Source organism: Symsagittifera roscoffensis, chromosome 8, assembly GCF_963678635.1.
Source record: "Symsagittifera roscoffensis chromosome 8, txSymRosc1.1, whole genome shotgun sequence".
Taxonomy (NCBI): Eukaryota; Metazoa; Xenacoelomorpha; order Acoela; family Convolutidae; genus Symsagittifera; species Symsagittifera roscoffensis.
The window spans coordinates 8,076,860-8,365,217 of NC_087069.1; the positions used below are offsets into that span (position 1 = coordinate 8,076,860).

General features: G+C 35.1%; 5 protein-coding genes and 1 long non-coding RNA gene across 7 annotated transcripts; 5 read left to right on the forward strand and 1 right to left on the reverse strand.

Moving 5' to 3' along the window:
• The first annotated feature begins 27,950 nt into the window (after positions 1-27,950).
• Positions 27,951-30,879, forward strand: LOC134853356 (E3 ubiquitin-protein ligase TRIM17-like). The gene is made up of 3 exons (XM_063869334.1): positions 27,951-28,324; positions 29,072-29,642; positions 30,165-30,879. The coding sequence occupies exons 1-3, from the start codon at positions 28,094-28,096 to the stop codon at positions 30,536-30,538; spliced, it is 1,176 nt and encodes a 391-aa protein (XP_063725404.1). The 5' UTR covers positions 27,951-28,093; the 3' UTR covers positions 30,539-30,879.
• A 1,949-nt stretch (positions 30,880-32,828) lies between these two features.
• LOC134853444 (mitochondrial import inner membrane translocase subunit TIM44-like) lies at positions 32,829-85,775 on the forward strand. Its single transcript, XM_063869443.1, is given in 4 exon segments — positions 32,829-34,400; positions 83,878-84,044; positions 84,291-84,390; positions 85,700-85,775. Coding segments are annotated over 4 exon segments (1,914 nt in total). The 5' UTR covers position 32,829.
• Positions 85,776-91,345: 5,570 nt separating this feature from the next.
• LOC134853445 (polyglutamine-binding protein 1-like) lies at positions 91,346-117,712 on the forward strand. The gene is made up of 7 exons (XM_063869444.1): positions 91,346-91,390; positions 96,636-97,125; positions 113,344-113,479; positions 115,413-115,516; positions 115,611-115,695; positions 115,846-115,958; positions 117,291-117,712. Exons 1-7 carry the CDS (start codon positions 91,351-91,353, stop codon positions 117,430-117,432), a joined length of 1,110 nt encoding a protein of 369 aa, XP_063725514.1. The 5' UTR covers positions 91,346-91,350; the 3' UTR covers positions 117,433-117,712.
• A 10,086-nt stretch (positions 117,713-127,798) lies between these two features.
• Positions 127,799-147,865, forward strand: LOC134853240 (trithorax group protein osa-like). 2 transcript variants are annotated; one of them, XM_063869206.1, is made up of 5 exons: positions 127,799-127,956; positions 139,642-139,867; positions 145,547-145,693; positions 146,726-146,837; positions 147,376-147,865. In XM_063869206.1, exons 2-5 carry the CDS (start codon positions 139,742-139,744, stop codon positions 147,780-147,782), a joined length of 792 nt encoding a protein of 263 aa, XP_063725276.1. In that variant the 5' UTR covers positions 127,799-127,956; positions 139,642-139,741; the 3' UTR covers positions 147,783-147,865. The 2 variants fall into 2 exon arrangements, with proteins under 2 accessions (XP_063725276.1, XP_063725277.1); XM_063869207.1 differs by lacking the exon at positions 127,799-127,956 and adding an exon at positions 138,876-138,926.
• Positions 133,159-138,737, reverse strand: LOC134853385 (uncharacterized). The gene is made up of 3 exons (XR_010164358.1): positions 138,461-138,737; positions 133,544-133,674; positions 133,159-133,335 (listed from the first exon to the last, which is right to left on the reverse strand). It is a non-coding gene; the product is annotated as an uncharacterized LOC134853385 (long non-coding RNA).
• Positions 147,866-148,344: 479 nt separating the features above from the next.
• Positions 148,345-154,485, forward strand: LOC134853178 (fibrinogen beta chain-like). Its single transcript, XM_063869136.1, has 4 exons — positions 148,345-148,805; positions 150,402-150,719; positions 151,327-151,546; positions 153,958-154,485. The coding sequence occupies exons 1-4, from the start codon at positions 148,500-148,502 to the stop codon at positions 154,302-154,304; spliced, it is 1,191 nt and encodes a 396-aa protein (XP_063725206.1). The 5' UTR covers positions 148,345-148,499; the 3' UTR covers positions 154,305-154,485.
• Positions 154,486-288,358: the final 133,873 nt, after the last annotated feature.

A 288,358-nucleotide genomic window follows, 5' to 3' on the forward strand; every position in this document is an offset into this window, starting at 1 on the left:
TTTTAAAAAGAAATAAATAGAAAATGTTTTCGCCTGTTGATTCGCCAGAGATCTCAAAAAAACGTTTGTCTTGTAAAAAAGGCAAATGAAACGTTTGAGAAAAAATTATGCAGTGGTTAAACTAGTAACAAATCTCATCCCCACAAAAAATGAGCCAATTCTATGAAAAAAAAACTCATTGATCGGATAAAAGGAAGAAATTAATTCTACGAAACACTCATTTGGCTACCAAATCAACTCAATTCATCGTATGTGGCTGATTGGTAGTACGAGACGCAGACGTAGCCAAATTTTTACTAACTCGAGGCTTGTTTCCATTTTTCTTATTGCACTTTATAGTTCAGCGTTTCGTTGTGTCGTGGCTAGTGATTGCAAAGCGCAGCCTCGTCTCTGTGTAGTATTTTGGATCAAAATGAAAATTTGTGGATCATATCGAAAAATAGTTCAAACGCTTTTTTTCAAAATAGTATTCACAGTTTTTTTTTCAATTGAGTCTTAAGTGTTGCCACAGTAGCATTACGATAGGTAATTGAAATTGATTTCAATAATCTTAGGACGAAATCAGTATTTCAACAGTCGCACTTTATAATTTTCAACAATTATCAACAAATTTGAAAATGATATTTCTTCTTGTTACATATGATTACTTTAAAGCCTGAATCAAACAAACTCTTGAGCCGCAGTGAAGTGCGTTAGTTTATGAATGTCTTCATACTTATCATCAGTACGTATAAAACAAGCCCGTTTTCTGCTCCATTGAGGAGTCACGTGCAGATTTTGATATTTATACTCAGATTTTTTTTCAGATCCATCGAAGATGCTATTGACCACAATAGTACGAAGTTACTGACATGCTTGACTCTGGCATTGTCTCTAGAGACACATTTTTGCCCAGGAAATTTCTGTCAATTGCTTTTTGAGACGAGTTATCTAACCTCTCCAAGAAAACTGTCAAAAATGACTCTGTTTTTCCTATTCATCTCCGCTTGAAAGTACAATTTGGCAATGTGACTAACAATTGCGAAGTGCAGATTATTGTACCAAACTAAAAATGATGGGGTTACAGTTCGGCCCGTTTATTCATCAAAAGATATTGAGCAGCTTGAAAAGGTTGCTGATAGAATATAAAATCGGCAATCAAGCGTACCTGGTGCAAATTCGGCAAATAATGGAGCACGTGTATGCAGTGCTAATGGTAAATTTACTTAGCGCTATAACTCTGATGAAAAACGTGGTCATGGATAAAAATCAGCCAACTCCAAAGAAAAGTTAACATGCTCAATGATGAGGCTTTTCATGGTAAAATGATGGCTGTTTAAAGACAGAGTTTAGTTGTCTTATTATGAAAATGGAGCAAAATTCATTGAACGTTAGAAATAATTTTGAAATTCTTTCTCTTAACATCGGATCTCTTTCAAAAATGTAGAAGTTTTTTTGTGCTATTTGCTATCAAATAAATTTAACCCGGCAGTTATTGTTTTGAAAGAATTTTGGCAAACGAACGAAGCGGAATGGTTCAAAGTTGATAGTTATCAATCATTCTTTGCTTCACTCAAAAACAGTACTTGCAGTGAAGCCCTTTTTCTTAAAAATTATTCAGATGTAATTGAAGTCAAGTAACGCGCAATCTCATCAGTTTGAACAAATTGTATCGGTTTCTTTAAACACAAATGCTCCGTCAAGAATAGGAGAAACTCGAGAGAGTTGCATTGACCATGTTATAAGTAATCGTGATTTGGACAATAAAATTATTAAAATGTTATATTGTGATATATGAGTTTTTCGCATGTCACCAGCTTAGTTGTGCCGCTCAAAAAAGCCAGACAAGAGGAGACCTCTTTTTAACTGGCGTGGGGTTCTTGGGAAAACTTCGGGTGATGATACAGTCTGCAAGTTTCTGTAGAAATTGAACTGTGGACTAAGTACAAAAAACGCGTACGCGTAAATTTGAGGCGTACGCGTTCAAGCTTAGTACGCGTTTGTTTGGATACAATTGATTGTATTAGTAACAATATAGTTTATTTAGTTTATTCAATAAGAACAGAATTGGAATCCAAGATAAATAGATTTTTCCCTTTCAGAAAATATAATGCAAAACTAAATTTTTCCGAAAATCCGTGGTTTAAAACCGCAATAAAAACTTTGCTGTTAGGGTTAGGGCTAGGAATAGGGTTATTGTTTTTAGTTTTAGACAATAGTTCTTAAAGTTTTCACGCGTACTAATCTTAGGGCTGACCCTAAACGCTAGAGAAGCGTTCAAAATCAGACAAACAAAGCGGATACTCAAAAAGCGTAACAGTGTTAAAATTTTTTGATTACTTAAAAACAAAAACAAGGAATTTTTCAAGTATGTTGAGAGACTGCGTGAACGTAACATGAAAAACAATGACTGTCAGTTTGATGCACAACAAACAAACGAATTGTCTTCAAGCATAGGAAAGAATGAAAACAAAAAAAGAGAAAATGTTTTGTTTTCAACCAATTTGCCCGATTTAACAAATTCCATACTCCTTTTCTTGTAGACACTTCAGAACTTCTTGAAATAATTGAATCATTAGATAGTTCAACCGCTGAAGGTGCTGACGGCGTCAACAATATTTTCTGAAACTTTCATATACCGTTCTATCGGGACATTTATCTGTTCTTTTAAACAAATGCTATAGCCAAGTTTGTTTCCCCGCTGTTTTCAGATTTGCTAAATTTGTTCCGTTTTATAAGTCTGGTGACAAGTCAAAGACATCTAATCATTGTTCAATATCTCATCTGTCTGCCCTCAGTAAAGTAGTAGAGAAATCAATATCCCTCAGAATAACATCTTTTATCGATGAGAACAAAATCTATGCAATTCCCAGTTTGGGTGTAGACAAAAATATTCATCGGTCCAAGCAGTTCATTGACATTGAGTCTATCAAGAACAAAATTGACGAAGGTTATAAAATTCGCAGCGTTTTAAATTTTATTAAAAATCTGATACAGTCAAACACAAAATAATGGTATATAAACTTAACTGTAAGGGCACCAGGGGTTTTGTTGGCGACCTAATTCATTCTTATTTCAGTAAACGTAATCTATTCGTTGCTATTGGGAAGAAAACTTCTCATATATCAAAAATGTTCCCATTGGGTCTTCTACTTTTCTCATCACACATTAATGATATGACAAGTTGTTGTTCGACACCAACTGAAGCTGTGGATTTGCATGCTGATGATAACTGGGTAACTGTTTATTCACAACAGGACCCAAAATTTGTTACGAACGAATTACTTTCAAAAAATTTTAATTGTCGAAAATCAATCGTCTGAGTCTAAATATTCCGAAAATCTATTTTGTGAAATTCAATGCAAATCGCTCAAAAAACAAATTCTAACTGATGGATACACGAAATTGTGGATAGGGTGAAATATTTAAGTTTACATATTAATAACCGAGTGATATTTTAATAACGTGTGTCAACCACGTACAGCAGAAATTTCGAAATTGGTACGGTTTTTTATAGTTTTCCAAACATTATTTAAACCATTCTTAGAGACTCAAATACTATAATTGCTACTGAGTTTAGAGTATGATGTAATTGTTTTTTGTTGCGTTTCTAAAACTATTCTAGAAAATATTTTCTTACTCCAAAAACGCGTGCTAAGATTATTTTAGAGTAAACTTTTTAGGTTTCCCACTGACAGCTGTTCCCGCAAACGAAAATGTAAACTATTTTTGAACTATATGCTCGTAAGTTGTTACTCCTAACTCTAACTCGGTTTGTATCTTAACTCGAAATCGTAAGCTGTGTATGCATCATTCTCTTTACTCTAGAACTGAAACAGGAAAAAAAAACAAAATGCATCAAGAGTTCTTAAAATTTTACCCAAATTTCGCAGACTGGAAATTTTTCTGTTAGCTAACTCATCCCAATATCTCAAATAACGGATATTCAAAATAATTTCAGACATTTATATACAACGTGCAAATGACGTGTGCGATTTTTTTTCTAAAAACATTCTGATTTGATGATATACTTGTATTATTAATACATTTACGTTTGTTACCCCTGCGGCTAAGCTGATTAATTCTAGTAGTTTCGGAGGAAACAATGATGTAACCTTTAACAGTGATGTTATACTGAACTTCATTTGTGCAAGTAGTATACCAGTAAAAAAGAATATGTTGCGCATGAAGTATCTAATAATATAACTTATTTGTAAACTCAAGCCTTTTTTTACTTCTTGGTTCTTTGATTTATTCAATTAACTTCTTTTATTATGTATGTTGAATCTGCCATGAGTATCTCATCGAATATTTGTCCGCGATGTTCCAAAAGTTGACTATTCCTTAAAAAAAATGCAAAATAGTTCTCTCAGCAAATTTTGTGTTGTGTACCGCAAGCGCATGAGTAAATCATGGGGTAGTTTTCTTCCCCATGATTTTTCCACCTTTGCACCGAAAATTTTATAGGTTTCACTGTCATGTCTGAATTCTCAAAAAAATGGCATTGCTGAAGTAACACCTCGCGAGCCGCATCTGAAATACTTGTGGTTGTTAGTAGGTAATTTCGCTTCACAACTCATCTGGCTATCTCAATTTGGATCCTTGAACGTCCAGAGTTTTCAAAAATGAAAATGGGTGTCCACTGCTTTCACTAACAAAAAGAGAAAACGCAATTGCTCTCTTGTTAACGCAGTCCAATCACTAGTCAATGGTATCTTTGTAAAAAAAATTTTTAAGTTATTAATTATTATGAGGCCAAACTGTGCACTGGATAGGCTCAAAAATTTGTGTCTATATGATTCTGGATTCCAGAGAAAAGTCTTTAACCAAGTTAAAAAATTGTATGAAACGATCAAAGAGAATGAAAGAACAAAAGAAGAACAAAAGGAGCGTCCTTGTTGCAGGATTCGCTCACAAATCACAAAAAGCAGTTCGGCCTCGTAATGATTGACTTCCCGGCACCAAGTTCTCGCTCGCGTGATCTAACGTTCGTAGATCGTTCGGTTCCGAAATTAGTAATTTGATAACTACTTGCTCATTTCTAAATTGTCAAAATGATTTGACAGCTTCTCGAAACTTTTTTTCTAAGATTTCAAACCCTGTAGTTTTCTTATAAAAATAATTTCTTCAGTGAACTCGTGTTGGATCATGGCTGATTCTAGAAGCAATCAAAATCCCTCCTCATGTCAATTTCTTTCAAACTTCTTGCTTCCAATTGATTTTTTTTTATCAGAAAATCTCTGGTGGCCTGCTCGTTGTCCTTTTTTGATCAGGTTTTCTGAAGACAGCTCGATTAATTTTTTAAGGTTTGCAGTTTTGTAGAGATTTTTAACCAAATAATTTCACAAGAAACACAATTTATCCGTATTCGATTTTTACACTAGTGATAACGAGTGTCTTGTACTCAGGAACTAGACTCTTTTCCCGTTAAAAACTTTTCTTACAATTTTTCAACTAGCATCATTTTAGAATGTTACAGCTTCCAAGCTCCTTTATACTTGGCCTAGAGGTAGCGTCGTAGCCTCTGCACTCTGAGGTCAGGTTTAAGGTCACGAGCGACATGAAACTGTTAAAAGCTTTTATAAAATTACTTTTTTCGGCTCAACTGATGTCTGCTCAAAAGTTGTCGGCTTTATTTCCGCTTTGTAAGTTATATCACTTGGCTAATTTAAAACTCTAATGTCTGGACTGGTATGTTTGCCTAGAATTCCTATTCTATAATGTATGGTTCAGTTATCATGAAAATGTATGGTTTTGTGTTTTATTTTCAAGTTTTTTTGAGGATTTTTTTTTTCATTTTATGCAACAATTTTATCTTTTCGCAAAAATAATTCCACCAATATTCAGAAAGAGGATATCAATAGAAAGATCACCGCTTAGTCCCCTGCGTGCTTGCATAATCCTTCAGCCTCTTTATGTTTTACACCACTGTCCAGAGCCTTAAAAAAATTCTGATGGGAAATATTTATCCCATTTTTTTTTAAACTTAAAAGAAGTCAAAGTTGTGAAATTTTGCCCACTTAGTGGAAATGTCTTGAATCTACTCGAAAATTACCGTTCCAATTCTCACGTTAAAGGTTTAATCGAGAAACTCGATTTTGATAACTAGCTCTAAATTAGCGGTCACGACGTGTTTTTGGCAAAACATTTATGGTTCTTAGAAAACCAATTTTTGAACTTCGATCGTTTTTTAGAAAATTTTAATTTAAAGTTTGATGAGATACTTTTTTATGAAAATTTTAAAAATTTCTAAAAAACGATCGAAGTTCAAAAATTGAAAATTCAATCCGCTCACTTTGTAAATAAAATGGTTGAACTAGTTTCTTCATTCAAACAAAAGAAAAAACCTTTGCTTTCAAAAAAATTAAAATACGGTAATAGAGTTTACAGTTGTTTGTCATCTTTTTTTGGGACCTTGTATTGCCAAGTAATTAAAGGCACTCCTTTAAACCGCAATTGGTACGAAGCTCTGCTGATAATTTTAATACTGATTATCCTTCATTTCTGAAAATTTTTGGTCCAAATGGCTCTGATTAATCAATCACAAAAGAAAGGTTCCATTCAAAATTTGAAAGCTATTCCTTCCGATAGCTGGGTTCTAATCAGTAAAAACTAATCGGACAACACATTTAGTCAAAACTTGAGGCTTATTTATTCATTTCCCATATATGAAATATACTGAGACTGGAAGCAAATTTAGATGAAAGTGCCAATAGGGTCTCAAAACCCAAAGAAAAAAGTCACCGTAGTTTGAGTTGAATGTTTTAGAATGCAAGTGCAGGTCCCGCAATTGCAGTTTTTTGGAAATTTGAATACGCAATATTTCGCGTTTTCAAATAAATTAGATCAGTTTCAAAGGTAAAAGCTAAGGCGAAGAACAGGAGCCAAAATTCCTGGTTAAGGTTCATTTAACAAAGAATCTTGATTCAAGTCGAGTATGGATATTTTGAATTAGACAGCCTTAGTTGCGAATCTACTACTGTTTTGGACAAAACAATACAAAATCTTTTTAAAATGTTATGCAGAAGACTAATATTCCACCTTACGAAATTTACATAACAAAACGCTGCATGAAAAACAATTTTTATTTCATAAACAATCAAGAAATGGTCATTTGGAAATTAAAAATTTTATTTTTCAACTATCTTTTTATTTGTTTAGGACAAAAAATTTTTGCCACTAAGGCTGCCCGGGTTGACAAAAAATGCTTATCATACAATTTTTATATATGAAAAATGCTTGTCATACTCTTTCATACAATTTCATAGAGTAAAAGTAAGTGTATGAAAATAGCAAAAAAGCATTTTTCCATGCTATGAAATTTTATGAGAAGCATGTTTTACATAATTGAAAATACTGGTCAGGCTGGATTTTCTCGATGGCAACAAAACAAATATATTATTTTCGTATCTTCAGAAAGTCTTATTAGTAACACCAAAGAAAGCAAGGAGGAATCAGAACTCAATATGTTAAATTTTTTATAACCTTATCATTGTGTAAAATCACCATTGAGCTTCTGTGAAACGAGAGTTGGAAAAAAATTTCAATGGTATTTTTACACAATGTTAAGGTTATCAGAAAATTAACATATTGAGTTCATTTTCCTACTTGCTTTGACAGGTGTTACTTAAAAACTTTTCTGAAGATACGAAAAATAAAATTTTTGTTTTATTGACATCGAGAAACTCCAGCCTGATCAGGCTTAAATGAGAGCTTGGTATTTTTTGTGATTTGTATGACTCGCTGTGATTTTTTTTGCATTCAATTTCAAAAAAGGTGTTTCTTGCCATTGTCAATTATAGAACGAAGTATTTGCGATTGAATCTCTTAACCTTGTTTTGTGTTTGTGATTTTAAAAAGTTGCGTCCTATTGCTTGGTCCTACAAATGGAACTAATACTAAGTGTTTTGTTTCGAGGTTGAAGAGGTGAATAACTGGCCGCGATTGCAGATAATGAAATCGAACCGTTTTGATGTTTTTTTTTGTAACGCTAGTCAATCGTTTTAGAAGACTAAAAAAATTCATGCCATTGTCAATGATAGACCAAAGTTTTTACTTACTAAATTTTTAGCATGAGAATACTGCAGAAAAATTGGACTTTGTTGTTTTACTTTAGGCCGGATAAATACATCAGGGACTTCAAGCCAAAGTTTTTCTCAAAAAGTCATTAAAAAATGCTTAATTTAAAGATGCTCCTGAAAATTTTTAAAATTTTATGATATATCGTTACCAGTAATTGGTTTTTTCTCAATAACTTTGAGCCTCTAAATGAGGTTTAATAATGTTGAAAATTCAAAATTTTTGGAGGGGCTTATCGTATGTACATTTTTTGCATTTCACAATCCGGCTGATTTAAACAAGGGATGCCATATGCAACTCCAAAGCGGTGCATTGTAATCATTAACGCTTAGTATTAAATATACTTGGCTAAATTTCTGAAAATTAACAATCTGCAGATGAAAAGTTAGCTTTTTGATGTGCTTGTAACTTAAAACTTCGGCCTGAAGTCCTTTCGGCTTGAAGTCCCATCGGCCTGTTGTCCTAGACCCGTTGTTTTTGGGTTTCAATTCCTTTTTAATAAAAACTAGAATTATGAAAAAAATCATTGTGATTGGTTTTTAAATTAATATGTTTTCTTATGTTTTATTGTTTTGTTCATTGTTATTACGCTTGCGATAAACAAGCAATATCAAACTGGAATATAGACTTTTTTCTAGATAACAGCAAGTCTAACAAATTGAGTTCAATCATTTCTGCAGGAACCAAAAATGTTCAATTTCTCGAAATTTCATATCTAACTACTGGCTGAGTACTAGTTCCCACAGGGTGGTTTCAGGGGGATTTGAAAGTTTTTAAAGTTTTTTACATAGTAGGTTTTTTTGGATCAACTGGTGTCTCCTCAAAGATTGTCTACTTTATTTCCTCTTCGTAAAATCGACCAAAACTACTCTTGTAAACCTGAGATTTGGGGTTCAATCCAAAGAGTGGGTTGTAGGAAGCGCCTTTGCATCAATTTTTTGACCGTTTTTTAGAACATTTGACTTTTCTTGAGAACTACCCGGCCGAACTACCTTAGTTTCTGGGTTCAATCAAACCAGCGGATTGAATAAATCTTTTTTCATTGTGGCTAAGCCCAGTTTTTTTTCATTGTGGCTAAGCCCAGTGGCTAAGCCCAGTTTTCTTAAAACAAAAAGTTAAGGTTCTCGGAAATGTCAGCTCTCTAATTTGTTGATCATTTTTTGGTCTTTTTCTCGATAACTATCCTCCCAAAACTGATATCATAGGTTAATTCGACCCAACAGGTGAATGAAACCTTAACTTTATAATTTGCTATGCCCAGTTTCCGCTAGAAAAAAGTTATGGCCTTTAAACGAGTGAAAGTTTTGAAATTCGGACCGTTTTTGGAAGTTTTTCTAGACTCCGGTCACGACCTGCGTTAAGCAGAAAAAAGTTACCTGATTTTTGAATTTTGACTATTTAATAGAAACGTTTTGAATTTTCGTAAAAGTTACCTCATCAAATTTGTTGTGAAAATTTCAATCAATAAAAGTGTTGCGTGAATTTTTCCTGCAGAAGCGGCTACTCCATAATTTTGTGAAACAAAAAGGCTAGGTCTTTGGGAAAATTCCAAAATCTCAAAAAAACTTCACTCTTCTCACATTAGTTGAGAAACAACTAAAGTTTTGGGCAAAGTCTCATTTTGAATTGACGCATTTTGTCCCGCATCAGTATATCAATTTCAGAAAACATTAAATAATTACCCCCAGCTTTAGTTGAGCCCTAGGTGTCCTTCATCGAGCGATACGAAAATTTTGGTTAACCTAGTTTTCTTCAACATTTTTTACACATGCTTTTCAACTCATTTTCATGCTTTTTATGCTTGTGTTGTATCGAAAATGGTTAGGAAGTCCGCTTGGCCTCTGCATCAATTATTATGTTTTTTTTTGAGAAGCTTTCCGATTTTTTTTTCCTTTTTCTCAAAAAACTAGTTTCCTCGAAAACTACAGACTAGTTTCAAAGAAATGGAAATTCGGGTACCAAAATAGTACCAATGGAAAAAATTGTACCTTTACAAAATCTGTCCACTCCTCTGTATGCCTGCATGATCCTATTGTCACTTTTCTACCCCGCACTTTTTACAGCTTTCAAAAAAGTCTGTGTGGGAATATTTGACAAAAATTTTCAAATGTTTTTCTCGAAAGCTACCTTCCTAGAACTTTTGGGTTCAATAGAGACAGCGGACTATGGGAAGCGCCCCTGCATAAGCTGCTACTCTCAAATTTTTAACCAAAAAAATTTTGCAAATTTTTCACAGTCTTTGGATACTTGATTTTCTCGAAAACTACCCTCCCAAATCTGATTTTTTGGGTTCAAATGAATGAACAGGTTGTATGAAGCTCTCGTGCGTTAACGGATACTGCCAAATACGGTCAAACGGATACGGTCAACTTTTCGAGGGCTGGCTTGGCCCTAGGAAAAATCAAAGGTTGAGTTTTTGACAATTTTTTGTAAATTTTCAAATTGTCTCGAAAACGACAATCTTAAGTTTGAGATTTTGGGTTCAATAAAAAAATGGGTTGAAAGAAGCTCCTCTATATAAACATTGCCGTCCAAATTTTCTAACAAAAGTTGTTGCGGCCCTCAGAAAACTCGATTTTTTGATTTCTTGTCCGTTTTTTGAAGTTTTCTCGAAAACTACTCAGCCGAATCTGATATTAAGGATTCAGCCGCGGCAACAGGTTGTGGGAAGCCTCGCGGTTTAAGCGGCGGCACTTTTGACTTCATTCGAGAAATGTTATGAGTTTGAAAAAAAATCCAATTTCTAAGTTTCACTTTTATTTTATTAGAGAAACAACCGAGGTTTCGGGTGAAGGCCAATTTTTGAGTTTTTTGAGATTAATTACTTCAAAAGACCGATTGTAAAATCAGCAGTTACATGGATCTTCAAACAATATGAGATCGAAAACGCATGAAAAAAATTCGGATGAACTCATTAATAATTAAATCACTCGGCTCCTTCCTCATGAGATTAGCGCCCGAATAAGATAATTAGAAAAATTTAAATATTCGTTTTCTCTCTGATCACGGAAAGCACACTAATTCTTTTCTTTCATATGTTTCTGTTTTTCCTAGTTTTCACTTATGGTAGGGTGTTTTTTTTCGAAAGAAAATGCGAAAATTTTAACGAAATTTTAAATTAGTTCTGCCCAGTTTGACTTCTGTTTTTGGTGTAACTCCTACAGTCCTTCTTAAATGAAACGCAAATAAAACACTTCGATAAAAAAAAACTTTTTTTTGAGAATGGTTCATAAATGAAGTGTTCTTAAGTACATATCAAAGAATGTAATTCTAACAATTATTGGCTATAATTTAGAAAATGAATTTCAAGTTACTTAATTTTGCCCGTTTTATGTTTCATTTTAAGTCAAAGACTGTTAACAAAGATAAAACGAAAATCTCAAACTTCGTGATATGAACTTTGAGCAAATCTTTTGACTTTACATCTAATTGTTTTTTCTCTCGTGTCGAAAAAAATGAAACAAAAGTATCTGGCTCACAATATTTGCATTAATTGCATTAAATTTTTGACTTTTCTCGCTGCCATATCTGAGATAGCAAAAAGAAATGAAAGAACTTTTCTTAGAAATTAAGTGATGTCATTAAAAAATGTCATTTTTTTTAACTTTTGACTGTTTTTTGGAAATTTTTGACTTCTGAAAAACGATCTGCCAATTTCGAGATAAAGGGCTTAACCCAAAAAAAAAACAGTTTTGAATAAATCATGGTCCTAGAAATTATCAATTATCGACTAAATGTGCCCGTTTTTTTGGAAAAAAATTATATCTGATAAACTAACTTGCTGATTTTGAGATTAAGGATTTTTTCAAGCACACAGGGTGCTTAGATCTTTTTACTTGCGTAAACTGTTTCACCCAATTTTTTTTGTAGAAAAACCGGTATGAACTTCGGAAAAATCAGTTTTTTGAAAATTTTACCGTGTTAAGAAGTTTCTTCGCCAGCTTAATCTGCTTCAATCGAAAAACAGGTTGTGGCAATATTCCTACCTATGGGAATATTTCCATGCTCTGGTAGAGAAAAACTCATGGATTTAGTGAAAGTCAAGTTTTTGAATTTTTGGTGGTCTTGTAAACCTTTTTGACTTTTTTCCAAAAATTTTTTGCTGAATGTGAGATTTAAAAATAGTTATCTCCTGTAAATCAGCGGCTAATTTCCTACTTAAGAAGAGAAATCACTATAGTTTTTCAAGAAATTTAATTCTTTGAAAATTTTAAAAGTTAAGCAATTCTGTAAGTTTTGCTGATTTTCATAAATTGGTGGAGTCGACTACTGATTTCTTGTTAAACTCAAAATCATTTGTAAAAAGAAGACAAACAACGCTGTCCGATTAAAAAGTCGAAACGGTTCAAAAAACTGCAGAAAAGGTTTTTTTTTAGTTTTTAACTGTCCGGATAGGCCAATGCTTGTGCCAAAATGAATCGTACTTTTAATTTCCAAAAAAATGCTTGGTATTGCTCAAGTTTGATTTACTGCAGTTTTGGGTGCCAAGTTTGATACTTATTGGAATGTTTGTTTTGTAAGAGCATTCTGGTTTTGTTGGAAAATTAGACCAATCTATCTATGTGTTATTATACATTTAAGTGTATGCTTCTATATCTCGCCATGTTTAAGCTTTTCAGCATGATTTTTGCATTTTTAACGAAAGCATTTTCGTACGTTTGAGCCATATGGTATATTGCAATGCTCAAGAAGTTTTTTCAATTTTCCAGGTTGAGTTCGTGATTTTTGTCAAATTTTAAATTGGTAACCCAAAAGTGGGATGATATCAGGGTTATCTTATAGGTTGCAAATTGGGCCTCCAAGTATGATAACCCAAATCTTTCAAAATTACGAATATTTTTTTATCTTTAGATTTAAAAAACTCCACAAAATTGAAAAATTTAATCTGCAGTTGGATGCTTTCAGCGTACTCTCAGGGGCTGGAAATTTTGTATCTAAGTACGACTGCTCAAATCTTTTGTGTTCCGAGATATGACGTTTATATGATTTTTTCAGAAGTTTTCAGAAACTTCAGATTAAAAAATTTCCTTAAATTTGAAATTGACAACCCTGTAAATGGGTGCTTAAGAGGTGTGCCCAGAGGTTGCAAATATTGGCGCTAATTTTTTCTGCTCAAATGCTTTTGGTTTCCGAGTTATGACGTTTTTTCAATTTTTTTTTTCAAAAAAAGTCTAAATAAGTACGAATTACCCACCAATATGTCAAAGTGCGCGTAAAGTGCTCTCAGATGTTTTTCTGGACTCCAATTATGACTGCTCATCTCATTCTTTTGCTTTCTTAGATATGACGCTTTTATTTTCTCGAAAATTTTCGAAAAGTGTTAACTTCCAAACATGTCATTTTCGATTTTCGAAAATTTCGACCCTTTGCTGGTGGTGATCTCAGGTTACTCTATGCGGATGTATATATAGGCTTTCAACCTTATTTTATCGCTCAAGTTTTTTATTTGATTTTGCAATTGAATTAGGAAAAAAGAGTGTGATATTAAAACTAATTACGCTGCATTATGAATCCCATTGATCAATTTGATTATTTTGCAATTGAAATCGTTTTGATTTTTTTTAATTGAAAGTGCAGTCTTACAACGATCTGAAACCAGTAGTTTTGGAGATTTAGCTTTTTTAATTCGAAAAAAATTTCCAGTCAAAATTATTTTTACCGTTCACTTTTTGAAATCAAAAACGTTGCTGGATTCCCTGTTCACTAAGCTGTTTGACCCACCGGAAGTGCTTAAACAATATTTCTATCGAGTTGTTCATAATGGAACGAAAAGAAGATCTTTATTGAGAAGTTTCTTATTTCTTCTGCTCGCACAGTCGGTATTGCTATTATACCAGATATGGGGTAAGATTATGATAGGGAATATGATTTCTCGTGAGTTAAAATAGTTATAGGTTTTGCCATGTATTAAGATACAAAGTTACATCTCAAAACATTGTATCTCAGCCCCAGAATATACTGCTTTTTTCTCTCGTGTTTGCTTGTATTCGGAGATGCAGCTTACTGTTTTATTTTTAGAATTGACGCTTTTCAACCTGTACCAACAGGCCAGTGATTGATTAGTTTTTAACGGTTTTTAACATGCTGCCTGCATTGACCAAATAACAAAGACCTCTGAAAAGTGATTTTGAATCTTATAGTCCGTATTGATATGTTAACATTTTTGTATTCAAGAGCTTTCTATTTCTGAGTTTGTTTTTACTACTGGCTTGCATGATTTAGCTCTCTGATGCTTAAATGTGGTTTTATTATGTTTTCAAACTTGCCGAAAAATTGAAGTGATTACGTTGGTTGTTATATTTCGATTTTAATTAAACATTGAGAATGGTTCATGAATTAAGTATTATAAAGAAATATTGGCTTTAAGAATGTATTTAAATTACTTAGTAATGGCCCTTTTATATATTAACCAAAGTCGAAGCTTGTTCTGACGCACAAAAACACAAGCTTTAAGATTTGGATTTTGAACAATATATCTGCTGACTTTACGTTCAAGTGTGTATTCTCTAGTTGCCAAAAAATGAAACATAAGTACGTAGTATTCGCAATATTTTTGGCTTATAAATTTGCAATAATTGTTTTTTCATAGCACACACTTTGAATAACTATGGCCACTGGTGGTGATCAATTTGAATGTCCCATATGTCTCGAAACATTGGTGAATCCTCGCATTCTGTCTTCATGCGGACACTCATTTCGCTCTTCTCCGAATTTTTGTCTTAAGGGACTTCTACTATCGGATTTAAGGTAGTGTTCAGTATGCCGTACCCCCATTGAGGCACGAATTCGCGATGAGAAGCTATGTGTCGAGAATTATGGGCTGAAGTCTGCAATAGCGGTAAAGATGTTGTATTTTGAAGATTTCAATTTGCTGGAAAACTAGTTTTAATTTCAAGTGACATCAAAAAATTCTATTTACTATATTGCCATACTTTTTTTGCCACCTCGATGCACACCAAAAGGCGAAATTGCTTATCGAGTGGAGCCTCATTGGCTCTTTTTCTTTCCCTCCACCTCACAGCATCAGTTTTATGGTCTAACGAGTGGTTTTACAAGGTTAACTATGAAGGCCAAATATGTTTGCCATAGCCTAATTAGTCTGTATGTCAATTTTCATGAAAATCGAACAGTGTAAACAGTTATTTTAGTTATAAAAATATGCACGTGGGGGAAAAGGAAAAAGAGCCGCCTCATTGATTAAAGATGAACTTACTCGTATGTATCTATTTTGTTTTTGATTTGATTGAAAGTTTGCCATACTCTCGGAGAGTGAATTATTATAGGATGACTAGGCTTTTTGTCCTCTCCCCCCACCTCACACGAACATGATTTTTATAGTGTAACGGGTGGCTGTGCAAAGTTAATCATGAATATCAATTATATTTATCATAACCTAATTAGTCCATGTGTCAGTTTTCATAACAATCGAACAATGTGAACAAATTTTTCTTGTAAAATTTTGCAGTTGGGGGTGTAGAGGAAGAAGAACCAAAAACTTCGATTACTTGAGTGTTTTAATCCTCGTCATTCAATCTGTGAGCTGATCCAAGTTTGTAGTTTGTGAAAAAATGAATTTTCTTCACTGTGATTTTTGAATTGGCGAATCAGCTAGTTCGATTTTGTAATTTTAAAATATAAAGAAGGAAGATTTCACATTGGGTTTACTTTGATGATTTGACTGATAATGGTTGCTTGTATCTCATTACACTTTTGATTAGCGTAATGTACTAGTGCGATTTCTTTTCTTTCTAATCTAACTAGCCCATTAAACCATTAAAGTGTTACTTTAAAGTGGAAAGTGTTACTTATTTGGTAAACTTTTGCTTTAATCACAATCTAGCGTAGGAAATTTCTCAGCATCAATTCACTGCTTTATTTGTGGCTTGTGCTTGTGATGAATTAAGCGTCCGTGGGCGAGTGGTTGGTGTATGTGACTCATAATGTCTACGTCGCAAGATCGAATCCGTGAAGCAGCCGATTTTGTTTTACTAATTCGAGGCCTATTTAAAATTTTTCTTATTGCACTTTATCGAGCTTTTTTCGTCGTGTTCTCGCTAGTTTTAACAATCCCTCTTCCTCCTCTGGTATCTAGTAACGAACCTCTCCCATCTCAGGAGATAAAATTCAACGGTTAAGAGTATGATATTTTGAACCTAGTAACGAATCTCCTTCCCCCCTTTTGCAAAAGCGGGTAATTAGGTAAAGAGATCCCATTTGCTTTTCCCAGCGAAGCTCTTCAAAAAATTTCGAGAAAATTACTACCAGAAGCCATAATTCAAGTACAGAAACCAAGGTGTTTTTTTACAGAAGGGTAGGTCAGAGCAAAACTAAAAGTTTGCTGATCAGGCTTATCAATGGTTATCAAAAGTGTGATTCAATTTGTTTTTGTGGTTCGTCTTTTATCCTTAAATCGTAGTTTTCTTTTCTATAGTAGACAGAAAGAACATTACTGCCAAAAAAGAGCTGTAAATTGGGCATTTGCAAGGAGTGTTGGGAAGCCCATCATGGGCCGCATCATGTAGTAATGAAAGAGACCATTAATGGAGAATCCACTGTGAACTTGAAAAAATCGTTGAATATATTTCAGAAATTCTAAAAAACTATCAGAGCTCTAACAGACCAAAATGTTGATCTAAATGACGAAATGTTGCAAGTAATGGACAAATCAAATGCTCTGATGAGTAGGCGACAAAATATAGAAACTGTTAATGACCTGCAACAAGTTGCTAAACTTGAACAGAGTGTCTAGAGAGAGTTGGAAGGTTTAAAAGCAAACAGTTGCGCGAAAATTGCAAATATGAAAAAGATGATTGCATCATTGGAAGATATCAATGAGAGTATCGTAGCTGCAATTCAGGCCTTGCAAGCAGAAAGCAATGCGAAAAACGTTCTATTTACAGTAACCAGCACTTCTTTCAAAGTCTGGCAGTTCTTTCAATTTTGTGTTTGAGAGATCGTTAAATGTAGTTTTTAGTATTTGTTCAAGTCGAGGAACATTACATTAGACGAACAGAACTTTAGACGTCACTAATAAAAAAAGGTTTTTGGACAGCGCCTGTTTTAACGTTTTTCTGCAAACTTTGCAATCCAGATAAAAAAGCAAAGTCCTTACGAAACTTTTTTTTACCATACAACGATTATTTTTTTTATTTAGGTTTTATCTAGGAAGATTGTTTACGCTGGCGAGTACCTGAATTCTCAAAAATAAATCAATAAACTGTTTTCAAAATAAATTTCAGCGCAGGGTTTTTTATAATGCTATAGGGTGCACGTATTTTTACGCTCTGCCTTTACTTGACTTATTTATAACAGATACACGAAGTAATAGCAGTGCTTTATAAAAGATGGAACCTTAGATGAGCTGCAGTTGAATGTGAGTATGAAATGGAATGAGTGATTGATTGTTTTGTTATGTTGCTTATAGCACAGTTCACAGTCACGTACAATGAGAAAGTGCCCTGTTCACCCACAGTCAACGATGTATTCTTCACACTGTTTGGTCGGAATGGCGACACGGGCAGACAGAAACTGGGCGAGATGCAGAAAAAAGGGCTTGTTTGGTATGAGTTTGAACTGCAGTTGATAGAAGTGGGCAGAATGGAGAGACTGGTAGTGGAAATCGAATTTGGAGAGGGGGGAGAGACAATTTGGCAACTAATGTGTTTTATAGTGACCAATCGGAGCAGCGGAGAGAAAGCTTTATTCATCGCCAAATGTTCTCTGCATGAGCATGAAGATGGCTCACCGACCACAAAAGAACTACTGGCAAAAAATTTTAAAACATAAGCTAAATACTTCAAGCTGCAAAGAGTAATTCAAACAGAATGAACGAACCAACAACTTTTCTTATCTCGCTTTATGTTAATCGTAAATAAGATTTGGTCTATACTATACCGTATATTTTGTCTATGCTGACCGGCAATCTTAAGCCGAGATAGTGATCTCAGTTATCTCTGATCAATCCAATTGAATTATTTATAAAACATAGGATAAATTGCCATTGGGTAATTTGGCATTGGGTGGATTGATATATAGGGTAGATTAGTATAGGGTAGAATGGCATAGGGTAAATTGGAATTGGGTTGATTGTCATCGAACCATATTTTCAACCTAGATTAATTACATGCACGTATTACTTGTATTTTCGGAGATATTGATGAACTTAATTTTGAATATAAAAACTAAGTTGCTTTAAAATCCATGTTTTTTAGTTTTTCTTTTCTGAAAGCTTTCTTTCTCTCTGAAATGTTCGCTTCAGGTTGATATGGTTACCAAAACGGCTTCGAAGTCAAACATATAACCTCCTTGCCTTTCAATTCAAAATGAGGTCGACTCTACATTGGCTACTTACCATTCGGTTTTTATAACGAAGCACTCAAAGAACACTTTTCGCAGTTCGGAAAGATCACAAAAGTCCGAGAGCGAAGCAAACGATTCGGTGGTTTCAAAGGCTACGCTTTCGTTGAGTTTGAAAACACAGAAGTGGCTCAAATAGCAGCAGATGCGACTAATAACTACATAATTGACAAGAAAATCCTAAAAGCCAGATATATAACTCCTGAAGACCAGCATGTAAAACGGCTAAGAGGTAGAAAGACGTTTGAAACCTTCAAAACTCCGACTTTAGTTCCAAATACAAACTTAGTGGCACCTGCTGGTCAATCGAGAAAGCGGTTGATGAAAAAGCGTGAAATGTATTTGAACTTGCATGAAAGGTTATCTGAATTTGGTATTGAGTTGGAAGAAATTCCGGTTATTTGGCAAGTTTGGACAAAAAAATTGCGGAAGCGAAAGATAGAAATAAGATTAAAGAAGAAAACAAAGCAAAGAAAACCTTGCAAGTGAAAATTCAAAATCACAGAAAGTTGAAAAAATAAAAATCTGAGGAACATGAGAAAAAAAGGCAAAAAAAGCTTCGAAAAAAGAAACAGAGAGGACGGAAAATGTCGAAAAAGCTCAAGATGGTTTATGGAATGTGGGCAATGAACTTCAGAACTTGTCAAAGTTCAGACGAGAATAAGGAAAAAGAAGCGAAAACAAAAACGTTGAAAAGAATGACTTGAAAACCGTGGCAGTGTCGAAGTCCAAAAATCCGGTGTCGAAAAAGCCAGCAGAAAAACTAGAAACGGTAAAAAGGAAAATTAAAAAAGTTGCAAGGGAAATCAGCGACGATTCATCGTCGGAAATCTTTAAAAAGAGACCCAGTAAGGCAGCGTTAGCGGAAAAAAATGAACAAAATACAAAAAAGAAAATTAGAAAATTGGTGAAAGAGAGAGCCGAAAGAGAATCGACCCGAAGTCATGAAGAAAAGGCGGTTAAAGAAAGTGACAATAATGAAAAGCCAGTTTTGAAGAAAAAATTTGACAAGAAAGAAGTGATGCGAAGTTTCAGACAAAGGAAAACAGATTTGAAAACCGTGGCAGTGTCGAAGTCCAAAAATCCAGTGTCGAAAAAACCAGCAGAAAAACTAGAACCGGTAAAAAGGAAGGTAGAAAAAGTTGCAAGGGAAATCAGCGACGATTCACCGTCGAAAATCCTTAAAAAGAGACCCAGTAAGGAAGCGTTAGCGAGTAAAAATGAACAAAATACAAAAAAGAAAATTAGAAATTTGGTGAACTAGAGAGCCGAAAGAGAATCGACTCAAAATCACAAAGAAAAGGCGGTTAAAGAAAGTGACGATACTGAAAAGCCAGTTTTGAAGAAAAAAATTGGACAAGAAAGAAGTGATGCGGAGTTTCAGACATAAAATTCAGAACATTCAGTTCAAAATGCATGATTCCATCCTTCAGTGTACAACCTGTTCCCTCGAGATCAAAGACGAGTCTGTCTTTGTGTGTCTTACTTGCACAAGAAGGATGCACTGAACCAAATCTTACACGGGTTTTTCAGAATCATTATTAACTGAGCTGAATGAAGTTAGAAATAATTTCTTGCTTCTTTGTAACGACCGTAGTGCTATCGGAAAACGGGATCTTGTCATCTCGACCATCTGTAGAGGCATCGTTGAATCAGAAACTAATGACTTAGTGGAGAAAAAATTGCGGACAAAATCAGCGATAAAAATGACGAATTGGTTACAAGTTTCAAGAAGTATTCTGAAGTTATCACCGCTGGACTGAAAGAAGTCTCGAGCTCAGTGAACCAGGCAGTGCCTCATCGTGGTGCAGTTACTGAAGAACAAGCAATGATAGCTGAACTAGAAATAGAAAAGTCTTTGAAGGTTCGGGGTGTCCCCGAACTGCTCACTGGTTCGATAGCAGAAAAAATGAAACACGACCACGAAAAATTGACCGCGGTTTTCTCTCACCTGGGGACTACGCTGAATGTCAAGCAATTGAGGCGACTAAGAATTACCACAGCCAAGCGAACTGGTCGGAGAAGCATTCTTGTCACTTGCAATGACGTGTTTACAAGAAACTTTGCGCTAACAGCTGCAAGCGCGCTGAAAACCTTTCCTGAAAACGGAGTTTTTATTTCACCTGTGCTATCAGCGGCCGAAAAACTTCAACAAACTCCAAAATCTGCTCGAAACACGCCGTAAACACGCCGTACTGAAATTGCTCAAACGAGTCGAAAATAAATGGGTGGAAGCGAATTTCGAAGAATCTAGAGTTAAATGACTATGCTCAGCTGCTTCAACTACCAGTAATAGCATACGCCTATGCCTCTTCAATGTTCGAAGCCTTCTCAACTCTAGTGGGCGGATGGCTTTCAGCAACGCAGGTTTAAAAGAAGATATCGATATTTTGTGTTTAACTGAAACGTGGTTGACCGAGTCTTTTTCAAGTTCTGAGTTGTTTTTTATCTGATTTTGTTATACATCGTTGTGATCGTCCCAACTCTGGCGAGTATCTTTCTTCGCATGGACGGGTCCTACTAGCAATCAGGAAATTTATCAAACATTCTCCCATTAAAGTCGCAATGAGCGGTGCTGAGGTTGTTGCGTCATTGGTGTCTGTCAACAAAGTTGATTTATTACTAGTTGTCGGATATAACCCCCCAGCAGCTAGCAATTACAGGTGGCCACTTGCTTGTTGGGCGAGTCTGTTCTCTACTATTACGACTATTGTATCAACAGCCTCAGTGGTGTACTTCCTCGAAGGTTTCAATCTCTCTGTCGACTGGGTTGCTGTTACTTCTACTGCTGATTATGAAACTTCTGTTCTTCAAATGCTGGATGAGCACAAACTATTTCAAGTTGTGGATGTATTGACTACGGTGACAAACACTTTCGATCTATGCTTCACGAACGAACTCGCTTCAGTAATTAATCACCAGATCAATCAAGGCTTATCAGAAAACTACGCACTCGCAGGGAAGCCTTGCTCAGATCACAGAGCGGTCACCGTTGACTTAGAGATCCAGACCACAACAACAGTTGATATACCACGAAAATCGAAGTTCTTTAATTTTTGTCGGGCGTACTACGAGAAAATAAATCAACTGACAAGCACCAAACCGTTCTCTGCTGTTGGCTGGTCAAATCCGGATGTCCTTGTCAACGAATGGTATGCATGGCTGGAGGAAATTTTTGAAGAAACAGTAACTGTGCGAACAATTCACCGCGCCAATCTACCCCCAAGGGTTAGCCCGGGTACAAGCAACTCAATAAGAAACTCTTCTAAAGTCGGAATCACGAAAAAAGAAGTGGACGACAGGCTCGCACTCGAACAGGCCGAGTACGAACAGGAACTGTCATCGGGAGGAAGCACCAATTGGCTATTCAAACATTTCAACTCTTTCCGGAAGTCAAACCCGCTACCCGCTACCCGCTACAATTACATCGTTGGAAAAAGAAGCCTCAGGTGACTTTGCGAAAGCCAATTTGTTCAATGAGTATTTCCAAAGCGTTTACACTGTTTCAAGTGCTTTTGTCAACCCCTTCGGCCCGGACCCAGTGAGCATCCTTAAAGATTTTGATACAAGCTTGGAGCCTCTACTGGGCATTGTGCATAAGCTTGATGAGACCAAGTCAAGAGGCCCCGACAATTTGCCTCCGACTTTTTTCAAAAATATAAGTACCATAGCTAAGAGCTTGTCACAAATGATCACAAAAGTGAAGCAAACTGATATATATCCTCGTAGATGGAAAATAAGCAAACTTAGACCACTCTTCAAAAAAGGGGACAGGCGAAGCGTTGAGAACTATCGGCCGGTGGCTTTGATTGATATAGCATCGAAATGTTTGAAAAAGTGTCTATTTATTGTCCTCTACGAACGGGTGTCTCCTCTGATTCCCGACGTTCAGCATGGTTTTAGACGTGGACGGTCTACTTTGACCCAGCTTCTCCAGTATGTGGACTCTTTATACCGAGCAGCCGACAAATCAACTTAGTAGACAGTGTCTACTTTGACTTCAACGAAGCTTTTGATAAGATTGACCATGGCATCCTCCTGAATAAATTTCATAGTCTTGGCGTGCGCGGTCGCTTGCAGAAAGTGTTTACCTCTTACCTCACCGGTCGCACCCAATTAGTGGAGGTGAATTGTGTGCTGTCCGTTACTGTTCCGATACTCAGCAGTATCCCGCAAGGGTCCCTTCTAGGTCCTCTCTTGTTTCTAATATACAGTTTCGACTTATGTGAAGAATTAGCCTCCGATGCGTTTACTTTCTTTGACGATGCAAAATTGCTGTCTGTAAGACAACGTCTCTCTCAGCCGCATGTTCTGCAGCATGACATGCAATTGCTTCACCGTTGGTCAGAAAACAATAAGTTACCGTTCAACCTGGAGAAATGTCATGTAATGTCTTTTACCAAAACGAACATGCAGGTCTTCATAGGTGACCACCTTTTGACTCAGTCAACTGAAGAAAAAGACCTTGGTGTTATAATAACGAGTGACTTGAAGTGGAGTACTTTCTCGTTGTAAAAAAGCTCATTGCGTGCTACATATGTTGATGAGAACTGTATCTCCTTTTGCATCTTGGAGAACCAAATTTGACTTGTATAACTCTATGGTGTTACCGGTGCTGACCTATTGTTTTCCGAGTTGGTCTCCATCGAAAGCCACCCTCACAAAACTTGAACAGGTACAGAAGCGAGCCACAGCTTGGATTCGTAGTTACGACTGTACTTACAGAGATCGCTTAGTCTTCTTGAATTTGTTACCACTAACGCTGAATCTTCAAGTTTATGACCTCCTGACTTTTTCAAAGATCGTGAATGGTGTGTATGACTTCAACTGGCATAAGTGCATCACTTTCATGAGCTCTATTAGTACTCGTTCAGACTCAGCACTTTTCGTTGATCTTCCGAAAGTGAAGAAAGAGAGCTCGAGACAAAACTTTTTCTTCCGAACTGGACGCGTGGTAAATCAGATCCTTGCCTTTGTTAATGTCTATACTCTGGTTGGCCTCAAACAACGTTTACTGAAGTTCTTTTGGTCTTACTTTCATACAGACTACAACTTCTCTCATCCATGCTCTTGGCGCTTTGCCTGTGACTGATCGCAGTGTCGTTGATTTATTATTGTGTTTCAGGTAGCAATACCTTCAAATCATTTTGATTTGTAAATCCTTTATACTAATCATAAAAATAATAATTAGAAACTAAATTGCGAACAATATTAGGTTCCACAGCAACCAGAGTGCTGCTCAAAAATATCATTGTTGCTCGGAAAACAACTAATTTTACACTCTAATGAGTAATTCAGCTGCAACGCTTCTTCAAAGAGACTACTTGCTCTGCCAAAGTTTTCATTGTTTTTCCACTCCATATTAACTTCCTTTCTCTGGTGCAAACTGCCAGGACTCGTGCATCTAGTCTCATCAATTGCATAAACTTAAGCCACGTTTAACCCAATTTTGAGATGTTCATACACATGATTTTGAGCGCTTTGCTCTCAAATTTTGACGCCTTTGCGCAAAATATCGGTTTTTGCTACCATTAATGAGATTAAAACAATGATTGGTCGGCTCCTGTTAATTACGCGCTTCGACAACCGATAGTAATAGAAATATCGGGAGGGGTAACTTGTGCACCATAGATAGTTGTGTGACATCGCGGATCGTCTGATCAGTTTTTGAGTAAGTTGTTTCCACTTGCATCTCGTCGAACTTGGTCTGGATATCCCAATATCTTTAAATTATATCTCGTTATAATTTTCTGCCAGTTCGTCCGCGCACATGGCTTTTGCACCAATTTCCCTCTAGGCTATTTCATTTCGATCCGGCCGAAGATTTTGTTTTGTAGCAGCCAAAAGTTCATTCACCACTCGTCCAATTGTTACTTTGAGATCTTTCTTCAGCACTCAAAAATCCGGGATTTTGTTCTCAAAGGCCTTTTCGTTGGTTTCCTCCAACTTGTTAATGATGGGTTCTTCGTCTGCATGACTGAGTGCCTTGCACGTTCTTCTTGTTTTTGATTTGGCATTAGGCGTCAGTTCTTGAAATCTGAAGAGTAGGTGGATGATGAGCTTCGGCATCATTTTGAAATGAGATTGATCATTTTCCATTTTCAGTCTGAAATTATCTAATAAGTTTATCACAGAATTTGTTGACAGCTGTTTGTGTTTGCTGGCAAATTCGAAAAAGATTTTTCATGCATCGTCAATGATAGAACTAAGTATTTACTTATTAATTTGAACATGAGAACACTAGAAAATTTTCTGACATTGTTGTGTAAGGGCGCCGAACATCAGGCCGAGTAGAAAAACAAAGGACTTTAAGCCGAGCTTTTTTTCAAAAAGTCATAAAACATGCGTAATTTAAAGATGGTTTGAGCTTTTCTCAATTTTTTGATAATTTTTTGTACCATAATAATTGGCTTTTTAAGAAGTTTGGTGAAGTTTTTTGTATGTATAATTTATGCATTTCAAAATCTAGCTGATTTGACTAATGGATGCCATTCCTAAGTTTCCATTGTCATGATTAGCGCTTGCTAGGGACTATATTTGACTAAGTTTTTCAAATCAATATTCTGCAGATAAAAAAATTAGCATTTTGATTTGCTTGTAATTTTAAATTTCAGTCTGAAGTCCTGTTGTCTTGGACCCGTTGTTGTGGGTTTCATCTTTTATTGATGATTTCTCTTAAATTATTCTTCCCCGGCCAGCTTTGATTAAACTCTCGAATAAGATGGTGACGTCCCTTTTGATGGAGGAATCGAAGGATGAAAAACTAATTTCAGCCAATCAGAAATGAATTGAAAAATCTCAAAGAAATAGCGAGAACTTAAACATAAGCGAATAAAACAAGGACAGTAAAATAAAAATTAACCGATTGAAACATCAGCAGATATATGAGTTTTCAGTTTTTTAAAATACCATAAGTAAATTTCTAAACATTCAACAATATTGATTTGAGATCAAAGCAAATTTTTTTCGGTATCTCCACAAAATGAAAATATGGATGTACCACTTAAATGTCTTTTTCCGCTAATTTTGATTTTGATTTTGTGTAAAACACTTCTGGGGGAATATGAACGTCTAACGATTTTTATTGGTTGCAAATTTTCTGTCATTCGGCCTTTCCATCATCAGATTAGACCTCGGATAAGTTGATTAGAAAAGTTCGAATAGTTGTTTTCTCTCTAATCTTAGATAACTAGTATTTTTTACCTTTGCGATAAGCAAGGATATTGCAATCAGCTATCAGACCTTCTGCTTAATAATTTTATTCAAAAAAGGGTCAAAATGATAAATTTCAAGACTTGCTTATTTTCTTGAAATTTCAATTAAAAGCACCTTGATTTAGGTAGTAAATTGGTGTAATCGTTTCCAGCAGTAGTTATTTTTTCAAATACTTTTTCGGATCAGTGGTTTTCGTCCTAGTTTCAGTCGGTTCATTTTTTTTAAATAACATTGATATTATCCGGTAGTTTTTATCGTCTTTGTTTGAAAAGAATGGATGTTATTTCGTTTTCAAGATAATCATTTTACTAGATTACCAGTTTGTCATTTTGCCAATTCTGATTTTGATTATTTTTGTTTTTTTTTTGAAGTTTTTTTGAATGTTGTTTTTTGGCTTAGTCTACTTTTATTAAGGTCAGTTCGAGGGCTAAAAAGTCGTGTTCGATATAATCAGGGTTTTCATTTTTGAGACGCTTTGGAAAATTTTTTCACGTTTCTCAAAATTTGTAATTGTTTTCGGAATTACTTTGCCGATTTCAGAATTTTGGTACCAACGAAAAAGATGACTGCTACATAATTTGCCTGCATGTTTATCTAGTCTCTTATACCTTACTCTATTTTCAACGGCTGTCAAGAATTCAACGGGGGGAATGTTTGACTCATTTTCTCGGATGTTTTTCTCCGATTTTTACACCAAATCTGAGATTATGGTTTCAATGAAAAGAATAGGCAGCGGGGATATCTTTTGCTCGAGACTTGTTTCAAAATATCGGACCAACGAAAAGAATGGCTGCTACGTTTTGTGTCTGCATGTTTTAGGTCTCTTTTCCCCATACTCCATTTTCAAAGTCCGTCGAAAATTTCAACGGGGGATTAATTGACTCATTTTCTCGGATTTGTTTTTGTTCGGATTGAAACCTTAATCTGAGATTAAGGTTTCAATGGAAAGAGCAAGTAGTGAGGATATATTTTGTCTAAGCCACTACAGACTAATTTTAAAAGAAAAAAGTTATGGCCGCATTACAAGCCAATTGTTGACAATTTGCTCATTTTTCGAAATGTTGCCATTTTTCTCAAAAACTGCCCTCCCAAATATGGGTTAAAATGAATTGAATAAAACAGGACGTGAGATATTTCCCGGCAGAAGCGGCTACACCCCAATTTTAGTTTGGAAAGGTCACAATTTACACTTTTTGACTGTTCTTTGGAAACTTTTTGACTGTTCTCAAAAAGTAAGCTACCAATTTCATGGATAATGGTACGTTGGAAACTACAGATTTCGGGATTGTTTGCTGCATAAGCCTGTACGCCCTTTTTATATAGAAAAAGCTTATGCTTCTGGGAAAAAAAATGTTTATTTTTGGGACCGTTTTTTGGAAACTTTTTTTTAAAAATGAAAAACTAACCTGCCAAATCTAAGATTGAGGGTTTAGTCGAAGGAACAAGTTGCAAAGTTTATCGTTCAGAAGCTAAGACGTTGAAAATTAGTGTCAAAAGTGTGTTTTTTAAACTTTCCATTCCGATTAGGCATGCAAAAGGTTGTGTCGAAAAAGAATCATAATATATTTGTTGCATTATTTTTGCTCAAGTTGGATATACTGCATGTTTTCTTGCAAAATTTGATTCTTTTTAGAATGTTTGAGCTTAAGAGCACCTTAGTTTCCTGAAAGTAGACTCATTCTAGATTGCATTGTTAATAGTGTAACGAAAAGGAGCTCCGCAATGTGGTGTTTTTTTTAATAACTCCTTAGATTTGCACAAGCTATATTGCTCTTATATCAGTCTTTTTCTAACCAAAGACGATTTTTAGTGCACTCCCGAGTTTGCTTGCATTGTGAATTGCAACTCAGTTTCTTAATTTTAGAATGGACTCATTTCAACCGCTAACAACTGAGGCCAGTGAGTGATTGGTTTTTTCACGGGTTTTAACATGCAGTCATAATTGACCAAATAACAAAGACCTCTGAAGCGTGGTTTTGAATCTGATAGTCCGTATTGATATGATAAAAAAACGCTTATTAAAGATTTTTTGGAGTTTGTTTTTACTATTGGATAGCATGATTTAGCTGGTTGATATTTGTACGAGATTTGAATATGTTTATTAAACCTACCAAAATATGGGTAGTTGTTAACGTTAGTATTATACTTTATTTAACTAAACATTGAGAATGGTTTAAAAATGAATTCTTCATTTTGCAAATCAGAGACGGTAATACTACAAATTAATGTCTATGTTTTAGAAAATGTATTTATATTAATTCATTGTGGCCATTTTTTATATTAACCAAAGTCAAAAATTGTTCGTGTGGTTTTTCAAAAAAAAGCTTCATGGTTTGCGTTTTGAACAATATATCTGGTGACTTTATGTTCAAGTATTTATTCTCTTGTTGCTAAAAAACTGAAACAAAATTATTTGGTTTATAATTTTGCATTAATTGTTTGTTACCACACAGTTTGAATAACTATGGCCACAGGTGGTGATCAATTTGATTGTCTTGTTTGTCTAGAAACATTGGTGAACCCTCGCATTTTGTCTTCATGTGGGCACTCCTACTGCTCTTCTCCAAAAAACTGTCCCAAAGGGATTATACAGTCTTATTCCAGACAATGCCCCGAATGCAGGACTCCCATTGAGGATAGAGTTCGAAATGAGAAGCATTGCGTGGAGAATTTTACGCTGAAGTCTGCAATTGCGGTAAAGATTTTTTCATCTACAAATCAATATTTTTGGGCATAACAGAAAGTATTTGCCAATTAGTAAGCCCACGTCTAAGGGAAAAAATTTTCGAAAAGAGATTTATAAAATCAAATTGGAATTGTTCGAAAAGAAAATTTTTGAAATTAATTTGAAATTTCTACCATCTCTAAGTTAAATCTCAAGTAGAGAAGACGTACAGGAAGATACACGGGTAATTTTTTCCATAGAGCATAAAGCGTATTTAGACGAGTTTTCTTTTAATTAAATTATCATAGAAAGCTATTATATTACTTTGGTTTGTTATGTTTGTGATTAGCAAGTGTTATTCAAATCGGAGTTCGGTTTTTTAAGCGGGTTAAACTTTTGCTTGACAGAATCAATTGAATTATTTGATCGCTTGGCTTACGATGAATTCAAATTTGTGAGCTTCTCCAACACACATGGTCTAAAGGTAACAACTACAGGTGGCAAAAGCTTGAGTAAAAACTTTGTGATGATTTGGTCATGATGAGTATGGCTGCATCGATGTGTCGAATATTTCAGATAATACTTTTTGTATATTTGGTGAAAATATTTCATTCTTTTGGGGGGGTAGGGAGGGGTGGATGTAAGCTTAGTTCTGAGTTCGAATATTCAGTCAATCAGAGTAGATCATTTTACGTGTTTTACATGTAGCGCTTAGCAAACTTAATTTAAATTGAACGCTGGGGTGGAGGATGTTAACTTTTTTCTCATTTTTTTAAGTCAAGAGATGTGCCTGCCCGATCTCAAACCAGTGAAGCCGGTAAAGAGATGTGCCGAACTCATAAAAAAGCAAAAAAGTATTTCTGTCAAAACAACAACTGTGAAATCTCTATTTGCAAGGATTGCTGGAGAGCTAGTCATGGAGCTCATCTTGTTGTACGGCAAGAAGATATTGATCTAAAGCATGCCACTGAGAAAACTGAGAAAGCTCTGCAACTCTTTGAGGGCTGTCAAAACACTATTAGACAGCTCACAGATCAAAATATTGATCTAAATGCCGAAATTTTGACAGTAACGGACAAATCAAATGCGCTGATGAGCAGGAAACCTGATATCAAACGAGTGCAGGATCTGCAACAAGTTGTTAAACTTGAAGAGAGTATCAAAATTGAGCTGAAGGGTTTGAAAGCAAGCAGTTGCGCGAAAATTGCAAGCATGAAAAAGATGATGATTGCTTTATGGGAAGATATCAATAAGAGTATCGATGCTGCAATTCAGGCCTTGCATTCAGAAAGCTCAACTGTTGTCAACAGAATGAATAATTTGAATTTGGCCGTAGACCCTAGCTATGGTAAGATTTTTCAATTTACTGTAACAGTACTTCTTTCAATTTTGTGTTTGAGTGATCGTTTAATGTACTTTCATGTAAGTGTTCAAGACGGGGAACAGGATATTAGACGAACACTATTTTAGAAGCCACTAAAAAGGTTTTTGGACAACGGCTGTTTTAACTTTTTTCTGCAGACTTTGCAATTCGGACAAAAAAGCATAGTCCTTACGAAACTTTTTTTTATACGATACAACGATTATTTGTGTTTATTTAGGTTCCATCTAGGAAGATTGTTTACGTTGGCGAGTATCTGAATTCACAAAAATGAATCAATCAGCTGTTTTCAAAACAAATTTTAGCGCAGGGTTTTTTATAATGCTTTAGGGTGTACGTATTTTTACGATCTGCCTTTACTTGACTTATTTATAACAGATAAACGAAGTAATAACAGTGCTTTAAAAAGATGGAACCTTAGATGAGCTGCAGTTGAACGTGAGTTTGAAATTAAATGAGTGATTGATTGTTTTGTTATGTTGCTTATAGCACAGTCCACAGTAAAGTACAGTGTGGGAGTGTATTGTCAGCACACAGACAACAATGTATTCTTCACACTGTTTGGTCGGAATGGCGACACGGGCAGACAGAAACTGAGCAAATTTAAGCACAAAGGTCTTGTTTGGTATGTGTTTGAACTGCAGATGATAGACGTGGGCAGAATGAAGAGACTGGTAGTGGAGATCGAATTCGGAAAGGGGAGGGGAAAGACAAGTTGGCATCTACATTGTTTTGATGTGACCAATCTGAGCAGCGGAGAGGAAACTACTTTCTTGAAAGCTGATTGTATTCTGAGCAAGAAAAAAGATGGCTCACCAACCACAATAAAACTACTGCCGCTGAGAATTCCAATTACAAGCTAAATACTTCAAGCTTCAAAGAGGAATTCAAACAGAAAGGACGAACCAACAACTTTTCTTATCTCGCTTTATGTTAATTGTAAATAGGATTTGGTCTATACTATACTGTATATTTTGTCTATGCTCACCGGCGATCTTAAACCGAGATATATATCTCTGATCAATCCAATTGAATTATTTCTAGAACATAGGGTAAATTGGCATTGGGTAATTTGGCATAGGGTGGTTTGATATATAGGGTAGATTAGTATAGGGTAGAATGCCATAGGGTAAATTGGAATTGGTTTGATTGTCATCGAACCATATTTTTAACCTAGATTAATTACATGCACATGTATTTTCGATGGAATTGATGAACTTAATTTTGAATTCAAAAAGTATGTTGCTTTGTTTTTAGTTTTTCATTCCTGTAAGTTTTCATTCTTCTCTCAAATTTTCGCTTCAAGTTAATATGGTTAACAAAACGGCTTCAAAGGCAAACATAGACGCTCCTAGCCTTTCAAAACGAGGTCGACTCTACGATGGCAACTTACCATTCGGTTTTTATCACGAAGCACTCAAAGAATATTTTTCGCAGTTCGGAAAGGTCACAAAAGTCCAAGTAGAGCGAAGCAAACGAACCGGTGGTTTCAAAGGCTACGCTTTCGTTGAGTTTGAAAACACAGAAGTGGCTCAAATTGCAGCAGATGCGACTAATAACTACATAATTGACAAGAAAATCCTAAAGGCCAGATATATAACCCCTGAAGACCAGCATGTAAAAAGGCTGAGGGGTAGAAAGACGTTTGAGACCTTCAAAACTCCGACTTCAGTTCAGAATACAAATTTAGTAGCATCTGATGGTCAATCGAAAAGGCGGTTGATGAAAAAGCGTGAAATGTACTTGAACTTGCATGAAAAGTTATCTGAGTTTGGTATTGAGTCGGATGAAATTCCGATTAATTTGGCAAGTTTGGACGAAAGAATTGCGGAAACGAAAGATAGAAATAAGCGAATTCAGAAGTTGAAAGAAGAAAACAAAGCAAAGAAAACCTTGCAAGTGAAAATTCAAAAGCACAGTAAGTTGAAAAAACAAAAATCTGAGCAAAAAAGCGAAAAAAGCGTTCAAAAAACTGAAGAAAATGAAGATGAAGATCCAGAAATTGAAAGCGAAGATGATGTTTACAAACCGAAAAATGTTATTGATACATTTGAGAAAGCATTAGATGCTCTTAAAGGAGTTGACAATGAAAGTGAAACAGAAACAGAAGGGTCAGAAAAGGTCAAAAAAGCTCAAGATGACTTATGGAATGTCGTAATGAAGTTCAGAACTTAAAGGTTTCAGAAGCCGTATGCATCAGTTCAGACGAAAATAAGGACAAAGAAGTAAAGACAAAAACGTTGAAAAGAAAACGAAATGATTTGAAAACCGTAGCAGTGTCGAAGTCCAAAAATCCAGTGTCGAAAAAAACAGCAGAAAAACGAGAACCGGTAAAAAGGAAGGTAGAAAAAGTTGCAAGGGAAATCAGTGACGATTCACCGTCGGAAATTATTAAAAAGAGACCCAGTAAGGAATCGTTAGCGAGTAAAAATGGACAAAATACAAAAAAGAAGGTCACCAAATTGGTGAAAGAAAGAGCCGAAAAAGAATCGACCCGAAAACTTGAAGAAAAGGCGGTTAAAGAAAGTGACGATATTGAAAAGCCTGTTTTGAAGAAGAAAAAAGTTGACAAGAAAGAAGTGTTGCAAAGTTTCAGACATAAAGTTAAAAACATTCAGTTCAAATATATGAGTTGATTTGTAACTATTCTGTATTCTGAATTTTTCGGACTCCAGAAATTGATTTTTGAGAGCTCACATATGTTTTTACGCTGTCCCCGTGGTGCAAAGAACTTAACCGTTAGCAAAATTCTTGCTCTAAAAATGTTTTTTTTTTCTGTCTTGTTCAATTAATTCAATTTTTGCTCAAAACAAATTCTTCAGTATATGCAATGGCAGGGGAGTTATTTACAAAAAAAATGGAAAATCAGTAAATTTGTTTGTTTTCAAATCAACAATTTTTTTGCCTTGATTAATGCGAGGTTTTCTTGAATGTACGAATATTAATCATAGTAAGAAAATAAAATCTTAAAAGGGAACTTTTTTTTTATATCCTTTCCCCCCTCGGGTACCTAGGAACGAATATCCCCCTATAAAGAAATAAATCAACGGTTAAGCATATGAGAATCTTACACCTAATGACGAATCCCCCTTTTGCAAAAGGGGCAATATAGTTAAAGATATCCCTTCAAGTCCATCGCATTATTTCAGGTTGTATGGCTTCAATGTATTCCAAGTCTTATGGTTTAGCTCTGGTGTCCAAACCAAATTCTCTTTTTGCTCCTAATTTGACCAAAGTTCAAGTCAAGAAGTTTTCAAAGAGCCAGTCTAACCAACCAGGAGTTATAACTAATGGGCCTAGTAATAGTATCATTACTAACTACTATGTTAATAGTATTTACCATCTAACGGCAGTTTTTCGACCTTCATTAGTGCAGAAGAATTGCTTTCACGCCGGTTCGACATTTGAAGCGCCAAAACGAGCCGGATTTTTTGGAAAACTTTACGAATCGGTCAGACAAGAGTTTGAACAGAATAAAGAAGTGATAGATTCAATTAAAAAGTTCTGAGAAGAGACGAATAAATTAGACGAATCAGATGCGTTACAAATTGCGAGAAAAAAGTATCAGGTTTTCGAAGACGAAACAAGCGAAAAGGGTAAAATTTTCAAAGAAAAACTATCAGATGTTTCTGGGAAACTTAAAGAAGGAATCGACGAACTCAAAAAATCTGAAATAGGTAAACAGACTTCAGATGTGTTTGAAAATGTGGGAAAAAGTGTCAAAACAGCAGGAGAAACTATTTCGAAAAGCGGCAAAGTCATCACAGAAAGTGAAGCTTTTCAGACAATTTCGAACGCTTCTGAAATGGTAAAGCAAAATATAGACGAAGAATAAGCGAGAGCTAGAGTATACAGCAGTCCAAAGGTGTTAAAGAGAAGGTCAGATTTCAGAATGTTTTCAACAAAAGCAGCCAAAGAGTTCGACCCTGAAACTCATGATTTAAATGAAAGCGAACTACGAATGGAGCTTCACAGAGATGCAAAATGGTATGCTACGTGGGAAAATTTCAAAGACACAAACCCTGTGTTCAATAAAATGTTCGATCTTAAGAATCAGTATCAGGAATCGGAAAATCCGGTAGTCGCTGGAACACGTTTTGTATCCGACAAAGTTTTTCGTTTTATTGGGGGTGTTTTTGCTGCCAACGCTACAAGTGAAGTTATGAGTGAAATCAGAAAAGTGGATCCTAACTTTACGATTACGAGGTTTAATGACGTCTGTCATAAAATCATTTTTCCTCATCTTGTCGAGGCGCTTTTTAGGAGCCAGTTTGACCTTCTAGAAGACTGGTGCACTGCGCCTGCGTATGATAAACTTCGAGCACAGGGTTACAAATTCGAGTCTTGCATTATGGACGTTGGAGAACCAGATATAGAAACGGCAGTTATGGAACAGTCAATGCCAGTGTTAGTTTCGAGATTCAACGTAAAAGCTATTTGTACAATTAAAGACAGTTTTGGTAAAGTTATTACACTACCTGAAGAAACAACTTTGATCGGAGGCGCCGAAGAAGGAGAAGTATATCAATACATGTGGTTCGTAGCTTTGACTCGTGATATGGAAGATATTGATCCGATTTCTTCGTGGCGAATAGGCGATGTTGAAATTAGGAAATCAAAAATGGCATTTTATCTTGAACTTTCTTGCTGTAGTTCAGATTTATCCAAAAAAAAATTTGTTCACAGAATGCTGAATTTTATAGGAATGGTAAATTTCAAGATATGGTCAATTTCTTGAAAATTCAAATAAAACTACCTCATCTAGGTAGCGCATAAGTGGAGTACGTCGTGAGGTATTTTTTTTCGAATAAGTTTCTCCAAAAAATGTTTATTCAATAGTTAAAAACTAACTTCATTTTTTAGCTTTGTGGATTGCTTAAATTTGCTGAAATCCAGCTGCGGCGCTAACAGAAAGCCATCAATCTGTAAACTTCTACTTTTTCAGCTGACAAAGTTTACTGCAGTTTTTGTCCGAATAATTTGCCTTGTACTTAGCATGATTTCTCTGGAATCGAGCTCCGATGAGTGTTAAATTGAAACACCCATAAATAACTGGCTGTTTTTGTCTACAGCTAACAATTGATTGGGTACAAACTTACTATCTTTCCTTTTTTTGCAGACTGCAGAACTTTGTTTGAAAGACCCTAAGCAAAACTCCTCAATCCATACATTCTTTTTTCTGCTGACAACTAGTTTCTTGCTTACTATCTAACGATTTTGCTCTTTACTGGTTTGATTTCAGTGAAATCAAGCTCCGATGCTCGGCTCAATTGAAACTCTCATAATTAATTAGCTTTTCTGTCCATAGCTAACATGTGAATGGGTGCAAAATTGACTCTTAATTTCAGTTCTTAGTTTTGTTGGTTGCTTATTTAGTTTCCTATTTCTCTTTGTGACATCTAATTTAAAGCAATATTGTTCAAATCATGTGCCTTGTAGTTTGCATGATTTCTCTGAAATCGAGATTCGGTACTTGTTAAATTGAATTCCCATAATTGACTGGCTGTTTTTGTCCACAGCTAACAATTGATCTACAAAAATTCGGTCAATTAATGTAGATTGCATATGTTTGTTTTAATCCAGCTACGAAGCTTAGAAGGCTCATTCGTTACAATAAAACTATCTCTACGTTAATCTAATTTAAAGCTATTGTGTTCAAATAATTTGCCTTGCAGCTTACATGTTTTCAGTGAAATCGAGCTCCGATGCTTGGCTAAATTGAATCTTCCATAATTGACTGGCTGTTTTTGTCCACAGCTAACAATTGATTGGGTACAAACTTAATTTCTTCTAACTTAATATGTTTTTTATTATTTTTACAGACTGTATAACTTTGTTTGAAAAGATGCTATGCAAAATTATTCAAACCAAAAGTTTTTTCTGTTGACAATTAACTTTTTGCTTTTTTATCCAAAGAATGTGCTCTTTGCTTGCTTGATTTCTGTGAAGTCAAGCTCCAACGCTATGCTAAATTGAAGCTCTCCTAATTGACGGGATGTTTTGCGCTGAGCTAATAATTGAATTGGTGCAGACCTAACTCTTAACTTGATTCTAAGTTTTGTGGCTTGCATAATTTTGTTTTAATCCAGCTACGGTGCTTAGAAGAATTCATCAATCCAAAGCTCCTATTTTTCTTTGTGATACCTAATTTAAAGCTATTTTTGTTCAAATAATTTGCCTTGCAGCTGGCATGAATTCTCTGAACTCGAGCTCCGATGCTTGGCTAAATTGAATTTCACATAATTGACCGGCTGTTTTTGTCCACAGCTAACAATTGATCTACAAAAATTCGGTCAAGTAATGTAGGTTGCATATGTTTGTTTTAATCCAGCTACGAAGCTTAGAAGACTCATTCGTTACAATAATACTATCTCTACGTTACTCTAATTTAAAGCTATTGTGTTCAAATAATTTGCCTTGCAGTTAACATGTTTTCACTGAAATCGAGCTCCGATGCTTGGCTAAATTGAATCTTCCATAATTGACTGGCTGTTTTTGTCCACAGCTAACAATTGATTGGGTACAAACTTAATTTCTTCTAACTTAATATGTTTTTTATTATTTTTACAGACTGTATAACTTTGTTTGAAAAGATGCTTAGCAAAATTATTTAAACCAAAAGTTTTTTCTGTTGACAGCTAACATATTGCTTTTTTATCCAAAGAATGTGCTCTTTGCTTGCTTGATTTCTGTGAAGTCAAGCTCCGATGCTCCGCTAAATTGAAGCTCTCCTAAATGACTGGCTGTTTTGCGCAGAGCTAATAATTGAATTGGTGCAGACCTAACTCTTAACTTGATTCTAAGTTTTGTGGCTTGCATAATTTTGTTTTAATCCAGCTACGGTGCTTAGAAGAATTCATCAATCCAAAGCTCCTATTTTTCTTTGTGATACCTAATTTGAAGCTATTTTTGTTCAAATAATTTGCCTTGCAGCTGGCATGAATTCTCTGAACTCGAGCTCCGATGCTTGGCTAAATTGAATCTCACATAATTGACCGGCTGTTTTTGTCCACAGCTAACAATTGATTGGGTACAAACTTAATATCTTTTCATAATTTTGCAGACTGCATAATCTGTTTGAAAAGATGCTCAGCAAAACTCCTCAATCCAAAGTTTTTCTCAGTCAACAACTAATTTATTGCTTTTTATCTAAAGAATGTGCTTTTTGTTTGCTTGATTTCTGTGAAATCAAGCTCCAATATTTGGTTAAGTTGAATGTCCCATAATTGACTGGCTGTTTTTTGTCCACAACTTTTAATTGAATGCGTGTTAACTTAATTGGTTTCTTCTTTCTTAGTTTTGTAGGTCGCATAGTTTTGTTACAAACCAGCTTCGAAGCTTAAAAAAAATTAAATAATCCTATTCCTCTTTGTGACATCTATTTAAAGCAATTTTTGTTCAAATAATTTGCCTTGTAGTTTGCTTGATTTCTCTGAAATCGAGCTGCGATGCTTGGCTACATTGAAGCTCCCATAATTGACTGGCTGTTTTCGTCCACAGCTAACAATTGATTGGGTTTAAACTTAATGTTTTTTCTTCACTTTCCAGACAGCATAACTTTGTTTCAAACGACGCTTAGAAAATTTCCTCGATCTTAAAACTTCTCTCTGCTGACATCTAATATTTGGTTAAGTAATGTAGGTTGCATATGTTTGTTTTAATCCAGCTACGAAGCTTAGAAGACTACGAAGGGGTACAAACCTTATATCTTTTCCTAATTTTGCAGACCGCATAACTTTGTTTGAAACGACGGTCAACAAAGTTCCTCGATCCAAAGCTTTTTTCTGCTGACAACTAGTTTTGCTTTTTTATCTAAAGCGTTTGCCCTTTGAAAGCCATAGATCTATTTTTTTACTTGTAGAACTTGCTCTTTGCTTGCTTGATTTCGCGAAATCAAACTTCGATGTTCGGCTAAAGGCAACTCTCATAAATGACTGTCTGTTTTGTCAACCCTTTTTCAAACTTAACGCTTACCTTCATTTTTAGTTTGGTAGGTTGCATATCCAGCTTCGAAGCTTAGAAGAATCAATCAATACATTAAAACTATCTCTTCGTGAATCTAATTTAAAGCAGTTTTTGTTCAATTATTTTGACTTGTAGCTTGCGTGATTTCTCTGAACTCGAGCTCCGATACTTGCTAAATTGAATCTAACATAATTGACCGGCTGTTTTTGTCCACAGCTAAGAATTGATTGGGTACAAACTCAATATTTTTTCATAATTTTACAGACTGCATAATTTGTTTGAAAAGATGCTCAGCAAAACTCCTCAATCCAAAATTTTTTTCTGTCAACAACTAATTTATTGCTTTTTATCTAAAGAATGTGCTCTTCGTTTGCTTGGTTTCTGTGAAATCAAGCTCCAATAGTCGGTTAAATTGAATCTCCCTTAATTGACTGGCTGTTTTTGTCCACAGCTCACAATTGATGGGGTACAAACCTTATATCTTTTCCTAATTTTGCAGACCGCATAACTTTGTTTGAAACGATGCTCAACAAAGTTCCTCGATCCAAAGCTTTTTTCTGCTGACAACTAGTTTTGCTTTTTTTTGTCTAAAGCGTTTGCCCTTTGAATGCTTGATTTCTGTGAAATCAAGCTCGGATGATCGGCTAAATTGAAACTCTCATAATTGACTGGCTGTTGTTGTCCACAGGTAACAACTGAAGGGGTGCAATTTTTAACTCCTAACTTCATTTCTTAGTTTTGTTGATTGCATATTTTTGTTTGAATCCAAATACGACGATTGGCAAAATCCATCAATCCAAAAAAATCTTAGTTCACTGATGGAATCTGATAGAATGCAATTTTTGTTCAAAAATTTTGTCTTTCAGCTCGCAAGATTTCTTGTAGCTCAGCTACGATGCTTGGTTAATTAGAATTTCCCAGAATTGACCGGATGTTTTTGTGCACAGCTAAAAACTCAATGGTTAAAATATTAAGATCGCGATTGCATAATTTTATTCAAATCCAGCTACGATGCTAAGAATAAGCCATAGATCTATAAATCCTATTTTTCTCTGCTGATATAAATTACTGCGGTTTTCGTTCAGATGATTTGCCTTGTAGCTTGCATGATTTCTCTGAAATCGAGCTTCAATGCTTGCTAAATTGAAACTGCCATAATGGACTGGCTGTTTTTGTCCACAGCTAACAATTGAGTGGGTGCAAACATACCTCTTAACTTCATTCCAGTTTTTTAGGTTGCATGTTTTTTTTTATCCAGCTACGAAGCTTAATAGACTCAAACACTACAGTAATACTATCTCTTCGTGAATCTGATTTAAAGCATTCTTCTTCATTTATTTTGGCTTGTAGCTTGGTTGATTTCTGAAGTCGAGCTGCGATGCTTGGCTAAATTGAATTTCCCAGAATTGACTGGCTGTTTTTGTCCACAGCTAACAATTGATTGGGTTTAAAGTTATTGTCTTTTCTTAACTTTGCAGACTGCATAACTTTTGTCCTAATGATTTGCCTTGTAGCTTGGTTGATTTCTCTGAAATCGAGCTGGGATGCTCGATAGCTTATTGAAACGCCCATAATTGACTGGCTATTTTGTCGACAGCTTAAACCTGAGTGAGTGCAAACTTAAGTCTTAACTTCTTAACGTCTGAAAAATCCATCAATCCAATAATTCTATGTTGAGAGGTCTAATTCAAAGCTGTTTTTGTTCAACTAATTCGTCTCGTAGCTTGCATGTTTTCTCTGAAATCGAGCTCCGATGCTTAGCTAAATTGAATCTCCCATAACTGAATGGCTGAATTTGTGCAAAGCTAACAATTGAGTGGGTGCAAGCTTAAGTCTTAACTTCATTCAAGTTTTTGTAGGTTGCGTGTTTTCGTTTTAATCCAGCTATGAAACTTAGAAAATCCATCAATCCAATAACTCTATGCTGTGAGAACTAATTTAAAGCAGTTTTTGTGCAAATACTTTGCCCCCCCCCCCCTAGTCGAAATGATTTCACTGAAATCGAGCTCTGATGCTTAGCTAAATTGAATCTCCCATAATTGACTGGCTGTTTTTGTCCATGCTAACAAATGATTGGGTACAAACTTAATACTTTTTTTTTTAATTTTACAGACAGCAAAATTCCTCAATCCAAAAAATTTTCTCTGCTGACAAATAATTTCTTGCTTTTTTATCTGAAGAATGTGCTCTTTGCTTGCTTGATTTCTGTGAAGTCAAGCTCCAATGCTACGCCAAATTGAAGCTCTCCTAATTGACGGGCTGTTTTGCGCTGAGCTAATAACTGAGTTGCTGCAGACCTAACTTTTAACTTGATTCTAAGTTTTGTAGCTTGCATATTTTCGTTTTAATCCAGCTACGGTGCTTAGTAGAATTCATTAATCCAAATCTCCTATTTTTCTTGGTGATACCTAAATTAAAGCTAATTTTCTTCTAATAAATTGCCTTGCAGCTTGCATGATTCCACTGAAATCGAGCTCCGATGCTTGGCTAAATTGACTCTCCCATAATTGATTGGCTGTCTTTGTCCGTAGCTGACAATTGAGTGGGTGCAAACTTAACTCATACCTTCATACAAGTTTTGTAGGTTGCCTATTTTTCTTTTAATCTAGCTATGAAACTTAGGAAAATCCATCAATCCGATAATTCTATGTTGTGAAATCTAATTTAAAGCTGTTTTTGTTCAAATATACTGCCTCGTTGCTTAAATGATTTCACTGAAATCGAGCTCCGATGCTTGGCTAAATTGAATCTTCAATAATTGACTTGCAATTTTTGTCCATACTAACAAATGATTGGGTACAAACTTAATACTTTTTTGAATTTTACACTGCATAACTTTGTTTGAAACGACGAATAGCAAAATTCCTCAATCCAAAAACGTTTCTCTGCCGACAAAAAATTTATTGCTTTTTTTTATCTGAAAAATGTGCTCTTTGCTTGCTTGATTTCTGTGAAGTCAAGCTCCAAAGCTACGCTAAATTGAAGCTCTCCTAATTGACGGGATGTTTTGCGCTGAGCTAATAATTGAGTTGCTGCAGACCTAACTCTTAACTTGATTCTAAGTTTTGTAGCTTGCATATTTTCGTTTTAATCCAGCTACGGTGCTTAGTAGAATTCATCAATCCAAATCTCCTATTTTTCTTTGTGATACCTAATTTAAAGCTATTTTGTTTATATAATTTGCCTTGCAGCTTGCATGAATTCTCTGAACTCGAGCACCGATGCTTGGCTAAATTGACTCTCACATAATTGACCGGCTGTTTTTGTCCACAGCTAACAATTGATTGGGTACAAACTTAATATCTTTTCGTAATTTTGCAGACTGCATAATTTGTTTGAAAAGATGCTCAGCAAAACTCCTGAATCCAAAATTTTTTCTCAGTCAACAACTAATTTATTGCTTTTTATCTAAAGAATGTGCTCTTTGTTTGCTTGATTTCTGTGAAATCGAGCTCCAATATTTGGTTCAATTGAATGTCCCATAATTGACTGGCTGTTTTTTGACCACAACTTTTAATTGAATGCGTGTTAACTTATTTGGTTTCTTCTTTCTTAGTTTTATAGTTTGCATAGTTTTGTTACAAACCAGCTTCGAAGCTTAAAAAAATTAAATAATCCTATTCCTCTTTGTGGCATCTATTTAAAGCAATTTTTGTTCAAATATTTTGCCTTGTAGCTTGCATGATTTCTGAAATCGAGCTCCGATGCTTGGCTAAATTGAGTCTCCCACAAATGACTGGCTGTTTTTGTCCACAGCTAACAAATGATTGGGTACAAAGTTAATATCTCCAAACTTATTTTTTTTTCTTAATTTTGAAGACTGCATAACTTTGTTTGAAAAAATTCTTAGCAAAATTCCTCAATTCAGTATTTTTTCTCTGTTGACAACATACTTATTGCTCATTCAATGCAAAGAACGTGGTCTTTGCTTGCTTGATTTCTGTGAAATCAAGTTCCGATGCTCGGGCTAAATTAAAACTCTTCTAATAGACTCGATGTGTTTGTCCTCAGCTAATCATTGAACTGGTGCAGACAGAACTGTTAATTTGATTCTAAGTTTTGTAGCGTGCATTATTTTGTTTTAATCCAGCTACGGTGCATAGAAGAATCCATGACATCAAATCTTCTAATTTTTTGTGATATTTAATATCAAGCTATTTTTTGTTTAAATAATTTGCCTTGTAGCCTGCATAATTTCTCTGGAATCGAGCTCTGATGCTTGGCTAAATTGAATCTCCCATAGTTAACTGGCTGTTTTTGTCCTTAGCTAACAATTGATTGGGTACAAACTTAATATCTCCAAACTTATTTTTTTTTTCTTAATTTTGAAGACTGCATAACTTTGTTTGAAAAGATTCTTAGCAAAATTCCTCAATTCAGTATTTTTTCTCTGTTGACAACATACTTATTGCTCATTCAATGCAAAGAACGTGGTCTTTGCTTGCATGAATTTCTGTGAAATCAAGTTCCGATGCTCGGGATAAATTAAAACTCTTCTAATAGACTCGATGTGTTTGTCCTCAGCTAATAATTGAACTGGTGCAGACTGAACTGTTAATTTGATTCTATGTTTTGTAGCTTGCATTATTTTGTTTTCATCCAGCTACGGTGCATAGAAAAATCCATGACATCAAATCTCCTACTTTTTTGTGATTTTTAATTTCAAGCTATTTTTTGTTCAAATAATTTGCCTTGCAGCCTGCATAATTTCTCTGAAATCGAGCTCCGATGCTTGGCTAAATTGAATCTCCCATAGTTGACTGGCTGTTTTTGTCCACAGCTAACAATTGATTGGGTACAAATTTAATATCTTCTAATTTATCGTCTTTTCTTAATTTTACAGACTGCATAATTAGTTTGAAAAGATTCATAGCAAAATTCCTCAATCCAAAAACTGTTCTCTGTTGACATTTAACTTATTGATTTTTTATCCAAAGAATGTGCACTTTGCTTGCTTGATTTCTGTGAAATCAAGCTCCGATGTTCGGCTAAATTGAAACTCCCATAATTGACTGGCTGTCTTTGTCCACAACTTTTAATTGAATGGGTGTTAACTTAATTGGTTACTTTTTTCTTAGTTTTGTAGGTTACATAGTTTTGTTTTAAACCAGCTGCGAAGCTTAAAAAAATTAAATAATCGTATTCCTCTTAGTGACATCTATTTAAAGCAATTTTTTTCAATTAATTTGCCTTGTAGCTTGCATGATTTCTCTGAAATCGAGCTCCGATGCTTGGCTAATTTGGATCTCCCATAATTGATCGGCTGTTTTTGTCCACAGCTAACAATTGATTGGGTACAAACTTAATATCTCTTCATAATTTTGCAGACTGTATAATTTGTTTGAAGAGATGCTCAGCAAAACTCCTCAAACCAAAATTTTTTCTTTGTCAACAACTAATTTATTGCTTTTTAATTAAAGAATGTGCTATTTGCTTGCTTGATTTCTGTGAAGTCAAGCTCCGATGCCCCGATTAATTAAAGCTCTCCGAATTGACTGACTGTTTTGCGCAGAGCTAATAATTGAATTGGTGCAGACCGAACTGTTAACTTGATTCTAAGTTTTGTAGCTTGCATATTTTAATTTTCATTCAGTTGCGGTGCATAGAAGAATCCATTACATCAAATCTCCTATTTTTTGTGATTTTAATTTAAAGCTATTTTTGTTCAAATAATTTGCCTTGCAGCTTGCATGATTTCTCTGAAATCGAGCTTCGATGCTTGGCTTAATTGAATCTCCCATAATTGACTGGCTGTTTTTGTCCACAGCTAACAATTGATTGGGTACAAACTTAATATCTTTTCCTAATTTTGCAGACTGCATAATTTTGTTTGAAAAGATTCTTAGCAAAATTCCTCAATCTATAAGTTTTTTTCTGTTGACAACTAACTTATTGCTTTTTTTCCAAAGAATGGGCTCTTTGCTTGCTTGATTTCTGTGAAATCAAGCTCCGATCTTCGGCTAAATTGAAACTCCCATTATTGACTGGCTGTTTTTGTCCACAACTTTTAATTGAAAGGAAGTTAACTTAATTGGTTACTTTTTTCTTAGTTTTGTAGTTTGCATAGTTTTGTTTAAACCAGCTTCGAAGCTTAAAAAAATTAAATAAACCTTTAATTTTTGTGACATCTATTTAAAGCAACTTTTGTTCAAATAATTTGCCTTGTAGCTCCGATGCTTGGCTAAATTGAATCTCCCATAGTTGACTGGCTGTTTTTGTCCACAGCTAACAATTGATTGGGTACAAACTCAATATCTTTTCATAATTTTACAGACTGCATAATTTGTTTGAAAAGATGCTCAGCAAAACTCATTCATCCAAAATTTTTCTCTGTCAACAACTAATTTACTGCTTTATCTAAAGAGTGTGCTCTTTGCTTGCCTGATTTGTGAAATCAAGCTCCGATGCCCGTGTAAATTAAAACACACAAAACTGACTGGTTGTTTTTGTCCACAAGTAATAATTGAATGAGTGTAAATTTAACTCCTAACTTCATTCTTAGTTTTTTAGATTGCATAGTTTTGCTTTAATCCTGCTACGGTGCTTAGAAGAATCCATCAATCGAAATCTCGTACTGTGAAATCAAGCTCCAATAGTCGGTTAAATTGAATGTCCCATAATTGACTAGCTGTTTTTTGTGCACAATTTTTAATTGAATGCGTGTTAACTGAATTGGTTTCTTCTTTCTTAATTTTGTAGGTTGCATAGTTTTGTTACAAACCAGCTTCGAAGCTTAAAAAAATTAAATAATCCTATTCCTCTTTGTGACATCTGCTTAAAGCAATTTTTGTTCAAATAATTTGCCTTGTAGCTTGCATTATTTCTCTGAAATCGAGCTCCGGTGCTTGGCTATATTGACTCTTCCATAATTGACTGGTTGTTTTTGTCCACAGCTAACAATTGATTGGGTACAAATTTAATATCTTCTAATTTATCGTCTTTTCTTAATTTTACAGACTGCATAATTAGTTTGAAAAGATGCTCAGCAAAACTCCTCAATCCAAAACTTTTTCTCTGTCAACAACTAATTTATTGCTTTTCATCTAAAGAAAGTGCTCTTTGTTTGCTTGGTTTCTGTGAAGTCAAGCTCCGATGCTCCGCTAAATTGAAGCTCTCCTAATTGACTGGCTGTTTTGCGCAGAGCTAATAATTGAATTGGTGCAGACCTAACTCTTAACTTGATTCTAAGTTTTGTGTCTTGCATATTTTTGTTTTAATCCAGCTACGGTGCTTAGATGAATCCATCAATCCAAATCTCCTATTTTTTGTGATATTTACTTTAAAGCTATTTTTGTTCAAATAATTTGCTTTGCAGCTTGCATGATTTCTCTGAAATCGAGCTTCGATGCTTGGCTTAATTGAATCTTCCATAATTGACTGGCTGTTTTTGTCCACAGCTAACAATTGATTGGGTACAAATTTAATATCTTCTAATTTATCGTCTTTTCTTAATTTTACAGACTGCATAATTAGTTTGAAAAGATGCTCAGCAAAACTCCTCAATCCAAAACTTTTTCTCTGTCAACAACTAATTTATTGCTTTTCATCTAAAGAAAGTGCTCTTTGTTTGCTTGGTTTCTGTGAAGTCAAGCTCCGATGCTCCGCTAAACTGAAGCTCTCCTACTTCACTGGCTGTTTTGTGCAGAGCTAATAAATGAATTGGTGCAGACCTAACTCTTAACTTGATTCTAAGTTTTGTATCTTGCATATTTTTGTTTTAATCCAGCTACGGTGCTTAGATGAATCCATCAATCCAAATCTCCTATTTTTTGTGATATTTACTTTAAAGCTATTTTTGTTCAAATAATTTGCTTTGCAGCTTGCATGATTTCTCTGAAATCGAGCTTGGATGCTTGGCTTAATTGAATCTCCCATAATTGACTGGCTGTTTTTGTCCACAGCTAACAATTGATTGGGTACAAATTTAATATCTTCTAATTTATCGTCTTTTCTTAATTTTACAGACTGCATAATTAGTTTGAAAAGATGCTCAGCAAAACTCCTCAATCCAAAACTTTTTCTCTGTCAACAACTATTTTATTGCTTTTCATCTAAAGAAAGTGCTCTTTGTTTGCTTGGTTTCTGTGAAGTCAAGCTCCGATGCTCCGCTAAATTGAAGCTCTCCTAATTGACTGGCTGTTTTGCGCAGAGCTAATAATTGAATTGGTGCAGACCGAACTGTTAACTTGATTCTAAGTTTTGTAGCTTGCATATTTTAATTTTCATTCAGTTACGGTGCATAGAAGAATCCATAACATCAAATCTCTTATTTTTTGTGATATTTAATTTCAAGCTATTTTTTGTTCAAATAATTTGCCTTGTAGCTTGCATAATTTCTCTGAAATCGAGCTCCAATAGTCGGTTAAATTAAATCTCCCATAATTGACTGGCTGTTTTTGTCCACAGCTAAAAATTGATTGGGTACAAACTTAATATCTTTTCATAATTTTGCAGACTGTATAATTTGTTTGAAGAGATGCTCAGCAAAACTCATCAATCCAAAAATTTTTCTCTGTCAACAACTAATTCATTGCTTTTTATCTAAAGAATGTGCTATTTGCTTGCTTGATTTCTGTGAAGTCAAGCTCCGATGCTCCGCTAAATTGAAGCTCTCCTAATTGACTGGCTGTTTTGCGCAGAGCTAATAATTGAATTGGTGCAGACCGAACTGTTAACTTGATTCTAAGTTTTGTAGCTTGCATATTTTAATTTTCATTCAGTTACGGTTCATAGAAGAATCCATAACATCAAATCTCCTATTTTTTGTGATATTTAATTTCAAGCTATTTTTTGTTCAAATAATTTGCCTTGTAGCTTGCATAATTTCTCTGAAATCGAGCTCCGATGCTTGGCTAAATTGAATCTTCCATACTTGACTGGCTGTTTTGTCTGTAGCTAACAATTGATTGGGTACAAAGTTAATATCTTCAAACTTATTTTTTTTTCTTAATTTTGAAGACTGCATAATTTTGTTTGAAAAGATTCTTAGCAAAATTCCTCAATCCATAAGTTGTTTTCTGTTGACCACTAACTTATTGCTTTTTTATCCAAAGAATGTGCTCTTTGCTTGCTTGATTTCTGTGAAATCAAGCTCCCGTCTTCGGCTAAATTGAAGCTCTCCTAATTGACTGGCTGTTTTGCGCAGAGCTAAAAATTTAATTGGTGCAGACCGAACTGTTAACTTGATTCTAAGTTTTGTAGCTTGCATATTTTAATTTTCATTCAGTTACGGTGCATAGAAGAATCCATTACATCAAATCTCCTATTTTTTGCGATATTTAATTTAAAGCTGTTTTTGTTCAAATACTTTGCCTTGCAGCTTGCATGATTTCTCTGAAATCGAGCTTCGATGCTTGGCTTAATTTAATCTCCCATAATTGATTGGCTGTTTTTGTCCACAGCTAACAATTGATTGGGTACAAACTTAATATCTTTTCTTAATTTTGCAGACTGCATAACTTTGTTTGAAAAGATTCTTATCAAAATTCCTCAATCCATAAGTTGTTTTCTGTTGACAACTAACTTATTGCTTTTTTATCCAAAGAATGTGCTCTTTGCTTGCTTGATTTCTGTGAAATCAAGCTCCGATCTTCGGCTAAATTGAAGCTCTCCTAATTGACTGGCTGTTTGGCGCAGAGCTAAAAATGAATTGGTGCAGACCGAACTGTTAACTTGGTTCTAAGTTTTGTAGCTTGCATATTTTAATTTTCATTCAGTTACGGTGCATAGAAGAATCCATTACATCAAATCTCCTATTTCTTGTGATATTTAATTTAAAGCTGTTTTTGTTCAAATAATTTGCCTTGCAGCTTGCATGATTTCTCTGAAATCGAGCTTCGATGCTTGGCTTAATTGAATCTCCCATAATTGACTGGCTGTTTGTTTCCACAGCTAACAATTGATTGGGTACAAACTTAACTTAATAACTTTTCTTAATTTTGCAGACTGCATAACTTTGTTTGAAAAGATTCTTAGCAAAATTCCTCAATCCATAAATTGTTTTCTGTTGACAACTAACTTATTGCTTTTTCATCCAAAGAATGTGCTCTTTGCTTGCTTGATTTCTGTGAAATCAAGCTCCGATCTTCGGCTAAATTGAAGCTCTCCTAATTGACTGGCTATTTTGCGCAGAGCTAAAAATTGAATTGGTGCAGACCGAACTGTTAAATTGATTCTAAGTTTTGTAGCTTGCATATTTTAATTTTCATTCAGTTACGGTGCCTAGAAGAATCCATTACATCAAATCTCCTTTTTTTTGTGATATTTAATTTTAAGCTGTTTTTGTTCAAATAATTTGCCTTGCAGCTTGCATGATTTCTCTGAAATCGAGCTTCGATGCTTGGCTTAATTGAATCTCCCATAATTGACTGGCTGTTTTTGTCCACAGCTAACAATTGATTGGGTACCAACTTAATATCTTTTCTTAATTTTGCAGATGCATTATTTTGTTTGAAAAGATTCTTAGCAAAATTCCTCAATCCATAAGTTGTTTTCTGTTGACAACTAACTTATTGCTTTTCATCCAAAGAATGTGCTCTTTGCTTGCTTGATTTCTGTGAAATCAAGCTCCGATCTTCGGCTAAATTGAAACTCCCATAATTGACTGGCTGTTTTTGTCCAGAACTTTTAATTGAATGGGTGTTAACTTAATTGGTTACTTTTTTCTTAGTTTTGTAGGTTGCATAGTTTTGTTTTAAACCAGCTTCGAAGCTTAAAAAAATTAAGTAATCCTATATCTTTGTGACATCTATTTAAAGCAACTTTTGTTCAAATAATTTGCCTTGTAGCTCCGATGCTTGGCTAAATTGAATCTCCCATAATTGACTGGCTGTTTTTGTCCACAGCTAACAATTGATTGGGTATAAACTCAATATCTATTCATAATTTTACAGACTGCATAATTTGTTTGAAAAGATGCTCAGCAAAACTCCTTAATCCAAAATGTTTCTCTGTCAACAACTAATTTACTGCTTTTTATCTAAGGAGTGTGCTCTTTGCTTGCCTGATTTGTGAAATCAAGCTCCGATGCCCGGGTAAATTAAAACACACAAAACTGACTGGTTGTTTTTGTCCGCAAGTAATAATTGAATGAGTGTAAATTTAACTCCTAACTTCATTCTTAGTTTTGTAGATTGCATAATTTTGCTTTAATCCTGCTACGGTGCTTAGAAGAATCCATCAATCGAAATCTCGTACTTCTCATTGTCAGATCTAATTAAAAGCAATTTTTGTTCAAATATTTTGCCTTGTAGCTCGCATGAATTCTCTGAACTCGAGCTCCGATGCTTGGCTAAATTGAATCTCACGCAATTGAACGGCTGTTTTTGTCCACAGCTAAGAATTAATTGGGTACAAACTCAATATCTTTTCATAATTTTACAGACTGCATAATTTGTTTGAAAAGAGGCTCAGCAAAACTCCTTAATCCAAAATTTTTCTCTGTCAACAAATAATTTACTGCTTTTTATCTAAAGAAGGGCTCTTTGCTTGCTTGATTTGTGAAAACAAGCTCTGATGCTCGGGTAAATTAAAACACACAAAACTGACTGGTTGTTTTTGTCCACAAGTAAAAATTGAATGAGTGTAAATTTAACTCCTAACTTCAATCTTAGTTTTGTAGATTGCATAGTTTTGCTTTAATCCTGCTACGGTGCTTAGAAGAATCCATCAATTGAAATCTCGTACTGTGAAATCAAGCTCCAATAGTCGGTTAAATGGAATGTCCCATAATTGACTGGCTGTTTTTGTCCACAATTTTTAATTGAATGCGTGTTAACTTAATTTGTTTCTTCTTTCTTAATTTTGTAGGTTGCATAGTTTTGTTACAAACCAGCTTCGAAGCTTAAAAAAATTAAATAATCCTGTTCCTCTTTGTGACATCTGCTTAAAGCAATTTTTGTTCAAATAATTTGCCTTGTAGCTTGCATAATTTCTCTGAAATCGAGCTCCGATGCTTCGCTAAATTGAATCTACTAGAGTTGACTGGCTGTTTTTGTCCTTAGCTAACAATTGATTGGGTACAAACTTAATATCTCCAAACTTATTTTTTTTCTTAATTTTGCAGACTGCATAACTTTGTTTGAAAAAATTTTTAGCAAAATTTTTCAATCCAAAAGTTGTTCTCTGTTGACAACTAACTTATTGCTTTATCATCCAAAGAATGTGCTCTTTGCTTGCTTGATTTCTGTGAAATCAAGCTCCGATGTTCGACTAAATTGAAACTCCCATAATTGACTGGCTGTCTTTGTCCACAACTTTTAATTGAATGGGTGTTAACTTAATTGGTTACTTTTTTCTTAGTTTTGTAGGTTGCATAGTTTTGTTTTAAACCAGCTTCGAAGCTTAAAAAAATTAAGTAATCCTATATCTTTGTGACATCTATTTAAAGCAACTTTTGTTCAAATAATTTGCCTTGTAGCTCCGATGCTTGGCTAAATTGAATCTCCCATAATTGACTGGCTGTTTTTGTCCACAGCTAACAATTGATTGGGTACAAACTCAATATCTATTCATAATTTTACAGACTGCATAATTTGTTTGAAAAGATGCTCAGCAAAACTCCTTAATCCAAAAGTTTTTTTTCTTTTGACAATTAACTTATTGCTTTTTTTATCCAAACAATGTGCTTTTTGCTTGCTTGACTTCTGTGAAGACAAGCTCTGATGCTCCGCTAAATTGAAGCTCTCCTACTTCACTGGCTGTTTTGTGCAGAGCTAATAATTGAATTGGTGCAGACCTAACTCTTAACTTGATTCTGAGTTTTGTATCTTGCATATTTTTGTTTTAATCCAGCTACGGTGCTTAGATGAATCCATCAATCCAAATCTCCTATTTTTTGTGATATTTAATTTAAAAATATTTTTGTTCAAATAATTTGCTTTGCAGCTTGCATGATTTCCCTGAAATCGAGCTTCGATGCTTGGCTTAATTGAATCTCGCATAATTGACTGGCTGTTTTTGTCCACAGCTAACAATTGATTGGGTACAAACTTAATATCTTTTCTTAATTTTGCAGACTGCATAACTGTGTTTGAAAAGACTCTTAGCAACATTCCTCAATTCAGTTTTTTTTCTCTGTTTACAAATAACTTATTGCTCTTTCAATGCAAAGAACGTGGTCTTTGCTTGCTTGATTTCTGTGAAACCAAGTTTCGATGCTCGGGCTAATTTAAAACTTTTCTAATAGACTGGATGTGTTTGTCCTCAGCTAATAATTAAACTGGTGCAGACCGAACTGTTAATTTGATTCTAAGTTTTGTAGCTGGCATGTTTTTGTTTTCATCCAGCTACGGTGCATAGAAGAATCCATGACATCAAATCTTCTATTTTTTTGTGATATTTAATTTCAAGCTGTTTTGTGTTCAAATAATTTGCCTTGTAGCTTGCATAATTTCTCTGAAATCGAGCTCCGATGCTTCGCTAAATTGAATCTACCATAGTTGAGTGGCTGTTTTTGTCCTTAGCTAACAATTGATTGGGTACAAACTTAATATCTCCAAACTTATTTTTTTTCTTAATTTTGCAGACTGCATAACTTTGTTTGAAAAAATTTTTAGCAAAATTTTTCAATCCAAAATTTGTTCTCTGTTGACAACTAACTTATTGCTTTATCATCCAAAGAATGTGCTCTTTGCTTGCTTGATTTCTGTGAAATCAAGCTCCGATGTTCGACTAAATTGAAACTCCCATAATTGACTGGCTGTCTTTGTCCACAACTTTTAATTGAATGGGTGTTAACTTAATTGGTTACTTCTTTCTTAGTTTTGTAGATTGCATAGTTTTGCTTTAATCCTGCTACGGTGCTTAGAAGAATCCATCAATCGAAATCTCGTACTGTGAAATCAAGCTCCAATAGTCGGTTGAATTCAATGTCCCATAACTGACTGGCTGTTTTTTGTCCACAATTTTAATTGAATGCGTGTTAACTTAATTGGTTTCTTCTTTCTTAATTTTGTAGGTTGCATAGCTTTGTTACAAACCAGCTTCGAAGCTTAAAAAAATTACATAATCCTATTCCTCTTTGTGACATCTGCTTAAAGCAATTTTTGTTCAAATAATTTGCCTTGTAGCTTGCATGATTTCTCTGAAATCGAGCTCCGGTGCTTGGCTAAATTGAATCTTCCATAATTGACTGGCTGTTTTTGTCCACAGCTAACAACTGATTGGGTACAAATTTAATATCTTCTAACTTATCGTCCCTTCTTAATTTTACAGACTGCATAACTTTGTTTGAAAAGATGCTTAGCAAAATTCCTTAATCCAAAAGTTTTTTTTTTTCTTTTGACAATTAATTTATTGCTTTTTTATCCAAACAATGTGCTCTTTGCTTGCTTGACTTCTGTGAAAACAAGCTCCGATGCTCCGCTAAACTGAAGCTCTCCTACTTCACTGGCTGTTTTGTGCAGAGCTAATAAATGAATTGGTGCAGACCTAACTCTTAACTTGATTCTAAGTTTTGTATCTTGCATATTTTTGTTTTAATCCAGCTACGGTGCTTAGATGAATCCATCAATCCAAATCTCCTATTTTTTGTGATATTTACTTTAAAGCTTTTTTTGTTCAAATAATTTGCTTTGCAGCTTGCTTGATTTCTCTGAAATCGAGCTTCGATGCTTGGCTTAATTGAATCTCCCATAATTGACTGGCTGTTTTTGTCCAGAGCTAACAATTGATTGGGTACAAACTTAATATTTTTTCTTAATTTTGCAGACTGCATAACTGTGTTTGAAAAGATGCTCAGCAAAACTCCTCAATCCAAAATTTTTTCTCTGTCAACAACTAATATATTGCTTTTTATCTAAAAAATGTGCTCTATGTTTGCTTGGTTTCTGTGAAATCAAGCTCCAATAGTCGGTTAAATTGAATCTCACATAATTGACTGGCTGTTTTTGTCCACAGCTAACAATTGATTGATTACGAACTTAATATCTTCTCATAATTTTACAGACTGTATAATTTGTTTGAAAAGCTGCTCAGCAAAACTCCTCAATCCAAAATTTTTTCTCTGTCAATAACTAATTAATTGCTTTTTATCTAAATAATGTCCTCTTTGTTTGCTAGATTTCTGTGAAATCAGCTCCAGTAGTCGGTTAAATTGAATGTCCCATAATTAACTGGCTGTTTTTGTCCACAATTTTTAATTGAATGGGTTTTAACTTAATTGGTTACTTCTTTCTTAGTTTTGTAGGTTGCAAAGTTTTGTTTTAAACCTACTTCGAAGCTTGAAAAAATTAAATAATCCTATTTCTCTTTGTGACATCTATTTAAAGCAATTTTTTTCAATTAATTTGCTTTGTAACTTGCATGATTTCTCTGAAATTGAGCTCCGATGCTTGGCTAAATTGAATCTCCCATAATTGACCGGCTGTTTTTGTCCACAGCTAACAATTGATTGCGTACAAACTTAATATTTTTTCATAATTTTGCAGACTGCATAATTTGTTTGAAAAGATGCTCAACAAAACTCCTCAATCCAAAATTTTTTCTCTGTCAACTAATTTATTACTTTTTATCTAAATAATGTGCTCTTTGTTGCTTGATTTCTGTGAAATCAAGCTCCGATGTTCGACTAAATTGAAACTCCCATAATTGACTGGCTGTCTTTGTCCACAACTTTTAATTGAATGGGTGTTAACTTAATTGGTTACTTCTTTCTTAGTTTTGTAGATTGCATAGTTTTGCTTTAATCCTGCTACGGTGCTTAGAAGAATCCATCAATCGAAATCTCGTACTTCTCATTGTCAGATCTAATTAAAAGCAATTTTTGTTCAAATATTTTGCCTTGTAGCTCGCATGAATTCTCTGAACTCGAGCTCCGATGCTTGGCTAAATTGAATCTCACGCAATTGAACGGCTGTTTTTGTCCACAGCTAAGAATTGATTGGGTACAAACTCAAAATCTTTTCATAATTTTACAGACTGCATAATTTGTTTGAAAAGATGCTCAGCAAAACTCCTTAATCCAAAAGTTTTTTTTCTTTTGACAATTAACTTATTGCTTTTTTTATCCAAACAATGTGCTTTTTGCTTGCTTGACTTCTGTGAAGACAAGCTCTGATGCTCCGCTAAATTGAAGCTCTCCTACTTCACTGGCTGTTTTGTGCAGAGCTAATAATTGAATTGGTGCAGACCTAACTCTTAACTTGATTCTGAGTTTTGTATCTTGCATATTTTTGTTTTAATCCAGCTACGGTGCTTAGATGAATCCATCAATCCAAATCTCCTATTTTTTGTGATATTTAATTTAAAAATATTTTTGTTCAAATAATTTGCTTTGCAGCTTGCATGATTTCTCTGAAATCGAGCTTCGATGCTTGGCTTAATTGAATCTCGCATAATTGACTGGCTGTTTTTGTCCACAGCTAACAATTGATTGGGTACAAACTTAATATCTTTTCTTAATTTTGCAGACTGCATAACTGTGTTTGAAAAGACTCTTAGCAACATTCCTCAATTCAGTTTTTTTTCTCTGTTTAAAAATAACTTATTGCTCTTTCAATGCAAAGAACGTGGTCTTTGCTTGCTTGATTTCTGTGAAACCAAGTTTCGATGCTCGGGCTAATTTAAAACTTTTCTAATAGACTGGATGTGTTTGTCCTCAGCTAATAATTAAACTGGTGCAGACCGAACTGTTAATTTGATTCTAAGTTTTGTAGCTGGCATGTTTTTGTTTTCATCCAGCTACGGTGCATAGAAGAATCCATGACATCAAATCTTCTATTTTTTTGTGATATTTAATTTCAAGCTGTTTTTTGTTCAAATAATTTGCCTTGTAGCTTGCATAATTTCTCTGAAATCGAGCTCCGATGCTTCGCTAAATTGAATCTACCATAGTTGAGTGGCTGTTTTTGTCCTTAGCTAACAATTGATTGGGTACAAACTTAATATCTCCAAACTTATTTTTTTTTCTTAATTTTGCAGACTGCATAACTTTGTTTGAAAAAATTTTTAGCAAAATTTTTCAATCCAAAAGTTGTTCTCTGTTGACAACTAACTTATTGCTTTATCATCCAAAGAATGTGCTCTTTGCTTGCTTGATTTCTGTGAAATCAAGCTCCGATGTTCGACTAAATTGAAACTCCCATAATTGACTGGCTGTCTTTGTCCACAACTTTTAATTGAATGGGTGTTAACTTAATTGGTTACTTCTTTCTTAGTTTTGTAGATTGCATAGTTTTGCTTTAATCCTGCTACGGTGCTTAGAAGAATCCATCAATCGAAATCTCGTACTGTGAAATCAAGCTCCAATAGTCGGTTGAATTCAATGTCCCATAACTGACTGGCTGTTTTTTGTCCACAATTTTAATTGAATGCGTGTTAACTTAATTGGTTTCTTCTTTCTTAATTTTGTAGGTTGCATAGTTTTGTTACAAACCAGCTTCGAAGCTTAAAAAAATTACATAATCATATTCCTCTTTGTGACATCTGCTTAAAGCAATTTTTGTTCAAATAATTTGCCTTGTAGCTTGCATGATTTCTCTGAAATCGAGCTCCGGTGCTTGGCTAAATTGAATCTTCCATAATTGACTGGCTGTTTTTGTCCACAGCTAACAATTGTTTGGGTACAAATTTAATATCTTCTAACTTATCGTCCCTTCTTAATTTTACAGACTGCATAACTTTGTTTGAAAAGATGCTTAGCAAAATTCCTTAATCCAAAAGTTTTTTTTTCTTTTGACAATTAATTTATTGCTTTTTATCCAAACAATGTGCTCTTTGCTTGCTTGACTTCTGTGAAAACAAGCTCCGATGCTCCGCTAAACTGAAGCTCTCCTACTTCACTGGCTGTTTTGTGCAGAGCTAATAAATGAATTGGTGCAGACCTAACTCTTAACTTGATTCTAAGTTTTGTATCTTGCATATTTTTGTTTTAATCCAGCTACGGTGCTTAGATGAATCCATCAATCCGAATCTCCTATTTTGTGTGATATTTACTTTAAAGCTATTTTTGTTCAAATAATTTGCTTTGCAGCTTGCATGATTTCTCTGAAATCGAGCTTCGATGCTTGGCTTAATTGAATCTCCCATAATTGACTGGCTGTTTTTGTCCACAGCTAACAATTGATTGGGTACAAACTTAATATCTTTTCTTAATTTTGCAGACTGCATAACTGTGTTTGAAAAGATGCTCAGCAAAACTCCTCAATCCAAAATTTTTTCTCTGTCAACAACTAATATATTGCTTTTTATCTAAAAAATTTGCTCTATGTTTGCTTGGTTTCTGTGAAATCAAGCTCCAATAGTCGGTTAAATTGAAACTCCCATAATTGACTGGCTGTTTTTGTCAACAGCTAACAATTGATTGGGTACAAACTTAATATCTTTTCTTAATTTTGCAGACTGCATAACTGTGTTTGAAATGATTCTTAGCAAAACTCCTCAATTCAGTTTTTTTTCTCTGTTTACAACTAACTTATTGCTCTTTCAATGCAAAGAACGTGGTCTTTGCTTGCTTGATTTCTGTGAAATCAAGTTTCGACGCTCGGGCTAAATTAAAACTCTTCTAATAGACTGGATGTGTTTGTCCCCAGCTAATAATTGAACTGATGCAGACCAAACTGTTAATTTGATTCTAAGTTTTGTAGCTTGCATATTTTTGTTTTCATCCAGCTACGGTGCATAGAAGAATCCATGGCATCAAATCTCCTATTTTTTTGTGATATTTAAATTCAAGCTATTTTTTGTTCAAATAATTTGCCTTGTAGCTTGCATAATTTCTCTGAAATCGAGCGCCGATGCTTCGCTAAATTGAATCTCCCATAGTTGACTGGCTGTTTTTGTCCTTAGCTAACAATTGATTGGGTACAAACTTAATATCACCAAACTTATTTTTTTTTCTTAATTTTGCAGACTGCATAACTTTGTTTGAAAAGATTCTTAGCAAAATTCTTCAATCCAAAAGTTTTTCTCTGTTGACAACTAACTTATTGCTTTATCATCCAAAGAATGTGCTCTTTGCTTGCTTGATTTCTGTGAAATCAAGCTCCGATGTTCGGCTAAATTGAAACTCCCATAATTGACTGGCTGTCTTTGTCCACAACTTTTAATTGAATGTGTGTAAACTTAACTGGTAACTTCTTTTTTTTTGGAGGTTGCATTGTTTTGTTTAAATCCAGCTACGAAGCTAAGAAAAATCAAATTTTCCTATTTCTCTGTGTGACATCTAGTTTAAAGCATTTTTTGTTAAAATAATTTGCCTTGTACCTTGCATGATTTCTCTGAAATCGAGCTCCGATGCTTGGCTTAATTGAATCTCCCATAATTGACTGGCTGTTTTTGTCCACAGCTAACAATTGATTGGGTACAAACTTAATATCTTTTCTTAATTTTGCAGACTGCATAACTGTGTTTGAAATGATTCTTAGCTAAATTCCTCAATTCAGTTTTTTTTCTCTGTTTACAACTAACTTATTGCTCTTTCAATGCAAAGAACGTGGTCTTTGCTTGCTTGATTTCTGTGAAATCAAGTTTTGATGCTCGGGCTAAATTAAAACTCTTCTAATAGACTGAATGTGTTTGTCCTCAGCTAATAGTTGAACTGGTGCAGACCGAACTGTTAATTTGATTCTAAGTTTTGTAGCTTGCATATTTTTGTTTTCATCCAGCTACGGTGCATAGAAGAATCCATGACATCAAGTCTCCTACTTTTTTGTGATATTTAATTTCAAGCTATTTTTTGTTCAAATAAATTGCCTTGTAGCTTGCATAATTTCTCTGAAATCGAGCTCCGATGCTTCGCTAAATTGAATCTCCCATAGTTGACTGGCTGTTTTTGTCCTTAGCTAACAATTGATTGGGTACAAACTTAATATCTCCACACTTAATTTTTTCCCCTAATTTTGCAGACTGCATAACTTTGTTTGAAAAGATTCTTAGCAAAACTCTTCAATCCAAGAGTTGTTCTCTGTTGACATCTAACTTATTGCTTTTTTATCCAAAGAATGTGCTCTTTGCTTGCTTGATTTCTGACAAATCAAGCTCCGATGTTCGGCTAAATTGAAACTCTCATAATTGACTGGCTGTTTCTGTCCACAACTTTTAATATAATGGGTGTTTACTTAATTGGTTACTTCTTTCTTAGTTTTGTAGGTTGCATAGTTTTGTTTTAAACCAGCTTCGAAGCTTAAAATTAAATAATCCTTTTCCTCTTTGTGACATCTATTTAAATTAATTTTTTTCAGTTATTTGCCTTGTAGCTTGCATGATTTCTCTAAAATTGAGCTCCGATGCTTGGCTAAAATGAATTTCTCATAATTGACCGGCTGCTTTTGTCCACAGCTAACAATTGATTGGGTACAAACTTAATATCTTTTCTTAATTTCGCAGACTGCATAACTGTGTTTGAAATGACTCTTAGCAAAATTCCTCAATTCTGTATTTTTTCTCTGTTGACAACTAAATTATTGCTCTTTCAATGCAAAGAACGTTGATCTTTGCCTGCTTGATTTCTGTGAAATCAAGTTCCGATGCTCGGGCTAAATTAAAACTCTTCTGAGAGACTGGATGTGTTTGTCCTCAGCTAATAATTGAACTGGTGCAGACCGAACTGTTAATTTGATTCTAAGTTTTGTAGCTTGCATAATTTTGTTTTCATCCAGCTACGGTGCATAGAAGAATCCATGACATCAAATCTCCTATTTTTTATGATATTCAATTTCAAGCTATTTTTTGTTCAAATAATTTGCCTTGTAGCTTGCATAATTTCTCTGAAATCGAGCTCCAATGCTTAGCTAAATTGAATCTCCCATAGTTGACTGGCTGTTTTTGTCCTTAGCTAACAATTGATTGGGTACAAACTTAATATCTCCAAACTTTTTTTTTCCTAATTTTGCAGACTGCATAACTTTGTTTGAAAAGATTCATAGCAAAATTCCTTAATCCAAAAGTTGTTCTCTGTTGACAACTAACTTATTGCTTTTTTATCCAAAGAATGTGCTCTTTGCTTGCTTGATTTCTGATAAATCAAGCTCCGATGTTCGGCTAAATTGAAGCTCCCATAATTGACTGGCTGTTTTTGTCCACAACTTTTAATTGAATGGGTGTTTACCTAATTGGTTACTTCTTTCTTAGTTTTGTAGGTTGCATAGTTTTGTTTTCATCCAGCTACGGTGCATAGAAGAATCCATTACATCAAACTCCTATTTTTTGTGATAATTAGTTTCAAGCTATGTTTGTTCAAATAATTTGCCTTGTAGCTTGCATAATTTCTCTGAAATCGAGCTCCGATGCTTGACTAAATTGAATCTCCCATAATTGACCGGCTGTTTTTGTCCACAGCTAACAATTGATTGGGTACAAATTTAATATCTTTTCATAATTTTACAGACTGCATAATTTGTTTGAAAAGATGCTCAGCAAAACTCCTTTATCCAAAATTTTTCTCTGTCACCAACTAATTTACTGCTTTTTATCTAAAGAATGTGCTCTTTGCTTGCTTGATTTTCGTTGAAGTCAAGCTCCGATGCTCCGCTAAATTGAAGCTCTCCTAATTGACTGGCTGTTTTGCGCAGAGCTAATAAATGAATTGATGCAGACCGATTTGTTAACTTGATTCTAAGTTTTGTAGCTTGCATATTTTTGTTTTCATCCAGCTACGGTGCATAGAAGAATCCATTACATCAAATCTCCTCTTTTTTGTGATAATTAGTTTCAAGCTATGTTTGTTCAAATAATTTGCCTTGTAGCTTGCATAATTTCTCTGAAATTGAGCTCCGATGCTTGGCTAAATTGAATCTTCCAAACTTGACTGGCTGTTTTTGTCAATAGCTAACAATTGATTGGGTACAAACTTAATATCTTCAAACTTAATTTTTTTTTCTTAATTTGCAGACTGCATAACTTTGTTTGAAAAGATTCTTAGCAAAGTTCCTCAATCCATAAGTTGTTTTCTGTTGACAACTAACTTATTGCTTTTTTATCCAAAGAATGTGCTCTTTGCTTGCTTGATTTCTGTGAAATCAAGCTCCGATCTTTGGCTAAATTAAAACTTCCATAATTGACTGGCTGTTTTTGTCCACAATTTTTAATTGAATGGGTGTTAACTTAATTGGTTACTTTTTCTTAGTTTTGTAGGTTGCATAGTTTTGTTTTAAACCAGCTTCGAAGCTTTAAAAAAATAAATAAGCCTATATCTTTGTGACATCTAGTTAAAGCAACTTTTGTTCAAATAATTTGCCTTGTAGCTTGCATGAATTCTCTGAACTCGAGCTCCGATGCTTGGCTAAATTGAATCTCCTATAATTGACTGGCTGTTTTTGTCCACATCTAACAATTGATTGGGTACAAGCTCAATATCTTTTCATAATTTTACAGACTGCATAATTTGTTTGAAAAGATGCTCAGCAAAACTCCTTCATCCAAAATTTTTATCTGTCAACAACTTATTTACTGCTTTTTATCTAAAGAGTGTGCTCTTTGCTTGCTTGATTTGTGAAATCAAGCTCCGATGCTCGGGTAAATTATAACACATAAAACTGACTGGTTGTTTTTGTCCACAAGTAATAATTGAATGAGTTTAAATTTAACTCCTAACTCATTCTTAGTTTTGTAGATTGCATAGTTTTGCTTTCATCCTGCTTCGGTGCTAAGAAGAATTCATCAATCAAAATCTCGTTATTCTCATTGTCACATCTAATTAAAAGCAATTTTTGTTCAAATATTTTGCCTTGTAGCTTGCTTGAATTCTCTGAACTCGCGCTCCGATGCTAAATTGAATCTCACATAATTGACCGACTGTTTTTGTCCAGAGCTAAGAATTGATTGGGTACAAACTCAATATCTTTTCATAATTTTACAGACTGCATAATTTGTTTGAAATGATGCTCAGCAAAACTCCTTCATCCAAAATTTTTATCTGTCAACAACTTATTTACTGCTTTTTATCTAAAAAGTGTGCTCTTTGCTTGCTTGATTTGTGAAATCAAGCTCCGATGCTCGGGTAAATTATAACACATAAAACTGACTGGTTGTTTTTGTCCACAAGTAATAATTGAATGAGTTTAAATTTAACTCCTAACTCATTCTTAGTTTTGTAGATTGCATAGTTTTGCTTTAATCCTGCTACGGTGCTTAGAAGAATCCATCAATCGAAATCTCGTACTTCTCATTGTCAATCTAATTAAAAGCAATTTTTGTTCAAATATTTTGCCTTGTAGCTTGCTTGAATTCTCTGAACTCGCGCTCCGATGCTAAATTGAATCTCACATAAATGACCGACTGTTTTTGTCCAGAGCTAAGAATTGATTGGGTACAAACTCAATAGCTTTTCATAATTTTACAGACTGCATAATTTGTTTGAAAAGATGCTCAGCAAAACTCCTTAATCCAAAATTTTTTCTCTGTCAACAACTAATTTATATCTTTTCATCTAACGAATGTGCTCTCTGTTTGCTTGATTTCTGTGAAATCAAGCTCCAATAGTCGGTTAAATTGAATCTCCCATAATTGACCGGCTGTTTTTGTTCACAGCTAACAATTGATTTGGTACAAACTCAACATCTTTTCATAATTTTACAGACTGCATAATTTGTTTGAAAAGATGCTCAGCAAAACTCCTGAATCCAAAATTTTCCTTTCAATAACTAATTTACTGCTTTTTATCTAAAGAATGTGCTCATTGCTTGCTTGATTTGTGAAATCAAGCTCCGATGCTCGGGTAAATTAAAACACACAAAACTGACTGGTTGTTTTTGTCCACAAGTAATGATTGAATGAGCGTAAATTTAACTCCTAACTTCATTCTTAGTTCTGTAGATTGCATAGTTTTGCTTTAATCCTGCTACGGTGCTTAGAAGAATCCATCAATCGAAATCTCGTACTTCTCATTGTCACATCTAATTCAAAGCAATTTTTGTTCAAATATTTTGCCTTGTAGCTTGCATGAATTCTCTGAACTCGAGCTCCGATGCTTGGCTAAATTGAATCTCACATAATTGACCGGCTGCTTTTGTCCACAGCTAAGAATTGATTGGGTACAAACTCAATATCTTTTCATAATTTACAGACTGCATAATTTGTTTGAAAAGATGCTCAGCAAAACTCCTTAATCCAAAATTTTTTCTCTGTCAACAACTATTTTATATCTTTTTATCTAACGAATGTGCTCTCTGTTTGCTTGATTTCTGTGAAATCAAGCTCCAATAGTCGGTTAAATTGAATCTCCCATAATGACCGGCTGTTTTTGTTCACAGCTAACAATTGATTCGGTACAAACTCAACATCTTTTCATAATTTTACAGACTGCATAATTTGTTTGAAAAGATGCTCAGCAAAACTCCTTCATCCAAAATTTTTATCTGTCAACAACTTATTTACTGCTTTTTATCTAAAGAGTGTGCTCTTTGCTTGCTTGATTTGTGAAATCAAGCTCCTATGCTCGGGTAAATTATAACACATAAAACTGACTGGTTGTTTTTGTCCACAAGTAATAATTGAATGAGTTTAAATTTAACTCCTAACTCATTCTTAGTTTTGTAGATTGCATAGTTTTGCTTTCATCCTGCTTCGGTGCTAAGAAGAATTCATCAATCGAAATCTCGTTATTCTCATTGTCACATCTAATTAAAAGCAATTTTTGTTCAAATATTTTGCCTTGTAGCTTGCTTGAATTCTCTGAACTCGCGCTCCGATGCTAAATTGAATCTCACATAAATGACCGACTGTTTTTGTCCAGAGCTAAGAATTGATTGGGTACAAACTCAATAGCTTTTCATAATTTTACAGACTGCATAATTTGTTTGAAAAGATGCTCAGCAAAACTCCTTAATCCAAAATTTTTTCTCTGTCAACAACTAGTTTATTGCTTTATATCTAAAGATGTGCTCTTTGTTTGCTTGATTTCTGTGAAATGAAGCTCCAATAGTCGGTTAAATTGAATCTCCCATAATTGAGCGGCTGTTTTTGTTCACAGCTAACAATTGATTTGGTACAAACTCAACATCTTTTCATAATTTTACAGACTGCATAATTTGTTTGAAAAGATGCTCAGCAAAACTCCTGAATCCAAAATTTTCCTTTCAATAACTAATTTACTGCTTTTTATCTAAAGAATGTGCTCTTTGCTTGCTTGATTTGTGAAATCAAGCTCCGATGCTCGGGTAAATTAAAACACACAAAACTGACTGGTTGTTTTTGTCCACAAGTAATGATTGAATGAGCGTAAATTTAACTCCTAACTTCATTCTTAGTTCTGTAGATTGCATAGTTTTGCTTTAATCCTGCTACGGTGCTTAGAAGAATCCATCAATCGAAATCTCGTACTTCTCATTGTCACATCTAATTCAAAGCAATTTTTGTTCAAATATTTTGCCTTGTAGCTTGCATGAATTCTCTGAACTCGAGCTCCGATGCTTGGCTAAATTGAATCTCCTATAATTGACTGGCTGTTTTTGTCCACAGCTAACAATTGATTGGGTACAAACTCAATATCTTTTCATAATTTTACAGACTGCATAATTTGTTTGAAAAGATGCTCAGCAAAACTCCTTCATCCAAAATTTTTATCTTTCAACAACTTATTTACTGCTTTTTATCTAAAGAATGTGCTCTTTGCTTGCTTGATTTGTGAAATCAAGCTCCGATGCTCGGGTAAATTAAAACACACAAAACTGACTGGTTGTTTTTGTCCACAAGTAATGATTGAATGAGCGTAAATTTAACTCCTAACTTCATTCTTAGTTCTGTAGATTGCATAGTTTTGCTTTAATCCTGCTACGGTGCTTAGAAGAATCCATCAATCGAAATCTCGTACTTCTCATTGTCACATCTAATTCAAAGCAATTTTTGTTCAAATATTTTGCCTTGTAGCTTGCATGAATTCTCTGAACTCGAGCTCCGATGCTTGGCTAAATTGAATCTCACATAATTGACCGGCTGCTTTTGTCCACAGCTAAGAATTGATTGGGTACAAACTCAATATCTTTTCATAATTTCAGACTGCATAATTTGTTTGAAAAGATGCTCAGCAAAACTCCTTAATCCAAAATTTTTTCTCTGTCAACAACTATTTTATATCTTTTTATCTAACGAATGTGCTCTCTGTTTGCTTGATTTCTGTGAAATCAAGCTCCAATAGTCGGTTAAATTGAATCTCCCATAATTGACCGGCTGTTTTTGTTCACAGCTAACAATTGATTCGGTACAAACTCAACATCTTTTCATAATTTTACAGACTGCATAATTTGTTTGAAAAGATGCTCAGCAAAACTCCTGATTCCAAAATTTTCCTTTCAACAACTAATTTACTGCTTTTTATCTAAAGAATGTGCTCTTTGCTTGCTTGATTTGTGAAATCAAGCTCCGATGCTCGGGTAAATTAAAACACACAAAACTGACTGGTTGTTTTTGTCCACAAGTAATGATTGAATGAGCGTAAATTTAACTCCTAACTTCATTCTTAGTTCTGTAGATTGCATAGTTTTGCTTTAATCCTGCTACGGTGCTTAGAAGAATCCATCAATCGAAATCTCGTACTTCTCATTGTCACATCTAATTCAAAGCAATTTTTGTTCAAATATTTTGCCTTGTAGCTTGCATGAATTCTCTGAACTCGAGCTCCGATGCTTGGCTAAATTGAATCTCACATAATTGACCGGCTGCTTTTGTCCACAGCTATCAATTGATTCGGTTTAAACTCAACATCTTTTCATAATTTTACAGACTGCATAATTTGTTTGAAAAGATGCTCAGCAAAACTCCTGAATCCAAAAGTTTCCTTTCAACAACTAATTTCCTGCTTTTTATCTAAAGAATGTGCTCTTTGCTTGCTTGATTTGTGAAATCAAGCTCCGATGCTCGGGTAAATTAAAACACACAAAACTGACTGGTTGTTTTTGTCCACAAGTAATGATTGAATGAGCGTAAATTTAACTCCTAACTTCATTCTTAGTTCTGTAGATGGCATAGTTTTGCTTTAATCCTGCTACGGTGCTTAGAAGAATCCATCAATCGAAATCTCGTACTTCTCATTGTCACATCTAATTCAAAGCAATTTTTGTTCAAATATTTTGCCTTGTAGCTTGCATGAATTCTCTGAACTCGAGCTCCGATGCTTGGCTAAATTGAATCTCCTATAATTGACTGGCTGTTTTTGTCCACAGCTAACAATTGATTGGGTACAAACTCAATATCTTTTCATAATTTTACAGACTGCATAATTTGTTTGAAAAGATGCTCAGCAAAACTCCTTCATCCAAAATTTTTATCTTTCAACAACTTATTTACTGCTTTTTATCTAAAGAGTGTGCTCGTTGCTTGCTTGATTTGTGAAATCAAGCTCCGATGCTCGGGTAAATTAAAATACATAAAACTGACTGGTTGTTTTTGTCCACAAGTAATAATTGAATGAGTGTAAATTTAACTCCTAACTCGTTCTTAGTTTTGTAGATTGCATAGTTTTGCTTTCATCCTGCTTCGGTGCTAAGAAGAATTCATCAATCGAAATCTCGTACTTCTCATTGTCACATCTAATTCAAAGCAATTTTTGTTCAAATATTTTGCCTTGTAGCTTGCTTGAATTCTCTGAACTCGCGCTCCGATGCTAAATTGAATCTCACATAATTGACCGACTGTTTTTGTCCAGAGCTGAGAATTGATTGGGTACAAACTCAATAGCTTTTCATAATTTTACAGACTGCATAATTTGTTTGAAAAGATGCTCAGCAAAACTCCTTAATCCAAAATTTTTTCTCTGTCAACAACTAATTTATATCTTTTTATCAAACGAATGTGCTCTCTGTTTGCTTGATTTCTGTGAAATCAAGCTCCAAAAGTCGGTTAAATTGAATCTCCCATAATTGACCGGCTGTTTTTGTTCACAGCTAACAATTGATTCGGTACAAACTCAACATCTTTTCATAATTTTACAGACTGCATAATTTGTTTGAAAAGATGCTCAGCAAAACTCCTGAATCCAAAATTTTCCTTTCAACAACTAATTTACTGCTTTTTATCTAAAGAATGTGCTCTTTGCTTGCTTGATTTGTGAAATCAAGCTCCGATGCTCGGGTAAATTAAAACACACAAAACTGACTGGTTGTTTTTGTCCACAAGTAATGATTGAATGAGTGTAAATTTAACTCCTAACTTCATTCTTAGTTCTGTAGATTGCATAGTTTTGCTTTAATCCTGCTACGGTGCTTAGAAGAATCCATCAATCGAAATCTCGTACTTCTCATTGTCACATCTAATTCAAAGCAATTTTTGTTCAAATATTTTGCCTTGTAGCTTGCATGAATTCTCTGAACTCGAGCTCCGATGCTTGGCTAAATTGAATCTCACATAATTGACCGGCTGCTTTTGTCCACAGCTAAGAATTGATTGGGTACAAACTCAATATCTTTTCATAATTTACAGACTGCATAACTTGTTTGAAAAGATGCTCAACAAAACTCCTTAATCCAAAATTTTTTCTCTGTCAACAACTAATTTATATCTTTTCATCTAAAGAATGTGCTCTTTGTTTTCTGGATTTCTTTGAAATCAAGCTCCAATAGTCGGTTAAATTGAATCTCCCATAATTGACTGGCTGTTTTTATCCGAAGCTAACATTTGATTGGGTACAAACTTAATATCTTTTCCTAATTTTGCAGGCTGCATAACTCTGTTCGAAATGACTCTCACAAAAACTCCTCAATTTAGAAATTTTTCTCTGTTCACAATTAACTTAATGCTTTTTTATCCAAATAATGTGCTCTTTGCTTGCTTGATTTGTGAAATCAAGCTCCGATGCTCGGCTAAATTGAAACACACAGAACTGACTGGTGGTTTTTGTCCACAAGTAATAATTGAATGAGTGTAAATTTAACTCCTAACTTCATTCTTAGTTTTGTAGGTTGCATAGTTTTGCTTTAGTCCTGCTACGAAGCTCAGAAGAATCAATCAATACAACAATACTATCTCTTCTTTATTCTAAATTAAAGCATTTTTTTGTTCATTCAATTTGCCTTGTAGCTTGCATGAATTCGCTGAACTCGAGCTCCGTTGCTTGGCTAAATTGAATCTCACATAATTGACTGGCTGTTTTTGTCCACAGCTAACAATTGATTGATTACGAACTTAATATCTTCTCAAAATTTTACAGACTGTATAATTTGTTTGAAAAGCTGCTCAGCAAAACTCCTCAATCCAAAATTTTTTCTCTGTCAATAACTAATTTATTGCTTTTTATCTAAAGAATGTCCTCTTTGTTTGCTAGATTTCTGTGAAATCAGCTCCAGTAGTCGGTTAAATTGAATGTCCCATAATTAGCTGGCTGTTTTTGTCCACAATTTTTAATTGAATGGGTGTTAACTTAATTGGTTACTTCTTTCTTAGTTTTGTAGGTTGCATAGTTTTGTTTTTAACCTACTTCGAAGCTTGAAAAAATTAAATAATCCTATTCCTCTTTGTGACATCTATTTAAAGCAATTTTTTTTCAATTAATTTGCCTTGTAACTTGCATGATTTCTCTGAAATGGAGCTCCGATGCTTGGCTAAATTGAATCTCCCATAATTGACCGGCTGTTTTTGTCCACAGCTAACAATTGATTGCGTACAAACTTAATATCTTTTCATAATTTTGCAGACTGCATAATGTGTTTGAAAAGATGCTCAACAAAACTCCTCAATCCAAAACTTTTTCTCTGTCAACTAATTTATTACTTTTTATCTAAAGAAAGTGCTCCTTGTTTGCTTGATATCTGTGAAATCAAGCTCCAGTAGTCGGTTAAATTGAATGTCCCATAATTAACTGGCTGTTTTTGTCCACAACTTTTAATTGAATGAGTGTGAACTTAATTGGTTACTACTTTCTTAGTTTTGTAGGTTGCATAGTTTTGTTTTAAACCTGCTTCGAAGCTTGAAAAAATTAAATAATCCTGTTCCTCTTTGTGACATCTAATTAAAGCAATTTTTTTTTCAATTAATTTGCCTTGTAACTTGCATGATTTCTCTGAAATCGAGCTCCGATGCTTGGCTAAATTGAATCTCCCATAATTGACCGGCTGTTTTTGTCCACAGCTAACAATTGATTGCGTACAAACTTAATATCTTTTCATAATTTTGCAGACTGCATAATTTGTTTGAAAAGATGCTCAGCAAAACTCCTCAATCCAAAATTTTTTCTCTGTCAACAACTTATTTATTAGTTTTTATCTAAAGAATGTGCTCGTTGTTTGCTTGATTTCTGTGAAATCAAGCTCCGATGTTCTGCTAAATTGAATGTCCCATAATTAACTGGCTGTTTTGGTCCACAACTTTTAATTGAATGGGTGTTCACTTAATTGGTTACTTCTTTCTTATTTTTGTAGGTTGCAAAGTCTTGTTTTAAGCCAGCTTCGAAGCTTAAAAAAATTAAATAATCCTTTATCTTTGTGACAACTATTAAAGCAACTTTTGTTCAAATAATTTGCCGTAGCTCCGATGCTTGGCTAAATTGAATCACCCATAAATGACTGGCTGTTTTTGTCCACAGCTAACAACTGATTGGTACAAACTTAATATCTTATCATAATTTTGCAGACTGCATAATTTGTTTGAAAAGATGCTCAGCAAAACTCCTCAATCCAACATTATTTTCTCTGTCAACAACTAATTTATTACTTTTTATCTAAAGAATGTGCTCTTTTTTTGCTTGATTTGTAAAATCAAGCTCCGATGCTCGGCTAAATTGAATGTCCCATATTTAACTGGCTGTTTTGGTCCACAACTTTTAATTGAATGGGTGTTAACTTAATTGGTTACTTCTTTTTTAGTTTTGTAGGTTGCAAAGTCTTGTTTTAAATCAGCTTCGAAGCTTAAAAAAATTAAATAATCCTCTATCTTTGTGACATCTACTTAAAGCAACTTTTGTTCAAATAATTTGCCTTGTAGCTCCGATGCTTGGCTAAATTGAAACTCCCATAAATGACTGGCTGTTTTGGTCCACAACTTTTAATTGAATGGGTGCTAACTTAATTGGTTACTTCTTTCTTAGTTTTGTAGGTTGCATAGTTTTGTTTTAAACCAGCTTCGAAGCTTAAAAAAATTAAATAATCCTATTCCTCTTTGTGACATCTATTTAAAGCAATTTTTTTTTCAATTAATTTGCCCTGTAGCTGGCATGATTTCTCTGAAAGCAAGCTCCGATGCTTGGCTGAATAGAATCTCCCATAATTGACTGGCTGTTTTTGTCCACAGCTAACAATTGATTGGGTACAAACTTAATATCTTTTTATAATTTTGCAGACTGCATAATTTGTTTGAAAGATGCTCAGCAAAACTCCTCAATCCAAATTTTTTTCTCTGTCAACAATTAGTTTATTGCTTTAAATCTAAAGATGTGCTCTTTGTTTGCTTGATTTCTGTGAAATGAAGCTCCAATAGTCGGTTAAATTGAATGTCCCACATTTAACGGGCTGTTTTTGTCCACAACTTTTAATTGAATGGGTGTTAACTTAATTGGTTACTTCTTTCTTAGTTTTGTAGGTTGTAAAGTCTTGTTTTAAACCAGCTTCGAAGCTTAAAAAAATTAAATTATCCTATTCCTCTTTGTGACACTATTTAAAACAATTTTTTCAATTAATTTGCCCTGTAGCTTGCATGATTTCTCTGAAATCAAGCTCCGATGCTTGGCTGAATAGAATGTCTCATAATTGACTGGCAGTTTTTTTCCACAGCTAACAATTGATTGGGTACAAACTTAATATCTTTTCAGAATTTTGCAGACTGCATAATTTGTTTGAAAGATGCTCAGCAAAACTCCTCAATCCAAATTTTTTTCTCTGTCAACAACTAGTTTATTGCTTTATATCTAAAGATGTGCTCTTTGTTTGCTTGATTTCTGTGAAATGAAGCTCCAATAGTCGGTTAAATTGAATCTCACATAATTGACTGGCGGTTTTTATCCACAGCTAACAATTGATTGGGTACAACTTAGTATCTTTTCCTGATTTTGCTGGCTGCATAACTGTGTTTTAAATGACTTTTTGCAAAATTCCTCAATTCAAAATTTTTTCTCTGTTCACAATTAACTTATGCTTTTTTATACAAAGAATGTGCTCTTTGCTTGCTTGATTTGTCAAATCAAGCTCCGATGCTCGGCTAAATTGAAACACACAGAACTGACTGGTGGTTTTTGTCCACAAGTATTAATTGAATGAGTGTAAATTTAACTCCTAACTTCATTCTTAGTTTTGTAGGTTGCATAGTTTTGCTTTAGTCCTGCTACGGTGATTAGAAGAATTCATCAATCGAAATCTCCTACTTCTTATTGTCACATCTAATTCCAAGCAATTTTTGTTCAACTATTTTGCCTTGTAGCTTGCATGAATTCTCTGAACTCGAGCTCCGATGCTTGGCTAAATTGAATCTCACATAATTGACCGGCTGGTTTTGTCCACAGCTAACAATTAATTGTGTACAAACTTAATGTCTTTTTTTTATTTTTGCAGACTGCATAATTGTGTTTGAAATGACGCTTAGCAAAGTTCCTTTGTTCAAAAATTTTTCTCACTTGACAACTAACTTATTGCTTTTTCAATGTAAAGAATGTGGTCTTTGCTTGCTTGAATTCTGTGAAATCAAGTTCCGATGCTCGTGCTAAACCAAAACTTCTGATTGACTGGATGTGTTTGTCCTCAACTAATAATTGACTTGGTGCAGTCGGAACTCTTTGATTCTAAGTCGTGTAGCTTGAATGTTTTATATTGTTTTCATCCAGCTACGGTGCATAGAAGAATCCATGACATCAAATCTCCTATTTTCTTGTGATATTTAATTTCAAGCTATTGTTGTTTAAATAATTTGCCATGTAGCTTGCATAATTTCTCTGAAATCGAGCTCCGATGCTTGGCTAATTTGAATCTCCCATAATTGACCGGCTGTTTTTTTTTCACAGCTAACAATTGATTGGGTACAAACCTAAAATCTTTTCATAATTTTGCAGACTGCATAATTTGTTCAAAAAGATGCTCAGCAAAACTCCTCAATCTAAAATTCCTTCTGTCATCAACTAAATTATTGTTTTTTGTCTAAAGAATGTGCTCATTTTTTGCTTGATTTCTGTGAAATCAATCTCCGATGCTCGGCCAAATTGAAAATCTCCTAATTGACTGGCTGTTTTTATCCACAGCTAACAATTGAATGGATGTGAACCTAACTCTTAACCTAATTCCATCTATTTAAAACAATTTTTTTTCAATTAATTTGCCCTGTAGCTTGCATGATTTCTCTGAAATCAAGCTCCGATGCTTGGCTGAGTAGAATCTCCCATAATTGACTGGCTGTTTTTGTCCACAGCTAACAATTGATTGGGTACAAACTTAATATCTTTTCATAATTTTGCAGACTGCATAATTTGTTTGAAAGATGCTCAGCAAAACTCCTCAATCCAAATTTTTTTCTCTGTCAACAACTAGTTTATTGCTTTATATCTAAAGATGTGCTCTTTGTTTGCTTGATTTCTGTGAAATGAAGCTCCAATAGTCGGTTAAATTGAATCTCACATAATTGACTGGCTGTTTTTATCCACAGCTAACAATTGATTGGGTACAACTTAGTATCTTTTCATAATTTTGCAGACTGCATAATTTGTTTGAAAGATGCTCAGCAAAACTCCTCAATCCAAATTTTTTCTCTGTCAACAACTAGTTTATTGCTTTATATCTAAAGATGTGCTCTTTGTTTGCTTGATTTCTGTGAAATCAAGCTCCAATAGTCGGTTAAATTGAATCTCACATAATTGACTGGCTGTTTTTATCCACAGCTAACAATTGATTGGGTACAACTTAGTATCTTTTCCTAATTTTGCTGGCTGCATAACTGTGTTTTAAATGACTCTTTGCAAAATTCCTCAATTCAAAATTTTTTCTCTGTTCACAATTAACTTATGCTTTTTTAAACAAAGAATGTGCTCTTTGCTTGCTTGATTTGTCAAATCAAGCTCCGATGCTCGGCTAAATAGAAACACACAGAACTGACTGGTGGTTTTTGTCCACAAGTATTAATTGAATGAGTGTAAATTTAACTCCTAACTTCATTCTTAGTTTTGTAGTTTGCATAGTTTTGCTTTAGTCCTGCTACGGTGCTTAGAAGAATTCATCAATCGAAATCTCCTACTTCTTATTGTCACATCTAATTCCAAGCAATTTTTGTTCAACTATTTTGCCTTGTAGCTTGCATGAATTCTCTGAACTCGAGCTCCGATGCTTGGCTAAGTTGAATCTCACATAATTGACCGGCTGGTTTTGTCCACAGCTAACAATTAATTGTGTACAAACTTAATGTATTTTTTTTATTTTTGCAGACTGCATGTTTGAAATGACGCTTAGCAAAGTTCCTTTGTTCAAAATTTTTTCTCACTTGACAACTAACTTATTGCTTTTTCAATGTAAGGAATGTGGTCTTTGCTTGCTTGAATTCTGTGAAATCAAGTTCCGATGCTCGTGCTAAACTAAAACTTCTGATTGACTGGATGTGTTTGTCCTCAACTAATAATTGACTTGGTGCAGTCGGAACTCTTTGATTCTAAGTCGTGTAGCTTGAATGTTTTTTATTGTTTTCATCCAGCTACGGTGCATAGAAGAATCCATGACATCAAATCTCCTATTTTCTTGTGATATTTAATTTCAAGCTATTGTTGTTTAAATAATTTGCCATGTAGCTTGCATAATTTCTCTGAAATCGAGCTCCGATGCTTGGCTAATTTGAATCTCCCATAATTGACCGGCTGTTTTTTTTTTCACAGCTAACAATTGATTGGGTACAAACCTAAAATATTTTCATAATTTTGCAGACTGCATAATTTGTTCAAAAAGATGCTCAGCAAAACTCCTCAATCTAAAATTCCTTCTGTCATCAACTAAATTATTGCTTTTTGTCTAAAGAATGTGCTCATTGTTTGCTTGATTTCTGTGAAATCAATCTCCGATGCTCGGCCAAATTGAAAATCTCCTAATTGACTGGCTGTTTTTATCCACAGCTAACAATTGAATGGATGTGAACCTAACTCTTAACCTAATTCCAAGTTTTGTAGCTTGCATATTTTTTTATCCAGTTCCGTTGCATAGAAGAATCCATGACACCAAATCTCCTATACTGGTAGTATCTAATTTAAAGCTGTTTTTGTTCAAATAATTTGGCTTGCAGCTTGCATGGTTTCTCTGCAGTCGAGCTCAGTTGCTTGGCCAAATTGAATCTCCATAATTGACTGGCTGTTTTTATCTACAGCTAACAATTGATTGGTTACAAACTTACTATCTTTCTTTAATTTTGCCGAGTGCATACATGTGTTTGGAACGACGCTTAGCGAATTTCCTTAACTCACTGACTTTTCGCTGTTGATTAACTTATTGCTTTTTTATCTAAAGAGTGAGCTCTTTGCTTGCGGCTAAATTGAAACGCACAAAATTGACTGGTTGTTTTTATCCACAAGTAATATTTGATTGAGTGTAAATTTAACTCATAACTTCATTCTTAGTTTTGTAGGTTGCATAGTTTTGCTTTAATCCTGCTACGGTGCTCAGAAGAATCCATCAATCAAAATCTCCTACGTCTCATTGTCACATCTAATTCCAAGCAATTTTTGTTCAAATATTTTGCCTCGTAGCTTGCATGAGTTCTCTGAACTCGAGCTCCGTTGCTTGGCTAAGTCGAATCTCACATAATTGACCGGCTGTTTTTGTCCACAGCTAACAATTGATTGTGTACAAACTTAATGTCTTTTTTTATTTTTGCAGACTGCATAACAGTGTTTGAAATGACGCTTAGCAAAATTCATCTGTTCAATTTTTTTTTCTCTGTTGACAACTAACTTATTGCTTTTTCAATGTAAAGAATGAGGGTCTTTGCTTGCTTGATTTCTGTGAAATCAAGTTCCGATGCTCGGGCTAATTTAAAACTCTTCTAATTGACTGGATGTGTTTGTCCTCAGCTAATAATTGAAATGGTGCAAACCGAACTCTTAACTTAATTCTAAGTTTTGTAGCTGGCATATTTTTGTTTTCATCCAGCTACGGTGCATAGAATTATCCATGACTTCAAATCTCATATCTTTTGTGATATTTAATTTCAAGCTATTGTTGTTCAAGTAATTTGCCTTGTAGCTTGCATAATTTCTCTGAAATCGAGCTCCGATGCTTGGCTAAATTGATTCTCCCATAATTGACCGGCTGTTTTTTTCCACAGCTATCAATTGATTGGGTACAAACCTAATATCTTTTCATAATTTTGCAGACTGCATAACTTGTTCGAAAAGATGCTCAGCAAAACTCCTCAATCTAAAATTCCTTCTGTCATCAACTAAATTATTGCTTTTTGTCTAAAGAATGTGCTCATTGTTTGCTTGATTTCTGTGAAATCAAGCTCCCATATTCGGCCAAATTGAAAATTTCCTAATTGACTGGCTGTTTTTATCCACAGCTAACAATTGAATGGATGTGAACCTAACTCTTAACCTAATTCCAAGTTTTGTAGCTTGCATATTTTTTTTATCCAGTTCCGTTGCATAGAACAATCGATGACACCAAATCTCCTATTATGGTGGTATCTAAATTAAAGCTGTTTCTGTTCAAATAATTTGGCTTGTAGCTTGCATGATTTCACTGCAGTCGAGCTCAGTTGCTTGGCCAAATTGAATCTCCATAATTGACTGGCTGTTTTCATCTACAGCTAACAACTGATTGGTTACAAACTTACTATCTTTCTTTAATTTTGCCGAGTACATAAATATGTTTGGAACGACGCTTAGCGAATTTCCTTAATTCACTAACATTCGCTGTTGACTAACTTATTGCTTTTTTGTCTAAAGAATGTGCTCTTTGCTTGCGGCTAAATTGAAACGCACAAAATTGACTGGTTGTTTTTATCCACAAGTAATAATTGAATGAGTGTAAATTTAACTCCTAACTTCATTCTTAGTTTTGTAGGTCGCATGGTTTTGCTTTAATCCTGCTACGGTGCTTAGAAGAATCCATTAATCAAAATCTCCTACGTCTCATTGTCAAACCTAATTCAAAGCAATTTTTGTTTAAATATTTTGCCTTGTAGCTTGCATGAATTCTCTGAACTCGAGCTCCGATGCGTGGCTAAATTGAATCTCACATAATTGACTGGCTGTTTTTGTCCACAGCTAACAATTGCTTGTGTATAAACTTAATGTCTTTTCTTAATTTTACAGACTGCATAACATTGTTTGAAATGACGCGTAGCAAAATTCTGCTGTTCAAAATTTTTTCTCTGTTGACAAATAACTTATTGCATTTTCAATGTAAGGAATGAGGGTCTTTGCTTGCTTGATTTCTGTGAAATCAAGTTCCGATGCTCGGGCTAATTTAAAATTCTTCTAATTGACTGGATGTGTTTGTCCTCAGCTAATAATTGAAATGGTGCAAACCGAAATTTTAACTTGATTCTAAGTTTTGTAGCTGGCATATTTTTGTTTTCATCCAGCTACGGTGCATAGAATTATCCATGACTTCAAATCTCCTATCTTTTGTGATATTTAATTTCAAGTTCTTTTTGTTCAACTAATTTGTCTTGTACCTTGCATAATTGCTTTGAAATCGAGCACCGATGCTTGGCTAAATTGAATCTTCCATAATTGACCGGCTGTTTTTGTCCACAGCTAACAATTGCTTGGGTACAAACTTAATATCTTTTCATGATTTTGCAGACTGCATGATTTGTTTGAAAAGATGCTCAGCAAAACTCCTCAATCCAAATTTTTTTCTATCAACAACTAATTAATTGCTTTTTATCTAAAGATTGTGCTCTTTGTTTGCTTAGTTTCTGTAAAATCAAGCTCCGATGCTCGGCTTAATTGAAAATCTCCTAATTGACTGGCTGTTTTTGTCCACACCTAACATTGAATGGGTAAAAAGCTAACTCTTAACTTAATTCCAAGTTTCGTAGCTTGCATATTTTTTTATCCAGCTCCGGTGCATAGAAGAATCCATGACACCAAATCTCCAATATTTTGGTGATATCTAATTTAAAGCTGTTTTTGTTCAAATAAGACTGGCTGTTTTTGTCCACAGCTAACAATTGATTGGATATAAACTTACTATCTGTCTTGAATTTTGCCGAGTGCTTATTTGTGTTTGGAACGAAGCTTAGCGAATTTCCTTAATTCAATAACTTTTCGCTGTTGACTAACTCATTGCTTTTTTATCTAAAGAATGTGCTCCTTGCTTGCGGTTAAATTGAAACTCCCATAATTGAATGGACATGAACGCAACTCCTAACTTCATTCTTAGCTTTGTAGGTTGCATATTTTTTTAGTCCAGCTACGAAGCTTAGAAGAATCAATCAATACATTAATACAATCTCTTAGTGAATCAAATTTGAAGCTATTTTTATTCATTTAATTTGCCTTGTAGTTTGCTTGGTTTCTCTGAAATCGAGCTCCGATGCTTGGCCCAATTAAAACTCCCATAATTGACTGGATGTTTTTGTCCACAACTAACAATTGAATGGGTGCAAACATAAATCTGAAGTTCATTTCTTAGTTTTGTAGCTTGCTTATTTTGTTTTTTTTACAGCTATGGTGCATAGAAGAATCCATGAAAGTAAATCTTATATTTTTCTTTGTGATATCTAAATTACAGCCATTTTTGTTCAAATGATTTGCCTTGTAGCTTGCATGATTTCTCTGCAATTTAGCTCCGATGCTTGGCTAAATTGAAGCTCCCATAATTAACTGGCTGTTTTTGTTCACAGCTAACAGTTAATTGGATACAAACCTACTATTTTTTTTATAATTCTGCAGAGTGCATGCATGTGTTTGAACTAAGCAAAATTTATTAATTCAAAAATTTTTCTCTGTTGACAACTAACTTATTGCTTTTTATCTAAAGACTGTGTTCTTTGCTTCCTTGATTTCTGTGAAATCAAGCTCGAATGCTTGGCTAAATTGAAACTCTCATAATTAAATGGATGCAAACTTAACTCCTAACTTTATTCTTAGTTTTGTAGGTTGCATAGTTTTTTTTTAGTCCAGCAACGAAGCTCAGAATCAATCAATACATTAATACTATCACTTTCTGAATCTAGTTTGAAGCTATTTTTGGTCATTTAATTTGCCTTGTAGCTAGCTTGATTTCGCTTAAAATCAAGCTCCCCTAATCAAGCTAGGCTAATTTGAAGTTCCCCTAATTGACTGGCTGTTCTTGTTCACAGCTAACAATTGATTGGGTTTAAACTGATTATCTTTTCTTTACTTTGCAGACAGCATAGCTTTGTTTCAAACGACGCTTCGAAAGTTCCCTCAATCCAAAAAATTCTCTCTGTTGACATCTAATATATTCTTTTTAAGCTAAATAATTTGCTCTTTGCTTGCTTGATTTCGTGAAATCAAACTTCGATGATCGGCTAAAGGCAACTCTCATAATTGACTGGCTGTTTTTGTCAACAACTAAAAATTGAATGGGTGCAAACTTGAGTCTTAACTTCATCTCTTAGTTTTGTAGCTTGCATATTTTTCTTAATCCAGCTACGGACCATAGAAGAAACCATGAAACCAAATCTCCTATTTTTCTTTGTGATATCTAATTTAAACTGTTTTTGTTCAAATGATTAGCTTGCATGTTTTCTCTGAAATCAAGCTCCGATGCTTGGTTAAATTGAATCTCCCATAATTGACTAGCTGTTTTTGTCCTCAGCTAACAATTGATTGGGTATAACCTTAATACCTTTTCTCATTTTTGCAGAGTGCATACATGTGTTTGAAACGGCGCTTTGCAAAATTCCTTAATTCAAACACTTTTCTCTGTTGACAACTTACTTATTGCTTTTTGTATCTAAATAATGTGCTTTTTGCTTGCTCGTTTTCTGTAAAATCAAGCTCCGATGCTCGGCAAAATTGCAACTCTCGTAATTGAATGGGTGTAAATTTAACTCATAGTTTCATTCTTAGTTTTGTAAGTTGCTTAGTTTTGTTTTAGTACTGCTACGAAGCTTAAAAGAATCAATCATTACATTAGTACTATTTCTTTCTGAATCTATTTTGAAGCTACTCTTGTTCATTTAGTTTGACCTGTAGCTTGCTTGTTTTCTCTGAAATTGAGCTCCGATGCTTGGCCCAATTATAACTCCCATAATTGACTGGCTGTTTTTGTCCACAACTAACAATTGAATGGGTGCAAACTTAAATCTGAAGTTCATTTCTTATCTTTGTAGCGTGCTAATTTTGTTTTAATCCAGCTACGGTGCATAGAAGAATCCATGAAACCAAATCTCCTATTTTTTTTGTGATATCTAATTTAAAGCCATTTTTGTTCAAATGATTTGCCTTGTAGCTTGCATGATATCTCTGAAACCTAGCTCCGATGCTCGCCTAAATTGAAAATCTTCTAATTAACTGGCTGTTTTTGTCCACAACTAACAATTGAATGGGTGCAAACTTAAATCTGAAGTTCCTTTCTCAGTCTTGTAGCTTGCTTATTTTGTTTTAATCCAGCTACGGTGCATAGAAGAATCCTTGAAACCAAATCTCCTATTTTTCTTTGTAATATCTAATTTAAAGCCATTTTTGCTCAAATGAATTGCCTTGTAGCTTGCATGACATCTCTGAAATCTAGCTCCGATGCTCGCCTAAATTGAAAATCTTCTAATTGACTGGCTGTTTTTGTCCACAACTAACAATTGAATGGGTGCAAACTTAAATCTGAAGTTCCTTTCTTAGTTTTGTAGCTTGCTTATTTTGTTTTAACCCAGCTACGGTGCATAGAAGAATCCATGAAACCAAATCTCCTATTTTTTTTGTGATATCTAATTTAAAGCCATTTTTGTTCAAATGATTTGCCTTGTAGCTTGCATGATATCTCTGAAACCTAGCTCCGATGCTCGCCTAAATTGAAAATCTTCTAATTGACTGGCTGTTTTTGTCCACAACTAACAATTGAATGGGTGCAAACTTAAATCTGAAGTTCCTTTCTCAGTCTTGTAGCTTGCTTATTTTGTTTTAATCCAGCTACGGTGCATAGAAGAATCCTTGAAACCAAATCTCCTATTTTTCTTTGTAATATCTAATTTAAAGCCATTTTTGCTCAAATGAATTGCCTTGTAGCTTGCATGACATCTCTGAAATCTAGCTCCGATGCTCGCCTAAATTGAAAATCTTCTAATTGACTGGCTGTTTTTGTCCACAACTAACAATTGAATGGGTGCAAACTTAAATCTGAAGTTCCTTTCTTAGTTTTGTAGCTTGCTTATTTTGTTTTAACCCAGCTACGGTGCATAGAAGAATCCATGAAACCAAATCTCCTATTTTTTTTGTGATATCTAATTTAAAGCCATTTTTGTTCAAATGATTTGCCTTGTAGCTTGCATGATATCTCTGAAACCTAGCTCCGATGCTCGCCTAAATTGAAAATCTTCTAATTGACTGGCTGTTTTTGTCCACAACTAACAATTGAATGGGTGCAAACTTAAATCTGAAGTTCCTTTCTCAGTCTTGTAGCTTGCTTATTTTGTTTTAATCCAGCTACGGTGCATAGAAGAATCCTTGAAACCAAATCTCCTATTTTTTTTTGTAATATCTAATTTAAAGCCATTTTTGCTCAAATGAATTACCTTGTAGCTTGCATGACATCTCTGAAATCTAGCTCCGATGCTCGCCTAAATTGAAAATCTTCTAATTGACTGGCTGTTTTTGTCCACAACTAACAATTGAATGGGTGCAAACTTAAATCTGAAGTTCCTTTCTTAGTTTTGTAGCTTGCTTATTTTGTTTTAACCCAGCTACGGTGCATAGAAGATTCCATGAAACCAAAACTCCTAGTTTTCTTTATGATATCTAATTTACAGCCATTTTTGTTCAAATGATTTGCCCTATAGCTTGCATGATTTCTCTGCAATTTAGCTCCGATGCTTGGCTTAATTGAAGCTCCCATAATTGACTGGCTGTTTTTGTTCACAGCTAACAATTGATTGGATACAAACTTACTACCTTTTCCTAACTCTGCAGAGTGCATGCATGTGTTTGAAACGGTGCTTAGCAAAATTCCTTATTTCAAAAACTTTTCTCTGTTGACAGCTTACTTATTGCTTTTTATCTAAAGACTGTGCTCTTTGCTTCCTTGATTTCTGTGAAATCAAGCTCGAATGCTTGGCTAAATTGAAACTCTCATAAATAAATGGATGCAAGCTTAACTCCTAACTTCTTCATTCTTAGTTTTGTAGGTTGCATAGTTTTTTTTAGTCCAGCAATGAAGCTCAGAATCAATCAATACATTAATACTATCACTTTCTGAATCTAGTTGAAGCTATTTTTGGTCCTTTAGTTTGCCTTGTAGCTTGCTTGATTTCGCTTAAAATCAAGCTCCCCTAATCAAGCTAGGCTAAATTGAAGCTCCCCTAATTGACTGGCTGTTCTTGTTCACAGCTAACAATTGATTGGGTTTAAACTGATTATCTTTTCTCTAATTTGAAGACAGCATAGCTTTGTTTCAAACGACGCTTAGAAAGTTTCCTCAATCCAAAAAATTCTCTCTGTTGACATCTAATATATTCTTTTTAAGCTTAATAATTTGCTCTTTGCTTGCTTGATTTCGTGAAATCAAACTTCGATGCTCGGCTAAAGGCAACTCTCATAATTGACTGGCTGTTTTTGTCAACAACTAACAATTGAATGGGTGCAAACTTGAGTCTTAACTTCTTCTCTTAGTTTTGTAGCTTGCATATTTTTCTTAATCCAGCTACGGACCATAGAAGAAACCATGAAACCAAATCTCCTATTTTTCTTTGTGATATCTAATTTAAACTGTTTTTGTTCAAATGATTTGCTTTGTAGCTTGCATGTTTTCTCTGAAATCAAGCTCCGATGCTTGGTTAAATTGAACCTCCCATAATTGACTAGCTGTTTTTGTCCTCAGCTATCAATTGATTGGGTATAACCTTAATACCTTTTCTCACTTTTGCAGAGTGCAGACATGTGTTTGAAACGGCGCTTTGCAAAATTCCTTAATTCGAAAACTTTTCTCTGTTGACGGCTAACTTATTGCTTTTTATCGAAAGACTGTGCTCTTTGCTTCCTTGATTTCTGTGAAATCAAGCTCGAATGCCTGGCTAAATTGAAACTCTCATAATTAAATGGATGCAAACTTAACTCCTAACTTCATTCTTAGTTTTGTAGGTTGCATAGTTTTTTTTTAGTCCAGCAACGAAGCGTAGAATCAATCAATACATTAATATTATCATTTTCTGAATCTAGTTTGAAGCTATTTTTGGTCATTTAGTTTGCCTTGTAGCTAGCTTGATTTCGCTTAAAATCAAGCTCCCCTAATCAAGCTAGGCTAATTTGAAGCTCCCCTAATTGACTGGCTGTTCTTGTTCACAGCTAACAATTGATTGGGTATAAACTGATTATCTTTTCTTTACTTTGCAGACAGCATAGCTTTGTTTCAAACGACGCTCAGAAAGTTTCCTCAATCCAAAAAATTCTCTCTGTTGACATCTAATATATTCTTTTTAAGCTAAATAATTTGCTCTTTGCTTGCTTGATTTCGTGACATCAAACTTCGATGCTCGGCTAAAGGCAACTCTCATAATTGACTGGCTGATTTTGTCCGCAGCTTAGCATAACTTGGTTAAAAGTTTAACTGCATTTTTACCTTTGTGGATTGCAGAATTTTATACAATTTCTCTGCTGACACATTGTTTACTTCTTTTTTTTTCAGAAGATTTACCTTATAGGTTGCTTGATTTCTCTGAAATCGATCTCCTATGCTTGGCTAAATTGAATCTCCCATAGTTGACTGGCTGTTTTTGTCCACAGCTAACAATTGAATGTTTGCAAACCTAACTCTTTACTTCTTTCTTAGTTTTGTAGGTTGCATTTTTTTGTTTTAATCCAGCTACTAGCCCAGTCGTTTATTTTTTCTATTGCAGACTGCAGAACTCTTTGAAACGACACTTAGCAAAGCTCATGAAACCAGAAACTCTTTTTTTTGCTGACAACTAATTTAATCTTTGCTTGCTTGATTTCTGTGAGCTCGGCTAATATGAATTCTCCCAAATGGACTGGCTGTTTTTGTCCACAGCTTACAATTGAGTCGGTGCAAAACTAACTCATATCTTCCTTTCTTAGTTTTGTTTGTTGCATATTTTTGCTTGAATCCAGCTAGGAAGCTTAGAAGAATCCATCAATCCAAAAATCATATTTCTATTCGATGACATCTAATGTAATGCAGTTTTTGTTCAAGCGTTTCGCTATGTAGTTTGCCTCTTTTCTCCGAAATCGAGCTCCGATGTTTGGCTAAACTGAAACTCCCATATATGGCTGGCTGTTTTTGTCCACATCAATGTTTTGAAGGTTGCATATTTTTTGTCTGAATCCAGCTACGAAGCTTGAAAGAGTTCATCAGTCTAAAATTCCTATTTCTATCTGATGACACCTAATTTAATGCAGTTTTTTCAAACAATTTGCTTTGTAGCTTGCCTGTTCTTCTCAAATCGAGCTCCGGTAATTGGCTAAACTGAAAATCCCATAATTGACTGGCTCTTTTGTCCACAGCTAACAACTGATTGGGTACAAATTCAAGATCTTTTCTGAACTTTGCTGACTGCATTTTTTGTTTGAAACTACGCTTACTAGAATCCATCAATCCAAAAAAAAATCTTTTCCTCAGTGGAATCTTATGTAATGCAAGTTTTGATCAAATATTTTTTTTAGCTCGCTTCGTGAAATCAAACTTCGATGATCGGCTAAAGGCAACTCTCATAATTGACTGGATGTATTTGTCCTCAGCTAATAATTGAATTGGTGCAGACCTAACTCTTAACTTGATTCTAAGTTTTGTAGCTTGCATATTTCTGTTTTCATCCAGCTACAGTGCATAGAAGAATCCATGACACCAAATCTTCTATTTTTTGTGATATTTAATTTAAAGCTATTTTTGTTCAAACAATTTGCCCTGTAGCGTGCATGATTTCTCTGAAATCGAGCTTCGATGCTTGACTAAATTGAATCTCCCATAATTGACTAGTTGTTTTTGTCCTCAGCTAACAATTGATTGGGTATAACCTTAATACCTTTTCTCATTTTTGCAGAGTGCATACATGTGTTTGAAACGGCGCTTTGCAAAATTCCTTAATTCAAACACTTTTCTCTGTTGACAACTTACTTATTGCTTTTTGTATCTAAATAAGGTGCTTTTTGCTTGCTCGTTTTCTGTAAAATCAAGCTGCGATGCTCGGCAAAATTGCAACTCTCGTAATTGAATGGGTGTAAATTTAACTCATAGTTTCATTCTTAGTTTTGTAAGTTGCTTAGTTTTGTTTTAGTACTGCTACGAAGCTTAAAAGAATCAATCATTACATTAGTACTATTTCTTTCTGAATCTATTTTGAAGCTACTCTTGTTCATTTAGTTTGACCTGTAGCTTGCTTGTTTTCTCTGAAATTGAGCTCCGATGCTTGGCCCAATTATAACTCCCATAATTGACTGGCTGTTTTTGTCCACAGCTAACAATTGATTGGGAACAAACTTCATATCTTTTTTCATTTTTGCATCAATGCAAAAACTGCGGTGTAGCTCCGGTTAATTAGCTAAGGATTGAATTTTTGTGAAAGTGGAATGAAATGACTTTGTGTTAGAGTTCATTTAACATATCGCGAACCGGCGAGTTCTTGTTCCCGCCACAAAACGCGAGAAGCTGAAGATTGGTCATGTGGAAAGAGCTTTGTTTTAAACGCAATCATCAGATGCCACAAGGAATCATCGCGTCGGAAAATATCGAGTGGCGGATCATATCGAACATTTTCAGTGGGATTTTTTTTTGATGCTGATAGCAATTCTACGGTATCATTTTGGTGTTGAGAGATGCGGTTTTTGTAATTTTGGTTCCTAGGCCAATTTAAAGTCAATAAGACGTTTCTTGAAAGAATTCAAAAAATACCAGACGGCAAATGAATGCAGTTCTGTTTTTCGAAGACGTCAACAGACTCCTAAAATTTAGTGACCATCCTTTTACTGCAGCTATAAAGGCTTATAGGCAACTTGAATAAAAGCAACGATTTAAATAAACGGACAAAAAGTTTTAGCTCATTTCATATTTTACTAAAGACAAAAATTTAAAAGACCACCGAGAGTTTAGTCCGGCCGAATTGGCATCATGATAGTGATGTACATATATACATTTTTATAGCTATTTATATAATTTATACCACAGATCAGCTGGCCTTGAGAAAAACGGGCAGTCTTTTTGCTGAGAGCACAACATGTGCAGAACTGAGAAAAGAGGTTGTTTCAGTTTACTTCTCTTTTCTTATTGAGTTATCAATTTAGTCGCCAAAACTTATGGATTCAATACAGATCCTACAGCACGGTTCGACACGCGCAGCCAGCAGGATACAAAAATTCGCTGAGCATCTGGCAGAACGCAAGGGCGGAACCGCCAATGGAATGGACAAAATGGACAGCCATGATGGAGATGGCCATCCTGGCTAAAGACGGTATACAAGTGCGAACTCTATTTCATGTAAGACCACCAATTATAGAACCAACGTAACCAATTTACGAGATGGAAGTTAACGGTGAAACTGAGGTGGAAACGCGGAAACGAGATATACGAAATCAGGAAAAAAAGGTCAACTGGGAAAATCCAACAGCAAGAGTTCGAGAAAGAGGACCACTTTGCAACAATTTCCAATAGGACGAAGCAGATGCCAAGGTGAGATGTTATATCTTCTGGTGTTTAGGGGCTGATGGCCAGAGGCAGCTACACTCAATGTCCACTAAAGAGTTGATCCAGATACTGGAAGACATTGTAGTCACAACGCGGATAATTGCCTTCGAAAGGTACAGCTTCATCTGGCGAAAACAACGGAAAAACGAATCATTGGAACAATTGCATGCCGATTTAGTAGGTCGGTGACTTTTTGCTTGAGAAAATGATGATTTTTTTTATATCACTTTGATATAAAAAGTCGCAATGTTTTGCACGGTTCTAGAAATGAGAATTTTCTTTGTACATTTATTGGTTCCTAAATAGTTCTCGGAGAACTAAGTGTCTTCTCCCCCGTTCCTACTTTTCATGTACACTTCGTGTTTGGTCTAGTAATAAAACACGTGTCATGTGTGTCTAAGATCTGCGGATAGAGATCCGGCTGGACCTTGTTTTTTTATCGGGTTTTGAAATTTTTCTCACTTTTTTCAGCTCATGAACGTATACCCACGTCAGTTCTGCGTAGTTACCGCTTGGTAAGTTTTGTGTTTGCGCTAATATAACGCTAAGTTGTTTGTTTCGAATTTATTCATCAAATTGAACATCAATCCGCTTCGACTCTTTGTTCAATTGATTGAGTGGTGCGTACTTGCATCCAAAGGAAGTTTTTATTGCGCCGTCTCGTCTAAGTCGGTCATTGAAACCAGTTGACACTCTAAGGCTTTAGTTGACACTCGTTTTGGTGAATTACCGTAGTGGCGGCGTCTGTTTTTGTCTTTTCATTATCTCGAAAAGAAAGGTTGATTTTGATTTCATTGATAAAGATATATGCCATTGATATAAATGATTATATAGAGCTAAATTTTGATAAATAGAGCTAAATGTCTGTAATAACGTGACTTTAAAATTCATTCTAATTTTGCCTAAAAATCCTGGACAATTTTGATCTTGTATTTTATTTTTTTGTGGTGGTATCTATTTTTGCGTTGAAAAATTGACCGTATATATGGCATGGCTTCCTCTGTCGAGTAACTGGAATGGACCTTTGCTATGAACCTCACTGAGTCATGGATTGATAAGAGGAGGAGTTTCTGTCAATATGTCAATTACCATCTTTGTTCTGGTACTCGAAAATCATAATAACAATTCAGATCATAAGCTTTTTAGCAACAAATAAGTTACTGCAAATACGGGCGCAATACTCCAAAAGCTCGTTGGCTCAAATCCGACTCACAGTAAAAGTTTGACTATCTTTAGGTTTATTTTTACTTTTCTTATTTCTGAAAGAAGTATTCGTTATTTCCTTATGCTGTATATTCGGTTACCACACCTGGTTTAATTGATAATCTTCAATCGGTTTGAAAAGGTAATTGAATACCTGCTTAAATTAGCCGTGTACTCGGTTGATTAAAATCTGATTGATGCCTTTCTCACTTATTTCAGAACTGCCTGTCCTTACGAGAGCGCCAACTTGTTGTGGCATTTGTTCGGAGCGGGATTCAACCTCAGTTCTTACTGAGTGCTTTGTTTGCTCGCTGAAAGCTGTACATCTGTCTTGTGTGGGTGTATCAATGAATACCTCGTCGATTTATGGTACGATCACATGGGTATGTCCCGAATGCCACGAAACTGGCAAACTTGAGAGAAAGACAGACGAAATGGCGGTTCGGTTGTTTTCAATCGAAAAGAAACTCGAATCAATCGACACACTGACGAAACTTGTGAACGATCTCCTTGAGAGCATGACAAATGATAATTGGGAGGCCTTGGTCATGGCTTTTCAAATGACCTCGCTACTTTTAATGCTTGTGTATCGTCCTCCTGCGACAAATTTTACTGTCTTCATTGAAGAATTCGCGAAAGTACTAGTCGAATATGCTTCGAATTATACGAACATTTTATGCTTAGCAGACTTCAACGTCCACGCCGAGCTTGAAGCTGATTCGAGAGCACCACGACTTTTCTCTGTTATTTCTGGAGCCGGCCTTGAACAGCACCTACGTGAACCAACTCAAATATACGGTCATACATTAGATTTGATCATTTCAACTTATACACCTGCGAATATTTTTGTTGATCAAGAAAATGCAAGCGACCACAATTGCATTAATTTTAATTACCTCACGGATACTTAAGCTTCAGTCTCAAAGAAAACAGTTGTTTATAGACAGTGGAAGAAAATTACATTGGAAAGTTTGAGCAATAAATTCAAACTTCTGATCGACCAAAAAATGGCGTATCCCGGGAATTGCTGCGATTCATTTTCAACCTTGCTTACTTGTTTAGATGAAGTTGCCGACTCCTTGGCTCCCGAGAAAAAAGGCTTCTTTTCATTGCACACCTGCCCCTACTTCGATGATGAACTGAGAACAACAAAAAAGGAAAGAAGAAGAGCTGAGCAGCAATATCGCAAGTGTTTTTCCCCAAACTAGCCTAGCCGAGTTTCGCGCCAAGTCGATGGAAATGAACACTATCTTACTTGATAAATAAAAAGTCTTTATGAAAGCATGATTCAAAACTGAGAAATCAAGAACTTGACATCCTTTGTGGCAAAAAAGCTTCTTTGCTACCCACCGGTTTCAATGAAAAGTCTCTGGCGAATACTTTTAGCCAGTTTTTTGTGTCGAAAGTAGACAATCGTGTTGAAGCAATTTCTGCCACTTCAGTTCTTTTCAACCATCCAGTGCAAGAGCTTCAGCTTGAAGTTTTAGCAAGCGTCTCTGACTTGGAATTATCAAAAGCTTTGGACGATGTCACATACATGTCGTGTCCACTTCAGGTGGTACCAACGAAGCTTCTTAAGTCAATGAAATCTATTCTCTTGCCGATACTGCTTTACCTATTTACCCTTTCTTTTACTTCTGGTACTTACCTGAAATGTTTGAAAACTGGTACAGTCATCCCACTACTCAAGAAAACCAATATTGACCCTGAAGAGTTGTAGACCCGTCACCAACATTGGTTTTTTAACCCTGAAGAGTGCTAGACAAGTCACTACTTATTAACCCTGAAGAATTATAGACTCGTCACCAGCATTCATTTTTTTAAGAAAGTTTTGGAGAAGCCTGTGGCTAAGCGTTTCACAACTTTTTTGGAAAATAACAATGCTTTCGATCCTTTTCAGTCTGCTTACAGAATCTTTCATTCAACAGAGACCGCGTTGTTGCGCATTACGAACGATGTCCTCTGTTCACTTGACAAGAAGAATACTATGGTTCTTATCGCTCTCGACTTGAGTGCTGCCTTTGAAACAGTAGATCATTCTAAACTGTGTGACGTACTCGAGAATAGGTTCGGAGTAAAAAAGGCTTTATCGTGTATCAAGTCGTACCTAAGTGACCGCACGCACCGTGTTTTTATCAATGGCGTGTCTTCTGATTATATCTGAAAGTAGGCGGAAAGTAGGCGTTCCACAGGGTTCTGTACTCTGGCCGTTATTGTTCTTTAATTATCTCATTCCGTTGCGTGATATTCTGAATGAAATTGATGTTGACTATCGCATTTACGCAGATGACAGTACACTTTATTTTACTACTGACAACGTTGAAGCGGGGACTATGAAAGCACAGCAAGTGGTATATAGAATGAAAGCACAGCAAGTGGTATATAGAGTTGAAGAGTGATTTTCTAGCATGAATCTCAAAATGAATGAAGACAAAACCGAATTCTTGTTTGTCCGTTCAAGAAGTAGAATCACAATTCCTGATCAAGTTGTTTTTAGCGAACGAGTACTTCGATGTGGTGACTCACTTCCGTAGTCTTGGGTTTGTTCTCGACCAGTTTTTTACTTTTGAAAAACAAATTAACTTGATCTGTGCATTATGTCATTATCAACTGAGACCGATTTCATCACTTTCACGGCATTTAGGATTCGATTTTACTCGCAGCCTTGTTATCTCTCTAGTTTTATCTTGTTTAGACTATTGTAATTCTCTGTATTGTGGGCTACCTTCAATTCTTCTTAATAAATTACAGCGATTTCAGAATCCGTGCGCTAGGCTTCTGTTCAAACTTAATAGAAGAGTTGATGTTACGCTTAATTTGCACGAGTTGCACTGTCTCCTAGTTGGAGCGCGTATTAAATTCAAAGTGCTTATGTGCTTGTATTGTTTATTTTATGCGGACAGAGTTCCCAACTATCTGTCAGATCTATTTTACAAAGGTTATTCTCATTCCTCTAGAAGAAGTGGTTTTCTCAATTTTGTACAGCCTTTTATCAGAAATACTTTCGGCTGTCGGATGTTTTCTTACCATGGTGCTGTTTTATGAAACAAGGTACCCACCAGTGTTGAGCGAGCAGACAGTTTGATCGATTTCAAGAAACTTTTGAAAACTCACTTGTTCACCGACTATTTTTATACTTAGCCACCGTCAACTTTGGAGCTTTGTAAAAGTTAAGAATTTTAATAATAATCATAATAATTTCATTTTATAGAGCTGCTTTGTGTCGTTATCTCGCGAGTTTTTGCGTAGCAAAGCTTCGCGTCTGTGTAATTTTAATTATCAGATAAAACATTCATGCGTCTTTGAATTATCGGGGGTTTACACGCGCCTTACTCCTTGGAGCATTTTCGATGTATTTTCTATATAATCGGGCAGCAGTCCATTTTATGAGATCATTAAAAAGTTGTTTTTGTCATTTACCAAAAGTTTTTCGTAGCTCTGTTGGTTGCCAATTGTGGATTTTCTTTTTTACATTTTGATTTAGATTGAATTCGAAAAAATAGTTAATCGGCCCTAGTAAAATCTTTTATATGACGAATAAACATGTTCATCAGGCATCAATACTCTTACAACAATTAATGAACTTTTAATTGTTCTTCTGGAATACTAAAAGTGGGAGAATATCTTTGTAATGACTATTTATCCACGAGGGAAAGGAGACCTCACCACGAGAAGCCGCTGTTGCCTCCCTGTTTAAGAACTACATCCGATGTTTTGGTTATTTTTCTTGGCTGGTTAATGTTGCCTCTCCCTCAACCAATGAGCACGGATCATGGTGGGCCTCGAACATCCGACCTTCGATTGTGAGGTGGAGACCTAACCACTTCACCACCGCTCCCCTAAGCCAAAGCATGGACAATAAGATATTTCGTGAAACAAAATGGTTCAGGAATACAATATTTGAGTCAATTATAGTTTTGATTTTCGTATATGGCGGTTTCAGCTGGCTGACGTTTTACCCTAAGCATTTGTTGATTCCCCTCAATCGATCGATTGTTGATTTCCCTCAATTGTTAGTTCCTATGAACTGATTTTGTGCTCCCGCAGATTTCCTATGAATTCCAAAGCTACTGTTTCAAATCTATCCGCTGTTTTTTGAAACCTCCTATTCCGGTTTTTCTTACTTGCGAATTGTATTAAAGAGAATATAAAGACTACGTTATACCCTATGAGCAATGAATTTTTAATTGTTCTTCCGGAGAATATAAAGACTACGTTATACCCTATGAGCAATGAATTTTTAATTGTTCTTCCGGAAAACTAAAATTGGGAGAATAGCTTTGTAATGACTATTTATTCACGAGGGAAAGGACCAGCATACAAGATGTACAGCTCACCACGGGAAGCCGGTGTTATGTCCCTGTTTAAGAACTAAATCCTCCATTTTTTGGTTATTTTTCTTGGCTGGTTAATGTTGCTTCACCCTCAAGCAACGAGCACGGAACATGGTGGGCCTCGAACATCCGACCTTTCTATTGTGAGGTGGAGACCTACCACCGCTCCCCTGAGCCAAAGCATGCAAAATAAGATTTTCGTGAAACAAAATGGTTCAGGAATACAATATTTGAGTCAATTATAGTTTTGATATTCGTATATGGCGGTTTCAACTGGCTGAAGTTTTACCCTAAGCAGTTGTTGATTCCCCTCAATCGATGGATTGTTGATTTCCCTCAATTGTTAATTCCTATGAACTGATTTTGTGCTCCCACAGAATTCCTATGAAGTCAAAAGGAACTGTTTCAAATCTATCCGCTGTTTTTCGAAACCCTTTATTCCGTTTTTTCTTACTTGCGAATTGTATACAGCGAGCTGAGTGGTAAATGAGACAAACAGAGAATTGGAAATCGTAGTTCTATTTTTTCCAGAAGTTTGAATGTTTTGACGATGGGAATCCGCCCTTACTTGCCAATTCCAAGAAAGAGTTTATTCCGAACTTCGAGGTTTCCAGGTCCCTACGATCACTTCTTCGACGCCTTCGGAAACCCCGTGGAAGGGATATTTTCAAAACTGCCCAAATTTTACACAGACCTATTTAAACCCCGACCTCCGCCAAACCGAAATTGGGAAGTTCCCAGAAACCCAAATCATATAGTGCCTATAGGCGCAAATAAACCATGGATTGAGAAAACGTATAAACAGGCACTGTCACCTATCCCTGTTTTCTTTCCGAAAAGGTCCAGGAAAGAATTGTGGGGAGGCGAGGGTTTGATTTTTGGTTTCAGGCAACGCGACAGATATGAAAGACTTCATAGAACAATCTGGCACCCGAAATTAATGCACTGGACCTGTTACAGCGAAATTCTGGATCGAAATTTTGAAACGATAGTATCGGACACAACTTTGGATTTAATTGACAAAAACGAGGGATTTGATTTTTATATTCTGAAGACACCGCCACATGAGTTGCTGTCGGATTTCGCATTGACTATAAAAGGAGATATTCTAAAGGCTCTAGCGAAGGAATCTTATTGGCTGAACGATTCTAAACAGTTTGAATTCATTAAAGAGAATATAAAGACTACGTTATACCCTATGAGCAAGCTGAATGGTATGGTTTGAAGCCGGAAGAGGCTATTTTGAAGTATCAACTTTCTCAGAATTTTGACTTCAGACCTCTAAAAGAAGTTTTCGCTGACAAAGATGCAAATGGAGATTTGACAAGTGGAATAAATTATAATCAAATATTGATGAAAAACTATGATGCAAAGAAAGAGAATGCTAGTTTGGTTTAAAAATTTCGAAAGTTTTTCAGAGTTTAATTCCTTTAAATGCTTTCAGTTATTGCAAAAATGTGTGTAAATTCAAGTGATAAAATTATGCTGCATTGTAATCTGGCGAAAAATTGTACGTTAGGTTTTTTAGATTAAGTTATGCCTTTGCCGCCGGCACTTTTGGCCCGGCTGAAAAGACGTGAAATAGTTAACCAGCAAACCAAATATAAGTAAATTTTTTTCTTAATTTTTGTCGAAGGTTTTCCGTGCTTTCAAGTTAGTCTCAGAGTCTATCAGAAATGTGTGATCAAACTTAACTTGTCCTTTACTATCCAACTAATGCTCCTCAATTTTACTGAAACGTTACTTTAATTGTTTTAGTTCAGAAAATAACAAAAGATATTAGAAAAAATAATACCTCCACCACTTTTTCGATTCAAAAATAACACGAATTTCTTTGTAACTCTTAATATGCAAGTAGGGGAGTTCGATATCGACACATTACGGTTGATTCCACTACTAGTCCTTGATCTTGGTTACACACGTGCAGCGTAGTGTATTGTTACGAAGAACTTTTTCATAGCATATGTTGTTTAACCTTAATGTAGTGCTAGGTCTTGTTTAAAAAAAAAACAGGTAATATGAAAGTATCTGGGATTTGTTTTTTGTTAAAAATAGTACCAATAGACAAACCGACTGCTCTTTTATGTGCATCAATGTTTGGCTAGTCTTTTCTCATTTTATCCCACGTTCTACGGCCTCGAAATTTTCAGCAGGGTGATTTTTGACCTATTTTTTCCAAATTTTTTAATTTTCTCAATTATTAAATGCACAAATGTGAGATGAAGGCTTCAATCAAAAGAGCAAAAAGGTTCCATCAAAAGAGAAAATCATGGAGATCACCCCTTCTCAAACAGTTATTCCCTAACTTCGGTAGAAAAAAGGTATGGCTTCAAACAAGCCTATTTTGACATTTTGGTTAATTTTTGAAAAATTCTCAAAAACTACCTTGCCAAATCGAAAGTACGGGTTTCACCGAAAGAAAAAAATCAGTATGGTGAATCTTCCATAACCAAGCGGCTATGCCCTGCGTTTTGAAAAATATATGGCCGTAGAAAAAGTCCAATTTTTGAAGTTTTACCTGTTTTTTAAAATTTCATCACTATTCTCGAACTTTCTCTTCAAAAACTAACCTTCTGTTTCCGAGGTTGATAGCTCAATCAAACTCCGGGAAATTCCATTTTTTGAACTTTTACCCAAATTTGAGATAAAGAATTCAATTAAAGGATCCAGAAGATGTTGTCTCTTTTAAATCAGCAGCTCTTTTTGCCACTTAAGCAGAGGAATAACTAGGGTTTTGCGTAAAGTCTATTTTAAAGTTTTGACAATTACGCATTTCCGTATCATGAAAATGTATGATTAAAAATATTAAATTAGGTTTGTCCAGCATTAGTTGGGTCACTAGTTCACTTCCAAGTAACCATGGCGCAAATACGAGGACGTGAATGAATCTCCTAATTATCAGGCTGGAGATACAACTCCATAAAATTGAAATATTTTTTTTTGCTCAAATTTTTGCTGAATTACCATTTTGATATTCAACGTTTTTCTCAAGTTGTATTTTAATCTTCTCATTTTTCCTTATTTCTTTTTGTTTTAGTATTGCACTTTATTGCACTCTGTGTAATAATTATTTCCAGTAAGTGCTTATTTTTGCGTGTATGCTCTCAAACGTGTATGCGTGTGTAAATACGCAGACTTTTGCAACATTTTTCTTTGACAGTTGCCGTATGATTATTTTTGGACATTTTTGTATTGCAATTTGACGAGTGCGGTTAAAATACGTGGAAAATTACGACACAGGTTAATTTATTACACTACTGGGTTTGCAAACGTTAGCGTATTATTTGTTACGAACGGTCTTTTTTACAAAAGTTTACAGAGTGTCATTGAAAACACATGGTTTTGCATTAAGCTGATTTATTATGTGAATTAAAAACGGTTGCAAAAAAAAAGAAAAAAATGCTTGTAAAGCAAATTTGATAGCTTTGGGTATCCAGTTTGCGTTGTTTCCATTTTTTGAAGTTTTCAAAATTTGATGTTGTCTGATAGAGAAACCCTTAGCGTCTCATAAACGATCGGAACACGCATCAAAAAAATGTTTCCTGGATCAAACATGTTGCGTTTTTAGCGTCGCCCAGTGTACTGATATTTAGTTTCCAGAATAGGTTCAATGAATAAGAGTGTGAAGATTGGTTTTATGTTGTCTGATATTTTGGCCTGAATGTTCTGAATGCCGTTCAAAGTCTATGAAAAAGTTTTTGTTTGTCAAAAATTATTTGATAAAAATAAATAATTTGATTTCTTTTCCGGTTTGATTCATACCTCCCTCCGCTCCGCTATTTAAGGTATAAAGTGACATAATTGTGTCTGGTAAAGCATTGATAATAGCAAATTGCTGGTCTCATTTCAATTTAGAACGATACAGTGCTGATTTAAATTAACCAGTCAAAACGCGTTAAACTTGAAATTTAAAACGCATTTTTCTCAAATTGGGTTGAGTTTAGGTGAAAACTTATCACGACAAAACTTGCCTAAAATATAAGCAGAACTAATATGGTGTAATTTGTTTTGCAAAATTCGGGCCCAAAATTTTACCCCAAAAATGGGTCATTTTGGCTTTTCTTAGTTAATAAAAAATTACGCCAAAAATACCCGGTCGATCACAGACATAATTATATCAAAGGGAGCCTCTTACATAGCCCAACAAACTTTAAAAAGGGTATAATCTCCAAATTATTGTACAAGTTATTTTATTTTTGTTTTATAAACAAAAAAGGTCGTTTTTACTATATAAAACACCAACTTTTTATTTAAAAACAATTTTTAAACAACTTGCAAAATTTTTTTGGAGAGAATACCCTTCATAACACTTGTTGGGCTACGTAAGAGGCGCCATTTGATATAATTATGTCTGTGATCGACTGGGTATTTGTGGCGTAATTTTTGATTAACTAAGAAAAGCCAAAATGACCCATTTTTGGGGTAAAATTTTGGGCCCGAATTTTGCAAAACAAATTACACCATATTAATTCTGCTTAAATTTTAGGCAAGTTTTGTCTTCATAAGTTTTCACCTAAAATCAACTCAATTTGAGAAAAATGGGTTTTAATTTTCAAGTTTAACGCGTTTTATCCGGTTAATTTAAATCAGCACTGTATATTTTACCGATTAAGCTTAAATAGCATGAAATATATCGCGCGTTAGTTATCGCAATTTGGCAATTTTCAAACCCCCAGAATTTTCGGAAAATAATCACAGGTTGTTTTTTAGTTATGACTTCCGGGTGCCAGTATGATATTAAGTTTTACCTGTTTTTTAAAATTTCATCACTATTCTCGAACTTTTTCTTCAAAAACTAACCTGCTGTTTCCGAGGCTGATAGCTCAATCAAACTTACATTGTGCTTGAATTCTCCCTGCGTAATCTGTTGCAACATTTTTTTCTGTAGAAAAGACGATATGGACTCCAGGAAATTCCATTTTTTGAAATTTCACCCAAATTTGAGATAAATAATTCAATTAAAGGATCCAGAAGATGTTGTCTCATTTAAATCAGCAGCTATTTTTGCTACTTAAGCAAAGGAATAACTAGGGTTTTGCGTAAAGTCCATTTTAAAGTTTTGACAATTACGCATTTCCGTATCATGAAAATGTATGATTAAAAATATTAAATTAGGTTTGTCCAGCATTAGTTGGATCACTAGTTCACTTCCAAGTGACAGTGGCGCAAATACGAGGACGTGAATGAATCTCCTAATCATCAGTTTGGAGATACAACTCCATAAATTTGAAATAATTTTTTTTGCTCGAATTTTTGCTGCTTTATTGGTTACTAGTTTTAGTAAAAAATAAAACGGTCGTAATGCAGATGTGAGAACGTGATTTACCCAGTCTCAAAATTACCATTTTGATATTCAAAGTTTTTTTCAATTTGTATTATAATCTTCTCATTTTTCCTTATATCACTTTGTTTTAGTATTTCACCTTATTGCACTCAGTGTAATAATTATTTCCAGTAAGTGCTTTTTTTGCGTGTATGCTCTCAAACGTGTATGCGTGGGTAAATACGCAGACTTTTGCAACATTTTTACTTGACAGTTGCCGTATGATTTTTTTAAGATTTTTTTTGTATTGCAATTTGACGAGTGGGGTTAAAATACGTGGAAAATTACGACACAGTTTAATATATTACACTACTGGGCTTGCAAACGTTAGCGTATTATTTGTTACAAATGGTCATAGCCCAACAAAATTTAAAAAAGGGTATAATCTCCAAATTATTGTACAAGTTAATTTATTTTTGTTTGATAAACAAAAAAGGTCGTTTTTACTATATAAAACACCAACTTTTTATTTAAAAACAATTTTTAAACAACTTCCAAATTTCTTTTGGAGAGAATACCCTTCATAAAGTTTGTTGGTCTACATAAGAGGCGCCCTTTGATATAATTATGTCGTGATCGACTGGGTATTTTTGGTGTAATTTCTGATTAACTAAGAAAAGCCAAAATGACCCATTTTTGCGGTAAAATTTTGGGCACGAATTTTGCGAAACAAATTACACCATATTAATTCTGCTTAAATTTTAGGCAAGTTTTGTTTTCATAAGTTTTCATCTAAACTCAACTCAATTTGAAAAAAATGGGTTTTAAGTTTCAAGTTTAACGCGTTTTATCCGGTTAATTTAAATCAGCTCTGTATATTTTACCGATCATGCTTAAATAGCATGAAATATATTGCGCGTTAGTTATCTCAAATTGGCAATTTTCAAACCCCCAGAATTTTCGGAAAAGAATCACAGGTTGTTTTTAGTTATGATTTCCGGGTGCCAGTATGAGATTAAGAATGATGAGTCCTTAAAAACATGAGTCGTTAAAAAGTCGGAAATTGGTCTGGAGAAAAAACTAGCCCGAACTGTAATATTCCGTCACTTTCGAAAGGTGATACAATAAAAAACTGTCAAATGCTTGAAACCAAATAGTGTCTAGCATAGTGCTATCTATTGATTCTACCAGAAAAGTACTGCAAAAAGAAATAAACATAATCTAACAAGTTTCAAGATCTATTCAGTTTTTCTTGTGAAAATCTTTCGAAGTAGTATCTTTTCATTTAAATCAACGTAATATAAATACAATAAAATTTGCTTCACTGCGTTTCAAATTCATTTTAAACTCAATTAAAGCCCTAATTCAGACGGGAGAAGTTTTGAATTTTCAAACGAGATTATTATTCCATTAAGTTTAAGAATTTTTTGACAATTTGAAAGTTTTTTAAAAAGTTTTTGGCAAATTGAAAATTAGTTTGCAAATAACTTGCCAGCCGAGAGAGTAAACAAAGTTACTCAATTCATGTTGTTTTTCTTCTTGATTACTTCTGTTTAAGTGGCTGCTGAGGACAACGAAGAAGTTCTAGTTGAAGATTACTCGGCGGAAAAAGACGCCAGCGATGCGGAAGAAGACAATTCATCTTCAAGCAGCGATGACGACACGACTGATAATGCAGATAAAAGTAGCCTCAGCAATACCCACCTCAAATCAGCAGTACCGATCAAATCGGCACTGAAATCGTCTTCATCATTTAAGTCGAAGAAATCAGTAGGGGTCGTGACCAGACCGATTAGCCCCCCTCGAGGACCAGTTGAGGGGTGTCCGAATACTTCAAATCAGTACCACGAATGCTCTTTGTATTGTAAACAGAGGTATGGATTGAAAACAGGTGAAGAATTGACAATTGGGAAGCAAGTGAGAAAAAGTGTGGGCTTCTCGGGAGATACAAAGGAGCCGTCGGACAGTTCGTTTCCGAGGCCGGAAGATGAGGTCGAAGATAAAATTCCACTGCCTTCGTTTTGGATTAAAGTCATCGATCCTAAAAGGTCCGAATTGCTTATGTCTTGTGACCTTTTTCTTGCGTCTTGGGCTCTTTTCCCACCCTTGTAAAGTTCAAAAAATTATTCATACGGCAAGTCCCATGTAAGAAGTTTTGTAACAATTTGTTCACTTCTTCACATTGACACGTTCCATCACAGTTTAGAAAATGAAAAGTAATTTTGAATAAATAGACTTTTGTAATTTAAGTTTCTAAAAAAAAACATTTAAAGGGGGACTAGAGAAGACCTTTTATCTTGGAGCACAGGATAAAACCAAAATCATAAATTTTTAGAGACTAGAATCATCGAAACGAATTGTGCGAAAAATGTTATAACATAAAAAGAAATGGATTTTAGTTGAAGATGAAAGATACCGAAATTATCAATTGCGATAAAAATCAGATTAAAAAAGTAAACAATAAAAAAAGGTGGTTGGAAAAGTAGAAGTTTCAACTGACCGGCGGTTGTTAGCATTTTGTTTTTCAGAACTGAAAAATCCATTAAGATGAGCTTCTGAGTTTAACTTTTTTGTCAATCTTAATAAAATTTTAAAATGCTCGTAAGCAGGGGAGTTCCTAAATCGATAGAATTGTATTTAAAAGAAATATCATATGAACAGTCTCTGAGCATTTGAAAATCAGTTAACTTGGAGATTGAATGCAACATCTATAAATATATACACCATATTCTCTTATATCTTCAAGACATGCGTTTATTTCTGTGCGTTAAGCGAAATTCAAGGTGACTGGAAGATCTTCCGTCTTTGATATTCATGAAGTTTGCAGAACCGAGTTCCCATTCTCGTTGGTGCTCTATACATGCATGCTGCCCATGTCGTTTTTGCCTGCTGCTTTTTCACACTCGGCGATGTTGTTATTCCACGATTCTCTCAAGAAAGGCGAGGCTCTTTCTTTTAGATTTCCTGGCTGCCTTCAGGGGCACCACTGTTGATTCACTGCTTTCATCATTTTTCCCTTTGTTGTTCCATTCAATTACTAATTAAGAAATGTTAAAGAAAGAAAGAAAGAAAGAAAGAAAGAAAGAATTTATACAAATACATTTACAAAAAATAAAATAAAAATTAAACAAATTAAGAATGTTGATTACTTATTAATATATGTTCTGTTCTGGGTGAGTGTTTCAAGTTCTGTTTCATAACTGATTTTCCAGGTGTTAGCCACTTGCCTATTGGTCGTGGCAGATATCGTAGCTGTGCGAACTACTATCTGCCACTACTGTGCATTATGACTACGTTGAGGTTTCTGCGAATATCCGAACAGTTCGTTTTCTGAACTTCCTTGCTTTTGAGGCTTCGTCGAAGCCTGTCCAATGTGTTTGCTTTGGCATCTGGGAGTTGCGTTGGTTCTATTCCAAAAATTACTAGAAAAGGCCTTGTCTTGGGCAACCTCCATCTTTATTGCATGTTGATGGCAATGGTTGACTTTCAATATGAACTAATGTAGCTCACACTGTATTTGGCTGCTGTTGATAAACTGAATACTTGTTTTTCTTCTTTAAAAACAAGCTAAAGAACTGAAGACAAGATAATCTCCGGTCAGCCAGAGTCTTAACTCGAAGGTTAACTATTTAAGGATAGCTAAGCTATGGCTATCCTACAAGAGCTTACCTGGTAAATTGCAGCGCTTGTGCGGTTTGACCCCGTAATCATATGATTGCTGGGCACCATCACTACCGATGCGCCACAACGCCACGCTTGATGTTGTTATTTCAATTTCCAGCTCAAAGCTGCTCGTTTCTCTTCCTGCTGGACCTTAAGGCCGTATACCGATGCTATTACAAAGTGTCCTAATCGTAGCGATACAATTATGTTATATGCATCTATACTCTACATTTGCATTGCAACACTGAGTGGTGTGAACGGAGTAGTCGCCGTCCTGTATCCCGTTGTAGTAAGTTTCTTAAATTTTGGTCCATGATAGCACATACTTAAGTTTCGAAAATGCATGTGGCGCGATTTGGTTTTTGTCGCTTGACTCTGAATTATGATTTCATAATATAAATTTGAGTTAGACAACAACTGAACGAGTTCTTGGGGGAAAATGGTTTCGTCTTGCGTTTTTTAAAGATCTGTGGTAAACCTTTGGTTATTGCAGGTGAAGAGGACTCTTTTTCATCAATTCTCTCTTTGCTGAAGGACCTTTTTTTGTCGATTTTCTTGATGATGTTGCAACTGTTCACAATGAAGTAAGCCTTTTAACCGAAGTAGGTCTCATGAGCTAGGACTTCTTGATTAGGTAGATACTTTTCTCGGTGGGTAGTTCTGTTGTTGTTTGTCTCTAGCAATTTGCAGCTTCAGATCCTCGGTTTTAGCTCTAAGGTGACTTGTTGGGCCTGAAGTTAATTTCATTGCTCGGCAGGCACACTCAAAACTCCTACTGCAGTCACTTTCTGTGATTTCGGGGTGCGTAACTGGTTGAAGATCCCAGTCAGACCACTTACGAGGATGGTAATCTGTCATGTAAGCAATAAGCTACAATTAAATAAGCATACAATGGGTAGTCGCTGTTTCAAAACAATTTTCGATGTCATCTTTTTTTGCTGCCTTGTCTTTCGGTAGAATTATTATTTTGTCACGCCATTTAATATCATTATAAATGCCACAAAAAACATGAAGCGTTTCTTGGTTGCTCGACATGTTTCAATAAATGCAGGCTGCATATATGTTTATCAGTCCCATTTTATGAACTGAAATAGTTGAAGCTTCGATTTCACAGAGCTTTTCTATTAAAAGAGACTGGTGATATACGCTAAGGTGAAAATTTTGATTACCAGTGTTTTCTGCGGATTTTTCTTTGAGCGTTTCAAACATTGCTTGCAAGTTTTCGAACAACTTACGAGCAACTTCAAATCGCAATCAAAAACTTTGCTTGCTTTTTTCTCGAGTTATTGTAAATCTGTTCATAACTCGATGTATCGGTAACACTCGGAGCTATAGTTTGTAGTAACTTTCGATAAGTATGACTTAGTAGATCTCGTGTCTGATTCTGCAAATCAAACAATTTGTCATGCATGGTTTTTATTTCGCTTCAGTTTTTTAATTTTCAATTTGAATATTTCTTCTCTTTTTGTCTCTTGTTTCAACCTCTTTTTGGCTTTTTTTTTAATTTCCGCCAATTGCTCAAGTTTTAGCTTTGAGTTCTGACGGTTTTTTCTCTCATGGCTGAAGCTTTGCTTGATATGATTTCCCATGCATTTTGCTTAAACCGTTATGCCTCGTATTTTACAAAACTGTGCAGATAAAACTCTGCTATGAACATGTTAATGGTTCTTTTATTTCTGAAACGACCGTTAAATTGCCTCTCCGAATATGTGAGACAAGCATTTTTTGCACAAACACTCAGTGGCTGCAGCGTCATCTTGTTTTTCAGAGCAACGACAGAGTTTGATGTTCGGGAAAGTTATTTTCCAGATGATACAAATAGATCCAGTCTCTAAAGTGTCTTTAAATATCCTGGTTTCTTTAAAAAAAATCAGCTAAGTTGGTTTTTTTTCCCATTTGGTCTAAATTGTGGCATGCCACATAAAATTGTATTTGTTATTTTCAGTCTGAAAAGTTTTTTGTGTTATTTTTTCAAACTTAGCCCAAAACTTGTTCTACATCTTTTCGCTGTTTAGCTAGAAGTTTTTTTTGCGACACAATCTTGTGAAGTCGAGGACCACTTGACTTCAAAATTCGAAGTGTAGTATCAATTTGTCAGTAACCTAACGTCATGCGCTTTACCAAGTAGAGGTTTGTTCATTCGTCGCATGAAGCCGCTGGTGTGATCATGCTATTGTGTCCTTTTTAGAGTTTGATCTCGTTTCTCGCGATATTGTCTTTGCTTAAAAGACAATCTGTCCTTCCTTGTCTCTGGCTATTTTCAGCTTCACGTCCTCCATATTAGCTATGAAGCTGTCATGTCGTTCTTGATGTTGATTTCATTGCTCGGGAGGCGCACTCAAAACTCCTACTGCAATCGTTTTCTGTGATTTGAGGATGCGCGACTGGTTGAAGATCCCAGTCAGATCATTTACGAGGATGGTAATCTGTCGTATAAGCAATAAGCTACAAATAATGAGCATACATTGGGTATTCGCATGGTTCAAAACAATTTTCGATCTCATCTTTTTTGCTACCTTGTCTTTCGGTAGAACTATTAGTTAACCACGCCATTTGGGATCAACATAATTGAACCTTGGATTTCACAGGGCTTCCTTTTCTATCTATCAGACTGGTGATATACACTTACGTAAAAAAAAATTGATTACCAAAGTTTTTTGAACCTGCAGATATTTCCATGAGCGTTTCAAATTTGCCTGCAAGTTTTCGAACAATTTACGAGCATCTTCAAATCGCAATCAAAAACTTTGATTTTTCTTTTCGAGTTTATTGTAAATCTCTTCATAACTCGATATATCGGTAGCACTCGGAGCTATAGTTTGTAGTAATCTTCGATTAGAATGACTAAGCAGTTCTCGTGTCATTTTCTGCACAACCAAATCTTTGTCTTGCATGGTTTTTGTTTCACTTGAGTTTTAATCTTTCAATTTGAGTATTTCCTCTTTTTTGTCTCTTGTTTCAATCTTGGTGGCTTTTTTGTTATTTCTGCCAATAGCCTAATTTTTAACTTTGGGTTTTGACGGTTTTTCCTCTCTTGGCTGAAGCTTTGCTTGCTATGGTTTCCCATGCTTTTTGATTAAACCGCTAGGCCTCATATTTGACAAAACTCTGTGCAGATAAAACTCTGCTATGAACATGTTAATGGTTCTTTTCTTTCTGAAACGACCATTCAATTGCCTCTCCGAGTTTGCCAGACAAGGCATCTTCCGCACAAATACTTAGTGGCCGCGGCGTCATCTTGTGGTTCAGCTCTGGCAACGACAGAGTTTGATGTTCGGTAAAGAAAGTTACTTCACAAATGACACAAACAGATGCAGTCCCGAAAGTATCTTGAAATTTTAAAGTTCCTTACTCGGCAAGCGCACTCAGAACTTAGAATGTAGTATTTTTCTGTGATTTGAGCATACGGAACTGATTGAAGATCCCAGTCAGACAACTTACGAGGACGGTAATCTATGGTTTAAGCAAGCAGCCACAAAGAATGAGCATACACTGGGTAGTCACTTGGTTCAAAACAATTTTCGATATGATATTTTATTCGCTGTCGTTTCTTTCGGTTGAATAATTATTTTGTCACGCCTTTATATATAGATAAAACACATGGAGAATTTTTTTGTTGCTTGAGAGTTTTTAACATATGCAGGCTTGTCCAAATGTTGATCAACCTCATTTTATCAACTGAAAGAGCTTCGATTTCATATATTGCTGCTTCTACTCTTTTAATTGAGAGTGGTGATATACGATTAAGTAACAAAATTTTGGCTACCAAATTTTTCTGAATCTGCGTGTGTTTCAATGAGTGTTTTAAACTTTGCGCCAAGTTTTTGAAAAAAAATTGCTTGCTTTTATTTTAAATCGTATACCGAGTTATTGTTTATCGGTACATAACTCGGTATATCGGTAGCTGCCGGAGCTATAGTTTGTTCCAATCTTCGATTAAATTGACTAAGCAGTTCTCGTGTCATTTTCTGCAAATTCAACAATTTGTCATACATGCTTTTTAGTTCACTCGATTTTCTATCTTACAATTGGAATGTTTCGACTTTTTTCATCTCTTGTTTCCATCTTTGTAGCTTTTTTTACTTTATTCCGCCAATAGCTCAAGTTTAAGTTTTGAGTTCTGGAGGTTTTTCTTCTCATGGCTGAAGCTGGTGCTTGCTATGATTTCCCATGCTTTTAGATTAAATCGGTATGTCTCGTTTTTTTACAAAACTCAGTGCAGATAAAACTGTGCTATGAACTTGTTAGTGGTTCGTTTCTTTCTGAAACGACCATTCAATTGCCTCTCCGAGTTTGCCAGACAAGTCATCTTTCGCACAAATACTTAGTGGCCATGGCGTCATCTTGTGGTTCAGCTCTGGCAACGACAGAATTTGATATTCGGTAAAGTTACTTCACATATGACACTGAAATGACCATTGAAATGCCTCTCCGAGTTTTTGAGACAAGGCATTTTCCGCACAAACACACAATGGCTGCAGATTCATCTTGTTTTTCAGAGCAGCTCTAGCAACGACATAGTTTGATGTTTGGGAAAGTTACTTCTCAAGTGACACAAATAGATCCAGTCTCTAAAGTAGTTAAAATAACCTGGCGTCAAGATGGTTGCTGATAATTTGGTGCAGCTAAAACTGAGTAAGTTGATGGTTATTTTTTTTCCATATCGACCAATAGATAGCCTTTTCGAGTGTGATATGAGGCAGTTTCCGCTTAAGCACTCTACAGCTGTAGCTTCATCTTGCTTTACTGAGCAGCTTTGGCAACGACAGAGTTTGATTTCGGGAAAGTTATTTGTCAAGTGATCCAGTCTTCCCTAAGTTACTTCTCATTTAGATCCAGTCTCTAAAGTAGTTTAAAATAACCTAGTGTTAATGTGGGTGCATAAGCATGCTGATCTTTTCTTTTCATACCGAACATTAAATTGCCTCTCCGAGTATGTGAGAGAAGGCTTTTTTCGCACAAACTTTCAGTGGCGGCAGCGACATCTTGTTTTTCATGATGTTTGGGAAAGTTACTTCTCAAGTGACACAAATAGATCCAGTCTCATAAGTAGCCTAAAATAACCCAGAGTTAAGATGGGTGCAGATAAACTGGTGCAAATGAACTGTGAGTAAGTATGTTGATGGTTCGATGTGAGACAAGGCAGTTATCGCGCAAACACTCACTGGGTGCATATTCATCTTGTTCTTCAGAGCAACTCTGGGAATTACAGCGCTTCATTTTCAGTAAAGATAGTTCACAAATGACACAAACAGATTCAGTCTCTGAAGTACTTTAAAATATCACAATTTGATTCAAAAAAAGTCAGCTGAATTGTTTTTTTTTCGATTTGAAAAAATTACTAAATTGTGGCACGCCGTATAAAATATAGGTTAAATTGTCTTTGTTATTTTCAGTCTCAAATGTTTCCTATGTTGTTTTCTCAAATTTTACTGAGTTGTAGTTGCCCAAAATTTTTTCTTTATCTTCTACGTTTTTTTGCGACACGAGCACATGAGTTCAATGACAACCTGGTTTTAAAATTCAAAGTTTTGTCTGTACTCTAACTTCATGCGCTTGCCAGTTAGAGGTTTGTTCGTCGCGTTACGCAACTTTTGTGATCTGGCTATTGTGTACTTTTTTTAAGTTTGATCTCGTTTCCCGATTTTGTCCTTACTTAAAACACAATCTGTGTTTCCTTGTCTCTGGTTATTTTCAGCTTCAGATCCTCTGTAATATCAATGAAGCTTACATGTTGTTGATGTTCATTTCCTTGCTCGGCAGGCGCACTCAGAAATCCTAATGCAACCGTTTTCTGTAATTTGGGGATACGGAACTGGATCAAGATCCCAGTCAGACCACTTACGAGGATGATAATCTGTCGTATAAGCAGTCAGCTACAAATAATAAGCATACACTGGGTAATCTAATGGTTCAAAACAATTTTCGATGTCATCTTTTTTTGCTGCCATGTCTTTCGGTAGAATTATTATTTTGTCAAGCCATTTGCCATCAACATAGATGCCACATAGATAAAACACATAAAGAATTTCTTTGTTGGTTGAGAATTTTCAACATATGCAGGCTTGCCCAAATGTTGATCAATATCATTTTATCAATTGAATTGGTTGATGCTTCGGCTTCGTACATTGTTTTTTTTTCGACTCTATTAATTGAGACTAGTGATATAAGTTAAAGTAATAAACATCTAATTACCAGGGTTTTCTGAACCTGTGGATGTTTCATGAGTGGTTAAAACTTAGCCGGCAAGTTTTGGAAAAAGTAGCTTTCTTTTATTTTAAATTTTATGCCGAGTTATTGTAAATCGGTTCATAACTCGGTATATTGGTATATTTCGGAGCTCTAGTTCGTTTCAATCTTTGATTATTTTGACTGGGCAGTTCTCTCGTTATTTTTTCCAAATCCAACTTTTTTTTCATACATGGTTTTTAGTTCAATCGATTTTCTAGCTTACCATTTAAATGTTTCGTCTTTTTTATCTCTTTTTTCAATCTTTGTGGCTTTTCTTTCTTCATCTCCGTCAAAAACTCAAAATAAAGCTTTGAGTTCTGAAGGTTTTTCCTCTCAGAGCTGAAGCTCGTGTTTGCTATGATTTCCCGTGCATTAAGTCTAAATCGGTATGTCTCGTTTTCTACAACACTCAGTGCAGATAAAACTGTGCTGTGAACATGGTAATTGTACTTTTTTTCTGAAACAACCATTGAATTGTCTCTCTGAGTTTTTGAGATAAGGCTTTTTCCGCACAAACACACAATGAATGCAGATTCGTCTTGTTTTGCAGAGCAACTCTGGCAATTACTGCGTATCATGTTCGGTAAAGTTACTTCATAAATTACACAAACAGATCCAGTCTCTAAAGTATCTTAAAGTATTCTGGTTTGGTTAAAAAAAATCAACTGAAATGTGTTTTTTTTTCGATGTTGAAAATGTAATAAACTGTGGCACCTCATATAAAATATAGGTTAAATTGTCTTTGTTATTTTCAGTCTCAAATGTTTTCTATTTTATTTTTTCAAAATTTACTGAGTTGTACTTGCCAAAATTTTTTTCTTTATCTCCTCCGTTTTTTTTGCGACAAAAGCACGTGAGGTCGATGTTAACTTGGTTCTGAGTTTGGAAGTTAAGTCTAAAGTTTGTCAGTATCCCAACTTCATGTGCTTTAAAAAGTAAAGGTTTGTTCGTTCGTCGCGTTACGCCGCTTGTGTGATCTGGCTATTGTGTCTTTTTTAGAGTTTGATCTCGTTTCTCGCGATATTGTTTTTGCTCAAAATACAATCTGTCTTTCCTTGTCTCTGGCTATTTTCAGCTTCAGGTCCGCGGTATCAGCTATGAAGCTGAATGATGTTCTTGATGATAATTTCATTGCTCGGCAGGCGCACTCAGAATTCCTAATGCATTCGTTTTCTGTGATTAAAGGATATGGAACTGGTTGAAGATCCCAATCAGACCACTTAAGAGGATGGTAATCTGTCGTATAAGCAATCAGCTACAAAAATAAGCATACACTGGGTAATCAAATGGTTCAAAACAATTTTCGATGTCATCTTTTTTGCTGCCTTGTCTTTCGGTTGAATTATTCTTTTGTCACGCCATTTAATATCATTAAAAATGCCACAAAAAACATGAAGCGTTTCTTGGTTGCTCGACATGTGTCATTAAATGCAAGCTGCATATATGCTTATCAGTCTCATTTTACGAACTGAATTAGTTGAAGCTTCCGTTTTGCTGAGCTTTCTACTTTATTAAAAGAGAGTGGTGATATACGCTTAGGTGAAAGAATTACCAGTGTTTTTTGCGGATATTTCCATGAGCGTTTCAAACATTGCTTGCAAGTTTTCGAACAATTTACGAGCATCTTCAAATCGCAATCAAAAACGTTGCTTGCTTTATTTTTCGAGTTATTGTAATTCTGTTCATAACTCAATATATCGGTAGCACTCGGAGCTATAGTTTATAATAACTTTCGATTAGTACGACTAAGTTGATCTCGTGTCTTTTTCTGCAAATCAAACATCTTGTCATGCATGGTTTTTATTTCGCTCGGTTTTTAAATTTTCAATTTGAATATTATTTTTTTGATTCTTGTTTCAAGCTTAGGGGCTGTTTTTTTTATTTCCGCCAATTGATCGAGTCTTAGCTTTGAGTTCTGACGGTTTTTCCTCTCATGGCTGAAGCTTTGCTTGCTATGATTTCCCATGCATTTTGCTTAAACCGTTTTGCCTCGTGTTTTTCAAAACTGCAGATAAAACTCTGCTATGAACATGTTAATGGTTCTTTTGTTTCTGAAACTTCCATTCAATGGCCTCTCCGAAAATGTTAGACAAGGCTTTTTTCACAAACACTCAGTAGCTGCAGCCTGATCTTGTTCTTCAGAGCAGCTCTGGTAACGACAGAGTTTGATGTTTGAGAAAGTTACTTCTCAAGTTGCACAAATAGATCCAGTCTTTAAGGTAGCTTAAAACAACCCGGTGTTAAGATGGGTGCAAATAAACTCGTGCAAATGAGCTGTGCGGAAATTTGCTGATGATTCTTCTCTTTCCATATCAACCAATGAATTGCCTTTCCAAGTATGTAAGATCAGGCAGTTTTGGCACAAACTTTCATTTGCTGCAACTTCATCTTGTTTCTCAGAGCAACTTTGGCAGTGACCGAGTTTGATGTTCGGAAAAGTTACTTCCCAAATGATACAAACAGATCCGTTCTGTAAAGTGTCTTCAGTTATTCTGGTTTCTTTGAAAAAATTCAGCTGAATTGTGTTTTTTTTTCCGATATGGACTAAATTGTGGCATGCCACAAAAAATATCGGTTAAATTGTATTTGTTATCTTGTATCTCAAAAGTTTTTTGTGTTATTTTTTAAATTTAGTCCAAAACTTGTTCTACTTATTTTCACGGTTTTGCTTGAAGTTTTTTTTGCGACACAAGCACGTGAAGTCGAGGACCACTTGACTTCAAAATTCGAAGTGTAGTCTTAAGTTGTCAGTACCCTAACGTCATGCGCTTTACCAAGTAGAGGTTTGTTCATTCGTCGCATGAAGTCGCTGGTGTGGTCTGGCTATTGTGTCCTTTTTAGAATTTGATTTCGTTTCTCGCCATATTGTCTGTTCTTAAAAGACAATCTGTCCTTCCTTGTCTCTGGCTATTTTCAGCTGCATATCCTCCATATTAGCTGTGAAGCTGTCATGTCGTTCTTGATTTTGATTTCATTGCTAGGCAGGCGCACTCAGAACTCCTACTGCAGTCGTTTTTTGTGATTTGAGGATGCGGGACTGGTGGAAGATCCCAGTCAGACCATTTACAAGGATGGTAATCTGTCGTATAAGCAATAAGCTACAATTGGATATTCGCATGGTTCAAAACAATTATCGATGTCATCTTTTTTTTTCTGCCTTGTCTTTCGGTAGAACTATTAACTTGCCACGCCATTTGGGATCAACATAAATCCCACAGAAAAACTTGAGGGATTTGGTTTTTGCTATTTTTCAACAAATGCAGCTTGCCCATGTGTTCATCAGGCCCACTTTTTGAACTGAAATGAATTAGTTGAAGCTTCGGTTTGACAGATATTTCTACTCTATTGAAAGAGACTTTTAGACTTTTGGTTGTATTCGCTTAGGTGGAAAATTTGGATAACCAGTGTTTTCCGAACCTGCGAATGCTTCAGTGAGTGTTTCAAACTTTGCTTGCAAGTTTTCGAAACACTAACGAGCAGCTTCAAATCACAATCAAAAACTTTACTTGATTTTTTTTTCGAGTTATTGTAAATCTGTTCATAACTCGATGTATCGGTAACACTCGGAGCTATAGTTTGTAATAACCTTCGATTAATTTGACTAAGTAGTTCACGTGTCATTTTCTGCAAATCCAACAATTTGTCATGCATGATTTTTATTTCGCTAATTTTTCTTTTTGATTTTTTTTTCTTTTATGTCTTTTGTTTCAATCTTAGTGGCTTTTATTTTTTTGATTTCCGCCAATTGCTCAAGTTGGCCAATTAGCTTTGAGTTCCGACGCTTTTTCCTCTCATGGCTGAAGCTCGTGCTTGCTATAATTTCCCATGCTTTTCGCTTCACTCGGTGTGTCTCGTATTTTACAATACTCTGTGCAGATAAAACTCTGCTATGATTATGTTAATGGTTCTTCTGTTTCTGAAACGACCATTCAATTGCCTCTCCGACTATGTGAGACAAGGCACTTTTCGCACAAATTTTCAGTGGCTACAGCGTCATATTGTTTTTCAGAGCAGCTCCGGTAACGACAGAGTTTGATGTTTGGGAAAGTTACTTCAGAAGTTACACAAATAGATCCAGTCTCTAAAGTAGCTTAAAACAACCCGGTGTTAAGATGGGTGCAAATAAACTCGTGCAAATGAGCTGTGCGGAAATTTGCTGATGATTCTTCTCTTTCCATATCAACCAATGAATTGCCTTTCCAAGTATGTGAGATCAGGCAGTTTTGGCACAAACTTTCATTTGCTGCAACTTCATCTTGTTTCTCAGAGCAACTTTGGCAGTGACCGAGTTTGATGTTCGGAAAAGTTACTTCCCAAATGATACCAACAGTTCCGGTTTCTAAAGTGTCTTCAAATATCCTGGTTTCTTTCAAAAAATTCAGCTGAATTGTGTTTTTTTTTCCAATTTGGTCTAAATTGTGGCATGCCACATAAAATATCGGTTAAATTTTATTTGTTATTTTCAGTCTCGAAATTTCTTTGTGTTATTTTCTCAAATTTAGCTCAAAACTTGTTCTACTTATTTTCACGGTTTTGCTTGAAGTTTTTTTTGCGACACAAGCACGTGAAGTCGAGGACCACTTGACTTCAAAATTCGAAGTGTAGTCTTAAGTCTTCAGTACCCTTACGTCATGCGCTTTTCCAAGTAGAGGTTTGTTCATTCGTCGCATGAAGCCGCTGGTGTGATCTGGCTATTGCGTATTTTTTAGAATTTGATTTCGTTTCTCGCCATATTGTCTGTTCTTAAAAGACAATCTGTCCTTCCTTGTCTCTGGCTATTTTCAGCTTCAAATCCTCCATATTAGCTATGAAGCTGTCATGTTGTTCTTGATGTTGATTTAATTGCTCGGCAGGCGCACTCAGAATTCCTACTGCAGTCGTTTTCTGTGATTTGAGGATGCGGGACTGGTTGAAGATCCCAGTCAGATCATTTACGAGGATGGTAATCTGTCGTATAAGCAATAAGCTACAAATAATGAGCATACATTGGGTATTCGCATGGTTCAAAACAATTTTCGATGTCATCTTTTTTGCTGCCTTGTCTTTCGGTAGAACTATTACCTATTACCGCTTGCCCATATGTTCATCAGGCTCATTTTATGAACTGAAATGAATTAGTTGAAGCTTCGGTTTGACAGAGATTTCTAATCTAACGAAAGAGAATTTTAGACTTTTGGTTGTATTCGCTTAGGTGGAAAATTTGGATTACCAGTGTTTTCCGAACCTAAAATGTTTCAATGAGTGTTTCAAACTTTGCTTGCAAGTTTTCGAACCACTAACGAGCAGCTTCAAATCGCAATCAAAAACTTTACTTGATTTCTTTTTCGAGTTATTGTAAATCTGTTCATAACTCGATGTATCGGTAACACTCGGAGCTATAGTTTGTAATAATCTTCGATTAATATGACTAAGTAGTTCACGTGTCATTTTCTGCAAATCCAACAATTTGTCATGCATGGTTTTTGTTTCGCTAATTTTTCTATTTGATTTTTTTTTCTTTTATGTCTTTCGTTTCAATCTTAGTGGCTTTTATTTTTTTATTTCCGCCAATTGCTCAAGTTTTAGCTTTGAGTTCCGACGCTTTTTCTTCTCATGGCTGAAGCTCGTGCTTGCTATGATTTCCCATGCTTTTCGCTTGACTCGGTGTGTCTCGTATTTTAAAATACTCTGTGCAGATAAAACTCTGCTATGAACATGTTAATGGTTCTTCTGTTTCTGAAACGACCATTCAGTTGCCTCTCCGACTATGTGAGACAAGGCACTTTTCGCACAAACTTTCAGTGGCTGCAGCGTCATATTGTTTTTCAGAGCAGCTCTGGCAACGACAGAGTTTGATGTTTGGGAAAGTTACTTCTCAAGTGACACAATTAGATCCAGTCTCTAAAGTAGCTTAAAACAACCCGGTGTTAAGATAAGTGTAGTTAAACTGGTGCAAATAAAATGTGCGTACGTATGCTGATGGTTCTTTTCTTTCCTTATCAACCATTTAATTGCCTTTCCAACTAAGTGAGATCAGGCAGTTTTGGCACAAACTTTCATTTGCTGCAGCTTCATCTTGTTTCTCAGAGCAACTTTGGGAATGACAGAGTTTGATGTTCGGGAAAGTTATTTCCCAAATGATACAAACAGATCCAGTCTCTAAAATTCTTTAAATATCCTGGTTTTTTTTAAAAAAATTCAGCTGAATTGTTTTTTTTTCCGATATGGTTTAAATTGTGGCATGCCTCATAAAATTGTATTTGTTATTTTCAGTCTGAAAAGTTTTTTGTGCTATTTTCCCAAACTTAGCCCAAAACTTGTTCTACATCTTTTCGCCGTTTTGCTAGAAGTTTTTTTTGCGACACAATCTTGTGAAGTCGAGGACCACTTGACTTCAAAATTCGAAGTGTAGTATCAATTTGTCAGTACCCTAACGTCATGCGCTTTACCAAGTAGAGGTTTGCTCATTCGTCGCATGAAGTCGCTGGTGTGGTCTGGCTATTGTGTCCTTTTTAGAATTTGATTTCGTTTCTCGCCATATTGTCTTTGCTTAAAAGACAATCTGTCCTTCCTTGTCTCTGGCTATTTTCAGCTTCACATCCTCCATATTAGCTATGAAGCTGACATGTCGTTCTTGGTGTTGATTTCATTGCTCGGCAGGTGCACTCAGAACTTCTACTGCAGTCGTTTTCTGTGATTTGAGGATGCGGGACTGGTTGAAGATCCCAGTCAGATCGCTTACGAGGATGGTACTCTGTCGTATAAGCATTAAGCTACAAATAATGAGCATACATTGGGTATTCGCATGGTTCAATCTTTTTCGCTGCCTTGTCCTTCGGTAGAACTATTAGTTAACCACGCCATTTGGGATCAACATAAATACCACCAAAAACTTGAGGGATTGGGTTCTTGACGTTTTCCAACAAATGCAGGTTGCCCATATGCTCATCACCCTCATTTTATCAACTAACTTAGTTGAAGCTTTGATTTCACAGAGCTTTTTACTCTATTAAAAGAGACTGGTTATGTGCGCTTTCGTAAAAAAGTTTGATGACCTAAGTTTTCCGAACCTGTGGATGTTTCGATGAGCGTTTCAATTTTTGCCTGCAAGTTTTCGAATAATTTACAAATCGCGATCAAATACTTTGCTTCCTTTTGTTTTCGAGCTATTGTAAGTCGGTTGAAAATTCCTAGTAGTTATCTTCGATTAGATTGGCGAAACGGTTCCCGTGTCATTTTCTGCACATCCAACAATTAGTCATACTTGATTTTCGGTTACCTAGTTTTTTTACCTATGTTTTCGTTCATTTTTTTCAGACGCTTTTTCTTGTCTTCTGCTTCCTGGTTTTTGTGATAAACATCCACTTATGCCTCATGTTTCCACTTAGTGGCTTTAATTATATCTCCGCTAATAGCACGGTAGTTTTAGCTTTGACTTGTGAGTGTTTTCATCCTGTTTACCGCGTGGTCTGGAAACAACCTGATTATTGTTTTTTAGATATGATTTTCAGTCCGTTTCCTCAATCTGTTCAACAATATCATGCGCAACTGTAATTGTTGACATCTTTTCCCGCTTTTTTAAATGTGTTTTTTTTTTCTGGTGGCATTTTTTTATCCATTGGCTGAAGTTGTGTTTGTGGTAATTTAAGAGGCATTAGCAAAAAATCGTTAATTTGCAACTTTCTGAGCAGATTAACCTGTGCTTAGAACATGTAAATAGTTGTTCTACCTTCCATAGTAATGGCCGATAGGGTTGAACGCGGGCTTCACAGTAATGGCCTGGTCGTGGATCTTCGTCTGTTTACAGTAGAATACAATGTTAATAAATCCGCATATTACATATGTTGATCTTGTGAACTATTTCCCCCCTATTGCAATAGGGGGGATAGTTCACAAGGTACAAAATTTGTATACGCTTAACTGTTCAATTTTTTCTTTATAGGGAGGGGGATAGATTCGTTACAAGGTACCATAGGGGGGAAATAGTTAACAAGATCCCAATATGTTCATTATGTACTGTGTATTCTCGCTCGTTTGTTACGGAACACAATGAAGAAAAAGGGAAATATACTAAACACCATATCTTTGATATGTTCTAGTCATACTTTCTATACCTGTCCATTCAATTATCTAGCATTTTTGAATGCATAATAAATTTGATGAATTTACCAATTAGTTTCCACTAAAATTAAAAGAAGTTTTAGTTAACTTGTTGCATCGTGTCTTAATGCAGCGGCATGAAGCTAGAAAAGAGCTTAGAAATGAACAGTAAAAAAACTAGAATATCTTCAGGGAAGAATCCCAGCACTGCAGCTAATTATTGATCTCATTATAAATCATACGAAAACTGTCGGAACAACGATTTGACTCCTAATGAATCTTGTTCTGTTTAGTGGCTATTCGTACTATTGGAACAGAGAGAGTGATCTGGTCACGTGGTTACACCCTCTGGATGAAGATGCAGTCATCACTCTGGCAGCATCCAAATTAGCCGAAGCAGTAGCTGCGAAGAAGTTAGCCGAAACTAATGTAAGGAAAAATATTAATCTTGTATCCACATTGAGTCGGGGTGCGCAACCGTTTTTTAGATATAAATACAAATTTGAGCAAAAACAGCCGGTTGCTGTGACATTTTTGTGTTGACATTTTGTGTCGTTTTTTTGAGGGGGAGGGAGCTAGCGTCCACCTCCCCCAACTTTCAAATCAGTTTCAACCTTAGACCAAACCACATTAATGGGTTACATTTTGTTCAAGCTTAAATTCACTTTTTCAGGGTTTGACCTTTGATTTTTAAGTTCAATTCATTTCTTTTGTTAAAAGCAAGGCAAACTCCACTATCGGACATCAAATATGTAAAGGTCACGGAAATTGTGGTCGACCTCTAGTTTAGAAAGTGAATATTGATTTTCAGATTTCCCAGCGAAATAAAAAATTTATTTATTGTTCCAGTTTTTCTGAAGTTCGCTGTGTTTTGCCTCATTTTAGCCGACTTTGTTTCTAAAGTATGTGAATAGTTCAAATGCTCAAATGAGTGAATGTTCATTGTTGTCTAGTTTTTGACGATTGTGTGCATTTGTCACTTAGGAATATGAACAATAATTTTTCTCGCAATTGGTGCGAAATTTCTTTTCAACTCTATATCAAAATTTGAACTTCTACCTAGTTTTGTTTTGTAATTCAAGACCTCAGTTTTTACCATTTTTTCTGACTTGTGTTTGCGAAATGCATATCGGCTTCTGTGATAACAATAATAGATTTGCAAAAATGTGGACTGACAAATTTTATAAGCCATTTGTCGGCTTGAACAAATTTGTGCCTGAAAAATTCACGTCTGAAGACAAATTTATTGGAAACAGCAAATTTGTTCTTTGTATTTGTTCTATCCGTCCAATTTTTGTGCAGTTCTCCGTTCCAGTTTTTAAGAGATTTGAACGTAGTAAAGACTCTTATATAGCTCTTGATGGTTTTTTTCAGCAAAAGTCTTAAAATTTGATTTTTCGCGGTTTGGTTTTTTTAAATTTTAATGCCATTCCTCTATTTACTCAAGCGAAGCTTGTGTTATAGTATGAAGTACCTTTTTTAAACCTAAGTCGCAAATATTGTTGGGACAAAAGTGTTCATTTTGAACGTGTTCATTTTGATAATTAACCAGCTATTAAGTACAACCAATGCTAAGGATGTTAACACAGACTGTTATATTACAAATAGCACATTAGCTTAAAGGTATCCTGGATCTGTAGCGTAGAGGTAGGGAAGGAGACATGCAACAAAGTTAGAGAGTTCGAACCTGGGCAGGGTCGGATGTTGTTACTAAACTTTTTCGTATACAGGCTAAAACGCGTCCGCTCGATAAATTGAGGCATGTTAGTTGGTAAATTTTTTTTTCGAGTTAACTGATACTGCTAATGCGTCATAATTGACTAGCTTAACTTAGCAATTATGTAGACTCATAATCGGCAAGCGTCACTTTAGAATTGTTGTTGACTCAAATTTTTACTTATTCAGTTTTTCCCAGTAGCGTTATCGGTCATATTTTGCTTGTGTATGCGAAGTGCAATTTCGCGTCTGTGAAAAACGGCGGCAAACTCCATTATTGAACAGCAAAAATGTAAGGGTCACAAAAATCGTGATCGACTTCTGGTTTCGAAATTAATTATCCAGTGGAATAAACATTTTACCTATTGATCCAGTATCTCAAATTGGGTTAATTTTATCAGAAAGTGTCACGAATTAAATGTTCTGGACATTCAATGAGCTTCAAGGCCATTTATTGATTTCTTTAAAGTTCAATTATGAAGTTTTCTAAAAATCAGTCACTTGTTTTTCTATTTCCTTGTGTTCATGTCTTTGATCTGACTGTCAGTTGGCTATGTTTTATATCTATTAAGCATTAGTAATAAAATAATGGTTCTATCGATCCAATATATTTGCAGTTCTCCCTTTCAATTGGTTTTGTTTTTAGAAGCAAATCACCCTGCAGATAAAATCAACCACTGCCTCGAATGCAACAGAAGCTAATAAAGATGAAAGCGAAGATGAAGATGGGGATGAGGACGAGGAGCCGAGGTGATCACACTGTGACAGGATTCTCAACAACGAAGGACTCTGTCCCTCCTGTAATAAAGTAAGGCTGGTAGTGAACAAATTGATCGAATTTTAGGCTGTGCTATTTCACCCGAAAACGCATGACCAAACCGCCATCCTCCAACAAAATAGATGAAGTGCGTGAACCATTAACGTTACAAGTTTGTTTATTGAGCCCAAATGAATTTGAAAGACTATGCATGCCATATTTCCGTAGAATAAGGCATTTTTTACCTGTTTTTTTTTTTTGAAAAAAAAAATCACTGGAACAATAATGAAACCAAAAAACCCTGATTTTGGTTTGTTCTTAGCCGAACCAGACTAAGAAGATGAAGGGGCTCCGTCCCCCGAAGAGACCCAAAGTGGATGCGAACGAGGAACTGGACCCCATGGACCCAGCTGCATATGACGAATCAGTGCCCAGGTGAAGAATACATGAAACAGTTCATGTGGTTTATCTCTTAGTCTTGTCAATCAATTTCGCATTCTTAAGAAAATTTTTCCTGATGTTTTTGCCGGTGTGTTTTTGCCTAATATAGTTTTTTTGCTGACAAATTCAAGCATAATGGTTAATCAGTTGAAAGTTTGACAAATTTTTAGTTTTTTTTTGCACGTGCTCAATACATAATAATTTGATCCGTTACTTCTGAAAAACGGGCGATAACTTCATCGATCGATTCGCCGCACTTTTTCCCTTTTTTATCAGTCCATATTTGTCTGTTTAAAGCGCAAAGAAGAGCATAGTTAAAAAACATACTGTAAAAAATTACCATTTCGTGTTTATTTTTTTAGGAAAAAGTCGTAAAAGTGATCCAAGATCAAATTTATACTTAAGTGATTTCTTGGACTAACGTTTTCTTTTTAAGTTCAATTCACATGCGTTCGTTCATTAAAAAAAATAAAATTAAGCTGGTGATCTGCAAATAGTTAGTTTTTGAAGGCTCTTTAACATTCGCCCCCACTCCCCCCACCCCATATGACTTTCAATTCCGAAAAACTGTCTCAACATTGTCATAATGCGATGAAACTTTGCATGGTAAACCAAATAGCTCTTTTGAAAAGATTTGTTCTTAATATTTTACATCGTAACATCACGCATATAGTCATTATAAAACGGAAAACAACAATGAAATTGTAAAATTTGAAATGTTGATGGATATATGTTCTGTCTTTGAAACTCGCAGGTTGAAAAATTAGCTTTTCTCCAATTGTCTGTCGGCTTTTTTTTTCTCTTAAAAGTAGTCGTCTGTTTTTGTATTTTTTGTTCATTCACCGACTGTTCTATGGATTTTTCTTGATGCTGATTCAGAGCCGATGATCGAAGTTCAGACTCTCATGCACGTCGCAATGATTTTTTTTTTCGTTTTTTTTCAGGAAAATTCTTTGGAAATTTATTCAGGCTCAGATATACTTTTTGCGGTTTGACTTTTGATTTATTTCTAAGTTCAGATCATTTCCTGTGTTAAAAGGAAGTCAAAATCCACTATCGAACAACAAAAGTTTAAAGGTCACGAAAAACGTGATTGACTTCAAGAGAAATTTTATTTTCAGATTTTCCAGCAAAATAAAAAATTAAACCTATTGATCGAGTTTTCTCATGTTGGGTTAATTTTATCGAAAAAGTGCCAATCATATTTTGTTCTAGAAATTCCAAGAATTTCTAGGGAATCTTTTTTTGAAATTCGAAAGTAAAGATTATTTTAAAAATAAGTCAGTATGTTCTTTCTTTTTTCCTTTCAATATTAATCTGTTGAAGGGGTACTTGGTCCACTGGACTGATCCAGCAGGGAGCCAAAGCGGCAGACAGTACAGCAGCCGGGCCCCTCTTCCAACAGAGACCCTACCCTAGTCCAGGCGATGTTCTGAGGGCCAACAGAGAACAACCCAATAGCGATTAGCTGCAAACTGCGTCTTGTCTTCTATATAGGAGCAGAAATGGAGTCACAGTTAAAGATCGACGAGAAATGATTTTGTGTTGATGGATGTTAGTCGAAAAAAAACTAACAGAGCTTTAGCTTCGCGCATACAAGCAAAACTTATATCAAATTCTTGTTGTTTTCACAAATGTCACCTCGAGGCAGAGAGATTGAAAAGTTGAGATATTGGTTCAAAACTGTATCGTATCTTTAGATAGTCTTGTTTTATTGTTTGTTTTTAAAAGAAATGAATAAAAAATGTTTTGGCCTGTTGATTCGCCAGAGATCTCAAAAAAAACGTTGTCATGTAAAAAAGGCAAATGACACGTTTGAGGAAAAGTATGCAATGGTTAAACTAGTAACAGATCTCATCCCCACTCAATGCTGTAGAGGAGTGGGGTCATATGAGCTGTCATCAAAAGGATCCGATTTGACGTATTAATTACACAAGCATAGCTTGTGTTATAGTATGAACTTTTTTTCCAACCTTAAGTCGCAAAATAATGTTGCGATGCAATTGCTCCGACAAAATGTGTTAATTTTGACTGTTCATTTTGATCCAGCTGTTAAGTACAGCCAATGCTAGGGATTTTAACAGAGACTATTATATTAAAAATAGCACTTTAACTTCAAGATATCATGGATCTGTAGCGTAGAGGTAGGGAAGGAGACCAGCAACAAAAAAAAAGTTCGAACCTTGGAAGGATCGGATGTTTTCAAAACAAGATTTTCGTATACTAGTTAAAATGCGTCCGCTCTAAAAATTGAGGAATGTTATTGGTACGTTTCTTTTTTTTCCAAATTAATGGTACTGGTAATGCTTGCGTCACTTAGCAATTATATAGACTCATAACTGGTGGAATCCCTCATGCGCGAAGGACAGAATGCGCGAAAATACAAATCAGCCAATCAGATTTCAGCAATATAAAATTTGGAAAGAAAGTAAACATTTCCAGGAACTGGAGTAATGATATTGGCCGAATATAAAAACGGCAGAAATATGCTACATTTTCAAATTGTCACTGACCGCCGCCGAATAAGAACAAGTTTTATATTTCAAGGGTTTCGTTATGAAAGAAGCAAAATACTGCTTCCTTTAATTCATTTTAATTGAATGGCAATTGCTTCTTTTTAAAAATTGACATTCGGCTAATTTTGTTTTCGGTACTTCGCTCATGGGTTTTTCGCGCATTCGGTCCTTCGCGAATGAGTATAGCCCCCCTCATAATTGGCGTGCGTCACTTAAGAGATTTTGTTGACTCAAAGTTTTACTTATTCAGTTTGGTGGAATCCCTCATACGCGAAGGACCGAATGCGCGAAAATAAAAATCAGCCAATCAGATTTCAGTAATCTAAAACTTGCAATGAAAGTAAACATTTCCAGGGACTAGAATATTGAGATTGGCCGAATATAAAAACGGCAGAAAAATGCAAAATTTCAAATTTTCATTGACCGCCGCAAAATTTGGATAAACTTTATATTTCAAGGGATTCGTAATGAAAGCAGCAAAATATTGCTTCATTTAATTCATTTTAATTGAATGGCAATTGCTTCTTTTTTAAAAAAAATGACTTTTGGCTAATTTTGTCTACGGTCCTTGGCCCACAAGTTTTTTCGACCCTTCGGTCCTTCGCGCATGAGAATAGCCCCCATTCAGTTTTTCCCAGTAGCGTTCTCGGTCATATTTTTGCTTGTGTAATTGTACCGCCGGAACTTGCAACTTACCTGATTGATTTTGCGAAATGTTTTGTCAGGTTGAAGTGGTTGCAAGTGCTTAATAATAAAAGTCAGAACATTGAAAGTCTGTGAACTCGCGTTGTAGTTACCAAGCCACAAAAATGGCAACGAATCTAATTAACAAATCATACTTGTCGTATTTAAAACATGTCACACTAGAGCTATCACAAGAAGTAAGGTCACAATTTGAAGCTGATCATTTTTAGCCAAATTAAACTTTTTAAAAATTAAATGACAGAAATTTGCTTGAATAACCTCAGTAAACATTTTCTGCGGACAGTCATTTTACACATTTATCATGTTCGTTTGCGTTTATAAAATTTGTTTAAAAATAGCCGATTTCAATTAGCAGGATTCAGATTTTTCGGATCAGGATAATTGGTGCGCGTAGTGATCTATCTATCTCATCGGAAGTTAACGTTGCCCTAGAAACAATCAATTCATCGGCAGCAGTCAGTCCAAATTTTACCATTGTCCTCGTCACTTTACTTAGCCGATCAATGTCCGTTTTTTCACAAAACTTACCATTGTCCTCGTCACTTTAGTGCCTAATGCCGACGAAATGATCAAAATCTATGAAAAAACTGACATTGATCGGCTCAAAGGAAGAATTTAATTCAATGAAACACTCAATCGGTTATCAAATCAACTCAATTCATCGTAAGTGGCTGATTGGTAGTATGTGAGACGCAGACGTAGCCAAAATTTTACTAACTCGAGGCTTGTTTCCATTTTTTTTATTGCAATTTAGAGTGCTGCGTTTCGTCGTTTCATGGCTAGTGTTTGCGAAGCACAGCTTTGCATGTGTAGTATTTTTTGATCAAGATGAAAAATTATGAATCATGTGGAAAAGTAGTTCAAAACCTTTTTCTTCGAAATAGTAGTCACAGCGTTTTTTCAATTAAGTCACAGTGACATTAAAACAGGTGATTACATTTAAATTTTTGTTAAAATTTGTTCTTAAACTGTCAAAAAGGAATCATTAAGAAAACACTTTCAAAAAACCAAAAAAAAAATTTTCTGAAAATGATTTTAATCATCTTAGGACTAAATCAGTATTTCAACATTCGAACTTGATAATTTTTTCCGCTTTTATCAACATATTTGAAAAACGATATTTGTTTTGAAATATATGATTATTTCAAAGCTTAAATCAAACTCTTGGGTCACAGCGAAGTGCTTTAGTTTATGAATGCGCTTCATAGTGATCGTCAGTAGGTATAAAACAAGCCCGTTTTCTGCTCGATTGAGGAGTCACGCGCAGGTTTTGATATTTGTACTGAAATTGTTTCTCAGTACCATCAAAGAATCTTTTGACCACAATAATATGAAGTAACTGACATGCTTGACTCTGGCATTGTCTCTAGGGACACATTTTTGCCCAGGAAAAGTCTGCCAATTGCTTTCTGAGACAAACTTGTATGAAAGCCGATTTCCATCATTTGCTGATTTCTTAATTAGTGGTCGTAAAACTTTATTCTAATGGCATGTTAACACTTTTTGAGAAAATTGTCAAGCGCCGCACAGTCGTTTGTGCATAATACTTTCCGTTGTTCAATCAATAAATAAATAGATTGATTGATGGACTCAGTTTCTTTCAAATAAATGAAATATTGAGCAAGCTGCATTCTTTTGTTTTCATAATGTTCGCTAGAACAAAACATATTTTACGAAATTTTACTGCTTCCCAGATTCATCTATAATGTGTTTTTTACTCTCTGACATTTGGTCCACATTGGATCATGTGTTTGTAAATGTTGAAGTTGAGAGCTCAATAAAGTGTCACTACTAAAATGTTATACTCTGTTCTGGCAACCATAAAAATACAAGTGCTTGGTTGACATGGTAGTCGCTTTTGATTACAATCTTGTATATCACTTTTTGGATAAACTTACCACTCTTTTTTTCACATTTTCGTGGAGTTTCAAGTCTATATGTACACTCTGAAACTTTCTGTAGCAATAATTTTAATCTGTGAGCCCAGTAGCTGATTAGCTATTTCCTTAGCTTTTCACCGTGACAATGGGTCATCCACGTTCATGTTATTGAAGGCTTGTAACCGAAATGATAAACGAGACTTCTAAAAAGCACCTAACGGTTTTGCCCGAATTGAATAAAGAAGAATGTAATTCAGGTGATTTTGTAGCTCCTGGTTTTCTGGCATTTCTGACCTCTCCATAAAAAATTTCAAAAATGACTCTGATTCATCTCCGCTTGAAAGTACAATTTGGCAATGTGTTTAAAGATTGCGAAGTGCAGCTTATTGTACCAAACGAAATCGGTGATGTTACATTTCGACTCGTTTATTCATCAAACGAAATTGAGCAGCTTCGAAAAGGTTGCTATTAAAATGCAAAATCGGCAATCAAGCACACCTGGTGCCAATTTAGCACTTTATGGCGCGCGTGTATCCAGTACTAATTGTGAACTTATTCAGCTCTTTAACACTGATAGAAAACGTGGTCATGGTAACTCCTCTACGGGCTACAAGTTTGAAGGAAAATCAGTTAACTCTTAAGAATAGTTAACATATTGAAACATTTCAATGTGTAAGTTCAGAGAATTTTTTACTAACCAAAATTTTAAAATGAAAGATTATTGGCAAAACGTAAAAAATGCAAGTTCATATCTTTGCGCAAAATATCTAAAATATAAATGGTCTGTGAAATATGTACGTGTTTACGGAAATGCAAACCGTAAAAAAATCTGCAACATTTGCATTTCATAAATATTCATGGGTATAAGGTTCTTAGGCTAGAAAAAATTCAATATAAAATAGCCAAAAGTTCAGTCTAAATTTCAGGAATCGAACATGTGCTTCGCAAAGGAGGACGCGCCCCGCAAAACTGCACTTTTTTTTAAATTCTAAAAACTGCAAAAAAACTGTTATCATTTTTTCGTAAATTAGCCTCTTTCCTGTTTTCGCAAGAATCTTACTACAGTACCTGCTAGATATGCTACACGTTTTGAAACAACGCAATTTACTCTAGCACGGAAACCAGTCACCGTATCTTCACTAGCAAAGAAAACCACTAAAAAGGACCAAGCTGACGATGTTGATCCAACAAAGCTCGAGCCGGAAATCAATGTGGTGCAATCCCTTTAACTGTAAATTTGTTTCCAATCTTTATTAGTTCGAAAAACTAATATCAAACTAGACTACTTCTCTAAAATTACTAACAGACCGGGGGGAGTGACTTTTAGCGTCAATAAATAGTAAACTTGCCGAACAAAGACGAGCTTGCCAAAACTTTTTTTTCAAAAATTAGCAAGCAGAGCAGAAATTTTTTAAAAGGAATTTAAAAAGTAGCTCGATAATTTTCAAAAAAACCTAATTCCTCAAATAAATCCCCCCACCCCCGTTCGAATTTTTCCGCGCATGCGATTCAACTGAAAACGTAACGTTGCCGCTGCTATGATTTTAGTACCTTGGAAAAGAGCCATTGAAATTACTTTCCGCAGCGACGGATCAAAAAGTCTTCAAGATCACACAAAGGAAGTGATAGCCGCACTTACCAAAAACCCTCATAGGTACTGGTTTGTCTACGTCTTTGGCAAAAAAACTTCTGTGATGTCAAGCAGAGAAATCATATAGGAGAGTTTGCTGAGTGGGTTTACACAGGGCCTTACCCTTACAACATGTACATATTTATAATGCCAGCTGCCAAAGAAAATACAGACAATTCAAACAACACTAAAATAGCCAACGAAAAATTGAAAATTGTGCTATTTGACATGGAAAGAGAAACTGGGGTCTCGGTTGCAAAAATTCGAGACCAACTAATTTTACAACTAGATTCAGAAAAGATCCAATGGGTTTTTGTGACAGTGGCTGGCGAAGGTGATGGAAAAGTAGAGTTTCTTTATCATATGAAAAGGCAGCTCTTACTGTATAAGCATATTTCTATGAGACTTAGTAGAGTTATATTAACCATAAAAGTCTCATAAAAGTAATTTCTGTCTTTCTGTAAAGGCGAAGTATATTTTTGAAACCTATAAATCGAGTTGATTAGCAAACATTTGATATTTTTTTCTACAAAAAAAACTAGAATACTCAAGCCAAACCATTAAATGAATTTTGGCGCTAACTAATTCTGAAAAAATTTTTCTAATTTTATAAGTTTGATATTTTTAAAATCTTTCATATTGTTTTTAGTTTTAACCAATTGAGGAATAACTGAAAACATTCAAATATGAAGTTTCCGAGTTTCGAATTTACTACCAATTGAACACACTTAGCATCAGACGCGGATTAAGGATTTCATGTAAAAAGCGGAATAATTTTTAGAGGACGTATTCTCGAAAAAAAAACACTAATAATTTAGTCATTTTTGTTTTTAGGCAACCAAGATAGTTTTGTGAGTTCTTCCAACACTAATGTCTCTAGTTAATGCAAAGCAGGCAAAACGTTTTTAAAAAGATAGGGTAAAAATTGACGTGTTTTAACGTTTTGGGTTTTAACCAAAAAGTTTCAGATGTTTTGGCGCGCTCCAAACTTATTGAACTGGCGCCTAAGAGCAAAATGAGGTTTGGTTAGTGGTAATATACAAAAATTTAGGTAAATTAGAAGAAAAATATTAAGAGATCAACATACATCGCGAAATTGTGTTTCGTATCTTGATTTCAAAGTTTAATAATATCCATTTTCACCTCGTTTTGAATAATTGTCCTGCATGATTTGTTATAAAGCATTGAAAACTTTCCAGAAAGCGGACTATTACCATGATTATGAAAGTTTTGGGTATCAATGGTTTTACAGAAAAACTCAAAACCAAAACAAGGATAGCTGGTTACTGTCAAGTAGCATAAAATGTTCCGACCATAGTCTTTAAAAACTACTAGAAAAAGCTTCTTTTTTTTCAAATTGGCGAAGTTTTTTTCTCCATGGGATGTTAAATTTAGGCAAACTGGACTCAAACTTTCTTTAGAAAATTGAGTAGAAAAACACAAAACCAAAAAAATGAAAAAATGTCTCATTTTCTTACTTCAACTTTTGAAATTTTTGGTTTCCAAAATGGAACTAAGAAACTCCAAAAACTAATTAAGTTTGCCTAAAATTAAATTTTTGGTGCTTAAATTAGGCATAAGTAATAATGTGTACCTGATCGCTTGCTTTATTTGCTGGAAATTAGACAAAAAATTGACAAAAAGTTTTCGGGTTTTCTTAATGTGGTTCCTGAATACAAAGTACACAATACCTTCCCAATTCCATTGGTCAGAACAATTAGCGCAGAGTTTCGAAAAAGTTGAAACAGTATTTCACGTACTTGTTTATAAGATTGGACAATTGAAAATTAAAAGGACAGGACTGTATATCATCTTCATCACTTTTCAAATTTTCGTTCAAATCAGCACCAAAATCATTTTGTTTTCTGGAATTCAATCCGGGACCATTCTTTCGAGCTGGATAAAAATGGTTGTTTTTGAACTTTTCTTTGACGTGTTTTAAGTTTTCTTTTTGTTGTAAGCGATTAGTTCAAACCTAATATTTCATTTTCAAATCAACAATGAATTGTTTATCGGCAAAACCTTCATATTTGTGTAAACCATGCCTTGTAAAAACAATTTGCTTTGCTTCATATAAAGATCAAAGGTGGTGTTTTTTTGCAAACATGAAAAAATGAACAACTCTTGCATATTTTTTAAAAAACAAGAAAACTTTTCAAGTACATCTGAAATTGATAGAAGTTTTTTTGTGGTGAAAAGAGCAAGATTGAGAAGCTTAAAAGTCAAAATCTTCAATGTTATGCATGTTGTGCATGTCTCGCAATCATAGGCGTTTCTTGCATAGAGTAAAAAAAACTGGACATATTTTATATATATGCTGGAAAAGCAATAGAATTTTTCAATACGTTGTAAAAACATAAATGCTTTTGTGGCGTGTCAAGAACAAGAATGCTTCCAGATAAGATATCAACATCGTTAAGGTGTTTCGCTCTGCATTAAAAATTAGTTAAAATTTTTGCATACGATTATAAAAACACTTGCATACTTTGAATAAAGGTTTCTGAAAATACATGTTTGTTTCGGCTGATTTAAAACCGTTAACAATTTTCAAATATGGACAAATCTGAACAAATATGAACATTTCGCGTCAAATTTACAGAAGCGTAAGAATGTTTTGAAGTTATATGAATTAAAATGATTTGAGTATCTAATATATTTTACGCACGCGTTTTCCCGAAAAAAAATCTTCCTCTTGTCCTCGAAGACCAAAAAAAACTACGTAAAACGACTCGAGTCGTCGCGGTAGTAAACCTTAGATTTAGCCTTCGGTTTTTCCTTAATCCGGTTGACATCCACCTGTTATATTCTCTTGTTAATGATCATATCCATGGCACTTCTGTCATTTGTTGCAATACCTCAGATTTCTAGAATTTGGTCGATATATCACCCTAAAAACTACTTTTTTTGCTTGAAAGATGATTCTCAATAAAAATGTCTCAGACACTGTAATGAAAAAAAAATCCTGTTTTTTTAATTAGAAAGACACTTATTTGAAAACAATAGAACTTCTATACAATTTTTCAAACCAAAAAGTTTCATTTTTTGATTGCAGATTCAGAATGGCAATTTTATTCAAATTCATATTTTCAAAACGTATTTGCAGTTTTTGCAACAAACTTTACTGGTATATAAAAAATTTCCTTGTGCATTGATCATTCCTTGGACCCAAATTAAATTTGACGATAGCACTGCGAAACAAAACATTCCGCTTGATAGTCATAAAAAAATTTGAACATAGACACATAGACGCATATCCGTTTTTTCAACATTTACCTTTCGATAGTCAACAGATGTTCACCACAGAGTCTACGACACCAGCGGATTTAGGAGGGTTGGGGTAGTGGTGAAGGACGCTCCCCCCTCTCAGCAAGTCGGCCCCCTGCCGACCCAAAGGGTCCCCCCTCTGTACTTTTTTGAGATATCTATTTTTGGTGACGGACCCTAAAATTTTCTAAAGGCGCCCTTGGCGCCAATATATACTAATTTTGAGGGGGAAGCGCGCGCCGAAAAACGCGTTTTTGGGTCAAAAATTTCCAAAAATTGCCTAAAACGTCATTTTTGGCGGCGCAGAATATCTGGTCAAAATGGGGGCCTTTAGAGTGATCTAGGAAAGCTCAGAAAATCATTTTCGAATCTACGTTAAAAAAATGGTCTACGTTAAAAAAAATCATTAGCATTTTTCTCAATGTGGTAAAGTGGTTAAAGTTATGGAGATAGACATACGTGCTCGTTTTCCCGAAAACAAAAACAGTGTTCTCCTCTTGCCCTCGAAAGCCAAGAAAAAAGGAAAATCATGATCTGAAACGACTTTAGGCGTCGTGGTAGTAAGCCTTAGATTTTATCTGGTGTTTTTCCCCCTTCCTTTCGACATTCGCTTTTTGTATCTTCCTCTAAGCCACAATATCCCTGGCACTGTAAGTCACAATTTTCTTGCAAGGATGTTGTCAGAAAAAATGCCGTTCTAGAAAAATCTCTCGTTTAAGTTCACTCAGATGAAATTCATCCCATAGAACAAGAGCGCCTATAAAAAACGTTCTTTCACCCAAAATTGAATCTAAGCGGGCTATGCCACGTGACGTCACTGAAACTTGTTTAGAGTCCTGTTTAAACTTTTGCCAAAAACATTAAAACTTTTGCAATAATTTAGCTAAAAAAAGAATCAATAAATGTTGTTTTTATCAATCTTCTTGTCGTACTGAGAAATAGACTTGAGCGAGATTAAAAGTTAGATTGACAGTATTAACTTAGTTGGCTGACCTTAATAAATGTTAACTAATGCCGCAATGGCAATAAAAAAAACTGTTTTTCTCGAGAACCAGAGTTTGAAACTTCCAATTGGGTTAATATCTACAACTTCTCTGAAAATTATCCTTCATTGCGTTCTTTAATCTATATCTGAAATCCAAAAACGGAACTAGGAAATATCTCAAAAGGATTCAAGAAAATATATTTAAAAACTTAACTTACCATTTCTGGAGTTAGCAAAGTTATTTACTGATCATTTTCATAAGGCCATGAAAACCCTATGCCGCCAGACAATATTAGAAAAAATGTGCCAAATAAAATCTTTGGGCAGTTTTTGGAAAGTATTGACAAAAAAATTCAATTGGGCTGGCGCGCGCGCCACCTCTAAATTTTTTCTCCTTTTTTCCGCCAAAAATGGCTGCCGGCAGACGAAAAATATATCTTGTTTTCTAATGAAAACGATCTCGAACGAAAACGAAGGTTCTCATTTGAGGCGTCTTCATTAAAGCCAGATTTAACTGGGTAGTTTAAACTATCCGTCTTCCAATCTAAAGTTCAGTAGCTCGCTGCTCAGAATAAACCGTGTTCCTGGTTGTTAGATTGAGAGAGCCTTAATCACCCAGAACAAAGTGTCAAAGATTTCATGTCGGTCTTTTAAGTATGCACGATCCTACAAAATCAGAGCTAAAAAGCTGTTCTATGCATGTTTTTGTTCTTTCGCGGCGATCTTTACTCAGTAATGATATTATATCTTACCTTATTTATCTCTATAAGTTATCTGTATTCCGTGTTTGATGATTAGCCCGTGGCACCATTTTCAAACCAATTACCTTACACGATCTTCACGGTCTGAGAATTTGAATGGGAACAGCTGTTTTGTTTTACTTATTATATCTTCTGTGTCAGTTGCTTTTATTTAAAGCAAAGTGTTGGCTGCTACGCCCGAGGAAATCACCTATCTAACCAACTTATTTTTACCATTTAGATTATTATTAAAAAGCGCCAAGCTGTCGCAGGTAAATTTTAATCGCATCTAAAAACACTTTAATCGCAGCTAATCTCAAAGATATTTATAATTATAGCAAAAAATTGAGACTTCAGACATTCCGGACCTTTTTCAAGCGTTTGCAAAGTCAAAAAGGTATCTGTTGTTTTTCGATTATAATAAAACGCTTCAACCGCATTTCTTGCGAAAAAGAAGGAAAAATAAAAATAATTACAAACCTTTGAGTTTTAGGATAATTTTTTTGGTTGCATATTTTGATCTCCTCTTTACTCGTGTTCATTTTTTGAAATTTAGTCATTTCGTTGCATAAAAACGAAATGGGCATACCCTTTTTTCGGTACAGGAAATTCCTTTTTTTCTACTGAACTCCATGTGACAATTTCCTATAAGGCGAAGTCAAGGAAAAACACCAAGCCGAGATCGCTTTCGCTGCGAGTGATCAAAAAATGAAAAGCCCTAAAAGTACTACGCTACCACGCAAGATTAACTGTTGTATTCGAATTAACTTGATTTACTCACCTGTTTCACTTCCAGCAAACTTAAAATAGTTGCAAAAAGTTTTCAAAAAAATTGTGGAAAATTTTTTATGATATTATATTGATTTTCCGAGCGCTCACAGAACACTGAAAAGACCTCAATTTGAAAAAATATATTTATTGAACACAAATCAGGTCGAAATTGCCGTTTTTAGATCTTTTTGGATAGTTTTGACCAAAAAATTGCATTTCTTTTTGGCGCGTGCTCCCTCAAAATTAGTTCGTATTGGTGCCTAATGTGCCTTGAGAAAATTTTTAGTTGTTCGGCCGAAATTGGATGTCCTCAACTTAATCGAGGGTGAGAGAGGTCGAATTCCTGAGGGAAAGGAAGCGTCCATTTATACCCTCCCCCTTCTAAATCCACTGGGTTTTTCAAATACTTGTTTATGACTAAAACACTTGCTTATTGAAAAATTAATCCAGATAGAAAAAAAATCAATTTTGTAGAAACGTTTGCCACCCATGAATCTTGTTTCGAGCATAACAGAAAAATGTACCTAAATGTCAAAGACAAGGTCTTTTTTTAAATCCTTATAAAAAAGTTGAGCAATTTTCTGCTCCAACACGACCAGAAGTATTGATACTAGCATTAATTATTATTCCGACTTTCGTAACGAAAGTAACGGAATATTTGTGCTCTGGGTGGGTTATTTTCGACTTTTTAACCAGCCATTTTTGACGAATTTTTTTTTCATATCAATCGAAAGCTATTGTTGTCGTGAGCTTAAGTTTGAAAAAATATTTTACTTGTGATCAATTACGGGGCTTTAAAGATTGCCATTTTTGCTCAACGGGACAATTAATAACGCGTAAGCGTAGATTTAATCCATCTTAAAAATCGTTCCAAATTGGTTGAAAGAAGCTTATTTGCCATAATTGATTTGTTACAAGAAGCCAGGTTTTGTTACCAGGTTCTGTTCTTTATATGGCGTGTGGGGGCGTTGATTTTCAAAAAAAGTCTGAAATTTTAGAAAAAAAAGTTTTCATTTTATTTTGTTTCATTTAATTTACTGTTCCATAAATCTTAAAAGGCAGTCGGAACATTCAGAGATTCGCCTTGATACGAGCACTCTTTTTAATAATCTCTGTTGCACAACAGTTTCACACCAAACGAAATGAAATTTTCAATTAATGGGACATTTTTTTGGTTGAGCACAAAATTGATAGCACGGAAAAAAAATAGAAAAAAATTAGAATTAATCTTTCATGGATGGTGGTTTAAGTATTTAAAAATTAGACAAAATACTTTTAAGAAAGACTTGATCTGAGTTGGTTTCAATGAGGAATAGAAGCAATAAGAGATAAAGCACCAAAAGAAACTTCGCCCTTTTTTCTCACAACAAAATATGATAGCTGCAACTTTTAGAGAAAGTGACGAATATTTGTGCTCGGAGTGGTTTTTCTTCAGAAAAATTTCGATTATTTGTCAAATTGGGACAGTTTTCGTGTTGACCAAAAAACTACGCATACAATTTCCATGCAAGAAAAATACAATTCCATAAATTTCAAATCATACAATTCATACAAAGTACCGAAACTGCATGAAACGTATATAAAGAGTAGTTTTCATATATGGAAATTTCATGACTAGTTTTTCATAAACTAAAACGGGTTTTTTCTTCATTTAACTTGTTCTTCAAACTTTTGGGTTGTGTTCGAATGTGCACACAAGTTGCAAAGATGCTCGTTACTCGCAGTTTGAAAGAACAAATGGTTGTGTGTCTTGCATGTAGAATACGTTGGAAACAACCTCTAAAACATCTTTTCAAATTTAAGCGCACGACAGCAATACTTTTTGAATGACAAACACAAAAAAATTTCGTCAAAATTGGCTATTTAAAAAGAAGAAATTTTTTTCTGATGAAAAAAAAACTCTTGAAGAGTTCTGAAATAATAAAAAACCATTTGTTTATTTCTGATTGGTTTTGAGCTTAAACTTTACTTAAGATCTACGTTAATCTTAATTATTAAATGATTTTTATCAGGTAAAACCAGAGAGTCTTTTTCGGATCTTAATTTCAAATTGACGACACCTATAAACGAGCAATTTTTGGTCCATTTTCAGCCATGGAAAGAATTGCCCAAAAATGGCGCTCCATTGAGTTCAATTTCTAAGATAACTAGGTAACCAATTGCACTAAAAACTAGACTTATTTCCCTGATCGAGGTGCTCACGATGTTTCGACCCTCTCGACCAAAGTTCGGAGTGTTTCGACCGTGATCGATCAAATTTTGATAAGTCTTCGCCAGGCTCGCGGAATCTTTCAAAGGCGATTGACCGATTTTTGATGTTTCTACCGTCTTCAGTAAATGTGGATATCGTTTGACCGTGCTCGACTAAACTTTGATATATTTCAACCGTCTCGAGCAAATGTGCATGTGTTTTGGTCGTGCGAAATTTTGATATGTATCGATGATAGTTAAGGTAAAAATCTTTCGACCGCGCTCGACTAAATTTTCATGTTTAGACGGTGGTCGCAGTGTGTTTTGATTGTGATTGACCATTTTTTGATAATTTTTGACCGTCCACATTAAACGTTGATATATTTCATTCGTCTCGAGAAATTTTGAATGTGTTTTGAAAGCGCTTGACCAAATTTTAGTATGATTCCGCACTCTAGAGCAAATATGGATTTGTGTTGACCGCGCTCGACCAAAATCTGATGTTTCGACCAACTCGAGCAATTGTGAATGTGTTGTGAATGTGTTTTGCTGTGATAAATTTCTATCGTCTCGAATAAATGGGGAGACCTTTTGACAGTGCTCGACTGAGTTTTGAATTGTTTTGACCGTTTCAATCAAATGTGGAAATATTGCGACGATGCTAGATCAAAGTTTTATGTTTCGACCGTCTCGATTAAATGTGGAGTTGTTTCGACATGCTCAATCAATATTTGACTTTTCGGTTTTCTCGTGCAAATGTGGATAAGTTTCGACTGTACTCAACCAAAATTTTATGTTTTGACAGTCTCGAGCAAATTTGGATATGTTTCGACCGTGCTCGACCAAATTTTTATGTTTTGACCGTCTCGATTAAATGTTGATATGTTTCGACCAGGCTCGACCAAATTTTGATGTTTCGACTGTGCTCGCAGTATGATTCGAGTTTTTGTGTTCGACTCAAACCCCTGTATCAACTATTATATTTGTTTGAGCTCGTTTATGTGCTGTAATTTAAAAGTGGAAGCAAAAAATGAGAACCTCGACCCGAATGTTTTGCTGTGGCTTTTTTTTTAGGTTGACCAAATAGATTTTCCGAGCTTTTCTAAAGCACTAAAAAGACGCTGTTCTGGGCCAATTTTCTGCGCCGCAGGCAAACTTTTGAAAAACAGGTAAAAAAAAGCCGTTTTTGGGAACTTTTTAGAAAATTTTGACTAAAAAATTGCGTTTTTTTTGGCGCGTGCTTCTCCTCAAAATGAGGATATATTGGCGCCAAAGGCGCCTTTAGAAAATTTTTAGAATCGATCTGCCAAAAATGGATTTCTTAAAAAGTACCAAGGGGGGACCCTTTGGGTCGGCAGAGGGTCGAATCCCTGAGAAGGGGGCGTCCGCCCCCCGCCTCCCCCCCCTAAATCCGCCCCTGATTTATACGCCTAATAACAAAAATTACCCAAAAAATCAGTAAATTTTTCATCGTGTTTACATCTGCGAAGTAGTTTCAAACGTCCATGAAAAAATAGATAAGACTTGAAAATGTTATCAAAATTTTTCAAAACTTTTCCTAAGCGCTATTTAAACTAAAAAGTAGTAGCTCTCGCATCTGCAACTAATATGATCTGCCAAATATCTTGTGTAATTTGAGCCGAATTAAATCATGCTTACGCATTAACAGAACAACAAATTTGGCGCTTTATTTTCTCATTATTTTCAAATCCCATTACTCTGTTAAAAAAAACATTCATGAGAAATCTTTTACATTTGAGCTCATTGCATTAATATTTTTCAAGCACATGGAAAATCCTTCAAAAACTGTTCCTTGAAAAAATATCAAAAGTTTTCTCGAGAAAAAATCATTCCAGCAAATTTTTTTTTTCAATTTCTTGAAAAGTTGGAACAAAATTCTAATTTAGTTTTGTACAGTTCCGGCAATAGCAAAAGACGGTTTGATACGAAATGATTTTCAGTTCTGCTGCGCTTTTCGACTAAATTGAGTAATCTAGAGATGATTCGTCGTTGTTTTCTAAAAACCCTCCTCAATTGAATGCTTGCGTTGGATTATCGCTGTCAACTGAAGTTTCAGAAAAAGATTGAATCAAAAGATTTTTTGGCCATCATTTGCAAAGTATGCGAATTTTGCGCAGGGACTGAAATATGGGTTTTAAAGTGAGCAAATAGAACAAAATTATTATTAAGTTATTAAGACCATTCATCCACGGGGGAAACGACCAACACAAGAGCTGTACAGCTCATCACGGCAAACCGCTGTTGTGCCCCTGTTTAAGAACTACATGCACTTTTTTGGCTATTTTTCTGTGCTGGGTAATGTTGCTTCACCCTCAAGCAAGGAGCACGGATCATGGTGGGCCTCGAACATCAGACCTCTCGATTGAGAGGCGGAGACGTACCGACTTCACCACCGCTCGCTTAATTATTCTTAAAAATCTGAAAAAACTTCAATTGTTCAGTTCTTATTGCGTTTCTTCGTCTTTTCTGATTAAAAAGAAAAACAGCACTACTTTAATTTTGATACTGGATATTTGAGTTTTCTTTGCAATTTCATTTTAGTGCTAGTTTTATTTTCGGAAATACATGGCCGATGATTTCTTTTTCAACTCGGGAATCGGTGCTACGAAAAAGTGTTTCTCTGCAAATCCTTGCTGCGGTCCACCTATTGAATTAGACTCGAGCTGTTCCTGAAACAGATAAGACCTTCACAATTTGAGGAACTTGTCGTTCAGGAGTTTCTAAATTTTTTAGTTCGGTAAAACTTATCCATAAAAATATTGATTTTAAGTGATCATAGCCTCACTGAATAAAATAGAAAAACTCGCCTGTATTTGAAAACGATTCGAAATTAATGCAAATTTATATATTTTTTCAGTTTCGATTCAATTTGCTGACCTGTTCCCGTCTAGTAGTTTTCATCGCGGAACCGCTTCGCTTCCCGTACAAACCCGGGTGAATTTGTGCAAGTTGTCTTTGTTGTCAATCAGCCACTGTTTCGAAACACGACCCGCACTGATGCTGCTAGCCTGCAACATATAAAGCACATTTTAAACTAGAAAGAAGCTTTGTTAGTAAAACCAAAATTTTAAAACGGTATGCTGCTATAATTTTTTTGGATCCATGACAATCTATTCTATGCCATTCTACCCTATTCTAATCTACCCTATATTCCAATCAACCCTATGCCAATCAACCCTGTGCCAATTTAGCCTATGTTCTTTAAACAGTTCGATTGGTCAGAGACAACTGAGCTGACTATCTCGGCTTAAGGTCGCCTGTTACCTGAAAGCGAGATAAAGTTAGAGGCGATAACCGGCTCTCCGTGGACAAGTTCCACCCTCTCCATGGACAAGTTTTTGATTAAAAAAAGATTATTTTTTTTCAAAAAAAAGAGATGTTTTTTCCAAATCATCCTCTGACACATCATTTTTTAAAACACTTAATTCTGGGGCAGCTTTCCAACCCCTCGCCCAAAACGAGAAAAAATTTAAACATAAAATAACTACTTCTAAAACTCTGAAAACAGTGCTGTTTTTGGTGTTTAGTTTATGGCTGATAAGGTATTGCTGATATGGCTGATTGGCTGTTTAGATGGAAAAAATTGGTACGCTCACCACCACCCCTCTTACTAGAAAAAAAATAAATGGCCAAGTAAAACAGTAAACTGCTGAATTCTGATTGGGTGAAAAATATAGCTTGAACCAACGAACAACCTCATTCCTAAACTGATTATGGGGAAAAGATCGTTTACTTGTTACGTTTTTTCATGAAAATTTGGCAATTGTTTCTGTAGTTGGATCACTCAGCGCTATTGGCAAAGCAACCTGATAATTTTTATTTTTGCCTCAATCTGTTTATCTATCAGCATCGATGAAATTTTTTTTCAATTTCTTTTTTTTTTGCCAGGTTTTTGCAATTTTTGAACTGGCTCTTCTGGTAGGGAAAATTTTTACATACATCTGAAAACTATTGATGCCTCCTGAACAACATTTAAAAATTATTATCAACCAGCGATCACACTTGTAAAATTGTGTATTTTTAAAAATGCCAAATTGGTCCATTTTGGACATTACCCGTGCGACATATTTAGAGCAGTTTTCGTTCCAAATTGAGGCGCGTTTTGATCCTAACAATACGTCACTAAAAATTAATTAAGGGTGGGCCGTTAGTTCAACACTTTTGTACATTATATAGCGTGTGGGGAATTTTTTTTTTAATCCTGCAAAAAGTTATTTGATAAGCTTATTAGTAAGCCATGAAGGGCAGTCAAAACAATCAAGAATTTTTTGTTCCGACTTCTAAAGAAAATGGGAAAATTTTTTTATTGGATTGATTTTTTTATCAGCCAAAATTCGGTGATTGAATCAAAACTTTTAAGAAAAAACTTACATACCCCATTGCAGATATCGACTCCGTGAACTCAAATATAAACAGAGTTTTTTTGTAAAATATTGGGGATTGAAAAGTTGCCAGCCATTTTGGCCATGCTTTGGAATAGCCTACATGTTCTTTGAAGACTTGTTATGCCGGCATCTAAGAAAAGTGAAAAGAAATTTAATTGAAATGGATCTCTGTAGTCTAAAATTTTATAAAAAAAATCAAATCCCCTGTGACTATCAGACCACAAAAGGGAATAAAGACTTGATTTTTATCCATTGTTTTATCAAATTTAAAGTTAATTATAATCCATTTAAATTCAATTAGAATGAATTTTTTCTACTTTATTTTTGTTTGGTGTCGTTCAAACTTCAGCAAAAACTTCTGCAACGATTTCTGCAAAAACATGATCTGCAAAAGCAGATTTTTCAAAAGATCTGCAGATTTTTCAAAAGTTCTGCAAAAGCATTTTTCGTATGAATAATGCGAAATTATGCAAAACGGGTCCACAGCTTACTCTATTTTTAAACCTCAGATTTTTCAAAATGCAAACGTTTGCCCTTTTCCCTCCCCATTTGTCCTTTGTCTTTTCCCACCGCCACTCCCCCCCCCCCATCACCAGAACCAATCCCCAAACACCAAAAAATACAGGTCGAAGTTCCATTTTTCAGAAACTGCATTTTTCAGCGCGCTGTTTCTCAGGGTAATTAGATACATACAACTCTTGTTTAAGTAAATTGAGAAAATGTTTCAAATGAGCAATTTTTTGCGCATCTCAAAAAAACGAAAAAAAAAATCAATATAATGAAGTTGCATTGTCTTTATCTGTAAAAGTGAAAATTGATCGATTATAATTGATTTGCAAAGTTTTTTTTTGATAAAAATAACCATAAAGTCCGTTTTTAATTGATCATAGTTGATTATTTTTCTCTTATAGATATAGACAATAAAAGTCAGATTTAATCATTATTTTTTCGTAGAGCTCCAGTGCAGTTGATGCTGAAAACGCAACTCAAGAAGTTTTTGCGTCGCAATTTAACCCGTACTAGGCAACCGTTCAAAAGTAAATGGCGGCTAAGCGGTCATAACAATTCAGTACGAATCCAATTTTCACACTTGATGTTAGATATAGTCCAGATTTTATGGTTTTTTAATTTGTCCTTGATTAAAACTATTCGATACTGACGGCAGCCGGAGGAGCTTTGCCAGGATATATTAGTATTCTTGTTAGTTCTTTCTCCCTGATCTGAGTGAGGAGAAATTGATTTGAACGAAAGTGATGGCCTTGATTACATAGTCTTCAAGGTGGCGGCCAGTCATTAAGCAGAATTCGTCTAAAAGCAAAATGAGTCCAAGAGCAGAAAAAAAGGAAAAATAACAACTTCTATAAGCTAATCGGTAAAATAATCATCAGAAATGTCAATAATAGCAAAGCAACGAACATTTTATGCATAATTTGAGCAATTTAATCAAGAATTTTAAAAAAATTAATCAAAAAACCTAATGAAATTAGTCAATTCATGCGTAATTTATTCGTTTTCTTGGTATTTTTTGACGATTATAATAATTGTTTTATCAATTAGCCCTTATAAGCCAATATAAGTCAATATTTATCTGTTTTTCTGCTCTTGGACCCATTCTGCACTTGGACCATTCTACTTATTGCTCCGCCTCCCTTCAAGGTTTCTTCTCATACATATATGTACTATATTTTTTTCAGATAGTCGCTGCCAAATGACAATCAATTTTTGTCTTCGAAATTTTTAAGCAGACATTCTGATTGATTTTCATTAAGCAAAAGTTTTTTTATAAAACCCAAAATTAAAAACATACAATTGGCAGTTCATACATGTCTGTACTAAGCTTCAGGATAGCAATTCTTGCTTCCAATAAGAGCTATCTGTCCATTTTAAAAATGTTCCATCTGTAATCTGGGCCAAATTTTGCAGCACCATAAATCAAACTTTAGTTAAACTTAAGCACTTTGATTCAGTAAAAATATTTATCTTAAAAAATGCTTTTATTTTTGCCTTCAAGTATAAATAGTTTAAGTTTCGCAAACTTGGCTTCAAAACATTTTTGTGAAACTTCCTGATGAAATTGAAAGTCGTTCAAGATGCTGATAACAGAATTCTATGCGAGAGCGTGGGGATGAACAAAAACATTAGCATACAAAATAGGGTTTTTGCCAGCTTTATTTACAAGTTATCGCGTGCTTTTGTAACTAAATTTTCAGCTCTGTAGCAGCAATCCATATCGTGATTCTGAAAAAATCGGACAAAAATTTTGGCATCGAAATTTAGTGGCAGATGCATGAAATTTATTCGTTTTTGCTATTTTTTGTTCCAATTTTTGAAAGAAACGGAATATTTATGCTTGGGGTGGTTTTTTATCCAAACATTTTTCGGCGATCGAAGTAAAAATTTTTAACAGTAAATCTTTAAGCGCCTTGGCGACTCCTAATCGAAATATTAATGTTTGGCGAATAATCCCGCACAACAAAATCATTGTTAATAATGTCGTACGACTAATATTTTCACACTCGATCTTCGACATTGTTCAAAATTAATAGTTTCTCATATATTCTCTTTTATCTAAAACTATTTGAGACCAATTGAAGGGCAGTCAAAACATTCGGGTTTTGCCCTGATATACGAGCATTCTTACGTTAGTTCAAACTGAATGAAAGCTATGTCATTTTTTTTGTTGTGCTCATTTACTACCAAATTTCTGATATAGCAGAATAAGATCGATGACCGAAATGTTTTGGATAGTATTAGTATTATGAAATCTGATCGGCTTATGTGTAATGGAACACCTCTCAAATTTTCATGCTATTGTTCCGTTTTTCGATACGAAAGTAACGGAATATTTGTGCTCGGGGTGGGTTTTTTTTTCTTCAGACAAATTTTGACTTTTTAACTAGCCATTTTTGACAGAATTTTTTTTTATCATTCAAAAGGTATTGTTGTTCTAAGCTTAAATTTGAAAAGATATTTCACCTGTGATGATTTTTCGTACAGTTATGGGGGTTTAAAGATTGCCATTTTGACCAATTTGGGACAATTAACGCGCGATATATTTCGGGCTATTAACGCGTAAGCGGAGATTTAATGCGTCTTAGAAATCGTTCCAAATTGGTTGAACGAAACGTATTCGCCATAATTGATTTGTTAAAATGAGCGAAATTTTTTTTTTTACTTTATATGGCGTGTCGGGGGATGATTTCATAAAAAAAATTCAAATTTTAGAATTTTTTTTTTCATTTCTATTTTATTAAATTTATTTTTTGATGTTATTACTGCCCCATAATGCTTAAAAGGCAGTCGGAACATTCAGGGCTTCGCCCTGATACGAGCAGTCTTGTTTATCTTTATGCTAAAATTACGGTCCCCGGAAGTGTGCATACAAAATTCGCCATGATAAAAAACTTACCAAAATTGAGAGTAGTACGAGGCTCAGAATAACTTTATTCATTTTCAACGGCTAGAATCTACAAGTAATCGGTTTCTAATAGTGTTTATTATATAGGTATTTGTTGGTGATAGTATTTTATGACAGCAAAACCAGGTTAAAAGCAATAAGAGTCGGAGATGAATATTTTAAAAGGGTAATTTGTCAGAGAACAATAACAGAAAAAAAATCGGTCTAACCCCTTTTTTACCACTATTTTGAGACCAATTCGGGGGCAACAAAAGACAACCCGATTATAAATGGCAATAATTGGAAGGAAAATGGTAATAAGTTATGGGTCATTAAATTTTCAATAAAATAGTGATAAAATGGAAAACTCAATAGGTTGAAGCCCCACAAAATCACTCGGATATAAAACCTTTTCAAAGTTTTGTGCCTTTTTTCTCGTGGTTACCCCCTTAATCGACTATTTTAATAATACTTTATAGTAATAAATGTTTTTGTTTCATTCAGAAAATTCCCGCTATCCCCAATCTCCTATTTGTTATTTTAAATGTTACCAATAGAGCGTTTCTTAATTAAAGCTTTTTCTATTTTTTTTTTGGAAAAGCTAATGATTGTCATTAACACTAAATTTGGTAGTGTGCAGCCTTACTAACGTTGAAAAGGCAACATTTTTTGTCAGAAAACAGCAATTTTGGCGACACTTAATTATTTGTTTTTAAATAGTTGATTTATACCATAATTTAACGAGAGCGGGTTTATGGAGAAGAAACAAACGCAACTAAAGCAAAAAAAACACCTCTACCCCACCCTCTTGTTTTTTCAATTGCCCAGCGAAGATTTTAATAGCGACACACAGTCATTCACCAGCCCCTCCTTCCCCGGATTGGACCTCCTCGCCACTTTTGGGTTCTATGACTTTTGGTCGACAAACCCTTTATTTTTTCGAGCTGCTTTTGCCAATATGCTTGTTTTGAACTTCCCTCCCCCTTTGGTACTTTTTAAGACATCAATTTTCGGCTGAACGACCCTAATTTTTTTTCTAGAATATGCTTGATTTGAAGGGAGAAAGCTCCCCTTCCCCCTCGAGGAAATCCTAGGTTCGCTCCTGCTTCTAATGCAAGTTCACGAAAGATTAGAAAAAAAACAGAAATTGAAGTTTATATTTTTGGAACAAACTGAGCGCATATTGGTTTCAGGCAAAGAACTTACGAAGACAAAGTGTGCTATCACGACTACGAATGTCGCAACTTCACCGCCGAGGCAGAGTTGGAAAAACTGAGGAACATCTACGTGAACATGACTAGCGATGTGAACTCGACACTAATCGCTGAGCTGAAGATCTACGAATGTTGTGATGCAAATGCGACTTACGCAACTGGCGACTACTCTTCAGGCTATGACGACGAAGATTATGAGGATGACGTAAGATTTGAAACACTCCTGAGATACTTTTTAAAAGCTTTTGAGTAACTTTTGCAAAAGATTTTGAGTAATTTTCCTCAATTTTCAACGTGAACTATAAATAAACTTCTGAAGGCGCCTTCGACGCCAATATAACTACATTTGAGGGGGAAGCGCGCGCCAAAAAACGCATTTTCTTAATCAAATAGTTTTTGAAAATGCTAAAAACGCCATTCTTAGCTTGTTTTTCAAAAAAAAATAATGCATGCCGCTCAAAAAATTGTTGATAGAATAATTGTTTCGGAGAGTTCGAAGAAACAAATTGGTCGACCTAAAAAAAGTTTTCAAACTTATTTCGAAAAACCGCTTTTCCATAGAAAATTTCTGCGCACGCCAATGGCAGAGTTGAAACTATGTGAAAAAACACCAAGCATATCTGGCATGAATCTATATGTCATACCTTATGGTATGCGTAGATCTTCAATACCAAATCCGAGCGGAATTGGCAAATACGACGACTGAGGTTACGTGTAAAAAAGACAACTGTTTGATAAAACCATTTATTTCTTGCTCTGCCGATCACTCGGTGTGGCTATGGAGGTAGTTTTCAAAAGATACAAGGCCATTCGATCAGTATAGATTACTATATGTATATTCAAATATAACCACTGTTATGGTTTTGCCATTCCGGCCGGATAACACTCCCCCTGGAAGTCAAAAATAAACTTGAGTTTTTGAGTCCAAGTAGACTTAAGTTGAATTGCGAGTTTATTGAGTCCCTTCATATTTTATTGATTTATTGAGTCCCGAGTTTATTTCGTCTTTCGTTGTCTTCTTGTTTTTTGATCGATACCAAGAAAAACCTCTCTAATATCTGATATCATTCTGCTTGAACTGAAAGTCGGGGACACCAAATCCAATATTTCCATGCTTTTGTTTTTAGGTTTGGGTTTTATTGTTTTTGAAAATTTCACACATGCTTGATATTCTGGCAATTTTTCATGGAAACCCATCTCGTGGGTTTAACTTTTTATTTTCGAGTTGTTCCCCTCCCTTTATTTGTTGGTCGGTGACTCGATAGAAAATTGTTTCTTTTTGGGTTCCGTTGGCATTTGCTTAGCTTCGTTAATTGCACTTATTGGTACTGGAGTTCCCAACGCTCCCGCCAACGCCGATTGTCGGTTCTTAGTAGATTTCTTGGTTACTTCTGCCGATATTCGTGGTAATTGGGGATGCGTCTTCTTTTGATTCAGTCTGCTCGGAGATGGGGCCGTGTTCTCGAATGTAGAGGACCAAGCCTCACTTGATGACGTTTGTTGCTCTGGCGTCTCAATGTCCCTGTTTGTTGGGGTGCTGATCTCTTTTTGTAGTTCTGACCTGAATTGCATTACTCTTGTTGGGTTTATCTGCGCTAGATTTCCTCCTGACTTCTGTCCTGTTTGCTTCGCGTTTTTTTTTCTTTGGCTATCTTGTGACTGCTACTGTTTATCTTTTCTTGACATCTTCCTTTTTTTGAACATGGGATGTTGTGGCGCGTTTGGTTTTTCAATGTCCAAAACAATTGTAAACCTAGTCCTGTTCTCTGCGCGGATCTACATGCAACGTACTTGCTTAGTCGTGAGGGTATGCAAGATCCATAAATCAACAGATTGGGGACAAATGCGAATCCGCCATTTCTTGGTATTCTCGGTGGCTTACCCAATGTCTGCACCCAAGCTGTGTGTGTGGTGTGTAAATTAAGATTTTCCCGTTCGTAGTTTTTGTATTTTTGTTCGATGTTTCTGGGTCTTTTTTTTGTAGCTACTCTTATTTTTCTCGTTGCCACTTCATCTGTCCGTTTTTTGGTGTTTGCATCTACCTGGTGTTGTATCAACTTGTATCTTAGATATAACTTTTCTCGCTCTTTAAATAATGTCTGCCTAGTTTTCACACGTGTTTCCTGTTGGGCTGCTTGTGCTGGTTTTATAGTTTCCTTGTTCAAAGGTTCTTGTAGGAGGTCTGATGGCCGCCGTTTTTAACCACTTTGTCTTCAGGCGTGTTTTGCATCGTCCCAGTTTAGGTTATTTGCTGAGCTTGTTGTTATACTTGATTATAGTGTGCTTGGTTTTGTCCTATGTGTGCTTCGAATGGCGAGATTTTCAGCCACTGGAGTGATACAAAATGTTTTGATTATTTCAGCTTTGTCTGATGCTATTTTATAAGGTAAGTTATTTTTGTCTATTCTCATAACTCTTAGCTTGCGTTTTAATGCTTGTATCATTCGTCTGACCACACCTATCAAGTTGTGATTGTTTGCAGATGCAAATAATTATTTGATGTTGCTTGATCCACAAAAAAAAACAGAACTTTTGACTCTGATTGCATCTGAATTTTGCGAGACGCCATTGATTGATTTATATCTTTGCATAAATCTTGTGGCTGCTCTGGTGTTAAATACCACTTTAGCTGTCGGAAATTCGACCAGTAATCTATGGCTACGAGTATATACGCTTCGCGGTTTAGTTCGTTGGGTAGAAGTCCTGCGAAATCTAGTTGAACCTCTTCATTCGGCTCGACTGTTGATTCGATTTGGAGTGAATGAATTTTCCCTAAAAATGGTCCTAAATTTTCACCTCGTTCAGTACATTGTCGGCAGTTTCGTGACATCTGGACAATTGATCTGTGTATGTGCGTAAACCAAATGGGTTCGCAGAGGTCGAGCATAGCGGCGGATCTTGGGTCCATGAGATGGATGCTTTCCAATAATGTCTGTCTTAGTTGAATTGAGAAGGAATGGTGTCACAATGCTGCTCGTGATCATTTTGTGGCTTGCCTCTAGTTTTTGTTGTGTACTACCTGTCATTGATGGTGCAGTTTCGTTTGGCTTGTCGGTTGATCCTAAAACCATTTTTGGATTTTGACTCTTCCTGTTGCATTTCCTCAGATAAGATTGAAATTGCAGTGTTCTCTGGATTTTGGATCCAGCGGAATTTGCGAGTAATCATATCGTAATCGATATTTGAGAAAACATTTTGACTTTTTTCCTTTGATTTTACTATCTGCGCTGTATTGTCCAGAAACAGTTCTGTATTGGGCAATTGATATTTGTTTTTGTGTATGATATTGTTAAATTTCTGGAAATCCAATGCCAATTTGGCAATTTGATCCTATTTATGGTTATTATTATGGGACTAATTAATTGGTTGTCTGTGCACTTGTTTAATTCAGTGATCTGCTTTTGTTTGATCAATTTTTACAGCTCTTTCTCGGCTCTTTCTTTCAAATGTATCGGACTTCTTCTTCCTTTTTCTTGGATCGGGACAACATTTTCGATCAATTGGGTTTTTATCAGATAGTTTTCGACTTTACCACTTCTCAAACACAATTGTTTGCAATTGTTTTTTATTCACTGTTTGATCTCTGGGTCTGAAATTTTGTTCTCATAAAGGCTGCCTATCTGCTCCTTTTTTGGTTTTACTTGTACCAGTTTAATGTCCTCCGATGATTTTCTCCTTTTGATCGTCTACGATGATGAACGGTGCTAATTGAACTGTTCATCATCCGAGTTCTAGTGCAATAATAATTCGTCCTTTCGGAAACATAAATTTTCCAAAATAAAATGCGAAAACTCGAGCAGCGTCCTCCGATGGGATGTAGTTGAAAGTCGTCGATTCATCGTTTGTCCTCAATTGTTGTGCAGACTTTTTCCTTGGAACATATCAGACTGCCGGAATTTGGAATGGCATTCATGTTCTCAGATGTCGTTTTCATTTTACTATGTGCTCGTTTAAGTCTTTTTTGGTTATTTTTGGTGTGTCTCTGACTTTAAACGCTTCTGCTATGGCCATAACTGTGATGTTGTCTAGTGGGATATCTTCCCATCCGTTTGTTGACATGATTTCAGCGAACGCCACTGGGTTACCTCTTCTACCTTTGTGATGTCTTCTTAGTTTTGTAGTTGTCATTCATTTCCTCCCACTCGCATGAAGTTAACTTTTGTAGATTAGCAAACTTTTGCAAAATCTCCCCTCTTTGCACTTCTAGAACAGATCTTATCTTTCGCGGCGCATGATTATAAAGGGTTCCGACCGAATTGTCTTCAGCATTTGTAATATTTCTTGTATTGTCCCACGTGATTTGTATTCTGTTCTCTTCTATTTTTCAATTTTCCTCGTGTGAAGTTCTATCGTCCTCATGAGGTCGGCCCCTTTGGTTAGTTTGTTAGTTTGCCTGTTTTTCCTTTCTCGAGGTTGTGTGTATCCCATAAATTCTAATTTTGTTGGTGTAGAAGTTGATGGACCGAAAAGATTTTTTTTGTTGCTCTACCGTGTTTGGTTCCCTTTTCTCGACAAGTTGCATATTCGTACGCATCTTGTGCAGATCGATCTCTGCTAATAGTTCTTTGGCTGTCTTTTTGTGGTTTATTTAGGCGGTAAACCTATCTTGTATGCATTCCTCTTCTGAATTTCCGCAGTCGGCCCTTTACGCCAATTTCACTAAATCTGTATGAAATTGTTGAAGTGGTTCATTTTTTCCCTGTTTTCGACAAATTAAGGCGTTCAAATGCAATTTTTTGTTCTGTTATGAAAAAGCTTCCACTATTGTTACTATTTGTCTCGTTTTCGTAGATTGTAGGGCCACGCCCGGTCTTTTTTCACTCTAGTTGTCTCTGGCCTTCAGCACCCAAACATAAGAATATGTAACTTTTGACTTTTGCCTCTACCTCGTTCCATCCAAAGGAATTGTTTGCACTCCTTTTTCTCGTGCTTTTAATACTTTATTCTCCCAGCCGATTATCTCTCCTTGTTTACGTACCCGGAAGTTTTTTGAGCGTCGGTTTCTCCATTTATTTTGACTTCGTATCTGGGTTCAGTCGGACCTGTGAGTGTCGCTTTGTCACGGCGTGAATTTCGTACTTCAATTCCATCTTTGGCGAATATGGCCATTTCCATTAGGGCCGCCCACTTCGACCATTCTAATGGTGAACCTGCAGATGCTCGCGGTCAAAATGGATCGATATTTAGCGGGTTCTTGGTATAGTTTGATGGATGTACCATGTCAAACCTTACGGTATGCGTAGATCTTCAATATCGAATGCGAACGAAATTGACAAATACAATGACGCAGGTTATGGGTAAATTGACAACTGTATGATAAACAAATTATTTTTTGCTCTGCCGATCACTCGGTTTGGCTATAAAGATGGCCTTGATTACCCACAAGGTCATGCCACCAGTATAAAAACAATTTATGTGTATATAATACAATAAACCTTATGGTTTCGCCATTCAGGAGGGATGACACTATCAAAAGAATGAAAAAAACCGGCATGAAATGTAGAAAGCGAGGATTTGGCGATGGGATGAGCAAAAGAGAACTGATTATATAAAGAATGTTCAGAGGGCCATGGTTTTGAGCAGAAAAGAGTGAACAAAAAATTTTTTATCAGTAAAAAAATAAAAAACCGTTAAAGACTTGTTTCAACCGACCAAAGAGAAAACTTTATTAGATTGTTGTCAGAATAGCTTCCAAAAAAATTCTGTTTCTTATATCATCAGTTAGTAAATTATAAATGGACAGCTACTGCTGTAGAAACTTTAATGGGATTGAAAGTATTCGAAAAAAAAACAATTTCATTTGTTTACTATTACTTTTCTTTTCAACTATTCTTGCAGGAACAAAACTTTCATATTTGTATAACAACCCTGTTGTGTTCTGCAGGTGATGACCCCTGGACGATGTTGTGTGAAGGAACCGATGCCAGTGTGGTTGGCCATTTTGATCCTGGTCATTCTGGCACTCATTCTGGCAGGCTGCTGCTTCCTCTGCTGTTTCATTCGACCCAAACTGGAGGGACTCTGCAACCAGGTAACAATCTCTTGGGGGGAGGGTTTGAAGGACCGAATGCTTGAAAAGTTTCAACCAATCAAAATCGCTAAGCGTTTCTATTGGCCAAATGCCTTTCTCACAAAATCGAAGTCAATATTAACAGAAAATGTTTTAAATCAGTGGAAAATAATCAAGAATAATACAAATTGCGGGTTACAACCGCAATACTATTCAGATAAAAATCAAGATTTATGAGTTCAAGTTCATAAGAAATTTTCAGTCTTGAAAATTCATCTGCTTATTATTTAGTCGGTCAGTATTAACACTAATGGCATGGATTTATTTTCTTACTTTGAGATTTTCACGAGGGGGGTAGTTAAAAAACTAGTAAGCAAGATCCCTGCCGGAAAATAAACCAACCAAAAACACTAAAAAATACAGAGGAATATGATAAACGCATGTAGCTACAAAAACATGCAAATTTTAACCCAAATGCCGATTAGTCGTTGCCGATTAGAACACTCTGCTCTGGGACTTTCAGGCGGACCTTCGAAAATGTATCTCCGAACTTTTCTCTGGTTTGCAAAAAATTTAAGAACTCTTTTAAATAACTGCCAGGACCTATTTTTCTTAAACATTTTGCGGATCAGGTTTTTTAACAAAAAGTAGGAAATTGGCGAAATTGGACACATTTGGAATAGTTTCGACCATGGAGTTTTTTTGGCTCGCATTCGCCACTCAAAATATTATATGATGGCGGCGAAAATTTCAAAGGTGGGGGTCAACAAAGTAAAGGCATAAACGCAATACAAATTGTTTGACTGGCTGGAAAAGTTTGAGTGATAAAAACTCTAAAAACTCTGAAGTTGTGGTAACCAATCGACCCCCCCCCCCTCCCTAAATTTCAAAATGCCTTTTGCTGCGAACTGTATTTTTGTTTTGAGTTGGTCTAATGTCGCTTCTCAGGCTTCAAAATGGTAAATAATTATGTGAACAAAAGAATGCATTTTATTGATTATAAATCTGAAGACAAATTATTTTCTATTATCTATTAATATTACATTTGATTAGTATCAGCGACCTCACATCTCACACGACACCATACAGACTGTGGCTGCCCTGAAGATACTCACCAGTGACATTGGAGGCGGGGGAGGGGGACAGAACAGCAACCCCTTTGGAGGTACGTGACACAGGCTTTAATTTCCAACAGAGCCCCCCCCCCCATTTTCTTTTTATCTCCTTTTCAGTTTCGTGTGAACCATTAAAAAAAGTCTACATGCGCAAAATCTGTCATCGATTCTATATAAATTATTTTTCTGCACATTATTTAGAATGTAATTTTCCTTACTGGCACATCATTTTGAGAACAGTTTCAGCCGAAGAAAAGATTAAACAATTTTTGGCCAACATTAAATGAATTTGGGATTTTTTTTTGCAAACATCGTACAAAGAACTCTTTCAGATGAATAACAATCTTGCGAAGTTCCAACAAGATTTTTCAAGATAGCTAAGTTGAGATGCAAACGCCGTACTTTGTAAGATCTTGCGAGAATTTTTAGAGAATTTTTAGGGATACAGATCTGCGGGTTAGAACATGGCGTACAGAACAAACATTCCCACGTTTTCTCGTCTTCGAAACTATCAAAAAAAATTGTTTGTATTATGCCTCGAATAAATTACACCTCATGCAAATTAAATGACCTTGTTTGTTGTTTTAGGTCAACCGAATTGGGGTCCGGGCCAAACAATCCCACCTCCCCCTCCCCCGATGACTCAATCAGTCCATCCTAATCAGCCCCCACCCCCACCTGGATATGCTCCCAACCACTACAACCCAAACATGGCAGCCCATCCCCCTCTTCAACAAGGGTACCAATACACACCAGGGTACACACCCACCAACCAATCAGCAGCACCTGGACAGTATCCAGGGGCCTACAATAACTACCCCCCGAATCCAAATCCTTACCCGCCATCAGGGGGTCAGTCTTATAACCAACCTCATCAAAATTCGCAGCAGCAATCGCTTCCGTACCCAGTTTCAGATTCTGGGGGTTATCAGCAGTACCCTAGCATGCCAGAAGCGCCACCGTATCCGGAAAGCAAAACAACCTCTCTGGCTTAGATGAGAACTGCAAAAAAACTCTGCAAGAAATTAATGTTCTGCATGTGAATGTCAATTAGACTTTTTATAATGCATTTTTCATAAATTACCTTAAATTCACAATTGATAAAATCAGAGATATTTATGTAATTTTCGATAAAATTACACAAAATTAGTTTTAACTCGACAGGGATATTTATAGTTCGAGCGCGTTTGATAAAAGTGCCAAAAGAGTAGTTTTAACTGTATTATGATGTTCTTGTAGAACGTTTAACTTGCTTTTTTTCATAAGCCAGGTAGAAAGCCAGATCTTTGGTCATTATTGAAATTATTTGAACACTTGCACAGTAAATGAAAAAGATAGATACGAGCACGCAGCTCTTGATATCAGTGGTTATAAAAAACTTTACAAGCGCATTTAAAAAAGGGGTAATCATAAAAGTACACACAACTAGTTTTAACTCGACAGAGATAATTATAGTTCGAGCGCATTTGATAAAAGTGCCAAAAGAGTAGTTTTAACTGTATTATGATGTTCTTCTAGAACGTTTAACTTGCTTTTTTTCATAAGCCAGGTAGAAAGCCAGATCTTTGGTCATTATTGAAAATATTTGAACACTTGCACAGTAAATGAAAAAGATAGATAAGAGCACAGCTCTTAATATCGATGGTTATACATAAACTTTACAAGCGCATTTAAAAAGGGGTAACCAAAATTTTTTAATAAACAACACGCAAATGGCATCTTTCAAAACATCGACTGGTGATGTTAGTTTCCAACTTCAAAATACTGAATCTAACCCGAACATCAATGCAGATGGGCAGATTTCCGGTAACAAACGAGAAGACAGCGTTTATGAGGAGTCGGCGAACATTGAACAAGATGAGCAGATTTCCGGTAGCAAATATGTTTACGAGGAGCCGGCGATTACTCAGCGCAACGGCGGACGAAAGCAAGACAAAGAGCTACAACCGAATAATTGGCCTGTGAAATGTTTCATGGCTATGATGATCGCATTGGTGATTGCCGTTGTTGTTTTGGCAGTAAGTAAAGTTTCAAACTATGGAATTATAGCGGGAATTAATCAAGTTGTTTGAAATTTCGAGCGACCTTTTTCAAAGATTCATGACAACAAATTAGACCATTATTGAACAGTGTTCATCAAAAACACCTTGATCATTTTTATTGAAGGGCTCATATGCAATTTGGAGCAATAAGATAACATCCCGTTATCCTAGAGCGTTGGTTTTTTTTGGGGGGGGGGGGGGGGTCAACTCGATTCGAGTTTTTATAATTAGATACGACATCGTGACAGCGGTCCACTCCACTACGTTTTCATGTGCAAAGAACTTCCCGTAATTTTTTGCACTTCAATTGATAAAGAAGTTGCGCTGAGGTGTTTTAATTGTAATCAAATGACACTATCTAAGAGTACATTAGGAGTGGCTAAACCGGTACTAATTGAAAAAAGAAGAAAAAGTTAAATGCATAATTAAAGTGTTTAAAACAATTAAAACCTTGTAGCTACCAGTTGAGCAGCATTTTGGTCCATTTTTTTAGTACGCTTTTGGCGTCAAAATACCCTAGTTTTAACAAAAAGTTCAATTTTTTGGCCTGTTTTTCTAAGATTTGCCTGCGCAGCAGAAAATTTGGTCAAATAGGGACTTTATAAGTCATTGGTGAGAGATGAGAAAATTAATTTGATCTACTTTAAAAAAACTGTCGACAAATTTTTTGAATTTTTTTTTTCGAAATCCCCCCCCCCCTCGAGAAAATTCTAGATCCGTCGCCCCTGTTAGAGTACACAGGACTATACTTTCAAACCGGAGATGTCAGATGAGAGATTTTTAACGCATCATAAAGTTACGACTTTTTTGTATACTTAAAAACGTTTTGATCTAATATGAAATGGTAGAGCGGTGAAATGCTCTTAGCTTAGACTTCACTTGAACTTGTTTGTTTCTATTGTCAGATAAGAAATAGATTTTTTTGTTCGGAAACAGTAGTTATAGCGAAGGTAATCTATATATTTTTCTAAGTAATTCAGAAGTCTTTGCTGGGTACGGGGTTCTTGAATAAACTTCCATTTAAGAAAAAATGCGAGAATTTTTATCAAAAGCATAAGATTGCATAAACTAAACTGATTGGAAAACGAAAACAGTTGAGCGCAAGTGGAAGCCACAATTTGTTCTAAAGATATTTTCTGCCAGTGTCAGTGACGCAAAACAACTGTTATTTTTATGAATAATGAAACGAAAATTGATGAACAATAGCGTTTAAAATATACTTTAATTGGTAGAACTTGAACCCAGTGGCTTGCCAAAAAAGTTTTCTAGGGGGGTGTTTCCAAAAAAAGCAAATTTCACGGACGTTTTTTTAAGGTCGTCAATTACATTTTCGGAGCTCTTCTAAAGTATTATAAGGACCCTACTTTGTGAAAAATGTTCTGCGCCGCATGCAAGTTTTTAAAAAAAAAACAGGCCAAAAAAGCGTGAAAGAAACAAAACTTGTAAGGCAATTTGATGGAGGATAGTTCATCTTAGTGTTACATTTTCTTGAACAGCATAGGAAGCCCAATTCCAATAATTTTCTTTTCGTAATTTATTGCTTGTATTGATGTTTTTTTTTCAATTATTTAGACATTGGTTGTCGTTCTATTGTTCCTGACAATTTCTTTATCAAATGAAACAAAAAAGATCAAGGCACAACACACTGACGCCAATCGAGTGAACGATGACAACAGCAATCGTTTTACAGAAAACCTCGCTCGACTGGCAGACGGTTTGGCAAACATTTCAATCAAAGTTGAGAGAGTTGAGAGTGATTTGGCCTATCATTCCAACATGGTTGCGGGTGATATCGCTAACATTTCCACCAAAATTGATAGTGTTGCGGGTGATTTAGTAATTATATCCAGCAGAATTGAGAGGGTAGAGGTGAATTTGGAAGAAATAACAGTAAGTTATCTAGAAAACCGTTTTCTATGTATGATTTAGGAAACTTTACAATTGAATGTCAAAAAAAGGTCAAAAAATCTTGCAGCATTGCAATCACAATACACAAAAACAAATGCTAAAAGCGGATATTGAGAACAAAAAAACTATCCTGGAGGCTAATAACTAAAAAACGCTCATCTTAGAAAAAACGCGGCAACAATATAAAAAAGCATGTACAAAAATTAGTTTTATTCAAGCATTTGCAGCAAAAATTTTGAAAAAGCTGAACATATGATTTATCTAAGGGTCTTCCTAGTCCCCTTAAAGCATGACAAGTTGGTATATAAAAATTTTTGTATTAAAATTGAATCAATTTCACTAAACAAATGCTAACTATCAGAGCGGCGCATGTCAAAATGAAGCAATTACATCTAACTTAGCCTGAAACAGACCTCCTCCCGGATGTTTCTTGCGCTTTTTTTCATAGAAAATTCACAAAATTGGGTCCAAATGCGTTCTAAAATACCGTTTAGTTCCCGAAAAGCAGTTTTCTGGGTTGAATTTACAAAAGAATTACTCCTGTTCTTGAAGAAAGGGATTGTAATTTTTAAGTTGACCCGCATTTCAGTTGGGACAGGAGATAGTTTTACAGAGGCGAAAACAATTTGACATTTTATTCAACCGCACGTTTGGGGAGTATGAAGCAGGTTTTGGAGACTTTTCCGGAGCTGGAGATATGTGGCTGGGGTTGAACAGAATGCACAGGTTGACACAAAAAGGAAGATGGAACCTTCGAGTTTCGATGCGCAGTTTCTCCGACAATACACTTTTTTGGGGCGAATGGCCAGGTAAACTAAACAAACAGTCATCATAACACAGCTTTCAATGAAATGTTTAAAAATGAGAAAAAAATATCAAGAAAACACCCGCATACTGTTGTCAATCAATAAAAAGGGCATTGTCAAAGTAACTTCCACTTTTAATTAGATATTTTGATCTCAGTGCAACTTAACGTATTTTAAAAATAATTGTCTAAACAAGATAATGAAAATGTTGAAAACAACGGCTTAGATTAAGAAATGGATTTTGATAAGGATTGCAACCTTTTTTATTCAGATTTATAGTTAAAAAACGTTTGCTATGAATCAATTCAAAATTGGTTTCGTTTGGTTCAAAAAGCAAATGTAAAAACCAGTTTTATTCGGTTTTAGAATCATTTAAATTTATTTTTTGGCATTTTTTTGGTTTTAAATTTATCCAGATTTTAGTAACAAAAGAATCGAACTAATCAATTTGAAATGAATTTTATCCGCTTTTTTAAACTCATTTGAAACAGTCTATCTACACATAACTTTCAGATTTTGTAGACTATCAAACAACAGAGAAAAATGGAAACAAAAATATAACGTAAAACTTTCAATTGAATTTTGCGATGTTTGACCTGAAAAAATTCCAGTAACTCTAAGTATAAGTAACTCTAGGTATAAAAATAGTTTCTCATAAATTTGATTTTTTTCCATCTGTTCATTCCGCCCAGAACGTTGATTAAAAAGATATTTGTAAAAGCTGAATTATTTCACCTTACATTTTACGGGAACCCCTAGATTTACACTTTTTTTTAAAGTGGCTCTAGCTCTCTGAAGCTCTCATGGAGATTTTTTTGGTAATAAATGTTTCTAAAGCTACAACAAAAATCATGTTTAAGTTAATTTTCTTGAATTTTTGGTAGATTTCACTACTTCAAAAAATCTATTTGAACCGATTTTTTAGGCAAAAAAATATTTTTTTTCTGACTCGGAATCAATTTTTTACCGTAAAAATCCGTGTTGACTTTTGAAAACATTCTTGGATTCTATCATTTTTCATCGAAATCTTCAAAATTGTGACTCAATTTTTTTTGAAAAAATTGATATGAAAGATTCCTATATCATCGAGAAAAGTTTTTGATTTACAATAGGATGTCATAAACATAAATATCGTCCAATAACTATAATGTCAATTTTTAAATCCTCTATTATTCACAAACATTTATCATAGGTTAGATTTTTTTTGATTTGGGCCCGGACAACAATAGTTTTCAAATGGCTAAACAAAATTTTCATCAAACATCACAACGCCCAGTTGTTGAGTCAAAAATTGAGCGATTAAAAAAATTATTTTAATTTTCCGATCTTTAAACAACTTTCTATTTTATAAAAATAAGGAAAAAAAATTGGCTGCATTTACTCAGTTTTAATGAGAATGTAATCGCCAATTGATCATACTAGCCCTTTTGAAACCCTAATGTTTTGGTTAAAAAGCTCGTAAATGGGTTAACTTTCATGCTTAGAGTTTAAGTCAATATCGTTTTTCAACCTGTGTCAAAAAATTGGTTTTATGCGCAAAAATGTTTTCCAAATCTGCTAACCTCGTCTTGACCACCATAGACCGAAAATGCTAATCAATCGGTTTCATGAACTAAGTCTATATGAACTACGGTTTCATGAACTAAGGCAATATCGTTTTTCAACCTGTGTCAGAAAATTTGTTTTATGCGCAAAAGTGTTTTCCAAACCTGCTATCCCCGGCTTGACCACCATAGACCGAAAATGCTCATCAAACGGTTTCATGAAATAAGTTTATAGAAAATACTAGTCAAACAAACATGATACCTTTTGCTAAAATGGTGTTTTTAAATTTTCAAAGAACTTGAGTTTCGAAAATGCCCCGAAATTTTTTGATTCTTTTTCACTAGCAAAAAAACTATAGTACTCCAACAAACAATTCCAAAAAATGTTTGTGCGCAGAACTTAGTCCTGGATAAATTAAACTTTTTTCCATTTCTCTGACATAAGGTTTTTCAACAACGCTGAAACCGCCTTTTTTGTATTTCATGTTTATGTATGCCTTGATCAATGCCTGATTAATTAAATTTATTTTCCTTATAAAGATCATTTTTGAAAATTTTATTGAGTTTCAAAAGTTTGGTACTGTTTATGACTTCGAACAGTTTTTCGGTTTGAAAAGCAAAAAAAGGAAAAACGGCAATGTAATTGCTACAAATATTTTGTTACTGAATGAGAATTATGTCACTTTGTCCTTTACATTCAAAAATATAACAAAAACATGAGTTCTGCAGATAAAGGCCAGTCAGAATTGTCAGGGTATCGCCTGGTACAAGCGATCTTAATTTGCTGTCTTTCAACAAAAATCATCTGTGCATTTTCGGGTGAAAAAATTTTAAGCGTAATTCGAAGGGGATAAATTTGCTGTGTTTTAGACTTCAAGATCCAACCCGCTCCCTTTTACGAAATATCTTTCGGCACAATGGTGGCAAAGAGTGAAAATATGCGCAACACCACTGGTACTAATAATGGCCTTGATTATCACAACGGAATGGCTTTCACAACGACTGACAGAGATCAAGACACACGTAGTGGCAACTGTGCTCTACGGTATGGGGGAGGCGGTTGGTGGTACAGAAATTGTCATGAAGTAAATCTGAATGGAAGAAGGTCCACTTCAGATGCAATAGACTGGCATCAAATGGCATTTTGTAAGATAGATGATGGTGATCGATGGACAATGCTTTCATCCAGTGAGATGAGAATGATTCGAGTCGGCTGACTGGAGGACAAACTAAGATTAGAGAAGATGACTATAGAAGAACATTAACTAACCACAAAAGATTGATTGGAACTAATTTCAGACATAAACTTTTCTGGAATACCCAAAACGTTTTCAAATTCAATTCATGAAATTAACATATTGATTTATAGATTACTCGCTAAACATTTGAGAATTTTAATAAAATTTAATTAAGAAATTTGCTGTAAATTTTCTATTTTAAGCTTAAAATGAATGAGAAAAGCTACCAATCAATCAAAAGTTATTCACAAAACTATATCATTGAATTTGATTTTTAAATTTAAAAATTGTCAGCAAAACAACTCTTATTAAAAGATTCACATTGGAAAATTATTGATAGCAAAACTCGGAATATTAATTTACTGTAAAACACCGTCTGAGAAAAAAAAAGGTTTTAGAATGGTTCCTGTAAGCTATGAGAAAGAAATCAGTAACACTACTGAGATGGTGAACTGTATTTACCGTATGGGTTGAACTTTGGTTGAGTCTGTTCAACTTTTGTCATATGAGGCTGATTCTGGTTAACTTTTTTCGATCATAGTCATTGTTGGCGAACTTTGCGGATCTCGTTAACTTTGATGTCAAAGTTCGTCATAGTGTATGAGTATCATAATCATTGACTAGCCTGGATTAATTTAAAATTTTGAAATTTTGAAGGCTTGGAATCAATTTAGATCTCGCCAAGTATTTCTTCGCTTTCTTTTTTCTAAAAAATAGATTTTATAAAAAATTGTTTCTTCAAAAAGTAATCACCTTGTTTTTCATTCGTAGTTTCATTAGATAAGCCATTTTTTTTCAACTGACTCGGGATTCTGCAGTTTGTTTTATAATGTCATAATATTTTAAGGTCTCTTATTTTTTCATTTCGTGGTAAAATTTTGTGTTCAAGTCATTCTAAAGTTGACCAGAATTAATTCTTTGTGTCTTAAAAACTTATAATTTTTGTGTAAAAGAAAGCAACAAATAGGACACCAGTTGACTCATGTTTCGCAGTTGAACAAATAGTCTGTAATTCTGTCGAACTGTATTGATTGACCCTGATCAACTCTTGTGTCGATTCTGTCGACATTGATTGACACTGATATACCCATGCGTCGATTCTGTCGAATGAAATTGAACCTGATATGATCATGAGTCGACACTGTCGATTCCATTTGACCCTGATAAACCCATGTGTCGACTCTGTCCAATTAAATTGACCCTGTTACGATCATGTGTTGACTCTGTCGACTCCATTCGACCCTGATTAACCCATGTGTCGACAACGTCGAGTGAAATCGACCCTGATCAACTCTTTTGTATCGACTCTGTCGACATTGATTGATCCTGATACATCCATATGTCAACTCTGTCGAAAGAAATCCATCCTGATATACTCATGCGTCGACACTGTCGAATGAAATCGACCCTGGTAAACTCATGTGTCGACTCTGTTGAAAGAAAACGACCATGATAAACCAATGTGTCGAATCTGTCGACTAAAGTTGACCCTGATGTGCTCAAGTGTCGACTCTGTCGCAAGAACTTTACCCCGATCGGCTAATGAGTCGACTCTGTCGACTGTGATTGACCCTGATTGACACGTGTGTCAAAATGTCGTCTGCGTTTGATCATGATTGCCTCATGTAACCACTGTGTTGACACTGATTGACCCTGATTGGCTAATTTGTTGACTACTCTGTCGTCTGAAATCGACCCTCTTATGCTCATATGTCGACTCTGTCAAATCAAATTGACCTTTATCGGCTAATGTGTTGGCTCTGTCGACTGTGATTGACCCTGATATGCACTTGTGTGGACTCTGTCGACTGATATCGACGCTGATATGCCCATGTTTCAACTCTGATGAATGAGTTCGACCCCGATATGCTCAGGTTTCGGTTCCGTCGACTGAAATTGACCCTGATATACGCATGTGTCGACCTTGTTGACCTTGATTGACCCTGATTGGCATCAAAATTGTCGTCTGCGTTTGATCATGATTGCCTCATGTGACGACTGTGTTGACATTGATTGACCCTAATTGGCTCATTTGTTGACTACTCTGTCGACTGAAATCGACCCTCTTATGCTCATATGTCGACTCTGTCAAATCAAATTGACCCTTATCGGCTCATGTGTTGGCTCTATCGACTGTGATTGACCCTGATATGCTCATGTGTGGACTCTGTCGACTGATATCGACGCTGATATGCCCATGTTTCGTTTCTGATGAATGAATTCGACCCCGATATGCTCAGGTTTCGGTTCTGTCGACTGAAATTGACCTGATATACGCATGTGTCGACTGAGATAGGGACCAGTTTTAAGTTTATGTAAATGCCATCAATTGTTTTCTTTCTGTCTAGAGACCTGCTCTTTTGACCTTGTGATCTCTAACGTCTGTTCCGATCTGAAATACAGCAGTGCAGTAAGTTTTCGATTTGATGCCTAACAGTTGGACTAAAAATACAACTTATTTACAATCTTTTCATATTCCAGACATTCGACTTTAACATGGCGCAGCCAGCAGAGAAAAAAGGAGGGGGGAAACATCCATTAAACATTGTAGCATTTTGGGAAGTACGAACACCAGAACCTCCAGTCTATTGGGAAGAGTGGATAATCAAGTTTCACTGGGGGATGATCGCAAAGTACGATATTGATCCCGATGATTTCTATTTTGCGAATACTCTAAATGCGGCGGCCGTCGGGGCGTTACCTGAAGAAGTAAATGGGAAAAACCGTCTCGATTCAGAAAAGAAGTTAAAGTCTAATCTATATCTATGTATCGGAGACGAGGCGCAAAGAATATTCAAAGCACGGAAACCGACGGTTAACATCAAAACTGAACGGTACCCACGGGTTCTAGATGAGATGCAAAACGTGTTCCAAAGAGAGAGGAATGTAACACATGAACGGGGTCTTTTCTACGGAAGAAAACAGCGTGAGAACGAAACGTTTGAAAAGTTTCATGCGGAACTAAGCGCCCTAGCAGGTAGATGTGATTTTGCAAATGCAGCCGAAAATATTCGTGACATTTTCATTATGAACATGCGGGAGTCTGATTGCCAACGAGAATTATCACGATCAACAAAATTACCTGAAGAAGTCTACAGGATCGCATTGTCATACGAACGCGGGGAGCGCGCATACAAATCATATACGGGATCGTCAGCTCCGGCTATTTCAATAAAACAAGGACCGGTGAGTAACATAAGGAGGGGACAAGGATTTTTTCGAAGTCGCGGACGTGGGGGACGTGGAGGATACACCCAAGGACCAAGTAGTAGTGGAGAAAGCGGAAATAATCGTAGGTGTTACAATTGCGACGCACCAAATTTTACCCTGGATCATATTGCGAGCTGTCCTGCAAGAGGAGCAACATGTAACTCATGCCGAAAATTGGGTCAATTTGAACGAACATGCCGAGGAGTTAGAAGAGGTACTAACCATTGGAGGGGACGAGGACGAGTCGGACTGGTTAGGGAGGAAAATGAGCACCACCAAAGTACACAAAACGTAACTGATTTGAACGAAGATCCAGTGTCGTGGGTCAATCAGCAGGGGTGCGGGGAAAACGAATCCATGACGTCGGGATCGGACGATTACATGGTAATGTCAATACACAGGAAGAGGAATGAATCCGAACTAAAGCTCCCTGGGGCCCGCGTGCAAGTTGAAGTAGCAGGGAAGAAAATGTGGTTGTGGATCGATAGTGGATCCCCAGTGACCATTTTTAGCATTAACGACCTAAAAGCAACGTTAGGTAAGGTGAATATCCAACTAAAACCTTCAAAAGACGAATTCCTGGATTATAACAACAATCGAATAAACATACTGGGGAAGATAACAGTGATGATGTCATTAAACGGCTGGGCAGCACCAGCACAAGTGTCGGTTATATCCGGGAATCATCAGTCCATCCTGGGGCGGGATCTTATGGGCACCCTGGGCCTCGAGTTAGTTCAACGGAAGAAAGTGATGGGAATCACAGGGGAAGGAATCAGTCAAGAGGAGGAGAAATATGACGAATTGCAAACATACTTCTGTAAGTTGTACCCAAATTTGTTTACTAGGATAGGGAAAATCCGGAATGCAAAAGTAAGAGCCGAATTTTTTGACAATTTGAGGCCCATACAGCAAAAAGGACGCAGGGTACCGATTAGTCTGCAAGATAAGGTGGATAAAGAAATCCATCGGCTGATAAATGAAGGGCATATCGTAAAATTACAAGAATGCTCAGATAAGTATTTCGTCTCTCCCATCGTAATTACAGTAAAAAAAGATGGAAGTATAAAAATAGCACTGGAGTCAAGAGAGTTAAACAAGCAGGTACATAAAAATATGTACCAAATGCCAAATATTGACGAATTAATAGACGGAGTAAGCCAGATAATAGCGGAGAAAAAAGCGGGGAATGTATACTTTACAACGTTGGACTTCACATATACGTACGGACAAGTCGCTTTAGAACAAAAAACAAGCGAACAATGCAATTTCTCGCTTGTTATTGGGAAATCCACAGGAACTTATCGTTTTAAAAATGGATTTTACGAGTTGACGTCAATGCCGGCGGAATTCCAAAAAGTAATTGACAATTTGCTTAAAGAGTTCCCTCAAGCTAACGCGTTCATTGATGATATCTGAATTTCTTCGAAAGGAACTAAGATCGAACACATCGCGTTGGTCGAGAAGATATTGAAAAAGCTGGATATTTCTAATGTTGCTTTAAAGTTAAAAAAATGCGAATTTGCGAAAACAGAGTGCGAGTGGCTCGGATTTCGAATTGGGGAAAGTGGTATCACACCCTTAGTAAGAAAAACACAATTGAAGACCTGAAAACCCCTAAATCGCGAAAGCAGTTGAAATCACTGATGGGTTCCCTCCACAGTTTACACAAATTTTTACCCAAACTCGCAGAATTAAGTGCACCGCTGAGGCCACTACTAAGCCAAAACAACGATTTTGTTTGGACTAATGTTTGCGAAAATGCATTCCAACATTTAAAATCGCTAGTGAAAAATATTGTTGAGTTACGACATTTCGACATTCACCGGGAGACTAGAATTATTTGTGACGCTAGTCACGATGGTTTGGGGGCCGTATTAGAACAGTATGGGGCCTCAGGGTGGCATCCCATTTCGTTTGCATCGCGTTATCTTAACCCGGCTGAGAAAAAATACTCCACGAACGAATTAGAATTACTTGCGGTAGTGTGGGCTACGGAACATTTTCGAAATTACATATATGGCCGCTATTTCACAGTTATTTCGGATCATAAGGCCCTGCTAACGTTATTGAATTCATCCCCGAAAGGAAATAAAACGTTTTTCAGCCGACTAACGCGTTGGTACGATCGTTTAGTGTCGTACGATTTTAAAGTAGAACACAGACAAGGGTCTAAAATGGGAATGGCAGATTACTTGTCCCGATTTCCATCTGCAGCGGCACCCGAGACCAGTTGTTACGATGAAAGCTTTATAGTAGCGAAAATAAAAATGATAAATGAAGCCCTAAATCCTAAGGCTCAAATGAAGCCTAGGGGTCAAAATGTGAAATATCTAAAGCCAATACCGGCGGTAGAGGGCGATCAGTCATGCCTTGACATAACGACACTTGTAGCATCCAATGAGAATTCAAGAACAATTGAATATGCAAATACTCACAGTGAGAGTAAACGCTCACTAGAGGGCGTGTTTGCATGCAACCGACGGTTGGCCAATCAGATTCAAGAGATTTGCATACCGGCGGAAATATGCAAATATCAAAGAAGAAAATTCAGACATCGTTCTCGCTACGCAAATTCAAGTCGCAAAATACAAGATATGAATAACATGAATAGTAAAAACTCAGTAAATTCACCTGAAAAACACGATAAAATTACCTCTGCTTTTGTAAATACATCAACAAATTCTGGAGACGTTAACCTTAACCTTGTACTTAATAGTTTAAATCAACCCCCCAGTCTCAGTTCTGTCAGTTCAGACTCGGATATTGAGTTAATACCGCCCGAAATTATCGATAGAAAACAAGCAAATTCGAAGAAATCCAACACAATTATCTCATTTCCTCATCAGTTCCCAGGGTTATCCTACCCATTAGTTCAGAGCGATAAATGGGTGTACTCCATAATACCGTCGGACAGTAAAGTTGTCAGAAAATTAGAACATCTCGAAATTTTGAATCTAAAGTTAGTCGAGGCTAATCTGGAGAAGGACCCCATCATGAAGACCATACGTGACGTGATCAGAGACAGAAACCCAAGAGCCCGAGAAATCATCACTAAACTAGGACCATATTACGCCCAACACTATAATGACTTCGCAGTACGGGACAATTGTTTGTGGATGGACGGCCGGTTGGCCATACCCAAGGACATGTCTTCCGCAGTTCTCAACCGACTACATTTTCAACACCATGGTCGGGATAAAATGTTCGCGGCCGCAAAGGATGTGTGGATCCCGTTGATGCATCGAAATATTGCCGCAACGGCAAAGTACTGCAAAAGCTGTGTAGAAGCAGGTAAAAACCTCAAACCAGATATCCCAAAACGTGATATTGGGGTAACTTATGTACCTAAAGAACCAAACGATTTGGTCCAATTAGATTTCTGGGGCCCAGTCAATTATGTAAAGGGTAGAAAGAAATATGTACTCGTAGCAGAAGATACTTTTTCGCACTGGCCGTCAGCTTATATATGCTCAAGTAATAAATCTAAAAATGTCTTAAAGTTCCTAAGGAAGTACATAAACACTCATGGACACCCAAGGAAGTTGCATATGGATCAGGCAACGGGGTTTTTCTCGAATGACATTCAGAGTTTCTGTAACTATGAAGGCATTGAACTAATAAAATCTCCGGTTAAGGATCATCGCGCAACGGGAATGGTCGAAAGAACAATTGGGTCGATAAAAAATTACGTGCTCACTTATCTCCAGGAAAATAAAATTTACAAATTTGGGGAAATGATATCTCGAGCGCTCAGCGCTTTACGTTTTGTGCAACTTTCTAAGACTAAATTAACACCCTTTGAAGCATATCATGGAAGAGAAGCAAATACGGCGTTTCGAAATTTAACAAAGACACCATCATTGAAAAATCTAAATTGGAATAAGGTTGTTAATCAGAAGCTATCTTGTTTAGACAAGGCAAGCAATCTCCCTGAGGTGGAGCTGGCCCTGGATTGGGAAAAGAGAAGCGACCTAGTGTACGCACCTGAGCAACGAAAAACCCCAAGGATTTTGGATGATAATGAGATCACTGACAGGGACCCCAAGGCCACCGAGATGGCTGATAAAGTTTCAAAACAACCAGGAGGGCTAAAACGGCCCAAGGCTAGCTCAACAACAGTCTACCAGAAAACGGGGAAAACAGACCCCAAGGATCCAAGGAGGTATAAACGTTTACCATTGAAAATCGAAAAATTAACTGATCATACTGTGAAAATGGAAAAAGGGGCGTTATTAAGACGAAGTGGTGTTTCTTTTAGAACAGCGGCTGAGGAAAGCCAAATCGGGGATTTATACGAAGCGAGCACCCCGGGTCCGAGCAAGTACCGGAAATACACCCCGGGTCCAAGTGAATTCGGAAAGAGCACCCCGGGTCCAAGTGCGTCCGAAAGAAGCATCCCGGGTCCAAGTGTACCGACGAAACTCAAACGAAAAGCGGAAAAGGAAAAACTCGCAATGGGACAGGCGAAAAAGGCGGCAAAACCGAGGATTGTAGAATATAGCGAGGAAGAGAGTGAGGAGAATGACATGAGCGATTGGACAGTCGAGCAGGACGAGGCGGAAAAAACTGCGGCGAGTAAGGACGTAATTGAACCGTCGGATACAGTTGAACCGTCGGATACAGTGGTCACGCGAACGCCAAAGACCGTCGAAGGAAGTCGGAAGAAAAACGCAGAGGGGACAACAAAATCAACGCGGCAGCGACGTGGTGTTGATAAGATGGGGGGTGTCATGATCCATCGCATACAAAACAAGTAACGCAGGCCGAAAAGAAAAAAAAACCTAAACGAGAGGTTTGGCAGGTTGCCTGAAAACTCTAGTTAAACTGTTTGCCGAAAAACTCAAGTAAAACTGACATTGATCTGTAACATGAATTTGCAAGGATAACATTACAAGTTGATAAATTTTATACAAGTTAAAATTTATTTGTGGTTGCCCGAATGAGATAGGGACCAGTTTTAAGTTTATGTAAATGCCATCAATTGTTTTCTTTCTGTCTAGAGACCTGCTCTTTTGACCTTGTGATCTCTAACGTCTGTTCCGATCTGAAATACAACAGTGCAGTAAGATTTCGATTTGATGCCTAACAGTTGGACTAAAAATACAACTTATTTACAATCTTTTCATATTCCAGACATTCGACTTTAACACGACCTTGTCGACATTGATTGACCCTGATTGGCATATATGTCAATTTTGTTGACTCTGTTTGAACATGATTAGCTCATGTGTCGACTGAGTCGACTTAAATTGACCCTGATATGCTCATATGCCGACTCTGTGTAATGAAATGACCCTGATTGGCTTTAGTACAGATAAGCAAAATTGGCCTTTTAAAACCAGTATTACTTTGATAAGTCATTGAAACCAATAAGTTGTTGTTATCTGTTGTACACTAGTGGTCAAAAAGAAGCGCAAAGTCTAAATTAAAATACCTGTTTTCAATGTAAATTTTGAACATTTTTTTCAAATTTCAGTAAAAATTTTACATTGTCCGAGATCAAATGATCAGAGCTACCATAAGTGAAGATATCAAAATTTGGTTTCTCTGACTTACCAATGTAATCCAAGTCCAAAATTACCAGTTTTCCTCATCTTCACTAAGTTTTGCATCGTAGTGAAATCTTTCTTGAATAAGCGGAGTAAATAATATCTTCATGCAGCTTAAAACACTCTCAGCGAGAAAATGGAAACAATCAGTGTGAATTTTTTACTATGCTCAGATGTTTGTTACTTTCTCACGCGAAGTAAAAATTTTTTGCTGAGATGAGGAAAGATGGAGTTTTTGGACATGGATTACATGAGTAAGTCTTTGGATCAAAGGTTGATACTTTCACTGATGGTGGCTCTGAACATTTGCTCTCGGTCAATTGAAAATTTTACTGAGTTTCGAATGTAATGTTGTTCAAAATTGAAATTGAAAACAGGCATTTCACACAGTAAAATCTTGATTTTGCGCTTAACTTTGTCCACTAGTGTAAAACACTCTGGCCATTACGTAGTTTTTTCCATCTGTTTCAAAGGTTTGATTGTTCAAATAAAGCTCTGAAATAAGTTTTATTTAAAAGAACAGCTATGAGTTCAAACAAAAAAATTTGGTGATCAATCGAGACACGTGGTGTCAAGATTTCAACAATTTACGAGATGTAATATAAGCTGCCAATTATCCCGGAAAAGTGCGCAAAACTATGCAAATGATTTGTTTTTTCGTTCATGCGATCTAATATTTCATTTTTTTTTCATGCCTTATCGTGAAAAAACTTGTGTGAAAGAGCAAAAACATACTCTTCTATCTTTATTTGAGAGCTCTAGTAACAATATTGCACAAGTGATTCAAATATTGCACTTTTTTTTCAGTTTTTCACTAGTTTTTCAAATAATGCACAAAAATTTCAAAAATGGCGTCGAAAAAAAAACATGTTTCTTTTAAACACGGCAAAAAACATGTTGAAAACATATGTTATATTTCTCTTTACTGATAATGGTTAAAGCACTGCTATATTTCGAAACTAAAAAGTACACTCGTGTCTATCTGAGTCAGTCTGGCTTTCGGTCTGCTTGACAATGGCAAGATAAAGAAAACGTAGCTTAATCAATATAAATTATAAAACTTTGGCTCCTTTTTTCGTAGTTTTTTGTCGCTCCCCTGAGTGAAGGCTTTGCCAAAACGCGGAAAAGTTGTGCAAAAAACTGTAGTAACCTAACTTTGCAGAAATACCTGTCTCTTTTTCAAGCTAATGATTTGCAAATCAAGATACAAAACTTTGCGGATCGATGCAACTTTCAACGGAGCATTAAATCAGGGGAGTAATACAAACAAGAGAACTCTGTAGTTCATAAAACAGAGCAGCATGTTTTGAACAACTAATTTGAATCAAAGGTGTAATCAAAATTGTAAAAAAAATGATCAGTAAAGCGTTCAATTGTTGAGTAGAACTTTGTTGAAAATAGCAAATACAAAAGTGAACAAAATTAGGCGCAAACTGCGGTTTTATCTCTAAAACGCCTGTATTTAAAGCATGGGCTGATTTGGGGGTCCCCTTTTGTACTATTTTGAAAAAGATATTTTTGGCTGACTGTCCCTAAATTTTTAACAAAACAGGAGCTTTTTAGTGCTTTGGGGAACTTGGAAAATGGGAAAGCATTGGAAATTTTTTTGAAAATCCGCACCCTCCCACGCGAGAAAATCCTAGATCCGCCCTGGTTCAAAGAATGATTTCGCATATCTTTGCCACGGAAGTTCAACAAAATTTTACAAAGACCAGGAGAAAATGATCAATCAGAGCTGCCCTTCGTGAAATGACTTACCAGTAGTTTCGGGGAATTCCCAGTTGTTTCCAGGTTTAAAAATGTCATTTTTCAAAACAAGCACAACTTTTTCAGAATTCGTGATGTTGCAAGAAACAGAGCTAAGTAAATGTTTTAGCACTGAACAAATCAAGTTGATCGCCTAGAATGTTTCGAATCACTTGAAAAAAATTTTTTCTCTACTTATTCATAAAGAAGTTCCATCCGTTGCAAAACCTAGTGCAGATGGTAAGATGGCTTCGGACCCAAAAAAACTCAGCAATTTTTATATCCGGAAAAAATTTTGGGTAGTCTGATATCATTGGTAGATCTGATATCATTGGTAGGTGTGGTTTACCTGATTTGACATGTAAGCACTGAAATTTAGTATGAGCACAGTCACGGCAAGTTTTTATGTTCATGCTTGGCAAATAATTGTTATTTAGAATCCACGTTAAGAGGGTTTGCTATCTTTTAATCCAACAGACAACACCCTCCTTAAAATGAAGTTCATCACTTTGAAATAGGCGTTTTTTGAAGCGCGATTATTTTATGCAAACTTCAGAGGGCTTCACTCGGAATAACAGAAAATCTAACCAAAAGGTAATCCTCAAAAATAATTCGAACCAAGTGAACATCCCCTACCAACCCAAATGGATTTAATTCTCCTCTGTTGATCTCCTCCCTCACTAGTTAAAAAGTAATATCTTTAGCCAATCAGATTTGAGCATCGAAGTTGCAGGACTTACTGCTTGAATTTGTTATTTAATTTTACGGGCGAGACTGTTCACATGGTCGTTTGGGGGGGGGGGAAGGATTGTTCACTTGAGCCATTGTTTCTCACACAATCTAATCCATCAAATTTCAGTTTAAGTTTTTGAAAATATTTTAGCCCACAATATAAAATTATAATAAAACTCTGCTTTCTGACGAGCCAAACAAATTTTACAATTCAACCAAACTAAGATAAAAATACAACAGATTAATACAATTTAACTAGGAAACACTAATTCTCTCAAAACTAATAATCTAAAACAGATTATTTGACCAAAAATAGGAACTTGACAATATTTTAGCACGATTTAAGTAATTGAAACAGATTGTTCAGCCGAAAACAGATACAGGAACAGCTAATATATACGGTTTTTAAAAAAATATTTAATTGCGACATTTCAAAGTAAATACTAAAATAATTTAAAAAAAAAAGAATTTGGAAAATTGGTATTCAAGTTTTTTTAGGTTTTTTCCGTAACTAAGTCGATTACAATCCGATTTTACTCAATTGAAGTTTTCATCCTCTGCGACCCAGGATAGTGAGTTTTTAAATATTCTTTTATAGCCTTTCCAGTACGTTTTATATAAGAGTATTTTAACAAACTTGCATCAAACTAACACTATTAAATAGAATTTAAAAGCACTCTCCACTCTCATAATGTAAAACACATTTTATAAACATCTATGAGGACCAAAAAAATAAATTTATGAGGACACTACAACAATTTTATCTTGAAATAAGTAATGGCAAGAGATTTTCCAATCAAAAAGGGATACGTGCAGGGGCGGATCTAGGATTTTCTTGGGGGGGGGGGGGTGGTTTCGGATTTTCAAAAATTTTCGAAAATTCTCTCGTTTTTTTAGGTCGACCAAACTGATTTTTCGTGCTTTCTCAAAGTTTTGGCCCAAACTTCTGCGCCGTAGAAAGATTTTTGAAAAAAAACAAGCCAAAAAAGGTGAAAGTTTTGACCAAAAATTGCATTTTTTCGGCGCGAGCTCCCCCGTGAAAATTCGTCACCAAAAATGAATATCTCAAAATAGTACAAAATTTTGTTATTGAAATATTTGCGGCTTCTTAACAGGTATCCGATGATTGGACCCCCTACCGACCCAAAGGGTCCCTGTAGGGGGTCCAATCATCGGATACGTGTTAAGAAGCCGCGAATATTTCAATAACAAAACATACATTTTGAAAATTAGAGTTAACAAATCGCCTCTCAAAAGTTAAAAAACTTTGAGAGATGAGAAATCTTGAGAAAAATTTTTTCATATCCTTGCAGCTTTAAGTTAAAAATGAACATTGAGAAGCCTTTAAGCATTTAGTTACTCGAATCTCCATCTTTTCTCGTTCTAATCCAAATTTTCGAGCTCCAACTTTTTGTAAAACTAAAATTAGGAGTTTAATTAGATTGACACGTTTTATCCACAAGAGAAAGGAGCAAAATAAGAGCTTTTCAGCTCTTCACTGAGAACCACTGTGACTCCCCTTCTTAAAAATTACATGCATTACTTGGCTACTTTTCTTTGCTTGGTAAAATTGCCCTAAACTCACGCAACGGTCAAGAATTAGAACGAGCCTCGAACAATGAGCTTATCGATAGAGTGGCGTGACATGAACACTTTACCACAGCGACCCCTAATTTGACAAAACAAGTCCAAAACTTTGAAGACTGGAAAATTTCAGATTCAAAAACAATAAATAATGTGGTTCCTGCGAATCGAAGAGGCGCTATCAGTAGGCCTTAACAGTCCCGTCGAGGATAGTCCATTTGTATTATCTCCCCATGTTCCAGACTGTGTTATTTTGGTGAGCGACGAAGCTCTTTTTTGCGACTCAAGGCCTTTTTTTGCATTAAGAATTTTCACGTGGTACCACTATTGCAGGCAAAATTGGTCAGGCTGTGGTAGACCTGAAGCTAAAGTTAAAGTGAGAGCTCGTCCTCTTACCGTATCATTGCTATGGCATGGGATCGATTACACGATCTGACGGTTTCAGAGTGAGCGTCCTACCACTATGCTAAGTGCCTCTTAAAAATATCAGATGGTGTCAAAAGTTTCAAAGTGCCCTAAGCTTGAGCAAAGCTCTATCATCTTGAAAACAAAGGGTTGCTGTGACGAGAACTCAAACATTATTGACCACATTTGAAGCTCAGCCTTACATCCTTTTCCCTGTTCTAAAATTTTGAAAGACTTTTTACTTTTGACATTATTTTGGGTCGTGGAGGGCAACAACTGATCGGGTATGTTCAAACAAAAATTTCAACCGAAATATCCTTACAACAATTTTCATTGATTATCAGAGACACAGATCGGGGCAAATACAGTAGGAGATGAGATTCCGTCACCAAAAAAACTCAAAACAAAAATAATGAAATGAATAAAAAACTCTAAAGCCAGTGGAAATCCGTATTTGCTATTTCCCTTCAAAACTTATTCTGAAAAAAGTTCAATAACCCAAAAGATTAATTTTTGGCTAGAAATATTCACAATCCACTGTAGTGTCATTTAAATCAAACAAGGTTTTCTTGATAATCATAGCAAACCGACTTAAGTTTTTTCATTGCAAAGTGTAGATTTTTTTCCGACATCGAATTAAAATTTACAATATGATAAATTTTCAGTTTTCTGCAATACATTTTTTGTCAATTTTTTTCAAAAGTATTATCAAAATTTTGAAATGTGTTGAAGTTTTGAAAAAACACGGTGAAGATGATTTCAGTTTTTGTTTCAATTTTTCGGAACTTTGCAAGGGAAGAACCTTATCTGCATTGCTACGATAAACAAAAAAACGTTCATTGTGAAACTTCTAGCCAAAAAAATTTCTTTTAATATCGAATCTTGTGTATAATTTTTGAAACCAATTCAAACCGCTCTATTTTTCTCAGGAAAAACTTCAAGAACAAGAGCTAATATAAATTCCAACTGCCTTTTAGAGTATTAAATTTTTTACGCTTGCGATTAACAAGCGTTAACAAATCGGAATCCAGATTTTTTGTGGATTAACAACTAGGCTACCGAAATTAGTTGAATCACTTGCATCTTGGTTCATAACGAATTCAAATTCGACGCGCTCCCGGCCAACTTAGCCAGGAGTTTACGAATATGTCTGGGACTTCAAAAGTCCTGAGTTCAAATCTGACCAAGATATCTTTTTTAAATGGCAAATTTTCTGTTTCAAATGAAATTTTTGGTCTTATGTTTGTCTGCTTATGTTTCTTCGTCTTTAATGCCACGTTTAAAAGTCGTTCATTTTTGTTGTAAGTTTTTTTTTTAAAGTAGTTTTTTCGGCTAAATTAAATGTTTCTGCATTTTTTCGGTTTTTTTGGCCTAATTGGTTTCAGTTGTTTTATATCGAGTTAATTGCATGCTTTTGGATTTTAAGATGTTCGAAACAAACATTTTTTTTTGTGCGTTTGTGTTCTGAGGGGAAACAAGTCTTGAATTTTTCGATCACTTTCAGTTTTTTCGTCTTGAGGTTTCTGCTCAGTTACTCAGTTTAGTTACACCACTGGGCATTCGAGATGCTCGACTTCATTGAGTTTCAAACTTAACTGCTGGTTGGGTGCTAGTTACTACATGGCAGTTTCAGGGGGCGACTTGAAACGTTTTCGGCTCAGCTGGTTTCTGCTCAAAGATCTTCGGCCTTAGTTCTGCTTCATAAGTTTATTTCAGTTACTAATTTGAATTCCCAATTTTCTTGCTTTGCAAGTTAGCCTAGGATTCTTGTTTGATAAAAACAGGTTTCATGAAAACTTTTGGGATGCTGTTTTTTTAATTATTTTTTTTGAAACGCCGTAAAAGTTTTATAATTTTTTTGCAAAACCCTTTTACCGGTAATCAAAGTTGGGGTTTCCGAAGAAAAAACACCCTTTTGGATCTGCATGCTAACCTGGTCGTTCTTTCCTCTACCTCCTTGTCTACAGCCTTCGAAAAAATCTGTGGGCAATATTTGACCGATGTTTTGATTTTTTTTTCCGTTTTCTCGAAAACTAACCCATTAAATCTGAGAATTTGGTTTCAATGAATAAAATTGTTTTGAAAGCTCTGCTCCATTAGCAGCCACGCCCAAAGCTTTCACTCATAAAAATATGGCCCTCGCAATAGTGAAATTGTTGATTTTTATTGTTTTTTAATTTTTCGATTTTTCTCAAGAACTACTCTGCCAAACCTGAGTTTTTGGGTTCAATCGAATTGAATTCAAGGCACTTTTTGATTTGTTGACTGTTTTTTGGACTTTCCGGATCACTGTCTCTGGTAAAGCAATGAAAACTGCATCCATATTATCCAGGTCAAAATTTCCGTGAGTAATTATATTATCAGTTGTTATGTGTACCTCTACGAATTGGAACCTGATCTAAACTATATTTTATGATTGGATAAATTAGATATTTTACCACAGTAAAGTATTCAATATTAACCAATCATGATCCATCTAACTATCAACCCACTTATTTGTAATTGCTGAAATTACTTGTAATTTCAGCGACAGAGAGATTTGAGTTTAACTTAGAAATTAGTTGCCTCTCCAAGAGAACTTCAGCAGCCGCAACAAACCAGTATACCCTAGATCTATTGAGCCTAGCAGAGACTAGTTAAACACCCTGAGACTAGTAAGTATAAGAGTAAGATTAGGATCGGTATTAGACTAAGAAGTTGCACGAATCTATCCGGCCGAAAATAAGATAGCGTGACGAGCAGGCGGTGTACCCTATCCGAAATTACTCTATGAGTTAACCACATCGGTCATAACTTATCTGGTGCGACCATCAGTCTCGAATAAGACCTTAATAGCTTAGATTTAACCAAAAATAGATTAGAAATAAGACAAAACATTTTAAAAATGTTATACGATGATAATTTAATCGAAATGTCTCTACGACTCAATAGATCAGAGCCGATATTCCGAACGATAACAGAACTACCCGGAATCGTAAGAAGACCTCAAATCAGAGACGACATACGACAAAGTAGAAACTTACCATATAGTTACATGATTGTACGGCAAAAGCCAACACAAACTTTTATATTTAGAATCTTATTAGCAATGAATTTAGATTTTCATTTGCAAACATAAAATTTTGAAGTAAATCTTCAAAATCATTTCAGGCGCTAAACAAAATTATTAATATACAATAACGATTGATAAAAAGATCTGAGATCGTTTTCTTAAATTCTGCAGTCTTATATAAAACATGTTTGAAAAATATTTATTGAAAATCAAAATAAAAATTAGTAGCATGACAATAAATTGTTAGTAATCATTAAATCATCTGTTGTCCCAGCTTCATCACCTAAACATAACAGCAATCATAAGCTCACTAATATCATTAAAAAACTAAATCTTTTTCTTAAATAAATTTAAACCACCTTTAAATTTAAATTCATTTAATTTTAAAAATCAGATCATCAAGGCTTATCCTTGGATCTTAATTAATTATCTATTTCATTAAATTTAAAACCTGATCATCAAGGCCTATCCTTGGATCAAAAGGAACAATTTTGTCCTACCCCACCCACTTAGCAAGTGTCTAAGGACCTCAAACGTCGATTCACTACCCAACCCTTCCAAAAAACCAAAGACTAATAGAAATTTTTCAACAAAACTAACCATTCAAATTAGGATAAACAGTGAAGAACTTCGGTTATTCATGCTTCACTTGATCCCTCCTCTTACCAGACCCAGGATAAATCTTAGACTTAGTAAGTTTAAATTAGTATCTAACGAACTACTCGCGTTCTAATTATACCTGAACCTTGTGGATCGATTTACTATTCTCCAACCCGTGAACACAATCACTACCCCTAAGTAAGATTAAAGAAGTTATCACCTTAGCTTATACTAGCCACGAGAAAGTAAAAAATCATTCATCGGAATCGATTTACCTTTCTCTCCAACCCTGAAGAAATAGACCCAGGTTAAGCTAACCAAAAAATCGTAAGGACTAACAGTTTAAGAAAACAGACATCATCTAACAATTTTTTGCATCCTTCATCCTAAACCTTATGTCATTCAAAAATCTAGGAAAAAAAACAAACAATCGTTTTACACAACTGTGAAATAGATAACAAAAAATACGATCTTTTAATCACACCTCATACACAAACAGTTGGATATATTAGAACAAAACGACTAACAATAAAACGAAAAATAATAAATAAACAAAGACAAATCACACGAAAAAGATTTTCAAAAAATAGAAACGCATTTTCAGAATCAGAATTGGAATCAACCAATTAGACACATCGATAGTTATATATTAACAGTCATTAAACGAAAAAATGAGCCACAGCCATACTCAAAGTGACGATAGTCCAGATGACGAAGACATTTACCCCTTCCTCGTAGATGCACCCGATAATAGAGGGCAACACGATCTTTGCAAGAAGTTACTTCTAAATTTGTTTGAACCCGGAATCAGCCCATGCAAAGCAGAACTCCCAGATGTAAAAATCAAAAGACAAATTATTGAACATTATCTGAAAGATATATGTAATTTAACACAACAATACGGAATCTACACCATAGAATTCAGCACACCAAACCCGAATCACCGTAAATATGTAATTCAAACAGACGATCTTGACTTAGAATTTTCAAAAGTATTCTTAGAATATTTTAACAGCATACAATATCATAACTCACAAAGAGCAAACTCCATATTTACTAACGAAGTTTTTGCAATAATATATAGTTATATTTCAATATTAGAAAAAAGTGAAATTCAAAATATCTCACCAACTGAGACATCCAAACATACAAAAGTACGACATGAAATCACATTCTTTTCAACTTTTCTACATATAATCAAAGAAAATTTTACTAAAGACGAGGTTTCACAACACACAAGATATGACTTACAAAAAATTTTGGCATGGTTTATAATAGATTATTTTACACATAATATAGACTTAATTTCACAAGCAAGAAAAAATTTCAGACCTCAAAATTCAAATGTTGATACAGTCATCACAGAACAGTCAGACTACGTATGGCACCCTGAATGGTCTCATCATGCATTTATAAATATCCCACAATCAATCTCAAGTCAAGCAATAAGTACAATATCTTATCAAAGAGATTATGTGAGAGTAGTACCACTGACCATTGATGCAACACCCTTAAACTACAATACATTTTTACCTGATACGCGAAATAATAGTTTAAATTCGACCGTCATACATAATGAAAACCTTAATGGAACTAGGAATCTTACACAACAAGATATCCAAACACCATCACACTTCATAAATGAGGAAATCGTCCAAACAACGACTACACAACAAAGTATTTCACCGATACGTCCAAATTTAACAACACCAAAAAATAAAAACACTTCACTGGCACAAGTAACCTTACAATCAACCGTTAAACCTTCGGTTGCTCCAAAATATGCTCACATGTGGATTATCAAACATATAGACCTATGACAGTACCGTCATACGAAGAACGTTCAAAAGAAACACTTTTGCAGAACACAATTATAATTATGCACATTCATTAAAAACAAACTATCCCCCACGAAAAACTAATAATAATCATGTATGTTCTCACTATTGGGATAACCCAATGACAACAACCAACTCAGTAAATTTTCGAACTAATCCACATCCTCCACAGGATCGTAGTGAAAATTACCCATTCTTTCAACAAAATAAAAATAAAAAACAAGCACCTCATCATACGGATTACTTATCATCTGATGATGATTATTTACAACCAGATATTTTTGCACCGTATACCCAAGAATATCGCGGACAAGGAGTGCAAAAACCTTATACATATAAAAGAATTTTTTCTCCAAATCCAACAGATACACAAAATCAACAACCAACAAATATGCAAAATCCAACTAATACACAATCTTTCCAACCAATCCAACTACAAAACCCAATCATCACACACTTGTATCAACCAACTCAAATGCAAAATGAAGAACCACTCCCATATTACCTACAACAACACGAAATAACAAAAAATCAACTTTCAAATTTTTCACAAACGCCAAATGCCGCAGAATCACTACAAATGACAATGAATCCATACCTTATGGGTGGATCATCAATAACATCAAATAAACCACTAATGGTATTCACAGGAACAGAACCTGAATACTCTGTAGAAGATTATTTAAATGCAGTAACTGCAAACTTAATTTTAAATATAGGGCCTGAACCAATTAATACACCACTACACCAAAATTGGATACATCGACGCACAGCGTTGATACAAACAACCTTAGATGGCGCAGCCCAAAAATGGGTTTCAGTATTACCTATAGAAATAAAATCAGATTGGAAAAGATTTACACAAGAATTCTCAAAAATGTTTGACTCCGAAAGAAATAAACAACACCAAAGAGTTTTAGGCAATGAAATTCGCAGATTACCAAACGAAACCATCAAACAATTAGCAGTACGTATCGAAACACTAGTTCGAAAAGCATATTCATTAAATACACATGACTATAAAAAACAAAAATGACAGAAATTTTAATGATGACCTTATCACCTCAATTAAGGAAAATAGCAATAAAAAAGAGAGCATCTCATCCTTCCTCAATTCGAGAGCCCGATTTAGATTTTCGAAAACTATTAGACAAACTAGAACAAGCGGAAATCACAATGAAACTTGAAGAAACGGAAAATCTAAAATTACAGTATGTTAATCGAATTGAAACAAATACTACACATATCAATAACATACAGGAATCAGATACAGACCTAGTTGAAAAAATAACTGAAATACTAAATAATTATGAAAAACACCCAAAGGCAAACCATCCTTCAAAAAATGGTGTAATTATTGCCGACGATACGGACATAGTATTTCTGAATGCAGACAAAAACAACAAGATAACCAGAACAAACCTCAAAAGTATAAAGAACCAAATAAATCATTTTATCAATATATGAAGAAAGATCAAAATCTACCAAACAAAAATGTATACAGTAACAACAGTTCAGGAAAACCACTTCCGAGCAATACTAATTACACAAGGAATCAATCGCCATATAACTCAAGTTATAGAGGAAGATCACCCGAACGAAGAAATACACAGAATTCTTCACAAAATCATTTTAATCGACCAAATAGTCGAAATAACTACTCGAGATCAAATTCAAATACAACACAATTTGTTTCTAGATCCAATTCCCAATCAAACCCAAGAAATAAATACTATCCAAACAATCAATCACGAAACTCATCATATAACAGAAACTATTCAAATAATCGAAACAGAAGTTATTCGAACAATCGAAATCAAACTTACCCGAACAATCAATCAAGAAATAACTCATATAACAGATCAAACTACCACAGATCAAACGACAATTATCAAAACAGATCACGACACAATTCACAAAATCGAAATTCAAGTTATAATAATCGATATAGGAATTATTCTCAATCACCACATAGAAATAATAACCATTATAATAATTCTAAACATCGCTACAGAAGTAGTACACCCAAACATCAAAGACATATTAATCAAGTACAATCAAATGAAGAAACAACATCAGACCCCCCAGGTATTGATGACACAGGAAATAACGAACTACAACTAAATCAAATAAACTGTGGATCATCCGGCACAGAAAGTGATACAGAAAACACTATTTCCAAAAATATGATAACAGTCGAAAACGACTACGAACCTATCATATATGAACAACCTTTTACATCACATATATATGAAAATCAATTGGAAATTCTTCACAATTATTATATTGAACCCATCAATACTACACAAACTGCAAAAGAAGTAAACAAAATCAACACCGTAAATAAACCCAATGAAAATGACAAAACAAAATGCTTAAATACAAATCACATTTACCAAAATATACAAAAAGAACAACCCAAAGAAAAAATCTGGACAATACCATTTCTCTTAGAAAGCCCAAGAAACAAAGAATTTCAACCACCAGACCTTGAAATTGATTTTTTAATTGATTCAGGAGCAGAATCAAACATAATAAACATTCCCACATGGAATGAAATAAAAACTTTACACCCAAAGCTAACGCCTCTTGAAACCTCTAGTAAACTAGCAACAGCACAAGGATCAACATTGATAAACTACGGAAAAATCCAATTATTTCTCCTCCCCACCAGAACAATGGAGCATAGCAAAATTCTAAATAAGCCATTTAAACAAATATTCCATATCACTGATATTAAATATAATATCATTGGAATACCATTTATTTCAAAGTATATACCAACAATTAACATACTAAATAGTAAAATATTAATCAAAGATAAGTACACAAAAACAAAAGAAACAGCTCTAACATTTTTTCAAAGATTAAATAAACAACCACCATTCTTTTCAAAATTTTACCCAATTTATAACCAACAACGGAAACACCTGAAACCACTATCAGGAAATATATATAAATTTCCAATAAAACAAGTTCACCAATACGATAAAAGTCAAAATAAACAACAACTCTTTATCTCAACCTATCCATAAATTTTTCAAAATCACGATTTCATCTATAAAATATTTGAAAAATACGAATTCAGACATCATTTCGTTACATGTGTATAACAATACACCATATCAAGTAACATTACCCTTAGGACTTTTAGGATATTGCGAAACAAACGCTACAATATCACCAGTACATGAAAAAGCATACCGCGTAAATAATATACTCCAATTATTAGATATTTGTCAATCCACAATTCTTAACGAAGAATTATCCATAAATAATATAATAAGTTATGAAAAAAGAAATACAGATTACTTCACAAAAACCCCATATTTCAAACCTACATTCAACATAACCAACTATACAGAAGATCAACAGAAATTTTTAACAATGTTTAACTTCCAACATTCACAAATAACACAAATCGAATTTGACAAACTAGCAAAACAACTGTTAAAATATTCATCACTCTATGCAACATCAAAATTTGTTGTTGGAAAAATCAGTTCATCACTACATCTCCCGTTAAAACTTGACGCAGTTTTCAAGAAACAAAGAGCAAGTAAAGTACCAATTCACTTACACGACAAAGTAAATAGATTACTCGATATTTTAGAGCAATACAAAATTATCTCACCGGTAAAAAAAGAAGAACAACCAAAAGGTAACACATTTATTAAACCTATTATCATCCTAGCAAAAGGAGAATCATTAAAAATAGGTTTAGACGCTAGATATCTCAATTCACTAATAGACGAATCAAAATGCAATTGGTCCATTGAACCAATACAAGTTATTTTAACAAAAATAAACGGAAAATACATCACAACCTTCGATATGAACAGCGCATACAATCAAATGCCACTAGATGAACAATCACGACGCTTGACACAATTTGTTATTGGAAATCAACAATATGAATTCAACCGCCTATTCTATGGAATATCCATAGGACCAGCAGCATTTTCAGCTTTTATGAGCAAAATTTTTAGACCACTAATACTTAAGAAAAACGCAATCACCTATTTAGACGATGTTTTTATGCAATCACAGACAAAAGACGAAATGTTTACAGTTTTAGAACACTATCATAAAAAACTTCAGAACGAAAATCTGAAGGCCGCCCCCAATAAATCACACTTCTTTTTAACACGAGTTAAATTTTTAGGACATAATATAGAAAGAAACACAATCACTCCATTAAAATCACGCATTGATGCTATTCAAAAACTTCAACCACCAACAACAAAAAGAAAATCCAAGAATTCCTTGGAATGTTAAATTTCTTAAGCAAATACGTTTATAAAATGCAATTATATTTAAGACCATTCTATAATATCCTCAGACAACAAAATAATTTTGAATGGAATACTGAACATCAAACACGATTTGAAGAAATTAAAAAACTTTTAACTGAACAAATTTCAAACACAATTCCAGATCCAAATCAACCATTATATGCAATGTGCGATGCTTCAAATTTTGACATCGGCGCAGCATTATTACAATCACACAATGGTACAAATAAAATGAACCTTATATCAGCAAATTCTCGATTATTCACTCAAGCAGAGCTACGACTCTCCACTTTAATGAGAGAATGTACAGCTATAATTTATACGCTTACAAAATATGAATTTCTGATACTTGGATCAAAACATCCAACAGTTCTATTTACAGATCATAAACAATCATTTTTCTCTTTACACAAAAATCTAATCCAAATCACCGAGTTTATAGATTTCAACTAATTCTAATGAAATTCCCAAACTTACATATAGTTCGGACAGCAGGAAAGAATCTTGCATTACCAGATATTTTAAGTCGAAATACACCACCTGAATTACTTACACGAAAAACTACAGTTGAAATACCCAAAAATATAAAATTATATTTGGCAAAAGACGAACCATCACCCCGACTAGAATGCAAAAATGCAGTAAAAACTGACATTGAACACTCACAGATAAATAGCCTACAACACTTCCCACTTTACTTAGATTGCCAAGATAACCACTACGAAATTGATCTACTCGGAACATCAACCTTCAAACCAATTCCATACTCCCAATGGATAAAAAATAACACTCAACAAAAACGAGTAAAACATCACTCGCATAAAAAAGACCTTTTCCCTTTAGTTGAAAAAGAAAATTTAACTGATAAAATAAATTTGTCAGGCCCACAAACAAATGATTCAAAATACACAATAAATCAAGTTTTTGACCTCCATGACCCACTTGACACAATTCCTTTATCTAAATTAGAAATTGAAAACATTTTTCTCCCCCAACAGATAAAATTACAATTAATACCTTGAAACAATATCAAAATCTTGACCCAGTAATTAGACAAATAAAATCATGGCACAAATACAAAACTAAGCCCGTAAAAGCAGATACCACAATTTTAGGAAATAGAACACTCCTCCGATATTTCCGAAAATTTAATAATACAACAATTAATGAAAACACAGACCTTCTAGAATACCAATTAAATGAATCTATAGTTCCCTGTCTCCCTTTAAGTATGATTCTCATAGCTTTTAACATTTCACATACACAAAACATTGAAGGACACTCTGGATCAGAGAGAACATATTCAAATTTCATACAAATTTTTTATTTCCCGAATGCACCAATTTGGATAAAAGTACTATGCAATGACTGTATAGTATGTCAGTTAAATAAACCTTATCCAAATCAAAAACAAATAGCACAAAAACAAGATTTTAAAGGACAAAGTTTATATTTTAACCATCGTATTTCATTCGACACAAAAGGACCAATTTCACCATCCTCTGAAGGAAACTCCTACATTATGGTAATTGTTGACGCATTTACACATTATGTAGCACTTAACCCAGTACCACATTGTAACGCTTATTACGCTTACACAACACTCTATGAACACTGGATAGCAAAATTCGGACTACCAGAAATTTTAGTTACAGACAACGGTACAGAATTCATAAATAATGAAATCATCACACTATGTCATTTATATAACATTAAACACAAACCACGTACATCTCACGCACCTTGGACAAACGGCTTAGTCGAAGGTTTGAACCGTTCACTACAAGAATATCTTAGATGTATCATAAATGGAAATGATACAAGATACACCGAATGGTCAGCAGATGTAAAATTATTTCCTTTAGCATATAATTCACAAGTTACGACAACTCTAGGAATGTCACCATACGAAATGGTTTTTAATCAAAAGCCACGTAAACCAATTATGTTTACAGCAAACTCTCATAAAAATGGACAAGGTTATTGTCAACCGAATAAAGACTCATTTTGTTATAACCTACCCTTACACACACATGATGAAGATCAATTTCATCACCCACAAATCCTTAAATTAGCCTCCGGCACACACACCGAATGAATTTTAAATAGAGATAAAAAACACAATGAAATTTCCCAAAAAGTAACAAAAAAGTTGTTACAAAGACAAAACATTAACGAACAAATAAATTCACGTTTTACACCAGCCTCCGATTTAAAAATTCGAACATTTGTCTTAATACCTAATTTTCATACACAAAAAGGAATTTCTAAAAAATTACAACCCCTTCGTAAAAGACCATACCAAATAATTGCCAAACCCACTGATGTATCATATAAAATCACCGATTCAGCCTAAAAAGAAATTGTTCAACATCGAAACAATCTATTACCTATTACCCAAAAGAATACGCACTATGCGAACTAACTCAATTATATTCTTTCACAGGTTTAAAAGTTATTCAAAATATCCCACATACAGAAAATGAAGTAAATAAACAAAAATGACACTCACCTTGAAAAACAAAATAAAAAATCAACTACAACCAAAAACAATACAAAAAAGCTAGATCAAGAATTACCTCAAAAAGAAAGAAAAAATAGAAAAATGACAGAAAAAATTATACCCCAAGAACAAGCCAAAAATCAGAACATAGAGAGTCATCACAACTTAGAAATCAACCACGCAAAAACTACAAAACATTCATTCCACAATCTAAAACATTAAAGAAAGTTGAATTTCAAAAACAGCTTTAGTTTTAAAAATAATAATCTTCATTTTTCAAAATAACATGCTGACAAACACGCAGCGATTCTAGTTCAAAATTAGCCAATAGGATTCATTCAACCCGTCACCTTCTATAACTCTGACACAAACCAATTAGACGAAAGATATTAAACTCCAGGCATATCTATAACTATAATTTTACAACCTCCAGGTCAAAAATAAGCAAACCACTCAAACTTGACAACTAAAATAAATACCACCATAATATCATAACCCTCCCTTATCCAATAACGCAAAAATCAACAATATTTCAATATTTTCCCAACTCAGACCTCAAAAACCCCCCAAACAAAAAAGTTAAATTAGCCTAAAGTAAAAGAACGACCATAATAAATTAGCCTAAAGTACAAAACTCTCAAAAATACCCCAGATCACTTGACAAATAAAAATAAAGTAAAAGAAGACTTCCCGAACACCATAAAATTCGCCCCCAACAACTTCTCACAAAACTCAACCCACTTGTCAAAAAACCAATAAATAATTCGACCACAATTGAAAATTGCCCCAAACAACAAAAAAAATTCGATCAAGAAGCCATTTCTTAAATGCTCTTCTCTCGATCAGTCAACATAATTTTCAACATTTTCATAAACATTTTAACAATATTTAAATTTCTATTCATATTTGTTTTGATACTTTTGAAGCTTTTGTAATAATCCTAATCATTTTTTGCAATATTTTCTTAATGTTCTGTTCCATATTCGAATTATATCTCCAATTTTCCCGAGCCATTGACCATATTCACAGGTACGAAAACTCAAAATTCATTTAAATGATACGAACCATTTTTAGTAGAACAGATATTTTTTTACTATTTGTAATTTTTATAACATTTTTATTATCTCTCATATTGACAATATGCAAATGTATAAAGAAAGCAATCATCACATTCGCCTTAGCAACAATCCTTCTACTTGTTTTTCTAGAAGAAGACTACAATAAACATAAATTTTTTCACTGAAAGAAATCAATCAAAAAACCCTCAAAAATTGCTAACCGACAATCACATAGTCAGTCTTCACCGACAACATCCCAAGAAAACCCGACAATACCTACAACTACCCAAAATTCCCAAACATCTACACGAATTTCTTTCCAAGATAACCCATATACTTTTGAAGAACGACACGCTCGCTTATCTGAACCACTAGAACCAGTTCAGCGACAGGCACCTCTAAGTGAACCAACATATAATTTGTACCCCTCACTACCACAAGACTTAAGTAGAATCAGACATCTTAGTCAAAACCAAAATACAGGTGAAATAAACAGACAAATTATACATCCACGACGAAACAGAAACTCTCAGACTCCCCGAGTTAATTTTAATCTACCCCAATCCCCATCACCAAGTACTCCAGAAAACCCAACTAACATATTGCCAGAAACCCCTACACTTCTTTCACAACGTAGCACCTCAAGTCTACCCTCCGACTACTTAGGTTCAACCCCAACATCTGAACAAATACGTGAAAATCCCTTTAACCCCCCAAACCAAACATCACGACTACCATATTGGACAACACAATCATTCACACAAGGTGAACCAAATTTAATTAATGATCCAATAGATATTTCTACTGACACAACAACATCATCATCACTACCAGAAACATTATCACTACCATCAACACCATCAATAAGCCAGATTTCACCGACGCCTTTTCCTTTAATTTTCCCGAATAACCTCGACGCTAGATATCGAGAACAATCATCAACAAATATCCCTTTAAGATTAGACTGGAATACATTCACAGCAACCCCACCATTATTTGGACAACACTCAGAAAGCAACCGACTCCACAACTGGGCACTTAATAGATTACAATATAGACAAAATATCCACGAAGACATTCGTGATCATAACATCCAAATACTCCAACAAAATAGTTTACAGTTAAAATTTGAAATCACGGTTAAACTAAACAACATTGCTCAACATCCTTACCAATTAAACCCACCAATTATAACAGCTCAATCGCTACCACCACCATTTATAACAACTAAAGTAATATATAATTACGACAGATATACCAAAAAGACAATTGGCTACATAACATTTTATAACCCGTACTCAGGATTATCCTTCACATGTATATTCCAAAAATATTGATTTTTCTCCAACTCCTTTTTTTCATAATCTCCGATCAGAACATAAACCCTTCTCCCCGCACAGGACCCCAAGACTTATTAGTAACACATTACGATTGTGAAGAAAATGAACAAAAAATCTACTCAAATATGCAATAAATCAAGTATCACAATGCGAAACAGAACCACAAGCTATAGAAACTACAAACGTAATAGCAACACTCTATTCAAAAGCCCGAGCAACAACAGTTATAGGATATAAATTTACACCAACATTTTCCGAAAAGAAAGTACATTGTTCACAAGTCTCAAATGGAAATAAAAACCGACTTGACCACGAATCATTTTACCAAAGTAATAAAGAACGACTTTTGCATATCAATCCCGATGATTGTAAAAACGAACTACTCAGACTAAATATCACAAGAAATAAAAACACCGACAGACAATTGGTATATTTTCAAGTCTTTGCCGATTCTGTACATCAAGCAGAACTTGAAAGTTATCAAGGACACATAAAACTAGATGAAAAATACCCATACAATGGCGCACACTGAAGATTAACTTATGACATACACGATAAGCATTGGATACCACACATTGGTATAAATAATCCATCAAACTTCAAAGCAGACACAAAAAATAGAGGATATCAAGAAATAATGTTTTTCGATTGGAAAATACAACTCGAAAAAATACAACTCACACGAGATTTATCTGATAACACAATGATCTATCAAGGAATTAGACTACCTTGTAAAAACGATCAAGGTTATTGTGACCCTACAACACGAACACAAGCAACAATTGTTTGGTTTCCCGAAGATACATGTACAACATTTCAAGTAGCAAAAATACACGCTCGAATGATAAAATTTCACAAAAAATATTTTATACAATCAATTCCAAATGAACAAGTAAATCCATCACGAAAACAAAGTACTGATTTTCGAAACATCCATTATATAGAAAATAAATTAACACGTTTTCGAATATATATCAAGAGACAGAACTTGCATGCAAATACAGAAACCCACTTCACAAAACACAATATTCTACATGGTTTCGACATGGCCACCGGAAAAATAAAAATTGACCCTTATGCCACAGGACATCCTTTAAACGAAGGAACATCATATATACCAGTTAACTTTCAAAAAAGTAATGGTCAACCTGGTGGACATCTTAAGCCACATGACACTAGAAGCACACGTTTACAAGAACTATCACTAATGAATAATGTTATTTTGATAATATCCACTATGATATTCATTTAGATATGAAATTAGACTACACAATTAGTCGAATTTTTCAGGAAATGTCACTCTCTGAATTAGAAAAACTTCACCAACTATGCGAATTAGAACGGACACAAATCCTACAATCACTTGCACTAGCAGTAATAAAAATACACTACGCAGGATATTTATTATCAGGAAACAGATCAAATTTTCTAGACTACGAAGGAAATATTTTATGGTTTTATACTTGTACCAAAAAAGTATCACCACTATATGTTTTTGAAGACAAAAGATGCTATAAAAGAATCCCTATCTTTTATAAAAATAAAGTACATTTTGTTGACACACTTTCAAGACGCACATATTTTTGGGATACTGCAGTCCCATGTGGATCAGAAAATAGCCACAATGTAGTACAATTGAACCCTAATGAAGATAAATATTATCTTCTTACCCCATACCCCACATTAATGCAATCACTCAAAAAATTTTCACCCGAAAGCATTAGAGCCATTGCTCGAAACCCAAATATCGATTTACAATCAATTGGAACATATTCAAAATCCGATATCCAACATCACATTAGAACACGACAATTCCAGGAATTATTAACACAAATGGACACTATACAAAGACAATCAATTGACCAAAACTTTAACACAAATGGACACTATACAAAGACAATCAATTGACCAAAACTTACGCAAACTTGCCGAAACCGCAGGATTTGCAGATATCTATACATAAGATTATAGCGGATATTTTAAAGACATTAAAGATTATATATATCTAAACGGTGAAAAATACAGACCACAAGATATTTCACCTATAAATATTTTTAGCTTTGTTACACTAAAAAATGAAATTCTCGATTTTCTAGGATGGCTTTATTACATCTTAGAAAAATTAACTATTTTATACGCAATGTTTAACTTTATAGGATTTCTTTTTTCACTTTTAAAAGGAATCTATATTACATGTGCTAAACACACACAAGTAAATAGACAAGCAAGTGTAGCACGCATACTAGTTGCAGGATTTTTTGGAATTTTTTCATCATCAATAAACAAAATCCTTCTAGACGCACAAATAAAAGAATATAACACAAAAATAGCGACAAGACAGAACACATACGACGAAGAACACAATAATATAGAAGTAACGCCTACAGCACAACAGTTGCCACCCCTACCACATAACCATCCATTATCCTTAGTCCCAAGAAATTTCCGAAACTTACCAATAACACATAATCCAAATTTTAGACCAACCATATCGCAAAGTCCCATACAGCATATAATGACACATCATTCACAAGATGAAAATACATATGAACAAATTATCGAACAACCCCATACCACCGCTTTTCAGTCTCAAAATAATATTTTTTTTAGCCCACGATGAGCCGACAACTTGGATCCCTACACCGATCAAATTCCCACCCAACCAACCTCAAAACTCCAATTACAATAATTCCACTTTTAGCTTTCCCGCCACCCGATTTCTCAACTAGTAATATCACATCAAGCATGAATTCAGACACTAATTCAGATACTTCAGTTTTATACTCCATTTCACAACTCAATAACCCTAATATAGAAACCCCTGATGAATTTGCAGACTCCGAACCATCTCCATCCAATAATTTTGAACCAACTCCTCAGTTTTTTCAAAACCCCCTATTCAACCAATCCCACCATATAACCCACTCCCGCCCATTTCTACCCCCTCTTATGCTTCACAAGTAACCCCAACCTACTCTTCATTTCATTCAGACCGATCATCCAATTCTCCAGATATTCCCCAAATCTCCCAAGAACTAGATAATTTTATCACCCTACAACAACAGCTAATACACCCTAACACCCTCACTCTAAATCAAACTTCATCCACAATAGAATCCTCAAATCCACCTACTCCTACACCCTCTTCAGCTTATACTGCCTCATCCACCGAATCATCCAATAGCACTAATAGAGCTTATCGCACTTTTAAAAGAAAATTCCCAAACCATCCATTCCCGACCAAACCAGGAACAGCCCGTGAATATATTAATCACCCACACCACACTAACACGAAAGATTTCCTAGCAATCACCCTACCTTCATTTCCACAATATACTTTAAACACACCTCACGACACTAACGACACACGTAGTTTTGTAGATGAACATGTTTTAATGCCTACACTTCATTGGACAACCTATTATCATTTTACTAATCCCCTTTGCCTTCCGTTATCTAATACTCATAACGATATAGAAAGGAATAACGATATGCTATATCGACTCACCACACACTAACACATCGACAATTTACTTATATAGGATATAAAAAATCACTAAAAACATTCACTGCACCCCGAGCTAACGAATTTACACTAGAATATTACGACCATAATATCATCCGAACTAATCAAGATCAATTTTTAGATGACGACCGCTTCGCTAACCCACAACTAACTGAAAAATTTTTCATCAAAACACTATATGTATTTACACTCAATATATTTGATCGAAAATATGATCACATCATTTCTGAAGCACTAACTGACATGCAAGCTTACGAAAGTTTTAAAGAAAAGTTTCATTTATTTTCACTAACCTTCCACTTCCTTGCACCACATGAACGCGATTTGCACTGCTCACACGACATTATGTTACGCACTAAACAAACCCACACCTATACATATTATCGCTTCATACAAAATAATTTTGATCTACACACTCCATCAAGACAACCACACCATCGTTTTCAGTTTCTTAATTCAAAGTACACTTCGCCATTTTTTTCTAAATTTCACATATTGCATCAAAGATACTAACCTCCACGGCATCCTCCGCAATTATGACCCAATAACACAAATGTATATATTTTGTCCCATCACGAAGACCTTTGATGCCGAAGAATCCAGACCCTTCCTTATCCCACATGAATTTATCCAACCTATAGAAATCCCTATATTAGAATTCATCCATAATACTAAATATAATCACAAAATATATAATCTCATTCAAACACACCTTATGGGTTTGCAGTTGGCACCGAAGAACTAAAAACTATTAGAGCACTTCAATTGCTTTGGCCACTGCTTCTAACTAAAAACATCATTCGCATACTAGCAAAATTACTAACAAATTCCGACATGATACACGACATATTCCCCCACGGTTTTTTCCCCGACGACTAACAGGTAAGTATAAATTATACATATTCTTTACTAATAAATTTAAAATTAATACTAACCATTCTTTATTCATGTCTCATTTAGATTTTTAGTCTTCATCCCACGGTCATCTGCAAAAAACAGAAAAGAAAAATAAAAAATAAAAAACTTGTTAAAATTCTTCTAAACTCTATTAATGTTTTGCACTAGATAAATATAATAAAATTCATACCAATGTAGTAAATTATTTTATAAATTGTTTCCCCAAAAGCAGTAAATTTAATAATGATGAAAATTTGTAACTTAATTTTTTCCCCAAAACTAGCAGTAAAATTAAAATTCTATGTAGTAAATTGATAAAATGAAAATGCAGTGCTAACCTTTTGATATTTTCATTCACTCGCACAAGAATTCTATCCAAACTCGCACAGCTCGCCCACGAAGAATTGTTTAAATAATGAACTTCAGTTTCAAGTTTTCACACTCAACAACTCTAACACACGATAACAAGTTTCAAACTTTCATTTAACCCGGTTGGAAAGGAATTATATACTAAACCAAACTAACCAACGCAGCTTACTAAACACCACAAATCATAAAATAACAGCATGACTAAGAAAAGAAAACCAACGGTACCCAAACCGGATTAACCCAGTTTAAAACTGGATAATTTATTCTTTTGAAGACTATTATAAAGTCTAAGAAAGAAATAATAAAACACAAAAAAGTCGAAAGACAAACCCATAACAAAAACAATTTGATTTTTGAAAAAAGGACACAACCAACGGAACATAAGAAAGACCACCATAAACCCAACATAAAACGTTATCACATAACAGGACCTCTCACAGAAACCGCACGAAATCATACTCCCACTCCTGGCCTAACCCACCAGAGAGGACGTCCTGAGCATGCTCTATAGCCGGCCTAACCCACCGCGCTACATCCACGCTTTGTGACCACACTTCTATTTTTAATAAGAGGTACTCAAGGGTGAGTAACTCTTCAAAATAACCGAACTAAAACAAAATGCTTTTGTGAAAACAACTAACTAAAATCATAATTAAAACACTGAACTAATAAAAATTTTATAAAATGTAAATTATTCTTTGCAGTATATAGACCAGCATACAACAACAAAGACGAACATCCAAAGACAAAATGACCCCACTACACTCGTAAAAGAATGGTCAACCACAACCAATATGCCAACCACAATCACAAATCAAAGGATTTAGAGTACGACTTGACTTCGCAGAAAAGGACTTCATTGAACTAGACCAATGACCACCTCGATGTTCAAGTATACGTACAGATCCGAGTTACAAGGCATCCCCTCCACGCACAATCTCCACGCCATTCCCAGACGAGGTCGAACACAAACAAGTTCTCTACATAATACAGAAAAACCCGTCATAGCAAACCATTCTGAAATCAGATTGATTTCGTTGGGAAACACAGTCGTTGTCACAAGAACACAACGATTGATGTCCCTAACTCCAGCGTCCTGGAACTTCTCTAACAAGAGGAACCGGACAAGAATATGATGTTCGCCAAATACCAACGTCCATCATCCATCCTTTGAATTGCAGAAAGATAATTCTAAAAAACTCTGTAAAACCCGGATGGGTGGAACCTGATCTAAATTATATTTTATGATTGGATAAATTAGATATTTTACCACTGTAAAGTATTTAAGATTAACCAATCATGATCCATCTAACTAACAACCCACTTATTTGTAAGTGCTGAAATTACTTGTAATTTCAGCACCAGAGAGATTTGAATTTAACTTAGAAATTAGTTGCCTCTCCAAGAGAACTTCAGCAGCCGCAATAAACCAGTATATCCTAGATCTATTGAGCCTAGCAGAGACTAGTTAAACAACCTGAGACTAGATAGTATAAGAGTAAGATTAGGATCGGTATTAGACTAAGAAGTTGCACGAATCTATCCGGCCAAAAATAAGATAGCGTGACGAGCAGACGGTGTACCCTATCCGAAATTACTCTATGAGTTAACGACATCGGTCATAACTCAGAATGAAAAATGACAAAATCTACAATGATTTAAAAATCTTTGGGTTAAAGAGACCAAGGGAGAGGAGGATATAAGGATGCAGTTTGGCTGTGGTTAATTATTTCAAACATTTCGCACAGCAACCATTTGTTCCAAAGATGATACTGTTTTGCTCCCTTTTTAGAGCACATTGAAATCTTTTACACCATCTAAAATTATAGAACCTGAAATTTATCAGTTTTTAAATTGTTGTGCGCAGTTTGCCAAATTGAAGGAAGATGTTGTGAAATGTTAACGAAACATTCACATAGACAAAACATACACAAGGATCATTAGTCCAGAAATTTTTTTGGCTAAAAGTTTATTTCAAAATCGGAGTGTGTTTTAAATAAAACAAAATTTTCTTTGGTTATCTTAGCAACCCGGTCAATTTTTTTTGCTGCAAAGTACCAAATGATTGGTATCAAAGTTAAGTTTACCTTTTCAATTGTCTGCAATTATTTATTGTTGTTTTTTTTCGAAGTTTTCCTGAAAAATTCTGAAGTTCGAAAGTTACAAATGGCTTCTTTTTTGACTGATTAGCTCAACTTTTTACGTTAGTTGTCTTGTGTTCTAAGTATTCTAGTTTAAAATGTAAAAAAAAAGAACCCTATTTGAGTGCCTAGATAAATTCTTTATTTTTGTAACAATTGTCGAAAATTGTCTGTGCAACGAAAACCTAATGTGGAAACTACTTCTACAATTTGCGTTCTTTTTTGGCTCCGAGAACACGCCTTATAAGCAAATGCTCACATGCCTTGAAAACAAGGTGTTATGGTTTTTTAGTCGGCTATATTCTTATGAGAAGTTTTTTCAACCAATGACAATTCTTCAACCGTGAATCTCTAGTAGTAATAGAAAACCACGTAAACCCAAAAATTTTTCGAAATAATTTTCAAAAATGACGTCAACTTTCATGTCTTGTGACTGTATCGTAAGAACTATGACGTGTTTTTAGAAGCAATGGATCCTATCTTTGCAGCATTGACTAAATCACTGAGCAGTTGGAACAACTATAAATGTTCCAATAGCTCAGGAAGCTTTTTTTGCTATCAAAAAACTCATTGCTTTAAAAACAGGAGACAATTTTAAAGCTCTCTTCGGGTAGTGACTTTTTAAATTTTCAATCTAATTCGTACAATTTTTCGCGATCTGCTCACTTCAAATTTCGACTGTGTTTGAAGTCAGTTTTGACCTTTCTCGGAATAGGTTCCGACCATGTTCGAGGTATGTTTCGACCTGGGAAAAGGTGGTGAAGTGGTTAAGTCTCCGCCTCTCAACTGAGATGTCGGGCTCACCATTATCTGTGCTCGTTATTTCAGGATGAGGCAATGAATCTTAACTGAGGGCACAACAGTTCTCTGTGAGGAGCTTAACAGTTCGTATGTTGGTCCTTTCTTTTGAGAGTAAATTGTCTTATTAACTTGACCGTTCTCGATGTATTTTGACTGTGCTCGAGGTATGTTTCGACAGTGCTCGCGGTGTGTTTTGAATTTGTGTTTGACCTAAGCCCCTGTATCGGCTATTCTTTGCGGTCGATTACTGACATGCCATCAATTTTGAAAGCGGTTATCACGCCTTAGTTAAATTTCATTCTGTTTTTCTTGATTTTTTTAAATAAATGCAGATCGAATTCAGAAAAACTGCAAAATTAACGTAATATTCTATTTATTTTAATCCTGTTTTCATCTTGAAAAAAAAACACAAAATTAATTGAGTTAAAAAACATAATTTTGCCGTATTATGTTTGGACTATTTTTGTCATGATCAGAATTTAGAAAACGTTTCTACTATGTGAGGACAATATTTGTCTTTTCCAGATTTTTGCGAGCAAACAAATCCCTCCCGACTTTCGCAGTCCACAAATCTACGCTGTGACCGAACTTTTCCGATCTTCGCGAGTTGGGCAAAGAATGCATGACCGGTTTTAGTTATTGTCTTCCATATTTTGAAGTAAGATTTACTAACTATGAGTTTTTTAAGATTTTTTTTAAATACTTTGAACAAAATTCAAATTGCTTTTAAAGAGTAAAACCAATTTGCCGGCTTGTCTAATGAAATGGAAAGAATGACTAAATTTGCGATTCAAGAAAAAGAGATTCGGGCAAAAAATGTGCTATTTTCCCATCCTGTAAGACTGAGACTCGGACTAAAAACCTGTTTCATTTTCCGTAAATTATCGGTAATATAAACAACAACTTTTAAATGAATAACATTTTGAAAAAAAACCTAATTTCACGGTAAACATGATTTCACAACGCTCTTATCGTTGATAATAATCTGTCAATATTTTGATGGCAAACTGACCTTAATCGAACAAACCAGTATTTTTAAGGCCTTCTTTTCTGTCCTAAAAACTGTATTTTTAATTATCGCGCTTATATGACGTCAACAATTTAAGTGCAAGCAAAAGAGATGATTTCACTAATAAGATGACAAATTAGCCCGTTTTCCCAGAATAGTGGTCTCCATTAGTTGTAAAAATGAGACGAAAGCAGCCTAATTATTCCATCAGAAAAAGTAATCACACATTGGGAATGATTTCAAGTACATTTCATAGGAACACGGAACATATGATCATTCTAGCAAAAAAACTATTGTGAGTTAAAAAAATTGTGTTTTTAATAGATTTGAATGTTAAACAAAAACAAGACTGCTTGTATTAGGGATATGATTGAAAGTTCCCACTGCCATTGGACGTCTACGAAAAAATTTGTAATTTTTTTTTTGATTTTGTTTTGAATCACGAGCTTTGCTTACGATAAAACTTGATTTTCAATAGAATTACTTCAAAATTTTCACTTCTGAGTAATCTTGATGAATTTGTTTAAGACACAAAATTTGGCTCACTTTGCCCAAAAGAGCGATTTCAGACCATAAGTTAGTACCAGAAAAACATCTTTTATTCTTTGAACTCGAGGTTTTAAAAATGAGATGATAAAAAGAAACATCGTCAGTTTTAATTTAAAAAAAAAACTTTTTTGGAGAAAAAAAAACACCTAAGTTATGATAATTCATCTTTTTTCTAAAGTCTGATTCGAAACGTTTTCTGGTTTTTGATATCAAACTTGAAAAGTTAACTAAACCGATTTCTGGCTTGCCGAATTAGGCGGCATTCTAGATTAACAGAAAAACTTATGCAGCGTATGTAATTTTACAGTTTACAAAGATCGGCAATTTCAGCGACATAATCTATGCTTTTTTTGAACCTAAGCAGGGCTAAAAACAGTTTTACAATAAGACAAAAATGAAAATGGTAACAATTTAGTTTCTGAGCCAGTTTTTGAAGTTTTCACTCTTGAACATTTTAATTACTCAAGCATTTTCTTCAGTTTCTGGTGAAAAATAACTTGACTTTTGTGAATTCATAATGACATTGTGTGACCAAGTTGAAAAATTGTACATGAATCGTTTTTTTATTGATAATAATTGAACAATTAAATGACTTTTAACGCCTAGCTAATGCCTGAAAAAAACTTCGTTTCATGAAACGTCAGTTAATTATTGTGATTATATTTTCTAATAATTTTGAAAACCAAAGCTTGCTCTTTATGGTAGAAATTCCTCAAAAGTAGTGTTTTCTTTTTAAAATGTTGCTTCTAAGAGTTCTGATCGAGATCAAGTGTCTGAGAATTATTTTATGGGATCAATTGAGCAATCCCCCCCCCCCCCCCCCCCCCGTAATGACCAATTGAGCTATCTCCCCCCCCCCCCCAACAAAAAGGAAAAAACTCTACAAAAAGATCCCAGCAAACGCAAGTAGATGGATGATGTGCTTACAGCACGCAATCAATTGATCGACTGAAGTTTATTTTATATGAGTATCGAAAAAAAAATTGGAAAAAAAAATCGAAATTTATGAAAAAAAAAAATATTTTTTTTTTGCAAATTTTGTTTTGGCGACCATAGCCTCATCGAGGAAAACAATTTACCAGGGTTGGTGCTCTAGCCTTGTATCTGAATAGCAAAAACGGTTCTCCGCAGCACCTTTATTTTGTACGCAAAAGCTTTTTTTGTCATTTTAAGAAAGAAAAAGTCGTTGGAAAATATATTTTTTGATTTCATGTCATTCAAACTATTTTCAAGTAGTTATAAACATGTCTCAAGTACCTATTGATCTGTCTCCCCCCCCCCCCCCCCCCCCCCTACGCGAGATTGGGGGGAGATTGCTCAATTGATCCATTTTATGTTCACATTGTCGCAGCTTTTCCCCGATTCTTTTTCAAACTACATCGCAACTAGTTTTAGACTAATTTCGGTTAGCTTTAGGATTTCAACTAAGCTCCAGACCATCGCGACCGGAAAACAAAGTTTCCAGCTTTTTTTCCGCGACTATGTAAACCTTAGGTTTATATGCGATTTGGCCTCTAATTATCACAGGTGCAGTTTAGAAAGTCTGGAGTTTGGCCAGACCTCGAACCTGGTACACAAGTGTACCTAAAATCGATACCTTTATCTAGTTACTGGCCAGTTAATTAAACTTACGTGGCTATTAAGTTCTCAGTTTTTTTTTGGAGCACCGAGAAGAGAAAAGACTTAAGAACTATTGAAAAAGCTTGATTTATTCAAATTAACATAACAGGGCTGGGAGTTTTTACACACGGGGTAATTTTAATTGTTGTAACGACTTTCGTACCGAAAGTAACGCAATATTTGTGCTTGGGCTGGTTTTTTTTTCAGACAAACTTCGCCCATTTTTGAGCATTTTGCCCATTTTTGACGGAATTCACCTTGATACGAATTCACCTTGTTTTTTTAAGTTATTGATTAGTTCTTTACATTTGGCCTTGAAAAAACAGTTGTGCTTTACTTTGTCAATTTGTTCTCTGTGACCTAAGTTTGGGCAAAATTTTACCATTTTATGAAAAACCAGCTGTGCTGAAAATTTCTTTTTCTTTCAATTATTTTTACTCGTGACTAAGCAAAAAATCGAGTACTTGAACCACGATAGTTTCATAAGAATTTGATTGATTTTTCAATCCTTAATTAAAAAGTTTGTATGCGAAAGAAGAGATAAAACTAAACCGTTTCCAATGAAAATACACACGGTTTGAGACACTATTTGGCAAACATCCTTTCAGCAAATGTCGGTAATTGCAGTCTATATATGATTTTTTAAGAACTAATGCTGCTGGAACCTGATCTAAACTATATTTTATGATTGGATAAATTAAATGTTTTACCAATGTAAAGTATTTAATATTAACCAATCATGATCCATCTAACTAACAACCCACTTATTTGTAAGTGCTGAAGTTACTTGTAATTTCAGCACCAGAGAGATTTGAATTTAACTTAGAAATTAGTTGGACTCTCCCGAGCACTTCAGCAGCCGCAATAAACCAGTATACCCTAGATCTATTGAGCCTAGCAGAGACTAGTTAAACAACCTGAGACTAGATAGTATAAGAGTAAGATTAGGATCGGTATTAGACTAAGAAGTTGCACGAATCTATCCGGCCGAAAATAAGATAGCGTGACGAGCAGACGGTGTACCTTATCCGAAATTACTCTATGAGTTATACACCCCAGACATAACTCATCTGGTGCGACCATAAGTCTCGAACAAGACCTTACTAGATTAGAATTAACCAAAAATAGATTAGAAATTAGACAAAAACATTTACAAAATGTTATACGACAATAATTTAATTGAAATGTCTCTCCGACTCAATAGATCAGAGCCAATATTCCGAACCATAATAGAACTACCCGGAATTGGAAGAAGACATCGAACCAAAGACGACATACGACAAAGTAGAAACTTGCCGTATAGTTATATGATAGTTCGGCAAAAGCCAGAACAAACTTTTATATTTCGAATACTACTTGCAATGAATTTAGATTTCCATTTGCAAACATAAAACCTTGAAGTAAATCTTCAAAATCATTTCAGGCGCTAAACAAAATTAATATTATACAATAACGATTGATAAAAAGATCTAAGATCGTTTTCCTAAAATTCTGCAGTATTATACAAAACATGTTTGAAAAATATTTATTGGAAAATAAAAATAAAAATTAGTAGCATGACAATAAATGGTTAGTAATCATAAATCATCCTGTTGTTCCAGCTTCATCACCTAAAACATAACAGCAATCATCAACTTACTAATATCATAAAATACTAAATCTTTCCTTTACACAAATTTAAAACTTTATTAAAATTTAAAGTCACTTAAATTTAAAATCAGATCATCAAGGCTTATCCTTGGATCTTAAATCATTTTCTACTTAATTAAATTTTAAATTTGATCATCAAGGCTTATCCTTGGATCAAACAGAACAACTTTGTTCTCCCCCACCCACTTAATTAGTGTCTAACGACCTCAAACGTCGATTCACTACCCAACCCTTTCTAAAGACCCAAGACTAATAGAAATTTTTAAACAAAACTAATCATTCAAATTAGGATAAACAGTGAAGAACTTCGGTTATTCATCCTTCACTTGACCCCTCCTCTTACCAGACCCAGGATAAATCTTAGACTTAGTAAGTTTAAAATAGTATCTAACGAACTACTCGCGTTCTAATTATACCTGAACCTTGTGGATCGATTTACTATTCTCCAACCCTTGAACACAATCACTACCCCTAAGTAAGATTAAGTAAGTTAACACCTTAGCTTATACTAGTCACGAGAAAGTAAAAATCATTCTTCGGAATCGATATACTTTTCTCTCCAACCCTGAACAAATAGACCCAGGTTAAGCTAACCAAAAAATCGTAAGAACTAACAGTTTAAGTCAATAGAAATCATTTAACAACCTTTTGCATCCGTCATTCTAAACCTTATGTCATTTAAAAACCTAGGAAATAAACAAACAATCATTTTACACAATTGTGAAATAGACAACAAAAAATACGACCTTGTAATCACACCTCATACACAAACAGTTGGATACATTCGAACAAAACGACAAACACTAAAGAGAAAAATAATCACTAAACAAAGACAAATAACACGAAAAAGATTTTCAAAAAATCGAAACGCATTTTCAGAATCAGAAACCAACAGTTTAGACGAACTTTACAAACTAAAAGAATCAATAGATAAAAATTACCCACAACACGATCAATTATATTTTTCTGACTCAGAAACAACTTCAAATTCATCACAAAGAGGAAAAAGAAGAATAAAAAAACAGTACAAACAAAAACCAGTACATCTATACAATTGGAATCAACCAATTCGACACATTAATAATTACATATTAACAGTCATCGAACGAAAAAATGAGTTCAACACACACCCCAGGTGACGAAACTCCAGATGATGATGAAATCTTTCCTTTTATAGTAGATGCAGATACTGATAGAGGACAACACATATTTTGTCAAAATTTACTCGTAAATTTATTTGAACCCGGAATCAGTCCATGTAAAACAGAGTTCCCCGATGTAAAAATCAAAAGACAAATCATAGATCACTATCTAAAAGATATATGCAACATAACACAACAGTATGGAATCTACTCTATAGAATTCACCTCACCAAACCATAATAATAGAACATATACCATACAAACAGACGATCTTGATTTAGATTTTTCAAAAGTTTTTTCAGAATATATAAAAAGCATCCAATACCATAACTCACAAAGAGCAAACTCCATTTTCACCAATGAAGTTTTCGCACTAATATATAGTTATATTTCGATATTAGAAAATGAACTCCCATTAACAAATGTCTCACCGACAGAAACATCTAAACATTTAAGAGTACGACATGAAATCACACTACTCTCTAGTTATTTAAACATCATTAAAGAAAATTTCACGAAAGACGACGTTTCACAACATACCAAACACGATTTACAAAAAATTTTAGCATGGTTCATAATAGATTATTTTACACACAATATTGATTTAATTGCACAAGCAAGAAAAAATTTTAGACCCCAAAATTCGAACGATGATACCGCTATCACAGAACAATCAGATTATGTTTGGGACCCCGAATGGTCTCATCCCGCATTTATAAACTTTCCACAATCAATCTCAAGTCAAGCAATAGGTACAATATCTTACATAAGAGATTATGTAAGAGTAATACCATTAACAATTGATGCAACACCATTAAACTATAATACATTTTTACCCGATACACAAAATAATAGTTTAAACTCTACAGTCATACACAATGAAAACCTCAATGGAACTAGGAATCTTACTCAACAAGATATCCAGACACCATCACACTTCATAAATGAAGAAATTGTACACACAACAACTACACAACAAAGTATTTCACCAATACGCCCAAATTTAACAACACCAAGAAATACAAATCCTTCACAAACACAGGTAACCTTACAATCAACCGTTAAACCTTCGGTTGCCCCTAAATATTCACATATGGATTACCAAACATACAAACCCATGACAATACCATCAAAAACACGCAAAACATTCACTAGAAACAACTTTGCAGACCATAATTATAATTATACACATCCATCAAAAACAAATTATCAACCACAAAGAAATTTTAATCAATATACAAAACCTCGAAACTGGGATAACCCAACGGCCCAATATAATTCCAAAAATTTTCAACCAAATCCTCCACAGGATCGCAGTGAAAATTACCCATTTTTTCAACAAAATAAAAATAAAAAACAAACATCTTATCAAATGGATTATTTATCCTCAGATGAAGATTTCTTACAACCAGATATATTTGCACAAAATACTCAAGAATATCGTAGACAAGAAATACAGAAAACACGTACAAATCATAGAAATTTTTCTCCACAATCAATAGATGCACAATATCAACAACCAAGTCAACAACAAAATCCAATTAATATACAATCTTTTCAACCAATTCAACAACAAAATCCAATGACTACACACTCGTATCAACCATCACAAATGCAAAATGAAATACCACTCCCGTATTATCTTCAACAACATGAAATAACAAGAAACCAACTTTCAAATTTTTCTCAAATGCCAAATGCAGCTGAATCATTACAAATGACAATGAATCCATACCTTATGGGTGGATCATCAATAACATCAAATAAACCTTTAATGGTTTTCACAGGAACAGACCCTGAATACTCTGTAGAAGATTACTTAAATGCAGTAACAGCAAATTTAATTTTAAATATTGGACCTGAACCAATTAACACGCCACTACATCAAAACTGGATACATCGACGCACAGCGTTGATACAAACAACCTTAGATGGCGCAGCCCAAAAATGGTTTTCAGTACTACCTCAAGAAATAAAATTAAACTGGAAAAGATTTACACAAGAATTTTCAAAAATGTTTGACTCCGAAAGAAACAAACAACAACAAAGAGTTTTATGTAATGAAATTCGCAGATTACCAAACGAAACCATCAAGCAAATAGCAGTACGAATCGAAACACTAGTTCGAAAAGCATACTCACTAAATACACACGACTATAAAAATACAAAGATGACAGAAATCTTAATGATGACCTTAACACCACAATTAAGGAAAATAGCAATAAAAAAGAGAGCATCACATCCTTCTTCAATTCGAGAACCCGATTTAGATTTTAGAAAACTAGTAGACAAACTAGAACAAGCAGAAATCACAATGAAACTAGAAGAAACGGAAAATCTGAAATTACAATACGTTAACAAAATTGAAACGACTTCCACTAATATTAATAATATACAGGAATCAGAAACAGATCTCGTTGAAAAAATCACTGAAATACTCAATATTTACGAAAAGAACCCGAACTTTAAAGGCAAACCATCTTTCAAAAAATGGTGTAATTATTGCCGACGATACGGACATAGTATTTCCGAATGTAGACAAAAACAGCAAGATAGTCAAAATAAACCTCAAAAATACAAAGAACCAAATAAATCATTTTATCAATACATGAAAAAAGATCAAAATCTACCAAACAAAAATGTATACAGCAACAACAGTTCAGGAAAACCACTCCCGAACAATACAAGCTATACAAGAAATCAATCTCCATATAACTCAAGTTATAGAGGAAGATCACCAGAACGAAGAAACACGTATAATTCATCACAAAATCACTACAATAGACCGAATAGTCGAAATAACTACTCCAGATCAAATTCAAATACACAACGATTTGTTTCTAGATCTAATTCTCAATCAAGAAATAACTATTATCCAAACAACCAATCACGAAATTCATCATACAATAGGAATAGAAACTACTCCTATAATCGAAACAGAAGTTATTCAAACAACCGAAACCAGAATTACCCGAACAATCGATCAAGGAATAACTCATATAATAGATCGAACTATAACAGACCAAACAATAATTACCAAAACAGATCGCGAAATAATTCACAAAATCGACACCCAAGTTATAATAATCGTTATAGAAATTATTCCCAATCACCACACCGGAATAATAATCACTACAATAACTCTAATAATCGTCATAGAAGTAGTACACCTAAACATCAAAGACAAATCAATCAGGTACAAGCTAACCCAGAAACAACATCAGACCCCCCAGGTATTGATGACACAGTAACTGATACGTTACAACTCAATCAAATAAACTGTACATCATCAGATTCAGAAAGTGATACTGAAAACACTCTTGCTATCAATATGATAAAAGTCGAAAATGACTATGAATCTGTCATATATGAACAACCCTTTCCATCACACATATATGAAAATCAATCAGAATTTCTTCAAAATCATTACACTACACCCATAAATTCCACACCAACAACGCAAGAAACAAATGAGATAAACACTACAAATCAAACCAATAAAAATGTCAAAACAAAATGTTTGAATACAAACCATATCTATCAAAATATACAAAAAGAACAACCCAAAGAAAAAATCTGGACAATACCATTTCTCTTAGAAAGCCCAAGAAATAAAGAATTTCAACCACCAGACCTTGAAATAGATTTTTTAATTGATTCAGGAGCAGAATCAAACATAATAAACATTCCCACATGGAATGAAATAAAAACTTTACACCCAAAGCTAACACCTCTTGAAACCTCCAGTAAGCTAGCGACAGCACAAGGATCAACATTGATAAACTACGGAAAAATCCAATTATTTCTCCTCCCTACCAGAACAATGGAGCAAAGCAAAATTCTAAACAAGCCATTTAAACAAATATTCCATATCACTGATATTAAATATAATATCATTGGAATACCATTTATTTCAAAGTATATACCAACAATTAACATACTAAATAGTAAAATATTAATCAAAGATAAATATACAAAAACAAAAGACACATCCTTAACATTTTTTCAGCGATTAAACAAACAACCACCATTCTTTTCAAAATTCTATCCGATATTTAACCAACAAAGAAAACACCTGAAACCACTATCAGGAAACATCTATAATTTTTCAATCAAACAAGTTCATCAATATGATAAAGAACAAAACAAACAAAAATTTTATATGTCAGATTTTGAATTCAAACCTATTCATAAATTTTTCAAAATCACAATCTCTTCAATAAAATATTTGAAAAACTCGAATTCCGATATTATCTCTTTACACGTTTATAATAACACACCTTATCAAGTAACATTACCTTTAGGACTTTTAGGATATTGTGAAACTAACGCTACAATATCACCAATACACGAAAAAGCCTATCGCGTAAATAATATACTCCAATTACTAGATATTTGCCAATCTACAATTCTTAATGAAGAATTATCTATAAATAATATAATAAGTAACGAAAACAGAAATACGGATTATTTCACAAAAACTCCATATTTCAAACCTACATTCAACATCAGTAACTACACAGAGGACCAACAGAAATTTTTAACAATGTTTAATTTCCAACATTCACAAATAACACAAGACGAATTCGAAAAGTTAGCCAAACAGCTAATTCAATATTCATCAGTCTATGCAACATCAAAATTCGATGTTGGCAAAATCAGTTCATCACTACATCTCCCATTAAAACCAGACGCAGTTTTCAAAAAACAAAGAGCAAGTAAAGTACCAATTCACTTACATGATAAATTAAACAGATTACTCGATATTTTAGAGCAATACAACATTATATCACCGGTTAATAAAGAAGAACAACCAAAAGGCAACACATTCATCAACCCCGTTATCATTCTAGCTAAAGGAGAATCATTAAAAATCGTTCTCGATGCTAGATACCTCAATTCACTAATAGATGAATCAAAATGTAATTGGCCCATTGAACCAATACAAGTTATTTTAACAAAAATAAACGGCAAATACTTTACAACCGCCGACATGAATAGTGCATACAATCAAATGCCACTAGATGAACAATCACGACGTTTAACACAATTTGTTATCGGAAACCAACAATATGAATTCAACCGCTTATTCTATGGAATATCCATAGGACCAGCAGCATTTTCAGCCTTTATGAGCAAAATTTTTAGACCACTAATACTCAAGAAAAACGCAATCACCTATTTAGACGATGTTTTTATGCAATCACAAACAAAAGATGAAATGTTCAAAGTTTTAGAACAATATCACCAAATACTTCAGAACGAAAATCTGAAGGCCGCCCCCGATAAATCACACTTCTTTTTGACAAGAGTTAAATTCTTAGGACATAACATAGAAAGAAAAACAATCACTCCACTGAAATCACGCATTGACGCTATTCAAAAACTTCAACCACCAACAAATAAAAAGAAAATCCAAGAGTTCCTTGGAATGTTAAACTTTTTAAGTAAATATGTTTATAAAATGCAATTATATCTACGACCATTTTATAACATCCTTAGACAACAAAACAACTTTGAATGGAATACAGAACATCAAACACGATTCGAAGAAATAAAGAAACTTTTAACTGAACAAATTTCAAACACAATTCCAGACCCTGATCAACCATTTTATGCAATGTGCGATGCATCGAACTTTGGCATCGGCGCAGCATTATTACAATCACATAATGGTACAAATAAAATGAATCTCATATCAGCAAATTCTCGATTATTTACTCAAGCAGAGCTACGACTCTCAACTCTGATGAGAGAATGTACAGCCATAATATATACACTTACAGAATATGAATTTCTGATACTTGGATCAAAACATCCCACAGTTTTATTCACAGACCACAAACCAATCATCTTTCTTTTTACACAGAAATCTAACCCAAACCACCGAGTTTACAGATTTCAACTAATTCTAATGAAGTTTCCAAACTTACATATAGTTTGGACTTAAGGAAAAAATCTTGCATTACCAGACACCTTAAGTCGAAATACACCACCTGAATTACTTACACGAAAAACAACAGTTGAAATACCCAAAAATATAAAATTCTACCTTGCAGAAAACGAAACATCACCCCGATTAGAATGCAAATATGCAGTAAAAACTGACATTGAACAATCACAAATAAATAATTTACAACATTTCCCACTTTATTTAGATTGTCAAAATAATCATTATGAAGTTGACCTACTTGGAACATCAACTTTTAAACCAATCCCATACTCTCAATGGATAAAAAATAACACCCAACAAAAACGAACAAAACAACACCTACCTAAAAAAGACCATTTTCCACTAATTGAAAAAGAAGATTTAACTGATAAAATAAATTTATCAGGACCACAAACAAATGATTCAAAATACACAATAAATCAAGTTTTTGACCTTCACGACCCACTTGATACAATACCCTTATCTCAATTCGAAGTTGAAAACATTTTTCTCCCCCCAACAGATACGATTACAATTTCAACACTGAAACAATATCAAAATCTTGACCCGATAATTCGACAACTGAAATCATGGCACAAATATAAAACTAAACCTAACAAAGCAGATTCAACCATTCTAGGAAACAAAACACTCCTCCGATACTTTCGCAAGTTTAACAATACAACAATTAACGAAAATACAGACCTTTTAGAGTATAACCTGAATGAATCTACAGTTCCCTGTCTCCCTATAAGTATGATTCTTATAGCTTTTAATATTTCACATACACAAAATATTAAAGGACACTCTGGATCAGAGAAAACATATTCAAATTTTATACAAAATTTTTACTTCCCAAATGCACCAATTTGGATAAAAGTACTATGCAATGATTGTATAGTATGTCAACTAAATAAACCTTACCCAAATCAAAAACAAATAGCACAAAAACAAGATTTTAAAGGACAAAGTCTGTACTTTAATCACCGTATCTCATTTGATACTAAAGGCCCAATTTCACCCTCATCAGAAGGAAACTCCTACATTATGGTAATTGTTGACGCATTTACACATTATGTAGCACTTAACCCAGTACCACATTGTAACGCTTATTACGCATACACAACACTCTATGAACACTGGATAGCAAAATTTGGACTACCAGAAATTTTAGTTACAGACAATGGTACAGAATTCATAAATAATGAAATAATAACACTATGTCATTTATACAACATTAAACACAAACCACGTACATCTCATGCACCTTGGACAAACGGCTTAGTCGAAGGTATGAACCGTTCACTACAAGAATATCTTAGATGTATCATCAACGGAAATGATACAAAATATACCGAATGGTCAGCAGATGTAAAATTATTTCCCTTAGCATATAATTCACAAATCACGACAACTTTAGGAATGTCACCATACGAAATGGTTTTCAACCAAAAGCCACGCAAACCAATAATGTTTACAGCAAATTCCCATAAAAACGCACAAGGTTATTGTCAACCAAATAAAGACTCAATTTGTTATAACCTACCATTACATACGCACGATGAAGATCATTTTCATCACCCACAAATTCTTAAATTAGCCTCCGGTACACACACCGAATGGATTTTAAATAGAGATAAAAAACACAATGAAATTTATCAAAAAATAACAAAAAAGTTATTACAAAGACAAAACATTAATGAACAAATCAATTCACGTTTTACACCAGCTTCCGATTTAAAAATTGGAACATTTGTTTTAATACCTAATTTTAATACTCACAAAGGAATTTCTAAAAAATTACAACCCCTCCGAAAAGGACCCTATCAAATAATTGCAAAACCCACAGATGTCACATACAAAATTATCGACTCAAACAAAAAAGAAATCGTTCAGCATCGAAACAACCTATTACCTTATTACCCAAAAGAATACGCACTCCGCGAATTAACCCAATTATATTCTTTCACAGGATTAAAAATCATTCAAAATGAACCACATCTGAAAAACACAGAACAAAATGATAACCCCACCGAAAATCAAAACACAAAACCAATCCCCACCAAAAACAATACACAAAACCATAAAGAATCTCCAAAACAAAGAAAAAATAGAAAAATGACAGAACAAATAATACCCCAAGAAGAAATAGACAAATCAGAACATAGAAAGACAACAAGACTCCGAAATCAACCACGTAAAAACTACAAAATGTTCATCCCCCAATCTAAAATATTAAAGAAAGTAGAATTTAAAAAGTAATTTTAAAATTTTATACTTCACAATCTTGAAACCTCCGTAACATTTTTCATTTCCATTTTTCAAAATAACATGCTCACAAAGTACGCAATAATTCTAGTTCAAAATAGACCAATAGGATTCATCCAATCCGCCACTTTCTCTAACTCAAACTAAGATCAATTAGACGAATAATCTAGAACTCCAGGCACATCTCTAACTATAACTTTACAACCTCCAGGTCAAAAATAAGCAAACCACTCCAACTTGACAGCTAAAATAAATATCACCATAATACCGTACCCCTCCCTTATCTAATAACCCAAAGATCAACAATATTTCCCCAACTCAGACCACGAATACCCCAAAAACAAATTTGATAACTTAGCCTAAAGTCACAAAATGAAGATTTTAATTAGCCTAAAGTATAACAATCTCACCATACCCCGGATCATTTGACAAACAAAAATAAAGAAAAAGACGACCTCCCAGTCACCATGAAAATTGCCCCCAACAATTTTTTACGAAACTCAACCCACTTGTCAAAAAACTAATAAATAATTCGACCACACTAGAAAATCGCCTCAAACAGCAAAAAATATTCGACCAAGAGATCATTTCTTAAATGCTTTTCTCTCAAACAGTCGCTCAAATATTTATCAATTTTAAACATTTTTTTTCAATACTTCAAGTCTTTATAATATTTCTTTTTGATATCATTGAATCTTTTCTAATAATCATAATAATTTTTTGTAACATTTTTTTAATTTTCTACACAATAATTGAACTATTCCTCCAACTTTCCAAAACCCTTGAATATATCCACAGGTACGATTTTAACAACTTGTCTAAATGATACGAACAATTTTCAGTAGAACTGATATTTTTTTATTGTTTGTAATTTTCATAACATTTTTATCATCCCTCATTTTGACAATATGTAAATGTATAAAGAAAGCAATCATCACATTTGCCCTAGCAACAATTTTTCTAATTCTTTTTTTAGAAGAATATTATAATAAACATAAACCTTCTCACTAAAGTAACAATTCAAAAATCCATCAAAAATTGCTACCCAACAGTCACAGAATCAGTCTTCACCGACATCATCCCAAGATAATCCAACACCACCTTCAACTACTCAAAATCCTCAAACATCTACACGAATTTCTTTTCAAGACAATCCATACACTTTTGAAGAACGGCACGCTCGTTTATCTGAACCACTAGAACCAGTTCAACGACAAGCATCCCTAAGTGAACCAACATATAATCTTTACCCAACACTACCACAAGAACTAAGTAGAATACGAAACCTTAGTCAAAACCAAAACACAGCAGAAATAAATAGACAAATTATACATCCTCGACGAAATAGAAATTTTCAAACTCCCCGAGTTCATTTTGATATACCTCAATCCCCAACACAAACCACTCCAGAAAACACCACTGGTATCACACCAGAAACTCCTACACTTTTTTCACAACGAAGCACTTCAAGTCTACCTTCAGACTACTTAGGTTCAACACCAACATCTGAACAGATACGTGAAAATCCCTTTAACCCCCCAAACCTAACATCACGACTGCCATATTGGACTACAAATTCATTCACACAAGGTGAACCAAATTTAGTCAATGACCCCATAGATATTTCTACGGATACAACAACATCCTCATCACTACCAGAAACATTATCACTACCATCAACACCATCAATAAGTCAATTTTCACCACTACCCTTTAACTTAAATTTTCCAAATAATCTCGACGCCAGATATCGAGAACAATCATCAATAAATATTCCTTTAAGATTAGATTGGAACACATTCACAGCACCTCCACCACTATTTGGACAACATCAAGAAAGTAACCGCCTTCATAACTGGGCACTTAATAGATTACAATATCGCCAAGATATTCACAACGATATCCGTGATCACAATATTCAAATACTCCAACAAAACAGTTTACAATTAAAGTTTGAAATCACAGTTAAGTTAAATAATATTACCCAACATCCCTACCCATTAAATCCACCTAACATAACAGCTCAATCACTACCACCACCGTTTATAACTACTGAAGTAATATACAAATACGACAGATACACCAAAAACACAATTGGTTACATTACATTTTATAATCCATACTCAGGATTATCATACACATGTATATTCTAAAATTATTAATTTTTCTCCAAACCCTTTTTCTAATAACCTCAAATCAAAACATAAACCCTTCCCCTCGTACAGGACCACAAGATTTATTAGTAACACATTACGATTGCGAAGAAAATGAACAAAAAACACTACATAAATACGCAATCAATCAGGTATCACAATGTGAAACAGAACCACAAGCTATAGAAACCACAGATATAATAGCAACACTCTATTCAAAAGCCCGAGCTACAACAGTTACAGGTTATAAATTCACAGCAACATTTTCCGAAAAGAAAGTACATTGTTCACAAGTCTCGAACGGAAACAAAAACCGACTTGACCATGAATCATTCTATCAAAGTAATATAGAACGTCTTTTACATCTCAATCCCGACGATTGTAAAAATGAATTACTTAGACTAAACATCACAAAAAACAAAAACTCCCAAAGAAAATTAGTTAATTTTCAAGTTTTTTCAGACTCTGTACATCAATCACAACTTGAAAGACACCAAGGACATATAAAACTAGACGAAAAATACCCGTATAACGGCGCACACGGACGATTAACCTATGACCTACACGATAAACATTGGATACCACACATTGGTATAAATAACCCATCAAACTGCAAAGCAGACACAAAAAATAAAGGATACCAAGAAATAATGTTTTTCGATTGGAAAATACAACTCGAAAAAATACAACTCACACGAGATTTATCTGATAATACAATGATCTATCAAGGAATCCGACTACCTTGTAAAAATGATCAAGGATATTGCGACCCTACAACAAGAACACAAGCAACAATTGTTTGGTTCCCCGAAGACACATGTACAACATTTCAAGTAGCAAAAATACACGCTCGTATGATAAAATTTCACGAAAAATATTTCATACAATCAATTCCATATGAACAAGTCCATCCATCACGCAAACTAAGTTCCGATTTTAGAAACATAGACAATATAGAAAATAAATTGACACGTTTTCAAATATATCAAGAAACAGAACTTGCATGTAAATACAGGAATCCACTTCACAGAACACAATACTCTGAAATATTAGTTGAATATGAAAAAGGATTCGACATGACCACTGGTAAAGTAAAAATCGACCCATACGCCACAGGTCATCCTCTAAACGAAGGAACATCCTATATACCAGTTAATTTTGAAAAAAGCAACGGACAACCTGGTGGACATCTAAAACCTTATGACACCAGAAGCACACGCTTACAAGAATTATCACTAATGAATACTACATATTTTGGTAATATACACTATGATATTCATTTGGATATGAAACTAGACTATACAATTAGCCGCATTTTTCAAAAAATGTCACTCTCCGAATTAGAAACACTACATCAACTATGCGAATTAGAACGAACACAAATACTACAATCACTTGCACTAGCAGTATTAAGAATACCCTACGCAGGATACTTATTATCAGGAAATAGATCAAATTTTTTAGACTACGAAGGAAACATTTTATGGTTTTATACTTGTACTAAAAAAGTATCACCACTATACGTTTTTGAAGATAAACGATGTTATAAAAGAATCCCTATCTTTTATAAGAATAAAGTACATTTCGTGGATACACTTTCACGAAGAACCTATTTCTGGGATACCGCAGTCCCATGTGGATCAGAAAATAGCCACAATGTAGTACAACTAAACCCTGATGAAAACAAATATTATCTTCTCACTCCATATCCCACATTAATACAATCACTCAAAAAATTTTCACCAGAAAGCATTCGCGCTATTGCTCGAAACCCAAATATAGACTTACAATCAATAGGAATCTATTCAAAATCAGATATTCAACATCACATTAGAACACAACAATTCCAAGAATTATTAACACAAATGGACACTATACAAAGACAATCAATAGACCAAAATTTACGCAAACTTGCAGAAACCGCAGGATTTGCCGATATCTACACGCAAGACTATAGCGGATATTTTAAAGACATTAAAGATTATATATATCTAAACGGCGAAAAATACCGTCCCCAAGATATATCACCAATTAACATTTTTAGCTTTGTTACACTCAAAAATGAGATCCTAGATTTTCTAGGATGGCCCTACTACATCTTAGAAAAATTGACTATTCTATACGCAATGTTTAACTTTATTGGATTTCTTTTCTCACTCTTAAAAGGAATCTACAATACATGTGCTATACACACACAAGTAAACAGACAAGCAAGCGTAGCACGCATACTCTTTGCAGGATTTTTTGGAATTTTTTCCACATCTATAAACAAAATTCTTTTAGACGCACAAATAAAAGAATATAACACAAAAATAACAACACGACAAAATACATACGACGAAGAACATAACAATGTCGACACACAGCCAACGGCACCACAATTACCACCCCTACCAAATAACCATCCACTATCCCTAGCCCCGCGAAATTTTAGAAATTTAGCAATCACACATAATCCAAATTTTAGACTCACCACATCACAAAGTCCCGTCCAACATATAATGACACATCAATCACAAGATGATAATACTTATGAACAAATTATTGAACAACCACATACCACCGCTTTTCAATCTCAAAATAATAATTTTTTTAGCCCACGATGAGCCGCCAACTTGGATCACTCCATCGATCAAATTCCCATCCAACCAACCTTACCTCTTCAATCCCAATAATACCACTTTTTGCTTTTCCGCCACCCGATTTTCCATCTAGCAATGTAACATCAGGCATGAATTCCGACACTAACTCACAAATTTCAGTTTTATACTCCATCTCACAGCTAAATAACCCGAATATTGAAACCCCCGACGAATTTGCCGACTCAGAACCATCTCCATCCAATAATTTCCATAACCCTTCTCATTTTTCTCAACCTCCTTTTCAACCCATATTGTCAAATAACCCTGACCCCATCACCCCTACACCCTCTTATGCTTCCCAAGTTACCCCAACCTACTCCTCATACCATTCTGACCAATCATCTCCAGACACCCCCCGAATCTCCCCAGAGCTAGACAATTTTATTACCCTCCAACAACAACCCTACCACCTTAACACCCCGACCATAAACCAAATCTCCTCCACTACAAATTCATCCAATCCCCCTACACCCTCTTCAAATTATACTGAATCATTAGCACCATCATCCACATCAACTGAATCCTCACTCAACACTAATAGAGCTTACCGCACTTTTAAAAGAAAGTTCCCCAACCATCCTTTTCCAGCAAAACCAGGAACAGCCCGTGAATACATCAACCACCCCCAGCATACTAACACTAGAGAATTTTTAGCTATCACTTTACCCTCATTTCCACAATACACCTTAAACACCCCTCATGACACTAACGAAACACGCAACTTTGTAGACGAATACGTTTTAATGCCCACTCTCTCTTGGACCTCATACTATCATTTCACTAACCCTCTTTGCTTACCTTTAACCAACACATCCATCGATATAGACCGAAACAAAGACATGCTATATCGACTAACTACACCACTCACCGCTAGACAATTTACTTACGTAGGATATAAAAAATCACTAAAAATACACACTGCACCTAGAGCTAATGAATATACACTAGAATACTACGATCACAACATCATCAGAGCTAACCAAGATCAATTCTTAGACGACGATCGCTTCGCTAACCCACAAATCACCGAGAAATTTTTCATCAAGACACCATATGTATTTACACTAAACATCTTCGACCGAAAGTTTGATCACATTATTTCAGAAGCACTAACAAGCACACAAGCGTACGAAAGTTTTAAAGAACGCTTCCAAATCTTTTCACTAACCTTTCATTTCCTTGCACCACACGAAAGAGATTTACACTGCTCACACGATATTATGTTGCGAACTAAACAAACACATACATACAGTTACTATCGTTTCATCCAAAATCACTTTGACCTCCACACACCCTCTAGACAACCACACCATCGCTTTCAATTCATCAATTCAAAATACACTTCACCGTATTTCCTAAATTTCACATATTGTATAAAAGATACTAACCTCCATGGTATTCTCCGTAACTATGACCCCATAACCCAAATGTATATTTTCTGCCCCATCACCAAGACCTTCAACGCAGAAGAATCCCGACCCTTCCTTATCCCGCACGAGTTTGTACAGCCTATAGAAATCCCAATTTTAGAATTCATCCACAACACTAAATTTAACCACAAATTATATAACTTAATCCAAAACACACCTTATGAGTTTGCAGTAGGCACTGAAGAACTAACCACTATTAAGGCACTTCAATTGCTTTGGCCACTGCTTCAAACTAAAAATATCATCCGCATCTTAGCTAAACTACTAACAACTTCAGAACTAATTCACGATATCTTCCCCCACGGTTTTTTCCCCGACGACTAACAGGTAAGTATGAATTAAATGAATATTACTAACTAATTAAAATATTAAAAAACTCACCATTCTTTATTCATGTTTTCTTTAGATTTTTAGCCTTCATCTTCGATCATCTGAAAAATTCACAAAAGAAAAATAAAAAATAGCAAACTTCTTCAAAACTGTTTAAGACCCTTTTAACTTTTGCACCAACAATTAAAACAATATAATACCAATGCAGTACATTAATTTATAAAATTTTCCCCCAAAGCAGTAAATCTACATATGATGAAAATTTGTATCTTAAAATTCCCCCATTACTAGCAGTAAATTTCCAAATTCTATGCAGTAAATTAATAAAATGCAATTGCAGTACTAACCTTTTGATATTTTCATTCATTCGCACAGAAATTCTATCCACACTCGCACAGCTCGCCCACGAAGAATTGTTTAAAATAATGAATTTCAGTTTCAAGTTTTCACACTCAACAACTCTAACAAATAATAACAAGTTTCAAACTTTCCTTTAACCCGGTTGGAAAGGAATCATATACTAAACAAAACTAACCAACGCAGCTTACTAAATACCACAAATCATAGAATAACAGCATGACTAAGAAAAGGAAACCAACGGTACCCAAACCGGATTAACCCAGTTTAAAACTGGATAATTTATTCTTTTGAAGACTATTACAAAGTCTTAGAAAGAAATAATAAAACACAAAAAAGTCGAAAGACAAACCCATACCACAACCAATTTGCTTTTTGGAAAAAGTACATAACCAACAAAACATAAGTAAAACCACAACAAACCCAACATAAAATGTTGTCACATAACAGGACCCCTCATAAAAACCGCATGAAATCATACTCCCACACCTGGCCTAACCCACCAGGAAAGGACGTCCTGAGCATGCTCTATAGCCGGCCTAACCCACCGTGCTATATCCACGCTTTGTGACCACACCTTTATTTTTAATAAGAGCTACTCAAGGGTGAGTAACTCTTCAAAATAACCGAACTAAAACAAAAAGCTTTTGTGAAAACAACTAACAAAAATCAATATTAAAAAATACTAAATTAATAAAAGATTTATAAAATGTAAAATTACATGATGCAATATATAGATCAGAATACAACACCAAGGACGAACATCAAAAGACAAGACGACCTCACTACACTCGAGAGAGAATGACCAACTACAATCGATATGCCGCTCACAATCACAACTCAAAGGATTTAGAGTACGACTTGACTTCGCAGAAAAGGACTTCATTGAACTAGACCAATGACCACCTCGATGTTCAAGTATACGTACAGATCCGAGTAACCAGGCATCCCCTCCACGCACAATCTCCACGCCATTCCCGAGCTAGATCAAACACAAAAGAAGTTCTCTCCGAAGAACAGAAAAACCTGACATAGCCAACCATTCTGAAACCAGAATTGATGCTGTTGCAGAGACTCAGTCGTTGTCACAAGAAGAACACAACGTCTTGTGTCCTAAATTCCAGATCCCTGGAACTTCCTTAACAAAAAGGAAACAAAAGAAAAATGATGTTCGCCAAATACCAACGTCCATCATCCATCCTTGAATTACAGAAGAACTGTTCTAAAAAACTCCGTAAAACCCGGATGGGTGGAACCTGATCTAAACTATATTTTATGATTGGATAAATTAAATGTTTTACCAATGTAAAGTATTTAATATTAACCAATCATGATCCATCTAACTAACAACCCACTTATTTGTAAGTGCTGAAGTTACTTGTAATTTCAGCACCAGAGAGATTTGAATTTAACTTAGAAATTAGTTGGACTCTCCCGAGCACTTCAGCAGCCGCAATAAACCAGTATACCCTAGATCTATTGAGCCTAGCAGAGACTAGTTAAACAACCTGAGACTAGATAGTATAAGAGTAAGATTAGGATCGGTATTAGACTAAGAAGTTGCACGAATCTATCCGGCCGAAAATAAGATAGCGTGACGAGCAGACGGTGTACCCTATCCGAAATTACTCTATGAGTTATACACCCCAGACATAACTCACTGCCAACATATCTTTTTTTGTTCATCGTGTTTATTTTCGTCAAACCAACGCTACGCTATGACACCATCTTTAAAGAAAAATAAATAGTTTGAAGTTGATATGTTGACAATCTTTGTTGTTTTTAGATCAGAGAAAGGGATTTAGCGACTAGGGATTTTTCATTACTTATCGCGGCGCATTGTAATTAACCATTCAAAGCGTCTGTCCTAAGCTTATTTGAATTTTTTTCGCTAACTTTGAGTCGAAATTTGATTCATGAAATGTTTGAGCCAATTGAAAGAAGCGAGACGTGTAGTCGAAATTAAATTTGCATGAGATTAAGTCTATTTGCTATCAACTTGAAGAAGCCTAATTTTTTAACACATAGTTTAAATAATTGTTATAGAAAAAACATTCAATTAATGAAAAGCGAAATTACAATATTAAAATGATATCGATTTGAGCTCGACAAACAACATGCAAAAACCCCTAATAGATTCGTCGCCAAGCTTTCAATTGTAGGTTTAGTTTCAACGAATATGTTGCTTCTTATGGTATTTTTATGATTAGTCCTTTTTATGAATGGTTTTTAGTCCATAAGAAAAAAAAGAAAAATCGTTGCTCTGTTTGGTTGATCTAAACTGTCTTCCATTAAACTTCAAAACACTTATCTAATAAAGAATGATATTTAAGTGCGCGTTTAATTTTCTTTTTTGTTTATCTTGGTGATAACCATAGCAACAGCTCCAATTGGCTTTTCTGCTCAAATCTTCGTCAAAGAGGAAAAACGTGAACTTAAAACTCAAATCAAAATCTAGGTTCATTACTATCACTTATGTAGAGAAAGTAAATTTTAGCATTCGATTTTTCTCGGCAATGAGAAAATGTTTCGAAATTAAATTGAATAAAAACTGATAGGACCTTGAAGGTTATATGATTCATTCGAAGAAAAATAGCAACATTTAGGTCGGGCAGCCGGTCAACCATTGGTATTAAGAAAAACTGCTCTTAGAAAGAACAAAAAACTTTCCAAACATTAACTAAAAATCGCCGCCTTTAAAAATTAGTCAATTAAAGTCTTTGGCTATTTTCTTGTTTGCGCAACTTCTAAAATTCTCTGTCTTTTTTTGTTCATCTTCAGTATATCATCAACATAAAAAATACATGTATTTTTTGCAAAAACTATTTTTTTTGTAAAACCAATGGTAAAATTATAATGTACCAGGCTTTTATGGCAATCATCTGTTTTGGACATCCATTCAAACTTCCCATTAAATCAAAAAGTAAGTTGACTGTAGATGTTTTTTTTTGAAAAACATCCGCAAGTTGTATTTATTTCAACTTGAATTAAAAAATAAATATTAAGGTTTCTTCAATCACGTGAAACAGCAAACAGTTCTTTTTCATTCTGAGGATATGTTAAATACGACTAAAATAGCATGAAAAAATTTTCAAAAGCAAAACTACGTAAAACCATTTATGATTTTGTTTGTCTTTTTTTAGCCATAAAGAAAAACTGCAACCTAATAAGGCAATTTGAGCGGCATAAGAATTAGGTTTTTTAAATAAAAGGAAGACAAATAGCTCTTCTTTCAATAAAATGTTCATTATTGGTTTGAGAAGTGAATCAGAATCCGCCTAATTGTACTATCAACCTAATAAAAAGCCGATATTTTTTTCTAATTGAGACTGACGCTGTTACTTCACACAAAGAGACGAATCAGCAAAACGGATAAATCAAATACAGTGTTTGTGCCTTAATTTGGAGCAGCAAAAATACTTATTAATTAGAACAAGGGCTGCTTGTAAATCAGGGCAAAGCCCTGAATGTTCAGAATGTCCCTTAATACATATCGAATAGTATTTGAGAAAACAAATATTGAAAATCTTTTAATTTTGGACAACATCTAAGTGTGAAAATTTGAGTTGTCTGAAATTAATACGACCAATCTGATTAGATAGCCTCAGTTCAATTTGGAACTATTTTGTTGTGCTGGATAATTCGCCACGCATAAAATTACGCTCTCTGCAATGTAAATACATCCTTCAAAGCGCGCATTGTTTAGTCCAGAATATGACCAATTTGTCAATTTACAAACCCCCAGAACTTTACAAAAAAAAATCGGAGGTAAAATATCTTCTTAAGCTTGATCTCAGGAAGTCGATATCTTCAATGGGACTTGAAAGATTTTGCTGAAAACTATTATTTCGATTAGCGAAAATTGACTGAAATTTAAAAACCACACCGATCATAAATTTTCCGTTTTCTTCCAAAGTCGGAACAACAAGGACTGCTCGTATATCAAGATAAAGCCTACACATTAAAGCCAAAAAAAGTTTTGTACGAATTAGTGACGAAATAGAAAAAGTTATATTGAAGAAAATATATTTTTATTTTGAGCCTAAGACAAAAAAATATGTTTCAGATGGTTTCAAAAATTTTGTCAAAAATGCTTAGTTAGTTAGGCGAAAATTGACTGAATAAAAAGCCGCCCTAAGCATAAATATTCCACCTTTTCTTCGAAACCAGAACAACAAGAAAGTGCGTTCGAATTTTGACTCCAATTTGGGTACTCTAAAAAAAGGGAGAATCCTTCATCCGGGAAAATTTGGACAAACAGTCACTCGGGTTGACTTCCATGCGAAAACTGCTTGTCATAGAACTTCTTGTATGGAGTCTATGGAAAAAAGCTCGTCGTGCAATTAACATTGAGGTGAAACTATGTGATGAGCTCTGTGCCTCCTTTCAACACCATCAAGTTCCCTCCCGCATTCACATATTTTCCCACTTTCATCCACCGCAAGTTGAACCAACAAAACTCCCCCGTCCACGCTCAACAACAACACAAAAAATGCCGGCTTCCCTTCTCTTCGCGTTGCGGAGTTGGGGGCGATGGTAGTTGGAGGCAAGGGCGGATCTAGGTTTTTCTAAAGGGGACAGTTTTTCAAAAAAAATTCGAAAAGTTTGTCGACCTTTTCTTTTTAAGTCAACCAAATAATATTTTCTGAGCTCTCCCAAATCACTATTAGGGCCCTATTTAGGCAAAAAATTCTGGCGCCGCAAGCATATTTTAGAAAAAACATGCCAAAAATAGGCGTTTTTAGGCAATTTTTGGAAAATTTTGAAGAAAAACGCGTGTTTTTGGCGTGCGCCTCCAACCAAAATCAGTATTTATTGGTGCCAAAGACGCCTTTAGAAAACTTTTATGGTCAGTCAGTCAAAAAGGGATATCTCAAAAACATACAGATGGGGGACGGCCACTTTGAATCCGCTGGTGGCTAGAGGTGCAAGAATAACTTCCCCAAACCATCCATTATAATCGATTTTAGTCAAAAAAAATGGTTTATATTGACCGAAGATAATAGGGATATAATCCAGTTTCAAATAGTTATAACACATTACGAGGCTAAACTGTGCACTGGATATGCGCACAATTTTGTGTCTGTAATTTCCTGGATTCCAGGCACAAATCTTTAAACATGTTCAATTTTTCAGGGAGCTTCCTTGTTCAAAGGGAGCTTCCTTGTTGCGGAATCCACTTAAAGTTCACAGAATGCAGTTAATTTTGTAAAACTGTAGATTCTGACTTCAAACAATAAATAAACCAATCATAATTCATGGAGCATTTTTAGCATCTTTTTTTATTTTTGTAAAATGGTTGATGTGAATTTTTCTATGCCAAGAAAACTACATAATTAGGAAAGCAATTTTTTCCTTTTTTTGATTGCAAATTCATTTCTGCGCTCACATAATTACCGATGTTTTCACACAAGAAAAGCAGAAATCAGAACCAATGATTATTTGTTCAAATTGAATTGCTGTTTTTTTTTGTTTTTAAATGATGCGATACTCCTAACACTGAAAAAAAATTAATCATTGAATTTTTCGAGCGCGATGCTCGCTGGGCATAATCAAAAGAACACGCATATTATTCTGTTGGAAATTCAAAAAATCAATTTTCATGGCTAGGTGATTTATGCTATTTAGCTGTGTAATAACCACCAATTGAACTCTTGGCCTCTTAAAGTTTCGTAGGCACAACGATTATTTTGGTATTTTCGTGCAAAACACAAAATTTCAGAGGGCAACTCCAAAAATTTTTAAAATATTTTTCCGTTTATAAAAAAATGAAAAAATGATTATCAATCATATTCATAGTATAGGAAAATGCTTACGATGAAGTTTCCTACACAAAAATTGATTATATCTTTTTAGCTTAAAGTCAAGTTTTAGTATATTTCATGTTCTACAAACTTTGCTTTTCTTTTTTCTTTTTTTTTGAAAAAATTATCATTTTTTTTAGAGCAAACATTAAGTCGGAATAATAAGTGATTCACCCTGATACAAAGTGTCTTGTTTTAATTTACTTTAACCTTGTTTGAAATAATATGATCGGTTCTTATCTTTTGGATCAGATTGAGTAAGGAAAACTATGTGTAAATTCAGTTTAAACCGGCTCGAAAAAATTTGTGGACAAATAACCCTGCCTAATGAAAGTTTATCATCAATAACTAAAGTATCGGTGAAATGAGAAAAAAAAGGTGACTCATAAAAGACGTGTTTTCAAAAAACTCTGTATGTTAAACTAGTTTCAAAAATTTAATGGTTTGTGATTAGACTTTGATTCAAAATTTCGCGTTTTTTGATCACACACTCACTGATCATTCTAGTTGGAAATTGAGGCTCTATTTATACTTAAATTGATTCCAAAAGTGTCCCTGGAAAAAGTGAAGTGGAATTTTTTTTAAGCGAGCTATTTATCATAATTTTACGTTAGTTGAAGATTTACTTATCATTTTTTACTTTAAATGGCGGAAACTTTTTGAAAAAAATCTCGCAAATTGTTCTCTTTTTTTTGGAGCAAACATAGAGTAAACATGATGTCGGAATAATAAGTGCTTCACCTTGATACAAAGTGTCTTATTTTACTTTACTTTAACCTTATTTGAAATAATATGATCAGGTTTTATCTTTTGGATCAGGTTGATAAAAAGAAAACTAAGAGTAAGCTCATGTTTAGCGTAATATTCAGTTTAAACTCGCTCGAAAAAATTCGTGGACGAATAACCCTACTTAATGAAAGTTATCAGCAGTAACTAAGGTATCAGTAAAATGAGAAATGAGAGATGACTCATACAATACGTGTTTTAAAAAAAAAACCTGTTTGTTAAGTTTACTAAATTCAAAATTTCAACGGTTTGTGATTAGACTCTATTTCAAAATTTAGCGTTTTTTGATTAGACACTCACTGATCATTCTAGTTGGAAATTGAGGCAATATTTATACTGAAATTGATTCTAAATGTGTCCCTGGTCAATTAATCTACCGAGTATGGTCAACTCATCTATCGACCATGTACAACCCATCTATCGACCATGGTCAACTCATCTATCGATCCTGGTCGACTCATTTATCGACCGTGGCCGACTTGTGCATCGAATCTGGTCGACTGATATATCGACCGTGGTAGACTCATCTATCGAACCTGGTCGACTTGTGTATCGACCCTGGTGGAAGCATGTATTGACCGAGGAAAAAGTATCGACTTTGGTCGACTCAAATATCTGTTGACTTACATAATATATGTCGATAATCCGACATACAAATCCTGATACAAATTTCGACCAACTCAACCCTTTGAAAATACTTCAGAAAAATTATTGGTCATAACCATAGATAATATTTTTTACTCGCTACTGATTGAGAATTGAAGTTTAAGTCTACGGCAACTGGGGTATCAGACGCAGTCTAATGTAAACATACTTAAAGTATTACAAAAAATACTTGCGACAAATTATCAAGAGTCATCTAAAGTTGTTTTTGAAGAAGGGATATAGTGTAACTAGACTGCTCTTATCAGGGCAAGGCCCTGAATGTTACGATTGCCTTTAAATGGCTATGGACTACTGTTTGCTCAAAACAAATTATAAAAATTCCAAAAAAAATTCGATTTGCCGGACATCTGTCAAGACTGGGGTCTAGCTAAGGGGAAAATTTCTGGAAGGTTGGTTGTTTTCCCTATAGGAAGGTTAATTCAAAGTCAAAATTGCCAAAACTTTCTTGTGCCAGAAAAAGTCACTAGAAAATTTAATGCGGCTACTGGACATGTATTCGGTTAAAGCGGTTACTGGATAGTTTCGACACAAACATGAAATGTACAATATAGAGTTTTAATACAATGTTCATTGTCATGTGCATTTCAAGGTTTCTTATAATTTCAAACTAATGGAAAAATTAAACTAATTCCATTCAAACAGTCAAACATTCATCTGTGAAAAATTTTTTGGATATAAAAGTCTAGCTGTATCATGCCACAGTCTTTGAAATTTACCATCAAAAAATTATCTTCCTCTAATTTGAGACTCTTTCTGGTATCTGGTAAAAATCTGTTTGCCAGTAAGTTATAGAAGTTTAAAAAAAGCGGTTTAAAAATTCAAACTTAGTCAGATTTTTCAAAATTATAAAAATATTTTTAAAACGTTGTTAATTAAAAATGGTTTTCAATTAATCTGGCGTTTTTTTCTCGTTTTTTTCTGTTCTTAATTCAGCTTCGAATTTGGAAACAAAGGAGAACATGATATTTCTAATTATGGCGTAATGAAGGTCCATCTGGTATTCTGCTTTTTGCTTGGGTTTAACAAATTAGAAAAAAGTCCCCTAAAATATAAGTTGTCTCCTCAAATTAAATTAGTTTCCTAGATTTGACCTCAGTTCCTGAAATCTGATAAAACATGTCTTTTTGTTGAGACCAATCAATCAAAGCTTATCGGATTATATTTCTTACGTCACCTTTATTGGATTATTAAAATCCAACCGTAGAAAATCACGAATTGAATACAATTCCTTTACCTATGCTCTCTAAGCTCCTTTTTGAAACAGGACAGAATTTTTTTAAAATAAGCCTTACAAATTTTGCAGGGTAAAAATCTTCCTCTGAGCTCTCCCAAAACACTATTAAGACCGTATTTAAGGAGAATGTTCTGCTCAGCAGGCAAATTTTTGAAACAACTAGCCAAAAAACGTTTTGGAAAACTTGAACAAAAATTCGCTTTTTTAGGCGCGCGCTTCCCCCTCAAAACTAGTATATATTGGCGCCAAAGGCGCCTTTAGAAAAATTCTGGAGTCAGTCAGCCAAAATAGTACAACCTAATGAGTCGGCAAGGGGTCGAATCCCTAAGGGGGGGCGTCCGCCTCCCCAACACGTTCCTGAAATCTGCCCCTGAACTATACCCAATTTCCTTAGTTAAAGCTACCAATAAGAATTCTGAGGAAGACACCAAAAGCAATTCTTCTAGAAAGACCAAAAGTTTGCCTGCAATAGGTTTAAATACTCGTACCAAGCGAAGGCTGTTTTTTGAAGATAGAAAAGTTATATAGATTAACTAGCCAAACTTTTTATATATTTTCTACAGAAGAAACGATCTATTTCTTTCTTAGTTTAGAAATAATTTATTTCTGGAAAGAAATAACCGGAAATCAGTTCCATGCTCAACTGCAACGAGATAATCATGTTTCAATTATACACAATTAGCCGTAGTTATATGAGGCAAATTATAGTTTGTTATAACAAGTTGCTTTGCATTAGGTTGCTAAAAGAATTGTATAGTCTCAGGTCTAATGGCCTAGCGGCTATCACATCCGCCTAGAAACTCGCAGGTCGGGGGTTCAAGCACCGGGCGGAGATATTTTCTGGATGAAAATAGCTAACTTTTGATCAAAAATGATATGAGAATTAAAGAAATTTAAGAAAAACCTTGCTTTATTTAAACATTTCACAAAGAATTTCTGACCAGAAAAAACAGAATAGGTATGAAAAAATCCAGGTCAGTAAAAAAAAACATTACCGGTTCGGTTGTACATAAGTGGCCATACGCCCGTTACTTGGTTACTTTACAACCCGGGTTGACCTCCATACACCGAATAAGCTTATCATACAATTCCATACATCAAAGGTATGGAAAACTGCTTGCAATTTTCATTCAATTTCAAAAAAGATAAAAATTTAATTCTGCGGCTGTTTGAATCTAATAAAACGGTCTGGTGAAGAAAAAATCGAGGTTTTTGTTTTTTTTTTGAAAAAATGCTTATCATACATTTTTGATATATGGAAATTATATGACATGCATTTTTTTGATGGCGACACAAAAAAGATATTTTGAAATAGCCCCAAAAGTCTATCGAAAATCAATGTGTAACATGCCGTAAACGCAAAGCAAGTACCATCCAGCCTATTATGTCCGATTTACCTGTCGAACGTCTCGGGATATAAGCAGCCACCCTTTAATCATACGGGTGTGGAGTACTTTGGACCGCTTTACGTTCCGGTTCGCAGAAGCACTGAAAAAAGATGGGGTTTTTTTTTTACTAGCCTCACCACCAGGGCTGTACTCCTTGAGATTGTATCATTGGACACCAGTTCTTGTGTCATGGTTATTCAGCGGTTCATTGCGCGTCGTGGTACACCACGCACAATCTGGTCGGATAGCGGCACGAACTTCGTTGGTGCGGAAAAGGAGCTACTTGCCTGCATCAAGAGCTGGAATGGCATGGCTCCGACCAGTTTTTCAAACAAAGGTGTTGCTTGGAAATTTAACCCGCCAGGCGTACCCCATCATGGCGGCTCCTGGGAGCGCCTCGTCCGAAGCGTGAAGCGCGTGCTTTACGATATACTAGGCAGTAGGCGAGTCACCAAAGAGGTGTTAGGAACAACATTCTGCTTAGTTGAGCAGGCTTTGAATTCGAAGCCAATCACTCCCGTTAGTACTGATTCACGTGATTTAGAAGCGTTAACCCCAAACCACTTTTTGCTTGGACAACATGCCACAAGCTTTCCTTCGCTTTTACCTGGGTAGCACTCCGACCACAAGAAAAAATTTGTGCGAGCGCAGTCATATGCTAACGCGATTTGGTCTCGTTGGCTTCGCGAATATGTTCCCTCGCTGAATAAGCGTATCAAGTGGCACACTCATTCTGACTCCACTTTTAAGACAGGCGATCTCGTGTGGGTGATTGAGCCCGATAAGCCGCGTGGGTACAGCCCTCGAATCGTCAAGTTTAACTACGGACAGGATGGTTGCACCCGATCCGCCCTTGTTAAGACCCTAATCCGTGAAGTCACTCGGCCGACCATTAGGCTCGCTCCGGTTCTTCCTTCTTCAGTGGGGGGGGGGGGGGGAGGATGTTGCAACACAAATGTAGAGTATAGATGCACATAAAACAAGAGTATAAATGCATATGAAACAAGACCAGATGGCCAAGCGGACTAAGACAAAGTTACATAACGCAGATTATATGTGTGACATGACCTTTGACGTAGGTTCGAATCCCCCACCTGCCCATGTATTAATATACAAAAAAGGGGGTTATATCCTATTTTAACTGTTTTTTTTTATTCTAATTCGGTTCAGCCTTGATTAAGGCTGACCGCCAAAAAGAGCAGTTTGTCTTATGGACATTTTTACCGATTCTTGTGGCTAGCTTGCGCCGATTTGCACCGGTTTTGGGGCAGATGATAAAAAATGCTCGATGATCGATAGAAAATGCCGAAATTTATCTTATTGCCTGAGCTATTTACCGAGAAATATCTCTTATTAATTTACGAATTTGGATCAGTTTTGGAGATTAGAGCGAGCATAATATCTGAACGAAAAACTAGATTTTATGTATTACCTATATTCATTGTAAAAATGGCATACCAGAGACAAGTTTTGTCAACAAATGGTTTTCAAAAATTTCTTTCGCAGAAATTTTGTTCTCAATTTGAAATTGTTTATTCCTAAGATGGCACTAATATATTTTTGAAAACTTATGTTACCAGATTTTCTGGACTTGAATGAAAAAATTCAATGGCCTTATCACTACTAATCTGCGTCTGCCCAATCTATAAAAAGCCTGCTCGCTCGCTTTTTTCGCTCAAAAATAGACAAAAAATCATAAAATTGAAACCATTGAATCTCAACACTAAGAAACTTTTTTGATTTTTTACTGCGTTTAAATCACAACTAAAAAGTCTTCAATGTGACATATAAATAACTCAAGTCAAACCGAAGATGAATTATTTCTGATACTTGATTTTGGGTGGAAAACAAGAAACAATTGGGAAAAACCAAAACACGCCCGAATACAAAGTTCCTCTCCATTTTCAATGGTTAGAACACTGAACGTTGTAGACTAGAAGAATGAAAAAAATAACATAAATTCAGTACATACAAGGCGAAAACGGCGGTTTCTGGACTTTTGGAAGATTTTAATAGCTGAGTTTTCTCCGACGCGAGTTCAACATATTCTGAGATCTCAACAAAATTATTACTGGTTGCTTTTTATGTCTTGTCAAAGCCAAAAAACTCAAAAAAGTAAAGTAATTCATAAAGATGAATAATCGGCTGCTCAGAGAACCTTGATCAGCGATATCTTGGCCACAAAAAATGTTTACCACATTTTTAAACGTTCTTCAACATCATGCAGATATTCATTCTCGTCTTTTGATATTTATTGTCCTTTTGTATTCAACGATGATTCGAATTGCTTCAAAACAAGGTCAAATGGTAGTGATCGCAGTGATTTCGTAGCAGGGTAATTAAAATTGTATTACAGGATGTGCAAATGGTTGCACTGAAAGTTCTGATCACAGTTACTATTAATAACGAAAGAAAATACTTCCGATATTTTATTATAAATTAGGAAGCAAAAAAAGGTTCAAAATAGTTGTCAATGAATTAGTCTAATTCATAACTTTTTATTCTTTATAGCGAAGTAGTTTTTTTCATACTCTACTTATCTCTAAGTATTTCTATAAACAATTTCTTTCGAAAGGTGAAAACAAGTCGACTTCATAAGCTGATATACGTCGCTTTCTTTTCTTGTACTCCATATTTTATACAAAAATAGAAATTGATTATAATACGGTGCTACTTTTTGAGGGCACTTTGATCAATTAGACTTGGCATCTCTTCAATTTTCCCACTAATTCAATTTCGAAATTATGAAGAAGTTTTTCAACGTGTGAGAAATTTCGTGCGAGAAAAATGACTTAGTCCGATAACTGGTAGTAAAGTTTTTTTGCGTCTTCATTTTAAGTTGGTCTCATCAAATTAAAATAGCCCAGTCAAATTCAACTTACATTCATCTCCTCTGAGTTAATTAGTATCGTCAATAAAATTGGTTTTTTTTGTCTTGTTCTGTCTATATCATACTTCTTATGATTATATTTTTAAAGTAGCTTTCCTGCCTGATGAAGTTATATTAATTTCATCGGTTGACATACTTCTTCTTCCTATGATGCACTTGTGACGTCCGCCCCTTCTCAATTCTGGTTGCAAAATTTTTCCAAAGGGTCCCCCTTCGGTATATTTTTACAAGATCCGTTTTTGGCTGCCCAACCTCAAAAAGGAGCCTTGGGCGCCGAAATAACTAAAGGTTATCCTTTTTATCCCGCCAATATAACTACAGGTTAGGGGGCAGCGCGCGCCGAAAAAACTAAATTTTTGGTCAAATTTTTTAAAAAGTGCTCAAAACTTCATTTTAGTATGTTTTTTTTCAAAAATTTGCCAGCGGAGCACAAAATTTTTGACAAAATAGGGTCCCAGGCAATATTTCATCCCTCAAAGTCTGAAAACTGTATCCTTTCTTAGCGAAAATAACACTCGAACTTTTGTACTTTTTGCAATTCCTTACTTGAACTGAATTTTTGCCGTATAACGATTGGTTTTACAAAGAAGACCAATTGTTCTTGCCACTATGGTATTTTTTTCACTTACACGCAATTAATTCGTGAACGTAATCTACAAGTACCGTTCGTCCGCTATTTTTGTGATATGCTGCTAGTTCCAATCAGTTTAAATCAACTACAATTCCTTCTCAAAGCCCAAATTTAATTAAATTGTTCGAAAATAAGTTATCTTATATGACACTCCGGTTCATTTTTGTGAAACAGGAAATGAAGACGATTGATCTCATTTTTGCTCAGATACACCTCAATAAAATTACGATTTTTAAATGCTGGATGCTCAAAAATGCTGTTTTTTTTTGAATTTCAGTTTGTTTATGGTCAAAATGTTCATTGAATAACTTCACATTTTGAGTTTTCTTAGTTCTTTTATTAAATTTAATTTTGTTTGTTCACGTAGTTTTTTAATTTCATAGTCTTGGCTTTTTCAAATACAGCAGTAGCAACACCCCCGGTTTGACCAAAAATGCAGGCATTTTTTTCAGAAACCAAAAAAAAATCAAAATTTTCAGTTGTAGGATCCCACATACTGCTTAATAGTTTTTCCAGCAGTTGAATTAACTGCTCAGAGCTTCTATTTCAATTTTTTTTAAATGCTAATCATACAATTTTACATTTTCCTACATATGAAAAGTGTATGATTAGTATTTTCGGTCTATGGAGGTCAACTCGGGCCTTATTCTTTTTCTTCTTTTCACGAGATCCCATGAACAAATCGAGATTGATTAACCGGGTTGACCAAAAGTCGCTATTTTAGAATTTTCTTATAAGAAAATTGTAAGATAACGAAACTCTCCTACAAATCTGATAAGAAGTTCTAAGATAGTTTGTAAGATGATCAACTCGGGTAAAAACTTGAGTTTTTCGGTGACTGTAAGGCGACTCAGAAAAAATTAGAAAAAAGTTGTAAAGTTGTAATTATTCTCTCATACCGCCTTCTGAAAATATTTGCGGAGTATTGTGTTTCTTTTTCAAACCAACACATTAAAGGATATACCTTGATGCAAGCAGTCTTTTTCTCTGTAAAATTTTATTAACTAAGAAAACTATCAAAACATTTAATAGAAACAAATAATTTAACCCCAGTTGAACTCATTTTATTTCAAAACTTACACAGAATTTTATATTATAAATGTATGGTTGAATAGAAAACGCTCCCTAATTTGTCCTTTCTTTACAAGAATCGGGGTTCAAGTTAGCAAACTTTTCCTTAAAATTGGGGGAGAAAGTTCAATTTGTTGAAAGCATTTTGGAACCTGATCTAAACTACATTTTATGATTGGATAAATTAAATGTTTTACCAATGTAAAGTATTTAATATTAACCAATCACGATCCATCTAACTAACAACCCACTTAATTGTAAGTGCTGAAGTTACTTGTAATTTCAGCACCAGAGAGATTTGAATTTAACTTAGAAATTAGTTGCACTCTCCCGAGTACTTCAGCAGCCGCAATAAACCAGTATACCCTAGATCTATTGAGCCTAGCAGAGACTAGTTAAACAACCTGAGACTAGATAGTATAAGAGTAAGATTAGGATCGGTATTAGACTAAGAAGTTGCACGAATCTATCCGGCCGAAAATAAGATAGCGTGACGAGCAGACGGTGTACCCTATCCGAAATTACTCTATGAGTTATACACTCCAGTCCTAACTCATCTGGTGCGACCATAAGTCTCGAAAAAGACCTTACTAGATTAGAATTAACCAAAATAGATTAGAAATTAGACAAAAACATTCAAAATGTTATACGACAATAATTTAATCGAAATGTCTCTACGACTCAATAGATCAGAGCCAATATTCCGAACCATAACAGAACTACCCGGAATTGGAAGAAGACCTTGAACCAGAGACGACATACGACAAAGTAGAAACTTGCCGTATAGTTATATGATAGTTCGGCAAAAGCCAGAACAAACTTTTATATTTCGAATACTACTTGCAATGAATTTAGATTTCCATTTGCAAACATAAAACCTTGAAGTTAATCTTCAAAATCATTTCAGGCGCTAAACAAAATTAATAATATACAATAACGATTAATAAAAAGATCTAAGATCGTTTTCCTAAAACTCTGCAGTATTATACAAAACATGTTTGAAAAATATTTATTAGAAATGAAAATAAAAATTAGTAGCATGACAATAAATGGTTAGTAATCATAAATCATCCTGTTGTTCCAGCTTCATCACCTAAAACATAACAGCAATCATCAACTCACTAACATCATAAAACACTAAATCTTTCCTTTACACAAATTTAAAATTTTATTAAAACTTAAAGTCACTTAATTTAAAATCAGATCATCAAGGCTTATCCTTGGATCTTAAATCATTTTCTACTTAATTAAATTTCAAACTTGATCATCAAGGCTTATCCTTGGATCAAACAGAACAACTTTGTTCTCCCCCACCCACTTAACTAGTGTCTAACGACCTCAAACGTCGATTCACTATCCAAACCTTTCTAAAGACCCAAGACTAATAGAAATTTTTAAACAAAACTAATCATTCAAATTAGGATAAACAGTGAAGAACTTCGGTTATTCATCCTTCACTTAACCCGCCCCCCCCTCTTACCAGACCCAGGATAAATTCTAGACTTAGTAAGTTTAAAATCGTATCTAACGAACTACTCGCGTTCTAATTATACCTGAACCTTGTGGATCGATTTACTATTCTCCAACCCTTGAACACAATCACTACCCCTAAGTAAGATTAAGTAAGTTAACTTATACTAGTCACGAGAAAGTACAAATCATTCTTCGGAATAGATATACTTTTCTCTCCAACCCTGAATAAATAGACCCAGGTTAAGCTAACCAAAAAATCGTAAGGACTAACAGTTTAAGCAATTAGAATTCACTTAACAAACTTTTGCATCCGTCATCCTAAACCTTATGTCATTTAAAAACCTAGGAAATAAACAAACTATCGTTTTACACAATTGTGAAATAGATAACAAAAAATACGACCTTGTAATCACACCTCATACACAAACAGTTGGATACGTTCGCACAAAACGACAAACACTAAAGAGAAAAATAATAACGAAACAAAGACAAATAACAAGAAAAAGATTTTCAAAAAATCGAAACGCATTTTCAGAATCAGAAACAAACAGTTTAGACGAACTTTACAAACTAAAAGAATCAATCGATAAAAATTGCCCAATTCACGATCAATTATATTTTTCTGACTCAGAAACAACTTCAAATTCATCACAAAGAGGAAAAAGAAGAATAAAAAAGCAGTACAAACACAAACCAGTACATTTATACAATTGGAATCAACCAATTCGACACATTAATAATTACATATTAACAGTCATCGAACGGAAAAATGAGTTCAACGCACACCCCAGGTGACGAAACTCCAGATGATGATGAAATCTTTCCTTTTATAGTAGATGCAGATACTGATAGAGGACAACACATATTTTGTCAAAATTTACTCGTAAATTTATTTGAACCCGGAATCAGTCCATGTAAAACAGAGTTCCCCGATGTAAGAATCAAAAGACAAATCATAGATCACTATCTAAAAGATATATGCATCATAACACAACAGTATGGAATCTACTCTATAGAATTCACTTCCCCAAACCATAATAATAGAACATATACTATTCAAACAGACGATCTTGATTTACAATTTTCAAAAGTTTTTTCAGAATATATAAAAAGCATCCAATACCATAACTCACAAAGAGCAAACTCCATTTTCACAAATGAAGTTTTCGCAATAATATATAGTTATATTTCAATATTAGAAAACGAACTCCCATTAACAAATGTCTCACCGACAGAAACATCTAAACATTTAAGAGTACGACATGAAATCACACTACTCTCTAGTTATTTAAACATTATTAAAGAAAATTTCACGAAAGACGACGTTTCACAACATACCAAACACGACTTACAAAAAATTTTGGCATGGTTCATAATAGATTATTTCACACACAATATTGATTTAATTGCACAAGCAAGAAAAAATTTTAGACCCCAAAATTCGAACGATGATACCGCCATCACCGAACAATCAGATTATTTTTGGGACCCCGAATGGTCTCATCCCGCATTTATAAGCTTCCCACAGTCAATCTCAAGTCAAGCAATAGGTACAATATCTTACATAAGAGATTATGTAAGAGTAATACCCTTAACCATTGATGCAACACCATTAAACTATAATACATTTTTACCCGATACACAAAATAATAGTTTAAACTCTACAGTCATACACAACGAAAACCTCAATGGAACTAGGAATCTTACTCAACAAGATATACAGACACCATCACACTTCATAAATGAAGAAATTGTACACACAACAACTACACAACAAAGTATTTCACCAATACGCCCAAATTTAACAACACCAAGAAATACAAATCCTTCACAAACACAAGTAACCTTACAATCAACCGTTAAACCTTCGGTTGCTCCAAAATATTCACATATGGATTACCAAACATATAGACCCATGACAATACCATCAAAATCACGCAAAACATTCAATAAAAATAACTTTGCAGACCACAATTATAATTATACACATCCATCAAAAACAAATTACCAACCACGAAGAAATTTTAACCAATATACAAAACCTCGAAACTGGGATAACCCAACGGCCCAATATAATTCCAAAAATTTCCAAACAAACCCTCCACAGGATCACAGTGAAAATTACCCATTTTTTCAACAAAATAAAAATAAAAAACAAACATCTTATCAAATGGATTACTTATCCTCAGAAGATGATTTTTTACAACCAGACATATTTGCACCATATACTCAAGAATATCGTGGACAAGGAATCCAGAAAACACGTACAAATCATAGGAATTTTTCTCCACAACCAATAGATGCACAACATCAACAACCAATTCAACAACAAAATCCAATTAATACACAATCTTTTCAACCAATTCAACAACAAAATCCAATGATGGCACACTCATATCAACCAACACAAATGCAAAATGAAATACCACTCCCATATTATCTCCAACAACATGAAATAACAAGAAACCAACTTTCAAATTTTTCTCAAATGCCAAATGCAGCAGAATCATTACAAATGACAATGAATCCATACCTAATGGGTGGATCATCAATAACATCAAACAAACCTTTAATGGTTTTCACAGGAACAGACCCTGAATACTCTGTAGAAGATTATTTAAATGCAGTAACAGCAAACTTGATTTTAAACATTGGACCTGAACCAATTAATACGCCACTACATCAAAACTGGATACATCGACGCACAGCGTTGATACAAACAACCTTAGATGGCGCAGCTCAAAAATGGTTTTCAGTACTACCTCTAGAAATAAAATCAAACTGGAAAAGATTTACACAAGAATTTTCAAAAATGTTTGACTCTGAAAGAAACAAACAACAACAAAGAGTTTTATGCAACGAAATTCGCAGATTACCAAACGAAACCATCAAGCAATTAGCAGTAAGAATCGAAACACTAGTTCGAAAAGCATATTCACTAAATACACACGATTATAAAAATACCAAGATGACAGAAATCTTAATGATGACCCTAACACCACAGTTAAGAAAAATAGCAATAAAGAAGAGAGCATCCCATCCTTCCTCAATTCGAGAACCCGATTTAGATTTTCGAAAACTAGTAGACAAATTAGAACAAGCAGAAATCACAATGAAACTAGAAGAAACGGAAAATCTGAAATTACAATACGTAAACAGAATTGAAACAACTTCCACTAATATTAATAATATACAAGAATCAGATACAGACCTCGTTGAAAAAATCACTGAAATACTCAATATTTATGAAAAGAACCCAAACTTTAAAGGCAAACCATCTTTCAAAAAATGGTGTAATTATTGCCGACGATACGGACATAGTATTTCCGAATGTAAACAAAAACAGCAAGATAGCCAGAATAAACCTCAAAAATATAGAGAACCAAATAAGTCATTTTATCAATATATGAAGAAAGATCAAAATTTACCGAACAAAAACGTATATAGCAACAATAGTTCCGGAAAACCACTTCCGAACAATACAAGCTATACAAGAAATCAATCCCCATATAACTCAAGTTATAGAGGAAGATCACCAGAACGAAGAAACACACAAAGTTCATCACAAAACCACTACAATAAACCAAATAGTAGAAATAACTACTCCAGATCTAATTCAAACACAACACAGTTCGCTTCTAGATCTAATTCCCAATCACGAAATAGATACTATCAAAACAATCAATCGCGAAACTCATCATACAATAGAAATAGAAATTATTCCAATAATCGAAATAGAAGTTATTCAAACAATCGAAATCAATATTATCCAAATAACCGATCAAGGAATAACTCATATAACAGACCAAACAACAATTATCAAAATAGATCGCGAAATAATTCACAAAACCGACATTCAAGTTATAATAATCGTTATAGAAATTATTCCCAATCACCACACCGGAATAACAATAACTATAATAACTCTAATAATCGTCACAGAAGCAGTACACCTAAACATCAAAGACAAATCAATCAAGTACAGGCTAACCCAGAAGCAACATCAGACCCTCCAGGTATTGATGACACAGTAACTGATACGTTACAACTCAATCAAATAAACTGTACATCATCAGATTCAGAAAGTGACACAGAAAACACTCTTTCTATCAATATGATAAAAGTCGAGAATGACTATGAATCTGTCATATATGAACAACCCTTATCATCACACATATATGAAAATCAATCAGAATTTCTTCAAAATTATTACACTACACCCATAAATTCCACACCAACAACGCAAGAAACAAATGCAAAAAATACTACAAAACAACCCAATCAAAATGTCAAAACAAAATGCTTAAATACAAACCACATCTATCAAAATATACAAAAAGAACAACCCAAAGAAAAAATCTGGACAATACCATTTCTCTTAGAAAGCCCAAGAAACAAAGAATTTCAACCACCAGACCTTGAAATTGATTTTTTAATTGATTCAGGAGCAGAATCAAACATAATAAACATTCCCACATGGAATGAAATAAAAACTTTACACCCAAAGCTAACGCCTCTTGAAACCTCTAGTAAACTAGCAACAGCACAAGGATCAACATTGATAAACTACGGAAAAATCCAATTATTTCTCCTCCCCACCAGAACAATGGAGCAAAGCAAAATTCTAAATAAGCCATTTAAACAAATATTCCATATCACTGATATTAAATATAATATCATTGGAATACCATTTATTTCAAAGTATATACCAACAATTAACATACTAAATAGTAAAATATTAATCAAAGATAAGTATACAAAAACAAAAGAAACATCCTTAACATTTTTTCAAAGATTAAATAAACAACCACCATTTTTTTCAAAATTCTATCCGATATTTAACCAACAAAGAAAACACCTGAAACCACTATCAGGAAACATCTATAATTTTTCAATTAAACAAGTTCACCAATATGATAAAGAAAAAAACAAACAAAAATTTTATATGTCAGATTTTGAATTCAAACCTATTCATAAATTTTTCAAAATCACAATCTCTTCAATAAAATATTTGAAAAATTCGAATTCAGATATTATTTCCTTACATGTTTATAACAACACACCTTACCAAGTAACATTACCTTTAGGACTTTTAGGATATCGTGAAACCAACGCCACAATATCACCAATACACGAAAAAGCCTATCGCGTAAATAATATACTCCAATTATTAGATATTTGTCAATCTACAATTCTTAATGAAGAATTATCGATAAACAACATAATAAATCACGAAAACAGAAATACAGATTATTTCACAAAAACCCCATATTTCAAACCTACATTCAATATCAGTAACTACACAGAAGACCAACAGAAATTTTTAACAATGTTTAATTTCCAACATTCACAAATAACACAAGACGAATTCGAAAAGTTAGCCAAACAGCTAATTAAATATTCATCAGTCTATGCAACATCAAAATTCGATGTTGGCAAAATCAGTTCATCACTACATCTCCCATTAAAACCAGACGCAGTTTTCAAAAAACAGAGAGCAAGTAAAGTACCAATTCACTTACATGATAAAGTAAACAGATTACTCGATATTTTAGAACAATACAACATTATATCACCAGTAAACAAAGAAGAACAACCAAAAGGCAACACATTTATCAACCCCGTTATTATTCTAGCTAAAGGAGAATCATTAAAAATCGTTCTCGATGCTAGATACCTCAATTCACTCATAGATGAATCCAAATGTAATTGGCCCATCGAACCAATACAAGTAATTTTAACAAAAATAAACGGCAAATACTTTACAACCGCCGATATGAATAGTGCATACAATCAAATGCCACTAGATGAACAATCACGACGTTTAACACAATTTGTTATCGGAAACCAACAATATGAATTCAACCGCTTATTCTATGGAATATCCATAGGACCAGCAGCATTTTCAGCTTTTATGAGCAAAATTTTTAGACCACTAATACTCAAGAAAAACGCAATCACCTATCTAGACGATGTTTTTATGCAATCACAAACAAAAGACGAAATGTTCAATGTTTTAGAAAAATATCACCAAATACTTCAGAACGAAAATCTGAAGGCAGCACCCGATAAATCACACTTCTTTTTGACAAGAGTTAAATTCTTAGGACATAATATAGAAAGAAAAACAATCACTCCACTGAAATCACGCATTGACGCTATTCAAAAACTTCAACCACCAACAAATAAAAAGAAAATCCAAGAATTCCTTGGAATGTTAAACTTTTTAAGTAAATATGTTTATAAAATGCAATTATATTTACGACCATTTTACAACATCCTTAGACAACAAAATAATTTTGAATGGAATACAGAACATCAAGCACGATTCGAAGAAATAAAGAAACTTTTAACTGAACAAATTTCAAACACAATTCCAGACCCTGATCAACCATTTTATGCAATGTGCGATGCTTCGAACTTTGGCATCGGCGCAGCACTATTACAATCACATAATGGTACAAATAAAATGAATCTCATATCAGCAAATTCCCGATTATTCACTCAAGCAGAGCTACGACTCTCAACTCTAATGAGAGAATGTACAGCCATAATATATACACTGACAGAATATGAATTTCTGATACTTGGATCAAAACATCCCACGGTTTTATTCACAGACCATAAACCAATCATTTTTCTTTTCACACAGAAATCTAATCCAAACCACCGTGTTTACAGATTTCAACTAATTCTAATGAAATTTCCAAACTTACATATAGTTTGGACTGCAGGAAAAAATCTTGCATTACCAGATACCTTAAGTCGAAATACACCACCTGAATTACTTACACGAAAAACAACAGTTGAAATACCCAAAAACATAAAATTCTACCTTGCAGAAAACGAAACATCACCCCGATTAGAATGCAAATATGCAGTGAAAACTGATATTGAACAATCACAAATAAATAATTTACAACATTTCCCACTTTATTTAGATTGTCAAAATAATCATTATGAAGTTGACCTACTTGGAACATCAACTTTCAAACCAATCCCATATTCTCAATGGATAAAAAATAACACCCAACAAAAACGAACAAAACAACACCAAACTAAAAAAGACCATTTTCCATTAATTGAAAAAGAAAATTTAACTGATAAAATAAATTTATCAGGACCAACAGCAACCGATTCAAAATACACAATAAATCAAGTTTTCGACCTCCATGACCCACTAGATACAATACCATTATCTAAATTCGAAATTGAAAACATTTTTCTCCCTCCAACAGAAACAATTACAATTTCAACACTAAAACAATACCAAAATCTTGACCCAATAATTCGACAACTAAAATCATGGCACAAATATAAAACTAAACCTACCAAAGCAGATTCAACCATACTAGGCAACAAGACACTCCTCCGATATTTTCGCAAATTTAATTACACAACAATTAATGAAACTACAGACCTTTTAGAGTACAACTTAAACGAATCCACAATCCCCTGTCTTCCTTTAAGTATGATTCTCATCGCTTTTAATATCTCACATACACAAAATATTAAAGGACATTCTGGATCAGAAAAAACATATTCAAATTTTATACAAAATTTTTACTTCCCAAATGCACCAATCTGGATAAAAGTACTATGCAATGATTGTATAGTATGTCAACTGAATAAACCTTACCCAAATCAAAAACAAATAGCACAAAAACAAGATTTTAAAGGACAAAGTTTGTACTTTAATCACCGTATCTCATTTGACACTAAAGGCCCAATTTCACCCTCATCAGAAGGAAATTCCTACATTATGGTAATTGTTGACGCATTTACACACTATGTAGCACTTAACCCAGTACCACATTGTAACGCTTATTACGCATATACAACACTTTATGAACACTGGATAGCAAAATTTGGACTACCAGAAATTTTAGTCACAGACAACGGTACAGAATTCATAAATAATGAAATAATAACACTATGTCATTTATACAACATTAAACACAAACCACGTACATCTCATGCACCTTGGACAAACGGCTTAGTCGAAGGTATGAACCGTTCACTACAAGAATATCTTAGATGTATCATCAACGGAAATGATACAAAATATACCGAATGGTCAGCAGATGTAAAATTATTTCCCTTAGCATATAACTCACAAATTACGACAACTCTTGGAATGTCACCATACGAAATGGTTTTTAAACAAAAGCCACGCAAACCAATAATGTTTACAGCAAATTCCCATAAAAACGCACAAGGTTATTGTCAACCAAATAAAGATTCAATTTGTTATAACCTACCTTTACATACACACGATGAAGATCATTTTCATCACCCACAAATTCTTAAATTAGCCTCCGGTACACACACCGAATGGATTTTAAATAGAGATAAAAAACACAATGAAATTTACCAAAAAATAACAAAAAAGTTATTACAAAGACAAAACATAAATGAACAAATCAATTCACGTTTTACACCAGCTTCCGAATTAAAAATTGGAACATTTGTTCTGATACCTAATTTTAATACTCAAAAAGGAATTTCTAAAAAATTACAACCCCTCCGAAAAGGACCATACCAAATAATTGCAAGACCCACTGATGTCACATATAAAATTACTGACTCAAATAAAAAAGAAATCGTTCAACATCGAAACAACCTATTACCTTACTACCCCAAAGAATACGCACTCCGCGAATTAACCCAATTATATTCTTTCACAGGATTAAAAATAGTTCAAAACGAACCACATCTGAAGAATACAGAACAAAATGATAACCCCACCGAAAATCAAAGCACAAAACCAACCGCTACCAAAAACACTACAAAAAATCTAGACCATAAAGAATCCCAAAAGCAAAGAAAAAATAGAAAAATGACAGAACAAATAATACCCCAAGAAGAAATAGACAAATCAGAACATAGAAAAACAACAAGACTCCGAAATCAACCACGTAAAAACTACAAAATGTTCATCCCCCAATCTAAAATATTAAAGAAAGTAGAATTTAAAAAGTAATTTTAAACTTTATACTTCACAATCTTGAAACCTCCGTAACATTTTTCATTTCCATTTTTCAAAATAACATGCTCACAAGTACGCAATAATTCTAGTTCAAAATAGACCAATAGCATTCATCCAATCCGCCACTTTCTCTAACTCAAACTAAGATCAATTAGACGAATAATCTAGAACTCCAGGCACATCTCTAACTATAACTTTACGACCTCCAGGTCAAAAATAAGCAAACCACTCCAACTTGACAACTAAAATAAATATCACCATAATACCGTACCCCTCCCTTATCTAATAACCCAAAGATCAACAATATTTCCCCAATTCAGACCACGAATACCCCCAAAACAAATTTGTTAACTTAGCCTAAAGTAACAAAATGAACATTTTAATTAGCCTAAAGTATAAAAATCTCACCATACCCCGGATCATTTGACAAACAAAAATAAAGAAAAAGACGACCTCCCGATCACCATAAGAATTTCCCCCAACAATTTTTTCCAAAACTCAACCCACTTGTCAAAAAACTAATAAATAATTCGACCACACTTGAAAATCGCCCCAAACAGCAAAAAAAATTCGACCAAAAGATCATTTCTTAAATGCTCTTCTCTCAAACAGTTGCTAAAATACTCATAAATCTTAAACATTTTTTTACAATACTTGAAACCTTTATAATATTTCTTTTTGATATACTTGAATCTTTTCTAATAATCCTAATCATTTTTTGTAACATTTTTTTAATTTTCTACACTATTCTCGAACTATTCCTTCAACTTTCCAAAACCCTTGAATATATCCACAGGTACGATTTCCACAACTTGTCTAAATGATACGAACAATTTTCAGTAGAACTGATATTTTTTTATTGTTTGTAATTTTCATAACATTTTTATCATCCCTCATTTTGACAATATGTAAATGTATAAAGAAAGCAATCATCACATTTGCCCTAGCAACAATTTTCCTAATTATTTTTTTGGAAGAATACTATAATAAACATAAACCTTCCCACTAAAGTAATAATCCAAAAATCCATCAAAAATTGCTACCCAACAGTCACAGAGTCAGTCTTCACCGACATCATCCCAAGATAACCCAACACCACCTTCAAATACTCAAAATTCTCAAACATCTACACGAATTTCTTTTCAAGATAATCCATACACTTTTGAAGAACGGCACGCTCGTTTATCTGAACCACTAGAACCAGTTCAACGACAAGCATCTCTAAGTGAACCAACATATAACTTTTACCCAACACTACCACAAGAGCTCAGTAGAATACGACACCTAAGTCAAAACCAAAACACAACAGAAATAAATAGACAAATTATACATCCTCGTCGAAATAGAAATTTTCAAACTCCTCGAGTTCATTTTGAAATACCTCAATCACCATCACAAACCACTTCAGAAAACACCACTGGTATCACACCAGAAACTCCTACACTTTTTTCACAACGAAGCACTTCAAGCCTACCCTCAGATTACCTAGGTTCAACACCAACATCTGAACAAGCACGAGAAAATCCTTTTAACCCCCCAAACCTAACATCACGACTGCCATATTGGACTACACATTCATTCACACAAGGTGAACCAAATTTAGTCAATGACCCCATAGACATTTCTACAGATACAACATCTTCATCACTACCCGAAACATTATCACTCCCATCAACACCATCAATTAGTCAAATCTCACCGACACCTTTTAACTTAACATTCCCAAACAATCTCGACGCAAGATACCAAGAACAATCATTAACAAATATTCCTTTAAGATTAGATTGGAATACATTCACAGCACCTCCACCATTATTTGGACAACATCAAGAAAGTAACCGCCTTCATAACTGGGCACTTAATAGATTACAATACCGCCAAGATATTCACAACGATATCCGTGATCACAATATTCAAATACTCCAACAAAACAGTTTACAATTAAAATTTGAAATCACAGTTAAATTGAACAATATCAACCAACATCCCTACCCATTAAACCCACCAAATATAACAGCTCAATCACTACCACCACCGTTTATAACTACTGAAGTAATATATAAATACGACAGATACACAAAAAACACAATTGGTTACATTACATTTTATAACCCATACTCAGGATTATCATACACATGTATATTCTAAAATTATTAATTTTTTTCCAACTCCTTTTTCTTGTAACCTCAAATCAAAACATAAACCCTTCCCCCCGTACAGGACCACAAGATTTATTAGTAACACATTACGATTGTGAAGAAAATGAACAAAAAACACTACACAAATATGCAATAAATCAAGTGTCACAATGTGAAACAGAACCACAAGCTATAGAAACCACAAATGTAATAGCAACACTCTATTCAAAAGCCCGAGCAACAACAGTTACAGGTTATAAATTCACAGCGACATTTTCCGAAAAGAAAGTACATTGTTCACAAGTCTCCAACGGAAACAAAAACCGACTTGACCATGAATCATTCTATCAGAGTAATATAGAACGTCTTTTACATCTCAATCCCGACGATTGTAAGAATGAATTACTTAGATTAAACATCACACAAAATAAAAACTCCGAAAGAAAGTTAGTTAACTTTCAAGTTTTTTCAGACTCCGTACATCAATCACAACTTGAAAGACACCAAGGACATATAAAATTAGACGACAAATACCCGTATAACGGCGCACACGGACGATTAACCTATGACCTACATGATAAACATTGGATACCACACATTGGTATAAATAACCCATCAAACTGCAAAGCAGACACAAAAAATAAAGGATACCAAGAAATAATGTTTTTCGATTGGAAAATACAACTCGAAAAAATACAACTCACACGAGATTTATCTGATAACACAATGATCTATCAAGGAATCCGACTACCTTGTAAAAATGATCAAGGATATTGCGACCCTACAACAAGAACACAAGCAACAATTGTTTGGTTCCCCGAAGATACATGTACAACATTTCAAGTAGCAAGAGTACACGCTCGTATGATCAAATTTGACGACAAATATTTCATACAATCAATACCATATGAACAAGTAAATCCATCACGAAAAATAAGCACTGACTTTCGAAACATTCACAAAATAGAAAATAAATTAACACGTTTTCAAATATATCAAGAAACAGAACTTGCATGTAAATATAGAAATCCACTTCATAAAACACAATACTCTGAAATACTAGTTGAATACGACAATGGATTCGACATGACCACTGGAAAAATAAAAATCGACCCATACGCCACAAGTAAACGCAAAAATGAAGGAACATCATATATACCAGTTAAATTTCAAAAAAGCATAGGTCAACCTGGTGGACATCTAAAACCTCAAGACGCTCATAGCACACGTCTACAAGAGTTATCACTCATGAATACTACATATTTCGGTAATATCCACTATGATATTCATTTGGATATGAAACTAGACTATACAATTAGCCGCATTTTTCAAGAAATGTCACTCTCCGAATTAGAAACACTACACCAACTATGTGAATTAGAACGAACACAAATATTACAATCACTTGCACTAGCAGTATTAAAAATACCCTATGCAGGATACTTATTATCAGGAAATAGATCAAATTTTTTAGACTATGAAGGAAACATCTTATGGTTTTATACTTGCACCAAAAAAGTATCACCACTATACGTTTTTGAAGATAAACGTTGTTATAAAAGAATACCTATCTTTTATAAGAATAAAGTACATTTCGTGGATACACTTTCACGAAGAACCTATTTCTGGGATACCGCAGTCCCATGTGGATCAGAAAATAGCCACAATGTAGTACAACTAAATCCTGATGAAAATAAATATTATCTTCTCACTCCATACCCCACATTAATGCAACCACTCAAAAAATTTTCACCAGAAAGCATTCGCGCTATTGCCCGAAACCCAAATATAGACTTACAATCAATAGGAATATACTCAAAATCAGATATTCAACATCACATTAGAACACAACAATTCCAAGAATTGTTAACACAGATGGACACTATACAAAGGCAATCAATTGACCAAAATCTACGCAAACTTGCAGAAACCGCAGGATTTGCCGATATCTACACACAAGACTATAGCGGATATTTTAAAGACATTAAAGATTATATATATCTAAACGGCGAAAAATACCGTCCCCAAGATATATCACCAATCAACATTTTTAGTTTTGTTACACTCAAGAATGAAATCCTTGATTTTCTAGGATGGCCCTACTACATCTTAGAAAAATTGACTATTTTATACGCAATGTTTAACTTTATTGGATTTCTTTTCTCACTTTTAAAAGGAATCTACAACACATGTGCTATACACACACAAGTAAACAGACAAGCAAGCGTAGCACGCATACTCTTTGCAGGATTTTTCGGAATTTTTTCCACATCTATAAACAAAATTCTTTTGGACGCACAAATAAAAGAATATAACACAAAAATAGCAACAAGACAAAATACATACGACGAAGAACATAACAATGTAGACACACAGCCAACGGCACCACAATTACCACCCCTACCACATAACCATCCACTATCCCTAGTCCCACGAAATTTTCGAAATTTAGCAATTACACAAAATCCAAATTTTCGACTCACTACATCGCAAAGTCCCATCCAACATATAATGACACATCAATCACAAGATGATAATGCTTATGAACAAATTATTGAACAGCCCCATACCACCGCTTTTCAGTCTCAAAATAATAATTTTTTTAGCCCACGATGAGCCGACAACTTGGATCACTACACCGATCAAATTCCCATCCAACCAATCTTACCTCTCCAATCCCAATCATACCACTTTTTGCTTTTCCGCCACCCGATTTTCCATCTAGCAATGTAACATCAGGCATGAATTCCGACACTAACTCACATATTTCAGTTTTATACTCCATCTCACAGCTAAATAACCCGAATATTGAAACCCCCGATGAATTTGCCGACTCAGAACCATCCCCATCCAATAATTTTCATAACCCTTCTAATTTTTCTCAGCCTCCTTTTCAACCCATATTACCCAATAACCCTGACCCAATCACTTCCACACCCTCTTATGCTTCCCAAGTTACCCCAACCTACTCCTCATACCATTCTGACCAATCATCTCATTCTCCAGACACCCCCCGAATCTCCCCAGAGCTAGATAATTTTATTACCCTCCAACAACAACCCTACCACCTTAACACCCCGACCATAAACCAAATCTCCTCCACTACACATTCATCCAACCCCCCTACCCCTACACCCTCTTCAAATTATACTGAATCATTAACACCATCATCCACATCCACTATATCTTCACTCAACACTAATAGAGCTTATCGCACTTTTAAAAGAAAATTCCCCAACCATCCTTTCCCAGCAAAACCAGGAACAGCCCGTGAATACATCAACCACCCCCAACATACTAACACTAAAGAATTTTTAGCTATCACTTTACCCTCATTTCCACAATACACCTTAAACACCCCTCACGATACTAACGAAACACGCAACTTTGTAGATGAATACGTTTTAATGCCCACTCTCTCTTGGACCTCATACTATCATTTCACTAACCCTCTTTGCTTACCTTTATCCAGCACTTCCATCGATATAGAACGAAATAAAGACATGCTATATCGACTAACTACACCACTAACTGCTAGACAATTTACTTACGTTGGATATAAAAAATCACTAAAAATACACACTGCACCTAGAGCTAATGAATATACACTAGAATACTACGATCACAACATCATCAGAGCTAACCAAGATCAATTCCTAGACGACGATCGCTTCGCTAATCCACAAATCACCGAGAAATTTTTCATCAAGACACCATATGTATTTACACTAAACATCTTCGACCGTAAATATGATCACATTATTTCAGAAGCACTAACAGACACACAAGCATACGAAAGTTTTAAAGAACGCTTCCAAATCTTTTCACTAACCTTTCATTTCCTTGCACCACACGAAAGAGATTTGCACTGCTCACACGATATTATGTTGCGCACTAAACAAACACATACATACAGTTACTATCGTTTCATCCAAAATCACTTTGACCTACACACACCCTCTAGACAACCACACCATCGTTTTCAATTCATCAATTCAAAATACACTTCACCATATTTCCTAAATTTCACATATTGTATTAAAGACACTAACCTTCATGGTATTCTTCGAAATTACGACCCCATAACCCAAATGTATATCTTCTGTCCCATCATCAAGACCTTCAACTCCGACGAAAACCGATCCTTCCTTATCCCGCACGAGTTTGTACAACCTATAGAAATCCCAATATTAGAATTCATCCACAACACTAAATTTAATCACAAATTATATAACTTAATCCAAAACACACCTTATGAGTTTGCAGTAGGCACTGAAGAACTAACCACCATTAAGGCACTTCAATTGCTTTGGCCACTACTTCAGACTAAAAATATCATCCGCATTCTAGCTAAACTACTAACAACTTCAGAACTCATTCACGACATCTTCCCCCACGGTTTTTTCCCCGACGACTAACAGGTAAGTATGAATTAAATAAATATTACTAACTAATTACAGTATTAAAAACTCACCATTCTTTGTTCATGTTTTCTTTAGATTTTTAGCTTTCATCCGACAATCACCTACAAAAACCACAAAAGAAACAATAAAAATCACAAATTTCATCAAACAATTTTTAAAAAAAATTCTATTAATCTCTTACACTTATAAATTTCTAAATTTAATATCAATGCAGTAAATTCATCTATAAAATTTTCCCCCAAAGCAGTAAATCTAATTATGATGAAAATTTGTATCTTAATATTCCCCCATGACTAGCAGTAAATTTCCAAATTCTATGTAGTAAATTAAATAAATGCAAATGCAGTACTAACCTTTTGATATTTTCATTCATTCGCACAGAAATTCTATCCACACTCGCACAGCTCGCCCACGAAGAATTGTTTAAAATAATGAATTTCAGTTTCAAGTTTTCACACTCAACAACTCTAACATAAAATAACATGTTTCAAACTTTCCTTTAACCCGGTTGGAAAGGAATCATATACTAAACAAAACTAACCAACGCAGCTTACTAAATACCACAAATCATAGAATAACAGCATGACTTAGAAAAGGAAACCAACGGTACCCAAACCGGATTAACCCAGTTTAAAACTGGATAATTTATTCTTTTGAAGACTATTATAAAGTCTTAGAAAGAAATAATAAAACACAAAAAAGTCGAAAGACAAACCCATACCAAAAACAATTTGATTTTTGGAAAAAGTACATAACCAACAAGACATAAGAAAGACCACAACAAAACCACAATAAAACGTTGTCACATAACAGGACCCCTCACAAAAACCGCATGAAATCATACTCCCACCCCTGGCCTAACCCACCAGGAAGGACGTCCTGAGCATGCTCTATAGCCGGCCTAACCCACCGCGCTACATCCACGCTTTGTGACCACACCTCTATTTTTAATAAGAGCTACTCAAGGGTGAGTAACTCTTCAAAATAACCGAACTAAAACAAAAAGCTTTTGTGAAAACAACTAACTAAAATCATTATTAAAAAATATTAAACTAATAAAAGTTTTATAAAATGTAAAATCACATGATGCAATACATAGATCAGAATACAACACCAAGGACGAACATCAAAAGACAAGACGACCCCGCCACACTCGAGAGAGAATGACCAACTACAATCAATATGCCGCTCACAATCACAACTCAAAGGATTTAGAGTACGGCTTGACCTCGCAGAAAAGGACTTCATTGAACTAGACCAATGACCACCTCGATGACCCAAGTGTACGTACAGATCCGAGTAACCAGGCATCCCCTCCACGCACAATCTCCACGCCATTCCCAAGCTAGATCAGACACAAAAGAAGTTCTCCCCGAAGGACAGAGAAACCTGACATAGCCAACCATTCTGAAATCAGAATTGATTTTGTTGCAGAGACTCAGTCGTTGTCACAAGAAGAACACAACGTCTTATGTCCCTAACTCCAGCTTCCTGAAACTTCTTTAACAAAGAAGAAGCGGAAGAAAATTATGATGTTCGCCAAATACCAACGTCCATCATCCATCCTTGAGTTACAGAAGAACTGTTCTAAAAAACTCTGTAAAACCCGGATGGGTGGAACCTGATCTAAACTACATTTTATGATTGGATAAATTAAATGTTTTACCAATGTAAAGTATTTAATATTAACCAATCACGATCCATCTAACTAACAACCCACTTAATTGTAAGTGCTGAAGTTACTTGTAATTTCAGCACCAGAGAGATTTGAATTTAACTTAGAAATTAGTTGCACTCTCCCGAGTACTTCAGCAGCCGCAATAAACCAGTATACCCTAGATCTATTGAGCCTAGCAGAGACTAGTTAAACAACCTGAGACTAGATAGTATAAGAGTAAGATTAGGATCGGTATTAGACTAAGAAGTTGCACGAATCTATCCGGCCGAAAATAAGATAGCGTGACGAGCAGACGGTGTACCCTATCCGAAATTACTCTATGAGTTATACACTCCAGTCCTAACTCAATTTCTTTTGCATACAACCAGAAATCAGCAACCTCAAAGTGTACATTACTGTTTAAAACTGCGAAAAAGTTATGTGAGGTGATCGTTGATTTAAAAGACCAGCGAAAATTTTTTACCATGGTCCGGAAGCTGCAGTAAAAGGTGATTAGGTCATTAGTTTAAGGTCACAAATTGTAGATTTTAGAAGCTATTTTTGCATGCATTAGGTCAAGGTGACCCAACAACCTCAAATCTACCAATGAGCCCTGAATTTTGATTCGTTTTTCTTTGATCTCAACTGGATTTAAAACGCATCTCTTCGATATACTGGCCCGGTCATTTCTGGAAACTAGTTTCGTGAAACATTTTTTTTTCGAATGTGTTTCTAAATTTCAAAATTTGTTCACACTTATATATTTTTTCACAACCTAGCAAAAACAAGAAGCTTGTTAGAAAATAATTTGAAATAAAGCTGAATTTTTCATTCATTTTAATTATATTTTATAACTTATTCAGTTTGTTGAAATTTACAATTTATTATATATATATAGATTGCCCACAAATTAGTTTTCTATTTTTAAAACGTTCAGCGTTTTATATATTTGCTTCTGAAAAAATAATGTGCTATTTTAAGTGATTTTGAAATCTAGTAGAGCTTGAAAATCCCCCATTTTGCGATAAAACCAACCACATTTTCCTAATAAATTAACAATAGGAATCTAGTTTTAATTATTGTCAATCAAGCGTTTCAATTATTTCACTTGAATCGCGTCGACTTCCCACAAAAGCTTGGAGTTTTTTGCACTTATTTATAAGATATAACTTACGTCCGGTCAGTTAAATCAAGAAGATAATTTCGGTTTCTTTTTCCGTAAACCGAGATTTCAAATTGATTGGGAAAAGTTATAATTTTGGTTCATCTCGGATTCACTTGACATTTAAGAGAAATTTGAACAATATAACTTATTATGATAGCAAAACTGAGTAAAAAAGAGGATTTTAATGTCCGCAACAGATATAATTATTACTAAAATAGTTCAAATTTTGAGTTCATAAACTTCAACTCAAAATTTTTATATACGACTTCACTCATATCTTTTGTATCATTATAATCTCTATTTTTTCAACATTTTACTGTGACAGAACTTACTCCAAAGGATTTTGTGTACGAAATGTCAGAAAACGGTCGATACTTTTGACTGAGTCAGAAGAGGTCTTGAATGTTTCCAGTTCCTCTAAGGTTTTGAGGCAGGTTTTCTTTTAATAAAAAAATCTTCACCCAGCCTCAATTAAAAACTGAAATGGCGAATTATGCATTGAGCATTGAAACAACTCGGATCAATTACCGTGATTTAACTCACAGTGGAGTATTTTCTAATTGGATAAAATCGCAGCCTGTGCTACGCGCAAAAAAAGTTGGAAAATCTTATTCAAGAATCTTAAATCGGCCAAAAAAACCTCGAAAAAAACCCATACGTTCATGATATAAGAACCCAGTAGTTATCTCATGGCAGCGGACTGAATAGGTATTGCGACAAAAACGGCCAGCCGAGAAACCGAAAAAAAAACATTCTGCTAACAATTTTTCCAGCCTTTGCAAAAATTGGAAAAAAAACGCTCCTTTTTTTGCGATTTAAAAACTAAAAGGGTTAAACATTTTGACTCCAATGCTGCGATTGTTAAATTGAAAGAAAAACTTTCAGGTTGAACTAAGTATTACCAATACTCTCAATTTGATGTGAGCTTATGTTATTGTGATATAAAATTGAAAAATAAGAATATACGAGGCTGTTAACGGTCAGGATAATAACCTTCCATTGTGGAACCTGATCTAAACTACATTTTATGATTGGATAAATTAGATATTTTACCAATGTAAAGTATTTAATATTAACCAATCATGATCCATCTAACTAACAACCCACTTATTTGTAAGTGCTGAAGTTACTTGTAATTTCAGCACCAGAGAGATTTGAATTTAACTTAGAAATTAGTTGGACTCTCCCGAGCACTTCAACAGCCGCAATAGACCAGTATACCCTAGATCTATTGAGCCTAGCAGAGACTAGTTAAACAACCTGAGACTAGATAGTATAAGAGTAAGATTAGGATCGGTATTAGACTAAGAAGTTGCACGAATCTATCCGGCCGAAAATAAGATAGCGTGACGAGCAGACGGTGTACCCTATCCGAAATTACTCTATGAGTTAACCAACTCGGTCCTAACTCATCTGGTGCGACCATAAGTCTCGAACAAGACCTTAATAGCTTAGAATTAACCAAAATAGATTAGAAATTAGACAAAAACATTTACAAAATGTTATACGACAATAATTTAATCGAAATGTCTCTACGACTCAATAGATCAGAGCCAATATTCCGAACCATAACAGAACTACCCGGAATTGGAAGAAGACCTCGAACCAGAGACGACATACGACAAAGTAGAAACTTGCCATATAGCTATATGATAGTTAGGCAAAAACCAGAACAAACTTTTATATTTAGAATACTACTGGCAATGAATTTAGATTTTCATTTGCAAACATAAAACCTTGAAGTTAATCTTCAAAATCATTTCAGGCGCTAAACAAAATTATTAATATACAATAACGATTGATAAAAAGATCTAAGATCGTTTTCCTAAAACTCTGCAGTAATATACAAAACATGTTTGAAAAATATTTATTGAAAAATAAAAAATAAAAATTAGTAGCATGACAATAAATGGTTAGTAATCATAAATCATCCTGTTGTTCCAGCTCCATCATCTAAAACATAACAGCAATCATAAACCCACTAACATCATCAAAACACTAAATCTTTCCTTTACACACATTTAAAAATTTATTAAAACTTAAATTCACTTAATTTTAAAACCAGATCATCAAGGCTTATCCTTGGATCTTAAATCATTTTCTACTTAATTAAATTTCAAATTTGATCATCAAGGCTTATCCTTGGATCAAACAGAACAACTTTGTTCTCCCCCACCCACTTAATTAGTGTCTAACGACCTCAAACGTCGATTCACTACCCAACCCTTTCTAAAGACCCAAGACTAATAGAAATTTTTAAACAAAACTAATCATTCAAATTAGGATAAACAGTGAAGAACTTCGGTTATTCATCCTTCACTTGACCCCCCCTCTTACCAGACCCAGGATAAATCTTAGACTTAGTAAGTTTAAAATAGTATCTAACGAACTACTCGCGTTCTAATTATACCTGAACCTTGTGGATCGATTTACTATTCTCCAACCCTTGAACACAATCACTACCCCTAAGTAAGATTAAGTAAGTTAACACCTTAACTTATACTAGCCACGAGAAAGTAAAAAATCATTCTTCGGAATCGATATACTTTTCTCTCCAACCCTGAACAAACAGACCCAGGTTAAGCTAACCAAAAAATCGTAAGAACTAACAGTTTAAGAAAATAGAAACCATTTAACAACCTTTTGCATCCGTCATCCTAAACCTTATGTCATTTAAAAACCTAGGAAATAAACAAACAATCGTTTTACACAATTGTGAAATAGATAACAAAAAATACGACCTTGTAATCACACCTCATACACAAACAGTTGGATACATTCGAACAAAACGACAAACACTAAAAAGAAAAATAATAACGAAACAAAGACAAATAACACGAAAAAGATTTTCAAAAAATCGAAACGCATTTTCAGAATCAGAAACCAACAGTTTAGACGAACTTTACAAACTAAAAGAATCAATAGATAAAAATTACCCACTTCACGATCAATTATATTTTTCTGACTCAGAAACAACTTCAAATTCATCAAAAAGAGGAAAAAGAAGAATAAAAAAGCAGTATAAACACAAACCAGTACATTTATATAATTGGAATCAACCAATTCGACACATTAATAATTACATATTAACAGTCATCGAACGAAAAAATGAGCTCAACGCACACCCCAGGTGAAGAAAGTCCAGATGATGATGAAATCTTTCCTTTTATAGTAGATGCAACCACTGATAGAGGACAGCATATATTTTGCAAAAATTTACTATTAAATTTATTTGAACCCGGAATCAGTCCATGTAAAACAGAGTTCCCAGATGTAAAAATCAAAAGACAAATCATAGACCACTACTTAAAAGATATATGCAACATAACACAACAGTATGGAATCTACTCCATAGAATTCACCTCACCAAACCATAATAATAGAAAATATACAATTCAAACAGACGATCTTGATTTAGAATTTTCAAAAGTTTTTTCAGAATATATAAAAAGCATCCAATATCATAACTCACAAAGAGCAAACTCCATATTCACCAATGAAGTTTTCGCAATAATATATAGTTATATTTCGATATTAGAAAACGAAATCCCAATAACAAATGTCTCACCGACAGAAACATCTAAACATTTAAGAGTACGACATGAAATCACACTACTCTCTAGTTATTTAAACATCATTAAAGAAAATTTCACGAAAGACGACGTTTCACAACATACAAAACACGATCTACAAAAAATTTTGGCATGGTTCATAATAGATTATTTCACACACAATATTGATTTAATTGCACAAGCAAGAAAAAATTTTAGACCCCAAAACTCGAACGATGATACCGCTATCACAGAACAATCAGATTATGTTTGGGACCCCGAATGGTCTCATCCCGCATTTATAAGCTTCCCACAAACAATCTCAAGTCAAGCAATAAGTACGATATCTTACATAAGAGATTATGTAAAAGTAATACCATTAACCATTGATGCAACACCATTAAACTATAATACATTTTTGACCGATACACAAAATAATAGTTTAAACTCTACAGTTATACACAATGAAAACCTCAATGGAACTAGGAATCTTACTCAACAAGATATCCAGACACCATCACACTTCATAAATGAAGAAATTGTACACACAACAACTACACAACAAAGTATTTCACCAATACGCCCAAATTTAACAACACCAAGAAATACAAATCCTTCACAAACACAGGTAACCTTACAATCAACCGTTAAACCTTCGGTTGCCCCTAAATATTCACATATGGATTACCAAACATACAGACCCATGACAATACCATCAAAAACACGCAAAACATTCACTAGAAACAACTTTACAGACCATAATTATAATTATACACATCCATCAAAAACATATAATCAACCACAAAGAAATTTTAACCAATATACAAGATCTCGAAATTGGGATAACCCAATGACCCAACCTAATTCAATAAATTTCCAAACAAATCCTCCACAGGATCACAGTGAAAATTACCCATTTTTTCAACAAAATAAAAATAAAAAACAGACATCTTATCAAATGGATTATTTATCCTCAGATGATGATTTCTTACAACCAGATATATTTGCACCAAATACTCAAGAATATCCTAGACAAGGAATACAGAAAACACGTACAAATCATAGAAATTTTTCTCCACAACCAATAGATGCACAACATCAACAACCAATTCAACAACAAAATCTAATTAATACACAATCCTTTCAACCAATTCAACAACAAAATCCAATGACTGCACACTCGTATCAAGCATCACAAATGCAAAATGAAATACCACTCCCATATTATCTCCAACAACATGAAATAACAAGAAACCAACTTTCAAATTTTTCTCAAATGCAAAATGCAGCAGAATCATTACAAATGACAATGAATCCATACCTTATGGGTGGATCATCAATAACATCAAACAAACCTTTAATGGTTTTCACAGGAACAGACCCTGAATACTCTGTAGAAGATTATTTAAATGCAGTAACAGCAAACCTGATTTTAAATATTGGACCTGAACCAATTAATACGCCACTACATCAAAATTGGATACATCGACGCACAGCGTTAATACAAACAACCTTAGATGGCGCAGCCCAAAAATGGTTTTCAGTACTACCTCTAGAAATAAAATCAAACTGGAAAAGGTTTACACAGGAATTTTCAAAAATGTTTGACTCCGAAAGAAACAAACAACAACAAAGAGTTTTATGTAATGAAATACGCAGATTACCAAACGAAACCATCAAGCAAATAGCAGTACGAATCGAAACACTAGTTCGAAAAGCATATTCATTAAATACACATGACTATAAAAACACAAAGATGACAGAAATCTTAATGATGACCTTAACACCACAATTAAGGAAAATAGCAATAAAAAAGAGAGCATCCCATCCTTCTTCAATTCGCGAACCCGATTTAGATTTTCGAAAACTAGTAGACAAATTAGAACAAGCAGAAATCACGATGAAACTAGAAGAAACGGAAAATCTGAAATTACAATACGTTAACAGAATTGAAACGACTCCCACTAATATTAATAATATACAGGAATCAGAGACAGACCTCGTTGAAAAAATCACTGAAATACTCAATATTTATGAAAAGAACCCAAACTTTAAAGGCAAACCATCTTTCAAAAAATGGTGTAATTATTGCCGACGATACGGACATAGTATTTCCGAATGTAGACAAAAACAGCAAGACAATCAAAATAAACCTCAAAAATATAAAGAACCAAATAAATCATTCTATCAATACATGAAAAAAGATCAAAATCTACCGAACAAAACAGTCTACAGCAACAACAGTTCAGGAAAACCACTCCCGAACAATACAAATTATACAAGAAATCAATCACCATATAACTCAAGTTATAGAGGAAGATCACCAGAACGAAGAAACACGAATAATTCATCACAAAATCACTACAATAGACCAAATAGTCGAAATAACTACTCCAGATCAAATTCAAATACACAACGATTTGTTTCTAGATCTAATTCCCAATCAAGAAATAACTACTATCCAAACAACCAATCACGAAATTCATCATACAATAGGAATAGAAACTACTCCTATAATCGAAATAGAAGTTATTCAAACAACCGAAACCAGAATTACCCGAACAATCAATCAAGGAATAACTCATATAATAGATCGAACTATAACAGACCAAACAATAATTACCAAAACAGATCGCGAAATAATTCACAAAATCGACACTCAAGTTATAATAATCGTTATAGAAATTATTCCCAATCACCACACCGGAATAATAATAACTATAATAATTCTAATAATCGCCACAGAAGTAGTACACCTAAACATCAAAGACAAATCAATCAAGTACAATCTAATCCAGAAACAACATCAGACCCTCCAGGTATTGATGACACAGTAACTGATACATTACAACTCAATCAAATAAACTGTACATCATCAGATTCAGAAAGTGATACTGAAAACACTCTTTCTATCAATATGATAAAAGTCGAAAATTACTATGAATCTGTCATATATGAACAACCTTTTTCATCACACATATATGAAAATCAATCAGAATTTCTTCAAAATTATTACACTACACCCATAAATTCCACACCAACGACACAAGAAACAAATGAGATTAACACTACAAATCAAACCAATAAAAATATCAAAACAAAATGCTTGAATACAAACCACATTTATCAAAATATACAAAAAGAACAACCCAAAGAAAAAATTTGGACAATACCATTTCTCTTAGAAAGCCCAAGAAATAAAGAATTTCAACCACCAGACCTTGAAATAGATTTTTTAATTGATTCAGGAGCAGAATCAAACATAATAAACATCCCCACATGGAATGAAATAAAAACTTTACACCCAAAGCTAACACCTCTTGAAACCTCCAGTAAGTTAGCAACAGCACAAGGATCAACATTGATAAACTACGGAAAAATCCAATTATTTCTCCTCCCCACCAGAACAATGGAGCAAAGCAAAATTTTAAATAAGCCATTTAAACAAAGATTCCATATCACTGACATTAAATATAATATCATTGGAATACCATTTATTTCGAAGTATATACCAACAATTAACATACTAAATAGTAAAATATTAATCAAAGATAAATATACAAAAACAAAAGAAACATCCTTAACATTTTTTCAAAGATTAAATAAACAACCACCATTCTTTTCAAAATTCTACCCGATATTTAACCAACAAAGAAAACACCTAAAACCACTATCAGGAAATATCTATAAATTTTCAATCAAACAAGTTCACCAATATGATAAAGAACAAAACACACAAAAATTTTATATGTCAGAATTTGAATTCAAACCTATTCACAAATTTTTCAAAATCACAATCTCATCCATAAAATATTTGAAAAATTCGAATTCCGATATCATTTCCTTACATGTCTATAACAACACACCTTACCAAGTAACATTACCTTTAGGACTTTTAGGATATTGCGAAACCAACGCTACAATATCACCAATACACGAAAAAGCCTATCGCGTAAATAATATACTCCAATTACTAGATATTTGCCAATCTACAATTCTTAATGAAGAATTATCTATAAATAATATAATAAGTAACGAAAACAGAAATACGGATTATTTCACAAAAACTCCATATTTCAAACCTACATTCAACATAAGTAACTACACAGAGGACCAACAAAAATTTTTAACAATGTTTAATTTCCAACATTCACAAATAACACAAGACGAATTCGAAAAGTTAGCCAAACAGCTAATTAAATATTCATCAGTCTATGCAACATCAAAATTTGATGTTGGCAAAATCAGTTCATCACTACATCTCCCGTTAAAACCAGACGCAGTTTTCAAAAAACAGAGAGCAAGTAAAGTACCAATTCACTTACATGATAAAGTGAACAGATTACTCGATATTTTAGAACAATACAACATTATATCACCAGTTAATAAAGAAGAACAACCAAAAGGCAACACATTTATCAACCCCGTTATCATTCTAGCTAAAGGAGAATCATTAAAAATCGTTCTCGACGCTAGATACCTCAATTCACTCATAGATGAATCAAAATGTAATTGGCCCATTGAACCAATACAAGTTATTTTAACAAAAATAAACGGCAAATACTTTACAACCGCCGATATGAATAGTGCATACAATCAAATGCCACTAGATGAACAATCACGACGTTTAACACAATTTGTTATCGGAAACCAACAATATGAATTCAACCGCTTATTCTATGGAATATCCATAGGACCAGCAGCATTTTCAGCTTTTATGAGCAAAATTTTTAGACCACTGATACTCAAGAAAAACGCAATCACCTATTTAGACGATGTTTTTATGCAATCACAAACAAAAGACGAGATGTTCAATGTTTTAGAAAAATATCACCAAATACTTCAGAACGAAAATCTGAAGGCCGCCCCCGATAAATCACACTTCTTTTTGACAAGAGTTAAATTCTTAGGACATAATATAGAAAGAAAAACAATCACTCCATTGAAATCACGCATTGACGCTATTCAAAAACTTCAACCACCAACAAATAAAAAGAAAATCCAAGAATTTCTTGGAATGTTAAACTTTTTAAGTAAATATGTTTATAAAATGCAATTATATCTACGACCATTTTATAACATCCTTAGACAACAAAATAATTTTGAATGGAACACAGAACATCAAACACGATTTGAAGAAATAAAGAAACTTTTAATTGAACAAATTTCAAACACAATTCCAGATTCAAATCAACCATTTTATGCAATGTGCGATGCTTCGAACTTTGGCATCGGTGCAGCACTATTACAATCACATAATGGTACAAATAAAATGAACCTCATATCAGCAAATTCTCGATTATTCAATCAAGCAGAGCTACGACTCTCAACTCTAATGAGAGAATGTACAGCCATAATATATACACTGACAGAATATGAATTTCTGATACTTGGATCAAAACATCCAACAGTTCTATTCACAGACCATAAACCAATCATCTTTCTCTTTACACAAAAATCTAACCCAAACCACCGAGTTTACAGATTTCAACTAATTCTAATGAAATTTCCAAACTTACATATAGTTTGGACTGCAGGAAAAAATCTTGCATTACCAGACACCTTAAGTCGAAATACACCACCTGAATTACTTACACGAAAAACAACAGTTGAAATACCCAAAAACATAAAATTCTACCTTGCAGAAAACGAAACATCACCCCGATTTGAATGCAAATATGCAGTAAAAACTGATATTGAACAATCACAAATAAATAATTTACAACATTTCCCACTTTATTTAGATTGTCAAAATAATCATTATGAAGTTGATCTACTTGGAACATCAACTTTCAAACCAATCCCATATTCTCATTGGATAAAAAATAACACCCAACAAAAACGAACAAAACAACACCTGCCTAAGAAAGACCATTTTCCACTAATTGAAAAAGAAGATTTAACTGATAAAATAAATTTATCAGGACCACAAACAAATGATTCAAAATACACAATAAATCAAGTTTTTGACCTTCACGACCCACTTGATACAATACCCTTATCTAAATTCGAAATTGAAAACATTTTTCTCCCTCCAACAGAAACGATTACAATTTCAACACTGAAACAATATCAAAATCTTGACCCGATAATTAGACAACTAAAATCATGGCACAAATATAAAACTAAACCTGTCAAGGCAGATTCAACCATTCTAGGAAACAAAACACTCCTCCGATACTTTCGCAAATTTAACAACACAACAATTAACGAAAATACAGACCTTTTAGAGTATAACCTGAATGAATCTACAGTTCCATGTCTCCCTTTAAGTATGATTCTTATAGCTTTTAATATTTCACATACACAAAATATTAAAGGACACTCTGGATCAGAGAAAACATATTCAAATTTTATACAAAACTTTTATTTCCCAAATGCACCAATTTGGATAAAAGTACTATGCAATGACTGTATAGTATGTCAACTAAATAAACCTTACCCAAATCAAAAACAAATAGCACAAAAACAAGATTTTAAAGGACAAAGTTTGTACTTTAATCATCGTATCTCATTTGATACTAAAGGACCAATTTCACCCTCATCAGAAGGCAACTCCTACATTATGGTAATTGTTGACGCATTTACACATTATGTAGCACTTAACCCAGTACCACATTGTAACGCTTATTACGCTTACACAACACTCTATGAACACTGGATAGCAAAATTCGGACTACCAGAAATTTTAGTTACAGACAACGGTACAGAATTCATAAATAATGAAATTATCACACTATGTCATTTATATAACATTAAACACAAACCACGTACATCTCATGCACCTTGGACAAACGGCTTAGTCGAAGGTATGAACCGTTCATTACAAGAATATCTTAGATGTATCATCAACGGAAATGATACAAAATATACCGAATGGTCAGCAGATGTAAAATTATTTCCCTTAGCGTATAATTCACAAATTACGACAACTTTAGGAATGTCACCATACGAAATGGTTTTTAACCAAAAGCCACGCAAACCAATAATGTTTACAGCAAATTCTCATAAAAACGCACAAGGTTATTGTCAACCAAATAAAGACTCAATTTGTTATAACCTACCTTTACATACACACGATGAAGATCATTTTCATCACCCACAAATTCTTAAACTAGCCTCCGGTACACACACCGAATGGATTCTAAATAGAGATAAAAAACACAATGAAATTTATCAAAAAATAACAAAAAAGTTATTACAAAGACAAAACATTAATGAACAAATCAATTCACGTTTTACACCAGCCTCCGAATTAAAAATTGGAACATTTGTTTTAATACCTAATTTTAATACTCAAAAGGGAATTTCTAAAAAATTACAACCCCTTCGAAAAGGACCATACCAAATAATTGCAAGACCCACTGAGGTCACATATAAAATTACCGACTCAAACAAAAAAGAAATCGTTCAACATCGAAACAACCTATTACCTTATTACCCAAAAGAATACGCACTCCGCGAATTAACTCAATTATATTCTTTCACAGGATTAAAAATCATTCAAAATGAACCACATCTGAAAAACACAGAACAAAATGATAACCCCACCGAAAATCAAAACACAAAACCAACCGCCACCAAAAACAATACACAAAACCATAAAGAATCCCCAAAACAAAGAAAAAATAGAAAAATGACCGAACAAATAATACCCCAAGAACAAATCGACAAATCAGAAAATCGAAAAACAACAAGACTCCGAAATCAACCACGTAAAAACTATAAAATATTCATCCCCCAATCTAAAATTTTAAAGAAAGTGGAATTTCAAAAGTAATTTTAACATTATACTTCACTATCTTGAAACCTTCGAAACATTTTTCATTTACATTTTTCAAAATAACATGCTGACAAGTACGTAATAATTCTAGTTCAAAATAAACCAATAGGATTCATCCAATCCGTCACTTTCTCTAACTCAAACTAAGACCAATTAGACGAATCATATAGAACTCCAGGCACATCTATAACTATAACTTTACGACCTCCAGGTCAAAAATAAGCAAACCACTCCAACTTGACAACTAAAATAAATATCACCATAATACCGTACCCCTCCCTTATCTAATAACCCAAAGATCAACAATATTTCCCCAACTCAGACCACGAATACCCCCAAAGCAAATTTGTTAACTTAGCCTAAAGTAACAAAATGAACATTTTAATTAGCCTAAAGTATAAAAATCTCACCATACCCCGGATCATTTGACAAACAAAAATAAAGAAAAAGACGACCTCCCAGTCACCATGAAAATTGCCCCCAACAATTTTTTACAGAACTCAACCCACTTGTCAAAAAACTAATAAATAATCCGACCACACTAGAAAATCGCCTCAAACAGCAAAAAATATTCGACCAAGAGATCATTTCTTAAATGCTCTTCTCTCAATCAGTTACTCAAATACTCATAAATCTTAAACATTTTTTTACAATACTTGAAACCTTTATAATATTTCTTTTTGATATACTTGAATCTTTTCTAATAATCCTAATCATTTTTTGTAACATTTTTTTAAATTTTCTACACTATACTCGAACTATTCCTCCAACTTTCCAAAACCCTTGATTACATCCACAGGTACGAGTCATATAACTTGTCTAAATGATACGAACAATTTTCAGTAGAACCGATATTTTTTTATTGTTTGTAATTTTCATAACATTTTTATCATCCCTCATTTTGACAATATGTAAATGTATAAAGAAAGCAATCTTCACATTTGCCCTAGCAACAATCCTTCTAATTCTTTTTTTGGAAGAATACTATAATAAACATAAACCTTCCCACTAAAGTAACAATTCAAAAATCCATCAAAAATTGCTACCCAACAGTCACAGAATCAGTCTTCACCGACATCATCCCAAGATAACCAAACACCACCTTCAACTACTCAAAATCCTCAAACATCTACACGAATTTCTTTTCAAGACAATCCATACACTTTTGAAGAACGACATGCTCGTTTATCAGAACCACTAGAACCAGTTCAACGACAAGCACCTCTAAGCGAACCAACATATAACCTATACCCAACACTACCACAAGAACTAAGTAGAATAAGAAATCCTAGTCAAAACCAAAATACAGTCGAAATAAATAGACAAATTATACATCCTCGACGAAACAGAAATTTTCAAACTCCACGAGTTCATTTTGATATACCTCAATCCCCATCACAAAACACTCCAGAAAACCCCATTGGTATATTACCAGAAACCCCTACGCTTCTTTCACAACGTAGCACCTCAAGCCTACCATCAGATTACTTAGGTTCAACACCAACATCTGAACAAATACGTGAAAATCCCTTTAACCCCCCAAACCAGGCATCACGACTACCATATTGGACAACACATTCATTTACACAAGGTGAATTAAATTTAGTCAATAATCCAATAGATATTTCTACGGATACAACAACATCCTCATCACTACCAGAAACATTATCACTACCATCAACACCATCAATAAGCCAGATTTCACCACCACCTTTTAACTTAAATTTTCCAAATAATCTCGACGCCAGATATCGAGAACAATCATCAATAAATATTCCTTTAAGACTAGATTGGAATAATTTACAGCACCTCCACCATTATTTGGACAACATCAAGAAAGTAACCGCCTTCATAACTGGGCACTTAATAGATTACAATATCGCCAAGATATTCACAACGATATCCGTGATCACAATATTCAAATACTCCAACAAAACAGTTTACAATTAAAGTTTGAAATCACAGTTAAGTTAAATAATATTACCCAACATCCCTACCCATTAAATCCACCTAACATAACAGCTCAATCACTACCACCACCGTTTATAACTACTGAAGTAATATACAAATACGACAGATATACCAAAAACACAATTGGCTACATTACATATTATAATCCATACTCAGGATTATCATACACATGTATATTCTAAAATTATTAATTTTTCTCCAACTCCTTTTTCTAGTAATCTCAAATCAAAACATAAACCCTTCCCCTCGTACAGGACCACAAGATTTATTAGTAACACATTACGATTGTGAAGAAATTGAACAAAAAACACTACATAAATATGCAATAAATCAAGTATCACAATGTGAAACAGAACCACAAGCTATAGAAACCACAGATGCAATAGCAACACTCTATTCAAAAGCCCGAGCAACAACAGTTACAGGTTATAAATTCACAGCAACATTTTCCGAAAAGAAAGTACATTGTTCACAAGTCTCGAACGGAAACAAAAACCGACTTGACCATGAATCATTCTATCAAAGTAATATAGAACGTCTTTTACATCTCAATCCCGACGATTGTAAAAATGAATTACTTAGACTAAACATCACACAAAATAAAAACTCCCAAAGAAAGTTAGTTAATTTTCAAGTTTTTCCAGACTCTGTACATCAATCACAACTTGAAAGACACCAAGGACATATAAAACTAGACGAAAAATACCCGTATAACGGCGCACACGGACGATTAACCTATGACCTACACGATAAACATTGGATACCACACATTGGTATAAATGACCCATCAAACTGCAAAGCAGACACAAAAAATAAAGGATACCAAGAAATAATGTTTTTTGATTGGAAAATACAACTCGAAAAAATACAACTAACACGAGATTTATCAGATAATACAATGATCTATCAAGGAATCCGATTACCTTGTAAAAATGATCAAGGTTATTGCGACCCTACAACCAGAACACAAGCAACAATTGTTTGGTTCCCCGAAGATACATGTACAACATTTCAAGTAGCAAAAATACACGCTCGTATGATAAAATTTCACGAAAAATATTTTATACAATCAATTCCATATGAACAAGTCCATCCATCACGAAAACTAAGTTCTAATTTTAGAAACATAGACAATATAGAAAATAAATTGACACGTTTTCAAATATATCAAGAAACAGAACTTGCATGTAAATACAGGAATCCACTTCACAGAACACAATACTCTGAAATATTAGTTGAATACGAAAAAGGATTCGACATGACCACTGGAAAAGTAAAAATTGACCCATATGCCACAGGTCATCCTCCAAACGAAGGAACATCCTATATACCAGTTAATTTTGAAAAAAGCAACGGACAACCTGGTGGACATCTAAAACCCCATGACACCAGAAGCACACGCTTACAAGAATTATCACTAATGAATACTACATATTTCGGTAATATCCACTATGATATTCATTTAGATATGAAACTAGATTATACAATTAGCCGAATTTTTCAAGAAATGTCACTCTCCGAATTAGAAACACTACACCAACTATGCGAATTAGAACGAACACAAATATTACAATCACTTGCACTAGCAGTATTAAAAATACCCTATGCAGGATACTTATTATCTGGAAATAGATCAAATTTTTTAGACTATGAAGGAAACATCTTATGGTTTTATACTTGTACTAAAAAAGTATCGCCACTATACGTTTTTGAAGATAAACGATGTTATAAAAGAATCCCTATCTTTTATAAGAATAAAGTACATTTCGTGGATACACTTTCACGAAGAACCTATTTCTGGGATACCGCAGTCCCATGTGGATCAGAAAACAGCCACAATGTAGTACAACTAAACCCTGATGAAAATAAATATTATCTTCTCACTCCATATCCCACATTAATGCAATCACTCAAAAAATTTTCACCAGAAAGCATTCGCGCTATTGCTCGAAACCCAAATATAGACTTACAATCAATAGGAATCTATTCAAAATCAGATATTCAACATCACATTAGAACACAACAATTCCAAGAATTATTAACACAAATGGACACTATACAAAGACAATCAATAGACCAAAATTTACGCAAACTTGCAGAAACCGCAGGATTTGCCGATATCTACACGCAAGACTATAGCGGATATTTTAAAGACATTAAAGATTATATATATCTAAACGGTGAAAAATACCGTCCCCAAGATATATCACCAATTAACATTTTTAGCTTTGTTACACTCAAAAATGAGATCCTCGATTTTCTAGGATGGCCCTACTACATCTTAGAAAAATTGACTATTTTATACGCAATGTTTAACTTTATTGGATTTCTTTTCTCACTTTTAAAAGGAATCTACAACACATGTGCTATACACACACAAGTAAACAGACAAGCAAGCGTAGCACGCATACTCTTTGCAGGATTTTTTGGAATCTTTTCTACATCTATAAACAAAATTCTTTTAGACGCACAAATAAAAGAATATAACACAAAAATAGCAACACGACAAAATATATACGACGAAGAACATAACAATGTAGACATAACGCCAACGGCACCACAATTACCAGCCCTACCAAATAACCATCCACTATCCCTAGTCCCACGAAATTTTCGAAATTTAGCCATCACACATAATCCAAATTTTCGACTCACCACATCACAAAGTCCCATCCAACATATAATGACACACCAGTCACAAGATGATAATACTTATGAACAAATTATTGAACAACCCCATACCACCGCTTTTCAGTCTCAAAATAATCATTTTTTTAGCCCACGATGAGCCGCCAACTTGGATCACTACACCGATCAAATTCCCACCCAACCAATCTTACCTCTCCAATCCCAATAATACCACTTTTTGCTTTTCCGCCACCCGATTTTCCACCTAGTAATGTAACATCAGGCATGAATTCCGACACTAATTCACACATCTCAGTTTTATATTCCATCTCACAACTCAATAACCCGAATATTGAAACCCCCGATGAATTTGCCGACTCAGAGCCATCCCCATCCAATAATTTTCATAACTCTTCTAATTTTTCTCAACCCCCTTTTCAACCCATATTATCCAATAACCCTGACCCAATCACTCCCACACCCTCTTATGCTTCCCAAGTTACCCCAACCTACTCCTCATACCATTCTGACCAATCATCTCATTCTCCAGACACCCCCCGAATCTCCCCAGAGCTAGATAATTTTATTACCCTTCAACAACAACCCTACCACCTTAATACCCCAACCATAAACCAAATCTCCTCCACAATAAATTCATCCAACCCCCCTACCCCTACACCCTCTTCAAATTATACTGAATCATTAGCACCATCATCCACATCAACTGAATCTTCACTCAACACTAATAGAGCTTACCGCACTTTTAAAAGAAAGTTCCCCAACCATCCTTTCCCAGCAAAACCAGGAACAGCCCGTGAATACATCAACCACCCCAAGCATACTAACACAAAAGAATTTTTAGCCATCACCTTACCCTCATTCCCACAATACACCTTAAACACCCCCCACGACACTAACGAAACACGCAACTTTGTAGATGAATACGTTTTAATGCCCACTCTCTCTTGGACCTCATATTATCATTTTACTAACCCTCTTTGCTTACCTTTATCTAACACTCACATCGATATAGAGCGAAATACGGACATGCTATATCGACTCACTACACCACTAACCGCTAGACAATTTACTTACGTTGGATATAAAAAATCACTAAAAACACACACTGCACCTAGAGCTAACGAATATACACTCGAATACTATGATCACAACATCATCAGAGCTAACCAAGATCAATTCTTAGACGACGATCGCTTCGCTAATCCACAAATTACTGAGAAATTTTTCATCAAGACACCATATATATTTACACTAAACATCTTCGACCGAAAGTTTGATCACATTATTTCAGAAGCACTAATAGACACACAAGCATACGAAAGTTTCAAAGAATGCTTCCAAATATTTTCACTAACCTTTCATTTCCTTGCACCACACGAAAGAGATTTACACTGCTCACACGATATTATGTTGCGCACTAAACAAACCCACACATATAGTTATTATCGCTTCATCCAAAATCACTTTGACCTACACACACCTTCTAGACAACCACACCATCGTTTTCAATTCATTAATTCCAAATACACTTCACCATTTTTCCTAAATTTCACATATTGCATTAAAGATACTAACCTTCATGGTATTCTTTGCAATTATGATCCCATAACCCAAATGTACATCTTCTGTCCCATCACCAAGACCTTCAACGCCGAAGAATCCCGACCCTTCCTTATCCCGCACGAGTTTGTACAACCTATAGAAATCCCAATTTTAGAATTCATCCACAACACTAAATTCAATCACAAATTATATAATCTAATCCAAAACACACCTTATGAGTTTGCAGTTGGCACTGAAGAACTAACCACTATTAAGGCACTTCAATTGCTTTGGCCACTGCTTCAAACTAAAAATATCATCCGCATCTTAGCTAAACTACTAACAACTTCAGAACTAATTCACGACATCTTCCCCCACGGTTTTTTCCCCGACGACTAACAGGTAAGTATGAATTAAATGAATATAACTAACTAATTGAAATATTAAAAAACTCACCATATTTTATAAATGTTTTCCTTAGATTTTTAGCCTTCATCCGACGATCACCTACAAAAACCACAAAAAACAAATAAAGATCGCAAATTTCATCAAACAGACTTCAACAATTCTATTAATCTCTTACACTTATAAATTTATAAATTTAATACCAATGCAGTAAATTCATTTCTAAAATTTTCCCCACAAGCAGTAAATCTAATCATGATGAAAATTTGTAACTTAAAATTCCCCCATAACTAGCAGTAAATTTCCAAATTCTATGCAGTAAATTAATAAAATGCAAATGCAGTACTAACCTTTTGATATTCTCATTTATTCGCACAGAAATTCTATCCACACTCGCACAGCTCGCCCACGAAGAATTGTTTAAAATAATGAATTTCAGTTTCAAGTTTTCACACTCAACAACTCTAACATATAATAACATGTTTCAAACTTTCCTTTAACCCGGTTGGAAAGGAATCATATACTAAACAAAACTAACCAACGCAGCTTACTAAATACCACAAATCATAGAATAACAGCATGACTAAGAAAAGGAAACCAACGGTACCCAAACCGGATTAACCCAGTTTAAAACTGGATAATTTATTCTTTTGAAGACTATTATAAAGTCTAAGAAAGAAATAATAAAACACAAAAAAGTCGAAAGACAAACCCATGCCACGAACAATTTCTTTTTTGGAAAAAGGACATAACCAACAAGACATAAGAAAAACCACAACAAACCCAACATAAAACGTTGTCACATAACAGGACCCCTCACAAAAACCGCATGAAATCATACTCCCATTCCTGGCCTAACCCACCAGGAAGGACGTCCTGAGCATGCTCTATAGCCGGCCTAACCCACCGCGCTACATCCACGCTTTGTGACCACACCTCTATTTTTAATAAGAGCTACTCAAGTGTGAGTAACTCTTCAAAATAACCGAACTAAAACAAAAAGCTTTTGTGAAAACAACTAACTAAAATCATAATTAAAAAATATTAAACTAATAAATGTTTTATAAAATGTAAATTACATTATGCAATACATAGATCAGAATACAACACCAAGGACGAACATCTAAAGACAAAACGACCCCACTACACTCGAGAGGGAATGACCAACCACAATCGATATGCCACTCACAATCACAACTCAAAGGATTTAGAGTACGACTTGACTTCGCAGAAAAGGACTTCATTGAACTAGACCAATGACCACCTCGATGTTCAAGTATACGTACAGATCCGAGTAACCAGGCATCCCCTCCACGCACAATCTCCACGCAGAACAGAAAAACCTGACATAGCAAACCATTCTGAAATCAGATTTGAGTTTGTTGCAAAGACTTAGTCGTTGTCACTAGAAGACACAACGTCTTATGTCTCTAACTCCAGCTTCCTGGAACTTCTTTAATAAAAAGGAAACAGAAGAAATAAGATGTTCGCCAAACACCAACGTCCATCATCCATCCTTCGAATTGCAGAAGAACTATTCTAAAAAACTCTGTAAAACCCGGATGGGTGGAACCTGATCTAAACTACATTTTATGATTGGATAAATTAGATATTTTACCAATGTAAAGTATTTAATATTAACCAATCATGATCCATCTAACTAACAACCCACTTATTTGTAAGTGCTGAAGTTACTTGTAATTTCAGCACCAGAGAGATTTGAATTTAACTTAGAAATTAGTTGGACTCTCCCGAGCACTTCAACAGCCGCAATAGACCAGTATACCCTAGATCTATTGAGCCTAGCAGAGACTAGTTAAACAACCTGAGACTAGATAGTATAAGAGTAAGATTAGGATCGGTATTAGACTAAGAAGTTGCACGAATCTATCCGGCCGAAAATAAGATAGCGTGACGAGCAGACGGTGTACCCTATCCGAAATTACTCTATGAGTTAACCAACTCGGTCCTAACTCAGTAGTTTCATGGTCGTAGAGCCCCGCCCAGTCCTGAAACTATTATCATTCTTATAGCAATTTTTGTAGCAAAAAAGACAATTTTAAATATTAACAAAACTTTCAAAGTATAAAAGCCGTTTAAAATATCTCAAAAAGTGCCAGTTTAGATTGCTATTTAACAAAATAAAAAAATTTGTCCAGTTTTATGAGTTCTCATGAGTTTGTGTCGTTCTTTTTCAAAAGTTGAAGAAAGTTCAATCAAGTCTGAGCGAAATAAAAACCCCTAATTTTATCTAAACCCTCATAAAACGCCTCATAACCTAGTCATACGTAAGTTTTTTTTCTTTTGATTTAGTTTCCTTTTTCTTTTCTTAGTTTCCTTTTCTTTAGTAAGAAAATTTTCCTGAAAACTTTGCCAAAAATAACTATGAAAAACTGACTATAATTGAAAACGTCTACTGGTTTTTGCGCTTGAGTCATCTTGTATGAAGCCAAAGTACTTTTGTAAAAGGGGAATTCTTTCAAATTAATCGTTAAAATGGAATTTCCAAGTTATATTATAGCAAGATAACTGTTGATCTTATCTGAATCAGACTTCGCTAAAAGAATTTTAAAAAATCTTTGCGAAAAAATCAAACTGATAATTACACAAGAACCTCTTCAACTTGGGCTTGAGTCATACTTTATCGAGCCGAAATAGTTTTAGAAATGCATAACTCATTCAAATTGCTTATCATAATGAAACTTTCACGTCAGATTATAGCAAGATAACTGATCATAGTATCTGAATTCTTCTTCGCTTAAAATATCAATAAAAAATTAATGTTGTGCTTTGTTAATTTACTGAATCGATAAAAACAGAAAAAGTAGCTCTCGAGTAAGTAGCACAAATTGTTACTACCACGGCAATAACTGCAAAACAAATCAAAATAGAAGGAATGTAAAGGTAACTAAGTATGAAAAACTTTTTCAGCTTTAAGTAAAATCAGCCTCAAACTTTGAACTAACTTTGACATAAACAAGATAAATAACATAAAATCAGACTATTTTTGTTTTTGATAATGTATTTTTTTTGGAAACAAAAAAATCGAGACAACATTTCAAACTCAAAAAAAGCAAAAAGGGGGTTGGGCAAAAAAAGCAAAAAATGCCCAAGTGAAATTGAGTATAATCAGCAATTGTGGAAACTCAGGCTCACCATTCTTGCACTTCATTTCAAAACGTTCGAGAAAAAACTTGAAATTGAGAAATCGAAATTGAAAAAATAATGAACAGCCACGGTACCTAGAAACTTTTTTATTTCAACAAGCAATCAAACAATTTATATATAAATGAATTACTCTGTTCGGCGTCAAAAAATGGCTAATACTTATAATTTTTCGCGATAATTCAAATTTCACTAGATCCAAATCAACAATCTAGAGAACCCGTTCAGAAAATATTTTCAGAAAAATGAATGTTTCGATACTTGCACAGGATTTTTATAATCAGCTATGTTTATGTTGTTCTACATTTTGTCCAATTTTCTGTTATAAGCGTCCAATATTTTTTAATGTATCTATCGTCCAAACAAATATCGCCGTTTCTTGAAGCCGAACTCAGTAAATGTTTCTTGTTTTGGTCTGACCAAAACGTTTTGCCCGACATGAGTGAATCAATCTCATCAGCTTCTCAAAGAACCAGATTCAAACTCCTTGTGTTGTCAGCGCAAATTTCTTCCACAACAAGAATCCCTCTGATTTCTTTTATGATGCACTGGCTATTTTACGCCTTGAAAACATAGTTTCTCAAGTTTTGAACCGGCTAAGTATTGTTTGACGACAAATCAACCGGCTAGTGTTTGTCGACTAATCAACCCTATAACTTGAAAAAACGCAAAGAAAAAACTTAAGAAACGCGAAGAAAAAATTAGTTCCTTTAATCTTTGAAAATAAAAAAATGCCCATTTTGACCATTTTTGTCTTTTTACATAGGTTTCTTTAAATTGATTTTTTTCCTTCCTCGGCTCAGTTGGATTTCTTCCTTGAATTCAAGTATCTTTGAATTCAAACAAACTTTCAAAAGGTAAAAAAACAGCTGAAGTATCTGAATTTCAAAAAAAATTCAACCTGGCTATTACATGAAAACAATTGTATGCTTCTTGGTTTTGAATTAAGTTTCATCGGGCAATTTTTTCTAATAATTGCGGAACCCTCTAAAATTGCCGATAAAAATAGATTTTTCACGCCACATTATAGCTAAATCACTCAACATTTTATCGAAAGATAACATCGCTAAAATTTCATGAAACAATTTTTGTTACGCATGGACTTTTTAATGACTCCAAAAGGCAAAAATGGTTTCCAGTCGCTTAATTGTCAGCACAAGGTCTTTGTATCGCGACTGTAATGAAAACAAACAAGTACAAAACGCTTAAGAGATATACAAAACGAAAAAAGATAAAGAGATATGCAAAAAAAGTGTCACTTCAGTCCCAGTTATTAGCAAATGTAAAATGTAAACAAGATTGAGCAACAATATTTGAGAAAGAAGTGAGTTTTCTTGTCTGTTGAAGTACGTAAATGTGTAGTGTCGTAAAAAGGTTGTTTGTTAAGTTTAATTGCAGGCAACTGTTAGGCATCAAATCGAAATCTCACTGTACTGTTCTATTTCAGATCATATCGGACATTAGAGATCGCAAGGTCACGACAGCAGGTCTCCAGAAAGAAGGAACAAATTGATAGCACTTACATAAACTCAAAACTAGTTCCTATCTCAAACAAACTGATCGCACTTACATAAACTCAAAACTGGTCCCTATCTCATTCGGGCAACCACAAATAAATTTTAAAGCGCAGATATAAAATTTATCAACTCATTGTTTCTTTTGCTATGGGTTCATGTTTTTAATGCAGTTTTAGTTTTAGTTGAATTTTCAGGCACACCTGCCAAACCTCTTTTTAGGGTTTCTTTCTCTTGTCATCATGTTACTTGTGCTCTATTCGATAGATCATAACTCCCCCCATCTTATCAACTCCGCGTCTCTGTTGTGTTGATTTTCTCGTCGCTGCCTCGCCTTTTCTTGGTTTGGCACCGACGGTTTTCGGTGATATCTCCTTGTCCGTTCCCGACGGTACATTTTCTCCCCCGCTCGCCGTAATCTTCGCCGGTTCGTCCCTTTCAATTTCTCACTCGCTATTCTCGTCGTCCTCGCTCTCTTCCGCGCTGTATTCTACTATACGGTGTTTCATTGATTTCGTCGCATTTTTCATCTCAACTTGACCTTCTTTGGCCTTTCTTTTGCACGTTGTGGGTTCCCTTGGGCCCGGGTTTCTTTTTACGGTTTTACTAGGAACTGGGGTGCGCGCGTCACTTCTATCTTCAATTTGGCTTTCTTCAGCCGCCGATCTAAAAGAAACACCACTTCGCCTTAGTAACGACCCTTTTTCCATCTGCACCGTGTGTTTAGTTAATTTATCAATTTTCAATGGTAAACGATTATACCTTCTCGGGTCCTTCGGGTCCGTTTTTCCAGCCCTTTGGTAGACTGTTGTTGAGCTGGTCTTATGCCTTTTAATCATTCTGGTGCTTTTGGTACATGCCTTGTTCCCATGGGATCAGCTACCTCCTGAGCCTTGGGATCCGTTTCGGTTAACTCCTCGTCATCCAAAATTATTTGGGTTTTTCTATTCTCCGGGGCGTATACCAAAATGCTCCTCTTCTTACAATCTAGGGTTAGCTCTACATCCGGGAGATTTCCCGCCCTGTCTAAACAAGATAACTTGTGGTAAACAACATTGTTCCAATTTAGATTTTTCAATGATGGTTTTTTTGATAAATTTCGCAGAGCCGTATTTGCTTCTCTTCCATAATAGGCCTCAAAAGGCGTTATCTTCGTCTTAGATTGTGGCACAAAACATAACGGGCTGAGCGCACGGGAAAACATTACTCCAAACTTATAGTTTTTATTTTCCTGGAGATAAATAAGCACGTAATTTTTTATCGACCCAATTGTTCGTTCGACCATTCCCGTCGCGCGATGGTCCTTAACCGGAGATTTAATGAGTTCAATACCTTCGTAGTTACAGAAATTTTGAATTTCATTCGAGAAAAACCCAGTTGTTTGATCCATATGCAATTTCCTTGGGTGTCCATGAGTATTTATGTACTTCGTTAGGAACTTCAATACATTCTTAGACTTGTTACTTGAACAGACATACGCCAACGGCCAATGCGAAAAAGTGTCTACTGCTACAAGTACATACTTCTTCCGACCCCTTATGTAATTGACCGGGCCCCAGAAACCTAATTGGACCAAATCATTTGGTTCCTTAGACACATAAGTTTTCCCCCATGTCATTTTTTGGAATATCTGGTTTAAGATTTTTACCTGCTTCTAAGCAGCTTTTGCATTACTTTGCTATAGCGGCGGTGTTCCTGTGAATCAGTGGTATCCATACATCTTTTGCGGCTGCAAACATTTTGTCACGCCCATGATGGTTCAAGTGTAAGCGATTGAGTACTGCTGATGACATATCCTTCGGTATGGCCAACTGGCCGTCCATCCACAGGCAATTTTCACGTACGGCAAAGTCATTGTAGTGTTGAGCGTAGTATTGTCCCAGTCTCGTTCTGATCTCATTGGCTCGTGGGTTCTTGTCTCTGAGTGCATCCCTGATTGTTTTCATAATTGGATCTTTTTCTATATTTGCTTCTATCAATTTCAAACTCAGGACCTCCGACTAACCTATCTTTCTAACGATTTTTTTGCCTGATGGTACTATTGAGTAAATCCATTTGTCATTCTGTACATGTGGGTAGGATAACCCGGGAAACTGGTGGGGAAATGAGATAATCGTATTTAACTTTTTAGAATTTGTCTGTTTTTGAGCAACTTTTTCAGGTGGTGTTAATTCAATATCCGAATCTGAACTGACACTGAATGGTTGGTTTAACCGATTGAACACAACATTGAGGTTGACATCTCCAGAGTTGGTTGATGTGTTAATGATGGCGGAAGTTGGTTGGTCATTTTTTTTCAGGTGAATTTATCATAGTTTTATTACTCATTTTACTCATATTTGAAGGCTTGCAAGTTGAATTTACGTATTGAGAACAACGTCTGATTTTCTTTCTTCGGCATTTGCATATTTCCTCCGGTATGCAAAAATCTCGATGCTGATTGGTTAACCGCCGGTTGCATGTAAACACGCCCTCTATTGAGCGTTTGTGCTAACGGTGAATATTTGCATATTCGTCTTTTCTTTTATTCCTATTGGATGCAACTGTTTTCGTAGTATCGAAAGATGACTGATCGCCCTCTACCGTCGGTTTTGGCCTAATTTTATTCACTTTCTGACCCATAGGGTTCATTTGATCCTTAGGATTCAATGCTGCGTTTATCATTTTTATTTTCGCTACTGTAAAGCTTTCATCATAATGACTTGCCTCGGGTGCCTCTGCGGACGGAAACCGAGACAAATAGTCTACCATTCCCATTTTTTACCCTTGTTTATGTTCAACTTTAAATTAATACGGCACTTATTGGTCGTACCATCGAGTTAATTGGCTGAAAAACGTTTTAATTCCCTTCGGTGAAGAAATTAACAATGTAAATAGTGCTTTGTGATCTGATATATTTGTGAAAGAACGGCCATATATATATTTTCGAAATTGTTTACGTGGCCCACACGACCGCGAGTAATTTGAATTCATTGGTAGAGTACTTTTTCTCAGCCCGATTAAGATATCTGGACGCAAACAAAATCGGGTGCCAACCGTGGGCGCAATACTGTTCTAATACGGCCCCTAGGCCATCATAGCTAGCATCACAGATAATTCTTGTTTCACGGTGAAAGTCGAAGTGTCGTAAATCGATTATGTTTTTCACGAGCGACTTTAATTGTTGAAACGTATTTTCGCAAGCGGGCGTCCAGACAAAATCGTTATTCTGACTTAGTAATGGTCTTAATGGTCCGCTTTTTTCCGCGAGTTTAGGCAAAAATTTATGTAAACTGTGCATTGACTTCAATTGCTTTCGAGATTTTGGGGTTTTCAGATCCTCTATTGCTTATGTTTTCCATACTAGAGGCGCGATGCCATTTTCCACTATTCGATATCCGAGCCACTTGCCTTCGGTTTTCGCAAATTCACATTTTCATAATTTTAACGCGACATTAGAAACGTCCAGCTTTTTCAATCTTTTTTCCACTAGGTCAATGTGCTCAATCTTAGTTCCTTTAGAAGCAACTAAAATATCATCGATGAACGCGTTAGCCTGAGGGAATTCCTTAAGTAAACTATCAATGATTTTCTGAAATTCCGCCGGCATCGACGTAAGCCCGTAAAATCCGTTTTTAAAACAATATGTTGGACTTACCGCCGACTAGTGAAAAATTGCATTGCTCGCTCGTCTTTTGTTCGTCGATTTCGAATGAAACCTGTCCGTACGCATATGTGAAATCCAACGTTGTAAAATATACATTCCCCGCTTTCCTTTCAGCAATAATCTGACTTATTCCGTCTACTATTTCGTCAATATTCGGCATTTGGTACTTATTCTTGTGTACCTGCTTGTTCAGTTCTCTTGATTCCAGTGCTAACTTGATACTTCCGTTTTTTTTCACTGTAATTACTATAGGAGAGACAAAATACTTATCCGAGCAATCTTGTAATTTTACGATATGACCTTCGTTGATCAGCCGGTGAATTTCTTTATCTTCTTTGTCTTGTAGACTGATAGGCACCCTGCGCCCCTTTTGTTGTATCGGCTTCATATTTTCGAAAAGTTCAGATCGTACTTTAGCGTTCCTGATCTTCCCTAGTCTAGTAAATAAATTTGGGTACAACTTACAGAAATTTGTTTGCAATTCATCATATTCCTCCTCTTCTTGGCTGCTCCCTTCCACTGTGATTCCCATCACCCTCTTCCTTTGCACTAACTCGAGGCCTAGGGTTCCCATCAGATCACGCCCAGGATTGACTGATGATTTCCGGATATTACTGACACTTGTGCTGGTGCTGCCCAACCGTTCAACGACATCATCACTGCTACCTTTCCCAGTATGTTTATTCGGTTGTTATTGTAATCCAAGAATACATTTTTAAATGTTGTGGCTGAATATTCGCTTTACCTAATGTTGTTTTTAAGGTCCGTTAATCTGAAAATTGTCACTGGGAATCCGCTATCTATCCACAACCACATTTTCTTTCCTGACACCTCAACCTGGACTTGGGCCCCAGGAATCTTCAGTTCAGTCTCGTTCTTTTTCCTTTTGATGGACATTACCATGTAATCGGCCGATCCTGACGTCATGGATTCATTTTCCCCGCTTCCTTGCTGATTCACCCACGACACTGGATCTTCTGCCAAATCATTAACATTCTGCGTGCTCAGATGGTGCTCATTTTCATCTCTGACTAAGCCGACTCGTCCTCGTCCTCTCCATTGGTTAGTACCCGTCCTAATTCCTCTGCATTATAGTTCAAAGTGTCCCAGTTTCCGGCACGAGTTGCATGTTGCTCCCTTTGCAGGACAATTTGCTATGTGATCAAGAGTAAAATTTGGTGCGTCGCAATCATAACACCTACGTTTTTAACCGCTTCCCCCACTGTTTGATCCTTGGCTGTATCCTCCACGTCCCGCGCGTCCTCGACTTCGGAAAAATCCCTGTCCCCTTCTTATATTATTGACCGGTTCTTGTTTTATAGATATCGACGGCGCTGTTGAAGCCGGTTTTCCAGTATATGATTTGTATGCGCTCACCACGTTCATACGATAATGCGAAACTGTAGACTTCCTTGGGCAACTTTGTTGATCGTAAAAATTCTCGTTGGCAATCCGATTCCCGCATGTTCATAATGAAAAAATCACGAACATTTTTGGCTGCATTCGCAAAATTACATCTGCCCGCTAGGGCGCTTAATTCCGCGTGGAATTTCTTAAACATTTCATTCTTACTCTGTTTTCGTCCGTAGAAAAGTCCCCTTTCATGAGTTACATTGCTTTTTTGCTGTGAATATCCTTTGCGCCTCGTCTCCAATACAAAGGTATAGATTAGACTTCAACTTCTTTTCCTCATCGATACGGTTTTTCCCATTTACCTCCTCAGGCAACGCTGTAATAGCCGCCGCATTTCAAGTACTCACAAAATAGAAATCATCGGGATCAATGTCGTATTTTGCTATCATCCCCCAGAGAAATTTATCTATCCACTCATCCCAGTAAACTGGAGGTTCCGGTGTTCGCGCATCCCAAAATGCTATTATATCAAGTGGATTTTTCCCCCGCCGTTTTTATCTGCTGGCTGCGCCATGTTGAAGTACGTAAATGCGTAGCGTCGTAAAAAAGTTGTTTGTTAGGTTTAATTGTGGGCAACTGTTAGGCATCAAATCGAAATCTTACTGCACTGATCTATTTCAGATCCTATCGGACATTAGAGATCGCAAGGTCACGACAGCAGGTCTCCAGACAGAAGGAACAAATTGATAGCACTTACATAAACTCAAAACTGGTTCCTATCTCAAACAAATTGATCGCACTTACATAAACTCAAAACTGGTCCCTATCTCATTCGGGCAACCACAAATAAGTTTTAAAGCGTAGATATAAAATTTATCAACTCATTGTTTCTTTTGCTATGGGTTCATGTTTTTAATGCAGTTTTAGTTTTAGTTGAGTTTTCAGGCACACCTGTCAAACCTCTCTTTTAGGTTTCTTTCTCTTGTCATCATGTTACTTGTGCTCTATTCGATAGATCATAACTCCCCCCATCTTATCAACTCCGCGTCTCTGTCGTGTTGATTTTCTCGTCGCTGCCTCGCCTTTTCTTGGTTTGGCACCGACGGTTTTCGGTGATATCTCCTTGTCCGTTCCCGACGGTACATTTTCTCCCCCGCTCGCCGTAATCTTCGCCGGTTCGTCCCTTTCAATTTCTCACTCGCTATTCTCGTCGTCCTCGCTCTCGTCCGCGCTGTATTCTACTATACGGTGTTTCATTGATTTCCTCGCATTTTTTATCTCAACTTGACCTTTTATGGCCTTTCTTTTGCACGTTGTGGGTTCCCTTGGGCCCGGGTTTCTTTTTACGGTTTTACTAGGAACTGGGGTGCGCGCGTCACTTCTATCTTCAATTTGGCTTTCTTCAGCCGCCGATCTAAAAGAAACACCACTTCGCCTTAGTAACGACCCTTTTTCCATCTGCACCGTGTGTTTAGTTAATTTATCAATTTTCAATGGTAAACGATTATACCTTCTCGGGTCCTTCGGGTCCGTTTTTCCAGCCCTTTGTTTCCCGCCTTGTCTAAACAAGATAACTTGTGGTTAACAACATTGTTCCATTTTAGATTTTTCAATGATGGTTTTTTGATAAATTTCGCAGAGCCGTTTTTGCTTCCCTTCCATAATAGGCCTCAAAAGACGTTATCTTCGTCTTAGATTGTGGCACAAAACATAACGGGCTGAGCGCACGGGAAAACTTATAGTTTTTATTTTCCTGGAGATAAGTAAGCACGTAACTTTTTATCGACCCAATTGTTCGTTCGACCATTCCCGTCGCGCGATGGTCCTTAACCGGAGATTTAATGAGTTCAATACCTTCGTAGTTACAGAAATTTTGAATTTCATTCGAGAAAAACCCAGTTGCTTGATCCATATGCAATTTCCTTAGTGTCCATGAGTATTTATGTACTTGTTAGGAACTTCAATACATTCTTAGACTTGTTACTTGAACAGACATACGCCAACGGCCAATGCGAAAAAGTGTCTACTGCTACAATTACATACTTCTTCCGACCCCTTATGTAATTGACCGGGCCCCAGAAATCTAATTGGACCAAATCATTTGGTTCCTTAGACACATAAGTTTTCCCCCATGTCACTTTTTGGAATATCTGGTTAAGATTTTTACCTGCTTCTAAGCAGCTTTTGCATTACTTTGCTATAGCGGCGGTGTTCCTGTGAATCAGTGGTATCCATACATCTTTTGCGGCTGCAAACATTTTGTCACGCCCATGATGGTTCAAAAGTAAGCGATTGAGTACTGCTGATGACATATCCTTCGGTATGGCCAACTGGCCGTCCATCCACAGGCAATTTTCACGTACGGCAAAGTCATTGTAGTGTTGAGCGTAGTATTGTCCCAGTCTTGTTCTGATCTCCTTGGCTCGTGGGTTCTTGTCTCTGAGTGCATCCCTGATTGTTTTCATACTTGGATCTTTTTCTATATTTGCTTCTATCAATGTCAAACTCAGGACCTCCGAATGAGCTATCTTTCTAACCATTTTTTTGTCTGATGGTACTATTGAGTAAATCCATTTGTCATTCTGTACATGTGGGTAGGGTAACCCGGGAAACTGGTGGGGAATTGAGATAATCGTATTTAACTTTTTAGAATTTGTCTGTTTTTGAGCAACTTTTTCAGGTGGTGTTAATTCAATATCCGAAACTGAACTGACACTGGGTGGTTGGTTTAACCGATTGAGAACAACATTGAGGTTGACATCTCCGGAGTTGGTTGATGTGTTAATGATGGCGGAAGTTGGTTGGTCATTTTTTTCAGCTGAATTTATCATAGTTTTATTACTCATTTTACTCATATTTGAAGGCTTGCAACTTGATTTTACGTATTGAGAACAACGTCTGATTTTCTTTCTTTGGCATTTGCATATTTCCTCCGGTATGCAGAAATCCCGATGCTGATTGGTTAACCGCCGGTTGCATGTAAACACGCCCTCTATTGAGCGTTTGTGCTAACGGTGAATATTTGCATATTCGTCTTTTCTTTTATTCCCATTGGATGCAACTGTTTTCGTAGTATCGAAAGGTGACTGATTGCCCTCTACCGTCGGTTTTGGCCTAATTTTATTCATTTTCTGACCCATAGGGTTCATTTGATCCTTAGGATTCAATGCTGCGTTTATCATTTTTATTTTCGCTACTGTAAAGCTTTCATCATAATTACTTGTCTCGGGTGCCTCTGCGGACGGAAACCGAGACAAAAAGTCTACCATTCCCATTTTTGACCCCTGTTTATGTTCAACTTTAAATTCATACGGCACTGATTGATCGTACCATCGAGTTAATTGGCTGAAAAACGTTTTAATTCCCTTCGGTGAAGAAATTAACAATGTAAGTAGTGCTTTGTGATCTGATATAACTGTGAAAGAACGGCCATATATATATTTTCCTTATATATGTTTTCCATTCCCCGGTTTCCTTTCAGCAATAATTTGACTTGTTCCGTCTACTATTTCGTTAATATTCGGCGTTTGGTACTTTTTCTTGTGTACCTGCTTGTTCAGTTCTCTTGATTCCAGTGCTAACTTGATACTTCCGTCTTTTTTCACTGTAATTACTATAGGAGAGACAAAATACTTATCCGAGCATTCTTGTAATTTTACGATATGACCTTCGTTTATCAGCCGGTGAATTTCTGTATCTTCTTTGTCTTGTAGACTGATAGGCACACTGTGCCCCTTTTGTTGTATCGGCTTCAAATTTTCGAAAAATTCAGCTCTTATTTTAGCGTTCCGGATCTTCCCTAGTCTAGTAAATAAATTTGGGTACAACTTACAGAAATTTGTTTGCAATTCATCATATTCCGCCTCTTCTTGGCTGCTCCCTTCCACTGTGATTCCCATCACCCTCTTCCTTTGCACTAACTCGAGGCCTAGGGTTCCCATCAGATCACGCCCAGGATTGACTGATGATTTCCGGATATTACTGACACTTGTGCTGGTGCTGCCCAACCGTTCAACGACATCATCACTGCTACCTTTCCCAGTATGTTTATTCGGTTGTTATTGTAATCCAAGAATACATTTTTAAATGTTGTGGCTGAATATTCGCTTTACCTAATGTTGTTTTTAAGGTCCGTTATTCTGAAAATTGTCACTGGGAATCCGCTATCTATCCACAACCACATTTTCTTTCCTGACACCTCAACCTGGACTTGGGCCCCAGGAATCTTCAGTTCAGTCTCGTTCTTTTTCCTTTTGATGGACATTACCATGTAATCGGCCGATCCTGACGTCATGGATTCATTTTCCCCGCTTCCTTGCTGATTCACCCACGACACTGGATCTTCTGCCAAATCATTAACATTCTGCGTGCTCAGATGGTGCTCATTTTCATCTCTGACTAAGCCGACTCGTCCTCGTCCTCTCCATTTGTTAGTACCCGTCCTAATTCCTCTGCATTATAGTTCAAAGTGTCCCAGTTTCCGGCACGAGTTGCATGTTGCTCCCTTTGCAGGACAATTTGCTATGTGATCAAGAGTAAATTTTGGTGCGTCGCAATTATAACACCTACGTTTATTACCGCTTCCCCCACTGCTTGATCCTTGGCTGTATCCTCCACATCCCGCGCGTCCTCGACTTCGGAAAAATCCCTGTCCCCTTCTTATATTATTGACCGGTTCTTATTTTATAGATATCGACGGCGCTGTTGAAGCCGGTTTTCCAGTATATGATTTGTATGCGCGCTCACCACGTTCATACGATAATGCGAAACTGTAAACTTCCTTGGGTAACTTTGTTGATCGTTATAATTCTCGTTGGCAATCCGATTCCCGCATGTTCATAATGAAAATATCACGAACTATTTCGGCCGCATTCGCAAAATCACATCTGCCCGCTAGAGCGTTTAATTCCACGTGGAATTTCTCAATTATTTCATTCTTACTCTGTTTTCGTCCGTAGAAAAGTCCCCTTTCATGAGTAACAATACGCTCACGTTGGAAAACATTTTGCATCTCGTCAAGGACCCGTGGGTAAAGTTCCGTTTTAACATTCACCGCCGGTTTTCGTGCTTTGAATATCCTTTGCGCCTCGTCTCCAATACAAAGGTATAGATTAGACTTCAACTTCTTTTCCGCATCGATACGGTTTTTCCCATTTACCTCCTCTGGCAACGCTGCAATATCCGCCGCATTTGAAGTACGCACAAAATAGAAATCATCGGGAACTGGAGGTTCCGGTGTTCGCGCATCCCAAAATGCTATTATATTAAGTGGATTTTCCCCCCGCCGTTTTTCTCTCCTGGCTGCGCCATGTTGAAGTACGTAAATGTGTAGTGTCGTAAAAAGGTTGTTTGTTAAGTTTAATTGTAGGCAACTGTTAGGCATCAAATCGAAATATTACTGCACTGATCTATTTCAGATCATATCGGAAATTAGAGATCGCAAGGTCACGACAGCAGGTCTCCAGACAGATGCAACAAATTGATAGCACTTACATAAACTCAAAACTGGTACCTATCTCAAACAAATTGATAGCACTTACATAAAATCAAAACTGGTCCCTATCTCACGTCCATGCTAAAAGCACTTAGTTTGTGGTTACAAGTCTGAACCACAAAAAATTGTCTGAGAGTGTAACTTTTAATCTTTTTTTAATTTTATTCCTTAATTTTCTATCTAAGATTTTGGGGAGAGAATAATAATCTCTATAATTAATTTGGGTAGAAACAATAGTTTGAGTGGAAAAATTTTCTATAACTCATCCCCCCCTATTTTAGAAAGTTGGTCGGATTAAAATTACAAATCGTTAATAACCAAGTATTTGAGTTTTTAATTAATAAAGAAAAGTTATTCAGACTTTGAGTCATACAATCAAATAAGTGATGATTCTAAATCAATGATAAAACTGCAACAGTACATAACCCGACTTAAGAACGCTGCTTTTAGTTTTTGTTTGAAAGGGGTGTAATCAATACTTGCATCACTAAAACTGTCTTGTAAATCAATTTTTGGACACTATTTTGGTAGTTTTGGTTCCTTTTAAAGGTTTCGCCAACCGAATTTCTCGTCTTCTTTGACGACAAGCTTGTGAGATTTTGAAGTTAGAACTCTGCAACTTTGGTTCAACCGTAAAAATCAACGCTATAAATAAGGATGTTAAAATTTAAAAGAGTGTTTTTGCTACGAGTAATAATTGCTGAAATAATAAATGTTAAAAGTGCAAACGAACAAAAAAACAACCCATATTACTAAGATTTTAACTATCCCCCCACTCGAACTCAAAGCATGTATAAATTCTGTTTGAGGAAATTTAGCTCTCCGATCTTGTGCATCATCTCTCGAAAGCTTCAAATTGAAAACTTTAAGTACATTGAAAACTTTCTCAATTCAAAACAAAACTTGAGATTTCTTTATCTCTAGGATGGAATTTATGGATACTAACTTTATTCTTGAAAATTTAGAATTCAAATTGAGTGTTTCTGATTTGAGCTTTTTTATCTACGATCAAATGCGATTATCATTAAATTCATATAACTTGATTATAACTGCTTTTGCTGTCATATATGATTGCATATCCTCACAATTATCCTAATTTTAGTTTTAATTTAAAAGGTAGATTTTTCACCCATTCTTATGCTTAAAAATGTTTTCTTCGTTGATTCCAAATACCTTGAATTCTGATATTACCATTAAAATCTCGAGGTTGATGATTTTTGGTATTAAGTTTTCAGCAATCAAAATAATTGAGGCAAGTTTGTGATGTCATCATTTGTCCTTGACTTGTATGCATTTAGTTCATTCAAAGTTTACCCGACGTTCATTTTTTCGCAGATTTGTTTCAAAAATAAGCAACGGTCTAAAGAGAATTTACCGGGTGAATAGATACAATTCCCATTTCCTTTTTGTTGCTATACCCTAGACAATTAACTTCCTTTCTTTATGATTGGCAAAAGTTAACTTCATCTCCTCCAACTGCACAAGTTGAGATCCTTTCATCAAAAAAAATAATTAGAACTAAATTTGTTTGACACCGCGTGCAAAACGCTGGAAACTGATAGATTGCAAATTCAAACTTAAAATCAAGTTACACCGATTGTCTTGTAGTCAATAGCGTGTCACGAGAAGGGGGCAGAGAAAAACTAATTGATATAATGAGCTTTATACTATGTTTTTCATTCCATGTAATACAATGTTTTTACGCACTTTACAATATTTTTGATACGGCTTAATCTCTTTTTTAAAAGGATATTGAACAAAACTGCCCGTTTCCGACGAAGCCCTGAATGTTCCGACTGCCTTTAAGGTTTATGGAGCAGTAATAACAGTAAAAAATTAAATGTAAAAAAAATGAAAACATTTTTTTTTCTAAATTTTCAAGTTTTTTTTAAATGAAAATCATCCCCCCCACACGCCATATATGTTAAGATTCAGAGTTAGAGCAAGTAGGACTAGGGGATAGAGGTTTGAGAGTTATCTGAGGTTTCAACTGAGGAGAGAGAAGAGATACTGATTGTTGAAGAATGAATTGAGATTGTGTTTTTAAAATGACACGACAAACTGAGCATCAAATAGTACCAGTTAATTAATTACCAGTTAATTAATTAGTTTATCAAATACCAGCAGACCAGTTGACCTTGTCTGAGTGCATTGAGTTTTATACCAGTTGACCTTTAATTAGGTTTCTATTGCTCAAGTCTGACCTTGAGTTTGGTCTGGTATTTCACTAGTCTGGCATTGAGCTCGTCTGTCCTCAACACCCCCACTCAGGCTGAATTGGCTTTGTCCAATGTCAGGCTGCAACCCATCAGCGTTCGACGATGTTGATCCACCTTTGCCTTGCTCAGGGATTTCGTCAACAAGTCAGCCTCCATGTTTTCGGTTGGACAGTACTCGAGCGCAAATGTTCCATCCTCGACCCGCTCTCGGACAAAGTGATACTTGACATCAATGTGCTTTGTACGCTTCTGCATTACGGGATTTTTGCACATCTTGATGCAGCTCTGGTTGTCCTCGTTGATCACAGTTGGACCATCACACGTCATATCCATCTCATTGAGTAGGGATCGTAAGTAGAGGCCTTCCTGAACAGCCGCTGCCATTGCTTGATACTCAGCTTCGCTGGTAGATATTGCTGCAGTAGGTTGCTTCTTGGTACTCCAGCTGATTGCTGCTCCTGACCGCTGCACATGAAAACTGTAGCCTGTTGTTGACCTTCTGTCATCAACGTCACCAGCCCAGTCAGCATCTGCTGAACCATAAAGGTTGAACCCATCAGGATCTTTGATGTAGCACAGCTCCAGATCTTTGGTTCCTTTCAGGTATCGCAGTACTCTCTTAGCAGCCACCCAGTGTGTTCTCCCAGGATTCTCCAGAAACCGTGAAAGTTGAGTCACAGTAGCTAGGATGTCTGGCCTCGTTTGCTTGGCTATGTACAATAACGAGCCCACTATGCCTCTGTAGTCCTCACGCTGCATTGCCACTGCTTCTTCTGAGCCCGTTCCAGGGCAGTCCTTCTTCGTCAACTGAGTGCTGATATCAGCTGGTGTCCCTACTGGTTTGCAGTCAGCCAACCCAAAGCGCTCCAAGCAGTCTTCAATGTAGCGAGACTGATTCACAGTGACAGAACCAGGTGCCCGTTTGACCTGCATTTTCAAAAACCAGGCTAATGGACCGCGATCATCCATCTTGAATCGGTCAGTGAATCGGTCCCTCACCCTGTCAACTTCTGCTTGCAGTTTGCAGCCAATGATGATATCATCCACCCATACTAGAACATAGATCATAGCATCATCCATTCCCCTCATCGTGAACAAACAGAAGTCATTGGTGCTTCGAGTGAAACCAGTCTCCAGAAGAAACGTGCTCAGCGTCTGGTACCAGTCCCTTCCTGCCTGCTTCAGCCCATAGATACTGCGTTGTAGCAAACACACTTGGTTGTCCCCGCTGCTGAACCCCTCGGGCTGTTCCATATACACAGTTTCTGTTAACGGCGAGTTGAGGAAGGCTGACTTCACGTCCATCTGATGAAGTACAAGATCATCTTGCGCTCCCAAAGCCAGTAGTATTCTCTTTGTTTCTGGTTTACAGGTTGGCGCAAAGGTCTCATTGAAGTCCAGTCCTTCCACTTGCATAAAACCCTTCACCACGTATCTGGCTTTAAACCGCTCCACTTGTCCCATTGCATCTCTCTTCACAGCAAGCACCCAGCGTCCAGGAATGACCTTGCGAGAATTTGGTCTATCAACAAGTGTCCAGGTGCCCATTGCCTTCAGTGACTGCACCTCCAAAGCCATAGCTGCTAGCCACTGCTCCCTTTCTGGTCCAGATACTGCTTCCAAGTAGCTTCTTGGCTCTTGTGCTATCACTGAAGCATGAGTGTAAGCCAGTCCGTATCGGATGGGAGGGTTCCGCGTTCTAGTTGACCGCTGCTCTGGAATCTCTGTTGGCCTCTGCTCTGGAGGCTCTGTGGAAGGTGGTTCCAATTCTTCAGTCTCGACTGGGTCATCTTCCGTAACCCCCACTGAAGCTGCTGCTCCACTATCATTCGCTTTATTGGTAGACTCAGTGATGGTCTTCGTGCTAGTTTCCTCTACATCAATGCATCCCTCGATTGATAGACCCAGTGTTTGTGACTGCTCACTGTCTACCAGAAAGTCGTCTGGAATGATGTCTTCATTGAACGTCACGCTTCTTGCTCGTACCACTCGCTTTGTCTCCAGGTCCATCAGCAAGTAGGCTTTGCTCTCCTCGTCATAACCAATGAACTTGCTCTTCTTGCCTTTCGGATCCAGTTTCCGCCGGTTTCCTCTGTCCAGGTAGTACGCCAGGCATCCGAACACTCGCAGGTAGTTGACTTTCGATGGCTTCCCATAATGCATCTCCATTGATGAAATGCGATGCTCATTGCTGGATGTAGGACACAAGTTGCGAACCCTGACTGCCGTTGACATTGCTCGTACCCAGAACATCTTTGAGAGCTTTGCATCGGCCAGTAGACATCGAGTCATCTCAGTTATCACCCTGTTGTACCTCTCTGCCACGCCATTCTGTTGCGGAGTATTAGGTACTGTAAACTCCTGTTTCACCTGCATTTCTCTACAGAACATCCGAAAAGCATTCGACGAATACTCACCTCCGTTGTCAGTTCTCAAGCACTTCGGTGTTCCGTGCTCAGCTACAAAGTCTTTGAACTTCGAAAGAGTATCGCTCTTCTTAACCAGGTACTTGACCACTGCCAGACGGCTGAAGTCATCAATGAAGCTCACGGCATAGCGCGCTCCATGCATGCTCGCAACTTCAAATGGTCCCTGGATGTCGCTGAAGACCCGCTGCCCCACTGCAGTTGCCCTGTTCTCTGTCTTCTTTGGCATTGCTACTTCGTGCATCTTCGAAGCTGTGCACACTTCGCAGAACCCTAGCTCGCCGACATCAACAACTGATATTAGATCATGCTTGTTGAGATGCCCCAGCCTTCGGTGCCACAGCATTGCACTACTTGTCTCCATCTTCGCTTTCGTAGCTAGAGTCATCGCGTTCCTCTTGAACTTGCACTCCAGGAAGAAAAGCTTGCCGCGCTGCTTCACTGGTAGCCGTCGACCATCCGGTGCCACAAGATGAGAAGAGTCTGATGTAAAGCTGAAACTAGACCCTCTAGCTATTGCTGAGCTCACACTCATCAGATTCACGTTGTAGCTCGGCACAAACAGCACATTGTGGAAAGTGTAGCTCCTCGTCACATCTTGACAGTCTCGTATGTCCACTTCCACCGAGCCTATGCCCTCAATCTTTGATATTGTACCGTTCGGATTCTCAACTGTTGTCCCCTCATCCCATTTCTCAAAGCTTGAGAAGACAGCCTTGTCGCGCACTACATGATCGGTGCATCCCGTATCCACAATGAGATCATCTCCCTTCATTGAGGTTGTTGCACAACAACTGAAGAACCCTGTCTTTGCCTGCTTGCAGTCCCTTGCAAAGTGTCCTTGTTGTCCACACTTGAAGCACCCTTGCTTCCTTGAAGTTGGACCACTTGCTTCATTCGAGCCACTGCCTCGAGCACCAGATTGACCACTGTCACTTCTGGATCTGCAATCTCTTGCCAAATGACCCTTCTGACCGCACACAAAACAGCCACCACCCGACGCTCCTTTCTTCTTCCTCACAGCTTGCATAGCTATGTGTCCATTCCCAGTCTTCTCTCCACATCGAGCTCGTCTCGAGTCATCATAGTTCCTCAACCTCGTTCTCAGCTCTGTAAAAGTCTTGGCCGGCTGGAAGCTCTCCTGCACCACGAAATGCTCAAAGCTGTCAGGCAGTCCGTTGATCACGAGCGCATTGAAGAGTGTGTCCGTAATTGCTTCCCCAGCTTCACTCAGCCGCGTCATCAGCTCTTGACTTCGAACGAAGTAGTCATCGAGATCCTCCTCTGATCCTAGGCGCAGCTTCGCAAGCTGGCCTACTAGACTGACCACTGTAGGCCTCTCCACACTGCAAAACTTCTCTTGCAGCAGTCTCCAGGCCTTCGTCCCATCGCCATAGCCATCCGCAGCCACGCAGTCGTTCTTGATGTACATCAGTGTGGTGTTGTTCAGGACCAGAGCTAGATGTGACCACACTGTGTTTCGGTTGTCTTTCCTCTGCTGGATCAGCACAGCTCGCTCCTGCATCTTGGTGTTGTACGCCGTCATCTGGTCAGCATTCGGATTCTCAGGTAGCGTAGGTTCAGCTTCTGGTAGATCGTCATTGCCCATCACAGTCCTGAACAGGCCTTTGGTATGCATCAGTGCCACAAACTTCGTCGACCAAGCTGGAAAATCTTCAGACTTTCCACTGAATCCAGCCAGTTTCAAGTCCATCTCTGCTTTGCTAAAGGCTAGATAAAAGCTAAAAAAAACTCTGACAGAAATCAAATAATTATTAAATCAAAAAGTTTAGAAATCTGGGCCCATAACCTGTTAAGATTCAGAGTTAGAGCAAGTAGGACTAGGGGATAGAGGTTTGAGAGTTATCTGAGGTTTCAACTGAGGAGAGAGAAGAGATACTGATTGTTGAAGAATGAATTGAGATTGTGTTTTTAAAATGACACGACAAACTGACCATCAAATAGTACCAGTTAATTAATTACCAGTTAATTAATTAGTTTATCAAATACCAGCAGACCAGTTGACCTTGTCTGAGTGCATTGAGTTTTATACCAGTTGACCTTTAATTAGGTTTCTATTGCTCAAGTCTGACCTTGAGTTTGGTCTGGTATTTCACTAGTCTGGCATTGAGCTCGTCTGTCCTCAACAATATAAAGCACAAAAAGATAGATTTCGTTCCTTGAAACAAATCAATTCTGGCAAATAAGCTTCTTTCAACCAATTTGGAACGATTTCTAAGACGGATTAAATCTCCACTTACGCGTTAATATCACGAAATATGTCGCGTGTTAATTGTCCCAAACTGGCCAAAATGCCAATCTTTAAACCCCCATAACTTTACGAAAAATGGTCATAGGTGAAATATCTTTTCAAATTTAAGCTCAGCACAACAATAACTTTCGAATGATATAAAAAAATCCCGTCAAAAATGGCTAGTTAAAAAGTCGAAATTTGTCTGAAGAAAAAAAAACCCACCCCGGGCACAAATATTCCGTTACTTTCGTATCGAAAGTCGGAACAATAATAACAAGACTGCTCTTATCAGGGCGAAGCCCTGAATGTTCCGACTGCCTTTTAAGGTTTATGGAGCAGTAAAAACATTTAAAAATTCAATGAAATAAAACAAAACGAAAAAAAAATTTATCTAAAATTTGAAATTTATAAAAATCATCCCCCCACACGCCATATGATTTACAAAAGGATGGAATTCGCTCCTTTTAACAAACCAATTATGGCAAATAGGCTTCTTTTAGCCAATTGGGAACGATTTCTAAGGTGGATTAAATCTCACTTACGCGTTAATAACGCGAAATATATCGCGCGTTAATTGTCCCAAATTGGCCAAAATGGTATTCTTTAAAGCCCCGTAACTTTACGAAAAATTATCACAGGTGAAAATTTTTTTCAAATTTGAGCTCAATACAACAATACCTTTCGAATGATATTAAAACAATCCGTCAAAAATGGGTAGTTAAAAAGTCGAAATTTGTCTGAAGAAAAAAAAAACCCACCCGAGCACAAATATTCCGTTACTTTCGTATCGAAAATCGGAACAACAAGAAAAATCTACAAATATAAAACTTGAAGTTTGCTCAAAACGAACATTTTTTTGTTTGTGAGCGTTAATTTTTACGTGTTTTAGGGAATACAAATTTTGCAAAAACGACTAAAACAAAAATAAAACTGTATTTTTATGAAAAATTCCCGTTTAAACAGCTTAATTAGATAGTATAAATTTTTTTACCCCAAAGATAGTTACCAGGGAGTCTATATTGTGCAAGATTCTTGCAAAATTTTTTATTTCAAACTAAACAAATAAAGGATGCAAGTTTTTTTCGAAAACTTGTTTTACTTTTCAATAATGTTGCACGATTGGGATTTCAAACAAAGAACGGTAACCCGTAATGCATCTGGAATGCGAACCGGACAAAATTCTAGCAATCAATCCTCACTTTGCATGATTCTTCAGCACTTTTTTGAAGTGTAGAGCGAACCATGTAGAGTTTTCGTTGATGATGTGTACTAATCTGGTTTCAATTAATGATTGCATTTCAAGAGAAGGCACTCCGCCCTAAAGTTACTTAGGCAAAATTGAAATTTTGCTCCAAAAATAAAGCTCCAAATTTGAAAACTAATTAAAATTTAGATTATTTTATGTCTGTGTGAATGCCTGCTTCTTTTAAGCGAAATGTTTTGACATATTCTAACTCAACTAGAGCCGGATATAGCTGTTTTATCTGATTCATCACTTTATCTGTGACGAGTTATTTTGAGCAGTATCAACGATCAAACTCAATTTTAATAGATCTGGAGTTTGTGGTTGTTTTCATCTCTCACTTTTGTCCGGTAAAACGTCTGTGGTAATACTGAGGTTCAGTTATAATAGCGAAAGCAGAGAAAAACTGTATGTCATCCCATTTTCTTTTCACAACAATTAGGAAACAGTGTTTTCTCTTCTTTTTTTTCTTTAATGCTCGTTATTTTGTATAGTTTTACCGCCTAAAAATCTAGTTGCAATTTTTTGTCTTATCTGAACCTGATCATTTTACGGTTTTGGCTGTTTTTTTTCTATAAGCCTGAGTGAATGCAAAAAAAAGTTGCTAACAGACCAAAGCAAAAAGCAGCAAAAAACCAAAATAACAATTTTATAAGGTTTCCCTTTCAAACAACTTCTTCGGATAGCATATTTTCACCTCAAATATAGTTACCAAGGAGCTTATTTTTTGCATAACTTTTGCTACATTTTTTTTTCAAACTGCAAGATATCAGCAAAACTTGTTCTTTTTTGCAAAAAATTTCGGATTTCAAGTAAACAAGGATAATTAGTCCTCACTTTGGTTTCTCTGAAGTGTAGCATGAACTTCAAGGAGTTCTTCTTCTATTACTTCCACTAACTGTGTCGAGTTTTCGCTGATGTTGTATAATTTAATAGTTTCAACAAAGCCTCTGATTTCAAATTATGTGGCTTTTTATCCTAATTTTTTTGGTAGTTTATAGAGACTTAAAAATTTCTTATTAATATCATCGCAAACTATAAGTATAGTCTGCCTATTGTTAATGTTTTTCAAAGATGATGAATGTACCTGAGAAACATTATTTTTTGTTTATTCATAAAATTGTTTCAAAAAATTCTTGTTTTCGTGAAACTATTAACAATTCTAAAAAAAAGTTACCGGATGGAGATTTGGATGAAATTGTGCCAGAGACCAGAGGCGGATCTAGGATTTTCTCAAGGGCAGAGGTGGGCAGAGTGGTTCAGCGGTTTTCAATAAAAATCCAAAAGTTTTCGACCTTTTCGTAGATTGACCAAAGTGATTTTCCGAAATCTCCCAAAGCACTAAAAAAACCCTGGTTTGGCCAAATTTTTTGCGCAGCAGGTAAATTTTCGAAAACAGAAACAGGCGTTTTCAGGACCTTTTATGGAAAATTTTGACCAAAAATTGCGTTTTCTTATTGCCTTCAGAAAAATTCAGGGTCTGTCGGCAAAAATTGGATATCGCAAAGTAGTTAAGATGGAGGACCCTTTCGATCTCAGGGTCGAATCCCTGAAAAAGGTTGTCTGCCCCCAACCCCTTGAAGACCAAGTTAACATACGCTCCCTCAAAGCGGTCTAGAATGTTAACTTAGTTCTGAGTTCGAGTTTTTAGCCTATCAGAACAGAGCATTTCACTTGCAGCGCTTATCAAAATTATTTTAAAGTGAACGCTGAAGTGGAGGCTGTTAACTTGATCCAAAAATGGTTGAATATCTGGCATTCTGAATAGCTT

What these genes read in the sequence shown, in the direction of transcription:
- LOC134853356 (XM_063869334.1), top strand. Translation starts at nt 28,094, where the DNA reads ATGGCCACAGGTGGTGATCAATTTGATTGTCTTGTTTGTCTAGAAACA. An exon ending in CGCTGAAGTCTGCAATTGCG is followed by an intron (nt 28,325 to 29,071) that starts GTAAAGATTTTT and finishes CATTTTTTTAAG; the next exon opens with TCAAGAGATGTGCCTGCCCG. An exon ending in GGCCGTAGACCCTAGCTATG is followed by an intron (nt 29,643 to 30,164) that starts GTAAGATTTTTC and finishes TGTTGCTTATAG; the next exon opens with CACAGTCCACAGTAAAGTAC.
- LOC134853445 (XM_063869444.1), top strand. Translation starts at nt 91,351, where the DNA reads ATGCCTTTGCCGCCGGCACTTTTGGCCCGGCTGAAAAGAC. An exon ending in GATGAGGACGAGGAGCCGAG is followed by an intron (nt 115,517 to 115,610) that starts GTGATCACACTG and finishes ATCGAATTTTAG; the next exon opens with GCTGTGCTATTTCACCCGAA. An exon ending in TATGACGAATCAGTGCCCAG is followed by an intron (nt 115,959 to 117,290) that starts GTGAAGAATACA and finishes AATCTGTTGAAG; the next exon opens with GGGTACTTGGTCCACTGGAC.
- LOC134853240 (XM_063869206.1), top strand. Translation starts at nt 139,742, where the DNA reads ATGACTAGCGATGTGAACTCGACACTAATCGCTGAGCTGAAGATCTAC. An exon ending in ACGAAGATTATGAGGATGAC is followed by an intron (nt 139,868 to 145,546) that starts GTAAGATTTGAA and finishes TGTGTTCTGCAG; the next exon opens with GTGATGACCCCTGGACGATG. An exon ending in TGGAGGGACTCTGCAACCAG is followed by an intron (nt 145,694 to 146,725) that starts GTAACAATCTCT and finishes ACATTTGATTAG; the next exon opens with TATCAGCGACCTCACATCTC.
- LOC134853178 (XM_063869136.1), top strand. Translation starts at nt 148,500, where the DNA reads ATGGCATCTTTCAAAACATCGACTGGTGATGTTAGTTTCCAACTTCAA. An exon ending in TGAATTTGGAAGAAATAACA is followed by an intron (nt 150,720 to 151,326) that starts GTAAGTTATCTA and finishes CCCGCATTTCAG; the next exon opens with TTGGGACAGGAGATAGTTTT. An exon ending in TTTTTGGGGCGAATGGCCAG is followed by an intron (nt 151,547 to 153,957) that starts GTAAACTAAACA and finishes GCTGTGTTTTAG; the next exon opens with ACTTCAAGATCCAACCCGCT.